General features: G+C 41.6%; 1 protein-coding gene and 1 pseudogene across 3 annotated transcripts; one reads left to right on the top strand and one right to left on the bottom strand.

Annotated features, from left to right (window-relative positions):
• Window positions 1-77,604: 77,604 nt before the first annotated feature.
• AOAH (acyloxyacyl hydrolase) lies at window positions 77,605-249,693 on the top strand. Of its 2 annotated transcripts, XM_081244565.1 has the most exons (21): window positions 77,605-78,040; window positions 93,402-93,497; window positions 106,576-106,642; window positions 114,715-114,814; window positions 134,780-134,839; window positions 140,700-140,770; window positions 149,183-149,243; window positions 150,325-150,395; window positions 151,268-151,316; window positions 153,715-153,763; window positions 155,864-155,958; window positions 178,296-178,387; window positions 195,556-195,638; window positions 212,853-212,889; window positions 213,602-213,676; window positions 223,360-223,532; window positions 229,951-230,009; window positions 230,092-230,151; window positions 231,429-231,525; window positions 238,321-238,397; window positions 249,420-249,693. In XM_081244565.1, exons 1-21 carry the CDS (start codon window positions 77,914-77,916, stop codon window positions 249,546-249,548), a joined length of 1,728 nt encoding a protein of 575 aa, XP_081100691.1. In that variant the 5' UTR covers window positions 77,605-77,913; the 3' UTR covers window positions 249,549-249,693. The 2 variants fall into 2 exon arrangements, with proteins under 2 accessions (XP_081100691.1, XP_081100692.1); XM_081244566.1 differs by lacking the exons at window positions 238,321-238,397; window positions 249,420-249,693 and adding an exon at window positions 230,243-230,313 and having other exon boundaries at window positions 231,429-231,487.
• Window positions 249,694-274,144: 24,451 nt separating this feature from the next.
• LOC308622497 (heterogeneous nuclear ribonucleoprotein A1-like) lies at window positions 274,145-275,232 on the bottom strand (annotated as a pseudogene). Its single transcript has one exon. The product of its transcript is annotated as a heterogeneous nuclear ribonucleoprotein A1-like (transcript).
• Window positions 275,233-288,358: the final 13,126 nt, after the last annotated feature.

The following is a 288,358-nucleotide window of genomic DNA, read 5'->3' as shown; positions in this document are numbered from 1 at the left end:
CTGCCTGTTCCTGTAACTTCTTACTTGGTAAAGTCCTGAGGATGGAATTTCCTACCACACTGGCTTTCCCCCTCTTTCTACTCACTAAATGCCTAAAGTGCATCTTTTTCCTTTCCCTGTGGGGGCAGGGAGTTGGCAAAACCAGACTTCTAAATCTCATGTAATGGGTTCTCAACCGTAAAGGGAGTTTTGTTACCAGAATATGGGGGAAGGAGAATGGATAAACCATTGTGCACCTCAGAGAAATTGCCAACTGCTAACAGTATACAATCATCTGTCCAGGATGGAAAGAGGAAAAGAGAAAAGCTTAAATAGTCTACTGCAAGTTGGATGATACCAAGTTTGGAATGTTAGACCAGTGTCATGCGAAATCTCTGCTCCTGGGAGGATGTAATTGTGCTGCATAGAAAATATCTTGTTGCCTGTGTTTCTTTACAACAAAGGAGGATTTTATCTCCAGCTCCAAGACAGAAATGGTTTTTCCCTCGTAAAGGAATTTAAAGCATCCTTCAACTTGTTACAGTATGCCAAGCACATGGTCATCAGAGCTGAGAGCATGGGGTGTAACACCCAGAACAGATAATCACAGAATCTACACCCACGGAAATAGGCAGTATACCTGAAAAAGAATTCAGAGTAATGATAGTAGAGATGATCCAAAATCTTGGAAACAGAATGGAGACAATAAAAGAAATGTTTAACAAGAACCTAGAAGAACTAAAGAGCAAACAAACAATGATGAACGACAAAAAAATGAAATTAAAAATTCTCTAGAAGGAAGCAATAGCAGAATAGCTGAGAGAGAAGAGCGGATAAGTGACCTGGAAGATAAAAGAGTGGAAATAACTACCACAGAGCAGAATAAAGAAAAAAGAATAAGAAGAATCAAGGACAGCCTCAGAGACCTCTGGAACAACATGAAATGTACCAACATTGGAATTATAGAGGTCTCAGAAGAAGAAGAGAAAAACAAAAGGATTGAGAAAATATTTGAAGAGATTATAGTTGAAAGCTTCCCTAATATGGGAAAGGAAATAGTCAATCAAGTCTAGGAAGCACAGAGAGTCCCAAACAGGATAAATCCAAGGAGAAACACACCAAGACACATACTAATCAAACTATCAAAAATAAATACAAAGAAAAAATATTAAAAGCAGCAAGGGAAAAACAACAAATAATATACAAAGGAATCCCTATAAGGTTAACAGCTGATCTTTCAGCAGAAACTCTGCAAGCCAGAAGGGAGTGGCAGGACATATTTAAAGTGATGAAAGGGGAAAACCTACAATCAAGATTACTATAACCAGCAATGATTTTATTCAGATTCGACACAGAAATCAAAACCTTTACAGACAAGCAAAAGCTAAGAGGATTCAGCATCATCAAACCAGCTTTACAACAAATGCTAAATGAACTTCTCTAGGCAAGAAACACAAGAGAAGGAAAAGACCGACAATAACACACCCAAAACAATTTAGAAAATGGTAATAGGAACATACATATTGATAACTACCTTAAATGTAAAGGGATTAAATGCTCCAACCAAAAGACATAGACTGGCTGAATGGATCCAAAAACAAGACCTGTATATATGCTATCTACAAGAGACCCACTTCAGACCTAGGGACACATACAGACTGAAAGTGAGAGGAGGGAAAAAGATATTACATGCAAATGGAAATCAAAAGAAAGCTGGAGTAGCAATTCTCATATCAGACAAAATAGACATTAAAATAAAGACTATTAGGGCTTCCCTGGTGACGCAGTGGTTGAGAGTCCGCCTGCCGATGCAGGGGACGCGGGTTCGTGCCCTGGTCCGGGAAGATCCCACATGCCGCAGAGCAGCTGGGCCCGTGAGCCATGGCCGCTGGGCCTGCGCGTCTGGAGCTTGTGCTCCGCAATGGGAGAGGCCACAACGGTGAGAGGCCTGCGTACCGCAAAAAAATTAAAAAATAAAAATAAATAAAGACTATTAGAAGAGACAAAGAGGACACTACATAATGATCAAGGGATCAATCCAAGAAGATATAGCAATTGTCAATATATATGCACACAACATAGGAACACCTCAATACATGAGGCAACTGCTAACAGCCATAAAAGGGGAAATCAACAGTAACACAATAATAGTAGGGGACTTTAACACCCCACTGTCACCAATGGACAGATCATCCAACATGAAAATAAATAAGGAAACACAAGCTTTAAATGATACATTACACAAGATGGATTTAATTGATATTTATAGGACAATCCATCCAAAAACAACAGAATACACTTTCTTCTCAAGTGCTCATGGAACATTCTCCAGGAGAGATATCTTGCGTCACAAATCAAGCCTTGGTAAACTTAAGAAAATTGAAATCATATCAAGTATCTTTTCTGACAACAACACTGTGAGACTAGATACAAATTACAGGAAAAAAATTGTAAAACTTACAGATACATGGAGGCTAAACAATACACTACTAAATAACCAAGAGATCACTGAAGAAATCAAAGAGGAAATTCAAAAATACCTAGAAACAAATGACAAGGAAAACACGACGACCCAAAACCTATGGGATGCAGCAAAAGCAGTTCGAAGAGGGAAGTGTATAACAATACAATCCTACCTCAAGAAACAAGAAACATCTCAAATAAACAACATAACCTTACACCTAAAGCAATTAGAGAAAGAAGAACAAAACACCCCCCCAAAGTTAGCAGAAGGAAAGAAATCCTAAAGATCAAATCAGAAATAAATGAAAAGGAAATGAAGAAAATAATAGCAAAGTTCAATAAAACTAACAGCTGGTGCTTTGAGAAGATACACAAAATTGATAAACCATTAGCCAGACTCATCAAGAAAAAAAGGGAGAAGACTCAAATCAATAGAATTAGAAATGAAAAAGGAGAAGTAACAACTGACACTGCAGAAATACAAAAGATCATGAGAGATTACTACAAGCAACTCTATGCCAATAAAATGGACAACCTGGAAGAAATGGACAAATTCTCAGAAATGCACACAACCTGCCAAGACTGAATCAGGAAGAAATAGAAAATATGAACAGACCAATCACAATCACTGAAATTTGAAACTGAACCTGTGCCTAAAAATCTTCCAACAAACAAAAGCCCAGGACCAGATGGCTTCACAGGCGAATTCTATCAAACATTTAGAGAAGAGCTAACACCTATCCTTCTCAAACTCTTCCAAAATATAACAGAGGGAGGAAGACTCCCAAACTCATTCTACGAGGCCACCATCACCTTGATACCAAAACCAGACAAGGATGTCACAAAGAAAGAAAACTACAGGCCAATATCACTAATGAACAAAGATGCAAAAATCCTCAACAAAATACTAGCCAACAGAATCCATCAGCACATTAAAAGGATCATACACCATGATCAAGTGGGGTTTATTCCAGGAATGCAAAGATTCTTTAATATATGCAAATCAATCAATGTTATACACCATATTAACAAATTGAAGGAGAAAAACCATATGATCATCTCAATCGATGCAGAGAAAGCTTTCGACAAAATTCAACACCCATTTATGATAAAAACCCTGCAGAAAGTAGGCATAGAGAGAACTTTCTTCAACATAATAAAGGCCATATATGACAAACCCACAGCCAGCATCGTCCTCAATGGTGAAACACTGAAACCATTTCCACTAAGATCAGGAACAAGACAAGGTTGCCCACTCTCACCACTCTTATTCAACATAGTTTTGCAAGTTTTAGCCACAGCCATCAGAGAAGAAAAGGAAATAAAAGGAATCCAAATCGGAAAAGAAGAAGTAAAGCTGTCACTGTTTGCAGATGACATGATACCATACATAGAGAATCCTAAAGATGCTACCAGAAAACTACTAGAGCTAATCAATGAATTTGGTAAAGTAGCAGGATACAAAATTAATGCACAGAAATCTCTGGCATTCCTATACACTAATGATGAAAAATCTGAAAGTGAAATCAAGAAAACACTCCCCTTTACCACTGCAACAAAAAGAATAAAATATCTAGGAATAAACCTACCTAAGGAGACAAAAGACCTGTATGCAGAAAATTATAAGACACCAATGGAAGAAATTAAAGATGATACAAATAGATGGAGAGATATACCATGTTCTTGGATTGGAAGAATCAACATTGTGAAAATGACTCTACTACCCAAAGCAATCTACAGATTCAATGCAATCCCTATCAAACTACCACTGGCATTTTTCACAGAACTAGAACAAAAAATTTCACAATTTGTATGGAAACACAAAAGACCCCGAATAGCCAAAGCAATCTTGAGAACAAAAAATGGAGCTGGAGAAATCAGGCTCCCTGACTTCAGACTATACTACAAAGCTACAGTAATCAACACAGTACGGTACTGGCACAAAAACAGAAAGATAGATCAGTGGAACAGGATAGAAAGCCCAGAGATAAACCCACGCACATATGGTCACCTTATCTTTGATAAAGGAGGCAGGAATGTACAGTGGAGAAAGGACAGCCTCTTCAATAAGTGGTGCTGGGAAAACTGGACAGGGACATATAAAAGTATGAGATTAGATCACTCCCTAACACCATACACAAAAATAAGCTCAAAATGGATTAAAGACCTAAATGTAAGGCCAGAAACTATCAAACTCTTAGAAAAAAACATAGGCAGAACACTCTATGACATAAATCACAGCAAGATCCTTTTTGCCCCACCTCCTAGAGAAATGGAAATAAAGACAAAAATAAACACATGGGACCTAATGAAACTTAAAAGCTTTTGCACAGCAAAGGAAACCATAAACAAGACCAAAAGACAACTCTCAGAATGGGAGAAAATATTTGCAAATGAAGCAACTGACAAAGGATTAATCTCCAAAATTTATAAGCAGCTCATGCAGCTCAATAACAAAACAACAAACAACCCAATCCAAAAATGGGCAGAAGACCTAAATAGACATTTCTCCACAGAAGATATACAGACTGCCAACAAACACATGAAAGAATGCTCAACATCTTTAATCATTAGAGAAATGCAAATCAAAACCACAATGAGATATCATCTCACACCAGTCAGAATGGCCATCATCAAAAAATCTAGAAACAATAAATGCTGGAGAGGGTGTGGAGAAAAGGGAACACTCTTGCACTGCTGGTGGGAATGTGAATTGGTACAGCCACTATGGAGAACAGTATGGAGGTTCCTTAAAAAACTAAAAATAGAACTACCATATGACCCAGCAATCCCACTACTGGGCACATACCCTGAGAAAACCATACTTCAGAAACAGTGATGTACCAAAATGTTCATTGCAGCTCTATTTACAATAGCCCGGAGTTGGAAACAACCTAAGTGTCCATCATCGGATGAATGGATAAAGAAGATGTGGCACATATATACAATGGAATATTACTCAGCCATAAAAAGAAATGAAACTGAGCTATTTGTAATGAGGTGGATAGACCTAGAGTCTGCCATACAGAGTGAAGTAAGTCAGAAAGAGAAAGACAAATACCGTATGCTAACACATATATATGGAATTTAAGAAGAAAAGAAGAAATGTCATGAAGAATCTAGGGGTAAGACATGAATAAAGACACAGACCTACTAGAGAATGGACTTGAGGATATGGAGAGGGGGAAGTGTAAGCTGTGACAAAGCAAAAGAGAGGCATGGACATATATACACTACCAAATGTAAGATAGGTCGCTAGTGCGAAGCAGCCGCATAGCACAGGGAGATCAGCTCGGTGCTTTGTGACCACCTAGAGGGGTGGGATAGGGAGGGTGGGAGGGAGACGCAAGAGGGAGGAGATATGGGGACATATGTGTATATATAGCTGATTCACTTTGTTATAAAGCAGAAACTAACACACCATTGTTAAGCAATTATACGCCAATAAAGATGTAAAAAAAAAACAAACTAAAAATAGAACTACCATACAACCTAGCAATCCCACTACTGGGCATATACCCTGAGGAAACCATAATTCAAAAAGAGTCATGTACCACAATATTCATTGTAGCTCTATTTACAATAGCCAGGACATGGAAGCAACCTAAGTGTCCGTCGACAGATGAATGGATAAAGAAGATGTGGCACATATATACAATGGAATATTACTCAGCCATAAAAAGAAACGAAATTGAGTTATTTGTAGTGAGGTGGATGGACCTAGAGTCTGTAATACAGAGTGAAGTAAGTCAGAAAGAGAAAAACAAAACCATATGCTAACACATATATATCGAATCTAAGGGGGAAAAAAAAGGTCATGAAGAACCTAGGGGCAAGACGGGAAGAAAGACACAGACCTACTAGAGAATGGACTTACAGATATGGGGAAGGGGAAGGGTAAGCTGTGACAAAGTGAGAGAGTGGCATGGACATATATACATTACCAAACGTAAAATAGATAGCTAGTGGGAAGTAGCCGCATAGCACAGGGAGATCAGCTCGTTGCTTCGTGACCACCTAGTGGGGTGGGATAAGGAGGGTGGGAGGGAGGGAGATGCAAGAGGGAAGAGATATGGGAACATATGTATATGTATAACTGATTCACTTTGTTATAAGGCAGAAACTAACACACCATTGTTAAGCAATTATACACCAATAAAGATGTAAAAAAAAAAAAACTAAAAATAGAACCACCATACAACCTAGCAATCCCACTACTGGGCATATACCCTGAGGAAACCATAATTCAAAAAGAGTCATGTACCACAATATTCATTGTAGCTCTATTTACAATAGCCAGGACATGGAAGCAACCTAAGTGTCCACTGACAGATGAATGGAGAAAGAAGATGTGGCACATATATACAATGGAATATTACTCAGCAATAAAAAGAAATGAAATTGAGTTATTTGTAGTGAGGTGGATGGACCTAGACACTCTCATACAGAGTGAAGTATGTCAGAAAGAGAAAAACAAGTACCGTTCGCTAGCACATATATATATATGGAATCTAAAAAAAAAAAAAAAGGTTCTGAAGAACGTAGGGGCAGGACAGGAATAAAGACGCAGACACAGAGAATGGATTTGAGGACACAGGAAGTGGGAAGGTAAGCTGGGAAGAAGTGAGAGATTGGCATATACATATATACACTACCAAATGTAAAATAGATAGCTAGTGGGAAGCAGCTGCATAGCACAGGGAAATCAGCTCGGTGTTTTGTGACCATCTAGAGGGGTGGGATAGGGAGGGTGGGAGGGAGACGCAAGAGGGAAGAGATATGGGGATATATGTATATGTATAGCTGATTCACTTTGTTATAAAGGAGAAAATAACACACCATTGTAAAGCAATTTTACTCCAATAAAGATGTTAAAAAAAAAAAGAATGTACACCCATGGCTAGCGTCAGCCAAGTGCATTGGAGGCAAGAATGCCCATGCTAGAAATCAGTGATGAAGTTTCAGAATGTAAACATGGTATTTGTAGGAAACACAACCAAATACTAAGACTTCTTAATAAAGTTCTAAAACAAAGGAGAGCAATTGGTCATCTCTTTTATGACTCAAGCACAATGTGTAACACCCAGGAAGGATCCAGCAAAGAATGGCTGTGTTACTTTGTCAGGGAGAAGTAGCCAGGGATTAACATCACAGTTCATTGTCCATGTTTTGTTGTTTTTTATATATATGCGTGTACATGTATGTCAGCCATGTGGTTTTCATTAATGGGTTGGGTTCAACTTTGGTGTTCTCCATCCTGCCTGAGCTAGAAAGTTCTAGGGCTGCATGGTTCCCAGCAGACAGTGAGAGTTAAAATTCCAGGGTTCAAATCAAGTGCACACTTTCCCTTCCAGAATTCTATCTTGACAAAGGTTGTTTCTTTCTGGGGTTATGCAGAAGTCTTCAATACCATGCTACTGCACAAATCTTTATAAGAGTCTTGTTAATTTTTTTGTCTGTTTGTTTTTGCGGTACACGGGCCTCTCACTGTTGTGGCCTCTCCCGTTGCGAGGCACAGGCTCCGGACGCGCAGGCTCAGCGGCCATGGCTCACGGGCCCAGCCGCTCCGCGGCGTGTGGGATCTTCCCAGACCGGGGCACGAACCCGTGTCCCCTGCATCGGCAGGCAGACTCTCAACCACTGCGCCACCAGGGAAGCCCAAGAACTTGTTTTTAATTCTGTTTTTAAATTTTATAATGAATAATAGATCATTTTTAAGAATAATTATCAGATCTCTCTATTTATAGAAAATAAATGCAAAATAAAGGTTTATTCATTTCCATATTCTCAGTTGTTTCATCTAAGCAATGCTGCTACATTCTAAAGAAGAACTGTTTCATGTGATTTTAAATATTTAATCTCTGCTTATGGCTCCTTTAATGAATTCCATTATTTTAGATTGCTTCTTGTCTTTTTTTTATAAGCATCACATTATTTACCCTCTTGCTTCTCACAAGGCCGTCTGCATTAATATGTATGAGTGTATCTCCCTTCATTTCAGCACATATAAGTGAACAAGCACATGCTACACGGCCATGAAAACACATGTGTGCACACACAAACACACAATATCCTTGTGTGATCACATGCAGAAAGAATTTGTCTGCTTTACTCAGTCTTGGAGTCCATACAGAACAATAAATGACCAGGGAAAAGGAGGATATTGTCATTGATCTTCTCCAAGTCAAATACCATAATTTTTATAATTCAGTTTTTATTTTTATCAAAGTTAGACATGTATACATATGGAGTCAAATAGTGCTACCAGAATTATTACCAAAATCAAACCAAACCCAAACAAACTCCTATTCATCACCCACAATCTCAAGTTTTTATTTCTAGGAGACCACCTTTTGCAACTTTATAAACTGTTGCTCTTGTTTTTTTACCTGTATTTCAATAAACTTCACACTTTTTTTTAGCACTACTTGAGATTTTTCAGTATTAGCCAGCATAAATTGACTTCCTACTATGGAAGTAGGGATTTAGTTCTTTTTTACCAGATTCTCACTTTTCTAGAAAATCAAAGGGTCTTCTGACAATAACTTTAGCCAAATCTATGCCTCTGGCTGTTGTCTACACTGGTGAATTACCCTGTGGAATCTTTGTACCATTTAGTAAGATGGTTGTTGGAAAAATAGCATGCCACTCTCAGTGTGGGTGGAGTTTATTACAGCACTTTGTATCTGTTATTCCATTTAAACCTCATAGCAACCTGGGAAGGTGAGTGCTGTTTTCTAGAAAGATGTGATCCACTCAGGTTACACAGAGAGTGTGAAGAGCCACAGTAGTTGTCTGCTCTAAATAACTCATTAAATCTCATCCAATCTTTATTCCCCTGCACTTTCTGTCCCTATGAGCTCAGCTTTATTTCCTTGTAAATATCAAGGTTCCTGCATTTTGATTCTCCAAGGTTCTCAGAGGTTCAGTTTGGGCCATTCATTGCCCGAAGTAGCACAGGCAGCCCCTCCAGTAACCAGGAATGTGGCCAGGCAAATTACTGGTCTCTGACTGGACCTGAAATAAGCCAACTATGAAGGCCAAATGCTTTAACTTGAGGGCTATGAGCTAGTTATTGAGAGGATAAAAGAGATTCGCTGCTGTGTTTGGGGAAGGCATCCTGCTACAGTAATTTCTAATTAATCAGACCAGCTCATGGTCGGCAGGTTTGGCTTTGTAAATAGAAAGCAGATTTCCATGGGAGCTGCATGAGTAAGGAAACTAGCAGAAATGACTTCAAGCTGTGACAGTTTCAATGAAAAGGATTTGAAGAAATGATGGTAAGTTTTTAGACATTGTATTAAAAGTAGTAGTGGGTGTGTATAGCCAAAAACCTTATTCTTTTCTGAGAAAAGCTGCCTGAAATATGTTTCAAATAAACTTTCCAAATGTCCTTTTCAAAAACAAACAAACAAACAAATAGATTTGGGCATGTAAATAATTATCTATCTTACTTACAAACCAACCTATTTTTACAAAGTTTGTTCTTGTTCCCTCAGAAGTAATACACATATTCACAGTGTCTATCACGTGCCAGGTACTTTACAGCTGTGATCTCTTTGAATTCTCATAAAAACCCTGCAAGGGAGTATGGCTTTTATTTTTTCCTAGTTGGATGAGGAAAGGAAGGCAAAGAGAGGGAAACAACTTGCTCCGGATCACACACTGACAAGGGGAGGAGCCGGAGAGGCCCCAGGTGACAGGCAAAGCTGGGGTGGAGCCTGGTGACCTGAGCTCTGGCTCTGCAGCAGACTCACCTGGTCCAAATCCCAACTCTACCCTCACTGGCTACAATGCCTTGGCCAAGTCATTTAAGTGTTCTGTGCCTCAGTTTCCTCAACCATAATGTAGGAATAAGGGACAATAAACCAACAATGGTCAAACCATGTATGACAGTAGAACTCTGGCCCTCTACCTCTATAGCAACCAGCCCAGGAAGCCAAACCATCACCTGTGCAGTAACTGATCCAGAACTGTCAGAATGTAGCCAAGGCTGCCAGCTTCCCTAGACTTTTGCCCTTCCTTTCAACTCACAACCAACCAGGGAAAGCTAAATATGCTACCCAAACAAATCACATAAGATGCCCCACTTCTAGTTAGCCCACCTCCTGCATCTCTGTGCCAACAGCCTCTAATCAGAGGAGACATGAAGGCTGCCCCTTTTGATAGCTTTCCCACTCCCCTGACTGTGCTGGAGTCCCTGCCAGATGCGAGGGATGGTGGCCAACTCCCTTCCTGTAGCAAGCCCTGAACAGCCTGTTTGTTTTCATTTGGTTGGTCTTCAGTTGTTTCCACAGGGATAATAATGGCACCAACTTCACAGAATTGTCAGGAGGATAAATGTAAGCAATGCAGGTAAAGTGCTTAAAGCAGAACCTAACACACGTTAAGTGCTCACAAAGATAGTTTTTTTTTAAATTAATTTCACAATGAAAAGTGGTAAGGCAGAATTAAGTAAATTATTTGCATAGGAAAAAATTTTAAGAACTACAGAAGGATGGGGATTTGGGCAGATATTTATGTGAGGCTCTTCTCTGACCTGTCCTGAGCAATATCATTTTCCCTGCTCTATAGAATAGCAAACTGAGACTCAGCAAGGCTGAAATTTGAGGAAGAAATTGGACTCCAAAATCCAACTTATTTCTACTTCCCATGCTCATTTTCTATTATGATTTTTTAAAGCAATTATACTCCAATAAAGATGTTAGAAAAAATGTGCTGAAAAAGAAAATGACAAAAATGAACTTATTTACAAAACAGAAACAGACTTACAGATATCGAAAACAAACTTATGGTTACCAAAGGGGAAACATGGGGCGGGGGGAGGGATAAATCAGGAGCTTGCGATTAACATACACACTACTATATGTAAGATAGATAACCAACAAGGACCTACTATATAGCACAGGGAACTCTGCTCAATATTCTGTGATAATCTGCATGAGAAAAGAATCTGAAAATGAACGAATATATGTATATGTGTGACTGAATCACTTTGCTGTACACCTGAAACTAACACATTGTAAATCAACTATACTCCAATAAAATAAAAAAAAAAAAACCATGCGATCCAGCAATCCCACTCCTGTGCACATATCCAAAGAAAACCATAATTTGAAAAGGTACACACACCCCAATGTTCACTGCAGCACTATTTACAATAGCCAAGACATGGAAGCAACCCAAATGTCCATCAACAAAGGAATGGATAGAAACTACGTGGTACATATATACAACAGAATATTACTCAGTCATAAAAAAAAGAAAGAATGCCATCTGCAGCAACATGGATGGACCTAGAGATTATCACACCAAGTGAAATAAGTCAGACAGAAATACAAATATCATATATCACTCATATGTAGAATCTAATTTTTAAAAATGACACAAATGAACTTACTTACAAAACGGAAACAGACTTACAGATATCGAAAACAAACTTATGGTTACCAAAGGGGAAACGTGGTGGGGGGAATGGATAAATCAGGAGCTTGGGATTAACATACACACTACTATATATAAGACAGATAACCAACAAGGACCTACTGTATAGCACAAGGAATTCTACTCAATATTCTGTGATAACCTATATGAGAAAAGAATCTGAAAAAGAAAGAATATATGTATATATATAACTGACTCACCTTGCTGTACACCTGAAACCAATACAACATTGTAAATCAACCATTCCCCAATAAAACAACGAAAAAATAAAAAAGGAATATACACGTGTAACACCACCTCCGGGCAATCATCTTAGGCATGGGTGAAAAACCCCATCACCCTGTAAAGCAAGGTTTCCAGTCCAGGAGCAAGGTCTTTTATCTCCTGAATCAGAGGACCCTCATTAATATCAATCAGGTTTAATAAAGTTTTGCCACAGCCATCCAATAGAAAACTCCCATTAGCCAATCCTAACAAATATAACAGTCAGGGCAAACAAATCCAAAGGCCTGGGACTTTAACCCAATCCTTTTTTTTTTTTTTTTTTTCGCGGTACGCGGGCCTCTCACTGTTGTGGCCTTTCCCGTTGCGGAGCACAGGCTCCGGACGCGCAGGCTCAGCAGCCATGGCTCACGGGCCCAGCCGCTCCGCGGCATGTGGGATCTTCCTGGACCGGGGCACAAACCCGCGTCCCCTGCACCGGCAGGCGGACTCTCAACCACTGCGCCACCAGGAAAGCCCAACTGTAACCTTTTGTACTGTCTCTCTTAGGGTGGGACTGTAGCCCACGATCCTAGCCTTAAGACTCTAACATGGACTCTATCCCGACCAAAAAAAACTCCCCCAGGCAAGACTCTAACCCACAATTCCGATGAGATTATTAGACAATTTAGGTACAGGCACATTTTAACAAGGTTACTCACCCAAAAGACGTCTGATCCAGGAACTGTTTCTTTTCTCAAAAGTGAAAGTAGCCCGAGGAGCCTGGAGTGCCATGGCGGCGAAGCAGGAACCCGGAACCCGAGAGCCGACCTTCTAGACAAATTCAGTCTAGGTGGCTATTCAAGGTTGGTGCTGAGGGCCCACACTCTGCCAGGGGCTAGAGTGCCTCAGGCAGGCGGTCACAAGACCTACATCTCACCTGGGTTGCCAAAATTTACTGAACAAGGGCTCACTCCCGTGTGCACAGAAGCCAACACTATGGCAACAGTTTTTGAGAAACGAGCTTTACTGCAAGGCCGACTAACGCAGGAGACAAGGCTCTCAAATCTCACCTCAATCCAGCGGTCTGGGTGAAATTTAAGAGGTTAGGGTAATTTCAAACTTGGAAGCTAATTGGCTAGTCCTGAATTAGCCCATATGAGCTACACATGCTGCTGGAAGCCAGATTTTCCTTAATTGAAGGACTTTCACAGGCTCTCCAGGCAACATTTCTATTCTCTGAGTTCTGCAGACTGAAGATCTTGGTTCCGGGGACATCCTGGGGTCATGGGTTGCTTCTTGGAGATGCGCAGTTCTGTCTCTGTAAAATAATTCTGTTATGGCGGCATTCCTCACGAGCACGGAGCTTACTCTTCTGACCACGAGGCATGATGGCTGTGGTCAGGAACAGCAGACAGGAGTGTGGGCCAATGACAGGTGATTTGGACACCTGGCAGCTGTGCTCACTTGTTGCTGGGTGCTGCTTAATAACCGGAGAGCTTCTGTTGAGGATTTTTCGCCCTCTTTGAGTCCAGACCTGTCTGAAGCACGGTCCTGGAGCAACACCCCAGCATGTGTAGCGGACGGCAGGCAGGAGGACATGGTGGCTATGATGATTTTTTTAAAAGGTTTCCCTTGGAGATGTCTACCTCTTAGGGGTTTGTGTAATCCTGACCTTTGTATGAGAACAGAGTGGGTAGGTTACATGATTCCCTGATTTGTGAGTCCACCAACCATATTTATATCATGCAGAAATATTATGGCAGGACTTTCTGGGAAAAGTAGTTAAAGATGTCACTGGGTTGAAATTAAATGGTTTAGGGTTAATCTCCTAGAAAGCAAGACCCAGAGCAAAGTATTTCTCAGCTCATGGCACAGTAATGGATGGATGTGAGTTAGGAAACCTACTTAACTGGTGACATCTGTGTTCTATTTTCATGAATATTTTCAAAATAATAAAATAGATAGATGGCACCAGCACCTTAGATAAATAAATTGATAGATAAATAGATTGATAGAGAGATAGGTCTGGCTTTCTTATTGACAGATTATATCAATTACTTAGATGAAGTGAGAACCCAAATTAGGAGCAGTGGGTGATAGACATTGTATATTATCATATTAAAGGCTATTTACAGGCAACAGAGGAAAAGACAGGAAAGTCTCCAGAGAGATGAGCTTCAGGTAGTGCTCCACTCTTACAGAGAAAAAAAGTAAAAACCGTTACATAACTTAGGAGCTCAGTGAGGAATTAAAATGTGTAATGGTTTACAATAGCCAGGACATGGAAGCAACCTAAGTGTCCATCAACAGATGAATGGATAAAGAAGATGTGGCACATATATACCATGGAATATTACTCCCCCATAAAAAGAAACGAAATTGAGTTATTTGTAGTGAGGTGGATGGACCTAGATTCTGTCATACAGAGTGAAGTAAGTCAGAAAGAGAAAGACAAATACCGTATGCTAACACATATATATGGAATTTAAGAAAAAAAAATGTCATGAAGAACCTAGGAGTAAGACAGGAATAAAGACACAGACCTACCTGAGAATGGACTTGAGGATATGGGGAGGGGGAAGGGTAAGCTGTGACAAAGCGAGAGAGTGGCATGGACATATATACACTACCAAACGTAAAATAGATAGCTAGCGGGAAGCAGCCGCATAGCACAGGGAGATCAGCTCGGTGCTTTGTGACCACCTAGAGGGGTGGGAATAAGGAGGGTGGGAGGGAGGGAGACGCAAGAGGGAAGAGATATGGGAACATATGTATAACTGATTCACTTTGTTATAAGGCAGAAACTAACACACGATTGTAAAGCAATTATACTCCAATAAAGATGTTAAAAAAAAGGAAAAAAAAATAAAATGTGTAAGGGAGACAATGAATACCTCTATTGCATAGTAAAAGTTCATCTCGCTGTAAAAGACAAAGAGCTGTGAAATAGCCCTAGGAAGCCCATACATGGGAGAAAGATGAAGCAAATTGTTAAAAAAAAAAAAGCTTCAACAGTTAAGTTAGGAATGAAACTTACAATACACAGGAGTTATTTATACTCTTTTGACACATATTCTACCTGGAGCATTGTATAGCTTTTAAGCAAAACTTATGGCTCACTAATCCACTTGCCTTTATATAAATAAATAATGGTATCTTGTTTAAACTGGTAAGTTTGATGAGGTCTACGGGAGACCCCATATTTAACTCCCTTTCCTCCCTAATTTCAATGACAAAGATATAAAAAATAAGAAACAGTCTGGAAGGGGTCGAGGACAAGCCCAGAGCCCCCTGCACCTGCAATCTCAGCAGAGAGGAGCCCCCTCCCATGCAAGGGGACTCCCTGGGGCACACGGGCAGCGCCAGATTTCAGCCCATAATCACGTGGAAGTACCAAGAGTGCGGTTCATTCACCTCCTGACTGTAACCCTCCCTCCCACCACCTTTGAAATGCCTGCCTCTTTTTGCAGGGACTGAAATCACAACTATCCATACTTCAGCAAGAGAGACATCTCTCTCTAAAGAAAAATCACCAGATGTTTGACAAGTTTCAGTGGTTCAAATGAAAGTTTTATATAAGAAATTAAGGAAAATACATGACAAACTGAAAACAGCCACATACAAATACATTTTTGAAAAATGTATTTTCAGCATCTTGACAGGATCCAAGAGAATGTTGTTCCATTGAAAGAGGATCAAGATGATGAGAGAAAATATTACTTGGACATGAGAAACTTGGTGAGTGGATTTTAAATGCATGACCTGACTCAGACAATATAGCTTCATGAGAGCAAAGGTTGCCGGGAACTTTGTAAAGAAGGGAGCGCTCAGGCTGAAGTGAGGACTAATGGTACTAGTGATCACCTTAGCATCACTTAAGGCAGTTCATCTGGACATTCTGCACCTCCAGATGTAATGCCATGGGAAGCACACAGCCCCACCTCTAATGGAGTCTGGCCAAAAAGAAGTGAAAGAGAAGCTAATAGAATCTTTTAAAAGTTAGCCACTTATAGAAAACATGGGTGTGGGGAGAAAGGACAAGTCAGTTGACACCACAAGGCTGCAGGACATTTTAGAAGACAATTTCCCGGCATAAAACAAGCCAGGAGAGAAGGGGCTGCCTAGGCTGGGAGAGACTTAGGAGAAAAGACAAACAAATGGTGTACATGCACCCTGTTGGCATCCTTATTCAAACAAACCAATGGCAAAAAGACATTTTTAGAAACATTCAGAGAATCTTGATTAGTAAATTGGATGTTGCGTGATACTAAGAAATTTTTGTCAATTTTATTAGATGTAATTGTGGCATGGTGGTTATATGTAAAGATAGGTCCATCTTATTTTAGACTTGCATGCTTGATATTCAGGGGTAAAATGATGCGGTCTGGGATCATTTTTATTTTTTATTTACTTTTTCCAGCTTTATTGAGATTTTATTGGAATATAATATATGTAAGCCTGAGGTGTACAATGTGATGATTTGATACCACAAATTATGAAATGATTACTACAGTAAGGTTAGTTAACATCTCCATCCCCTTACATAGTTACCAATTTTTTGTGATGATAGCTTTGAAGATCTACTCTCTTAACAACTTTCAAGTATATAACACAGTCTTGTTAATTACAGTCACCGTGCTGGATATTAGGTGGGATTATTTTTGTCACTGACAATAAAAAAAATGAATAGATAAAATGCTGCAACATCTTGAAAATTGTTGAATCCAAGTGCTGGTAAATAAGGGTTATTGTTCTTTTCTCTCTACCTTTTGGTGTTTGAAAATGTTTATGTTAAACATTTTTATTGTATCAGTAACATCTCAGTCAAAATGGACAGAGTGTTCACCATCTGATTTACTACCACAAGGATCAGCCACCAGAACAGAGTATTCTTTTTTGGATGATCTACTTACTCCCAAAGTTATCCCACACGAATTTAGTGATGTTAGATCTGTAAGTACTGGCGTGTGTGCTGGGTGCTGTAATGCTTTGTTTGAGTCCTCCTTCAGGACGGAGGGACTATTTCCTCATCTGCCAAGAGAGTTCCCTGCTAATGTCTCAAAGCTGAATCCCTCCCTAGGAGCTGTCTTTGGCCAAAGGGGAGCTGACTTGTACCAGTTGATGGCCCCTTCAGGAGCAGTTCACATCCAATTTCTGGTCCATGTGTGGATAAAGGCCCCCGACCTCAGTTTGGGACTCCATGGCTCCCTACGAGATGGCTGTGAGCTTTGTTGCGGCTGCATTGCAGTTGACCTTCTTCTCATCATTCCTGCTCCCTTTACTCTTCCACAGGTGTTATTCTTAAGAGCAGTAGCTAATTAGCCTCCTACACACATCTCCATCTCAGCTTCTGTTTCCCAGGAAACCTAACCTAAGCCAGCGTGGAGAGACCTCCACTACCTGCTGTTGAATGAAAAAAGCAAAATGTGAAACAGTATGAATAGAAATTTTCCATGCACATAATAGTGGGGAAAAAAGCATACATTTCTATATGGGTGTAAATTCACAGAAAAAGATAGAGAAACATATATATGTCTTTTTAATTTGGGGAAGGGAAGTAAGTTGGGGAAATGTTACGGGCAGTTTTCATTTTATTTGACTCGCTTTAACTTTTATCAATGAGATGAATTGATCTGCTATTTGTGTTATTAAAAGTAAGTCAACAACAAATAAATGAAGAAAAATTCCTTGGTGTGAAAAGACTAGAAGCTCAGAGCAAAAGGGTTTTTGATACCAGGCAAAAGAAATGCACATTTATACAGTAGAATTTTTAAACTTAAATGATCACAAAAAATGTCTTACAGGCATCCAGGGATTAAAAACAGGTGGTTGTTCAAATATAAAAATAGTTCAGTTGGCACCAGACTTCTTTAAAAAATCTCAAATACCAGAAGTTAACAAAGAATAACCAGAGCATTTGAGAGGGAAATATTGACCTAAGGGTTTTGCATCCAATGAAATGATATTTAACATGTGCAAGAGAATCAGAAGAGAGTCTCATACATGCAAGAACTAAGAAGCTTAGAATCCACATATTTTCCTTAATAAAAATTATGTGAAGAAGTGCTGATTCACAAATTCTCCAAGCCAAGAATTTGAGTCTGGAGGTTGGATAAGAAATTAATGGTAATGAGCAATAAAATAAGTAAAATTTTGAATTAGTCTAAATAATTAATATTAGCTTGGAGTGAAACTTAATGCAAACACCAAGAATAATTCTTTAAAACATGGATGGACCTAGAGAATATTATACTTAGTGAAGGAAGTCAGACAGAAAAAGACAAATATTATATGATATCACTTATATGGAATCTAACAAATAATACAAATGAAACAATATACAAAACAGAAACAGACACACAGGCATAGAAAACAAACTTATACTTACCAAAGGGGAAAGAGGGGAGGGATAAATTAGGAGCAGGGGATTAACAGATACAAACTACTAGACATAAAATAAATAAGCAACAAGGATTTACTGTATAACACAGGAAACAATATTCAATATCTTGTAATAACCTATAATGGAAAATAATTTGAAAAAATATATGTAACTGAATCACTTTGTTGCATATCCAAAACTAACACAGTATTGTAAATCAACTATACTCCTATTTTTAAAAAGAATAGTTCTTTAAATTTAATGTTCATAACATTTAAAAAATCATTATTATCATTAATCTGGGTGGAAAGTCCACTGTCTATTGGAAAAACAAAAGAGAGATGGAAGTCAAGAAGGGAGGAAGGCAGGAGAAAGTATGAGGGTGCTAATCTCCCACAGTTTATACAGGTAACCAAAAGACATATTATCTTATCCTTGATATTAATTGGGAAATATATCTTTTTCAGTTTAAAGGCTATCACTGGTGGACCAAAATTACAAATTTTAGTTTCTAAAGAAATAGAAAAAAAAAAATTAGGGAAATTTGGCCAATGTGAAAAAAAGTAGGAAAAGAAAAAAGTGAAAGATGAGGAAAAATGCATAAAAGTACAAAATAAGATGACAAAATCAAGGTGATACAAATTATTAAAATGAATATAAACATATTAAATAGAAATCTTAAAAACAAAAATATACAGATTTAGTTAAATAAAATATTCAATTATATGGGATTTTCCAGAGACTCAACTAAAATTAACTAAAATTAATTAAGAAAGGTTAAAAATAATGAGTTAGATAAAGACACACTGGGCCAAAAAAGAATGTAGGGATGGCAATAATAATAACAAATTAAGTTGAAATAAAGAGAAACAATTGCTAAAAGGGACAAAAGGGCTTTGTTTCATATTTTTGAAATATATTTACAATAAAGATAAAATACTCATGAATAATGATTGAACCTATTCATTGACTCACATAGCATTAAAATGATAAAACTATATTAGGAGGAGAAATTGGCAAAAAATATATATAATAGGAAATTTTAGCATGCCTGTCCTAGAATCTAGAGTAGTAGAGACAATTACTAAGGATATGAAAAATTAATATAATTTATAAGCTTGGATCTCTACTATCTATCTATCTATCTATCTATCTAACCATCTATCATTCTATCTGTCATTAATTGCACTTATTACTATCCATAGTATATTTATGAAAATTCATATCTAGGGCCACAAAGCAAATCTCAGTAATTCCAAAAGAGACTACATACTAGCCAATTTTTCATGACAGTGCAATAAAACTGCAAATGAATAACAAATGGCTTTTTAAAATTCTACTTGGAAACTGAAAAAACACAGCTAAATAACACTGAAGTGAAAGAAGAAATTAAAAGTGCAGTTAAGGATGACTTAGAAAGTGATTATAATAACTAGAATGAATCTCAAATTTTAATCGGGTATAGCCAAAGCTACATCAAAGACATTTCAAGAAGAATAAGAATACATGACCCATGCTTTTATCAATATCAATCTAAGAAATGTATAAATTTGAAACAGAACAATTGATAAATAAAGAGATTTAATTCTGAGCAGACTAAGGAAACAAAGAACAGAAATATACAACATTAAAAGTGAAAAAGCATATATTACTGTAGAAATAGAAAAAAATTAAATTCTTAGAGATGACAAGAATGAGATAAACAAAACAGATTACTTTCCCTATTACAACACAAGGATCCTCACATTATTACCAGATTTTTTTTAAAGAGATACATCTAATAGCAAATAACCAGAAGGTTTTAAATGAAAGAGGGAGGCAGAGATCTACCAAGTGAACACAAACACACAAAAAAGTAGGAGTGGTGATATTATCTGACATTGTAGAATCTAAGGCAAAAGGATTAAATAAAATAAAGAACTTAGTTTTAATGGATAAGCCTACAATTCACAATGGAAATACAGCAGGTGTGCACCTGTCCATGTCAAATAACATAACCCAGAAAGAGACAAACAGAAAGACAAAAAGACAAGAAAAACAAAAGGCCACAATTGGGATGTGCTATAGGAAAACTCTTGGAAAGTCTTTTTATGGGCTGGGGTTCTTTCGCATTGCCATGTGAAATACCGTCCTTCTCTTTGAAAACAAATGGAGTTAATAAAGTGTGGCAGTTTTTCCAAGCTCCATTTTCTTTCCCAGAGAGACCATGTAATATTTGCAGAATTCCTCCGAGCACTCACCTCTGTCTGGAAATGATGTTTGCTTGCTGTTTAATGTTCCTATTAGAGAAAAAGAAAAAAAAAAACAAAGATGGTCCCTTAGCATTTCAAATCCGATAGCATTATGATTCGATGTCATCCTTAGGTCCTCTAATTCCACCCCAGGAGAAATAATAAAAGGGGACAGAATTACAACTCTTTGAACTAGCCACCTGGTAGAGCCCATCAATGGCAATTCCTGGGTCAAGGCAAACTCCTTGTGCCCCTCTTTTATTTAAGGGAACTAGACTAATTTGGGAGCTTGGGATTGCATGGGAGTAGGGAAAAATAGTTCTTTTTCTTTCTTAGCAGAGAGATTGAAGCAATTTGGGTACTATATGCTTAGCCTCGTCTTGCTTTGATTGGACTCTGTCTTTTGAGACCATCAAACCTCTATACCTTTGCCTTTAAAAGATTTACATATTAAGTCTTGCCCAGAAATATAATAATCTCTACAGTACTTTTGACACTTATTAAAACACGATGGACTGCTTTAAACATTTTTTCTCATAAATGAAGAGATCAAATAGACAAAAATACATGAGGATTTAGAAGCTCTGAAATATACACTTAAGTTTTTAAATAAATAAACAGAGCATTTTACCCTACCAAAAGAATGGATTCTTTAAAATTATCCCTAAAGCATTTACAAAAGTTTACCAATAGTGGCTAAAAATACATCAACAAATTCAAGAATAGAAATTCTATAGGCCCCATTTTCTCATGTATTCATTTGTTCATTCATTCATCCATCCAATATTTAATGGGCATTACCATTTGCCAAGGAGTATGCTAGGTGCTGGTGATGGAGCCAGAAATTTTAGAAATTTAAAAAAAAAAAAAAAAACAGACAAAAATCATCAAGCTTTTGAGTTTGGGGGAACTCAAAAAATATTTCTCCTAAATAGCTCTGGGATCAAAGAATAAATCAAAATGCAATTATAAACTACTTAGGACATACTAATGATAACTATATCACATTCTTGCGAAAACTGTACTCAGGGGAAATTCATAGCATTTAATGCTTTTGTTATTAAGGGAGAAAGATTTACAATAAATAAATGAAGTGTTTCTGTTAAGTTTAAGAAAAAAAAAAAAACAACAATGAAAGTGACTGAGAGTTTGTGGGGAAAATAATTCATTTTGGTGGGGACCAGACTGGATGTCTGAAGTGAAAAGTGGAAACAGAAGTCTCAATGGCTTCTGATAGAGAAGGGCCTTGGAGGCCATGCTAAGGTATCTGGGTTTATGATGGAGAAAATGGAGTGCCCATGAAAGGAGTTCAAGGAAGGGAGGGGCATTATCATTTGCACATTGTTGCCTCATTCTGGTAATTTCTCCCATGATGAATCTGTTGGTAGGTTGGGGGGTTAGGCGGTAGGGGCTGAGGTTGTCCTCAGGTGAGAGATGGTAAGGGGCTAAGGATGGCCAGTGCCATGGGAATGGAGGGCCAAAAGCCTTTCCAAGACATTTCTGAGGTGAACTCAATAGACATTAGTGGGTGTATAATGGAAAACGGTTATGGGGTGGGGGGCAATAAAGTAGAGCCAGAAATTACCCATAGGCTAAGTTAGGGGCACATGGTAGCACCCTAAACAGAGGTCAAATTTCATGCAAACCCACCCAATCATTCATTGCCAAGCATATTTCTAAACTCAGCATCATAGATTTCTAGCGAAAAAAAAGCTCCTCTCCGGAGCTTGAATCTCTTCACAAAATCATGTAGAAGGAATTGTTGATAGTTGTTACAGACGCTGAGATGTGTGTGTGTGTATCTTTGGGGGCAGGTGTGCCCTTTCTAAGGCAGCTGCTTCTATCACTGGAGAATAGGACCCGCTTTACCTCCTCCCTGCAGGAAGCCTTCTGCTTCCTTCCCAAGCCTCCTTGACACCTCCCTAGCTCTCCGAGGGAAAGCTGGAACTGGTGTTCTAATGACCAGTTCGGTAGTGACAGGCTGTGTTAGGAGCAACTAAATCTTGGGTGTGTACGTGTGTGTGTGTGCTTGCTTATGTGTGTCTGTATGTATTTTGGCAGTGTCATGTTTGTGTGTGTACTTGCCTGTGTCTGTATGTATTTCTGAGGTGTTATGTTTGTGTGTGTACTTGCTTATGTGTGTATGTATTTTTAAGTTGTATCTATGTGTGTGTTTGTGTTAGAGTTGCCAGATTTAGCAGATAAAAATCCAGGTCCCACAGCTAAATTTGAATTTCAGATAAACAGCATAGAATACTTTTAGCGTAAGTATGTTCCATATGTATTTGTGTATGCAATATTTAGGACTTATTTATACTAACATAAGTACTCATTGTTTACCTGAAATTCAAGTATGAAACCTAAGTGTGCGTTTGTGTATGTTTTATGTGGGCCTCTGCGTTTATAGCTGTTTGGGGTTTGTGTACCTGTGTGTTTGTGTGTAGGTGGGTATGTGGTTTTTGTGCTTGTGTGTACATGTGGATCTGAGTTACAGCACTCCTAATAAGAGTGCTATACAAGTTATAAGAGTGCTATACAAGTGATAAGGTTGCTATACAACCATCCAGGCTATGGGGAAAATAGAAATAGAACTCTCTACTTAGAATAAAAAAAGCAAGCAGGTTTTTTTCTATTATTAATTTTAACTTTGAACAAGTCACTACAAAGTGAAGAGGTTGAACAGATTCAACCATTTAAATATTTATCGACCATCCTAGGAGCAGAAGGTACAAAGGCAAATAATTCACAGAGGGCTCACAGTCTAGAGAAAGGACATCTATACAACTGATGAGGTTACAATGTAGTTAATGCCACGATAAACGTGCCAGCCAACATCCCAACGATGCGGTGGTACCTTCCAGTTCTTCGTATCTGTAAAGGCAACAGATATTTCAGTGTGATGCTTTTATCATTTGCAATCTTTAAATTATGATTATTGGTGGAAGCATGTGTGCTGCTCTGCTAAGCACAGATGATCACCCAGGCATCAGTTTGTTGGGTTTTTTTTAACAGCAGCAGTATTCATGAGAGCCAGGAAATATCACTGACTTGTGCATTTAAAGCATTTCTTATCAGGCCTCCTGTCATCCTGGGCGGCGCACATTGCTGCTTTAAAGGGCCGCAGCTTCCCCTGCAGGGCATCTAATCTCCCTCAGAGTTGGGTTCCTGAGGCTCAAAAGAAGTGGGTTTGCACTTCTTTTGCTCACCCGCAATTTTCAGGATCTACCTTTCAAAAGACAATTAGCTGGCTAAGTGAGATACTGGCCATGCAGGCTTGAAATCTGTCTCAAGTGAGCACTCACACCCCTATAGAAAGCTGCCTTAATATCATAATTGAGGAATTATGTAGGAGCGTCTGAATCCACTGGTGTTCATTTAGAAGACAGGCTACAGCAAAAACACCTCAGTGGTGGCAACAAGACAGAAGTTTATTTCTCACTCACCTAGTAGTCTGAGCCCAAGCTGTTTTGTTGGACACAGCAGTCCCAGAGTGACAAGGAGCCCCATTCCTTCTGCTTCGTGCTCTGCTGCCTTCAGTCCATGGCTGCCAGCCCACGCACGGTCTAAAACACTGTCCTGGCTCTCATGGATGTGGCCTCATCCCAGGTAGCAAAAAGAGAGAGAGGCGGGAGGTGCAGGTCCAGTTCCTTTCCAGACCAGACTTAGAATGTGCATGTATCACTCCCCCACCCCACCTCCACAGCCATATGTGAAAGTGCGGCCAGCCTTGACTTCAAAAGAGGCCAGAAATGTGATCTTCCTCTGGACCATCACAGGGCCTTTATCACTATGGAAGAAGGAAAGGTGGATATCGGGGCAACCAGTCACCTCTGCCCAAAGAGTTATTTGCCTTGAACTATTTAAGAGTACTAAGGGCAAATAGCCCTCAGAATACACTAGTCTGTTTATAGCTGGCAGGACCAAGAGCCAATACTGAGCATTCACTCTGTTCCAGACTCTGTGAGAATCATTTAGTTAGTGTTATTTTCCATAATCCTGATAGGCAAAGAGCCTGAGGTGAAGTAACTTGCCCACTCATAACTATGGTGCCAAAGGGGGCATTTGGACTCAAGAACTTTCCCACAGAGCATCCTGACTCCTATAATCTACTGGTGACTGAATGAATCCCTTGGCTGTGTGCTGAATTTTGGGGTGTCAATTAAGCATCGCTACCATCCCCATCTAGGTCTCCTCTGCATTGCAGAAGCAAAGAAGGAACTACATTTCCCAGGATGCCATTCCCTGCAGGATCCAGGTTAGAGCATCAGTGAGAGACATTTGGAAGGAAGGAGAGAGGCAGAGGCTTTTATCCTGCAGAGGTGGTTGTATCTAGACACCTAGGCAGATGGAGCTTCACAGCAGCTTCCCACCAGCTCCTGAAAACTTCTGGCTTTAGTGTTTCAGGCTGAGATCTTTGGCTGGTGGCTTCTCTCACCTTGGCACCCTGGCTCTTCCAAGGGTTACATAAATCCCTGATTACTATGTAAAACTCTCCATACCTGGAGCACATAGACTGATCTCTCACACACAAAAATTATGAGATCGTGAGATCTGGCAGAGTTCTTTCTGTAGGGCAGAAAGAACACTAAAATTGGTACTGGATGAACTGGATTTATTTTTTCTTTTTATTGAGGTAACATTAATTTATAACATTATATAGTTTTCATGTGTATAACATTCTATTTCTACTTTTATATATCCTATAATCTGCTCACCACCCAAAATTTATTCTCCATCCATCACCATACAGGTGATCCACTTTACCCATTTCACACTCCCCCGCCGACCACTTCCCCTTCAGTAACCACTACTCTGTTCTCTGTATCTGTGTGTTTGTTTTTGTTTGGTTTGGTTTGTTCATTTATTTTGTTTTTGTTCATTTGTTTGTTTTAGTATTTTTTATATTCCACATATGAGTGGATGAACTGGATTTAAATCCCAGCTTTCTTACCAGGCATGACCTTGGGCACATTAGTTAAACTATGTGAGCATCAGTATTTTTTATTTATCAAGTGGGAATAACAAAATCACTGGGAGGATCGCATGTGATAAAATATTTAACAACTATTAGCACAACAGGAAGGTAAAATGGTGTCATTGTTATTACTGGTAGTAATAATAACCAAGCATATTATAAACATGATTTTATTTAATCCTAAAACTACTCTGGTTACTAGTATTATTCTTATTTAACAAGTGGGAAAACTAAAAAACAGAGAACTGAATTAACTTGCAAATGATCATCCAGCTAATTCCTGACGGAGCCAGTAATTGCACCCAGTCTTTCTAGTTCTAGAGCTCACATTCTTTAACAACTATGTGTTGTGTTTCCTGTTAATAAGCATTTCAACTGTTCATTTCCACTTTCCTTCTCAACAAAGTTGCCAACAAGTGAGAGAAAATAATTTGTGGGCAGCCATACAAATGGAATAACCACCTAATAATTTCAAGAACTCATGATGGAATTAGTCTATCTGGTGAGATGCCTGGTCACTGGATGTTTTCAAAAAAAACCTCAAGGACAACTGACTCAGAGGCAGTGGTTCTCAACCTGGTGCGACTATACCGTCCAGGGGACATTTGCCAATGTCTGAAGTCATTGTCACAACTAGGGATTGGGTACTAATGATATCTAGTGGGTAGAGGCCAGGGATGATGCTAAACACCCTGCAGTGCACAGGAAAGCACTCCTCCCCACACTCCACCAAGAATTATCTGGCTCCGCTCAACAGTGTTGCTGCTGGGAACCCTTGCTTTAGGAGGGGTTATGAGATTTTCCGCTCCTGATATGGGTTACATGGGACGTTCTCTACTACTGTGTTGTCTAATATAGTAGTCACTTGCCACGTGTGACTAAACTAAAATTAAATTAAATTAAATTAAAATTTTGATTCCTCAGTTTCACTAGCCACCTTTCAAGTGCTCAAAGTTATGACTAGTGGTCACCATATTAGACAGTACAAATTTATAGAACATTTCCATCATCTCGGAAAGTTCTTTTGGACAATACTGTTGCAAGATCTTCTTTTACTCTGAAATCCTGTTAAATATCTCAAGCTGTAGTTCCTTGCACATTATGGGAAACCAAATATTAAAATGGTACTTTTTATAACAGATAAAATAGGGCATATATATTCATATATATCATAAAAATAATCTTTTAAATGTGAATGTTTCTAATATATTTGATGGCTTATGTCCTTGTTAAGAATCTGATTTATGTGTTTATAGATCATTAAAACGGGGAAGAAAGTGGAAACTTAAACTTAGAATTGGCAAAGCCACTACCAAGTGAAGCTCAAGGGAAGAACTCGAGGCAGCTCTGAAAATACAATCTAAACCAAAGATGTTTATGAAGCTGTAGAATTTTTTAGTTTAACATAAGACTTATCTAATGTTTTTTGGTTTATATTTGCATAATAGTTTTTAGGGACCACAAAGTTCTTGGAGAATCTAGTGAAACACACTGATTATCTCTTCACAAGTGGGAACGTGAACACACTGATATGTACAGATACAATTTTCTATACAATTTGTGCAATCAATGACTTCCCAAAGCCCAGGGAAACCCTCTGTTTTCCACTTGGTCCCCCACCCAAAATGCCCATTTCACAGATGAGGACTCTGAGATTCTGAGAAATTAAGTGACTCACCCACGTTTACACAGTGGCAGAACCTGAATCAGAAGATGGACATTCTAATTCCCAAGCTTCATACATTTATTAAGAAATACCAATTTATATAAAGTAACAAAGGAACTAATCGACTGTATCATATGACTAGTACTACCTAAGTTCTTTTGCTTGGCGTCTATGAAGGAAAGGGAGAGGGTAGTGCTTAAAAAGCAAAGGAATGGCCTCTATAACTGCCAGAGGGTAGACGAGAGAAATGCAAGTCCATGCAATATTCCACAGACTGGACTGTGTAGCTCTGGATGAAGAAGCACGTTCTTTAATTTCTGATTTAGAATTTTTGTCAGAATGCTTCTCCTTTGAGAATCAACTGCCTTTCTCCATACAACACATTCCAAGTAATAACATAAACTCCTCACCCAAATGCCTCCATCTTTCTCATTAAGGCTTCAGGAAGCAGAGTTTGTGAATTCCCCTTTGAATAGCTCATTAATTTATTTGCTTTTGTTCCTGCCTCCTGTCTCCTGTGTTCTGCATCCTTATTTGTGCTTTTTCTTTAAAGCCAACAAAGAGCCTGGAAAACTCCCTTATGTAAAAATTCCAAAATTCAATTGTGTATTTTACTCCTTGGCTTAATTATAAGAAGTTGTGCCTATTCTATACCTACGGCTTTTCAAAGTGTGCTATTACGTAGAGCAGCAAGCAGAAGCAAAAGGGAGCAAACGTCATTGGAAGTCTAATCCACACAGAGCCATCCCTATTGAAATGCTATAAATAGAAATAACATTCAAGCGAAAAGAAATTGCCTCTGGATCTGTGCCCAATAGATCTACTTACAAATCCCAAACAAAGCTTAGCGTGTCAAGTACACTTAGCCCAATGTCTGGAATATAACAATTAGTTAAAAAAATATTTGTTGAGTGAATACGCCATTTTCATTTCCTCCCTTGCCATTCATTCTCTGCTTTTCCTCCTCTTCTGCCATTCTCTGTCCTGACCCCTGTAGCCTGCTTCACCCAGGCATTTGTGCTGCATGGCTGCCCGCTGGCTGCCGGCAATGGGAGGTCGGAAGATGGAAAGAGACATTGCGTACCTCTTTCCACTCCCCTTTCCTTCTGCACTTTGCTTCTGGGGTGGCTGTACCGTCCACAACCACAGCTCCCCCAGAGTGGCCCCTCTTCCATGGCACCAGGTTTCACTGGCTTCCAGAAACATTATTTCCTCCTCTTGCCCCTTTAGGTGTAAGGCTAATAACAGTTCCTCACATTGTTGGTTCCCGGCTGTCTCCACATTGTTTTTGGTTTCTTCAACTCTGCCCACATCTAGGTAAACCATTTGTGTTAGTCAATTTGGGCTGCTATAACAGCACACCATAAAGTGGGTGGCTTAAATCACAGGAATTTATTTCTCACAGTTCTGGAGGCTGGGAAGTTGAAGATCAGAGCATCGGCAGATTCCGTGGCGAGAGCCCACTTCCTAGATAGCTGTTTTGTTTTGTTTCGTTTTGTTTTTGCTGTCACCTCATGTGGTGTGGGGGATGAGGGGATCTCTCTTAGTGCTAAGAACACTAACCCCATTCATGATCTAGTCGTTTCTAAAGGCCTCCTCCTCCTAATACCTTGAGGTTTAGGAATTCAACATAGGAATTTTGGGGTGACACAAACATTCAGCCCATAGCACCATCTCTTCATTAAAATCTTCAGTTGAACCAGGCAAGTTAAAGTTTGTTTTCCATTATCCTAGCAAATGAAACAGTTAAAAAAGTGAAAAGGATTGGAAAACCAGATTTAAAGTTATTTTGAATGTATGCTTTTTAACATTAAGGAATAATGCTATAAATATAAAAATCCCTTCCCCAAATATGAACATCTGAATCATTGTGATCTTACTTAAATATAAGTTTCAATATACAAAAATTAACATTCATGTTTATATACTATATGTCAGGGCAGATAATGTTATTGAGAAAATGGATCCAGGTGTCAAGAAAATAAAAGTTAAGAGCATTAATAAATGACAACTGGCAATTAACTTGTACCTCCACTATAGACTGGAAGTTTGCTACCTGTATGTGTGTATGTATGTGTATGTATGTGATTGCAAGCAATCCTAACCAATCATAAAATTGATGCAGCCTGGTACATCATTTATGGTCCAACTTCTGACTTAGAACAAAATCTTCTTAGATCATAACTACATGGATTGAGGGAGGTGGAGTTCAACTGGAGCTCAGACATAGGCATGAGTTGATTTGGGGTTGCAGGTACGAGAAATAGGGAGACACTTCATAAACAAAAGGACTAATCACCCATAGGGAACATGGCTTGAATTGCTTTGGTGTAGGAGGCAGGGTGAAAGCCAGCGTCATGCTCAGAGTTAGGGTAGGTGGCAGACTGGAGACACCAGTCCATCTCTGAATTAAAGCACTCTTCTCTCCGAGACACACTCTCCCTAGCACGCTGGCACTCTCTCTGTTTCACTCTTACTCTCTCTTATTATAATACATTCCATTTATTTTTCTTATTTTAAGAAGTAACAAATAGCCAGCAAAGAAAAAAGTACCATAGAAATAAAGATAAGCGAAAGGAAAATAAAACATAAAATGACCCATAATCTTTCCACACTGAGATAACCAGTTAATACACTGAGGGACAATACCCTTCAGTAGATGGTGATTGATGGCTATCTAAGTGAATAGATAGGTATTTCCTCGCAAGAATCTAATCAAATGTAGATGTTTTATAACTTGCTATTTTCGCTTAATAGTATGTTTTAATATCTTTCCAAGTTATTGCCTACCCTTCCGCAGCATCATTTTTATAGCTGAAAAATATTGTGTTGTATGAATTTGCCATTGTTTGCTTACCCAATTCTCAACTGTTGGACATTTAGATTCTTTCCAATATTCCCCTTTTTAAACAATGCTGTAGAAGATAATCTCTATAATTGCTTGCTACTTTAATAGCAGGGTTATTGTTATTATCTGAAATTTTTAGTGTAAGGGCAATTGCTTACCCTTCTTACCTCTGAGCTATGGCTGTGATTACAGAAAAATACGATAATCATAGATTAAGCTCAGTTTTGAAGGGATAGGATCTATATGTTCAATCCAGTGCCATTGCTGAAACCTAGGTCCTGCCTGCTACCCAAAGCCTTGTCCCCACACATTGCAATATTGACAGGGTAATCTTGAGGCACTAGCTATTATTTTATTCAGTATTTCTTTTTTCGAATGAATACAAAGTGGTAAAATGAAAGGAGACATGCATCCCATACCTTCATCTATGTACTATGTGTAATACATTTCACAAATATGCACGAGAGTGCATATGTATATGGCTGAATGTCTCTATTGGGTGGCTTATGCTGTCTTTACTGTTCCCATCCAAAGAATTCATAGGTCACCATGTGTTTTGTACTACTTACCCCACTATCCTGGTTACAACCTAGCAAGTCATAGATTCACTATAGTTGGTACAAAGTCCCCATCTACAGCTGGCTGAAGGCTCAGAGAGCTGCTTGATTAACATCTCTGCTGGCAGGGAGCCTGTCTTTTGCAGAGTGATTATCAAATTAGCTAGAACGTTTCTTTTGGAGATTTCAATGCAAAATACTTAAAGGTTCATGCATTTCAAAAAAAATATTTATTAGCACCCTCTGTATGCCTAATACTGTGGTGAATGCTCAGGTTAAAGTAGTAAACAAGACTGAAAAGTCCCTGTCCTCACAGACTCACACCCAAAGGCACACTGTCTGCTGTAATAGAAACTCAACAAATTAAATGAGTTAACTCATGTCAAGCACTTAGGGCAGTGTTTAGCACATAGTAGGTGCTTTATAAGTGGTGTTAAGAGTGCTAGCAAGTAGTAGTAGTAGTAGTAGTAGTAGTAGCAACAGCAATAGTAATATTATTTGTGGAATAAATAAGTGAAGGAAGGCAGGAAACCCAGAGAGTTGACAGTGAGCAAAAGCTATAAAGCTGAAGATACTATGAGGCAGACAGATCTGCAGAGAAGTAGATGGAAGCAGCAGAAAAGTAGATGGAGAAGTAAAAAGTGACAGAAGTTGAGCCATAGAGATAGATATAACAAGCAGCAATAAACATAAGAAAGCCAAAGTAACAATATCAATATCAGGGAAAAGAAATTGCAAAACAAAAATGATTACTGGAACTAAAAAGGAACACTTCAAAATGTCAAAAGTGCAATCCATTAGGAAGACATAGCAATCATAATTATGTATGTGTCTAATAACAGAGCTTCAAGATACATGAAACAAAAAGTTATAGATTCAAAGGGAAAAACAGACAATTCCACAGTCAAAATTGTAGTTTTTTTTTTTTTTTGCGGTACACGGGCCTCTCACTGTTGTGACCTCTCCCGTTGCAGAGCACAGGCTCCGGACGCGCAGGCTCAACAGCCATGGCTCACGGGCCCAGCCGCTCCACGGCATGTGGGATCTTCCTGGACCGGGGCACGAACCCATGTCCCCTGCATCGGCAGGCGGACTCTCAACCACTGCGCCACCAGGGAAGCCCCCAAAATTGTAGATTTTATCACACTACTTTTCTGTCTTTGATAGAAAAGCTAGGTAAAAAAATTGTAAAATCATAGAACTGAACAAAACTATTACCATTATGCAGTAATCAATGTTTATAAAACATATACCCAGGGCTTCCCTGGTGGTGCAGTGGTTGAGAATCTGCCTGCCAATGCAGGGGACACGGGTTCGAGCCCTGGTATGGGAAGATCCCACATGCCACGGAGCAACTAGGTCCGTGAGCCACAACTACTGAGCCTGTGCGTCTGGAGCCTGTGCTCCGCAGCAAGAGAGGCCACGATGGTGAGAGGCCCGCACACCATGATGAAGAGTGGCACCCACTTGCCACAACTAGAGAAAGCCCTCACACAGAAATGAAGACCCAACACAGCCAAAAATAAATATAAAAAATAAATTAATTAATTAATTTAAAAAAACCAAAAAACATATAACCAACAACTGTAGAATACACATTTTTTTTCAACTGCCATGATTTATTTGCCAAGATGGAAAAACAGCTGGGCATAAAACAAGCTTCAGTAAGTTTGAAAAGATTTATAAGTATATTCTCTGACCACAACATAATTAAATTAGAAACCACAAACAGAATCTAGGTAACCCCTCTAAATTTCAAAAATAATAAAAACCTACTTCTAAATATTCTACGAATCAAAGAAGTCACAAGGGAAGTTTAAAATATTTTGAATGATAATAAAAATACAACATATCAAAATTTGTTGGATGCAGTTAAATAAGTGTTTAGACAAAAAGGTATGGCTTTTAATGTTTATATTAGAAGAGGATTTGGTAAACCACTTTCCTTAGGACAAATCTGGTGTGTAGCCTGTCTTTTATGGCCTGTGAGCTAAGAATGTTTCTGCATTTTTCAATGGTTGTAAAAAATGAAGGAGGAGGAGGAGGAGAATAGGAAAAAAATGTAGCAGAGATCATATGTGATCTGCAAAACCTCACATATTTACTATGCGAACCTTTATGGAAAACATTCACAGAGCCCTGGAAAAGAAGAAAGGTATAGAATCAATGATCTAAGTTCCTACCTTAAGAAATTAAACAAAAAAGGCAAATTAAACCTAAATATGAGGAAGTAAATAATGAAGATAAGTGTAGGAATCAATGAAATAGAAAATAGACAAAAAATAGAGGAAAAAAATTCATTGAAACCAGAAGCTGGTTTTGGAAAAGACAAATAAAATTGATAAATCTCTAACTAGACGTTTCTCTTTTCAAGAGAAAAGAGAAAAGACAAAAACTACTAGCATTGAGAGTGAAAATGGGGACAGAACCTACAGATGTGAAAGGATAGTGAAGGAATATTACAAACCACTTATGTCAATAAATATGACAATTTAGATGAAATGGAAAAATATTAGAAAGGCACAAATTACCAAAACTGACCCAAGGACAAATACAAAATTTGAATACTCTATATCAATTATAGAAATTCAATTTGTAATTTAAAAAAACCCTTCCACAAAGAAAACTTCAAGCCCCAATGTCTTCTCTGATGAATTCTATCAAAAATATAAGTAAGAAATAATGCTAATTATACACAAACTCTTTTAGAGATTAAAAAAAATAAAGGAGGAATACTTTCCAATTAATTCTATGATATCACCTCAATATCAACAGACAAAGATACCCTAAAGATATTACAGAAAAATATTCCTCATGATCATAAAGATAAAAATCCTTGAACAAAATTGTGATAAATGATTCCAACAGTATATTTAAAAGATAGTAAGTCATGATCAAATGAGTTTTTACTGAGAATGCAAGCCTGATTTGGCATTTGAAAATCAATTAAGGTAATTTATCATATTAAGTTAAAGAACAAATACTTCATTTTAATAGATTCAGAAAAAGCATTTGGCAGATTGCAAATCCATTCATGATTTTAAAAAAACTCAGCAAACTAAGAATAGAAGCAAACTTCCTCTACTTAAGGACATCTGTGAAAAGACCACAGCTAATAGCATACTTGTACTAAGGTTTTCCAGAGAAACAGAATAGGGTATATGTGTGTATGTGTACATATACATATACCATATACACATACATTTATTTATTTAAAGCAATTGGTTCACATGACTATGGGATCTGACAAGTCCAAAATCTACAGGGCAGGCCAGCAGGATGAAGACCCAGGGAAGAGTTGTTGCTGCAGCTGGAGTCTGCAAGCAGTCTGGAGGCCAAATTCTTTCTTTCTCAGAGGACCTGTCTTTGTTAGCTAAAGCTTTCAACAGATTGGGTTAGGCCCACCTACGGTACAGAGGGTAATCTTCTTTATTCAAGGTCTACTGAGTTAAATGTTAATCACATCTAAAAAACTACCTTCACAGTGATATCAAGACTTAAGTTTGATCAAATGTCTAGGTCACTTAGCATAACTCAGTTGACACATAAAATTAACCATCACAGTACTCAATACTGAAAGACTCATTTTCTATCTAGGATCAGGATGAAGGCAATTCTACTCCTGTCATTTCTATTCCACATCATACTGGAGATCCTACTCAGTGCAATAAACTAAGAAAGATAAATAAAAGCAGACAGATTATAAATGAAGGAATAAAACTGTATTTATTTGCAGATCATGTGCACGGACAATCCTAAGGAATCGACAGAAAAAAGTAATAGGACTGATAAAAGAATCTAGCAAGATCACAGGATACATGATTGATACACAAAAATAAATTGTATTTTGATATACTAGCAACAAACAATTGGAAAATGAGATTAAAAAAAAAACTCCATTAACAATAGCATAGAAAAGTATTCAGGAGCAAGTTTGACGAAAGATGATTTTCAAGACCTGCATGCTGTAAAATACAAAAGATAACCAAGGAAAAATTTTAAAGAGCTAAATAAATGGAGAGATATATTATGTTAATAAATTGAAAGAATCAATATTGTTAAGAAAATAATTCTACTCAAACTATAGAATAAAAGGAATCCCAATAAATATCCCAGCAGGATTTAGTTTTGAAAAAATTGACCAGTGGATTATAAAAGTTATAGGTAAATGCAAAGGAGCTAGAATGAACAAAATAATTTTGAAAAAAAAAAGTAACTTTAAAGAACTTACGTTATCAGATTTAAGATGACTTACTATAAATGTGCCGTAATTAAGATATCGTGATATTAGCATAAGCTTAGACACATAAATCAAAATAGTGAATCCAGAAAGAGATCCATATATATACATATAAAGTTAATTGATTTTTGACAAAGCTACCAAGAGGGAAAAGATAGATTTTTGAATAAATGGTGCTGGAACAACCAGAAAAAAAAGGAATCTCAAACTTTACCTCACATGATATACAACAATTAACTGAAAATGTATCAAATACCTAAATGTAAGCACTAAAGCTATAAAACTTCTATATGAAAATATAGAAGAAAATTTTTGTGATATTGGTTTAGCAAAGATTTCTTGAACAAGACACAAAAGATGTGAACCATTTAAAAATTGATAATGACCTCATCCAAATTAAAAACTTGTGCTCTTTAAAAGATACAGTTAGGAAGATTAAAAAGAAAACCTTAGACTGGGAGAAAATATTTGCAAACCGTATCTGTGATCAAGTGACTATATCCAGTATACATTTTTGAAAGCTCTTACTATTTAATAAAATAACAAATAATCTGATACAAATGGGTGAAAGATTTAAATGGACGCTTAACAAAAGAAAATACACAAATGGCCAAAAGCACATGAAAAGATGCAAACTAAACCACAATGAGATAGCACAACACACCCACTAGAATGGCTAAAATTTAAGAGACTGTCAACTTCAAGTGTTGGAAAGAATGTAGAACAACTAGAACTCTCATTTGCTGCTGTTGGGAATGCAAACTGGTGCAGCAACTTTGGGAAGCGTTAAAATAGTGTCTCATAAGTTAAACTTACCCTTGCCACAATGACCCAGCAGTCTCACTCCTAGATATTTACCCAAAAGAAATGAAAACATACATCTATAGGAAGACTTGTATGCTAATATTCTCAGCAGCATTATGCATAAGAGTCAGGAACTGGAGACAATCTAAATGACCATCAACTGGTGAACAGATAACTAATCATGGTATATCCTTACTATGATATGTAACTCAGAAATAAAAAGGAACAGAATATCTATTAAAACAACAAAGTGAATAAGTCTCAAAAGCATTGTGGTAAATGAAAAGTCAGATACAAAAGACTACATGCGGTATGATGCCATTTATGTGAAATTCTAAAAACGACAAAACTATAGTGGCAGAACAGTGGTTACTGGCTGCTGGAGGTTGAGAGAAGGGATCAACTAAAAAAGGCATGAGGAATTTTTTTAGGTCGATTAAAATGGTCTATATCTTGGGCTTCCCTGGTGGCGCAGTGGTTGAGAGGCCACCTGCTGATGCAGGGGACATGGGTTCCTGCCCCGGTCCGGGAAGATCCCACAGGCCGCGGAACAGCTGGGCCCGTGAGCCATGGCCGCTGAGCCTGCGCGTCCGGAGCCTGTGCTCTGCAACAGGAGAGGCCACAACAGTGAGAGGCCCGTGTACCGCAAAAAAAAAAAAAAAAAAAAAAAAGGTCTATATCTTAATTTTTGGTGTGTTTACATGACGGTATACAATTTCTAAAGCTTATTAAATGGTACATTAAAAATGCATACATTTTATTGTACATAAATTATATACCAATAAAGCTGGGGGAAAATCCGATTGCAAAAGAAGGTGAGAAATTCCAGCATTTAAGTATTTAAGTGAAATTCCTATTACTGTTCTCCACTGGTTAGATAATTACATATCATAAGCAGATTCCAGAAAGGAATTTAGTAATAATGATAATTATAATAATAAAATGACAACCATTTATTGAGCAATTACTTTGTGCCAAGAGACTTTATATAGTTATCTTATTTAATCCAAACAACTTTGTGAGAATGAGGCAATTGAGGGACATTTTGTAACTTGCCCAGGATCACAGGGCTAGTAGGTAATAGGTGTCATATACCAGAGCGTGTTTCCCAAATGCTACCAAAAGTTTGCCACCGAGGAACATTGAGAAATGAAATCTAGACTACATTTGGAAAAAAAAAAAAAAATTGGCCTCTGCTGCAAAAATTAATAGCCTAGATCCTTGTTTGGTGATCTCTTGAAACAAAATAACTTAATCCAGGTGCCCCCCACCCCCCCAAAAAATCTATCTTACTGGCAGTGTTGTATTTTGGGATCCTTTATTGCTCTACCCTAACCTTTTCTCTAACTAGTTAAATGCCTTCTCGTGACATTGTTGCCCTCATCTCCAGTTGGATTCTGTGTTCCATCCATACCAGGCTCGTTGCATGCTCCAAATGTTCCACACTCTTTTATCCTCCATGTTTATATACATGCTGTTCCCGTTGCCTAGAATCTGTCCCCCTTTTCCGTCTGCCTGAATAATTCCTATCTGTGCCTTAGGATTCCAGTCAGGTGTTGGCTTCTATTCAAATCCTTCTTTAACATGCTTCTCCTCACCCCACTCCTCTCTGTCCGCACAGTACCCTGTACGTTTTACCAAAAGGTCCTGCGATCACTGGCTGTCCTATATGTCTTCCCCCTGACTCTGAGCATTTTGATGGCAGTGTCTATCTTTTATCTCTGGCATATAGTTGGGCTTCAACAAATGTGTACTAAGTGAGGAGGCAAGGAAGCTCATGATGTTCCAAGTGGCCCTAGAGAAAGTTTGTATGTATCTGTGAATATCTGTACGTGAGTCTGAGACTGAACCATCTTAACGAAAGTACCAGGAGCCTAAAGAGTCAGATGCTGGAAGTGTAGCCAGCATCTTCAGAGAGTGTTGAGGGAGGGAGCTGGAGGTAGGCGTTCAAATGCCAAGTTCATGGATCAGGAGTAAGGGAGAAACTAGAATGGTCAGGAGTAGGGTAACCAGGACAGTACTGCAGAAGGCAGGTAATAGCCCCTACAGGTGTCCATGTCCTAAACCCCTGAAACTGTGACTATGTTCACCTACATATGGAAATTAATAGTGCAGATGGCAAAGGGAAATTAATAGTGCAGATGGAATTGAGGTTACTACTAATTAGCTGACCTTAAAATAAGGATATTATCCTGGATTATCCCAGTTGGGCCAGTGTCATCATAAGGGTCCTTATAAGTGGAAGATTGAGGCAGAAAATAGAGAAGCAGTGAGACGGCCATGTGAGAAAAACTGAATCCAAGGTTGCTGGCTTGGATGCTGGGAAGAGGCCAAGGAATGTGGGCAACATTTTGTAGTTGGAAAAGGCAGGAAAATGGATTCTCTCCTAAAGCCTCGAGAAATGAGTGTAGCCCTGCCCACACCTTGATTTTAACCCAGTGAGACCCATGACAAACTTCTGAACTCCAGAACAGTATATGTGTTTTTTAAGCCACTAAATTTGTGGTAATTTGTTGCAGAAGAAATCAGAAACTAATAGAAGTAGTATTATCAAGTGAATAAACTTGGACAAAATATTTAATTTCCCTAAACTTCAGTTTCCTCTTGTAAAAAAGGGATAATACTCATTCTGTGATTCTGAGGATTGAATTAGATATTATATCTAAAGATCTTGGTAGAGTGCTTGACACATGGTGAGCACTCCACAAAGAGTAGTTAATTACTATTAATAATGTCATCATTGTTATAATTGTTCACTAACTTGCCTAGTATGTCTGGCCTGGAAAGGAAAAAAGATGAAGTAAAACAATAAATGTCTCTTTTGGAAATCTGCAGGCATATTTGATTTTAGCTCTGTTGTCACGTGTCTTTTAAACTCAGAAAATGTACTTCATTTCCTTCTGCTTTCTCTCTCTTACTTTAGGTATTAAGATCTATTTTAAATTTAGTCATTTCAAAGTCTCCTTGGCATCGTGTAAATGTCACACCATTAAATATATATTCAATGAGTGCTCAAGCAGCTGGCTTCCCTGCCAAGAAATGGAGTCCTGTAGGTGGGCAGGTGGAAGGATGACAGACACCCCCTGCCATAGACCCTGCTGTCCTTACTTACCAAGACCACGTTTACTGAGCTCCAAATTGGGATGTGTGGTCTGACAAATGTGTTTTCTCCTGAGTTTTAATTTATTTTTATGAAAAGGTTTTCATGGGTATTAAATTAAATCACATGAAATTCAGTGGATAATCTTTATTGCAAAGAATAAAACCTCAAGTGAAAATTCAAAGAAAATATATATCAGTTTTTATAATATTTGAAACTTGCATCACCTATGACAATCTAGAATGTAAGCTTTGTTGACATCTGTGGGGTTTTGTTTTGTTTTGCTTTGCTTTGCTCTCAGGCATCCCCCTACTCTTTTCCTCTGAGCCATACTTCTCCCGTTCTAATCAGGCGACTCTGGTGAGCAGCCAAACATAGAACCCCAACTTCTGGTTGATCGAATAGACATGTGAAACTGACCTGGCCAATCACAATATCCCACTCCCTGACCAATGATTGGTCCCATGAATAGGCACATGACTCAAATGGAGCTAATTTCATACAGACAGATGAAGAACACAACTCTCTCTTTCCTCTTAAATAACATGCAGTGGAGACATACATAGAAGCTATGGCCTGCAATACTTGCTACCACAAAAAGGAAACATCTGCAGAAAGTGGATGAAGCCAAAAACCAGAAAGAGGCAGGGCTGAGAAATGGAGAGGTGAAAAACTCTAATGATATCTGTGAGCCCTCAGATCCTGCACTGCCCGACACCACTTACTCCCCATCCTTTTCTGTACATGAACCAATAAATCTTTTTCGAGTGGGTTTTCTGTCACTTGAAATTGAAAGAGCCCTGGCTAATAGACAGGGTCATTGCAAAAACAGTGTTGGCAAAAAGAGACCTCAGAAAATCCATCCCAGAGGTGGGCAAAACAGGAAAAGGAAGAGAGAAGGGTGGATACAGCAAGCAGCAAGACAAAGTGAGAAGAGAACCAGACTCAGAGAGCACCAGGGTTTATGTTCCAGCTCTACCATTTACCAATGACCCTGGTAAGATGTGATCTTGGGTGACAGCATTAACATTTCTGTTTAATGATCTGCGGAGTGGACGGCTGATCCCGCTGCAATATATAACAAGATGCGCTGCGGGACGCTCACCTGAGATGATAAATGTGAGCGCTCTTTGTAAATGTTAAGTGCTTGCAAATGGCATTTATTACACAGAAAGCAGCACATTTAAAAGACTATGGATTGAAATAGAGACTAGAAGGGTAACATTAAGCCATAAGTAGCTGAACTCTTGAGAGAGGAATATGGAACTCAGTTAATGGTTGACTCTTCTATGAAGTGTCTAAAGAGCTGACAATACTGAATGTCACTGGTTTAAGTAGAAACATATGCAAACTCAATGAAAACTAGAAAACAATTCTAAGTCTGTGTGTGAGTTAAGAGCAGGAAGAGACAGAAGAGAGAACCAATGTTTGTGAGGTGTCCACAATATCTCACCTGTGCACCACACAAGCTCTCATTTGATCCATGAAGCAATACTGCAATGGTCAGGTATTAATGTCTGAGTTTCACATTTGAGGAAAATAAGGCTCAAAACTTACATTCAAGCCCAGGTCTTACGATTCTACAACTGAATCGCTAGACTACATACTGATAATACATTTGAAGGTAGACTTGGGGGTTAGATGAAGATATGCTTAGTTTTCATTCCAGATTATGAGAACCAATCAAGCAATATTTTAATGAATCTCAGAATTTATTTAAATTTTAAAAAGTTACTTGCGAGTGGTTTTCTGCTGGATTTAAAGTCTAGTGCTTTCGGTAGTTAATAGGAATTTGTGTCTCCTCATCTGCATGTCAAGAATTGTGAAGGGTCTGGGATTTTACCCTACTTAAAAGTGAATAATCTAGACTGTTACTATTCTATGGATGCTGGCAGAAGACACAAGACTCCCAGTCAGAGACCAAGGACTTTATTACTCATGGCAGAAGCAGTAGCCAGAGGTTTACACTGGTTTGTGTTAGTTGGTTCTCAACACCAACGCTCTCACCAAGTCCCACAGGTGTGATGAAGAGAGGCCATGGTGGGTACCCACACATGCCATGAGTTGCATTATGGGAGAGGGACACTAAAATTGGGGCATTTGCTGCTTTCATAGAAAGTGGAAGCAAGCCTATTCTTTGTTTGGGGGACATGTTACCTCATCCCTCAAGACTGCCTATTACAAACACAACTCTGAGAACTGGCCTAGGTAAAGAGTGGCCAGGGCCTTCCATTTTGGGCACACCCAGCAGAAGTGTGTAGGGCGGCTCAGGGTCCATGGTGGACTGCCCTTCCCAGCACCAAGTCCTTCCCTTGACAACACTGAGGCCTTGTTTCTACTTATCCTCTCCAACTGCAATTTCATACTTTTGCTCGTCACTAGAATCATCCCTTGCACATATTTCTTCAAGTTCTTTCTCTTTCTTGTTGCAGACATCTCCCACTTTCTCCCCAAAGTTCTTAGAAACGCTCATTGATGTGTCAACTAGGCTAAGCTGAACCAGCAGAGAATACTTCCTCTAGTATTTCCAATCAGGGCAGTCTGCAAGGGATATTCCTCCGTGTAAACTGGAGGACGGAGGGAGGAAGCAGCTGTTTTCCCATGTTCTCCCAGTTACTTCCACAAACAAACACGAATCTAGATACTACCAGATTATCTAGTGTGATAATCTGTGTGAAGGGATTCTACAGATGTAAACTGCCTCATCAGTTGACTTTAAGTTCATTAAAAGAGAGATTATCATGGATGGGCCTGACAATCCATTGGAAGCTCTCTAAAAGAGGGTTTAGGCCTTTCCTGAGCTGGAGTCTGCAAACAGCAGCTGGCTCTGCAATTGCTCTCTTTTCCCATTGGATGTATTTTCTGCCTGCTTGTGAACAAGTTTCAGCTTGACCCCATGGGGTTCCAGCTTGCTGGAGGTCTTTCCTTCCCGACTGCCTGCCCTATGGACCTTGGGCTAGCTGAGCCAGTCCTCACAATTGTGTAACCCAATTCCTTATAATAAATACTGTAATATATTAATAAGAATTAACATAATACTGTAATACTATAGTATAATCATAATATAAACATTAATATTTATCCTTGATAATATATTATTGATATAATCAATAAACAACACATTCATATTAAAATTAATAATTATATAATTTATAATACATAGTTTATAATTTATAATACTTATAATCAACATATGTATCCTACTGGTTTTGCCTCTCTAATTGAAGCCTGACTGATACATGTGTCACTTCATGGAAACTGCTCATTTGATGAGACTGAGACCTCCTTCCTGCCAAATTTAACAACATTCTGAGTGCTCATTTTGCATGATGCTTCCACTGACCATCACCTTTTTTCATTAAAAAAATTTTTTTTAACATCTTTATTGGAGTATAATTGCTTTACATTGTTGTGTTAGTTGCTGCTGTATAACAAAGTGAATCAGCTATATGTATACATATATCCCCATATCCCCTCCCTCTTGCGTCTCCCTCCCACCCTCCCTATCCCACCCCTCTAGTTGGACACAAAGCACGGAGCTGATCTCCCTGTGCTATGTGGCTGCTTCCCACTAGCTATCTATTTTACACTTGGTAGTGTATATAACCATCACCTCTTTAAATCACTTCTCTTTTCGTTTTGGAAATACCATTCAGGCTCTCTTCCCAATCTCTCTCTCTCTTCTTCTGGTTCCCCTGGTTCCTCTAACTTTGGTCATTTTCCTAAGAGTATTCATGCCACTTATTATATCTCTTCCTTTTCTCATGCAGGTGGTCTTCAGTCCTCATAGTCTTGACTATATTCAACGCCAATGACACAAATATGTATCTCTCATTTTCACCATCTTGGAATCTCTGTTGCCCAGCCTAGTTTGTGAAAAATGCATTAAAAAGAAGCCCAGTCCCAAGTCTATTTGAATCTTCTGCCCCTCTGGACTGTGGATAAACTGCCTTCACGGTGATGACAATGCTGATCTACACCACTACCATTTATTGAGCCTTGGTATGTACTGGATGCTATTGAAGGTTCTTTACAAACATGATCCCATTTAATTCTTACGAACATCCTTATGAAGTAGATACTATGATTCCCATTTTTTTCTTGTGAGAATCTGAGAATTGGGGAAATATCATGTAACTCGCCTTGGGATCCACAACTGGTAGATGTCAGAGTTAGGATTTTTACCCTTAACTCAAGCCCCAAGCAACTGGCAATACTGCCTTTGTCAGAAGATATGGACAGTGAGGGCATAATCATCAAAGACCATTTGAGTTTGTAGGATCTGGCCAAGCATAGCAGTGCTGGGCAGGTATCTCCATCTCAAAAGCTGGCAGTAGCACTCAAGTGACTACTGAAACCAAGAGAGCCATGGGTCTGGTCTAGCTGGTATAATCACAGCTCTCCTTTGCCCTTGGCTCCTCATGCAGCTTTGCAGATTCCCTGGATGTGATCGTATACACTGAGCCAAAGGACAGCCAAATTATTCCCTTGCCAAGCTGTCTGTCTCCAATGATGGACAATAACCCAGCTTCCAGACAATGCTATTGTCTCACTGATACTGCTTTACCCCTCCTGAGCCATGACCTTGACGCCACTGAGTCTCAGTCATACCATGTCTGGCAGACCAATACCCAGCAGGCCCAGGGATTTAGTGATCATTCTGGCTGATGTCAAGTCAGTGCAGTGTTTTTGTAGAATCACGGTGCTTAAAGCCTCCTGCAGCAAAAAGCAGCAGAACATTGATGCCAATAGAAAAAAAAAAAAAAAAACTGTCTTCTTCCCCAAACAAGAATTTTTGGCAATTTCTTCTCTTGGCTAAAGCCTTTATATTTTTGGCGTGATATTTACTTTATGGTCCAGTCATCAAACCCTAATGTGGCTACGAATAAAGATTATGTTGAATATGAAGAACAAATTACAAAGATGGCTGTGGAAGCCTTGCAGATTCCAAAGGAATACGTGCCTGGATGGGAAAACATCTTGGCCCATTCTTCTCTTGGAAGAGAGAGAATAGTATAATTACCTACTGATTCTAGGGACTTCACCTTCTAATTCTCTAAAGAAGGAGAAGTCCTTGATGATATATTTTACATTAACCACTTCCTTTTGTGATACTTTGATGGCTTCAGTTTGCTTAAACATTTATTTCAGCTGATTGTGACTTTATTCTAATCTTTTCAGAAATTAGTTTTACAAGATCCCTGTATCAATTCCCCCAGCGAGAACAGTGACCACTCCACACCTTCTTTGTTTGTTAGTTCAGTGGTTAAGAGGAGCCTTAAAGTGGCCTGGGAGTAAGCTTAGCTCCAAATTTAATTGAACTATGACTCTGACTTCAGGCATAACATTCCTTCCTAGAATACAGATCTCAAGGTAAGGATAATACCAAACACTACTCCAGCCACTCTCATTTCTCTTGGTTCTTAGGCCCATGCACTCAGGCTCCAGGGAAGATGGCACCAGATATTGCCCACTGGTTTAAGGTAACTGCTTATAAGGAATTATCTTCATCAGACCATTCCAGTAATCTATCAAGCCATCTGTTTCTGGGTGACAGGAGAGAGTAGTGAATGCCAAAGTCAAGAGCCCTTTGCCACCCCTCCTTCACCACCAAATAAGTGCCTTAGATGGCTGCAACATTTTGTGAGATACATGTCAATGGATAGGGCATTTGTAGGCCCATGAGTGGGAATGCCAGCAGAAGCACTTCGAGAAATGAAGGCAAATGTGTATCTGGGATATATATCTATTCCTGTGAGGATAAATCATTGCCTACCTTGGGGAATGGTGTTTTATTAGGACTCGAAGTTGGCCTCTGATGTTGGAAAGTTGGGCAATCGGTAGTGGCTCTCACCAAATCAACCTTGGGAATGAAAGTCCATGTTAAGCCTCCGTCTTTGTCTCTATTGCCACTCTCTACATTAGCTCATTGAACAAGCACCAATGCTGCCGAGGAAGCACAGTGACTGATAGCCACCTTTCCCACTGTCTATCGATAGCATTTGCATGTCAGTAGCTAAAAACCAGGCACCAGGAGTAATTATTAATTTGCTTCAGTAATGATACCACAACCAAAATCTCAACTGTGATTTCCATAACCACCTCCTTAAGTCTGGGACAATCTACAATTATTATCTAAGACCCATCTGGTTTTTGCACCTGCCAAACAGACTAGTTAAATGGAAATGCAGTAGGTATAATCACCCCTGCACCTCCTAAGTCTCTGATGATGGCATTAAACTTTGCAATTCCTCCAGGGATGCCACATTACTTTAAGCTGATTATTTTGGGGCTTCTACTTGGCTCTTCCTATCAATATAATCTTCATTCCACACCATAGGGAACTAATGTGAGTATTCTTCCAGTTGAGTACATCAGCTCTCACTATACTTTTAGGAGTGGGAAAATAACTAGAAGGTGAGAACTGGGTAAGAGGAGACACTTTTGCATGCCAAGGATTATCTGTGTCTTATCCCTTTCCCTCTCCTCCTATCGTGGAGGTTATCTATGCCCTCCTCAAATATAGGCAACCCAATCACAGAACCTCACTTTAAGAGGCTGTGTCCCAGCGGCACTTCTCTCAGTACTAATTACTATGTAATTCAAGATTCTGGCAGGAAACAAGTAGTACATTCAAATTGGGGTAATTGGGCTTCCCTGGTGGCGCAGTGGTTGAGAGTCCGCCTGCCGATGCAGGGGACATGGGTTCGTGCCCCGGTCCGGGAAGATCCCACATGCCGCGGAGCAGCTAGGCCCCTGAGCCATGGCCACTGAGCCTGCACGTCCGGAGCCTGTGCTCCGCAACGGGAGAGGCCACAACAGTGAGAGGCCGCGTACTGCAAAAACAAACAAACAAACAAATTGGGGTAATTGGAGAGTGTAATAAAGGGACATTTTACAAAGATGTGGGCAGATTTAATAGAAGCCAATAAGGGATAGAGAAGAACAACTGGGTTAGCAACAGTGGGAGCACCCCTTGAAACTCAAGGGAGGGAACCTGGAAAGTGCTGTAAACTTCAGCAAGGATTGTAGCCACTGCCAACCTGTAACCTAGCGAGGAGGTAGCCAGAGGAATAAATACCTTGACTTCAATGCACTACCGCCTTCCAATGCCCTGCCAGTGTCACCCTTTGGCCCAACTCAATGGGAAGTCAGAGAGTGAGAGGACCTATTGCTGAAGCCCATATAAGTCATCCTCCCAGGGCACACAGCAGGATGAAAGGCAAATAACAGATCTGGAAGGGCTAATGGAGACTAACCCAGCACATCATCTTCAGCAAGCGACCCACCCTGAGAACTCTAATATATCAATATGTCCCCAAGCCCTGGAATTCCCCCTCCTCTGTATCTTGCTCTACCTTTTCTTTTCCCATGGCATCATCAGCATCTACCATATGTGATTTACCTATTTATGATATTTGTGGTAAATTCTCTATCTCTCTGGTAGAAAGTAAGTTCTCGGAAGAGTAAGACGCGGAGATCACTTTCCTACCCACAGATACACCAGAAATACATCTACACGTGGAACAACTCCTACGGAACAACTCCTAAAGTACACCTACTGAACGCTGGCACAAGATCTCAGACCCCCCAAAAGGCAAGAAACTCCCCACGTACCTGGGTAGGGCAAAGCGGAGAGATTCCCGCACAGAGGATCGGTGCCGACCAGCACTCACCAGCCCGAGAGGATTATCTGCTCACCCGCCAGGGCGGGCGGGGCTGAGAGCTGAGGCTCGGGCTTCAGTCGGAGCGCAGGGAGAGGACTGGGGTTGGCGGCATGAACACAGCCTGAAGGGGCTAATGCGCCACAGCTAGCCGGGAGGGAGTCCAGGGAAAAGTCTGGACCTGCCGAAGAGGCAAGAGACTTTTTCTTCCCTCTTTGTTTCCTGGTGCGCGAGGAGAGGGGATTAAGATAGCTGCTTAAAGGAGCCACAGAGGTGGGCGCGAGCCGCAGCTAAAAGCGCGGACCCCAGAGACGGGCGTGGGACGCTGGGGCTGCTCCTGCCGCCGCCAAGAGGCCTGTGTACGAGCACAAGTTACTGTCCGCGCCCCTCTTCCGGGGAGCCTGTGCAGCCCGCCACTGCCGGGGTCCGGGGATACAGGGACGGCTCCCTCAGGAGAACGCACAGCGCGCCTCGGGCTGGTGCGACGTCACGCCGGCCTCTGACGCCGCAGGCTCGCCCCGCCCTCCGTGCCCCTCCCTCCCCGCGGCCGGAGTGAGCCAGAGGCCCCTAAGCAGCTGCTCCTTTAGCTCCGTCCTGTCTGAGCGAAGATCACACGCCCTCCGGCGACCTACACTCAGAGGCGGGGCCAAATCCAAAGCTGAGACCCAGGAGCTGTGAGAACAAAGAAGAGAAAGGGAAATCTCTCCCAGCAGTCTCAGAAGCAGCGGATTAAAGCTCCACAATCAACTTGATGTACCCTGCATCTGTGGAATACATGAATAGACAACGAATCATCCCAAATTGAGGAGCCCTGTGGATGAAAGGTTCTTGGTGCTGCAGCCAGGAGTCAGTGCTGTGCCTCTGAGGTGAGAGAGACAACTTCAGGACACTGGTCCACAGGAGACCTCCCAGCTCCACATAATATCAAACGGCGAAAATCTCCCAGAGATCTCCATCTCAACACCAGCACCCAGCTTCACTCAACGACCAGCAAGCTACAGTGCTGGACACCCTATGCCAAACAACTAGCAAGACAGGAACACAACCCCACCCATTACCAGAGAGGCTGCCTAAAATCATAAAACGTCCACAAACACCTTAAAACACACCACCAGACGTGGACCTGCCCACCAGAAAGACAAGATCCAGCCTCATCCACCAGAACACAGGCACTAGTCCCCTCCACCAGGAAACCTACACGACCCACTGAACCAACCTTAGCCACTGGGGACAGACACCAAAAACAACGAGAACTACGAACCTGCAGCCTGCAAAAAGGAGACCCCCAAACACAGTAAGATAAGCAAAATGAGACGACAGAAAAACACACAGCAGGTGAAGGAGCAAGATAAAAACCCACCAGACCTAACAGATGAAGAGGAAATAGGCAGTCTACCTGAAAAAGAATTCAGAAAATGATAGTAAAGATGATCCAAAATCTTGGAAATAGAATAGACAAAATGCAAGAAACAGTTAACAAGGACCTAGAAGAACTAAAGATGAAACAAGCAACGATGAACAACACAATAAATGAAATTAAAAATACTCTAGATGGGATCAATAGCAGAATAACTGAGGCAGAAGAACGGATAAGTGACATGTAAGATGAAATAGTGGAAATAACTACTGCAGAGCAGAATAAAGAAAAAAGAATGAAAAGAACTGAGGACAGTCTCAGAGACCTCTGGGACAACATTAAATGCACAAACATTCGAATTATAGGGGTTCCAGAAGAAGAAGAGAAAAAGAAAGGGACTGAGAAAATATTTGAAGAGATTATAGTTGAAAACTTCCCTAATATGGGAAAGGAAATAGTTAATCAAGTCCAGGAGGCACAGAGAGTCCCATACAGGATAACTCCAATGAGAAATATGCCAAGACACATATTAATCAAACTGTCAAAAATTAAATACAAAGAAAACATATGAAAAGCAGCAAGGGAAAAACAACAAATAACACACAAGGGAATCCCCATAAGGTTAACAGCTGATCTTTCGGCAGAAACTCTGCAAGCCAGCAGGGACTGGCAGGACATATTTAAAGTAATGAAGGAGAAAAACCTGCAACCAAGATTACTCTACCCAGCAAGGATCTCATTCAGATTTGATGGCGAAATTAAAACGCTTACAGACAAGCAAAAGCTGAGAGAGTTCAGCACCACCAAACCAGCTTTACAACAAATGCTAAAGGAACTTGTCTAGGCAAGAAACACAACAGAAGGAAAAGACCTACAATAACGAACACAAAACAATTAAGAAAATGGGAATAGGAACATACATATCCATAATTACCTTATATGTAAATGGACTAAATGCTCCCAAGAAAAGACACAGGCTCGCTGAATGGATACAAAAACAAGACCCATATATATGCTGTCTACAAGAGACCCACTTCAGACCTAGAGACATACAGACTGAAAGTAAGGGGATGGAAAAAGATATTCCATGCAAATGGAAACCAAAAGAAAGCTGGAGTAGCAATTCTCATATCAGACAAAATAGACTTTAAAATAAAGACTATTAGAAGAGACAAAGAAGGACACTACATAATGATCAAGGGATCAATCCAAGAAGAAGATATAACAATTGTAAATATTTATGCACCCAACATAGGAGCAACTCAATACATAAGGCAAATACACATTCATAGTAGGGGACTCAGCCATAAAAAGAAACGAAATTGAGCTATTTGTAATGCAGTGGATAGACCTAGAGTCTGTTATACAGAGTGAAGTAAGTCAGAAAGAGAAAGACAAATACCGTATGCTAACACATATATATGGAATTTAAGAAAAAAAATGTCATGAAGAACCTAGGGGTAAGACAGAAATAAAGACACAGATCTACTAGAGAATGGACTTCAGGATATGGGGAGGGGGAAGGGTAAACTGTGACAAAGTGAGAGATAGGCATGGACATATATACACTACCAAAGGTAGATAGCTAGTGGGAAGCAGCTGCATAGCACAGGGAGATCAGACCGGTGCTTTGTGACCGCCTGGAGGGGTGGGATAGCGAGGGTGGGAGGGAGGGAGAGGCAAGAGGGAAGGGATATGGGAACAGATGTATATGTATAACTGATTCACTTTGTTAAAAACCAGAAACTAATACACCATTGTGAAGCAATTATACTCCAATAAAGTTGTAAAAAAAAAAAGAAAAGGGCTTCCCTGGTGGCGCAGTGGTTGAGAATCTGCATGCCAATGCAGGGGACACGGGTTCGAGCCCTGGTCTGGGAGGATCCCTCATGCCGCGGGGCGGCTGGCCCCGTGAGCCACAATTACTGCGCCTGCGCGTCTGGAACCTGTGCTCCACAAGAGAGGCCGCGATAGTGAGAGGCCCACGCACCGCCATGAGGAGTGGCCCCCACTTGCCGCAGCTAGAGAAAGCCCTCTCACAGAAACGAAGAGCCAACACAGCCATAAATTAATTAATTAATTAATTTAAAAAAAAAAAAAAGAAAGTAAGTTCTCCTAGCATAGATATCTTCATCTGGTTTGTTCCCTGATGCCTCCAAATTACCCAGAACAATGCCTGGTACAAAGGTGTTCAATAAATATATGTTGCTGAATACAAATAATGAGTTGTGGATAACGGGAAAGAGGTAGACAGAGAAGAAGGCAAACCTAAGAGCTGATATATAGTGATAAATCTCTAATCCTCCATAGGTTTTAAAGAGAGGATTTGGGACAAGGCTGAGGTATAGAAAGAGGAGAGAAAGAGGGAGGAAGATTTAATTTATGTCAAGAAGAGAGAGAGCCAGTAAAGAATTTGGTAAATTCACAGAAGTTTCAATATATTATTTACCCTAAGGATTAATGAGGAAAAGTGACCAACACTTGAAATGGGCTCACATGGTCCAGGTGATAAACCTGGGTCTCCCCCACCTTGCTCAGAATCTATTTTTCTTCTCTCAGCATATAATATTACAGCAGAAGAGGGGGTGAATGAGTCTGAGATTAACTGAGAAGAACTATAACTCCTTTAGGCTCTCAAATCTCTTCCCTCAACCCTAATACATTTATATCATTAAAAAACAGAATTGTATCAAAAAAAGTTTTTAAAAAAGCAGGGGTTGGGTAAACACATTTGTGTTTCGATGAGGGTCCAGAGGAGCAAGTTTGGAGCCATCTGTTGCTCTTGCCTGCCTGGCAGCTTTTTCCCCTTCATTTGGTGACAACTCCACATTTTACTTTGGACAGTGTTATGGACTGAATGGTGTCCTCCCAAAATTCATATGGTGAAGCCCTAACCCTCCAGTGCATCAGAATGCGATTGTATTTGGAGATAGGGCCTTTAAAGAAGTGTAATTAAGGTTAAATGAGATCATAGGGTGGAGCTCTAATCCAACAGGACTGGTGTTCTTTTTTTTTTTTTTTTTTTTTGCGGTATGTGGGCCTCTCACTGTTGTGGCCTCTCCTGTTGCGGAGCACAGGCTCCGGACGCACAGGCTCAGCGGCCATGGCTCACGGGCCCAGACGCTCCATGGCATGTGGGATCTTCCCGGACCGGGGCACGAACCCGTGTCCCCTGCATCGGCAGGCGGACTCTCAACCACTGTGCCACCAGGGAAGCCCTGGACTGGTGTTCTTATAAGAAGAGGAACAGACACCAGAGAGGCCCATACTCAGAGAAGAGGCCATGTGAGAGCACAGCAAGAAGGTAGCCATCTATAAGTTAAGCAGAGAGGCCTCAGGAGAAACCAAACCTTTCAGCACCTTGATATTAGACTTCCAGCCTCCAGAACTGTGAGAAAATTCATTTTTGATGTTTAAGCCACCCAGTTTGTGGCATCTTGTTATAGCAGCCCTAGCAAACTAAAACGGGAGGACTAAAGCTCTCCCATTACTCATGGCATGACAAAATCAACATATGGTTCTTTTTTCCTGCTTTTTGAACCAGGGGCCCACATTTTCTTTGTGCACAGGGGCCTGCAAATTACATAGCTGTAATTTATGTTATTTGCAGCTATCCTGTCCATGATTGCCTGGACCATCTCAAGTGGCTTTGGGATGTTTTGGTTGTGACCTGATGGAGGCAGGAGTGGAGGCTGGGAAGAAGGTGAATGAACATCATTGAAAGGGATGCAGGGAGAGAGAAAAGGGTCTGGAAGGAAGATGATGACATCAACCAGTGTCCTTTAGTGGTGTAATCACGCAGCCTGTGAGGAACAACAGGGACAGTATCACTAAAGGAGGGATGCTTAATGTAAAAACGTACGTTCCTCCTTTTAAGCTGTGTGGATAAGAGCAATTCAGGGCTAAGAAGTGTTGTTGGAGAAAGGTTCTTTACTCATATGATCGCTGATAACCTCCTCTCTATCACCCGAGCCCAATACTGGGATATATTTGTACAGAAAAGCTGAGAGCTTGTTCTCAGGAAACCCAGGGAACAGTGAGATAGATCGATTGATTTGTCAAGCCCAAGCAGACAGAAACCATTTACCTTGACTAGACTTAGTTAATGCAGATGGCAGTTTCCTTCACCCTTTAATACACCTCATCCTGGGCTTGGACGTGTTCCCGGGAGGATGTCACAGTCTCCCTGGAAGGGTCTGCACTTTTCCTCTAGGCATTTGAAAGACAGAGGAGGTAAAACAGCACAGCAGGAGTCGAGAAAGCTTTTAGCACAAGGTGAGTGTGCCTGTCTCCGTTTAGTGAGTCCAGTCATCCACTGGTGCATCTGAAGCTTTTGTGGGGAAAGAAGGCAAAGAATATGCCAACCAAATGCTGATTCTTTACACCTGGAGCATGGGCTTCCCTTCTCTGTCCATTCCATTGAGACACTGGATTGTCAGGAAGCGTATGAAGATGCAGAGCCTAGCAGTTTGGAACCTAAGTGAAAGGGAGCCTGATCACCCTGCTCCTTGCCTCTTCTTCCCCGCACTCACTCTGACATCACTGATCTTACTTTTTTGAAGGCAGGGAAGAGAAGAGCAGAGAACACCTCCCACCCATGCTGTACAAATACTCATTTCACTCTTTCCATTAAATGCCCCAACCATCTCTATCCTATGCAAGGCGGAGTTCGGGGGAGAGGGTGGTTAGGGCTGAGCACTGTACCACTAGCTTCCCATCTCTAACCTCTCCTTTCTGCGAACATTTCTGACAACCACAAATGGCTTGTAGTTCCCTGTTTCACCTGTTTTCCCCCTCCATGCCTTTATTTATGCTGTCCCCTCTACTGGAACGCCTTCCCTACTTCTTTACTGACTGGTGTTCATCAAATCCATTTCCTCTTCTTCCTGGCCACACAGGTAAGACTATATTTCCCAGCCTCCCTTGAGGTCAGCTGTAGCCATGTGACTGGGTTCTGGCCAATAGTATGTGAGCAGAAGTGAGGTGTGCCACTTCCAGGCCTGATCTATAAGAACTTCCCAGACAAGATCCTCCTAGCTCTTTCCCTTCTGCAGACTATTGCCAGGGACCACAGTACCTGGAGAACTGAGTGATAAAGGTGATGGGGACACAAGAAGGAAGCAACCTAGGTCCTTTAATCTCCACTTGGAGGAGAACCACCTGCTGATCATCAGAAACACCTATTTTGGAAAGTGAGAAATAGACTTTTATTATGTTCAGGGGTTGTTTCAGCAGCCAGTGTTACCATAACTAATACAACTGACTTCTAATAATAGTCTCCCACCTCCTGAGGGTTATAACACAATTGTAACCCAGATATTAGCTGCTCAGATGTCCTTCAGCCAGCTTATCTTAGCATGGGGTCCCTGAAATCCCAGCCTCCTGGCCTTCCTTGGTCCTCACTTGGACTCTTGGACTCTCCTTTGAGTTGCAAAGAGGCAAAACCTAAAGATTTAGATGAGTGGGTGGCAAACTATGACCCACAGACGAGATCCAGCCCGCTGCCTGTTTTTGTATAACCCACAAGCTAAGAATGGTGTTTACATGTTTTAATGGTTGGGAAAACATACAAAGAAGAATAAGATTTCTTGACACAGGAAAATCATGTGAAATTCAAATTTCAATGTCTATAAATAAAATTGAACAGAAACACAGCCTACTCAACCCCTTGTGTATTGTCTATGGCTGCATTCACAGTATAGTGGCAGAGCTGAGTAGTTGCAATGGAGAACAAAGCCTACGATCTTCTTATTTATTTATTTATTTATTTATTTATTTGCAGGATCTTAGTTCTCCAACCAGGGATCCAACTCGGGCCCATGGCAGTGAAATTTCCAAGTCTTAACCACTGGACCCCCAGAGAATTCCCAAAGCCTACAACCTTGACTACCTGGCTCTTTACAGAAGACATTTGCCTGGCTTAGACCCTTCACAAGTAGGAAGGTCCCCATGGACACAAACCCTCTCTCATTTGACCCTGCACCCTCAGCTTTGTCTTCTGCAATGATGCCTGTCTATACCTGCGTTTTCCAAACTCTTCTGCAATACAGTAATAGGACAGAACACAAATGGTTCTTTAATCTAATGAATTAAATCCTGGGCTCTTTTTTTTTAATTTTTTAACATCTTTATTGGAGTATAATTGCTTAACATTGTCGTGTTAGTTTCTGCTGTGTAACAAAGTGAATCAGCTATACATATACATATATCCCCATATTTCCTCCCACTTGCATCTCCCTCCCACCCTCCCTATCCCACCCCTCTAGGTGGTCACAAAGCAAGGAGCTGATCTCCCTGTGCTATCCGGCTGCTTCCCACTAGCTATCTATTTTACATTTGGTAGTGTATATATGTCCATGCTACTCCTCTCTAACCTCTTCCCAGCTTACCCTTCCCCCTTCCCGTGTCTTCATGTCCATTATCTACATCTGTGTCTTTATTCCTGTCCTGCCCCTAGGTTCTTCAGAACCTTTTTTTTTTTTTTTTTTAGATTCCATATATATGTGTTAGCATACGGGTTTTTTTTCTCTTTCTGACTTACTTCACTCTGTATGACAGACTCTAGGTCCATCCACCTCACTACAAATAACTCAATTTCATTTCTTTTTATGGCTGAGTAGTATTCCATTGTATATATGTGCCACACCTTCTTTACCTATTCATCTGTCAATGGACATTTAGCTTGCTTCCATGTCCTGGCTGTTGTAAATAATGCTGCAATGAACATTGAGGTACATGACTCTTTGAATTATGGTTTTCTCAGGGTATATGTCCAGTAGTCAGATTGCTGGGTCATATGGTAATTCTATTTTTAGTTTTTTAAAGAACCTCCATACCGTTCTCCCCATAGTGGCTGTATCAATTTACATTCCCACCAACAGTGCGAGAGGGTTCCCTTTTCTCCACACCGTCTCCAGCATTTATTGTTTGTAGATTTTTTGATGATGGCCATTCTGACTGGTGTGAGGTGATACTTCATTGTAGTTTTAATTTGCATTTCTCTAATGATTAGTGATGTTGAGCATCCTTTCATGTGTTTGTTGGCAATTGGTATATCTTCTTTGGAGAAATGTCTACTTAGGTCTTCTGCCCATTTTTGGATTGGGTTGTTTGTGTTTTTTTTGATATTGAGCTGCATGAGCTGCTTGTGTATTTTGGAGATTAATCCTTTGTCCCTTGACTCGTTTGCAAATATTTTCTCCCATTCTGAGGGTTGTCTTTTCGTCTTGTTTATGGTTTCCTTTGCTGTGCAAAAACTTTTAAGTTCCATTAGGTCCCATTTGTTTATTTTTGTTTTTATTTCCATTTCTCTAGGAGGTGGGTCAAAAAGGATCTTGCTGTGATTTATGTCATAGGGTGTTCTGCTTATGTTTTCCTCTAAGAGTTTTATAGTGTCTGGCCTTATATTTAGGTCTCTAATCCATTTTGAGTTTATTTTTGTGTATTGTGTTAGGGAGTATTCTAATTTCATTCTTTTACATGTAGCTGTCCAGTTTTCCCAGCACCACTTATTGAAGAGACTATCTTTTCTCCATTGGATATTCCTGCCTCCTTTATCAAAGATAAGGTGACCATATGTGTGTGGGTTTATCTCTGGGCTTTCTATCCTGTTCCATTGATCTATATTTCTGTTTATAATCCTGGGCTTTTTTTTTTTTTTTTTTTTTTTTTTTTTTTTTTTTTGCGGTAGGCGGGCCTCTCACTGTTGTGGCCTCTCCCCTTGCAGAGCACAGGCTCCGGATGCGCAGGCTCAGCAGCCATGGCTCACGGGCCTAGCCGCTCTGCGGCATGTGGGATCTTCCCAGACCGGGGCACGAACCCGTGTCCCGTGCATCGGCAGGCGGACTCTCAACCACTGCGCCACCAGGGAAGCCCTAATCCTGGGCTTTTTAAAAAGGATAAAATTATTTTGTTACTGGAAATGTTTTCAGCTCTTTAAGTATGCTTTGTGGCCATCCAAATTGGGGATGATTATTCAAGCTTAACATTACTCAAGATTAATTCATCACTCAACAATTTTTTAAGGAATATCCATTATTCTTTAAAACTATGTTATGTTCCACATAACATAATTTTATCCATGCTACTCTATACCTTTACCAAATATCAAAAAATTGTCTTCTAAGTTGGAGCAAATAAATCCCCCTTCTTAGCGAATCCCCTTGGTCATTCACTCCCCTCTTCGGGCACAGAAATTCACTGTGGTGATTGCGCATGCTGCCCCTTTCCTCACCACGGACATGCTCACTCTTTCTCTCCCTGATCTGTGATCTCATTCCCCTCCCCTACACACACATCACCCCCTCAAAGACATGGGAAGACAGGGATTTTCAAGCTGCAAGTTATAACCCAGCAGGGGGTCATAAAATCGATTTAGAGGGTCAGTGACCAGCATTTTTAAAAAATAATAAAATAAAAGAGGATATAAAGTATCAGAGTGCATCTCAACAGTACTTGATGACATTTTCTTACCTGTTCTGGGTCACAGCATAAAATGTATTTCTTCCTTTGGGTCATCGTTAAAAATGTTTGAAAGCCACTATGCTAAGGTGCAAACAAAATAAAAGAACACAGCAAAGCCTTATAGCTAACATTTGATTAACAGAAATGTTGTACATCTGTCCTACTATTAATTCTTCTCATGTGTTTCCATTTTAAATTGTAAACATAAGGCTCCAAGGATTGCGTCTTTTGAATAACCTCTGTATCTCCTATCTGTCACTGTCTGTGGGACACACTTCCCTACAGAGGCTGCATAAATATTTGTTGTTGATACAGAAATGGAAGTAAAAGCTAGTAGGGAAAACTCTTCGGTTTCTACAGCCACTGTCTGTTTAAAGGATGGAAAGTAACCCTCTATGCCTTGTCCACTTCTACATGGTCTTCCAGAGCCCCCTACACACAACCTAAGGTGACCGAAGGAGCAATGCTTCTCCTTTCTTCTGCAGAAAATGCACACACATGGCTCTAAATTCTTCCCATGCTGCCGTCTTCCTACATTCCACTCTCAGCTCTGCCCTCTCTTCCTGGGCACCCTACGCTCCAGCCACTGTCTTCAGGAATCCTCCATGCATCTGCATGCAAAGCTTCTCCCTCCATGCTTTCCTCTTACTGAAATCCTTCTTACCTGTACAAGTCTGCATTGCATAGACCTCTGTGAAGCCCCAACACACGGAGTTACTTGCATCCTTTTTTTGTGATCCCACAGGACTTGTTCATGCATCTGTACAGCAAAAATGGCACTGGATTCTAAGTTCTGATGTGCCTATGGCCTCCTCCTGCCCATTGGCTTCTCCAGGACACAGGCTGTATTTTAATTCATCTCTCAGTTGTCCATGACTGGCATGGCATAGCACAAAGTAGGTACCCAATAATGTTTTCAGTGTGAATGAAAAAGAAGAGATAGTATGAAATATCAAAGGGGTGCAAATTTTACTTATAGGGTAGACCATATTGCTTCCTCCCACGACCAAGCCCTCTCTAGCACCTGAGAAAAAGCTTGCTTGCCCACAGGTTGCATAACCTTTAGAGCTGTTTGTGAGTGGATGAATGGAGAGCAGATGGGTGCAGGCTTTCCAGGGATCTCAGGTAGAGAACTGTCGCGGCTGCCTCTTCTACATGGACCAACCCTCCTGAGATTTATAGTCAGTCCGTTCTACATGCAAGGGGGAAGTTTTAATTGCTCGTGAAGCTCTATGTGATCACAGACCCAATACAGCTAGTAGGGGGTGATTAGTAACTTGTAGAATTAGCCCAAATGAGAGCTTTATAACAGCTGTGAATATTGGAAAGTGCAGAATTAAGTAGATTTTGTTCTGAATTTCCTGCAAGCTTTTCTGTTCAGAGCCATCCCTCTAACACCCGCTGCTCCATCCACTCACCCAACAACCCCCTTGTCTTTGTTTTCCCCCAGAGTTAGAACACTGTCTCTCTCACCCATCAGCAGCCACAGGATGACCTGCAGCTCCCTGCACTTGCTGTGTGGCAGTGGCGTTTCATGCCACTGCTGATCAGAGCAATGCCTTCTCTAGGGACCATCTAATTTCTCTGAGGTTGAAAGAGAGTTCACAATGAGTTGCTCCACCTGAGCCAAAGAAGTTGCTGAAGATTAAAAAGGGGTGAAAGCCACTTTTTGGATTCTACCAGGAAATCCACGCAGAGCTATAGAAACACTTACCTTAGTCAGGAAAGCCACACAAACTCCAGAGTAGAAAAAGAAAAGAAACAAAGCCCCTAGGAAGGTTCTGGCCCTCAGCCAGATGTAAAGGGAATGTCACTTGTGACCTTTATTCTCTTTGGGATCTGTGGGTTCCAAAGAAGCAGAACTGAGATTATTAAAATTAATTGTGAGGGGCTGGCACCAAGCACAGAGGTCAAAAGGCATCAAAGAGGAGAACACCCTACTAGATGCAGGCTGACGATGAATTCATTTCAAGTAAACCCAACCCCCTGGGCAATTCACCATGTGCCAGGGACTGAATTCAGCTGAGGGCTCTGAAGGCCCATTATACTTGGGTGTTGCAGACAATGCAGAGATGATAACACTACATAATGCTCATCATCTTCCTCCCAGGCATGTTTCCACCTGGTGGCCTTCACCTAGTTCAAGGCATCGCTCTCCACCTCACTGCCTGGGCCAGACGTCCCTCACTCTCACATCCCTCATCTAGTCAGCAAAACCTGAAGACTTCACTCCCTAGATATTTTTAAATCCCTCCCTCTTCAGTAGAACCTCTGAGGTCCTTTGCATGAACAGCCAGCCTTTAAGCAAGCTGGCCTGTGACTCTCCAGCCTCAGCTCTCTCAAACCATCCTTCCTGCTTTGCACCCCATGCTTGGGGCTCTTCAGTGCTAACCTGTGATGCTTCATGAGAACTGCAACAACAAACACAATCAGAAGGCAAAAGACAAACAGGGAACAGCGTCTGTAACATATATGAAAGTGCAATGGTTTCCATATATATTATATATATGTATATATATATGTATATATAAAATATATAAACTGTTATTATAGATCAGTAAGAAAATACATGAACAGTCCAAAAAGATAAAGAATACATAAACAAGCATTTTTCAGAAGAAAAATATACGTAGAGAGAATAAACATAAGGGGAAAAGTCCCAACCTTAACAGAAACAAAAGAAATATAAATCAAAACAATGACATATTTTCTGTCTTTGTTGGTGTAGTGAGGAGAGAATAAAGACCTATCCTATGCATCTGATGAAGCCCAACTGTCAAAGAATTTCCCATGGGAAACCTTGCTACCTGAAAAAGTCTTTAAAAAAATGTATATAACACTGACTAAGCAATTACTCTGGTATGATTTTATCCTAAGGAAATAATTAGTAGATTGGAAAATGTTTTCACTTTGGGGATGTATAACATAGTGTGGGTTTTAATAAAAAATATATGGAAATAATCCAAAGTTTCAACAATATGGTATTTTTTAAGTAAATTCCATGCAATACGCTGTATGCATTATTTAAAATGGAAGTGTGGACACATAATTGTGGATATGAGACAAATGTTTATTGGTAAATGTAAAGAGAAAACAGTTTATAAAAATGTATGACAGTATTTTTTATTTAAAAATGTATAGGCATAAAATACCAGGGAGAGTATGTACTAAACTATAAATATTGGTTATATCTAGAATAGAACTGGTGAGAAAATTGGTGGGGAAGCCTTTCTACATTTTTTTCATCTTTGAACAATAAAAATGATTTACTTTTATAATAAAAAGTGGTTTAAAAATAACTCAAACAAAATTGCCAAACAATGTTATTTATTACTGAAGGCAAAGACTTGAGCAACTTAATTTTAAAAATAAAGCCAACAATTTACTTCAATCTAGAAGACATTTATTCATGTTCTATGAGCCAGGCATGGTTTTGTGCTTGGTGTAGGGAACATGACATTAAAACGGTAATTCACATAGTTGCTTCAATAAACCTCATGAAATTCCAAGTCAGGAAAATTCGTTTGATTTATGAATCTTGACTACTGTGCCAAAGCTATTTTAACGTTCATTAAGTTAGGTCATATAAAGAAGAAACATTTAAAAATTAAATGATACAGTTACACAAATATACATGTGTCAAAACTAACTGAACTGCACATTTAAGATCTGCACATTTTGCTGTGTGCAATCATACCTCGAAATGTGAAGGCAGAAAAATTAAAACATCCATAAAATAACACAAAATATTTTACATTTTTCATCTTGAATTTTGAATGGCTCTCTGATTTTGAATCAATTAAAAACCAAACACAGGAGTACTTCCACTTCTGGCTCTGATGGAGTAGAGAGAAAGCCCCTCTTTCTGGCCACCTCTCACTTTCTCCCCACACTTATCTTCTCCACCCCCTTCCCCCAAATTCTCAGACACCCCAGTACTTATACTTTTATTTATGCAAGCTTCTTAGAAAAACAAATCATTTTGCATCATGAGAAACTTCTCAGGCTGACCTGAGAACAAAGCAATCAAAATCACATTAAAATTATACCACGAGTTTTCCATAAGACTCATTAAGAAGCCATGAGAAAACCAGTACCCCAACCTGTTGTGAAATCGCAGTATAATGTTTAACCAATTTTCTGTCTTTGGATTATTTCCCCACCACTAACTTCGTTTTCCTCACTGACAGTTTCACTTAACTTCTTCAAGGTGATATAATAAAAAAGTGAGATAAAATGTGCCCATGGGGCTTCCCTGGTGGCGCAGTGGTTGAGAGTCCGCTTGCCGATGCAGGGGACACGGGTTTGTGCCCCAGTCCGGGAAGATCCCACATGCCGCGGAGCGGCTGGGCCTGTGAGCCATGGCCGCTGAGCCTGCGCGTCCGAAGCCTGCTCTTCGCAACGGGAGAGGCCACAACAGTGAGAGGCCCGCGTACCGAGAAAAAAAAAAAATGTGCCCATGGTCCTTTAGCCACCCCCTACTGCTCTGTTTCCTGACTCTTGCTTTCCCAAGTCCATGGGTACCGGGCTCTCTTCTGCCCACTGCCACTCCCTTCCTCCCGGCCATTCAATCTGCGCTCTAGAATCTGCTGAATTCAGTGGCGAGAGTACCAGGAAGGAGAAAGGAGCCTAGCCCCCTTATTCATACCTGGCCCCTCCCCTCCCCTCCCATGCACAACATTGCTTTGGGAGCGGTTTTGCGCTTGATCGCCCTCTCTCCCAGCCAGAGTTGATGGGTCTAGAGAAGGCAAATGAGTCCTTTCGTGGAGAATTGTAACTGAGTTGGAGAGAAACCTGGCTCTGCAACATGTAAACTCAGGCGCTCTTGGTGGCTTTCAGGGTTGAACCTGGGAAGGGAAGATAGTCCAAAGCCAAAGGGAAGAATGAAGGGGAGGCTCAGAGAAAAACAGCGAGGATACCGTTCTGGATTTCTTATATGCCTTCCTAAGGCCCTGTGGCTTCTCTGCCCTTGGCATCCATGAGCTACTGTAATACTCTTCCACTGAAATTTAGGTTTTGCTCAAGCTGGTTCCCACAGATTCCTGTAACTTATAACCAGAAGAGCCTAAGGAAGGTGCCAGGCTTCTGCAGCTCAGTTTCGTGGCCTCGGAGAGCCTCACTCCCTTAAGAGGTGAGCACATTCCCTGCCCCCAGTAACTGCACCGGCCCCCTCAGAAAAGCCCCCCTGCTGCCTGAGCTGAGTTAGCCACCTTTTGGCTCTGTGCTCCCCGGCTCTCCTGGCATAATTCTTCCATGGCCTTTAGTCCTTCAGCCTGTGGTCACTCACAAGCCTGAACTAATTGATCTTATTCCAGGGCAAGGACTGGGTCCCCCCATTACAAACCCCTTCATTCTTGTTATCATTGCCGTGTTAACTGGGGTCAAAAATTGCACACACTGCCAGCTTTTGTGAATAAGATAACAGCTTCCTTATTTTCTACAAATGATGGAATCTTCCTTTCATCCTGTGGATAATGTATATTGAGGTCACCCTTTAAACGTGCCAATGAGTAAATCTCAGTCTTTGTGAGTTTCAGTTATCTTTCTGGGGTGATCAGGTCTGTTGGATAAACACTCAACCTTCCAGATCCCCCTACCTTCTCCTTTTCAAGATGGCATCTGGGTGTGAGGAAATGAGGAGATTTCAGGGTGGTGGGAAAGAAACTGGGGAATTCTAATTCAGACCTCCTCCCTTGCAGACCTGCTGCATCCCACATTTTAGTCTGCCATAGTCACCTCATGCAGCTGAGAGATTCCTGTGATGGGGTCCTCTCACTGTCCCAAACAGCAAGCAGGGTGAAAACCTCTCTGCTCCCGGCTCCCCCTGCAATCTTTCTAACACCTAGGACCCTCAGTTTGACTGGAGGGAGAGAAGTTGTATTATATATGTCTGACTGCTTAGTCACCTATCTCTGCTGTCCTTCTCCTCTACTTTGCTGGCCCAGAAGGGACAGGCTTCCCCTTCTCCTTTTTGTCTGATCTGAAACCCTCTTGTGTCATTTTCTTCTACTTACCTAGGCCAGTAAATCTAGAGGCCTGGCTGCCCTAGACAAAGGGTCCCTGGAAGGAGTTAACATGCTAAACTCTCTAGGCTTCAATCAATATGAAAGCTGCAGGACAATTAAGAGTTAGAGATTACCAAAGATAAAAATAAAAACATGCTCAGCTAGCACTAACTGAAAAAAATGAATGATGAAAGAATGGATGAATGAATTTCTACCAAACAACGTAAAGAAAATCTGGATATATCAAAACACTAGTACACTAGTAGAGATAAATAAAACTTTCACTGTGACTTTTGATATCAAGCATTATTCTGTCACACTTTGCAGCTAAAAATAATAGCACTTTCATATAATATCTCATCTGGCAGTTGTAAGAATCAAGTAAAGAAGAAGAGAGAGAAAGTGCTGTGAAGCTTATTTTACAGAGGGAGAAACTGAGGTTCAGATTGCACCAAGATGCACAAGCAACACAAGGTAAGCAGACTTCCAGTTAACTTTCTCTTCACCTGCGTATGACATGACACCGTAATAATTATTGATTGATATAAAATTACTTCTGAGATGTATATCTAATAATACAGAGCTAACTCTTATTTATTTGGGGAATGCTTATCCAGAATATCTAACTATTCTGAACATAGATGACAAACTACAGAGGCTTTAGGGTCAAAATAAATGCCACAGTAAAACCTTTAAAGATCATATGGTCCTTGGGACTTCCCTGGTGGTGCAGTGGTTAAGAATCCACCTGTCGGGCTTCCCTGGTGGTGCAGTGGTTGAGAGTCCGCCTGCCGATGCAGGGGACGTGGGTTCGTGCCCCGGTCCGGGAGGATCCCACATGCCGCAGAGTGGCTGGGCCTGTGAGCCATGGCCGCTGAGCCTGCGCGTCCAGAGCCTGTGCTCCGCAACGGGAGAGGCCACAACAGAGTGAGAGGCCCGCGTACCGCAAAAAAAAAAAAAAAAAATTATAAAAAAAGAATCCACCTGTCAATGCAGGGGACACGGGTTCGAGCCCTGGTCCGGGAAGATCCCACATGTCGCGGAGCAACGAAGCCTGTGTGCCACAACTACTGAGCGTGCACTCTAGAGCCCATGATCCATAACTACTGAGCCCGCGTGACACAGCTCCCGAAGCCCACGTGCCTAGAACCTGTGCTCTGCAACAAGAGAAGCCACCGCAATGAGAAGCCCACGCATCGCAGCAAAGAGTAGCCCCCGCTCGCCGCAACTAGAGAAAGCCCGTGCACAGCAACAAAGACTCAACACAGGCAAAAAATAAAAATAAAATAAAATTAGAAAAAAAAAAGATCATGTGGTCCTTTGATAGATTTCCTTGAGCTCTCATTCAAAGCCTATTTTTTCTTTTTTTAAAGTGAATCATAATTTGTTTGGTTTTCAGCCCACAAAAGAATGAAGGTATCACATGAGAGCAAGGAAGCATATACACTGTCTGTAAGAAGTGAGGGAGGAGACAAAAAGACTATGAGAAGCGCACACAAGAACTATGAAGGCATAGCCATCTAGAGCCAGCCAGTGAGGAGAAACAACCATGTTCACTTGGGCGAACTCCAGGCACCTGTAGTCCAGACGTTTTAGGGGACAGAGCACAAGTGGGTTCCTCAGGAAGGTTGATCTTGCTTCTACTTTACCTCTTTGTTCTTTTTGAATGACATAGTCAATGATTGTATTAGTTCCCTATTGCTGCTGTAACAAATTACAACAAACCGTAGCTTAAAATAACACAAATTTATTGTCTTACAGTTCTGGATCTCAGAAATCCAAACTGAGTTTTGCAGTTTAAACTGAAAGTGTTGGCAGAGCTGCATTTCTTGTGAAGGTTCTTGGGGAGAATCTGTTTCCTTGCGTTTCCAGCTTTTAGAGGCTGCTTGCATTTCTTGGTTTGTGACGGCTTCTTCATATCACTCCAACCTTTGCTTCCATTGTCACATCTCCTACTCTTACTTTGCCCTTCGGCCTCTCTCTTATAAGGACTCTCGTAATATGTTGGGCCTATTCAGGTAGTCCAGAGTAATCTCTCTAGTTCAAGATCTCTAACTTAATCACATCTGCAAAATCTCTTTTGCCGTGTAAGGTAACATATTCCCAGATTAGGACATGAACATTTTTGGAGGGCCATTATCCAGGCTACCACACTGAAAAATGAATTTCATAACCAATTCTAAATTAATGTCACCATTTCATCCTCTGAATGTATTCCCTCATGAAAAAGGGAGGCAGCCCAGTACTTGTTCTCCGAATGGCCAAGATAAGGTGTTCAGCAGATTTTACGAAAGGCAAAAAGAGGAATACAAACTGAAATAAAAGAGCTCGCTCAAATATGTAAAGTAAATATACAAAAGGACGTTGGGTTTACTGTTACAAACCGGAAAGAAGAAATGAAAGCCAGTATATGGCATATGGAGTGGGGAATGATCAGCCCTTGGGCTGGGGTTTCCCACGCATTGCCTCATGACAGCAGCCAGACACAGGGCTGATGTTGGCTCTGATGCTCTTGCTCAACAGTAAGAGCTTATATCATGTTGCTAATATGGAAATAGGGGTGCCCCAAACTTTACACAATTTCTCAATCCAAGGGGATAAGTTTAAAGAAGAAAACGTCAGTTCATGGGTATTTCACATCTGTGGAATATGGAATAAGAAGTTGAGAAAAGTAAGATCTTCCAAACTATGAGTTCTTCACCTGGGATCCATGAACCCCCAGAAAATAAATAAATGGGTTTCAAGGATCCATGATGTTTTAAAATTCACATGTACAAATTAGTATGTTTGTATATGTGCTTTTTTCCCAGGAAGCGGATCCATAGCTTTCATCAGATTCCCAAACGGGTCTGTGAGTCTATAAAATAGAAGATATTTTATATCAGGTGATCAATAAGGAATAGAGAAAAGGCCTCATGTCATTAATTACTCATACAAGAAGTAGTTTCATTTTATCTATGAAATGTACTTAAAAGTCAACATAGGAATCTATCGATGCAAACTCCAGAGCTCTGCCTCAGCACCCACTCAAGGGCAGAGTAATACAAAGAATGCCAGCTTCCTGCCCCGTGGAACTGGTAGGTTCGTGAATTTCTCAAGGAGGGGCTTTCCATACAGCTGCCTGTTCTATCATGTGATTGAATAATGACAAAAAGCAAAAGTGATTTAACTATATTTAAGTAAACTGAAATGCCAGGTGGCACTTCGAGTCCACAGAATGTAAACTCAGAGAGGGTGGGAATCTTTGTGAGTTTTCTTAACTTGATGGTTACAACCTTGCCTGGCCATAAGAAGGTCAATAATAGGTGATCAAGAAATATGCATTGAATTAAAGAATCAATAAAGAGTTTTCTAGAACTCTATGAATACTGTGAGTCCAATTATATTAGGCTGATTTTTTTTTAACATCTTCATTGGAGTACAATGCTTTACAATGGTGTGTTAGTTTCTGCTTTATAACAAAGTGAATCAGCTATACATATACATATATCTCCATATCTCCTCCCTCTTGCGTCTTCCTCCCACCCTCCCTAACCCACCCCTCTGGTGGTCACAAGCCACTGAGCTGATCTCCCTGTGCTATGCGGCTGCTTCCCACTAGCTATCTATTTTACATTTGGTAGTGTATATATGTCCATGCCACTCTCTCAGTTCGTCTGACCTTCCCCTTCCCATTCCCCGTGTCCTCAAGTCCATTCTCTACGTCTGCATCTTTACTACTGTCCTGCATCTAGGTTCTTCAGAACCATTTTTTTGTTTTGTTTTGTTTTACATTCCACATATATGTGCTAGCATACAGTATTTGTTTTTCTCTTTCTGACTTACTTCACTCTGTATGACAGTCTCTAGGTCCATCCACCTCACTACAAATAAATCAAATTTTGTTTCTTTTTATGACTGAGTAATAGTCCATTGTATACATGTGCCACATTTTCTTTATTCATTCATCTGTCGATGGACACTTAGGTTGCTTCCATGTCCTGGCTATTGTAAATAGAGCTACAGTGAACATTGTGCTACATGACTCTTTTTCAATTATGGTTTTCTCAGGGTATATGTCCAGTAGTGGGATTTCTGGGTGCTATGGTAGTTCTATTTTTAGTTTTTTAAGGAACCTCCATGCTGTTCTGCATAGTGGCTGTATCAATTTACATTCCCACCAACAGTGCAATATGATTACCTTTTCTCCACACCCTCTCCAGCATTTATGTTTGTAGACTTCTTGATGATGGCCATTCTGACTGGTGTGTGGTGATACCTCATTGTAGTTTTGATTTGCATTTCTCTAATGATTAGTGATGTTGAGCATCCTTTCATGTGTTTCTTGGCAATTGGTATATCTTCTTTGAAGAAATGTCTATTTAGGTCTTCTGCCCATTCTTGGATTGGGTTGTTTGTTTTTTTAATATTGAGCTGCATGAGCCGTTTATATATTTGGGAGATTAATCCTTTGTCCATTGATTCATTTGCAAATATTTTCTCCCATTCTGAGGGTTGTCTTTTCATCTTGTTTGTAGTTTCCTTTGTTATGCAAAAGCTTTTAAGTTTCATTAGGTCCCCTTTGTTTATTTTTGTTTTTATTTCCATTACTCTAGGAGATGAATCAAAAAAGATCTTGCTGTGATTTATGTCAAAGAGTGTTCTGCCTATGTTTTCCTCTAAGAGTTTTAGAGTGTCCAGTCTTACATTTTGGTCTCTAATCCATTTTGAGTTTATTTTTGTGTATGGTGCTAGGGAGTGTTCTAATTTCATTCTTTTACATGTAGCTGTCCAGTTTTCCCAACACCACTTATTGAAGAGGCTGTCTTTTCTCCATTGTATATCCTTACCTCCTTTGTCATAGATTAGTTGACCATATGCGTGTGGGTTTATCTCTGGGCTTTCTATGCTGTTCTATTGATCTATATTTCTGTTTTTGTGCCAGTACCGTACTGTCTTGATTACTGTAGCTTTGTAGTATAGTCTGAAGTCTGGGAGCCTGATTCCTCTGGCTCCATTTTCTTTCTCAAGGTTGCTTTGGCTCTTCGGGGTCTTTTGTGTTTCCATAGAAATTGTGAAATTTTTTATTCTAGCTCTGTGAACAATGGCCATTGGTAGTTTGATAGGGATTGCATTGAATCTGTAGATTGCTTGGGTAGTAGAGTCATTTTCACAATGTTGATTCTTCCAATACAAGAACATGGTATATCTCTCCATCTGTTTGTATCAACTTTAATTTCTTTCATCAGTGTCTTATAGTTTTCTGCATACAGGTCTTTTATCTCCTAAGGAAGGTTTATTCCTAAGTATTTTATTCTTTCTGTTGCAGTGGTAAATGGGAGTGTTTCCTTAATTTCTCTTTCAGAGTTTTCATCACTAGTGTATAGGAATGCAAGAGATTTCTGTACATTAATTTTGAATCCTGCTACTTTACCAAATTCCTTGATTAGCTCTAGTAGTTCTCTGGTAGCATCTTTAGGATTCTCTATGTATAGTATCATGTCATCTGCAAACAGTGACAGCTTTACTTCTTCTTTTCTGATTTGGATTCCTTTTATTTCTTTTTCTTCTCTGATTGCTGTGGCTAAAACTTCCAAAAGTATGCTGAATAATAGTGGTGAGAGTGGGCAACCTTGTCTCATTCCTGATCTTAGAGGAAATGGTTTCAGTTTTTCACCATTGAGAATGATGTTGGATGTGGGTTTGTCATATATGGCCTTTCTTATGTTGAGGTAAGATCACTCTATGCCTACTTTCTGGAGGGTTTTTATCATAAATGGGTGTTGAATTTTGTCAAAAGCTTTTTCTGCATCTATTGAGATGATCATATGGTTTTTCTCCTTCAAATGGTTAATATGTTGTATCACATTGATTGATATGTGTATATTGAAGAATCCTTGCATTCCTGGGATAAACCCCTCTTGATCATGGTGTATGATCCTTTTAATGTGCTGATGGATTCTGCTTGTTAGTATTTTGTTGAGGATTTTTGCATCTATGTTCATCAGTGATATTGGCCTGTAGTTTTCCTTCTTTGTGACATCTTTGTCTGGTTTTGATATCAGGGTGATGGTGCTCTCGTAGAATGAGTTTGGGAGTGTTCCTCCCTCTGCTATATTTTGGAAGAGTTTGAGAAGGATAGGGGCTAGCTCTTCTGTGAATGTTTGATAAGATTCGCCTGTGAAGCCATCTGGTCCTGGGCTTTTGTTTGCTGGAAGATTTTTAGGCACAGTTTCAATATCAGTGCTTGTGATCGGTCTGTTTATATTTTCTGTTTCTTCCTGGTTCAGTCTCAGAAGACTGTTCCTTTCTAAGAAAGGTTGTTCTATGAGAAGATAAACAAAATTGATAAACCATTAGCCAGACTCATCAAGAAAAAAAGGGAGAAGACTCAGATCAATAGAATTAGAAATGAGAAAGGAGAAGTAAAAACTGACACTGAAGAAATACAAAGCATCATGAGAGATTACTGCAAGCAATTATATGCCAGTAAAATGGACAACTGGAAGAAATGGACTTTCTTAGAAAGTCTTCTTGGTGGCTGCAGCAGCAGCCTTTGCATCTCATGCCCGTCTCTGGGGTCCACGCTGATAGCTGCGGCTTGCGCCCATCTCTGGAGCTTGTTTAGGTGGTGCTCTGAATCCCCTCTCCTCGTGCACCCCGAAACAATGGTCTCTTGCCTCTTAGACAGGTCCAGATTTTTTCCCGGACTCCCTCCCGTCTAGCTGTGGTGCAGTAGCCCCCTTCAGGCTGTGTTCACGCAGCCAACCCCAGTCCTCTCCCTGCGATCAGACCTCCGAAGCCTGAGCCTCAGCTCCCAGCCCTGCCCTCCCCGGCGGGTGAGCAGACAAGCCTCTCAGGCTGGTGAGTGCTGGTCAGCACCGATCCTCTGTGCGGGAATCTCTCCATTTTGCCCTCTGCACCCCTCTTGCTGCGCTCTCCTCCGTGACTCCAAAGCTTCCCCCCTCCACCACCCACTGTCTCCACCAGTGAATGGGCTTCCTAGTGTGTGGAAACCTTTCCTCCTTTACAGCTCCCTCCCACTGGTGCAGGTCCCGTCCCTATCCTTTTGTCTCTGTTTATTCTTTTTTCTTTTGCCCTACCCAGGTACGTGGGGAGTTTCTTGCCTTTTGGGAAGTCTGAGGTCTTCTGCCAGCGTTCAGTAGGTGTTCTGTAGGAGTTGTTCCACATGTTCCACATGTAGATGTATTTCGGATGTATTTGTGGGGAGGAAGGCGATCTCCAAGTCTTAATCCTCCGCCATCTTAAAGGTCTCCTAGGCTGACTTTTTAATTTCTTTTACCACTAATAAATTTATTTGGTTTTATTAAAAGCCACATATTGGCATTAAATCAAAAATTTTCATATTTTATTATAATTGTTTTCATTCTGAATGTCTGAAAGCTGTTCATTGAAAAATTTCATCTTTCATCAATGCAGTATTTCCTTATTTTTATTAAAATTTACATATGAAATAAAATGGGGAGAAAGGGCCACTACCTGATACTTTGCATTCATAATCATGTAATTTAGGACCTCTGACTCCATGGAAATAAGAGATCTAAGTTTCAGAGCTAACAATGACAGGATGAGAGCCTTCAACTGTTGCTGGTTGAGAATGAACTATTTCCCTGCATGGTGGAATTCAGGGATGTCCTTCATCGTGCTGTGTATTAATTGGATTGTCTTTGGTATAGCTTGTTTAAGCGTGGCACAGATCATTTCCACATGGGTATCTTGAGTCAGACTGGCCTTCTAAACCCACAGTTCTGTTTTAAAGTCTGAGCACTTTCTCACATCAAAGAGCAGAAGGGAAGTTTCTGAATCAAAAACTAAGTGGATTTCTTATCTCATGGCCTGCAGCCATAAGGTGTGCTAACTTCCTGGGAGAGATGTCTCACCAGAACTTTTAAAGAGAGGCACCGGCTGGGTGCTTTACCTTCATTGGTCAGTTTGCAGGAAGATGCCTTCAAAGGAGCCATGTTGAAGGAAACACCCAGTTAGATGGTCCCATTCTTTTTGGCTTGTATACTGGGAAGGTAGATGCATTGCTGCTACAGAGCAGTGAGGAGGTGGTGTCTCCAGAGAGGCTAAACCACTCCTAAAATGTATTCCAGCAAAGCAGGGAACACCAGGGTAGCAGATGGTCTAATTAATGGCCTTCAAGAGTCTAGTCCCAGGAGAAGATAGAGAGATGAGGGTCTGAAGAAGGGTCACTCTTGGTCAGAGCAAACTGGGCAGGTCTGCAGTCTGCAGAGGAATCAACTTTGCCATCTTATTACAAAAACCATGACAAACTGGAGGAAATTGCACGACTCTAGACTTCACCCCCTGAAAACATAACACTATCACTTCTTGTTTTCTCTCTACACAGTTGTGGGACTGCATCTCAAATTCTGACTTGGATGCTTGGCCCTTATTGCATCCTTTGCTGATCTGATTCCACAGCATTTGCACTAGGGTTTAGTACTAAACCCCAAATTTATTGCCTTCAATGCTTTTCCTTTTGCATAATAGTCCTGAGAGCATTTTTTAAAATAGCTTCATCTGTTTCACTGTACTGCCATAATATATCTTTAAATTTTTCATAAAATTTTTATAATATCTTACATTTTTTTGCCTTTTGTTGGCTCCCTTCTTTCCCCCATGATCATTTATTGAATACCTGCCATGAGTCAGGTGCATGTTCTACAGTGATGGAGCTAAATAACTTGGATGCTGATGTCATCAGCATCCAATGGGGGGCGGGGAGAATCAGGTGCCCACACTAATGGCCATGCCACAGAGGCAAGGGCCAGTGGAGGCTTGCCTGAAGTGTCCTGGGAACACTGAGGATGGAGCAAACACTTGTGCTTGGCAAGGGACACAGAAGGCTTTTGAGAAGAGGAGAACTTGAACAAAAAGAAGTTGTCCTGGAAACAAATCCTCTTATCAGGAGAAGGATATTTCAGGCAGAATGACAGCTCATGCAAAGGCACTGAGGCATGAACAGCTGGGCATGTCTGGGGACATCACTGGTAATTTGGTGCCACCAGAACATAGGGCACATGGGAAAGTGATTAGAAATGTGGCTGGAGGGATGAAGCCTCCAGACAATGAGAAGACATGTGGGCCCTTCCAAGGAATTCACTCTTTATTTGGTGGGCCATAGGGAGCTTTGATGGGTTGTAAGCATCAGGGTAATATGATCTATTGTGTTTTTGACTAAGATTGCTAATATTCTTCAACTCTAATTTTTCCTTTAATTGTACTCCCTGTATCTTTCTTTTTCTTTAAAGCCCATAATATTTATTATCATTATCTATTTTCCAAAACCTATAAAAGTATATTCATCCCCACCCTCTCTTCCCTTTCATCACCCTCCCATTGGAAGCACTTGGCAGGAGTTTAGATGTGGATTTGCATACAACATTTTAAGCACTTGTTCTGTGCCAGGCACCGTGTAAAGCAATTTCATGATCTTCTCTCCTCTCCCCTTACTGTCTGTCCACTAACTCTTTTTTTTTTTTTTTTTTTTTTGCTATACCCGGGCCTCTCACTACTGTGGCCTCTCCCGTTGTGGAGCCCAGTCTCCGGACGTGCAGGCTCAGCAGCCATGGCTCACGGGCCTAGCCGCTCCACAGCATGTGGGATCTTCCCGGACCGGGGCACGAACCCTTGTCCCCTGCATCGGCAGGCGGACTCTCAACCACTGCGCCACCAGGGGAGCCCTGTCCACTAACTCTTAACACAATGACTGGGAATATCGGGGAGAGAGCTTTGAACCGAATGAAGAACTCCAAAGAAGCCTGTAATATACTGCTCTAAGCTCACCCTGTGCATCTGGGGCTCATGCAGTAAAATAGTGTACACTCAGCTCAAGGCAAGTTCTTAAGGTGATCTTATATTTAGCCACTTCACCTCTCAGACCATTTGACCATGACTGCTCTAGTCTTCTGCAATTGCAATGTCCCATACCTTCCACACGCACCTTGAAGCTGCTTTTTAGCCTTTTGTTCACAGTTAGCATGAAGCTTAGTGCATTTTACTTAGGCTTCCTCCATGAAAATATCCCCGGAAGAGATTTAACTAATCCATATTTTTTAATATAGTGGCAAACTCCCCAGTAAGTCAGGACCTTGTCTTATTCACGATAGTCCCTTGATCACAGGTTAGCCTGTCTCATTTCAGTCTCAGCTGTGATATTGGTTTTTGCCAATTTGTGTTTCCATGAGCTGTCTAGGACAAGAGTTGGAGAGAAAAGTGCCTTTAGGGAGCATCTGCTGCCCATGATTCAAAGAAAACCCCACTGGAAAGAATAGGACAGGCCGGTGTGCCTCATTCCACTTTCCAAAAACTCATAATGCAAGGTAATCTTACATATTCAATTCAGAAAGAAAAATATTCACATGTATTTATATATAATATACATGGTAGGCAGTTGCCTCCCAGTATTCTATTTCTCCTTCTGTTTAGACCCCTGATTTTTAGCAGAGTATGTTGCCATCAGAATAAGTGATGGCAGCTTCCCTTAGTTAGGAGTGGTCATATGACTCTATTTCCCAGCACCCCTTGTAGCCAGGTGTGGCCACTGAGATGTATACAGAAGTGTTGGGAGATTTGGGGGAAGAAGCTCTTTATAAGGAAATGTGTGAATTTCACTAGCCGTCTTTTGCTTTCTTCTACTGCTGGCTTGGAACATAGACATGATGGCTGGAGCTCTAGCAGCTATTTTAGCCATCTAAGGTCTAAAATTTTCTGTCCTACTAGTTATAGGATAGTAGGACAGAAAATAAAAAGCTTTGGCACCTGAAGACACCATGCAACAACCATAACAGCCTTGAGCTGCCTACCCCTGGACTTCTTTTATCTAAAAATGAATAAAAGAATGAATGAATGAATGAGCTTCAAGCTTATTTCAGCTATGTTTATTTTATTTTGTTCCGTATGTGCATTCAAACTCAAGTTTACACGTTGGAGATCTAAGTAAAAGTAGTTTAAGTCTACCTTCCTCCCAGTCTATAGCATACGGGAGTCTAAAGCATATGAGAATCAATCTATGATTGATATATGTGAGTCCAAAGCCCTCCCCAAGATACCTGTGAATCCCTGAGCATGTAAACTCCTAGTCCTTCAGCTTCTGGAGTTGTTATTACCTGTGCCTCCTTTGCTCTGCCCTGCTCTGATCCAAACATGAAACCTCGTTTCCTCATTGATTTCCACAAGAATCCATTCAGGATCTTGGCAAAGTATCATCTCTCACATGGCACAGAAAACAACTTACTGATCTATATTGAACTTCCTATTAGCTCAGGTCTTTTCGCCACCCCACTTCCCAGCACTTCTCTTTTGGTGCTTCAGCCAGGAAGACCCCAGTGTCTCATTTGATCCTGCTTCTCCCTTCTCTGCACCTACTTCCTTTTACATCCAAATTCTACTGCCTCACTTATAAAAAGTAGCCCATGTGCCACAGCTCCTTTACCCAAATTTACTCTCAGGTGCCCGGCAGACAAAAGAAGTTCTGTTTAATAGAATTCACTCTCCTAAGAAGGCAGTTGTAGTTGTAAATGGCATACCTCTGCCAGTGAGTGTGAACGTAGCTCTAAAAATCTTAAGAACCTCAGAGTGCACGAAGGAGTGGGTGGGGTGTATGCGGAGCGGGAAAGGAGTGTTGGAGCAAAGATCCGCCTGTGTGTCTGGGTCACTCTGCACCCTTGCCATTGCTACATTGTTAACACATTGAGGATCACTGGCTTATTTCCTGGTGTGTGTCTCTTCCTGCTGGAAACTACCAGTGTACCTCTTGGGAGGTGGGTTTCCACATTCTCTCTCACCATGTGGTTATTTCCTACATTACATCTGCAAGTTTCTCTCCTACCACTGATAATACGCTTGGGTGGCCACTCCTCTGGGGTGTTCTGAATTTCTACTTTGTATCTACTCAAGTGCATTACTAAAATGGACATTCCTTTAAAGATTCCGAGAAAATATATAAAACATGTTAAAATCCCAATATTTGAGAAGGATAGTGTTAATTCATTGTTAGCTTTAAATTTACCTAACATTTACTGTTAGGTTTTTTTTCATTCATGTTGTCTCTTTAATCCTCATAATTTCCCTATAATATTGGCATCATATACCCCATTTTGTAGTTAAATAAACTGATACCCAGAGAGGTGGATCAGCTTGCCCAAGGACACACAATTAGTAAGTGATGAAACCATGATGAAGATGAAAGTGCCCCTGATTCTAAGCCCAGAACTCTTTTAATTAGCCAACATGCAGCCTTGTCATGGATTAATTTACCGTTTCCCTAGCAGAGAGCAGAGACGTGAGGTAGAATAAATAAACCCTGACTGGGGAGGAGGGGTCAGCAAAGGATCTGGGCTTGGTGTGAACCAAGGGTCACTGCAGAGAATCCTGGGAAGCCAGAAGCAAGGGGAGGGATCCTTGGTGTCCGTAAGAGGAGGAAGTCAAAGAGAACAGGCGCTTTTGAGAGAGCCCCAGATTCTACAATCTCTCCTGTCACCCAGGTCAGTTTTTCTTGTTTTTGGTTTTGTTTTGTTTTTCTGATTAAGGAACTTGCTGTGAATGAGATGGTGGAGGCCAATGCAGTTCAAAAAATAGTCAGGAAGCATATTCAAACAGAACAAGCCAGAACCACCCGTGTAACATTTGAGAATTATAAACCCTCAGCCTTCGGTAGCAGCTGGACAGACTGTGATATGAATCGCAACTCTACGAGTGAAGTAAGTAACAAAGTGCTCCAAGGAAGAAATCTCATCTCCCAAAAGCAGATTTTGAGAAACTCAGAATGGGAGCATCTGACACAGGTGTCCTCAGGGGACATCATACAGGGTCCAACAAGTCGTTAGAAACCATTGGCAGGTTCAGGACCTTTCAGCAAGTTTTACAGAGATTCTAATAGGTCATGTGCACTCAACGCTCTAGGAGCACAGGCAGCCCTGTCGGGGAGATGAGACCAGGCAGTCTGAGCGATGCCTGTGCAAACGGTAGGAGCCCTGCGCCTTCACCTCGGCGACCGGAGGGAGGGTTTGTTAGTGGTACGTGGGCTCACGCACTCCCTTCAGCATCAGTTAGCGAAATCACTTCCTGACTTCTGTGTTCCTCTTTTGACCCTGCCAAGTAAGAACTCACCTTTCAAGCACGAAAATCACTTCCGTTTAGGGAAAACTTACTATATGTCAAATACTACCATGACATTCCCCAACAGCTGAAGAATCTCAGCCCTGGAAATGGTAAGGGACTGGCTCAGTGCTATACAGCTAAGCCCGGGGTTCCCAGGGCAGCCAGCCCTGCCCAAAGCCCCAGCATCTCAGGCGGCCTCAGAACTGCCATCCCTGGGGTGCTTGTGGGTGGAACTGCCTGGGTCACGCACACATGACCAAGGACCTAAAACTTGCACACAGCCTAACAGTGAGAAATGCCTCTCACCCTGAGGTGTCCCAGTCCTGCTCACAGCCATAGACATAGACCAGGAGACTCTCAGGAGGCCCAGAGCCAGGGCCAAATGCTTTTGCCGAAGCTGTGTGAAGATTCCTCACCCACCTATGGGTTAACAAACTAGACTCTGCTCCTAGAGGGCTGTCCTGCACACAGACGGTGTTTGATAAATGCAGCCTTCAGTAAATGCAGCCAGTATCATTTTCCTATACCTTGGCCTGCAACTACAATGGGCGTCTTAGAATTCTCTCGAAATCTGGCCTGGGGTGCAAATTTCATCATACTCCTGCTGGGATAATAACCAAAGCTTTGATTTACCGAATCTTCTTGCTGGGCACACTGCTTTATAGTATGAATACATCGTCTATTTTAGTCCTTCCAGCAACCCTGACAAATATTATTATAATTACAATATAAATGAAGAAGTAGAAGAAAGTATAGAAAGGTTCCATCACTGGTCTAATACATGACTCAGAAGTGAACAATGGACAGGATAGTTGAACATGTGTCTTTTTGTCTTTCCAGTCAGTGCTATTAATAACTCTATTATCCTGCCTGCCGAGGAATTCTCCGGAATTTCTCTAGGCCCTGACCCCTCTGTTGGTCCTGGTGACCTCCAGAGCTTCCCTTGGCCACAGGGTCAGAGACCTTGTGAAACAGCAGCTCAGCCTCAAAGGAAGCCACGGGTCCATGGTGACCAAGGACATCCATGGCATTCACTGGCCTAACCAGTGCTGGATCCTTAAGTAGGGAAATACCCTGGTGAGTGATATCTCTGCTGCAGATTCAGAGATTTGACAAATTGGTGTTTGTTAAACTAATGCTCACCCAAGAAGTCTTCAAACCATAAAAATTGGTATTTCCTACCTCCTGGAAAGAATACAACTCTAAAATTCTACCTGCTGCTTAAAATGCTATTCCTTAAGTAAAAGCAGGAGGAGGAGAAGAAATGTCTACCAATTTTGATAACTTTTATAATATTTTATAAAGTTTATGATAAGCTTTCCTCAGAGCCTAAACAGGGAGAATATTAATTGCATGATCCCCCAGGCTTATCTAGATTGCGGCCCTTTGCCCCACTCCCCTTACCTCGTCGGAGAATGGCTTGTGACTTTGCTGTATCCTATTTTAGAACAAAGCATTTAGATTATATGTCTTTTCTCTATCTATGATCTGGTTTAGTTTTAAGTTTGTTTGTTTGTTTTCTTCTTGGAAAAACAGCATTCAATTCTCATCTTCAAAATAGAAAATCAGTCTTAAAAATGAACAAATCTTTTGCAGGTGAGGGATGTAAACAGACTTTGAAATTCTGGAGAAAAGAGATGTATCGTATACAGCCAAGTAAATATGAATTGGTTAATTACAGCTCATCTTTTTTCTTATTAGATTGAAAATCCAGCCATTTTGACTGCCCATTACTGTCCCACTGTTCATTTTCTGAACACCAATAAATGGCCTTGGGAAAACTTGACCCTTCAAGGAATAATCCAACTTCTCCAGAGGAAAATAACTACTTGACCAGAATATTCTTTAACAACAAAATAAGGAGCCCAACCTCACCATATAAAACTGTTTAGAGCAAAACTAAACTTCTGAATACAACAGATTATAATTTCTACAGCCTGTGAACACTGCTGATCAAATTGCTAAAGGCTGCTGTTTTTGTGGTTGAAGTTTTCTTCTTCGGTTTTACTTTTAAGTTAGTTTTGTTTTGCAACAACGAAAGAGGAAGTGCCACCTAACCAGGCCGCGGGACGATTCCAGCAAGCCTCGAGTTTCCCGGGGTTCACAGCCACAGACTTCAGCCAGCAAGTGCAGAAGCACTTGTTGCTGCCTCAGCTGCAACCTGGGTTTTTCCTTGTCTTGCAGTTTGTAGCTTAGAAGAACAGTGTGCAAGGGACTCCAGCTCTTCCCAGACCCAGGCCAGCGTGGCTGTCTCTCAGGGCTCTGCCGTAGTGAAAAATGTGTATGTGAGTGTGGTGTGTGTGTGTGTCAGAGAACGAAAGAGAAGGGGAGAGAGACTGATCGATTCTTCGGCCTCAACTTCAGCATCCCTCAGTCGGCCGCTTCTGTCCCCAGGCTGGTGTCTTCTAGTGCAGTAGCTCCAAGATGAAGTCACCCTGGAAAATCCTTATGGCCACTCCTCTGTTCTTTCTCCTGACCCTTCACACCTTGGCCTCTCCAGCCTATGACCACCAGCCCGGCACCAGACGCTCCAATGGCCAAGTCTGTATAGGTACGTAAATATTCTGTGTATTTTTAATGTGGATATCATGGGGTCAAATCCCTGGCTTGCATAGTAAATCACCTATTTAATGACATCCGTAGCTATAAGATTGCAAGTAAGACACCAATAACCTTACCAGCGTAGAAAAATTTTGCTTCTTAGAATATGTGTTCACACTACATGCACATATGTGTGTATAGAAGCATGCTATATAGTTGCTAGTTTGAATTAAAAGTCTTCCACCTCATTGGTGATTGGAATTTTTTCCCCCTGGATGGGCAACTATAAAAGCATGAAATTCTTTCCACCTTTCAGGACAGTAGGCAGCATTACACAGTAGAAGGAAGATGGACTTTGACCTTTGAATTGCTGCCACCTCCTCCCCCTCTGCTCTGTCCCTTACAGTCTGAAACTTGGAGCCACTTAACACTTCCATGCCTCTGTGTTCTTATGGATGAAATGAGGCTTATAATACCCACTTCATGGCGATGTTGTGAGAATTGAGATCATGCGTGTAAATTTATGGTATTTGCACACAGTAAGGATTCAATAATCTTAGTTTTCTTCCTTTTCTCAGTGAGTACAGAGATGGCAATGAAAGGACAGTCACCTGGAAACATTGAACTTTGACTGAGATATGGCTTTCACTTATCTTATTGAAGTATTTTACTTCAAAGTAGTTGTTGTTGTTTGGCGTTTTGGGTTTTGTTTTTCGTTTTTTTAGGGGGGGGCTGGTTTTTTTTTGTTTGTTTTTTTGGAGAGGAGTAAAAGTAGGGTAAGATCTTTGATATTCATGTTATACCTGGAGATTCCTGAACAGGGCCAAGGGCTTTCAATGGGTCAGTCCATGGAGCCAAGGATACTCAAAAGTTTGAGTAGTAATTATTCAATGAGCAGATCTCAAAATAAAATCCTGTTTTAAGAAGCCAGAAAAAGAACTCGAGGGATAAGTATGGTGGCCATCTCTTACAAATGAAAAGTGTGGATACAGATTATGATACATATGAATTATTTCTGGAGACAGTACAGAAAAATATCTGAATTAGTCCTATTTCCTGAAAAACCAGGATTTCCAGTCATTTTACATGTTAAGGAACACATCTCTGGTTTCAAGGTCTTCTTTTAAATTAAAACCTTAAGACCCAGATTCCCTGCGAATCTATTCTCCACAGGCCTGGAAGCAGAGGTCTGTGGCCCCATTGGAGCCATGCCTGGGAGGTTATCCCCACCCACTGTTTGGTTCCCTCAGATAATTATTTACCATCTATTTTCTCAAAACAAACACCTAAAGCTTGTCAAGTGGAAATGCACTTGAGAAAGGCTTAAGTGGAATCAGTTCTACTTCTAGGATGGTTGCATAATCTGAGATACTTGGCCCTCCACCCCTATAAAGTAGACATGAGATACCCATTCCCTTCCCTGCCCCATTCCCACTGAGGCATAGAGAATTACAAGGAGGTGTTGAGGGGATTCTAGGATGCAGTTGTTCTGGCTATCTATTATTGCATAACAAATTTTAAAATAACCATTTTGTCATACCATGATCTTGTGGGTTGAGTGTGCACCTTCAGCACCAGCACGCCCAGCAGCTATGGGGATTGGAGGTGTCTCCTGAAAGGGGACCTGGGGGTGCTCTTAGGCACTGGCCAAATGTGGAAGTGTCTTAGGAAGCAGCAAAGTAAACTTACTCGCAGCTGGTGGTAAGAGGAAGAGCCTCATAGAGTGGGTGGGAGAAGAGGAGGAATTGTCATTTGGACTTCTGTTAATCCCAACAACTTTCAAACGAAAAGCAGGACTACACGTCTTCCAACTCATTGGCTCCCATAGTCCAGAGTTTGCACATTAAGAGGTCAACCCACACAGAGACGAACTCTTCTTCTGGCTGTCATCTAACATCCTGGCACAGAGAATCTGGGCTAAGTCTTTAGCTCACTGAACAAGAGGCAGGGGAGAGTGAGGAGAGCTCCCAGTGCAGATGTGGCTGCCAGGGTCACGGAGGGAGGGGGCAGCTCTCACAGAAGTGGGAACTCTTGTGACTGGAGAGATACTCCACAAGGAGCCACTGTAGAAGTTATTGAGTGATTGAACCAACATCCCCATCATAAACAAACAACCCCAGCTCCTATGCCAAGAAGAACCTTTGCAGTGGGGAACCAACCAGCAGATCTGGAGGGCATGGCCTTGAACATATTCCAAAATCAGAACTAAGCTATGCAAAACCCCAGTGGCCTCTTTCCCAATTTACCATAATTCCTTTGCACTGAACTGTACATTCATTTGATCACTAAGTAAACTCTGATTCTACTGTGCTGGAACAGCCAGGGCCCCTTTCTGCCACTTTTCAAATGTTATGAAATCAATAATAAGCCATGTTCATTTTTGCAAAACATTATTTTCTTTACATGGCTGATTTAGGGGCAAAGTAATCCTTATGTTTCTAAGTCATTGACATTTAAATTAATTCACTGAATTTTGGGTTTGTTTTTTTTTTTCAAGGAAGCTTTTTAAAGCACTTAAAAAAATTTGTTTTTCCCTCATTCATGTTTGGTTAAATATATAAAATGCCCTCAGAGTCTGATAAAACCTCCTCCCCCCCGAACCACATCACACACACAGTGGTCAGAGTTTGAAAGATAAAGGGGATGACACGATCCTAAGCTTTCAACCAGCATGAATGGTAAAATGACAATGTTGCTGACAAAAATAAGAAAGATTTAGACAGAGCCAGCAGAGAAGATTGAAAATTTATGATCACAATTTACATGTACAGAAATTTCATTTTCTCTATTTCTCTATATCGGAACACTTGTTCATAAGCCACCACCATTGCTGCTGAGGGCAGAAAACATTTCATCTTTCCACTCATGTGTTTAAATTTAGTCTCCTCTGGATAATTCAGGGCTCTCTTCCTTTTCCCCTGTCTTAGGGTTGCTCTCAGTCCTTGGGGAGGGCTCGTGTATCACCCTGACACGGTTCTCGGCCCTCAGAACTCCCACAGTGAAGTGTCATGGCTGGTGCAGCTCATGGGCTGTTCTCAACAGAATCCATGGTCACTCCCTGCTGACAAGCTGCCCACCTCCCCCATCGCGGCCCCTGCAGACCCTTGAGGTGTAGCCAGATGCCCACTGTTTCCCAGCTGCAGCCCTCTGCACTTTGTCCCTCACTCTTCACACTTGCCCTCTCCTTAATCCCCTACTTTTATTTTTAGATTATCACAGAATTTAATCCCAACCTTGGCACAGATGGTAGGTTTCTGATCATCTCAATTTTCACTAAACTCACCTTTGCCTTTTTTTCTTTTTTTCCTGGATTGTTCTGGGGCATAACCCTGAAGAGAAGGACCACAAAGACGCTCTAGAGAGAGGTCCACAACTCTGTGAAAGGTCCCAAAGTGAGCAAAACCAAAAGAATCCAAGTGGGCAGTATGCTTTTCCTTAAGGAGAAAGTGAAAATTTTCTTTTTTGGTGGGAAGGGGTGGGCAGTAAACTAGATCATAGTTTAAATGTACTATGAGAAAGAGGGGAAAAAAAGAATGTTGCAAAGCATTAAGCAGAGTAAAATCCCCGTAAAATTATATATAATGTGCCTATCTCTCTATTTATATAGCTGTCTTCCCAGATAGGATGAACAGCAAAATGCCAATAGCTGTTCTATGGTTATCTATGAGTGATGAGGTTACAAATGATCTGTAATCTCTTTTCAGTGCATTTCTGAATTTTCCACATTTTCTAGATGAGCTTGCAAAAACAATAGTAAGACATGGTGGTTAAGAGCAAAAGAGCTTAAGCTCTGGGGTCAGACTGCCTGGATTGGAATCCTGGCTCTGCCACTCTGTACATATGTGACATTAAGGGCACAGTTTCACCCTCTGTACCTTGTGTCCCCTATCTGTAAGATGAGATGACATGGGACCTGCATCCTTGGGTGATGTGGAGGGCTAATGAGTAAATACACATGAAGGACTTAGAACTGTGCTTGGTACATACTAAGTACCCAAAGGGGTTGTGATTATGTATTCTTTTGGAAATCAGGAAAAAAAATATTGAAAATAAGCTATGGAAGTCCTGCATTTAAACCTATCATAAGGCAAAGAGGCCTGAGTAAACTGAATAATTACATGTGAATCTACATCTTATGTAAATACAAATTCTCAAATCTTGGATATCTTAAGGAAAGATTCACTTATGAAAAAAGATTTCATAGTGTATTAGCTTTCTATTGCTGTGTAATAAATTGCCACACATTCATCAGTTTAAAACAACATAAATTTATTATTTCACGGTTTCTGCACATGAGAAGTCTGGACATAATATAACTGGGTTCTCTGCTCAGAGTTTTACAAGGCTGAAATCGAGATGTCACATGGGGCTGCATATGATGTGAGACTCAGGTTCTCTCACAAGTTCACTAGTGGTTGGCAGAATCCAGGTTCTTGGATTTCCAGGGCTGAGGTCCCATGTGCTTGCAAGCTGTCAGCCAGCTCTGAGAGGCTGCCCCTTTGCAAAGGAAGTTAATAACGTAGCTATTTCTTTCTTGTTTAAGAACAGCTGGAACAAACTCTCTGCATTTAAAGGGCTCGCCTGATTATGTTGGGTCCACCCAGGATCACCTTGAGTAACTCAGAGTAAACTAACTAGAGTCCTTAATTACATATGCAAAATCTCTCTTATCATAGAACATAACACAATCACAGAAGTGATATCCAATCACACTCACAGGTTCTGCCCTCACTCAGGGGAGGGGATTAAGTAAGGCCTCTACATCAGGAGACAGTAATCTTATCATTCTGCCTACCACTCATAGAAATGCTTAAAAAAGAAAAAGTCTTCAAACTAAACACCAGATAGTATTGCAAAAGAGAATTGATGTGACTTGGTCCCAAAGTGATTCACCAAATAGGCACGACTATATAGTAGAAATTCATAGATGAAGAGTAAACTGTGGGTTGAAGCATTTTTTGTTTTGTTTTGTTTTTGAGGGAGAAGGGCTTGATATTCAAGATTTTTCTCCTGGCCTTCACACTCAGAATTTGGAAAGGAAAACAAATTACTCCACTACCATACACTTCCTCTCATAAAGTAGTTGTTTTTCAATGTTAGTATAGAGAACAAATTCCCCATCTGAATCTTTCCCTGGACAAAGGACATCTAGGACCAAGCATAAAACTGGAAAGACTGTCACAAGCAACCATTTCAGGACACTAAAAATCAACCAATGGCACACAATGAATTGAGGAATGTTTATTCTTGAAAAACTGCTTGAACTTCAGGAAGAACAGTAAGACTCTGACCTTTTTGCCTGAGGTTGCTCCATCTCCACTTGCCCTCAGCTTAGTAAGAAGAGTAGTTTCATCACTGTGAAACTGGCTGCAAAAACCAGTAAGTCTACTGCTAATGGGGCAGACTTGATTCAACCAGGATTCAAAGATCCCTGGCTTTGTTGGCTAAAAGTGATGGACTCCATTGGGAATTAACAAGGAGAAACTGCAGCTTTGCTAACTCAAAGTTTTGGCCCTAGATTGGACAATGAAGATCAGCCAGAAATTTAACAGGGAGACCCTGGTAATGTGAACATTATAGAAGGGCTAAGATGAGGTCTCCATACATCCCTGATTGATTGGGAAACTGTATCTGTGTTAGGAAGACCTGAAAGAGCCTAAGAAAAGTGAAAACTGAGGGAGACTTGAGAACTAGATGCAGCCTTGAATGTATTCACCAACCCATTTGAATACATTTCCTTTCTTTCATAAAATATAAGAGGAAGACTTCCCAGATCATTCTGTGTTTTACACTAATACCAAATCCAGACAAAGACATCACAGGAAAGAAAATAACAGATCAATATCCTTTGTGAACACAGATGCAAAAATCCTTAATAAAATATTAACAAACTGAATCCCACAACATATAAAATGGATTATACACCATGACCAAGTGGGGTTTATCCTAGGAATGCATGGTTGTTTTAACATCTGAAAATCAATTAATAGGATATACCAAATTAGTAGAATAGAGGCTATAACTACATTATCATCCCAATAGAAATAGAAAAATTATTTGACAAAATCCATCACCCACCCTTGTTAAAACCTCTCAACAAGTTATGAAAGAAAAAGGAACTTCCTCAATTTGATAAAGGACTTTTATGAAACACTGCAGATAACGTCATACTTAATGATGGAAGATTGAACGCTTTCCTCCTAAAATCAGAAACATGGTAGGGATGTCCACTCTCACCACTTGTAGTTAACATTGTTTTGAAAATTCTATTCAGTTTAATAAAGAAAGAAAAATAATAAAGATATGTGAATTGAAAAGGAATAAGTAAAACTGTCTTTATTTTCAGACAACATGTTCCTGAATGTAGAGAATCCTAAGATATTTACAATAAAACTACCAGAATTAATAAGAGAGTTTAACAAGGTCCCAGGATTCAAGATTAATATAAAAAATCAATTGTATTTATTTATATTAGCAACAAACATTGAAGAACTGAAATTAAGAAAACAATTCCATTCACAATATAATAAAAAATGCTAAGGAATAAATTTAACAAAAGAAATGCAATTACTCTACATAGAAAACTACAAAACATTGCTGAGAGAAATTAAAGGATGCTTTATAGAAATGGAGAGATGCTTCCCACTAATGGATCAGAAGACTCAATAATGTTAAGATTGCAATACTCCCCACATTGATCTATAGACTAAACACTATTCCATTCAAAATTGTAACATCCTTTTTTTTAGTAGAAATTGGCAAGCTGATCCTAAAATTTTAATGGAAATGAAAAGAAGCCAGAATAGACAAAATTTTTGAAGAACGTGGTTGGAGAACTGACACTATCTGATTCCTTACTTCAAATCACACACAATTATTAACTCAAAATAAATCATAGACCTCAAGGTAAAAGCTAAAACTAAAAACTTCTAGAAAAAGTGCAAGAGAAAAATCTGTGTGACTTTGGATTGGGCAAAGACTCTTAGATATGATATCAAAAGAACTATACAAAAAGAAAAAAATTGATAACATGTACTTTATTAAGTTTAAACACTGTTCTGCACAAAACATCATTAGAAAGAGAAAAGAATATTGGGAAACAATATTCACAAATCATATAGACTTCAGTATAGCAATGATTATTTTAATTAACATGATTGATAATTTTCACTTTCAAAATTTTAATGTATGCAGTGTCTGCAGTGTGACACTCAGCAGTGTATAAATTTCAAGGTTCAATAGATCTGGATTGGAATTACCAGCTATCCAGTGAGCAGCTGAATCACTGCTTAGCTGAAAGGCCTTAGATATATTGCTTAACCTCTCTGAGCCTCATATTTTTCATCTGTAAAATGGGAAGTAACAATCTCATGAGGGTGCTGTGAGGATTAAATGAGATATAGTTTGTGAAAACACCTAGCGGAGAGCTGAAAGAACAAAGGTCCAAAGGTCTTTTCATGTTTTCCTAAAACTTATTGAGGTAGAAGCCAACATTAAAAAGCGTACTCAATGAGAATTTGTTTGATAAAATACAATTTATTGGGTTTTTTCTAGTTATAAAAGAATATATAATTTTTATAGAGATCTTTAAAAATACAGAATACTTTTAAAGAATAAAATCAACTGTAATCCCAAAACTCAGATGATCACTACTGATATTCGGGTATATTTCCTTTCAAAACCATCTAGGTTTATATTTATAGAGTTTGGATCTTGTTTTTATTGATTTATTTAACTTCTAAGTTTGAATTGTTAAGTAGACAATCTAAAATTAAACATCTTTTTCTTTCAACAAAACATTTGTAAGAAATTTGGCAGTAGTAAGCCTTTGCTGGCAGGTGGGAACTTTTCAAGTTAGCAGCTAAGTTAGTGGATAAAAATGATTGGGCATAGTCTAAGATGATTTTTCTATCTATGCACCTATCTATCCATTTATTCATCATCTGTCTACCTTTCTTTCTATTCATCCATCTATTCATTCATCCATCCACCCACTCACCCAATCATCCATCTTTTTCTATTCATCCATCCTCTATCTATCTTAGAATTCAAATACAGAAGTAAATGGAAAAATAAAGTCATACTTTTTCTGAAATTTTTCTGAAAATTTCTGAAAATCTGATTGGTTAATTTCTTTGATAATAAGATCTGACTTTGCTATTTAGGTTTATACAGAGGACATTTTTCATAGTTTGAATGAACTAAATCTGCAGCTCCAACATTTGACAAAAATATCTATGAAGTATGCAATAAGATAAATAATTTTACTTAAAATATTGTATAGGTAAAAGTGTGTTGAAAAGAACAATATTTCAACTTGTCAGTTCTTTCTGAGTATATTAGGTTTTAACAAGGCCTCACTCAATGAAATTGTAGTAGGTAAAATTAAAAGATAAGTCTTAGTAAAACTTTTTTTAATATTTCTCAGAAAATGAGAAAGCGAAAGACTCCATTGATTGGGTAACAAATGTTTTTGCAAGGCAGGTGGTTTCTAGTTCTTTGCTTTCAACACAATTGAAGGGAGACTTAAATAATTTTCAATGATAGATCACTATCAGATTTTTGACATTTAACTCAGAAGGAGTTAAAGAATTGAGTGACATCGCCATATCAAAAGTCCTTCCATTCTCATTTACTTATTTAAGTAAGCATGTTTTCTCAGAACTTACCTCTTTAAAAATGAAAAATAAAACATTGGGATTAGCAGATGTAAGCTTTTATGTATAGAATGGATAAACAACAAGGTCCTACCATATAGCACAAAAATTATGTTCAATATCCTATGATAAACAATAATAGAAAAGTATATATTAAAAAAAGAATGTATGTATAACTGAATCACTTTGCTGTACAGCAGTAATTAACACAACACTGTAAGTCAACTAAACTTCAATTAAATAAAAGGAAAAGAAAAAAGAAAAAGAAAAACAGACATGATATTTGACATGAACCTTGTTTATTTACATGAATAAGTAATATTTTTTAACAGATACAGGTACTAATTTAAACAGCCCAACCATCTCATTAAGAGATTTAATTCCAAGAAAATTTTGCCTTTATTATTTAGAAACTGTTTATCAAATTGACAATACATATTGCTTAGATAAGTTAATTTTGCTAATAAAGAAAACTCTATCCAGAAGAATTTTTAAAGTACTTCTAGGGTTTTATTCCTAAGAAATTAAAGTTTTTATTTAAATTTTATACATATTTTTAGTGTTAAGAAGTATAATAGTGTGAAAAAATACTTCCAACAATAAAAATACATTACATTGGGATAAAACTCTAGTGGAAGAAAAATTCAATGAAGTAGATTTTTATTGAAATACGAATTCAAGGAGAGGAATTATCAAAGTATATTTTTCACTGTGAAAAAGAACTTGATCATATATTTTTTAAAGTAGATGAGAGTTGGTATAAGTCACTATAATATTTAGGTTCCTTTAGAAACATATAGAAGACTAATGTAATATTTCTATTATAATATTTACTATCTTCCTGGAATTTTGCAACGAATGAAATTGACATCCATTAATAATATTTTAACATCCATTAAAATGTAGAAGCATACATAGTTTTTCAAAGTTCTTTTGGGGGTTCAGAGCAAAATGTTTGAAAACCATTGGTTTGCACTCTAGAGCATGGTAGATGGTGGAATGAGAGGGGCTGGATATCTAGAATGGCCTTGTTCACGAATCTGGTAGTTGGCATACTGTTACTGGGGTTTGCCTTCATGTAGCCTCTCCAGCAGGCTAGCTCAAGCTCATGGCTGTGAAGGTCTAAAAGGGCAAAAGGGAAGATGCAAGGCCTCTTGAGGTCTAGGTTTGGATCTGACATGCTCTCACTTCTATGTTCTACTGATCAAAGCAAGGTCACAAGGCCAGATTCAAAGCCTGGAAAATAGATATCACCTCTTCATGGGAGGAAGTATAAAAAGTCTGTGGCCATTTTTAATGTACCACACAAGAGGGCTTTATTATTCTATTCTGTGGGTACCAAAATCTGGGTTCAGAGAGTTTAACCATCCTGCCAAATACAACAGCTCAGGGGCTTCCCCGGTGGCGCAGTGGTTGAGAGTCCGCCTGCCGATGCAGGGGACATGGGTTCGTGCCCTGGTCCGGGAAAATCCCACATGCCGCGGAGCGGCTGGGCCCGTGAGCCATGGCTGATGGGCCTGCGGGTCCGACCGCAAAAACAACAAAAAAACAAAAACAACAGCTCATAAGTAATAGAAGCAAGATTTGAACCCAGGTCTGTCTGAACCACAAATTCTTCAGTCTCTGCTGTACCATAACTTCTCCCTTCTCTTTCCTCCCTTCCACTCTCTTTTCTTCTCCTACCCACTCTCCCTATCCATGTCCAGACTGAGAGTAGGATGCAGAAGAAAAAGTGAAGTTGCAGTGTTCATACCTGGGCTGTGTGCTGCCATCTCTGGCTTGATAACTAATATCTCAGGGAAACAAAGTTGGCTGTAGGATCATTTTGGGTGATTGTTTTCCTACCTTTCTTTCTTATTTCCTTTTCTCTTCACCAACATGAGAAAGATCTGGGATAAAAATTGTTGATTAGAATTACAACATATAAAACTATATCCTCTGCTCCCACCCAATGAGCGAAATCTGAGAACGGAATTTAGGTGTTTGTGGAGGGGCATTGGGTGGGGAGAGAGGGGTCAGGTGAGGAATGCACTTGATAATGTCATGCTGGTCCAACAGGGGTGCAGGGGCCCAAATCCAGGTGTGGTGTGACTCTAAAACCTGTGCTCTACGCTTCTCTAGGGCCTAAGCCAGAAACAAGAGTCATCCTTGATTCTCACATTTCTCATCAATTTATTAATAAATCCAATCGGGTCAGCCTCCATAACAGATTCCAGATTTGCCCATTTTCCTCCATCCCCACTGCCACTCATTACTCTATCCAATCAGCAATCACCCCTCTCCAGGACAAAAATAGCCTCCTTCTTCATCTCTCTGCCCCCAAGATCCTTCCTCCTCCTGACAGCCGGCATGATATTGTAAAGACACAGATCAAATAGCAGCAGCCCTCTCCACAAAGCACATTCACAGTTTCCCATTCCTCTCAGGTTGAATCCCTACCTCTTTTGCCATCTACAAAACCCACAGACCTGACCTCCACCTATGCCTGCACCTCATCTCCTAATGTCAGGTTTTCCCAGTCTCATTGCCATAAGGTAGGCACCAGCTCCTCCTACCTACAAAGCCTGCCTGGCTGCTCACCCTGCTTGTTCCTTTCCATTATATGAGCCATTTTTGTGTGTGTTCTTCAGAGAAGCCTTCTCTCTCTATCAGCTCTAGTTGATGTTCATACCACCTCATCCTTGTTGCCCTCTGTTACTTCACCTTGTTCCTTTTCTTCATAGTACCTAAAATTATTTATAACTCCATGCGTGCTTACATGTTTACAATCACTTTTCCCTAATAGAGTATGATCTCTAAGAGGGCAGGAATCATATCTGTTTGTTCTCAGCATGTACTTATAGCTCAGCATGGTGCCTGGACTCAATACATACTGTGTTCCAGTCCCAGCTCCCCTGCTCACTAGCTACATAATTGGCAAGGCATCTAACCTCTCTGAGCCTCCGATTGCTGGTCTATACAGTAATAAGAACAGTAATTCCTACATCTATGAGTTGTTCAGAAGTTTGAATGAGATGATAATGTATGCAAAACCCTTTGAAATCTGCAGAGAACATTCTAGCCATGTGATGAATTATTTATGCCCTGACTCAGGGTCAAAAATGGAGGGTAGTCATGTCGATCCTGGTTCTGACAACTGCCAGGTGCTTTCAAGGCTTCTCAATGAAGTGTAGGCTTCAGACAAATGAGAAATCTACTAGACTGCTCTCTGCAGTTGGCTGAGTTTCCAGCCAGCACAGATATGATTATAATTAGAGTTTCAAGAGTTCTGTTTCATTTCAAAAGGATTCCGTGGTACAGTCTGCAGTCTACCTGAGATGTGTGTCTAGAAGCAGATTGCTGTGGCAGGTGTTTTTATTCTGGCCTATTTGCTTCTTTTCCTACAATATCAGGGGTGTCTGTTTCTATTATACTCATTATTTTCACTTGCCAGGTGAGAAGAGATTTTCCATATGGGAGATTTCAGATAGTGACCACTGAGCAAAATACGTAGTTCTCACCCACTCTCATCACTTCCTTAATGAACAGTTGCTTGGACAAACTTGCTTTAGCAGACCCAGGCCTTTTATTAGCAGCCAGAGAATAGTCTATAATGGGAGGAATTACTCTGCATATGCATTTCTCCAAGGAAAAAAATTTTTTTAGCCTGTCAAGACAGTAAATGCTCTTATTAGAAACTATAGCAAAGTCAATTTCTCCATTCTTGCTGCTAAAGGATTCAGGACGCACCTCAGTGCAGACCCTAAATTAACAATCCAATGGGAGATGAGCTCGCTGGAAATGGGCAAGGATGTCCAAGGGAGCAGGACTCGAATCAAAGCTGAGCCCAACATGGGCGTTTACATATTTCAAGCCCCATTACCTGCTTTTCTGCAGGGTCCTTTTGATCATAATAACTTCACTAGGCAGAGTGGCCATAGTGGCAAGATCCACCCTATCTTCAGAGACAGCTGACTTTTTTGGTTCCTTTTTATTTATCTAATGATTTCCAATTTTAGCCAGCAGTGCTAAGGAGCCACAAAAGTCATGAGTCCTTGGGATTGCTCTGAGTGAAAGAAAAGCCCATATCTGTAAGTACAAAGAAGCAGGTTGGTCTCAAGCAGCACAATTCTCTTTGCATTCATCCTTCCACTCCAAGGATGAAAATAAATACGTACCTGTGTTTCAAGTCCATTCTGGGTGCCAAATGCTGCAACTCATTGATAAGACTCCATATGAAGTGATTGCTATTCAAGGTCTCAACCCAATCTCCACTGCGTTCTTCTTTGATTCTGAGCTGCACATCATGACCATTTGCTATAGAATCTGCTGGTTGACTTAAGAGAGGGCGCTGGTTGTTTCACACCAGGATGAAAAGTGGAGCCTTTTCCTGTAATGAGATGGAACAAAGAGTAAGCAATGTCATCAGTGGGATGACTGAGCCAGAACACAAATTCAGTTGCATCCATTAACCGTTTCCTATGGAGGTCCCGAGCAAGTGACAACAGAAGTGTCCCTCGGTTGGTTCTCCAGTCAGTTGGCTGCAAGTCAGCCAACATCTCTTATCTCCTTCCTCCAAACCAGGCTCTTATGTCAGGCACTCAAAATTAGAGATACTAAGACCCCATTCCTGCCCTCAAGGAACTTACGCTTTAACTCTAAACTCTTAAAAAGAGGCTCCAGAAGGGTAGGTAACTTGTTCAAAGTTATACCATTTTAAGTGACTGATCCAGCATTTGAACCTTGTTTTTTTAAAAAAAGTTTATTTTTTATTCCAAAGCTTCTCCCTTTTCAACTATACCACATTGCATTCTCTTGTCACATTGCAGTATAATTACTTATAATTATTTTAAATTGCAGTTATTAAAATGTATTTAGCTCCACTAACTTAGCAGGTGATTAGCAGGGACATAAATCAAGGTGTAATAGTGCATTATAAATGTTGAAAATATTCCCATATATTAAACATATTTTATATATTTAAAACAAAAGTGAAATTGGTTTATCTCTGGGTGATTTAAATGATGTTTATCTTTTTTACACTGTTGTGTATCTTAAAATTTTTCTGAAATGAGATTGCATTGCATCTATCTTTTTTGAAAAGTTACTTTTAAAATAAAACAAAATATATATGAAAATGTTTTTTAGGCTGTAAAGTGCTAATAAGTATCAGCTACTGAATTCATTGCAATGTAATAAAACCCTCAATGCATGGATTAGGTTAAAAGCACATCCAATCAACCTTGGTAACTGATGTTGATAAATGTCCCAGAAGTAGGTGCTCCCAGAGCAGTAAGACTATGGTTATCAAGATCAAACTATCTCAGATTTGGTGAGCCCAGCTTTGCCCAGCGTTACCAGAGGGTACAGAACAAATGAGGCCAGAGCCTGGTCAGGTGTGGCAGTGTCTAGAAAGGTGGAAATCTCTCCCTCTTTGTTGGCAATCTCTCGTTTTATGGGAGGTTTAAAGAAATGCCCAATTGTACTATTCACATCTGTTATCAGCCACTTTCCCTCAAGGATTCCTAGTGGGAATTTGGTTTTAATGACACTGCATGTGAACTTGGGTCCCCAGCTCCTTGAGCAGGTGGATAAGAGTGAGCATACTTCTGGGCCAGGCACCCTGGAACTTCTTTACTTTGGATGTAATCCTTCTTTTGCCTCCTTGGAAACCGACCTCTGCCAATAAGTGCCACTCCTCCTATCCAAATGAAGCCTAACAATTTCTTCTCAGGCTTACTGATCTTTGACCAACCAACCCCTTGTGTATAGAAGAGTCCCCTCCCTTTGGACAAAGGAGGTTTGGACTTCCCTAGCAGTTTAGGAGATCAAGGCTGGTGATAGAAACTTCTAGGGGTATTAGCCTAGCAGTTCTGAGCCTTCACACTTATCATACATCAAAGTAGCTTAAGGAATATATTCCTAATTTAATCCAAGGTTCCTTCTAGACACATACTATATTGGTACATGCTTTCAAGCAGAGTGCTTTATAGCTGGGGGGTAAAATAATATTTTACAATAGTGTATGCTTTCAAAGGCACCTTCACTTGCACTTTTATTTCATTTAATCATCACAGCAGCCCTTTGGGAAACTTATTTACTTTGCAGTAAGGAAAACAAGGCTTAGAAAGGATGGGTGGTAAGTCCAGGATTCAAGGGCAAGATTCAATCCCAGGTCTTCTGACTCCAAATGTTGGGCAATTTCCACTGCTTTTCCACAATTAAAAATCTGACCCTAGGTCACGGGCTGAGAATGTGTAGGGTGAGAATGATCTTACTCACAGTGAAGCTGTCCTGCAGAAGGCAAGGAGAGGGGACAGGAAAGGAGCCACTGTCCACTGAGCTTCTCCTCAGTGCTGGCTGTCTTCCATACACTAACTCCTGTAAATGTCTTCCGTGCGCTATCTCCCCATTTACAGGAGATAGTGATCAAAAAGAAATGGAAATAAAGCAAGATTCAATTACTTCCCCGAAGTCACATAGCTTACAAGTGACAAAGGTAAGCTGATAACCAATCTTTCTGACCCCCAAATACACAATCTTCTTACCACACTTCATATTTCACTACAACTCAGTGCATTTACATACATGGTTGATTATAAAAAGCATGGCAAAGAAAAGTTCTCTGTTTTAGCAAGGTTTGTGTTTCTAAGGACACACATATATCCCCTTTCTTTCCCCCAACTCTCCAGCACAGCTTTCCATGTGACATGGCTGACTTCTGCTCCCTTGCAGGGTGTGTGCTGGTGGTGTCTGTGATTGAACAGCTTGCTCAAGTTCACAACTCAACGGTCCAGACCTCAATGGAGAGACTGTGCAGCTACTTGCCTGGTAAATACAGAAAGGCTCACTTGACTGTGGGTCTGCGTTTTTTTTCATTCATGAGCCATCATGAGTGAGTTTATACCCTACGTGTGCTTACAGAGGAGGATCTGATTGTGTTATTTCTGTGAGTTGATATTCTTATGGAGCTCATAGAAATTAAAAGGAAGACACAAAAAAATACTTGAGGCAATTTTTTCCCCCGACATTCATTTTCTCTCATAGCAGAATGAGATTGTTATGGACATTTAGGGAATAAAATGTAGAATGGCCGATTGTTGTTTTATGTGTCACATTTATAATGATTTGCCCACCTGGTGATCATGGCCTTAAGTACCAAGAAGGTCAAAATTATGAATGAATAATTTTCAATGATTTTTGTTAATTTAACCACATATACATTCTCAGATGCAAGCACCTCCTTTCTAACACAGAGCTTTATTTAGGCTGAGGAGACAATGGATCTTAAAACTCCAAATGGGAAAATAATCTGGGGACATTCCATTGATTTGAACTGGATCCCTATAAAATCCTTTACACATCCTGCAAAAGAAGGAAATGATTGGTGGTTTAAACAAATTGTATAGTTTTTTTACACTCTCAGCAGAAAGAAAATATTGACGCTATTTCTCTTATAGAATACTGTTAGGTGTACAATCACAATGAATAAACTTCTTTGAGAGACAAATTTTCATTCACTTAATGTTAAGGAACTAATTCTTCAAAGATGCCTACATTATTATTATTATTATTATTATTATTTTTTTTTTTGTGGTACGCGGGCCTCTCACTGTTGTGGCCTCTCCCGTTGCGGAGCACAGGCTCCGGACGCGCAGGCCCAGCGGCCACGGCTCACGGGCCCAGCCGCTCCGCGGCATGTGGGATCCTCCCAGACCGGGGCACGAACCCGTGTCCCCTGCATCGGCAGGCGGACTCTCAACCACTGCGCCACCAGGGAGGCCCCATTATTATTTTTAAGTAAGGTAGTTGGACTCATGACGATTTTATATTTGATTTAACAGACGTTGTGTCAATGGCATCAAAACATTTTCGGAAAATTTATTGCATGCAGTCTCAATGTATACTCATAAGCTCATATTTTTAGAATTCAAAAATAAAGACTGGGAGAGGATAATACACAAATACATGTGTTTGCAATGTCCCAGTTTGACCATTGCTAAGACTTTGACATATTTTCACAGAATTAGAAGGTAACAAATAAACTTGAAACGCCCATTGGCCTCCCCCACTCCCAGTTACATTTTCCTACCACCTCCCTAGATGGAACCATTCATAGGAACTTGATGGGCATTGGGTTTGGCAAATTTTATACTTTTACATTCACTTGTATGAATCCATAGACTATGTGTAGTATTGTCTGTGGATAATTTTTTAACCTTTTTTTGGTAAAAGGAAATAAATTAAAAACACACACAAAATAAATTTAGAGCTTTATCAGTTATTGAAAAGTGAACACCCTTGTAAACATAGCACAGATCAGGAAGGAACAGATAGGTAGCTGCTCCAAAAGTCCCATCCACATGCCCCAACCCATCATAAATTCCTCCTCCCCCCTAAAAAAACAACATCCTGAAGATCACTATACTCATTTCCTTGTATTGCTTTACAGCTTTATCACCCAACTGCGTATCTCCAGACACCATAGTCTTGCCCAGTTTTTAAATTTTTGATATGTCTTTTAAGTCGATTTTAATCTACCAGTTTCCTTTCCATCCCTTCCTTTTCCTTGTAATTTAGCTGTGGTATCTGTCGTGTAGAGTTTCTGCATTTTGCTGATGGCATCCCTGTGGTATGATTGAATATGTTTCTCTGTGCTCTGTATTCCCTGAAAATTGGCAGCTAGATCCAGAGGCTTGATGAGACTCCAGTTTGATATCTTTGGCAAGGCTATAAGTGATGGTGTTTTCTTTCAACAGGAGGCCATCATAAGTGGTTTTCTCTTTTTTATTTTTGTGATATTAGCAGCTGTTGATGCTCTATGACTAGGTCTATCCATTCATTGGAGGTTGCAAAATGGTGCTATTCTAATCTATCAATTATATTTCCTTTAGTAGTTGAAATATATTAGAGACAGTTTCCCTCATCATCATCATAGTTTAGGGATGTTTTCCCCCACAGTTCCTAATGGTACTATTGTTCATTCTAAGAAAGGCAGGATAAATGCTTGATTCTTTTGTTTTACTTGCCAGTTTTCCAATAACTCATTGCCTTTGTAGTGTCATCCCAAAGTAGTCACTTGGTTTTCTTTAAAGTATCATTATGAACTCATGAATTTATACACATTTGATGAGTTTCAGACTACTTCAAATATTATCCCTTTAAAGCTCAAATTCTCTCATCTTTGACCAGTAGGAACTTCTTCAAGTTGGCTTCTGGGTCCTTTTGACATAAGTCTAAGTAGTCTTTGTAGCTTCCTCACTAACTAGTGTGACAAGTTGTTCCAGCCTGTCTTGTACATTTCCAACCCCAGGCTTGAAATCAGTCATTTCTCTTAGAAGCTCTGGTTTCTTTTAGTGGGAAATAGTATTAAGACCATGATCTGGGTGCATAGGAATGTCATTGCTACTCAGTTGGTCATTCTTTCTAGACTTCTTCTGTTGACAGTGATAGAAAATATACATATATACATTTACATATATTATTTTAATATAAAATATATGAGTTCATTCTGACACTTCAAATTCAAATTCAGGACTGCAGGATTTTTTTTTTCTTAGTTTCTTCTGTATCATATCTGTATCTTCTTTCCACACTCAAAGTCCTAACTCTCAAGGACAGGGGGATTGATAGAATTAAAATATCTCATAATTACTCATTTACCTATCCTTCTTTACACATATGACAGCCTAATTTCTCCATTATTTGAGTATATGGCCATTACGTACAATATATACATTCCTTTTCATCTTCATTTAGTTTTAGTTCCATCAGCAACTATAAGATTGATGTTCACCACCAGCCCTTATGCAGATGTCTCTCTAGTCGAGGTGCTGTCTAAAATTCATTCCTCAGGAAGGACTCATGGGAACAATATTCCCTGAATTCTTGCACGTTGATAACAAGCTGGCTTGTCCTTTATATTAGAAAGTCAGTATTTTTCCGGATATAAAAATCCTTGGCAGGGACTTCCCTGGCAGTCCAGTGGTTAAGGCTCCACACCTCCATTGCAGGAGGTACGGGTTCAATCCCTGGTCAGGGAACTAGGATCCCACATGCCACAGAGTGTGGCCAAAAAAAAAAAAAAAAAAACCCTTGGCACAGTTTCTTTCCCTAAGTGTCTTAAATATGTTATTTAAAAGCCTAATGATAATCTAATTTTCTTTTTCTTATAAGTCACTTGCTGTTTTTGCCTAGTTCAAAGGATTTTTTGTTCTTCTATAAAATTTAGTCATCTAACTAGACTATGTCTTGGTGTCGGCTGTTGTATATTGATGTTCTCAGGCATGCAGTGTGCTCTTATTCTCTCATTTTGAAACTAATATGTGGTTTCAAATACATTTTTTATAATTTCAGGAAAGCTTTTAGTATTTGGTCAGTTTCCTTGATTTGGTTTTCTTTGTCAGGGATTTCTAATAACCATATTTTAAATCTTCTTTGCCTGTATTCACAATTTTGCCTATCTCTTGAATGAATACTTTTTATCACTTCATTTATTTTTTATCTTGAAAGTTTTCCTCTTTTTCATATTCTATTTCTCTTAAAACATCAGCTATTGTATTCCCTTCTTCTTGTGTTCATTCTAATTTAGATTTCATTACTTTTATAATCTTGTTTTCTTCCCTGAGTTCTTTTATTCCATACCTGAGTTTTTCCAATTCTGATTTCTGTTGTTCTTTCATATCTTATACTATTTTATTAATGCTTCTCACTCATTTTGAAATACTGTTATGTTTTAATCCTTTTTTTGGCATGATTTTCTGGCATGCTTTTGCTATCTGTAAGGATGTGATTCTGTTCCTTATTCTTTTTTTTTTCTTATAATAACTTTGTATGGGAGTTGACCTAGATACATATCTGTTGCTCATTTTTATGTGAAATTAGTTTTCAAAAACTCTTAGAAAGAGAAGTGGCTAAGGGTAGCTTCTCCAAATGCACAGAACTCCTTCTTCCATTGTTTTTGTGTAGTGTTAAAAAGTAAGTAAACAAACACATGGCTGCTTTCATTTTGAAATTTTCTGATTCTGCCCCTCTGCACACTTTTACCTGGATTTTCTCTTTACTTTGCTTCTATCCAACTCAGTTTTGATTCCAAACCCACTAGTTTCCCCCCAGTGTGGACCCTGTCCTGGAAGGGAGGTCTGGTAGATCATTTCTAGAATTTGTAAATGCCTGAACACTCAAATCCCTTAGTCCTTATAACCTTGAGTCCTTTGCACTCATCTGCTACTGCAGTGGGCAAAACCCCTCCCAGTTTCAGCTGATGTTCTTCATTGGCCCACCATACTTTGTCATCAATACCTGTGGGCTATTGTGGAGATTCTGCTATTCATCCCTTTGCTTTCCTTTACTTTCTCCCACACTGATGTTGATAACCCTTAAGTCTCATGATTGTGAGTGGTTTATCGTTGCCTTAATTGTATTCTGGGGCTCGTGGAGATATCTAGTTTTGTTGTAAGTATCGTCCATGGCGTTTTGGTTTTCCTATCTAGAAGTTCTATTTTATTTTATTTTTTTTTGGTAGAGATTCAGTGAAATTCCAAAACTCTGCTGCCTCCACCATCATCTTTCCAGAATCCTCCTTTGTGGGGACTGTAGTTTCACATCAATGTTTACTGTATATACAACTCTGCAACTTCTGCTTTTCACTCACCATTATGTTTTTGAGATCTATATGTGTCAAGACATATATAGACTTAGGTCAAGCCTCTTAATTATTCTATAGTCCTTCACCATATAAATGTCCCATATTTTATTTATCCATCCCCATTTTTATTGGACATTCAAAATCTATTATAAACCTTACTTTATATTTTCACATCTTTGAATTAGAGAAAGAAGAATGTTATTACCATTTTATAAAAAGGAAGAAAAATTAAAAAGTCATAATCATCATTGACTTGTTTTGATTGTTGTCATTTCTGTGTAGTAGACCACACTGACAGATATCACCATTTTTACCTTGAGTTTGATTTTCTCTTTTTAAGCAAAGTTGTGTTGTTCAAAGATGAAAGGCTGAGTAAAAATCTTATTTCTCAGATGATCCTGTCCCAATGTACCAGCAAAATAGAAAACAACATGAACCAAGATTGCTGGTGTTCAAGGTTCCACTTTGGTTCCTTTTGACTCATAATAGAAAATTTTAGTCTGCTGAGGTAAAATGAGAGGTTGAAAAGTCAGATGCTGGTAAAATAGAAGCTAGCACTTTGCCAAGGGAAGGAAAGTTGGTATTTCAGTTTTTCGGTGGAGGGTTACCTTTTAATTGGAGGAATTTCAAAGGATTAATAAGGCTATTTGGAGTTATTTTCATTTTATTAATTAATATTCACCTCTAGATAGAAATAAAGTTCTCAGTTCGGATTAAAGGCTCTTTCACCTGACAGACATAAGGGCAGGCTTGGCGTTACTGTTTCCATTTTGTGGATAAGAAAGAATGCACAGAAAGGTCACGTGAATTGTATAGGGTGACAAAGATAGTCTGACCCTTAGCTAAAGATTTCTCCTTCTAGAAAACATAATAGGCCTGGTCCACAGTGACTGCCTGCACCCAGTATTGCCTTCTGTCTGGTGAGAATGGAAGAGAGGGGAAGTCAAAATATGCACAGCAACACACAGTTATTATTTTTAAAATTATTTTTAAGTAGTACTGCTTTTATCTCCACAGCTAAACAAGTATATAAAACATAACCTTAGCAGAGAAACCATGCAAGCAACATTCTTGAGAATAATCACTCAGTAAATCATGCGGGCCTTTCTGATGCCTGGGAAGACAATTTTTTCGAATTGTGCGAAGTATTTCTGACCTTCAGTTTCACCCACTGGATTTGCCTCTGGCTCTCACTAGTAAACACCTTGGAAGGATCTCAGAATTGTTAATGGAAAAATGATTAATGGAATCATTCTCACCAGGGGTCAGTAGACTCATATGCCCTCGGATTCTTGCTAGAATTTCAGTTTCTTGGGTCACCTGTGCAGAAATCTTGTCTCCATGGAGTATGATAGCTAAAAACTCATGTCGTCTTAAAATGAGGAAGGCAGCTCTCCTCACATTCTGTAGGTTCTGAAAATCTACATGCAGCCCAGAACACGTAGCTACAAAACTATCTCAGTGGTCTGTTCACCTCACTGTTCTGCAAATTTCTAATGAGTAGTTAGTGTGTACCTGCCATACCTGAGGTAGAGGCATCAAATAAAATGTCCTAGGTACGTTGAAATGCATACTACAGATAGTTTGGGCCTTTGGGGTAGAAGACTTTAATCTCTTACTGAACCACTGTGCTCTTGGGCAGCCTTATCTCTCTAAACCTCAAAGTTCCTTCCCATAGAATGAGGGTAAAAATAACCACCCCCTCAAAAGTTTCTTATGAGAAATGAAGCGATGATAAACATAAAAGTGACTTACAACTTGGGATGTTCTAGGTTTTATTTACACCCACATATGTGGATACACCTATTGTTCCTTTTTTAACCTTCCTTTGCCCTTGGGAATGGCCATCCTTTTTTTTCCCCTATGCTGTTCCAAGTGCTTTTGATTCTGTAGAAATTAAATGCTCTTGTACTTTCCTGGTCATGGGCAAGGTTTAACTGTATACATTTTACATCAGATAGGTTACTAGCACTTTGTCAGTGCCAGTCTTTTCTTCAGTTGTAGCAGTAACAGGTTACCATCGGACCATGGCTGACTGGGCCCTGTCTGGCTTTTTCTAGAGACTTTGCCTCTCTCGTCTCTGCACCCTTCTGTGTTGATCTAGAGTTTAGCTCTCAGAGGCCCATCTCTTGTCCCACGTTAGCCATCTCTGCAGGAGCCTCTCATTCTTAACCATCACAGAATCTGTTTGAGACAACTGATTGTTCAGATGGCCCTGCACAGAGGGTGAGGAGAACATTGCTGCCACTCACTTCAACTTGAGCAGAATAATATTCTATAAGAAATACACACACACACATGGAAACACCTCTTATTTTACCAGAAAAAAGAAAAATGTTCTCTGCCTTTCAGGCAGCACTGCAAGTATATCAAAGAACACCCTGGTGTCGATCTTTAAATTGCTCTGCTCTCGGCTAAACTAGTTTTACATTAACGATACTGGAAACTCATTTCCAAAGTGCTTTGCAAGTTCACGTAATTTTGAATGTCAGTTACATAATCCTCCAAGCTTCCAAGACAGTGAAGGGAACTGAACTGAATCCTACTCCTACATTTTTCAGATGAGGAAACTGAAACCCAGAAGGGGAAGCAACCTGACCAAGGTCAGAAGCCAGTTAGCCGGTGATGAAACCCTGGTGTCTGAGACTTGGGACATCAGAGCTTTTTTGACACCCCTAAAGAGACGCACCCAAGGGGTGCTGTTTTTATTTTATGACAGTTGCATTGATATTTAATTCACATGCCATACAATTCACTCATTTAAAGTGTATAATTCAGTGGTTTTTAGTATATTCACAGAGTTTTGCATCCATCGACACCATTAATTTTAGAACATTTTCATTAACCAAAAAAGACCTCCATGCCCCTTAGCTGTCACCTCCCAAACATCCATTCTCCCCAGCGCTAAGCAACCACTAATCGACTTTATGCCTCTGTGAATTTGCCTATTCTAGGCATTTCATGAAAATGGAATCGTAGAAATATGTTTCTTTCACTTAGCATAATGTATTTAACTTCATCCACGTTGTAGCATGTATCAAAAAGTCATTACTTTTTTTTAATGGTGGTGTGTTAATTTCTGCTTTATAACAAAGTGAATCAGTTATACATATACATATGTTCCCATATCCCCTCCCTCTTGCGTCTCCCTCCCACCCTCCCTATCCCACCCCTCCAGGCGGTCACAAAGCACCGAGCTGATCTCCCTGTGCTATGCGGCTGCTTCCCACTAGCTATCTACCTTACATTTGGTAGTGTACATATGTCCATGCCTCTCTTTCGCTTTGTCACAGCTTACCCTTCCCCTTTCCCATATCCTCAAGTCCATTCTCAAGTAGGTATGTGTCTTTATTCCTGTCTTACCCCTAGGTACTTCATGACATATTTTTCTTCTTAAATTCCATATATATGTGTTAGCATATGGTATTTGTCTTTCTCTTTCTGACTTACTTCACTCTGTATGACAGACTCTAGGTCTATCCACCTCATTACAAATAGCTCAATTTCGTTTCTTTTTATGGCTGAGTAATATTCCATTGTATATATGTGCCACATCTTCTTTATCCATTCATCCGATGATGGACACTTAGGATGTTTCCATCTCCGGGCTATTGTAAATGAGGCTGCAATGAACAATTTGGTACATGACTCTTTTTGAATTATGGTTTTCTCAGGGTATATGCCCAGTAGTGGGATTGCTGGGTCATATGGTAGTTCTATTTTTAGTTTTTTAAGGAACCTCCATACTGTTCTCCATAGCGGTTGTACCAATTCACATTCAACCAGCAGTGCAAGAGTGTTCCCTTTTTTCCACACCCTCTCCAGCATTTATTGTTTCTAGATTTTTTGATGATGGCCATTCTGACTGGTGTGAGATGATATCTCATTGATATTCTCCTTCATCACTTTAAATATATCCTGCCACTCCCTTCTGGCTTGCAGAGTTTCTGCTGAAAGATCAGCTGTTAACCTTATGGGGATTCCCTTGTGTATTATTTGTTGTTTTTCCCTTGCTGCTCTTAATATGTTTTCTTTGTATTTAATTTTTGACAGTTTGATTAATATGTGTCTTGGCGTATTTCTCATTGGAGTTATCCTGTATGGGACTCTCTGTGCCTCCTGGACTTGATTAACTATTTTCTTACCCATATTAGGGAAGTTTTCAACTATAATCTCTTCAAATATTTTCTCAGTCCCTTTCTTTTTCTCTTCTTCTTCTGGAACCCCTATAATTCGAATGTTGGTGCGTTTAATGTTGTCCCAGAGGTCTCTGAGACTGTCCTCAGTTCTTTTCATTCTTTTTTCTTTCTTCTGATCTGCAGTATTTATTTCCACTATTTTATCTTCCACGTCACTTATCCGTTCTTCTGCCTCAGTTATTCTGCTATTGATCCCATCTAGAGTACTTTTAATTTCATTTATTGTGTTGTTCATCGTTGCTTGTTTCATCTTTAGTTCTTCTAGGTCCTTGTTAACTGTTTCTTGCATTTTGTCTATTCTATTTCCAAGATTTTGGATTATCTTTACTATCATTATTCTGAAATCTTTTTCAGGTAGTCTGCCTATTTCCTCTTCATTTGTTAGGTCTGGTGGGTTTTTATCTTGCTCCTTCACCTGCTGTGTGTTTTTCTGTCTTCTCATTTTGCTTATACTTACTGTGTTTGGGGTCTCCTTTTTGCAGGCTGCAGGTTTGTAGTTCCTGTTGTTTTTGGTGTCTGGCCTCAGTGGCTAAGGTTGGTTCAGTGGGTTGTGTAGGCTTCCTGATGGAGAGGACTAGTGCCTGTGTTCTGGTGGATGAGGCTGGATCTTGTCTTTCTGGTGGGCAGGTTCACGTCTGGTGGTGTGTTTTGGGGTGTTTGTGGACTTTTTATGATTTTAGGCAGCCTCTCTGGTAATGGGTGGGGTTGTGTTCCTGTCTTGCTAGTTGTTTGGCATAGGGTGTCCAGCACTGTAGCTTGCTGGTCGTTGAGTGAAGCTGGGTGTTGGTGTTGAGATGGGAGATCTCTGGAAGATTTTCGCCATTTGATATTATGTGGAGCTGGGAGGTCTCTTGTGGACCAGTGTCCTGAAGTTGTCTCTCCCACCTCAGAGGCACAGCACTGACTCCTGGCTGCAGCACCAAGAACCTTTCATCCACAGGGTTCCTCAATTTGGGATGATTCGTTGTCTATTCATGTATTCCACAGATGCAGGGTACATCAAGTTGATTGTGGAGCTTTAATCCGCTGCTTCTGAGACTGCTGGGAGAGATTTCCCTTTCTCTTCTTTGTTCTCACAGCTCCCGGGTCTTAGCTTTGGATTTGGCCGCGCCTCTGAGTGTAGGTCGCCGGAGGGCGTGTGATCTTCGCTCAGACAGGACAGAGTTAAAGGAGCAGCCGCTTAAGGGCCTCTGGCTCACTCCGGCCGCGGAGAGGGAGGGGCACGGAGGGCGGGGCGAGCCTGCGGCGTCAGAGGCCGGCGTGACGTCGCACCAGCCCGAGGCGCTCCGTGCGTTCTCCAGAGGAAGCCATCACTGAATCCCCGGACCCCGGCAGTGGCGGGCTGCACAGCCTCCCCGGAAGGGGGGCGTGGACAGTGACCTGCGCTCGCACACAGGCCTCTTGGCGGCGGCAGGAGCAGCCCCAGCGTCCCACGCCCGTCTCTGGGGTCCGCGCTTTTAGCTGCGGCTCGCGCCCATCTCTGTGGCTCATTTAAGCAGCGCTCTTAATCCCCTCTCCTCGCGCACCAGGAAACAAAGAGGGAAGAAAAAGTCTCTTGCCTCTTCGGCAGGTCCAGACTTTTCCCTGGACTCCCTCCCGGCTAGTTGTGGCGCATTAGCCCCTTCAGACTGTGTTCACGCTGCCAACCCCACTCCTTTTTGCGCTCCGACCGAAGCCCGAGCCTCAGCTCTCAGCCCCGCCCGCCCTGGCGGGTGAGCAGACAAGCCTCTCGGGCTGGTGAGTGCCGGTCGGCACCGATCCTCTGTGCGGGAATCTCTCCACTTTGCCCTACCCAGGTACGTGGGGAGTTTCTTGCCTTTTGGGAGGTCTGAGGTCTTCTGCCAGCGTTCAGTAGGTGTTCTGTAGGAGTTGTTCCACGTGTAGATGTATTTCTGGTGTATCTGTGGGTAGGAAGGTGATCTCCGAGTCTTACTCTTCTGCCATCTTCCCCGGAAGTCAGTCATTACTCTTTATAGTTGAATAATATTTTGTTGTGTGTAGATAGCCCATTCTGTTCATCCACTCAGTAGTTAATGGCCATTTGGGTTGAGGTATTTCCACTTCTTTGCTATTTTATATAATTCCTCTATGAACATTCATGTATAAGTTTTTGTGTGAGTATATAAATATTTGAATTCTTTTGGGCCTAGGAATGGGCTTATTGGCTCATATAGTAACTCAATATTTAACCACTTGTGGAACTGTCAGACTGTTTACCAAAGTTGCTGTACTGTTTTATACACCCACCAGCAGAATATGAGGATTCTAATTTCTCCACATCCTCATCAATACTTGTTATCATCCTTCATTTTTTTAAAATAAAAGTAGCCACCTCTTTTTTTTTTATAAATTTATTTATTTTATTTATTTATTTTTGGCTGCGTTGGATCTTAATTGCTGCACACGAGTTTTCTCTAGTTGTGGTAAGCGGGGGCTACTCTTTGTTGTTGTGCGTGGGCTTCTCATTGCAGTGGCTTCTCTTGTCGCATAGCACGGGCTCTAGGCACACGGGCTTCAGTAGTTGTGGCACACGGGCTCAGTAGTTGTGGCTCACGGGCTTTGTTGCTCCACGGCATGTGGGATCTTCCCAGACCAGGGCTCGAACCTGTGTCCCCTGCATTGGCAGGTGGATTCTCAACCACTGCCCCCCCCAGGGAAACCCTTATCTGTCATTTTTATTCTCACATATCATCGAGGGTGTCAAGTGGTATCTCACTGTGGTTTTTATTTACATTTCCTGTAACAGCTGATGATGTTGACCATCTTTTCATGTGCTTATTGGCTATTTGTATAACTTCTTTGGAGAATATCTATTCAGATGATTTTTGAAAACGTTTGGTACAATCCACCAGTGAAGCTATCTGGTCCTGGGCTTTTCTTTATGGGACATTTTTGATTACTAATTTAATCTCTTGTTGTATGTCTATTAAGATTGTATATTTATTCTTCAGTCAGTTTTGGTAGTTTGCCTTTCATTTGCTGCCATGCAGATGTCATAGTATTTCCTTATCATTGTTTTTATTTCTGTAAGGTCAATACTAATGTGAGATTAGTTTTAAGTTCCTACTTCAAAAGCATAATGTGTTTGAAGTCTCATGCTTTATTGCAAAAAGAAGTCCCATGAAACTATCTATTTTAATATAAAAGTAATATTTACATTATTTGCCATTGAGTAAAATTGAAGTACCAGAGAGTTTTCCCATATTTATCCTGAATAGTGCCTATTCTCTAAGCAACTGGTAGCCCAGTTTGAGGTAAGTATGACAAGAAAAATTTTTCTCAGGGAGGGTTTCCCATCTGTCCCCAGGACAGTCCATCCATCCTAACCATGCAAAAGCCCTCCATAGAATTACCAGGGTTCCACAGTCGGCTGACAAACTGTAGAAAGAGGTCCAGAGATTTAACAGGTTTCCTTGTCCAAACAGACCAATCCATAAGGCCTTCCTGTATTTTCATAACAGGGAAGCAGGAGAAGGAGGTTGTCTAGGCCATGGGTTTGCGTGTGTGTGTGTGTGTGTATGTGTGTGTGTGTGTGTGTGTGTGTGTGTATGTTCTCTGGTGTTGACGGCAATGCAGAGACACCTGTGACAGTTAGTATCCTTTTATGTCTGGAATACCAACAGCAAAAATTAAATAGCCAAAGTAAAGTCTTTTTTCCCCAAATGAGCATCAGAGAAGAATATTTTTAACAAAGCAATATTTCAGATTATTTACTTTAAAGCAAGTCCTGTTTCTGTCATCAACAAATGAGACCCTTACCAACATTCAGACATTCCCTGCTGTACAAAAGAAAATGAGACTCCAGAATTTAACTGTATTTTTATCAAAAATCAGTGGTCTTTAACATCTACAGTAAACAAAGTGCCATTTACATAAACCTGAGGTGGAAATGATATTTTCATGGGTATATTAACTGTAACATTTCTCCCAAACCTTTACAATTAATCACTTGAATTAATAATAAATTAAGCACTTAGCTTCAGTTCCTAGTAAAGATCATTATTAACTCGTGTGTTAAATTCATCATAATGAAAAATAATTTATTTCCCCTGATTTTTCTTAGAAAAACTGTTCTTGAAGACCACCTGCTATTTAGTGGTAGACATATTTGGACCAGACATCATAAAACTGTGAGTATGCCAGCACATTAATCTGATTTGGTTGCTGGGACATGATGGGGGGGGGAAGCAGGAAAACGGGGAGGTAGCTGGCTCCATTTCCAGTTGGATGTACTTTTTGTAAAAGGGCGTAATATCTATCCAGTTCTTGTTAATAGTGGAAAATTCAAACCTGACTCAGATCCTTTGTGATCCTAGGCAAAGGCTCCCTTTGAATTACAGTGTGGCGACCTGGCTCAGTTTCTCTCCAAGAGGATTTCAGAAGGCATTTCACCAATAATGCCAACAAATGACAAGATCCTAGTGGCTGGACATGGGAATTTGACCCTTTCTCCTGAGCTTGCCCTACACTCCCTCCTGGGTTCTCAGGCCACGTGCTTCTCAGGTTCTTTCCTTCTCTCTTCCCACCTGCTGGTTTCCTGACCTTCTCTCCAGCCCCACCCCTCAAGGTCCTGTATGTGCACCATTATCATTACCTGTCTGCTTCCTTTTTTTCTTTTCTCTTTTTTGAGCTCAGAGCACTGGATCAGATAAATCATATTCCTGTTCATGGCACTTTCTCATCAAGGATTCATACATGGCTTTCTTGTATTTCTTATTTAGTTATTTACCTAGTTACTTTGAATACTGTAATTAGCTTCCAAATTACCACCCAAGGCAAATTCTAGGTCCTTGACAATAACTTACCCTGACCACACTGTCCTTCTCTTCCTTCTCAAGCTATTCTCCACCCGAGTAATAAATCCCATGTTTATCTTTCTCTTGTTTCCTTTTTCTATAGTCTTTATATATATATATGTATATTTTTATTAATATGATAAATTATAATCATAAAAATAATATATGCTAATACAACAAATAATTATTAATATATTTCATTTATATATTCCTTTAAAGCATATTTTAAAATTCTGGTTATTTCTTTACTTTATGAAGAGAGTATCACATTGTTCATAATCTTTGGGGACTTACCACTTAAATTTGTATGTCTAAGATTCATCCATAGATTTGTGTCACTGCTGTAGTTCATGCACTCTGACTGCACACAGTATTCCATTGTGTCTCTACAAGAGTCTATTTCTTCACTCCCCCATTGACAGGTGTTTGGGTTGTTTTCTGGTTTTGCACTGTTCACATGTGGCACTTGTGAACAGTGCTACTGTGAACATTCTTACATGGTTCCTATTTTATATGCCTAATATTAGCCTCAGAGCAGAGTGGCTCAGAGAAGCTAACCCCACAGAAGGGTAGCCTACAGTTACAGAATTCTAAAGACAAAAGGAACTTAAAATGATACAGACCCAAGGGATGATCAGTGTTCCATCGTGCTGTGCACCTGCCTCTATTTATATTGCCCTCCCTCTACTGTGGTCAGTGATTTTTCACGGGCCCTGGACTGGGAATTTTTGGAAGGCAGGGACCCCTTCTTCTTAGCTCATATCTCTATTACTGCCATTGCCTCCTAATAGGACCCCAGCCCTGCAGGATTGCCCATTGCCTTGCAAGTCCATAATCCACATTCTAGCTGGCTAGATAGCTTTTTAATGCAAAACTAATTATGGCAATCTCCAACATAAAATTTTCACACCCTTTGCAGGATTCCTTAGCCCCCTACACAAAGCTCTTTATGAACTGACCCCTGAGGACATTTTCACACTCATCCCTGGCTGCTCCACAGCACACCATGCTCCAAACCACTTGTAATTCTCCCCACACATCAGAAGGTTTTTGCCTCAGGACCTTTGCGTGAGCTGTTCACTCAGCTTGGCACATCCAAAACCTGTACCCCAGACAAATCTTACTTCTTTGGACCTCAGCTCCAGGGTCACTTCCTCTGGAAGCTTTCCTGACCCTCCCTAGGCTAAGATAGATACCCCCAACACACACACACACACACACACACACACACACAGACACACACATTCTTCCTATCCTGTGCAAACCCCTAGCACTTGCAAATAGCACTTACCATGTCTGTTTGTACTTTAATTCTCCATTTACTTTTTTGAGTTGCTAACTAGATTGAAAGACTTCTGAGAACTAAGACTACATTTATTCATCTTAAGCAAAATACTGAATATGTGGAAGGAAGGAAGGGAGGGAGGGAGGGAGGGAGGGAGGGGAAGCAGGGGGCTTTGTATCTCCAGGGCTTGGTGCAATACTTGAGCATAGAAAGCCTTTAGTAAACATTTGTTAAATTGATTCTTTATAAAAATAAAATTATCACTACAGATGAACTAAAGAAAAGAAAACAATTTAGCCTATTCAGTGAATCTGTTTACACACTTAGTCTGAGCCAGGTGTTCTGGGGGAAACATCAGCTTGGCCAGAGAAGTTTTCCTGGGCCTAGATCAGGGAACCAGAGAAGTAAGTGGAAAACAGTCATAGAAGCCGAAGAGGGCAGTGCACACAGATATGCAAAAGGGATGTCAGAGGTTAGCTACCAAGTGTGCTGGGAGTAATAGGGAAGTGGTCTGGGTTCACTGGGAAACCCAATGCTCTTCTGTAGCTGGCTAGAGGGCGCTGAGTGCAAGAGCCAGTTAAGCATGGGATCAAAGAGAGGACAGACAGACACTGTACTAGATAACTGCAGGTGTGGACTGTACAAGAGACAGTCCCCACCTCAAATAACTATAAGTGGACACAGGGTGTTGAGAAAAAATGGGCCTGGCAAGCCACTGAAAGAGGCTGAATAGGTGGTGGGGAGGGGAGGAAAGTTTTTCCTTTGAGAGTCATAAGTGACTAATTCTCATTAGTATGGGGGAGGCCCCTTTGAAGAAAGATAGATATAATAAATGATCCCCCTTTGTGGTTCCGTCCACTATTAGTTCTGTTTGTGTGTAATTTTCCAGGACCCATATTAGTTGTTTGCTGACAGCACTTTCTCTTCCTATGGTGGCCTCTTCTTACAGCTTATTTTAATCAATCACATGCAGTTCTGGGCTGATGTAGACCCTGAACATGACAACCTTATGATTTAGTTTTACCTGAATTTCAGGCTTCCAATACTAAATGTGTTTCCTAACCCAGAGGGCATCCCTCCTCATTATTTCACAGGTCAATTCTCAATGATTCATGGACTAATTATTCAGCAATTACATTTCCTACCCACAGGCGAACCACAGGATCTTGTTAGGAAGTGGGACACCTGAGTACTTGGGCATTCATTAGCCCAAGAACCTGGGTCAGGCAGGGCGGGGCTCCTTCGGGAGCAACCAAGCCTAGCCAGTGACCACGTGCTCGGTCTTCCTTGTCTTGACTTCTGTTGTGCCAGAGCTTGCCATAGCAAAGCTGATGCTGGTCTTCTGTTCATCTCACCTTGCTTCATGGTATCTGTTTATGCTCTCAATCATAAAATCTTATATTCCAAACTTAGGGGTTTTCAGAAATCGGGAGAGGCCTAAACTACTAACATGTTTAAAAGAAAAATGCAAAACAGGGTTTAAAACAATTTTGGTACAACTTAAAAGTAACTAACATATTTTTAAATAGCAAAAATATAAAGTACAATAATACAACTGAGCCATTGACAAGGTAATGACAAGATTTATAGAAATGATTAAATTCCTAGTACACTCTAAAGAGTGTGGTCCTGAAGTGAGATAAAAGTGTTAAGTCGTATGAGGAAGATCTTCTTTCAATGCTGTGAGTGTATCTCTGTGGCTATATATTAATGTATAAATTCTCCTTTGAAAGTGATGTCAGAGGTCTAAATCTGAGAGCTTTCTTGTGTGAAAGGCTCTGTCCTTGCTCCCTGCCATAGGCTATCACTCTGCCTGTCTGTTCAAACTTAACCCTGACCGTGCTCCCTTCTTTTTTTTTTTTTTTTTTTTTTTGCAGTACGCGGGCCTCTCACTGTTGTGGCCTCTCCCGTTGTGGAGCACAGGCTCCAGACGCGCAGGCTCAGTGGCCATGGCTCACGGGCCCAGCCACTCTGCGGCATGTGGGATCTTCCCGGACCGGGGCACGAACCCGTGTCCCCTGCATCGGCAGGCAGACTCTCAACCACTGCGCCACCAGGGAAGCCCTCCCTTCTTTTGATTTATGATGATGACAATCATCAGCATTGACTTCCTTCTACCATGATCCTAATTAAACTTGTTAATTAGCTCTGCCGAATGTGTTGAAGCTTCCTCCCCACATGACTCACTCCTGTACAACTCTGTTACATGTAAACGTAGCAAAGGATGTAAATTGAAATGTGACCATTTTGGTCTTATTTGCATCTCCGGGAAAAAGAAGGCAATGTTGGATGGGAATAGTTATTAAGGGTTTGGAGATTTCCTAAGGATTTCACAAAGTATGTATAGCCTAAGCCTTCTGTCCCAAGATTGATTAAGAGCACACATGCTACTTTGCCACTTCTTTGCATCTTGCACATTGTCATGGTCTTACACTTGTCTGGATGTATGAGGCTCAGCACTTTCTATTCTTGTCCAAAGGAGTGCTTCTCAATTCCAGTCTTTTGATGATAAAGCTCTGATCTTAGAGGACTGGGGAGGGAAACCACATACCCAGTTCCCCTCTTCTATTTTTCAGTTCAGAGAACACAAGTCTCACATGCTGAATGAGGGGCCCCCATCCCCACTCCCATATTCAAGTTCACTTATTGAAATTTTGCTCTGTTTGCAGGGGAAAGAGAATAGATCTTGGACACCATATGATGTGTTAGCTCTGGTGGTTCTGAATTGCCACAGATGGGATATTGGCCTTAGGTTGAAAAAAAAAAAAGATTAAGCAGAGCTCTATTTATTACCCTCCTGAGTCCACAAAATACCAGATCTCCCCAAAGACAGCAGTCATCAATTAAATAAATGAACCATTAAGTTGAGAACAGATGTGTGAAAACAGCCACCCTCTCCTGATTTACTGACCTTTGGTAGACATTACTTTGGTAATGGACCTTGTGTGTCACAAACTGCTTGTCCCACAGCTTAGTCACCTTTACGTTACCTTCCCCTCCACCTCCTATGAAGGAACCCTGGGGCCAAGCAGATGACTCTCATGATGAGCTCGCTTTCCTGTCTTAACTCAGATGCTCACAAAAAGCTGAAAGGCCATCTAGCCAGTCACACTGTTAGTCTCATTCAGCTGGAATGAAATTTGAAAGCCATGATCCCAGCCTATGTTTTCACATACTAGTGACCATCAAAATACTTTCTCTTAAAAAAAAATTTTGTTTCTCTTTTTTTAATTGAAGTATAGTTGACTTACAATATTGTCTTAGTTTCAGGGGTACAGCAAAGTGATTTGGTTATACATATATTCTTTTTTATTATTTTCCATTATAGTTTATTATAAGATACTGAATATAGTTCCCTATGCTACACAGTAAAACCTTGTTGTTTACCTGTTTTATATATGGTAGTGTGTATCTGTTAATCCCATATTCCTAATTTATCCCTCTCCCTTCCCCTTTGGTAACCATAAATTTCTTTTCTATGTCTGTGAGTCTATTTCTGTTTCATATATAAGTCCATTTGTACTATTTTTTAGATTCCACATATAAGTGGTATCATATAACATTTGTCTTTCTCTCTCTGACTTACTTCACTTAGTATGATAAGCTCTAGGTCCATCATGTTGCAGCAAATGGCATTATTTCATTCTTTTTTATGGCATTGTTTAATTTTATTCCATTGTGTGTGTGTGTGTGTGTGTGTGTATACACACACACACATATCACATCTTTATCCATTCACCTGTTGATAGACACTTAGGTTGCTTCCATGTCTTGGCTATTCTAAATACTGCTGCTATTAACATTGGAGTGCATGTGTCTTTTCAAATTAGAGTTTTCATCTTTTCCTGATAGATGCCCAGGAACGGCATTCCTGGATCACATCAAAATATTTAAAGATCTCTGAGATGGACTCTCTTTCTCTGATAGGCTTTTCAGTAATATTGGGGCAGTTCTTTTTGCAAGAAGGTTCATGGTATAAATTAAGACTCAAGGCCCCTCCTCGCACTTTTTGCTTGGCAGTCCAAAGTTAAGATTATTTAGAGCTTTTAAAGATGTTTCAATGTTCAGCAACTATTAAAAGTGCTACTTATGCACACTAAGTGAAACCAGGATGTGTTTCTGTTTTATTTTGTTTTGTTTGCACCTTGCTTTTGTTTTACCTCTCTAAATCTCATTTTTTATTCTGCATGTCCAGGTAGAAAACTCCCTTGGAGGAGTGGACAACCCAATGGAGGGTTGCTGCAATGGTTATTGGAGAAATAAAGCAGAAACAGGAATGAAACCAGGGAGCAGATCTAATGACTTACATCCAGGCCCTGGTCACAGGGCCAAGCATTGCCAAGCTCACCAATGCTCCTCAAGGGCTGGCCCATGCGTGGGCTGTGACTGCATTCAGTCAAAAAACACAAAAAAACAGAAACAACTTAGCTTTGCTTGTGAAGTAGAAGGAAGAGGAAGAGGAGGAGGGTCAGGGAGAGAAGAATGGTGGTAGTGATTGTAGTAGCTGTAGAGATAGTCACTGTAATAGTTGGAGGGGGAGGGTGTTAGAGTAAATTTATTACAAGGGCACCTAAATCATGTCATGGAACTTAAAGACAGGAAAATATCCAGGCTTCAGACAGAGCTGGAAACAGGACTGGGAAGCCACCAGGAACAGAGTCTCTTCCTCACTGCACACGTTGGGTTCTGCCCCCTGACCCCCATCCTACAGACTAGCTTTCCAAATGCTCTGTCCTCATGGCAGGAAATGACATTAGAGTCCCCAGTCACTATAGCTCCTGCTATTCTTGGAACAGCCCAGAATGAAGTCAGACTTCTTAATACCAATTCCAAATTTCCCTGAGAGAGAATCTGATTGGTCCTACTTGAATTGCAGTCTAATGAGGACCAATCAACTGGCGGGAGATATGAAGTATATACACAGTTGCCAGGAACCCACCCCTACAGGTGAAGGGGGACAGTTAAGTGATCTTGTGAGTTGTGAAGAAACCCCTCAAAATAGCTTCTAGAATCTATAACTGTCCTCCCAAGATTAGTCTCTAGATATTACTAGATAACTGTCCTTCCAAGATTAGTCTCTAGATATTACTAGATAAACGTATGTTTCTGGAGTCTTTGTTTTTGTTGTTTTGATTTGAGTTTGAGTCAGTAGTTTACTTGGAAAAGTTACTAAAAGCCCACACGTGACTTGTTCGTCATTTGAAGCAGCACATTATACTCATTCTTCTTGGTTTAAGACTGTTGGGGGTGGCATGTAGAAAATGAATATGGAAGGTTTGTTTTAACCCCTTCAAACCAGCCATAAACCAAAATGTTTGAAGAGCACTATCCTTACACCATACTCAGGGGAAAAAGTCAAAGATAAATATATTTACTTTAAAAGGAAAAGAGGTGATTTGGATTACATCTAAGAAAATAATTTTAGGTGTTTAAGGCTATATCAAAGATTTTTTGCCGGAAGGCTCAGCAAACATTAAAATGTTGTTCTGAGGCTTCCCTGGTGGTGCAGTGGTTGAGAGTCTGCCTGCCAATGCGGGGGACACGGGTTCGAGCCCTGGTCTGGGAGGGTCCCACATGCCTCTGGGCAACTAAGCCCACGTGCCACAACTACTGAAGCCCATGCACCTAGAGCTCGTGCTCTGCAACAAGAGAAACCACAGCAATGAGAAGCCCACGCACCACAACGAAGAGTAGCCCCCAATCGTCTCAACTAGAGAAAGCCTGCACGCATCAACGAAGAGCCAACACAGCCAAAAATAAATTAAATAAATAAATAAATAAGTAAAAATAATGTTGTTCCCATGAAATTACACCCCTGTCCATTTTTCCTTTCTCAGTTTTATTTGTGGCTTCTCCTGAAAAGCATCACAGTGCCCGTGTGAGAGGCCAGCTCACAGCTCAGTGCTGTGAGTCCTCTCTCCCCACCCCCAGGACCTTATTCTAAAAGTAGGAGAGAGCAAGTGGCAGGAAATCGTTATGATCCAGCAGCTGCATGGAACTGGACTCAAAGGCCATACATACTAGAATTCATTCTGGGAGTTGACCTTCTTTTGAAATAGCTTTTGTTTCCTAATGCCTGCGAGCTTTTAAATATCCTTTGTTTTGCCCTATTTCCCTCCAGGCTCAGAGCGGATGTGAATGCTGATGTGGTGTGTCACACCCTGGAGTTTTGTAAACAGGACCCTGGCCAACCCTTGTGTCACCTCTATGCCCTTCCCAAGGTGAGTGCTTTTTCATTCTGAATGTCAGATTATGGTGATATGCAAGCCCTTTGGAAATCTGGTAAAGGGAGGTTCAGCTTCACTGGCTCAGTGGTCTGGGGACAGGGACCGGAAAAATGACATTTTCCATTACATTGCCTGGAATAATATTCCCAAACTTCAACTTAGATCCCTCCCCCATGCCACCAAAGAATGTATTTGCTATTTATTTTAGACTGTAATCTAGAGCTGGGCTGGCAGTACATAGGAAATCTGACCAGCCAAGGTGAGAAGAGGTTAAATCCCTCTCTACCCCTTAAAAATCAAGCAAGTTACTTTTATAGAGTGACCAACTCATGCAGTTTGCCCAGGACTTTCCTGGTATAAGCACTTGGAAGTCCCACATCCTGGGAAAACTTGGGCAGTTGTTCCCCCTAGTCTAAGCTTTATTGTTCTCACCCATAAAATTGGTCTAACAAAATACCTAAAATACCTCCTTCATAGATTTGTTGGGGGAAGTAGGTGAACTAATATATATAAAATGCTTAGCACAATACCTGCTGCATAAATAAATATTAATAAAAATGGTAGCTAATATAATTATTATCAATATCATTATTATTCAGAGGTAGCTCTTCAGAATACCATGTGTGCATTATATCATGTTGGACAATTTTTTATTTATTTATTTTTAAAATATTTATTTATGTATTTATTTTTTGGCTGCATCGGGTCTTAGTTGCGGCTCATGGGATCTTTCATTGCAGCGTGTGGGCTCTTCATTGCAGTGCATGGACTTCTCTCTAGTTGTGGCACACAGGCTCGTTAGTTGCGGTGTGAGGGCTCTCTAGTTGTGGCATGTGGGCTCCGTAGTTGCGGTGTGTGGGCTTAGTTGCCCTGCGGCATGTGGGACCTTAGTTCCCTGACCAGGGATTGAACCGGCATCCCCTTCATTACAAGACAGATTCTTAACCACTGGACCACCAGGGAGGTCCTGACAATTCTGAATTGGAATGCAGATGGAAAGAGACAAATGTGGACACAATTTCCTGCTCATGCTATGAATGAGAGTATGATATTAGATCTGGTTAGGCCTCAAAATAATGATTTTCAGAAACTTCCTATAAAATAAAATAAAACAAAATAAGTAAAATAAAAAAATAAAATAAAATTCTATGCCCCCTTTCTCAGAATTATAGTCTTTCTATATATAACACAACAGGCTTCTGTTTTATTTGTAATTTCCTTTTTATTCTTATTGAAATAAAGTCATTTTAACACTTTTTGGCCTAACCAATGAACATGATTTGGGTTACTGGTAATATTAAATATCATAAGGCTGTCTCCTTGAGCAGGAAGAAAGAGATGCAAATACCTGGGGTACATGTGCATTTCATGCTACCTCGATTATTGACTAAGCGCCAGTTAAATTTCCCTTAATTCTACCTGAGAAGATGTGGTCTCCACTGATTTCTAGAAGAGTTAATTTTAATTAAAAATCTTTTTCCATGTATTCAAATAGCATGCGAATATAATAATATTCACTGTTTGATAATGTACAGAAGTAACGTGTCTCTATGTACAAAGGCAAGTGATATGGGTTTTTGTGATTTCCTTAAATAACATCATTTTATATATTTTCACACTCACAGCTATACATAGTCACAAAATGTTCAACTTTAAACTATCCCATTTAAAATGACATTCTTTATTTTTATACTCTGTAGAATTTATACTCGAAATAGCATTTCCTTGTCCTCCCATCACCACCCCCTTTTCAATTCCCAACTTGGGAACATTTCGACCATCCTTTCTGGCTGGGAGGAAGTCGGAGGATTTCATCTCAGAAATGTTCAGCTTCCACCCCAGCTGGGCGTGCTCCCTGGTCCCTCCACCCTCCTCCTCAAATCCCATCGCCAGCCTCCATCTCTACAGAGGACCCAGAAAAGAGGGGCAGTTGGTGTAAATGTGGACAGCTTCATCCTCTTCTGCCTCCACAGTTTCCTTTAATAGCAATAACTGATATTTACTGAGCATTCACTGTGCTTACTCTTCATCCTGTCTAGTCCCCCAAATAGCCCCAGCGTGGAAGCACCATTATGACCCCTTTTCTAAGACTGAGGAAACTGAGGGTTAAAAAGGTTACAGAACTTGCTGGAAGTCACTCCCCTGAGAAAGACCAGAACTGGGATTCACATCCCTGTCCTTTGCTCAGAGAGGTTGGTTGGTCTCTCAACCTTTGTGTCAGTGTTTCTTGAAAATCCCCTCGGGGTATCTCTTCACAGTAGTCAACTGAAATCCCACCACCAGAAATAACCAATATTAAAATATTGGGTATTTTCCTTTTAATTTTTACATAAATTATATTAATTTCTTTGAGAGTTATGATAATGTTATATGTACAAATTTTTATCCTACTCTTCCCCCTTAACATTACATTTTGAGTATGCATTTTTTTAAATGGTACATATCAGACCTACTTTTCATTCCCATGGCACACAAATTACACCTACAAAGCAGGTGTGAATTAGTAGTAAAGATACAGATATAATTTCCAGCCTGCCAGAGCCTTCCTCATGACCCTTCCAGTCAATAACCACCCCCCAATACAGCCACTACTCTGAAATCTACCACCAAAGATTAGTTCATTTATATAAAGTTCTACTCTTGAATTTCATGTAAATGGAAGAATACAGTATATTCTTCTTTGTGTCTGGTTTCTTTTGTCTGTGAGAGTCATCTGTGTTATTACAAGTAACAGTATCATTGCATGAAGTTTTCACCCAATCATCTTTTGATGTTACTCCTGCTATAGCTTCCCAACTAGTTCAACCAAATCTGCTCTTGACCTCTTTCCAATAAATTTTCCATACGGATGCCAGAAATACCTTTCTATAAAATAGATATGATCTTGTGCACCCCAAAATCTTTGCCTGAAGGATGAGGAAGCCATCCCTGACTTCTTTTACACACTCTTCTTGTCAAAGCTCCTGTAGGTTCTTTCTTTGAACTTGCCTTGTCTTGAATGATATACCTGCATGATCATCTGTGAGTCTCTCCCACTAGGCTATAACCTCCAGGAGGTCAGATTCTATCTTGTTCATCTATGTATACCCAATGTCTAGGATGGTGCCTTATACATAACAAAGAAATATTTGTTGAATGAATAAATGAAGTGCCACTAGTTTCTCATTTGCATTGCTGATGGAAATTCTAATTGTCCTTACTTCATGGCCACACTAATTTTCCTGTTGCACACCTCTAATCATATTATTTCCCCCAGCCTATGACCTCCACGTTGCCTGCACAATTAAGTACACATTTTCACTTAGCATTTTAGGATTCTCAAAAAGCCTTCCTGGACCTCTACTATTATCCTTGTGTAGCTCATGCTGTAGCCCAAAAGGAGTGATTGGCTCCCCCTTGAACCCATCTCAACCTTTCCAGCCCTGCACCTTTGCAGCTCTTAATCATTCCTTCTACCCAGAATGCCCTGTCAACACCAAGGCCATCCTTCTAGCTCATCTCATTGTCACCTTCTCTGTAAAATAACTCTTAATCCTCTCCACAAAATGTTAACTCTCCTCTCAACCATCAGCATGAAATACCTTTGCGAGTACTACAATGTGCCAGTACTTTTCTAAATGTTTCAAGTATGTTAATCATTCAATCTTATGAAATAAGCATTGTTGTCACCCACACATTATAGATGAGGAAAGGGAGTCACAGAGATATTAAGTTTACATAGATTTCCTTATTAGAATGTAAATATATCAGGCAGCAGCTCTGCATCTCGCCCATCTTTGTCACCTCCATCTTGCCAGGAACATACGTGGTATGTGAGTAATGTACCAGGCACTGCACTTTACATACGTGATCTCATTTAGCAGTGCTCTTGGGGGTGTATTTATTTTGCAGATGAGGAAACTGAGACTAAAAGATTAGGAGTTTGCCTAGGTTACACAGCTAGGAAGGGGCAAGGAGAGGATTCAGCCCTGGGTCTGTTTGTCCTTAAAGCCCAAGTTCTTACCCCTGTGCTCTGTGCCTCACTGATACCCCTGGGGTATTGGTATTCTGAGTCAAACCACTGCTCCTGGGCCAGCTAGTTCCTCACAAGCAAGACTCTGCACCCTCACTGTCCTGCTTTTCATGCGTTTCAGATTCCGGTAAAATGTAGTATGATGCAAGCCATTGTCCCTGCGAAATGCATGCTATGGAGTAGAGGGACAAAGGGGTCTCTCTGCTCCAGGGGCCTGCAGGGGCAAAGCCCCGCAGTGCAGAGCAACAGGTGCCTGACTTTAGTGGGGCCAAAAGCGAAAGGTGGGACAGCATGTAGGGACTGCAACGAGCCCGTGTTCATTATCTACAGCAAAGCTGAAATTCCAGCCCACTTCTCGCCAGTCCTTTAGTCACATCTCCATATCCTTCTCTACCATGCGTTCAAAAATGACGGACTCCTTCCATCATTAATTGAAGCAAGAAACAGTCTACAGTGTTCAGCGGGCACGAGGAGGATGGAGTGGGAATAGGCGGAGTGGAGGGAAGACGAGGACAAGACAAGGAGAAAGGAGAGAGGAGGGGAGGGGAGAGAAGAGGAGAGGAAAAAGGAAATTGCAGACTGTGTTGTAAAGACCACCCAGATGGTTTTGTGCTACTTTGGGGGGATTATTTATAGCATTCCTCCTCTCATTTGCACACAAAGCAAGGCCCTGCCTGCTGCCAGTGTGTGTGTGTGTGCATGTGCATGAGCACATCCTGACACCACAGCTCTCCAGCTGAAAACTGGATGTGGTTTCTTCCTGTGTGCCCTGTTGCTTTAAACCTCTCATTTTTAGATCAGAGGGTTACCATGTACGAGCCCCGACTGGGCCCGGTGCAGCCTGGAGCCTCTGCAGTTTTATGCTGCTCCCTCCTGGGTCCCTTAACTCTGAGATCCCCAAGCCGACTCTGTGGCTTTGAACCGACCTCCTTCCTCACCACCCCTGAGCTGGAGGGACGGGCCGTATTTACCAACATCTCTAAGGTGTAGTCAAGACTTACTTCACACCACTTTGATCCACATTACAAGAGAATTATGTTCAGAATGTGTGCGTTAGTGGAGATAGATTCTTCTAATTCCCTGGGGCCTCCAACCCATTTAAACGACTGCAAAAGAGACCTGCTGCCTTAGGAAAGCAATCCAGGCTTTGCAACAGCTTTTCCCACAGTAAATCTGATTTCTGCAGGAACCAGAAGCTCTCCAGTGCTGAGTGTGTGGGCGTGTGTGCATGTACACGGAATTCGTGTTTCCCTGGAATCAAACTACCAGGAAGCCGACATAAGGAGAAAGTTAGCACTTTTTATGAGAAAGTGACACAGGACAAATTCTCGTTCAACTGAGGAATAAACAATCTGACCTCAGGAATTTATATTTTTTAAACATTAAGTGTCAGATAAACTATCTGGTGTCTCTTTTAATGGGAGGTAATAGGGTTTAGGAAAAAATTATAGATGGACAGGAAATTTAACATTTTCTAAGATTCATTAATCACTAAATTTCCTTCCGTACAATGGACAGTGCCTTTCCATTCATAATGATGTGCTTAGCTCTGTGAGCTTGCAATGTGCTTTACCGTTTAATCGCCCCCAAACTCCGTTTGTGTTTTTTTAATAAGATTTTTATTTTGGAATAATTTCAAGTTTACAAAAAGGTTGTGAAGATTCCATAGAGAGTACACCCTCACCCAAGTTCAATTTCCCCTAATGTTAACATTTTAACATTACTTGGTCAAAACTAAAGAAGCCAACATTACCCTTGTATGTGACTAGTAACCAAACTTCAGACTGGATTTGGATTTCACCAGTTTTTCCGCTAATGTCCTTCCTCTGTTCCAGGATCTAATCCAGGACACACGTTGCATTTAGGGTCTCCCTAGTCTCCTCTAGTCTATGATGGGTTTTCAATCTTTCCTTGCTTTTCATGACCTTGACAGTTTTCAGGATTACTGGTTAAGTATGTTCATTAAATGTCCCTCAAATTGGGATTTGTTTGATGTTTTTATATTGATTAGACAGAGTCTTTTTTTTTTTTTTTTTTGGAAGGAAGGAAGACCACAGAGGTTAAGTGCCCTTCTCATCACATTTTATCAGGGGTACCTGATACCCACATGACATCCAGGGGGACGTTAACCTTGATCACTTTGTTAAGGTGGTGTTTGCCAGGCTTCCTCACGGTAAAGTCACTATTTTTCCCTTTTCCTTTTCTCTGTTCTTTAGAACTGGGTCACTATGTCCAAACCACACTCAATAGGATGGGGGCTCTAAGCTCACTTCTGGAGAAGAGAGTATATTATTTGGAATTCTTCTGCAAAGATATATCTCCCCTTCCCTATTTATGTATTCAGTTATTCATTTATGTCAATGTAGACTTGTGTATATGTATTTCATACTTCGAGTTATAATTCAGTACTACGTTACTTATTTTCTTGCTCAGATTTTTTCAGCTTTGGCCACTGGGAGCTCTTTCGGATTGCCCTGGGTCCTTTTGACACAATTCCATTCCATTCCTTTTTTTTTCTTTGCTTGTTGTCTTTCTTTCTTCCTTTCTTCATTCCTTCTTTTTTTCCTTTCTTTCTTTAGAATTTCCTTACTTTCTGGTAGTGCCAGATGATCCAGGGTCATCTTGTATTTTTCCTGCCCCAACCCTACAGTCCACCACTTTCGAAGGAGACCTGGTTCCTTTTATTGGAGAATGGTGTTTAGACACTAAGATCTGGTTGCTGGGTGTGCCTGTTGTTACTAGGATGGCATTGCTTCTAGATCCTCCTAGAGGAGAGCTTAGTAAAGTATATTTGTATGTATGTAAGCCATGAATCTACCCATCTGTGTGTGTGTGTGTGGACATGAGTTCATACTGATGTCTCCAACTTTAGTATAGTATCACAGGGCCAAACTCTATTTTATAGGTATAGTTATCGAACATATTTTACCTCTAAGGCTTAAGGTCTTGACCCAGGTCTCATACCTAGTGAGTAGAACCTGAACTCAACCTGCAGCTCTTCACATCAGCACACCTGTGTTTGGCATAAATTATGAAGCACATTCAGAGTAGCCCGTCCTCAGTGTCAGAAAGTAAACACAGCTCTGGTTTTAGCTTTAATGAAATATTATGAAGAGCTTAATTTCCAAGAACCTTGCACAAGTATCCCAGCTTTCTCATTACCAGTTAAATCATATAGTCATCACTCACATAGTCAGTCACGCCTCAACCAACATCTCTCAAGCACTTACTGTGTGCCAGCCCTGCTGCTAGGCACGCTGGGTAAGCTGTCTCTTTTAACCATCACATATCTGCAGGACAGATGTGATTCCCCCATTTTATTTATAAATAAGTCTACTGAGACCTAGAGGATTAAAAGACTTGCCTAAAGTCCTGTAGCTTCTACAGAATGATTCTGTTTTCTTTTTTCCGGCAGCAAATATTTATAGAGAATGAATTATGTAGGACAGTATTCCAGCAAATGAGGCGGGCAATCGTGATGCATAGAGTGATTCTAGACAGGGAGACCAACTTGTAAACAAACTATGATGAGAGACAAGTGTTCCAACAGCGGGTGCAAAGAGGAACAGAAAGCTCAGCAGAGAAGGGCTGGGCCCTCCCTGGGCAGGAGTGGAGGTGGCTGTCTTCAAGGTGGAGTAAGTGTTGATGTGACACTCCAGGCCTTGCCTGTCTCAGCGCCTTGTTCTTGGGCCCTTTGCCCAGAACCCTTCCAGTTCTCTGCACGGTCAGCACCTTCTCCTCCTTCAGCTTTCTGTTGAAATGTCCCCTCCTCACAGGGGCCTTCCCCGAACCGCCCACCTGAAGAAGGTCTCCTTTGTGTTCTCACATAACACTTTGTTTCTTTCACAGCACTTGAGGGCAGGGACCATGCCTTTCTTGCTCACCATCATGTTTCCAGGACTGTGTAATGCCTGGCACAGTGTAGGTGCTTCATAAGATTTGTTAAATGAAAGCTAAGATGGGAAGGGCAGTTCTGAACAAGTAGGTGCTTTACTTCCTCTCTTGTGAGGCTTTATCTGGTCTCAATGGAATATACCAGAGTGTAAAAGGTTTAGCTTATTTTAGAATGTGAAGCAATTTTCAGAAATATGTGTGGAGTCCCACCTCAGTGCATCTGGTTCAGTATTTCTGGGGTGAGCCTATGCACTTCTACAAAGCTTCGGATGAGCATTAAAGGGTGAGAAGTGTTGGCTCAAGCCTGAAAGCTGCCATTAACAAGCCTGAAAGTATTGTCTCTCCTCCTGCTACTGGCCTTTTCTTTGTCATCTGGTAGCTTCTCAGACACCCAAAGTCACGTGTCTCCACTTATCCCCTAGCATTATCCTTGGTTCCTTGATTTCTGCCCCTTTTCTCATGGATTCATTAACAAACTCTGTTTATGGGTTTCTAGTCTCCAGTCCCCTGGGAATAAGGCCTCGTAGAAGGGCTGAGGGAACTGGAGGTTTTAGAAATAATCCATTTAGAGTTCACTCCTTATTTATGGATTTTCTCATAACAGTATGCTAATTGGGCAGGGTTGCACTGAAATTATCTACACCCAAGGAAGAAAATGAGGATACCTATTAACCTGCTCAGGTCTCTCCCATTCCAAAAATTAAATATAAAAATAAACCTCCCAGAACCCCCATTCCTCTCCAGCTACAATCACATTTCTCTGCTGCCTCTAATTGAGGGGCAGTTCAATAGGGTGGTTATGAGCACAGATCTTAGAGCCAGACCACCTGGGCTCAAAGCCTGGCTACATCTCTGTCTCTCCTGAAGCAAGTTGCTCAATCACTCTGGGCCTCAGTTTCTTCATCTGTAAAATGGTGATAATACTCAGACTTCATACAGTTGTTATGAATATTTAATATAGATCTCTGTGTATTTATACACATACATACATATGTGTGTATGTATATTGTCTGAGGGGGGAGGGGATTGAGTTTTAGGACAGTGCTTTGCTTATAATAAGTACTAATAAGTGTTAGCAGCAGCAGCAGCAGAATCCAGCAACTTTTTAAAAGAGGAGAGCTTTTCTTCACCTCCCATTTGCTTCTCAAGCTACTGCAGGCTGGCCTCTAGCCCCATCACTCTAATGAAACACCGCCCCTTAAGGCCACCAATGACCTCCTAAACATCAAATCCAAAAACCTTCTTACCCATCGTCTGCTGCATTTGACACTGCTTGCTACTCCCTTCCCGAGAAACTCCTCTGCCCTTTTCTGGTTCTCTTTGCACTACTCTGTCCCTTTGAGGGTTACCCTTCCCTTCCTGAGCACCAGGACCCACCCAGCCAAGAATCTGCTCACTCTGGGCTTTTTCCCTGAGTGATTATAGGCAGGACAGCCTGGTGGCTAAGCACAGAGATTCAGATGCCAGCCTGAGGGCGTCAGTGACCCTGGCTCCACCGTGTACTTGCTGAGTGATTTGAGATATATCACCTAACTTCCTTGTGTTTCTTCATATGTTAAATGGGGAATATAGTAGAGCCTACCTCCAAGGGCTAATGTGAGGATTACATAAATTAGTATGTGTGAAAATTCTTAGAATAGTGACTGATCATCATAAACATACAGAATGTTTGCTCTTGTAAGCCTCACAAATAAAGCTCAAGACTTTCCTCAGAGCTTCTGCCAGTGCATACAGCTTCCAGATACATATCCTCATTTATAGGTCCCAAAGACGCCTTGAACATAACATGTCAGAAACTGGACTGTTATCTTTTCCACACATCAGCTATCCCTCCCATATTCCATATTTCAGTTTTGAAACCACCTTTCACCCACCTAAATGGTTCTTTCTAGTCTATCCCCCTTCTGCATCCTCAATTCCACCTGCCTAATTCAGGGGCTTATCATTTCTAGGATGGAGTACTGCAACAACGTTGTAACTGATATCTCTTCCTCCAGCCTTGAAATCCTCAAATCCAGGCACCAAAGTGATGTTTCCAAACTCAAGTCAGACCATGTTCCCTTTCCTGCTTAAATCCCTCAGAGCCATCCATCAAGGTCAGGATGAAGTCTGAGTTGCATTATTTAGCCTGTCCCTACCTACCCAGCCTTGTTCTTGGAGAAACTGCCTTATCTACTTCTCTCCAGCATCTCAACACTTCTTATCATTTCCATCACATCCTGCTGGGTCTCACCTCCCAGCCTTGCTCTATTTCCCCCTGCACCTATAATATACCCTTTCCCTGAGTCATCCTTTAAGACCCAGCTCAGTTGTCACCTTCTGCTAGAAACCGTCTGACACTTATGCTCCCACTCCAGTGAGGATTCGACTCCCTTCCTCATTGTCCCCAAGATACCATGTCCTAACAGCTATCATTGCACTTGCAGTGTTGCATTGCACTTTCGGTGTTGCATTTTAGTCATTAGTTTAAGTGTCTGGCTCTTAAGAGACTGACTGCTGGACTACGAGTTGTAAAGCTGGGACTACACCTGAGCCAGCTCTCTCTCCCCACTGCCTGGTATGGGTATAGGAGGCTGGCACACTACTTGTGCCCAGTAAATGTGTATTGAATGAATGGGCTTACATTTGAACCCAGTTCTTTCTATAAAATAGGACAGTAATGCCTTCATAATACCCCTTCTCTCTACATTCCTTCCCAGCACTTGCTGGAGTCTGTACTCCCAGTGCATCTTCTTCTTTATCTTTTTTACAGACCCAACCTAAGCCTTAAGGTGTCTTGATCCCATTTTTTTTAACAATAAAGTATTTTTTAATTAAAAAAAGATGTATTGATCCATCTATCTAGACTTGGGCCTTTCCTGCCACTAATCTTCCAGATGACTCATCATGGGCATCCAGTCTGTCCTTTCCAGTTCTCCACTCTGACCAAGGCCATAGTTATCTCCCAGAAATGCATCTCTGCATTATTCCCCTATTGAGACAGCCTAGAGTTCATTATAATAGGAGCCTCAAACTTGAATAGTTTTGGAGGCATATTCTCAGAGGCTACCACAGTTCTTGGAATCAAGTATATGTTCAATAAATGGTGATTTTTTAAAAATAAAATGAATTAATGAATGAGCAGTGAGGTCGAATTGGCAAGAGGATTGGAGTTTAGCATCTCCACTGTTTAAAACCAAACTGTTCTCTAGTAACCATCAATTATTCCTTTGTTCTTGTTCAAGAAAAGTAATCTCTGATCCCGAGCTCCATTTTGTTTAACATGGTGTGTGTGTGTGTGTGTAAATTTCTTTAATCTATCTGTGTTATGACTTGGCTTTTTTGTAGCAGGTACATAGAAAATAAAAATGATTAAGTGTTCTCAGTTTAACAGAATCTCTGTGTCAAGCAAGGAAAGGAAATTGCTTCCTCTGTCATCATGGTTATATTGGAGCCTCCAAGGCTACTACCATGGACAACTCTAGCAAAATAGTAGCTCAAAACCTGAACTAAATAGAAAAAAATAAGCTTCTCTTCTCCTTCAGTTGTCTGGTCAACCTACCCAGCTTGTATTTGCTCTTCTCCTGTTCTCCACCCTAACTCTGTATAGTATGTGAGTGTTTTCTTACAAATCCAGGCCTACGAGAAAACAAATTATTAAATAAGAAAGAAGGCATTTGTGTGATCATCAGAGTTTTAGGTTAAGGAAATTTCCTTCCTGAGTGATGGCTGTTCTTCAGCTGTGAATTGGCAAATCATTAGAAAATCAAATGTTATTTTTGAAGGGAACAAACATCCGAGAAAGAATAACCTACAGCTTTGGAACATTTTTTGTGTACCTTGATATTCTGGAAGACTTAATAAAGTTTTCCAAATTACCTCACTTAATAAACTCATAGCTGTGTCTGGAAGACAACCATATCTCTGATAACTGAGGCCAGAAATGGTACTAAGGTGAAAAGAGCCTTGGCTAAAACTGATAGGCTTTCAAGGCATAGACAGTCATTCTCTTAGTTTCATAATATACATTTACTAAGCCCCTATTTTATGATAGGTACACATTAGGGGCTGAAAAACAAAAGGCAATTGACAACCACAATCTGAGTGGCTATAACATACCAAAAGCTGCACTAAGTACTTATCATACATCATCTAAAATCCTCCCACACAATTGAGAAGTTATTCCATTTTCCCAATTTTATACATGAGAAATCAAAATTCAAGTAAATTGTTGGTTGTGGAGTTGTTTACTTGACAGTATTTCTAAGGTTCCTCTTTAAACATCTCAGGAAATTACGAGCAGTGAGATAAATTACAGGGGAATATAGCCATCTAGATACAAAAATGTCAGCTTAAAAGCTTAAACTGGAATGGAATATAGTATCTAAAAATAAACCCAAATGCATTTGAGATTCTTGTTTTTGATAAAAAAGATAGCCTTTCAAATCAGTGGCAAAGCACTGGTTTATTCAGTAAATGGGTGGGATTAAAGACTAGCCATCTGGGGAATAAAATTTAAGCTAGGTGTTTATCTATTCCTTATAGCAAAATAAATCCCAAATAAATTAAAGGTTGAATCATAAAGAATGGAACTATAAAAGAAGAAAAACCTGAGCAATTTTATTCATAATTTGCCCAAAGTCACAAAGGGAAATATGAATACATCTAACTTATAAAAACCTGGCATACACAAAGTCAAAAGACAAATGGCAAACTGGGAAATGTTTTTATAATATGCCACACTATGAATTATTTTCTCCATGATTCAAAGAGCTCTTACAAAATCAAAAAGAAAAAACAGAGTAAAGGCTGCAAAAAAATTGGTCTATAGAAGAAGATCAAGGGGCCAAAAATGACAGGGGGATATGATGATACTTTTCTCATAATTAAAAAAGTGAAAACTAAATGAGATTCCGTCTGCCTCTTATGTATTTTGCCTCTGCAAAACTCTCTGAAGTTCATTGGACAAGAAATTATCACAGAAACAGAAAGGCTGTAAATATCAGAGACCACTAAATTAAATTTCTCCCTGAAGACTTGAAGGTTTAAAGTTCTAACAGAACTTAGAACAGCATTTAACACCATACTTGGATGTATAGTCTGCTATTCAATCATTTCTCCCAGCATTTCAAAGGATTTGACAGACAACTAGCCGTATTTTGGTTTAAGTCTATATTTGGAATCTTGGAGAATGTATCTACTCAGACTTATTTAAAGTCTTATTTGGGGGTCATTAAGCTCTTAGCGATCCCAAGAATCTTCAGTGGATAGTACTAACAATGCAAATGTTAAGTTACCCTTGACTTCTGATAAGTAGAAGAAATCAGATAACTCCAAGGAAGGTACTTACTTACATGGTATTCAAATTTGGAAATGTTTCTTACCTGCTTTTGAGAAGTTAAAAAATAATGACAACTATATATCTCTTGATAATATGCTTTCTTCCCTTAGCTCAAGAAAAGCTAATGACCCTATTGAATTTGAAAAGTTCTAAAAGGTACTTTGAGTTTTAAAGTTTTATGGGTTTTTTTGTTTTTGTGGTATGCGGGCCTCTCACTGTTGTGGCCTCTCCTGTTGTGGAGCACAGGCTCCGGATGCGCAGGCTCAGCGGCCATGGCTCACGGGCCTAGCTGCTCCGCGGCATGTGGGATCTTCCCAGACCAGGGAACGAACCCGTGTTCCTTGCATCAGCAGGCGGACTCTCAACCACTGCGCCACCAGGGAAGCCCTAAGTTTTAAAGTTTTAATCATTGGTCTCTCAGCTTCCACTCTTGGCCCTTATCTTACCTAATTAATCACCCACATCTGAGCTCAGATCAGAAGTCATTTCTTCTAAGAAGTTTTCCTTGATGCCCCAAGTTAAGTTAGGTCCTCTAGGATTCCTCTTCTTTCATGGCATTCCATGCTTCCAGAACTTCTCATAATTGTAATTAAACAGTTGTACAATAAGATAAATAACTGTAGAATTATTATTTAACGTCTGCCCCTTCTGTTAATGTGTAAGCTCCATGAAAGCAGATAATCTGGCTGATTTATTTCTCAAGTTCCCTGTGACTTCTCCAGAGCCCAGCACATTTCACTGCATATATTAATTGCTCAATAAGTATTTGTTCAATGAGCAGTATTGTATACAGAATAACGGCCTCCCCAAAGAGGTCTACATCCTAGACCTCAGAATCTGTGAATGTTACCTTACATGGCAAAAAAGACTTTGCAAGCATGATTAAGTTAAGGGTCTATAGATTGAGAGTTTATCCTGAATCATCTGGATGAGCCCAATGTAATCACAAGGGTCCTTATAAGAGAAAGGCAGGAGGATCAGCATGGGAGAAGAAAATGTGACAACAGACGTATTGGTCAGAGTGATGAGGCCATCAGCCAAGGAATGTGTGCAGCTGCTAGAAACTGAAGAGGCAAGAAACAGATTCTCCCCCTGGAAAGTACAGAGGGAACCAGCCCTGCTGACACATGATTTTAGCCTCCTAAGACTCATTTAGGACTTCTGGCCTCCAGAGCTATAAAAGAATAAATTTGTGGGGACTTCCCTGGTGGTCCAGTGGTTAAGACTCTGTGCTTCCACTGCAGAGGGCACAGGTTCGATCTCCGCTCAGGGAACTAAAGATCCCACAAGCCGAGTGGCATGGCCAAAAAAAAAGAATAAATTTGTTTTTAAGCTACTAAATTTGTGGTAATTTGTACGGCAACAGTAGGAAACTAAGATGAAGAAATTGATTAATTGTGTAACATAACGCAAGACTGATCTAGGAACCTGAACGCAAATAGAATAACGGTAAAAAATTAGAATAGTATGTTACAAAGTACTTGACCCAAGACAACCCAATGACTGAACCACACCCACTATCTGACGAACCCAATTATTTGCCAGAAATCATGTGTTTAAAGAGTAGGACAATAATAAGAAGAAAAGCCCATGGAGTCCAGCCATGCAGAACTTGGGCACATGCGGCATGTGGGATTTTCCTAGACTGGGGCACAAACCCGTGTCCCCTGCATCGGCAGGCGGACTCTCAACCACTGCGCCCCCAGGGAAGCCCGAGGTTACATAATTTAACCATGGCCATCTGCAAGCAGAGCTGGTGGTTCAGGTCTCTGGACTCCAGCACCTTTCCCACCATTGCCACACTATTTTCCAAGAAGGAAGTATGCCTGAAAATTTAATACAAGCCAGATAATATGACTCATGAGGTCACTAAGGCTCAGGGGAATGGCAAGTGTAGCTCCTATGGAGGGTGGATGACTTAATGCAGATAATCACATGGTTGGGGGAGAGCTCTGGCTCTGTGTGCCAAGCACCTACACAAGTGTGTAGAAATCCATGTAACCTAGGGACAAGCGCAGTTATAAGCATATGATTGATAATGAAAGGAGAAAGAAATATTCATTCAGCCAGTCATTTCTCTGTGTAATCATTCATTCTATTCATTCATTTCACAAGTACTTATTAAATATCTATGTCATGCCATGAATTATATATTAGGGATGTAATAGTGAATGACACATAATCCTTCTCATCAAGGGTTTTATAACTTGGGAGAGAAGATTGACAGCAAACTGTGATAAAACTACAATGTAGGGCTTCCCTGGTGGCGCAGTGGTTGAGAGTCCACCTGCCGATGCAGGGGACACGGGTTCATGCCCCGGTCCGGGAAGATCCCACATGCCACGGAGCGGCTGGGCCCGTGAGCCATGGCCGCTGAGCCTGCGCGTCCGGAGCCTGTGCTCCGCAACAGGAGAGGCCACAGCAGTGAGAGGCCCACGTACCGCAAAAAAAAAAAACCCAAAAAACTACAATGTAGAAAGTGTTAAGTAATAATTACTATTATCCCTATTTTATAGATGAGGTAACTGGGTCTTAGAGTGGATACATAACTTGCTCAAAGTCACAGAGCCAATAAGTGGCACAGTCCAGATTCAATTCAGACCTGTGTGACACAAAAATCCTTGCTTTTACTCCCGCTCTGAGAGATGCTAATAGGTGTGCTAGAAAAGAAAATTGTTGTTGTTTTAAGTTTTAAAAGTTTGGGAAATCTGTAAACTAAATGTCCTGCTGGGAGAGCCACAGCACATATTAGCACGTTCAAGGGTTTGAGCCACTTTGTGGTAAGGAATACTATTTAGAAAGGCATTTCCCAAACATTCAAATGTTTCAGCCAAAGCACACTGCACTGTATTGACAATGATGGGAAAACATGCAGAGAATGTAGTGTGCAGGGGATGCTCCAGAACTCAACACAATGTCCCTCGACTTTTCAGGAGTATTGGTGAATTGGACAGGACACATTCACAGAGTGGGCCTTCTCACGTTCTGTGATGTTAGAGAATTGAATTCTGGTACACTCAGGAGTGAAGGAAATAAAGAAAAATCGTATTTTTAGGCATGAGTTTCTACAGGGAATAATTTTTAGTGATGGGGTTATCTGCTATCAATTATAGCAGCAGTAGATTTGAAAATTACAGAAAGTGCCTTTTGTTCATGTGGTACTTTGACAACAGTGACAGGCTCCACAAAGGAGAAAGCCCCTGGGACGTGAAATGATTTTAGACGTGAGTTTCTTATTGTCAAAGAGCAGGCATTTATGAGGGGGTTTGAGGGTGGGGAGAAGATCTCTGATCTACTCCAGATCTTTTCTAGAAGTTTATTAGGACAGGCTGTTCCTCACCCCCAGATTTCATGGCGTAAATTGATATACAAATGGAGCAAGGTTTGAACGAAGCCATCCCCATGGACTTGACTGCCCCCTGAAGGCAGTAAGCACATAAATAACTCCAGCAGAAGGCAGACTAGAGGAGTTAAGAGAGAAGGACAAAAGCGCTTTGAGGACATTTCTGTTAGGTACAAAGACAAATGTAGGAAGCTCCGCTGCTTATAATTTTTTATCAGATAGTGGAGTGTCGGGCCTTTGGGTGGAATTTGCTGGTCTATTATTGTATCTGCTTTCCACTGTATCCTACAGTGACTATTTTTCAATACATAGGATTTAGCTTTACCAAAGCATTTTTTAAAAGCACTTAAGAGTTTGTTTTTTTTTTAATGTTGGTATTAGTGCACTTAAACTGTGGGAGACAGTGGTGCTCTGGTCAAGCCAAGACCAGATAAATCTGCCCTCAGCATTCCAGGGAGGACCCCAAAAGCAGCAACTGTGCCCAGTACTAAAGGGATCAGAAGGCATTTGGTGAAGCCCTTGTCACTTCTTCTTTTTTTTTTTTTTTTTTTTTTTTTGGTTGTCTTTATCCCTCACTAAACATTGATCTCCCCTGAGAACTGAGCTGGATTAAAATCAAATCAGTTATCTTGAGGGGATCCAAGTGGCCTCTCCTAAAAAGACATTGCCAATGCCCTCTCTCTGCTTCATCTCACTTCTATTTACTGTATTTACTGTACTAGTTCCTGGTGTCTCCTTGCCAGCCCAGAAACTATGGGAGGGCAGGCGTGTCTTTTCACCCCCAGATCTCCAGGGTCCTCACCCCATCCCTGTGCTGAGAACAAATCATTTTCTTCTTCAGTAAGAAACAGGGCAACATGTATTGAGTTCTTTTTTTAAAAAAGCATGTATTTCTGAATTTGTGTTCATTATTGAATATTTAGAAAACACAGGAAAGAACCAAAAAGAAAAGTTATCAACAACAGTTATTATGGCATATTTCTTTGCAGAATTTTTTCTTGTGTGTGTAAAATCTGATAGCCTTTTCTTTCCTTGCTTAGCACAATATCATAAATGTTTTCTTTTACTTTTATTTCTGTATCTATTGAGCACCTACTATGTAGCAGGAACTGTGCTAGGCCCTGTAGATGCTTGAGATGGACCTTAGAATGCAAAGGGGTATTTCCAAAGCAGAGAAGCAGGGGACCCATAATTAAGGCAGAGGAACTCCACCTTCAATATTGTGGACAATGAACTTTAAGCTAACAAGGGCAGCCAAAAAGGACACCATAATAGAAATTTGCAGCTAGATCTAGTGTCTTATAATGACCCTACCAGAAATACTTACTTGATACAATAGGAAATTTTCCAGGATTTATCAAAATTCCAGAAAAGGACAAAATAGCAATCAGTAAGGTCAGTTTTTGAATGGGGCCATTTCCTAAGCAGTCTTTCTGTTAAAGACATCGATGTTTTAAAAATGAGGATTGTAATGAACTGTCTTGGCCCTGCTGCCAGCCAATCAGAATGGACACTGGGTGCCATGTTGGATCAAGGTCTGAAGATGCCCACCAGACTGTGCCGTGACATTGGCCCCTACGTTGACTGATCACAGGGAGGTCTGGGGAGTCCTAAGGAGAGGCTGGATGGCCAAGGCAGTGATGGGGGACACTCAGGGACACAACTGCTCACCAACTGGAACAGTAGTGCTTCAGTGGTTTAAGAAGCATACACTGTACAAGTGCATCCTGGCTACAAGACCTACCTGGAGAGCAACGTCTTTTCTCAAGTTGCTAAACGTGTGCTCTTAGATGTCAGCGGGCCTGCTGCCTGTGACACAAGAGCCGTGGTTTGCCATCCTTTCAACTTGAGCAGGTGGAATATGATTTGGGGCAGACGCTAGGGAGAGGGGTTCAGAGCCAGCCCATGGGGGGCAAGCTGCAGCTGGCTCTACCCCGCTCCTTCCTAAAGAACCTCCTGGAAAATTCACTCTAACCCAGGCTCCCACTGAGCAGTCACACCTCCACTCATGTATACACAACGTGGCTGAAGTCTTCAGAACACACGGGGCTCCATGGTGGAGGAAGGCATCTCCCAGGGTGAAGAACACACAATATGGTCATGTAGGGACTCAACTCCTGAACAAAGGCCAGCATCTCCCAAGAGGCCTGTCCTGCTGACCAGCCAGCTCCAAGTCCTATCCCAGTACCTGTATTTCCTGCTTAGGTGCAGGGACAACATTCCCAGTTACCTGGAGAGAGAACTATGAAAACTATGGCACTCTCCTTGAACCTCAGCTTCCCTGCTGATTTGGGTGAGGGGATAGCTGGGGCTGAAAGACAGTTTTCCAATCAAACTATCAATGACTGAGCAGGGGCTATCAGGGTAGGCCCTGGACTAGAGGCCTGACATGATGTCCTGTAATCCTCACAGCACCCTTTGAGGTCAGTAGCTATAATTCCCATGTTGCAGATAATGAAAATAGGGCTTTCTTATATGTCAAGGAATTCTGGGGATACTGAGGGGCTCAGAATATAACTTGCTTAAGGACTCACAGCTAGTCAGCAGCAGAGCTGGAGTTTGAACACAGACATGTAAACCATCACCCAAGTTATATTAGGGCCACACAGGAGACAGCCTGAGGAGGAATATGGCAGGGTCAGGACATTTGAGGAGGGGGGACCAAAGCTCTGGGAAGCAGTGCTGGGAGTGAATACTTCCCCTCCCCAACCCCCTGCCCCAGCTTACTTTTCTCCCAACCCTCCCACAAATACACAGATACGGAGCTCCACAACAAAAGTTATCAGTAATAATTAGCTAACCCTTTATACTTGCAACATAAACTCAGAAGATGCCCTTGGATGCTCTAGAAACGGGGATGTCAAAGCAGGAGAAGAGGAGGTGAACAAGAGGTGGAGTCAGCTCGAATGGCAGCTGTCATCCGTTCTTCTGTCCTGCAGCAAAAGGCACTCAGGTTGTCTGTCGACTGCCTCCTGCCCTTAGGCTTTCAGATCCAAAAACAAGTTACTGAGTTTAGCGTAGCAGGCAGGAAGACAGAGGTTCAGATGGCATCTCTATCGGACACTGCCTCTGAGATCTTCAGACAGTTTCCTAGCTTTTCTGCATCTTAATTTCCTCATCTGTAAAAAGGTCATATATCTCAGAGTTGCTGTGAAGATTAAATAAGATAATATTTGTGAAGTGCTTAGTGTGGCATCTGGCACAGTGCAAATCCCTTAATAAAGAGAGTTATTAACATGAAATTGCTTTCTTGTGAATTATTTTATCAGAAATTTATGGAATAATTCCTTTATTGCTAGGTTACGAACTTAAAAAAACCTAACTTTGGAAAACACGGAGAAAGGAAAGATGAGACACAAGTTGTAATATTGTCTAACTTAATTTTTATAGGAGACGTGGAAATTGACACTAGAGAAGGCAAGACAGATTGTCAAGAAATCCCCAACTCTGGTAAGCAACCAACGCTGGGAGAATGCCAGCGTTTTCCTTGGCACGTTCACCTCCAAAAGCCAGGGGCTACCCCAGACGCAAACCCACAACACAACATGCCACAGGTGAATTGGGTTTGAATAGGAATATGAGCCCCTTCCTCTTTTTTCTCCTCTCTTCTCTCTAGAGCAGCGTTTCTCAACTCTGGTTGTGGGCACTGTCCTGGGCATTGTAGGATGTTAGCAGCATCCCTGTCCTCTACCCACTAGATGCCAGCACCCCCCACCAATAGTTGTGACAGCCAAAAATGTCTTCTGGAATTGCCAAATATCTACTGGTACTCACTGTTGAGAACTGCTGCCCTCTGGTAGACCATATTGGAGGGGGCTGTATCCTCCTGCTTCTCCACTTTCTATGTATGTGATCTAGGCTGAGCCTCAGTTTCCCTATCAGTGAGGTAGGGACAATAAGAGTGTTCCTTTCTCAAAGCATGGATGTCAGGACTAAGAGAGTTGATGTGTGTGGGGTGTCTGGTATCATGCCTGGGACTTATCAAGCACTCTATATATGCCAGCTAAAATCAATCACCATTATTATTCTTTTCCTCTAATTTTTCCTCTTTGCAATCATAGTTTTATTCAACAGAATGCCTAGTTCAAATCAGTTATCATTAAGTCAAGTATTTGACTTGGGCCCTGGTGGCCAATCAGCCCCAGTTGAAGAGGAAACAGAAAGGTAAACCTTTAAAGAACAGTGTCTCCCTAATGCTAGCAGTCCTGGCAGGAAGGAAGCATTCATCAGAGATGAGAGGGCATGGCCTTCATCCTTGGCTTCTCCCTGCTGGCCCTGATTCAATACATTCAAAGTAGTATTGATTTGGCAACATGGAAATAAAGGGGAGGAAAATTCCTCATGGCTTGGTTTGTCAGACTTAGCAAATAAAAACAGAGGATGCCCAATTAAATTTGAATTTCAAATAAATAATGAATAATTATTTAGTGTAAGTATGTCCAGTACAGTATTTTATTTGGCAACCCTACTTGTGGGGGGCACATGGGTTTTGATGTACAAGGCTGATACATGTTGGATGACAGTATGCAGGCATTTCTGCACAATTGATTAATCAATCACAATGCCTGCATCTCCAATTATTATTTAATTCAGTGAGTAATTAAAGGCCAACCATAGCTGGTTCAGCTAATCTGCTTAAGTTATTGAATAAGAAATTGAAACATCACATGAAACCCTTGACCACCACCTTCAGAACTCTAAAGAGACTGGAGAATAATACCGTTTTTCTCTTATTCTTCTCAACATGCATCTAAAAACTTATTCTCAGGGCATTGTTTACTTCACTAGTATGAACTGCCTTGGCATTAACTCAAAGACTAATTAGGATTTTACAATTTTTCATTTCTGTCACCAGAATTGCAAGCATAATTCATGGGGCAGGATTCCAATCATGACTTGCAAGAAGCCAAAAAAAAATCAACTGAACAATTCACCAATTAAAAAAAAAAACTCCTCAAAAACCTCCTCCAATTTATTTACTCTCTAGATTAAAGCTATCAGGGAAAAAATAATCAGGAAATGCAAATAAGCATCTCTGAAAAACTGCTCAGAAGATATTGGCTGCAATTAACTCCATTGTGATGGCTGATGTAACTGCCGACCTAGCCAGAATGCGGAGAGAAACACAGAGTAGGTTTCATGTCATTTCAGCACAGCCTGTCAGATGGAGAATCCAGACTGGGGAAGAGTTTAGTGTTACTGAAGGGAATGGAATGTTCCAGAGAAGATCTGCCTCTCAAGGAGGTCCCGAGAGGCTCCTCGGGGGGTCTTTGTGGATTTGGCAGAACACTAAGCATCTGAGGGTTTAGAACACCTGAGCCATGGCATCAATTTATTTAATTATCACAAAAACTCCTACAAAGTAGATAGCATATTTCTGTTATCAACCCCATTTTACAGATGAGAGGACTAAGGATGAGAGGTTAAGTAATTTCCTCACTCCACATAGCTAATAAGTGAGAAACCCATCATTTACATCCAGATTTAGCTTCTTCCAAGTTTCTACCCCTTCCACTATTCCAATAGCTCTCAACCAGACCTCCTCAGTACTGAATTTCAGGAAGCACCATTCACATCACAGGCTATGTGAATATTAGAATCTTGTAGTGCACAACCTGTACTGCTGTACGTGATGGCCCGGATTTCCAACCTACCTACTCAACCATCTGGAAAGCCTTCAAAAATTGCTGCTGTTCAAACTTGCCCCAAGTAAAATAATCCAAGTTAAATTCAAGTAAAATAATACACAACAATGGTTTAAAAGCACTTCGTCACACAGAAATTCAATCTTAAGTTGTCTGTGTACAGAAGAGATGTTATGCTCCCGCTTTGACCCTCTATTTACCCCATTCACCTTATTCCATTTATTCAACCCCTGTTTGTTGTTCTGTATTCATTTAACACCCTGGGGTGGGAAAGCTCCAGATGCAAGCAGAAGCTGGTTAAATAGATGGCAAAATAAAGATGCTGCCTGACTCCTGTGCCCAGGGACAGCCCAGATTTGAGACTTTCATTTTAGATGGGATTACATGCAGTCAGATGTGATGTTTTAAATCCATTGCTGAGTTAATAACAGCCCACATTCTGCCTCTGTCTAGCAAGGTTTGAATTGAAAGGAAGGGGCTGTCAAACGTGCAAGTGAGGACCTCTGCGCTGTTGCTCTGTGTCCATCTAAGTTCCCTTTGCAAGTGTGTAAGAAGAGGTTAGTCCTTCCAGTACTGTGTGATGAAAAGGCTGCATAATCAAACAGAAGGAATTCTGGGGGTCCCTGGACAAGTTGCATCATCTATTGCCCACATCCTAGATCTAATTTCTGCACAATTAATGTCAAAGACAGCTGCAGCCTTCAGGCTGAATTTTGACAGTGAACAGCTGTGCAATTATAACATTTTATTCCATTGTACTCCTTGTATAGTAATTATCAGGCTCTTGTGTAAATCTTTTGATGTATTGGTTATCATCAGTGTTAAAATCTACGTTGCCATTACGTTCATTAGACCAAGGCCTTCAGACTAAAGTAAATATTAAAAGATGTAGCTCACACATTCAAATGCAGTCTGACTCTGGGTCTTAGAATGTGTCTCTTTCCAAATTGCCACCAACGTTGGGTATAATTGCACGCTGGTGTTTATTTTACAGCGTACCTACACTGCTCGTCTCAATCAGTTACCAGGTCTCTAACCACCCCTCCTTTGCACCACCATCCTCCCCCTCCCACCTCACATCTGTGGTTCGCAACCAGGGGCAATGTTGTCCTCCCTCCTCCTCTCCTGGAAATGTTGGCAACATCTGGAGACATTTGGGGGCTGCTGGCTTATAGTGGCCAAATGCCAGATATCCTGCTAAACATCCTACAATGCACAGGACAGCCCACAACAAAGAATTATTCAGGACCAAATGGCAGTAGTGCTGAGGTTAGAAACCCCAAGATCACGTCTCAGATCCTTATCTGCCAACAGGTCTCTCTGTCTCATATTGCTTCCTCGAGGCCTTCCTGTCACCTGCAGAGATATCTTTCCAAAATACAAATGTGATCCCTCTGCTTAAGACAGGATTCTCCACTGTCCTCAAGATAGCACGTAGTGCAGTGTCCTAGGCTTGTCCTAATGTCTCCTTCCTTCCATGGTTCACCGTATTCTCCCACTACCTTATACTCCAGCCAGGTTGAAATGTTTGGCAGTCCCCCAAGACGCCAGCCCTGCTCACGTGCCCACAGCGCTGCGAGGGTGCTCCCTCTACCAGCGGCCGTGCTTTTCCAGCTGTGGTGTGTACTCCATCCACCTGGGACCTTGTTACAATGCAGATTCTGATTCAGCAGGTCAACTGAATTTGTGGCCAGAGACTTTAGTCCTGAAAGTTCCCAGCTGGCCTCAATGCTCCTGGTTTGTGATCACACTTTCATCAGCTAGGACCTAGAGCAGTGGTTCTCAAACCTTAGTGAGCATCAGAATGACTGGGAGGCTGTGAAAACACAGATTCCTGGGACCTACCCCAGACTTTCTGATTTACTAGATTGGGGGGAGCCCATGAATTACATTTGTAACAAGTCTGCAAGCTGCACTTGGAGTTGAAAAGCATAGAGCATCTGTCTCTTCCTTCCCACCTGCCTCCTGTCTGATTTCTGGGTCCTCGCCTGCCTCCTCCTCCAGTTCCCAGAAAGCCATATTAATGCCTGGACCACCACAGACATCACAGAGCATGCTAAGAGCTGGGCTATTCACCCCGACGCTCCACTAGACAGTAAGCTGCATGACAACAAGGACAGTCTTTTCTGTCTCCAAATCTTGCATGCTAATCAGCATTTTTCCTCATCGTAGAAAGTTGGGCAAGCATCCTGAAGATCCTTAAAAACCTCATTTGTAACCAGAAAAGGTTACCTGTCCACCTTTGCTAGTGTCAAAATATTACCAACGCTGTTAATACCACTCACAGCCATCTGAAGGACTTTTTGGGCTAGAGGGAATCACTACAGGTTTCCCCGCTATCCAAAAGTAGAGCATTCCTGTGAAGTCTTTCCTAAGGCAAAGAAGCAGTTACCTTAGGACACATCTTGCTAACAGATGCACAAAATAAACTGAGATCAAGCACAGAGGCTCACAGACACAGTTCAAAGCTCTGGTGGCCTGATGCTGAGCTGCTCAGTGTGGTTTCTGGGGAAGGAGCTGGGTGGTGCCCCTCTCACTGTTCAGGGTGCTCGCTGCCTCTCCACTGGCTCCTGCAAAACAAACGATGAACGTTATTTTTGCTTTTTGCATTTTTTTTTGTGAGAGCAAAAAACTTCTTTGGATTTCTTTCAGTTCGTGAGTAGGTAGGTAGTAACCTAGGTCTTTCATAGAAGCAAAGTGGTATGAAGTGAACTTTTTTTTTTGCGGTACGCGGGCCTCTCACTGTTGTGGCCTCTCCCATTGCGGAGCACAGGCTCCGGACGTGCAGGCTCAGCGGCCATGGCTCACGGGCCCAGCCGCTCCGTGGCATGTGGGATCCTCCCGGACCGGGGCACGAACCCGTGTCCCCTGCATCGGCAGGTGGACTCTCAACCACTGCGCCACCAGGGAAGCCCTGAAGTGAACTTTTGAAAAGCAAACTATCTCTCCCTTTGTTGATAAATGCTGGTTCCTTACTTTTTCTACCCTGTTGATTTTTTCTTTTGTCTGAGAAAAGCTTCAAGGGAACTACAATCTTTCTAAAATCATTACTTGGTAAAAAGCCAAGGCTTTTAATTTATCCCACAAGCTAGATTCTTATGGAAACTGCTGTCTGAAATCCCTTTGTTCGGGAAGCTTTGAGGGGCTTCATCTACACACCCCTCCTCCCCCTACCCCGCCTCCCCCAGGGAAGGGACCTTCCTTCTTCCTTCTTCCAGCCAGTGTCTCTCCCATTAGTCTTTATTTTATCTCATAACAGGAAGGAATTATTTTATTTGAAAACAGTCTTTTATTTTCAAATCCTTTTTTAAAGCCACTGAGGGCAGTGAGGAGAGGAACGTTGTCTGAGTAGAATGGACCAAGGTGGGCCAGATCCTTTTGGGAAGAGGTGGAAAAGAGATGAAGGTGGGACTAGCTGGCTGGGGGAGAAGGGGAAGCCTTCAGGCTGAGGAGCCGGCGTGAACAAAGGCACACAGGTGGAATGAATATGGAGCGTGGAAACAGGAACAAGAGGTAAATTTAGTTAAGTAAAATGGCCCAGATTCTGGAGAAAGAAGAGTCCAGAAATCCAAACTGTGGAGCCAAGAGGAGAGGAAGGGCCTTTAGAAGTTGGAAAATCATCCCTTGAACTAAACAACTCTTTTTGTTTTTGTTTTTCTCTCCAGACATATTCCAGAAGTGGTTCTGATATTTGTTCACTCCCATTTTGGGCCAAGATCTGTCAGAGGATTAAATTGTACGTATACAAGTTCCCCTTCGTAAGCACTGGCAGGGGATAGCATCTTTGGTTGTCCCTGTTTTCTAATGACTAAAATGGTCTTCAAGTTAAAAGGCATCTTTCTGAAAGTGAAAGTGTTTCTTGCTCATGACTTGTACAGAAACTAGAAGACAAATTAGCTCAGAACAAATCATTTTGGAAATAAACTGAACACCAGCATCTTTGAACCTCCAACCTGACTTACTGCCCTGGACTGGAATGCAGCCTGCCTGCCAGTGAGACTTGTGAGTGGCTCAGTGCATGCTCACACCGCACCTGGGGACAGGACAGCTCCTCCTTGCTGTGTAAGATACAGACAAGGTTGGCCACCTGTTATGGCAGGGACCCTTTGAGCATCTTTAGAGCAAGGCACTCACAAGGCTAGAAAAGGACCATTTTTTCACAGAGCCCAACCTATTACCTAGAAAATCTATCTCTGCTGTGTATGAGCAGGATTCCTAATACAGAGACACTGTCCAAAGTTCCCAAGCCCTCCTGTCTCTGTTTAAAATCCCATGCTCCCTCCAGCTGCACTCTGAGTCTGAGGTTATGCTGGGTGTTATAGTCATCACTGTCCAAAACATTAGAAGATGGAACAGTCCTGAGAGGCACGTTGGACTAAGAGGCAAAATAGCATAGGTCCACCTTCCACTCGGCTGCTTCCCATGTGACTGCGGCAGAGGCTGCTGCCAGGCAGTGTATGGCACTGTTCTGGGGTCCAGATGCTGAACTTTGAATGCACTTCTGCACTGAGTTCTCACAATTCCATGAAGTAGGGATTATCATTATTTCCATTTCACAGAGAAGGAAACTGAGTCTTACAGAAGTAACTCCCCCCAGCCATGAGGACCCAAGATACACCCCCAGGTATATTGGACCCCACTTGTTCTTTGGAAACATCCACTTTCTTGACTCTTGTGCAATGCTGCCTCTTGAGCCAACTTTGAAGACTTGAGCCACTTAATGTCTCTGAGCTTCAGTTTCCCCATGTCTAAACTCAAGCTATAGACCCACTTGGAACGTTTTAAAAATGCAGACTCCTTGGCCTGAGACCTGATGGGACAGAGTGGCACGTTCCTAGGTTCCTGGTTGACTGTGTCCTCCCTAGCGCGCTCACATTCTATTTCAGGAGCCAGACCGCAGGTGCTACCTGTACAGATGATGCTTTAATGACTCAAAATAATGGTCCTTCATGTGAGACGTTCATGGAGACCACTCCATCTGCCCTGGCCCCTGCTGCTTTTATTCTTACTCTCCCATAGGCAGTTCCTATCACTTGAGTGCATTCCGGTCCAGCCTGGCTCTCATGGTGAGGAGTTAGAGGGAAGAACTCCCCAGAGGTGAGAGTGTCAGGCTGAACATCTGGACTGAGAGGCTGTATTGGTTTCCCAAGGCTGCTGTAATAAAATACCACAAGCTAGGTGGCTTGAAACAACATAAATGTATTCTCTCCCAGTTCTGGAGGCTGGAAGTCTGAAAGCAAGGTGTTGGCCAGATCCCTCTGAGACCCTGCTCCCTCTGAGATTCCCTCGGGGACTCTGGGTCGAATCCTTCCTTGCCTCTTAGCTTCTGGTGGTGCCCGTCCATCCTTGGCAACCCTGGGCTTGCAGCTGTGTCATTCCAATCTCTGCTTCCCTCTTCTTATGGCCATCTTCCCTGTGTGTCTGGTTTTCCTTTTGCAACCAGTCATATTGGATTAGGATCCGCACTTATGGCCTCATCTTAACTCAGTAACATCTGCAAAGACCCTTTTTCCAAGTAAGTTCACATTCACAGGGAGCAGGGGTTAGAACTTCAACATATCTTTTTGGTGAACACAGTTCAACCCACAATAGAGGCACTTTTCCTATGTTCCTCCTTCCTTCACCTCATGGGCTTCGTGGACGCTAAATGCATTGAACATCCCCCGTCTGCTTTGAAAGTATCTCAGGAGAGGAGGTGGCTGTGCATCTGACCCACATTCAGAGCCTCTGAGGGATCCAAGAGTTTAAAAACTTTTCCTGGTTCATCTGCCCACATAAGCTCCTGCAAGCCAACTGTGCAAAGTGCGGACTTGGATCCTGGAACAGTTATCGATCCCGCTTTTCATGAATAGAAGTGGAGGCAGAGACCATCAGGACATGAGGAGTAGAGGGGAAATATCGGACGTGAAAGTGAGGGAGGCTAAGATGCGGCCAGGTCCCAAGCCCCCGACCATCTCATCGTGCTTAGCTCTTGTTGAATCGAGACCCCGTCCCCTCCTTGCTGAAAGCATCATTGCATTTTCTGTGTCAAACCAAGCGTGGGCCCTCAGGACCTAAAATGACAACTCTTCAATTGAACCACCTTTGAAAACCTGAATTCAAGAGCATCTGTGGCCAGGGATTTTCCTGGCCCAATTTCAAAGGGAAATTTTTTCATGAAAAAGCAAAAGCAGTATGTTTTTCTTCTTTTCTAAAAATCATTGTGCTTCTAGTATAATTCGTACCAGGTCATGAATTATTCAGTGCTGCATGGGTTATAAAGCACATTTAAATGCAGCCTCGTTTATTCTTTAAAACAACCTGTGGCTCAGTAATAATAATGACAAGTAAAAGTTATCTGATACTGTCTCTGCACCAAGAACTCTTATAAATGCAACCCTGTTAGACAGACAACAATTTTTTGGTCCCCTTTTTAAAGATGTAAAGCCGTTTGTCCAAGGTCACAGAGCTAGTCATGGATAAATATGATGTTTGAACCCAGCAGCCTGGTTATAAAGGTCAGGCTCAGAGCCACAACATTGCCTGTCCCTTGACTCGGAGCCTCACTTTCAAATGAGCAAGTCGGTTCTAGTTTATTTAATGCTTGACCCACTAGCACAGTCAGCAGGTGGTAGAGACAAAGACCTATGTGTCTTCTGTTACATAATGCTTCCCTAAAATCCCCTCCAGTAAGAATGGCTTTCTGGCTCTGTGCCTGTCTTGTCCCCATCCTGTTTGGTCTAATGCCTTCATAAACAAGACGAAAAGACAACTCTCAGAATGGGAGAAAATATTTGCAAACGAATCAACAGACAAAGGATTAATCTCCCAAATATATAAATAGCTCATGCAGCTCAATATTAAAGAAACAAACAACCCAATCCAAAAATGGGCAGAAGACCTAAATAGACATTTCTCTAAAGAAGACACACAGATGGCCAAGAAGCACATGAAAAGCTGCTCAACATCACTAATGATTAGAGAAATGCAAATCAAAACTACAATGAGGTATCACCTCACACCAGTTAGAACGGGCATCATCAGAAAATCTACAAACAACAAATGCTGGAGAGGGTGTGGAGAAAAGGGAACACTCTTGCACTGTTGGTGGGAATGTCAATTGATACAGCCACTATGGAGGACAGTATGGAGCTTCCTTAAAAAACTAAAAATAGAATTACCATATGATCCAGCAATCCCACTACTGGGCACATACCCAGCAAAAACCATAATTCAAAAAGACACATGCACCCCAATGTTCATTGCAGCACTATTTACAATAGGCAGGTCATGGAAGCAACCTAAATGCCCATCAACAGACGAATGAATAAAGAAGAAGTGGTACATATATACAATGGAATATTACTCAGCCATAAAAAGGAATGAAATTGAGTCATTTGTTGAGACATGGATGGATCTAGAGACTGTCATACAGAGTGAAGTAAGTCAGAAAGAGAAAAACAAATATCATATATTAATGCATGTATGTGGAACCTAGAAAAATGGTACAGATGAACTGGTTTGCAGGGCAGAAGCTGAGACACAGATGTAGAGAACAAACGTATGGACACCAAGGGGGGAAAACTGCGGTGGGGTGGGGATGGTGGTGTGCTGAATTGGGCGATTGGGATTGACATGTATACACTGATGTGTATAAAATTGATGACTAATAAGAACCTGCAGTATAAACAACAAAAAAAAAACAATACTAAACTTTCTTTGGATTATTTGTATGGAAATATGTTAATATAAATGTTTCAGACATTACATGAAATTTCTAAAAGTCTTGTATGTTCTGGTATAATGTTATAAGTTATAATTCTAGTTATTACTTTAAAATGTATATCTCAGAAGTAACTAAATTTCCTTGTCAATTGCAAAAAAAAAAAAAAAAAAAAAATACAATGGAGGTGTCTCCACCCTTGGGCAGCTTTCCACCTCCCAGCCTAGCTCCGGTTGCTTGGCTAGCCTCCTCTGTACTCCAGGCTCACTGGTGCCTGCTCCTGCACCCTGTTCCTCTCTGGCTGCTTCCCCATCAGTCTCCCGCCCCCACTGACAGCTCTTGGAGAGCGGGGATACCATTTCTTGGTAAACTTTTTATCCCTGGTTCCTACCACAGTGCTTAGTTTTAGTAGGGACTCTGTAGAAACAAGGGAATAAATAAATAAAAAGCGCTACTTTATTAGAAAAACAAATGTTTAGGATACCAGGCTACTACCATGGGGCAGCCAAGTTTTTGGTTGTTGTTTTGTTTTGATCAGAGTTCACAGTGCCTATATACTGCCTATTTTCTATCGTAGCAGTGGTAGGACAGGAGGGTCCCCTCTTAATAATTTATTCTTTTTATTGAATTTCCAAATGCATGAACCCACATATGTATTATTTCACATAAATTCACACAGACTATCTTATCTTACGTTAACTGTGCTTTTAATTCATCATTCTTTGCCTTTTTTCATTTGTTCCTTCTTGCTCCTGCCCTGCTCTTTCCTCCCACATCGTCCTTGTCCCCACGACATGGTGAGCCGTGTAAACACGTCAGGATGTGTCCTTCCATGGTTTTCTCTGCTCTCATTTTATCTTACAGGGATGAACGTAACGCATCCACACGCATATGAAACAGAGTCACGCTGGCCCTGGAGTACTGCCTGGGACTCAAATATGAGGCAGATACACATGGAAATTTTATTCCCCCTAGTTTTCTTTTGTTGTAATGCCCCAGTTTCATGACATAATTTTAGGCACTTTGAACTTGAATAGCTCACCATTATGTAACGAATGCCATTCAGCTGCAATCACAATTGCTCCCTGGGTCAAGCCTGCTAGCCCAACCCCAGATAGTCATAGGGCAGGAGCAGCAAGCAGGTGATTAGCTGCACCAGCCAACGTGGTAACTGGGTTTCTAGGTATTTTCACCGTAAATTTCTCTGCCTTAGACAGCTTTGCTGCCAAAAACATTTTTGCCATGTAACTAATTAGCCATGATTTTGCTGTAAAGGATAAAACAATGAAAAATAAAAGAGACATTAAGAAGGACATCATGAAACATGAAAAAATGAATTACAAAATTAAAGAGACTTTATTGCTAAATACAAAATATCTGAATATATTTAAAGTGTGTGTATATTTCATGGCAATACTGTGCAAATGGCTGATCTTATTTCGTGACTTGTACATAAACACTTGTCTTCCAGGTCTTTCATTCTTAGTATTTTACACACTGTTTTTTCTTGTTGATTCTTCTCCTCATTTGGCATCACACTTTTTCTTTTTTGCTGAGATTTCTTCCTTCGTTAGGAGAGGTATCAGTTTCCAAATACGAGGATGTATGTTCATACCTAAGCTTTGTATTGTGTTGTGAAAACCTCTACACTGTTGTGTGTTCTTGGCATCTTGTAATATGTCTGTTGATAAACACTCCAAAGTTCAATGGGAAATGCGAGTTCAAATCTGCAACTTTCAGGCCCTCAACCTCTTTCTCCTCCATTGTAGTGTGCTTCAAAATCAGAGACCAGCTCTTGGGGCAAATCATCATCATCTGTCATGATTTTTGTATGATATATATCAAAACAAACTATCAACCAATCATTTTACCTTTTATGGCAAAATTGTCTTATGGCCAATTAGTTATACAGTGAAAATGTTTACAGCAAAAATGCTTGCTGCAAAGGTGCTTATGGTTAAAATACCTAAAAATAATGGACACGCATAACTGGACGGGACATTGTGTGGCTGGGAACCTGAAAATCTGAAGAGAGTCCATGGATTGGATTCGAGATATCTCCAGAAACTAAAATGTCATAAGAGCAGACACCTGATTCCTATTTGCCCAATCCTAGAAACCAGCCTTGGAATAACTGTTAACATTGCACATAATAATGAAAAGAGCTAATATTTTGTGAGTACTTATCACATGCTTGGCACAGGTCTTCCTTGCTTCACACGTAACAATGCTATTAGTCTTTGCAACAGCCCTAGGAAGCAGGTACTGATACGCTGGCCCCGTTTACAAATGAGGTAACAGATGTACAAACAGATTAAATAATTTGCCCAAAGTTACATACCAAGTAGACGGCAGACCTGGGATTCAAATCCAAGGAGTCTAATTTCAGAACCTAGAGCTATGTTAAGGGGCTTCCCATACTTTTCCTTCCTACTAGAACACCCACACCCATCACCCAATTACTTGCTTTGAAAATGCTTTCTCATCCTTTAGCTTTCACCTTAAGATCACCTCCTTCCCTGTATAGAGTTAGAAATGTTTTCCCTCTGTGTGCACAACCCTCTTATAGAATTTTCTCCATAGCACTGTGATTATCTGTTGATGCCTTGTTTCCCCCCACCCATCATTAAGCTCTTCTAGCATAGGAAATGCATCTTATATTCAGCCCTAATATCTATTATGATGCCTGGCACATGCAAGGACTTCAAAAATGGCTGTGGAATGAATGAATGAATGAATATTTCAGCATACAACCAGATACCTGTAAGGATACACAAGGTATCAAGTTTAGATACAATTTTGCAGAAGTAATAGTAGTGAAAGTCAACAATGCTTTATCCAAAACAGAGCCAGATGTGATTTTGAATTCAGATTTTAAGAAAGTAACATATGGTACATATGCCATAACTCACCTAACACTCCCAGCACCTCCTAATCAAACAAATTTATATATCAGCAATGAAATATACGGATAGTCACATTAAATAAGGTATAGCTTATGAATTGCCTTAGACCAGTTTGGGTCAAGTTTTGCCACCAAATGTGTTAGTAGCAAAGTTGAAAATAAGAAACAACTCTTGGTGTTCAGACCTGTTTGGATTTGGGGGCTATGAATAAGGGATTGTGGAGTTTATGTAAATTGCAATTTATGTGACTTATGGTGACAAATCTACCCTCTCATGTCTAGAATGTATGGTTTTGGTTTGTCACTCTGAGCCTTTAAAATAAGCAGGTAAATGTTAGTTTAATGAACTAGCTTTCTAATTCTAGAGACAACTCATTGTTCCTTCCTTCAAGGACAAACTCTCATCCCTAGGATGGCAAAGGTGGAAAGGGGTAGCTTTGTCATCCTCAGTGAGACCTTTCACCCAGAACCTTTTCTCAGACTGAAAATATGGCTCTTTGGGTCTGTTCGTCCTCTTTCTCTCTCTCCATCTCTCCCTCCCTCTCCCTCTGTGTCTTCCCTCCTTTTCTCATCTAGAAACATAAAATAGCTATCAAGAGGTCAAATATATACATGGGAGAAAACTACCTAGTCTTACAGGAGATGTCATCTCCCAAGGGGTCTATTAATGTAGACTTGTGGTGGGTCCACCATGTCAGAGCTCATAAGACAGGCTCCATACCACCAATTAGGCTCCATGCTGGCTCTGGCTGAATTCACTTGACTTGAGACTCTCAGAACTGCTGAGAAGCTCTTGATTCAAAAGACCATTTACTAAATCCTTTAAAGGGTCATGTTACTCCCTCTATATTCTAAGCTCGAATAATAACCTCACCCTGCCATATGATGGCTCTTCCCTGCTACTCTGTAAGTGATTTTCCTAGAGGGAAACAGTGTTTGCCTTTGGAAGCTGGGAAAAGTCTGGTAGTGAGATCTCAGGGGAAATCCTCACTCAGGGGGGTGTCCATGGTTTGGGCATGAATTGCTTGGTCTTCAATCACAACAGAGCCCTTGGTTCCCCAGGCTCTTGAACGGGAGTGACAACTAAATTGTCAGATTCTCAGAATAAGTGGTTTAACAGAGGAGAATCTTAAGAAAAGATTTCCATCACAAAATGTGTAAAATGTGTAAAATCTGTAGTACTGAGCTCGTTGACTGGACCAAAAATGTAGGTTCTTTCCTGAGGACCTCAACAGCCGTATCCCATGCCCTCTAAAACTTGAGTTCATTATATTTTACCTCCCCATATAGGCCAAGTAAAAAGTCAGAGAGAAAATAGTTCTGTTGAGTGGAGAGCAGGGATGAGCAAAGTTTGACTGGTACTCTGATTTTATTTTTATTTTATTTTTTAAATTTTTATTTAGGTCTTTAATTTTATTTTTAGAATGGGGTTCTGTCACATAAACTCAACACAGCCATATCTAACAAGGTCTCTATTTGTTTTCACAAACACCATTTGTTTTTTGTTAGCTCACCAGGTGTTTTGTTTTTTTTTCTTCTAGGGCTATACAAAATTCTTTACCATTCAAAGATGTAGATTCAGACAAATACAGTGTTTTCCCAGTAAGTATCACTAAGACTAACCAGATGTTCGCTAAATATTGCATCGCTTCCTATAAATTTCTTTCCTTTAATAAGACAAGATTGAATGCCATTTGAATGTATTATTAATGTGATAATACACCATTTTATGACGTTTACAGATTTTTTGGTATCTTACTAATACATGGACCATCAAAGTGGATCTTAGTCCTGGACTGTTTTCGTTTCCTGAAGCCATTCCCACCTGGAATTCTCCACGGGGATAACAGTTATCTTGAAATGTGTTGGGAATTATTTTCAAAATTCTTAAACGTATTTTAACTTACTTTTTTAAAGTGTGTGTGTATGTGTTTATGTCTGTGTACACATGTTAGATTTAGAACAGTTAGGATGTCAGAATATTCTCTGCAAAATTCAACAAGCAAGCAACAGATGTCACAAACTCTCCAAAGTAGGTGGGATCTCAAATACTCTACCTGGGAATGTGAGAAATAAAAACATTGACATTATCATGACTCTTGATTCTTTCAAATCAGACATGTCAAAAATATAATAAATCCACACAACCAGTTTGGCTAGAGGTTTTTAAAATTATCCAGCAAAATGATTAATCACTGAACCAAATAAACCAATTGTTTTGGAGCCTTTGATAGAGAAAGTTCAGGGAGTTGGATGGTCCTGCTCTTTGTGGAAGTGCACATAGACACATACACATGAACACACATGTACACAGACACGTGTATAAAACATGCATTCACATAACCCATGTGAATGCACACGTGCCCACATACATGCACACACATGCACCCCCATACACTCACATATCAGCACGCACCCAACAACACATATACACACACGTACACACACTCTCACATACACACACACTTCATCTGTGATTGGCCCTGGTACCATATTACATTTCACCTCACACAGGAGGTCTTAGCATATCATCTTAATTTTCTTAGTGATCTCTAGTGTTCCTAGACTGTATTTGGATTTAAAATGGCAGATGTCAGTACCCCTCAGACAGCTCTGATTGGCCTTCACTGTGGATAACGTCAAAGCAGAACTGACCCTTCCTGTGTATGCTCTTCAATTTCAGACACTGCGGGGCTCTCACTGGCGAGGGAGAGACTGTAACGACAGCAACAAGATGGCATACCCAGGCAGAAGGTAATGGTCTCTGCTGGTCACTGATGTTGAAAATCACCTTCTGAAAAGGAGACAGAAGGCATAATTATCTCCCTCAGCCTAGGGGATTCGTGCTTACAGAGAGAAGGGACCTCCATGTCCTAATTGAAGTAAAGCACAATGAAAAAACTGTTCATTCATTTGCCCAAAAAATGCTCATCGAGCGTTGCCCAGCACTCTGCATCATGTTGGGTGGTAAACAAATAGAAATAGGCCTCCTCTCGAGGAGTTTACAGTCTAGTGGGAGAAACACGTGAGTAGACAGGTTATTGTGGACGTTTATCCAGCCTCCTGCACGAGTTCTACAGGCAGCCCTGGGCCCAGAAAGAGTAGCCTCTTCCACCAGGAGGAGGGCGACGGGGGCAGAGAGTAGAGCGCAGGTCCCATTTTAGTCCCAGGCTGATGTTCAGTCACATCTCAGACCTCAAACTGGATATGCCAGCCTTCATCTTAGCTGTGACTACAGTGCTGAAGCATTAACCAGATGTTTGGGGCGTTAGAGGCATAACTTTAATGGTGTCACCTGTCTAAATGAAATGGACTGCAGGTGTGTTCATTATTCCCATCAGCATCATTCCACAACAATACCTCCCATGAATATAGTCAATTGTGAAAAGACTGCATTTGGTCCACAGTTCCCAGCAAACATCCAAAGCCAAGAGAATGGCAAAGAGGCCAAGTGAGGCTTCTGTGTGCCACAACACACAATGGTGTGTGGCACTTTTCCCTGAAGAAACTGTTGTCTATCGAAGACACTTGGTGTAGCACTCATTCGTTCATTCCTTCATTTGTGAAGCTGACATTCAGAATGAAAAATACATGCCAAAGACCAATGTTGATGTTTTTCTTCATAGGCCAGACAACTGGGATACACATCAGGATTCAAACTGTAATGGCATTTGGGTAAGCGACTAAATTCAAATTTAACCCTGTTCTCTTGCTTTCCGCCCTCCTTAAAAGCCCATTGCCTGTTTGCTTCAGTCAGACCTAAGGAAGAAGATGGTAGATTACAGCAACTCTTCTGCTGCTGTTTGGAAGAGGGGCATAGAATCCAATCCCATGTGAAGAGTGTCCATGTTGTAATGAGAGTTGAGGCTGTCTCTGTCACAGCCACTCTAAGTCTTGCTTAAGGTCATTCACATCTAATCCCTTTATTCTGTTTGGAAATTAAATGGAGAATGGTGTTAACAAAGTTTTACAGTAACCCAAACAGCTATTGGAGCAAACCGCATGCTGTCACCATTTCATTGCAGCCATTCTTTTCTGTTTCATAAGGCTAGTCAGGCAGAGTGGAAGTTGCCTGTAGTTACCCCACTACCCACATCCTGAGGCATCTAATGCTGGTGCCCCAGTTCCCTATGAATAATAAATTAGCAGCTTCCACGTAGAGAAAAGGGAAGGAAAGAGAAAAGCCAAACACTTAATCTTAGCACGGCAAGGGCAGCAGACCCAATTTTGTGAGGTCTTGAGCTTATAGGATTTGAGGGGTCCTCCTGAAGAAAAAGAATACCAAATACAAATACAAAATCAAGAATAAAAGTATAATTAATTAGAACAATAAAAGAAATCTTAACAAATTCCTGGAGTCTTGGAAATTCAGGTCCCTTTCTTCTGAGATCTCTTTTCCAATTTACCAGGAGTGCTTATGTAGAAATATTGTTCTGAGTGCCTGGCTGCTCTCCACCTAAAACACTCTATAGCTCCCAGCTGCTCCCAGCACTCGCACAGGCAGGGATCGTACAAACAAGGAGCCTTGAAGTTTAAGATTCCCCAGCTTCAAGATAGATTGCCTCTGAATGGTTGCCTAATTTGTCTGCTTGGATGAAGAGGAGAAAGTTTCTGTAAATAGTTTCCCCTCTCCAGGACACTGATGATCCATTTCTTCTGAGATATGGAGAGCAAGACAGATTGTATCCTGGTATAGCCCTACCCACCCACCCTATCATCAGTCACACTGCCTTTTCATGAGGAGGGGAAGACATGTCCCCTAGATCTTAAGGTGTCAAGGTGTCAAGACCCCCAAGGCAGCTCTTGTTCGATAAAGTCAAGCTTAGTTGTCATGTTGGAGGACATGGGGGTTTATTAGTGTGTGAAGCTGCTGTCTTAGTTCCATGACCCCATCCCTGCTTCTGACATGGGAGCCCACCTACATAAGGAAGGCCAATAAGAGACTGTGCTAGACCAGTGGAAATCCACCAGGAGCCCAGGGAGCCAAGACTCAGAATTTATCATCAGTAATAGGAGAAAGACACATGACCTTCATACCTATCCCTTTCCATGGAGGAAAAATGACTCACAGAATCACAAAATCATAAACTCAGAGAGGACTTTACAATCACTAAGTCCAACATTTCCCAGACTGTGTCCAAGAACTCCAGTGTTGAGTGGTAGGTTAAGAGGTAAGGGAGGAGGAGCGCTAGAGCAACGTTTGGAAAGTACTGGGTCAAATAAGCCTGAACAGTTTTCTTTACTTCCGAATTTCTCAGCATCTTTAATGTTTTAATGCATGTTGGGAGTCCCCAAGACCAAGACAGTGAACACACTGTTTCCAGTACATCTCTGACCATCAGGTTCTTTCTTCCTAAAATACTGTTAATACCATTAATATCTAGTGGAATGCCAGTGCTCTCCAGACCAGAGTTTGGCAAACAAAAGAAAAAAAGAATTATATATATATATATTTTAACTTTTTTAAAGTTATCCAGACTCTGCTCAAGCCTTCCAAGGACCAGCTGCTCCACTAATTCACAGACTTAGCTTTAAGTGTTAGGAAGTGCCCTCAGCTGTGGTAACTCTGTCCCACTCACAGGCTCAACCTCACTGCTGGGTTTCTCAGTCTCATCACATCAACATTTGGAATCATTCTTTATGGTTTGGGCTGCCTTGTACATTGTATGATGGTCAGTAGCATCCCTGCTTCTCCCCACTAAATGCCAGTAGCTCCCTCTCCCCCCATTTTAACAACCACAGATGTCTCCCAGGCATTGCCAAATGTCCCTTCGGATGGCTGTGGGGCAGGGGTGGGGAAGGGGTGCCTCAAAAGCGGCCCTGTTGAGAATCTCTGCTCTAGAAGCATCAACCCTGGTCCAGTTTCTGGATCTCTCCTTATTCCTGCCCCCAGTTCCTTAAAGCCCAATTCACTTACCTAGGATGTTGCTATGTTGGATTAAGGGCTCAAGAGACTTTAAAGGATTTTATCTACTGATTTGTTTTCATGCTTTTAAAGCCATTTGGGAAGGATTTTGTGTTTGTGTCTCATAAATTTAAAAGCAAGCTGCTAATTTCATCATTTCTCTTAAAGGGTGTTGATCCAAAAGATGGAATTCCATACGAGAAGAAATTCTGTGAAGGTATGAATTGTAAAAGTCAGTGTACTTATTCCAATAGAATATTCTTTTCTAGTCTGAGTCAGATTGAAGCAAACAGACCATCCAAGTGAGGAAGTGCCTGATGCTACCACATAATGTTGACCAATTTACATTTATTTTTGTGGCAAATTAGAAAATGACGTGAAAGAGATTATAGACAAATGAGGCAGAATCAAGACAAAGCAAAACTAAATGTGTTTAATTGATTCCTTTTTTGGGGAATTGGAAACTTTAATGATAATATTAGAAAAGGCTGTAAGATAGATAACAGGGTAACTGAAATCCAGCACTTCTCCAAATAAGAAAATAAGTGGAGGTGATAATTTTCAGTCTTCTCTGTGTCTTCCTCAATACACTACAAGGTCAGACGTCTAGACTTGTACTGACAGAGTCCTTGTGTCGACTGGGCTAAAGACTCAAATCTGGGTGACTTGAGGGAGACCTCCAAGCAATAGCCATTGAGAGTTCCCAAAAATACCTGAGCAAAAGCTCTGTATTCTAAATGCCCAATGCCACATACACCTGGGCTACCAGTGTTCTTAGGAGGAACCTATTACCACCCACATAGTACTGAAAACATGGTCCTGGTGATGCCCAAAGAGTCTCAAACAAGACCCTATGGTAGCATCAGTGTTTTATGTTTAGACAACGCTTTCCCCTAACATTTAGAAGCATTTCATTCATTCATTCATTCAACAGATATTTCCTGAACACCTATTCCTATTATGCACCAAGGGCTATACTTGGCTCTGAGTTTTTATGGGCAGACGTGATACAGTCCTTGCCCTCAATCAGCTTAAAGTCTAATTGTCTGTAAGCTATTAGAAGGACAGGATGGAGGTAGAAAATGTAAGGACCCGACACATAGTAATGCAGTTTAGAAATGCTTGTTGGATGAATAAAGGAATGCATTAACAAATAGACAAATGAATAAGTAAACTCAGATCTAAGTGAAATCCTGGTGTGAGGCTCTGGGTTCACTGTGGGAAGCCTCTTGGATTCCCCAAATCCCAACCCCTCCTCAATGTCCTGAGCCTTCTCAGTCCCCATTTGTGTGGCCAAGTGCTAGCTGTCACAAAGTCCCGAGATAGGGAGCCGCCGGAGTGAGGCTGGGCCATCCTCGGCTTGATTTGGGGCCTTTGGAGGTGGAGGAAGTAGGCTCTCCTCTCTGACTCTGAGAGGCACTGATTGATTCTTTCAGGATCTTAAGGGATTTGGAAGAGTTCGTGCATCACCCATGGATGAATGATTCGTGTAGATGGGCCTTAGAATCAGATTAAGTGATTCTTAACCTCCTAACATATAGGGCTGCATAGAGATTTTATCTCTCCATCTCCCCACTAATCAGCCATAATTGTCCATCCAGTGCTTTTGTATATATAGATTAAGGACATTAAAAGACCATAACATCTTTGAAAAAAATCAAAATTGCTCCATGAGCTTACTAATTCCTAAAGTGGATATTAACAGAAATGAATGTGTTTTCCAAGAAAGCAATTTTCGGGGCTTCCCTGGTGGCGCAGTGGTTGAGAGTCCGCCTGCCGATGCAGGGGACACGGGTTCGTGCCCCTATCCCGGAAGATCCCACATGCCGCGGAGCGGCTGGGCCCGCGAGCCATGGCCGCGGAGCCTGTGTGTCCGGAGCCTGTGCTCCGCAACGGGAGAGGCCACAGCAGTGAGAGGCCCGCGTACAGCAAAAAAAAAAAAAAAAAAAAAAAAAAAAAAAAGAAAGCAATTTTCAGAACCAAAATTTAGGGCATATTTCTGAGTTCAGATAAAGTTTTGATGCTTTATTCATCTATCATTCACTCAAGATGTTGCACAGGAGTTTGTTTTATGCTGAGCTAGGAAGCACACCTGCATCTGTACAGCTTAGCTGGCAGTTTCAATGGCCTGGAAATCTCGTTCAGCTCCTAAATGCTATGCCCCTCACTCTCCAACACTCGGAAAGTGGCAGTGCATCACTGTTACGATGCTCTATGCACAGAATATGCACCAGGGTATGTGCTCACCTAACTACCCAATCTGGAGGCTCCAAACTACTTGAGTGCATAAATAATGCAAATAAATTGTGCCACCTAGGTTCACAGCCCAGGGGAATCATTTTGCTGGGAGACTCAGCTGGGGCTCATTTTCACATCCCTCCCGATTGGATCACAGCTTCACAGATGTCTTTGGTAAGTAATTTTGGCAGTAATCATGTGGGATGTGCTGGCCTCTGTGTTTGTTTCCCCCTTGCTCTCTATAAATGTGATGCCAGATCCAAACAGGTGCAAATTTCCCTTCTCAGCACAATCTGCCATCAAAGGCACATCCATAGCCATTTCAGTTCAGTTCAGTTCAAACAGTGTGATAAGAAGAACAGGCTCATAACAAGAGCTATCTTGTCCATTAGAGAAGGAGGATGGTGCCCCTGCCGGGTGGAAAGGAAACTTGGGCATAGTGGGGAAGCCCTTGTTGTACAGCCACCTTGGGATGTAGTTCTCTCTTCAACCTCCTATAAAATGAAAACGCTGATCCAGGGAAGTTAAACTACAAGAATTATACATTCTTCTTTAATCCCTTTTCTCACACTGAAGAAATCAGACATGAACCTGAATACTCTCTGATGGAACCTCTCCCAAGTTCTAAAACAGACCTCCCTTGTAAGATGAGCAAACAGAGAAACATTTGAACATAGAAAAAATGTTCATGGTCTCCAAAGAAAAGAACTCTTGAAAAAAGCTTGCTACAGGAAAGTAAATTTTGTAAGATATTAAATCCAGATTCTCAACAATAATGTGAGGAGATTATACTCATGAAAAAGGAACAATCTGAGGTTAGGGAAGACTACTTTTAGGTGAAACAATAATGGCCTGATATAAAAATGTGATGGTCATACTGACTAGCAAGTTGGACAATGTAAAAAACAGGGTGAGAAAACCAGTCAGCCAAATTCTGGAACTCACATAAGAGGCATATAGGTTATAGGTCCAGGAGATTGAATAGGAAACCCGGGGGAGGAGAACACATCAGACAGAGAGGAAGTGGTGACTAAATAAACAGCAAAAAATAATTTTCTTGAGTTGAAGAAATCCTTGACTTTAATCCAAAACCCCACTGAACTCCAGAGAACATAAAAGAGACTCTCCTCGTCATGTCTTGCTTTTCCATTATATTCCAAATATAAAGAAAAATCTTCCAATCATTCAGCCCAACAAACAACCAGGGGACATACTAGGAGGAAAAATCCTTTTGACATCAGACTTATCTTTCAATGATAAATTTCAGAAAATGGTGGAACGACCTCTACAACATTTTGAGGATAGTGTGTCAAAACTGCTCTAGCTGCCAAGATATGGTTCCTACATGAAGCCCACAGAAATGTATTCTCAGTCATTCAAAGATTCAGAAAATATAACAGATTTATGCTTTCCTGAAAAAGATTATTTTAAGAAGTATTCCAATCTCTCTGAGCATGGTATTATAAAAGCAAAGCCAAAAAAAAGTATTACTAGATTTAATTACATGAAATCTTCAAATGTATACAATGTCCAAAAATTCATAAAATTAAAAGACAAATGAAAAACTAGAGCAATATTTATAACATATAAGACAAAATTTAAAGTCTCTAATAACAAAGAGTTCCTGCATATCAATAAGGAAAAAACAATTTAATTTTTTAATGATCAAGAACATGACCAATAAATATAAAAACAGTTTCATCTTCAGTAGTAATCAAAGAAAACCAAATTAAAACAACAATGAGGTATCATCTATCATCTGTCTAATAAGCAAAGGTTAAAAAGTGATAAAGGCCTACTTTTAGCAAGAATATGGTGAAAGGGACATGTTCCTTCACCACTAATGAGAGTTTTAAGTTGCTAGAACTTCTCTGACAGGCAACTTGACAATATGTATAAAGTGACGTTATAACGTTTGTGATTTTAACAAGTAATTCTGCTTCTGAAAATTTCTCTTTAAGACTAAGCAGTCATTTGCTCGAGAATCTATGTACATGAGTATTCATCAAAGAGTTATTTATAAGAGCAAAAGTGAAAACAGAAATTCAAACAAAAAAATAGGGGATTAGGGGTGGAGTCAAGATGGCATACTAGGAGGATGCGGAATTTGCATCTCCTCACAACTAGGGCACCTACCAGGCACCGGTGGGGGACCACAGACACCTAAGGGGATGGGAGGAACCCCCAGCAACCGGTGATCTTTTTGGCTTGTTGCCCGCCCCCCCCACCTTTTTTTTCTGCTTTGGTTTTATTTTACCTTGTTGCAGTTGTTTCAATTATAGTTTTATTTTTCCTAATATATTTTTTATCTTTCTAATTTTATTCTGTTTTTTATTCTTTGATATTGTACTGCTCCTTTCTTCCTTTTTTTTTTTTTTACCATGCCACGAAGCTTGCGGGATCTTGGTTCCCAGGCCAGAGGCTGGGCCGGAGCTCCTGTGTTGGGAGCTTCAAGTCCAAACCACTGGACTAACAGAGAACCTCAGACCCCAGGGAATATCAATCGGAGTGAGGCTTCCCAGAGGTTCTCATTTCAGCACCAAGACCCAGCTCTATCTAACTGCCTGCAATTAGAACACTTCCTAACACCATACAAAAAAATAAACTCAAAGTGGATTAAAGACCTAAATGTAAGGCCAGACACTCTAAAACTCTTAGAGGAAAACATAGGCAGAACACTCTTTGACATAAATCACAGCAATATCCTTTTTGACCCACCTCCTAGAGTACTGGAAATAAAAATAAAGAAATGGGACCTAATGAAACTTAAAAGTTTTTGCACAGCAATGGAAACCATAAACAAGATGAAAAGACAACCTTCAGAGTGGGAGGAAATATTTGCAAATGAAGCAACTGACAAAGGATTAATCTCCAAAATATACAAGCAGCTCATGCAGCTCAAAATCCAAAAAACAAACAACCCAACCCAAAAATGGGCAGAAGCCCTAAATAGACATTTCTCCAAAAAAGATATACAAATTCCCAATGAATACATGAAAAGATGCTCAACACCACTAATCATTAGAGAAATACAAATCAAAACTACAATGAGGTATCACCTCACACCGGTCAGAATGGCCATCATCAAAAAATCTACAAACAATAAATGCTAGAGAGGGTGTGGAGAAAAGGGAACCCTCTTGCACTGTTGGTGGGAATGTAAATTGATCCATCCACTATGGAGAACAGTATAGAGGTTCCTTAAAAAGCCAAAAATAGAACTACCGTATGACCCAGCAATCCCACTACTGGGCATATACCCTGAGAAAACCATAATTCAAAAAGAGTCATGTACCACAATGTTCACTGCAGCACTATTTACAATAGCCAGGACATGGAAACAACCTAAGCATCCATCGACAGATGAAAGGATAAAGAAGATGTGGCACGTATATACAAAGGAATGTTACTCAGCCATAAAAAGAAATGAAATTGAGTTATTTGTAGTGACGTGGATGGACCTAGAGTCTGTCATAGACAGTGAAGTAAGTCAGGTAGAGAAAAACAAATACCATATGCTAACACATATATAGGGAATCTAAAAAAAAAAAGTGGTTCTGATGAACCTAGGGGCAGGACAGGAATAAAGATGCAGACGTAAAGAATGGCCTTGAGGACATGGGGAGGGGGAAGGGTTAGCTGGGACAAAGTGAGAGAGTAGCATTGACATATATGCACTACCAAACGTAAAATAGATAGCTAGTGGGAAGCAGCTGTATGGCACAGGGAGATCAGCTCGGTGTTTTGCGACCACCTAGAGGGGTGGGATAAGGAGGGTGGGAGGGAGACTCAAGAGGGAGGGGATATGGGGATATACGTATGCATATAACTGATTCACTTTGTTATACAGCCAAAACTAACACAATACTATAAAGCAGTTATACTCCAATAAAGATGTTTAAAAAATAGGGGATTAGATATTTAAAAATATATTGCATCCACAAAATGAAATATTATGCAACTGTTAATACACATATTATAGACACATTTCTTAGCAAGAAAATATGTTTATGGTAATTTGTTAGGTGGCAAAACCAGGTTACAAGATAGTAATATATGGGCCAGTTTTTATGAATATATGTGTGTTCAGACAAAGAAAATAATTTGAAGGTTGTAAATCAGTATGTTCACTTTGGACTCTAGAATTCTGGGTAACTTTTATTCTAGTTTTTCTTCAATGAATAATTGTTATGTATGTACCAAACTTTTGAGGGATTGTTTTGTTTGGTTTTTAAGCAAATAGCTAAGGAAACCAGCTAAAGAATACTAAAGCATTACTTTTTTAATCTTCATAAAAGCCCTCTGAGGTAGGTGTTATTACAACATAGCCTCACTTTCCAGACAAGTACTCAGAAATGTTGAGTAGATAGCCTAAGGTCACACAGCTAAGAGGTGCAGAACTACTTCCTGTCAGTATCATCTTGAACAAACCACCTAACCAGAAACTCTGTAGATGATGAAGGAAGGCCATGCGCTTCAGTGAGCTACGGTCTGTGAAAATGCTTTAGAAACTGTATGTTGGATTCAAACCAGACAAACAGTTGACATACAGCTCACGTAGTGCAGTGGTAGCTAACCAGGCTGGTCAGTGTCCTCACGCTTGACCTTCTTATCCCACACCTGGCCTCTGGAGGCTGAGGTGAGGGGTGCCTCTCGCTTTAGGGTTCCCTTGGGGAGGACAGCCTCTCACTGGAGCTGGCAGCTCTCCCCTCAGTGTGCTAAGTCTCTGGGGAAGAGAAAGACCCATTGAGAAGATGCTTTAAAGAAATCATTCCCACAAGCCCAGTAGCCAGCCCCATCCTGGAATCCAGACAATTGGAATTTGGATTGTAGCAATTTTTTATTTGCTATTTGCAACAACACATGAATTGAAATAACTGCAGATCAGCAGTTGTTGGTTTCGGTTTGGGTTATTTCCCACCCCACACCCGTCCCTTTTTGGCAGTAAATTAGTAGTTCTGAAAAATGACTATGAGAATGGCAATGAGGAACCCATATTGGGCATAATGGTAATTGGGATTCATTAGTATCATCAATATGTTAATAATGCTATTGATGGTAGAGACAACACTACCGTTTTAGTGTTAGTCATCTATTTCAAGCCTTTGATGTTCTAGAATTCTTAAAATATCTCTCCAGGTTAACATTCCTCTCCAAGCTAAAAGTTAGCCTGGGTGCTCCCAGCCTGGGCCACTTCTGTGGGATACCATTTGATAAGAATGAAAGATGGGACAAGAAGAATAAAAGAGATTTTGCTCAGAAAGTTGATGTTGAAAATGAAGATTTATCACTAAGTTATTGTCAAAATAATGCTGTATACACCACCCAAATCTCAATGACTTAAAACAATCGTCATTTCATCTGACTCACACAGCTGTTCTAGGCTGGGCTCTGTTGGTCTTCGCTCCAAGCTGAAGCTTGGGTCCAGGTCTGCTCCACATGTCTCTCATTTTTCCTTGGTTGGGCAATCTATCCAGAGCATGCACTTTTCATGATAATGTCAGAAGTGCAAGAGGGCAAGGCCCTCACACAAACATATTTGCTGCATCATGTCCACCATCAACCCATAGGCAAAGCAAGTTACATGGCCAAGACCAATAGGGAAGGAAGTAATCTGCCCAAAGTGAAAGAGGGAAGAGAGGGAATGTTTGCTCTGTTGCTTTTATCTAATCAGATATGTTAAATATTCAGTGGAGAAAAATAAGCAAACACAGAAATTATGAAGAAATTATTAAAATTTCCCTTGTGCTACCACCCAGAGAGAATCATTTTAACATTTTGGAGTATCAGATTTGTTTTGAAATATTCTTTTAATATTCTTCTTATTGGGGAAAAAAGAAGATATAAAGTCAACATTAGAACCAATTATGAGAATATTTTTAAAAATTATCCCTACTATCTTAAACTTTTCTCTTCCCCAGTACTCTACCCTCACTGCGCATACACACACACACACACACACGCACACACTATGTAGTCACAAGAATAGCAAGTAAGCAATTGGCAATGCTCCTTTTTTTAAAAATTAGTACTAATCATAATCATTTTTCCACATTGCTACTTAGTCTTTTTACTCATTATATCTGTCAGTGTTTCATACTGTCCTTTTCAGTGTACAAGCCATAATCCACAACTGGATATTAAGCTGATTCATGGTTTCATTTTCTGGCCAGTATAGATCATACTCCTTTTTTTTTTACTTATTATTTTTTATTGAAGTAACATCAGTTTATAACATTATATATGCTTCATATGTACAACATTATATTACAACTTCTGTCTACACTACAGCATGTTCACCGCCAAAAATTTAGTTTCTATCCATCATCATACAGTTGAACCCCTTTACCCAGTACCCATCGGCAGGTGCATGGATAAAGAAGATGTGGCACATATATACAGTGAAGTATTACTCAGCCACAAAAAGAAACGAAATTGAGTTATTTGTAGTGAGGTGGATGGACCTAGAGTCTGTCATACAGAGTGAAGTAAGCCAGAAAGAGAAAAACAAATACCATATGCTAACATAGATATATGGAATCTAAAAAAAAAAAAGGTTCTGATGAACCTAAGGGCAGGACAGGAATAAAGATGCAGGCGTAGAGAATGGACTTGAGGACACAGGGAGGGGGGAGGGTAAGCTGAGACGAAGTGAGAGAGTGGCATGGACATATATACACTACCAAATGTAAAGTAGATAGCTAGTGGGAAGCAGCCACATAGCACAGGGAGATCAGCTCGGTGCTTTGTGACCACCTAGAGAAGTGGGATAGGGAGGGTAGGAGGGAGATGCAAGAGGGAGGGCATGTAAGGATATATATATACGTATAGCTGATTCACTTTGTTATACAGCAGCAACTAACAGAACATTGTAAAGCAATTATACTCCAATAAAGATGTAAAAAAAAAAAGGAAATGGAAGCATAGAGAAATTAAGGATCTTGCCCAAGATCAATCAGATAATAAAGATCAAAACCATGATTAGGAAAAAAAAAAGAAGAAGATGTGGTATATATATACAGTAGAATACTACCCAGCCATAAAAATAAAAAGATGAAATCTTGCCATTAGCCACAACATGGATGGATCTTGAGGGTATTAGGCTAAGTGAAATAAGTCAGATGGAAAAAAAACAAATACCATATGATTTCACTCACATATGGAATATTTTTTAAATGTTCCTTTTTAAAAAAGACTTCCAGTTTTTCAAACTTATTATCTATAGAGTCCCTTCATTTGCACAGAGAATCAGGTTAGGTATAAGTACCATGCCTAGCGGACACCCATGATGTATGTTGAGCTCAGATATCTCCTGTTTTGGTTATTTGGCTTTTAATGTGTGTAAGCAAAATATCACTAAATCCTAACCCAGGACCTACCAAGTGCCAAACCCTGTGATAGGAGCTAATGACACAGAGGTGAAGAGGATGGAAAGAGCCCAGGTCCTCAGAGAGTTTCAGGCCTTGTGGGGAAATGCAGCTAAGCAAATAGGCAATTCCAGAGTGTGAGCTGCTGTGATGCACACGTGCTTCCCAAACTGGGAGGAAGAAGGCATCGGAGGCATCCGTCCCAGCAGACCTAGGAAGGAGTGTCTTAGGGGCTGAAAGAGCACGTGCAAAGGCTCACAAGTAAGAGGGTGCAGAATTATGAGAAGTTTGGTGGGGCTGAACTGACATTGATCCAGCACAAGGTCTGAATGTAAGAGAAGAGCCTAGGAAGGTGCATAGGAGCTGATCTCAAAGGACCTCAAAGCCACATTAAGGAACTCAGAGTTTATCCTGAAGGCAATAGGAAGCTGACAAAGGGGTTTAAACTAAGAAGTAGCAGCAGTCTGACTTGAATTTCAGAAAAATCACTCTGGTTTCAATGGGCAGGATGGATTACATTGGTGGGGGGTGTGGGGGAGGAAGGGGGAGCAGGCAAGAAACTCAGCTAGGAGTTTGTTATTATTCTAGTAAAAGTGTCCTAAGCTAGAAGAGTACATTGGGAATAAAAGAAATGGACAAACTCAGAAGTTATCTAGAATCAACAATGGATATGTAGTTTTCTCACACCCTGCCTGCTCTGTGGACTTTACATCCAGTTTCTGAATGGACCACCCTCCTCCAGCCAGGTATCTCAGGCTGCGGTTAACCCAGGGCTGTTCCCAGCATCCTTGCATCTGGGGAGGCTGCCTGGACTTCATCTTCCCAGTGCATATCTTCCCTGCAGGGTCTAAGCCAGGCTTTGGAGACTCTACTGGAAGAGTCTGCCCTCCTACAAAACTTCTGGTGCTTCTGGTTCCTCTGCACCAAACTCCCCTAACCCTAGCGGTTGTGGTGGTCTTATAATTTATTGCCCAAACTTGAGAGAAGAGGGATCATTACTGTTGATTATGTGAGGACAATAGGCATTAACCCAGACCAGCCCAGACATACTGGGATATATAGCCACCCTACTGATGGCACAGAAGCCATTTGTGAAACTGACACCATGAACCCAGAGGGGAATTTCAAGCCCCTAAATTATCTCTGTATAAAATAATCTTGGACTTTGAATCAGACATACCTGTGTTCAAATCCTGGCTTAGCCACTTACCTTTACTTATTTTCTCTGAGCTTTAATTTCCTTGTGTATAAAATATAAATAATGATAGATATTTCATTAGAAATTCAGGGTAATTTTGTAACAGATGTTAAAAACTGGACTATTTATTTCTACCTAACTTTCAAGTGAGACCCTAAGACAATGTGGGCCAACTAGTCCCACCTTCCACAGTCAAATATTAGAAGGACTTCAGCAGGACCTGCAGAAGAAGGGAGTGAAAACCATTTCTGCAACCTGTAGCTTGAGGCTGAGAATCGCTAGTGTCAGTGTGGCAGTGGGGTTCCGCTCTCCCCGTGGGGGAAGGGCAGGATGCTTCCCCTCACTGTAGGAGGCCACTAAGAGACTTGGACAGGTGTCTTCGGAGACTGGGGTCAAAAAAGCTGGAGTCTGACACTCTTGTGGGTAATGTAAGGGTGGTGACTGAGTCATCAGGACAGAAAGAGTGTGTGTCCTGGGGCAAGGATATGGATCCCAGGAAGGGAGAGCCAACCTGGGCCATTGAAAATCCTGGAGAGGACTGCCTGGATTTGACCTCAATGTGGGGATTAAACTCCACATGACCAGGGGCTGGAGCATGAAACTTAAGTGACTAGTGAGGGTGAAGGGAATGTACCAACTCCACAATGGGATTTATTAATTCATTAGAAAATAACAATAAGAAACACATTAACATAAATAACATATTTTTATAACAACTTTATTTTCTGAAACAAAAAAATAGGCTAAAATCATAGCATTCTCTTCTACTTTTGTGAATCTCCTTGATATCTGGATAGAAGACACCTAAATTCCCCTATCTGCTTCTGCGTTCAATCTATTTCTGTATCCATGTATGTGGCCTCTTGAAAACTCCATTGTACCCTTATGAGTGAATTAAAATAGAAAAGATAAATCAAGTCTTAGTATTATGATGATAATAGTGATCTCATGGACACTCTCTGAGGGTCTCAAAGATCCCCAGGGGTCCCCAGACTTTGAGAACCACTGTCATAGGATTTCCCCACTGCCTCCAATGTCCAAACTTTGAGGATTTACAAAAGAAAGATGTGGTTGTGGGATACTGCAGTGTAGTTTTCAGAATTCTTCACATGTCAGGGAAGAGCTTGCACTCTAAGACAGACCGCTGCAGGGCAAAATGGGGAAGCCTTCAGCATGGTGTGGGCTAGTCCCTCAACCAAAGTATTTCTGGAGCACGTTGGAAAGTGCAAGGTTCCCCAAGAGAGCATCTCTGCCCATCAGACTATCCTCAGGCCTCACTCTGCCCACAGGTTCCCCTATTTGAGAGCCTTTTAGTGATGTCACCGCAAAGAGAGAAAGCCTCCAATATTTTGGCTAATTCAGCATGTGGAACCCTTTTAAACTGTGTTTCTTGTCACTGTCAGAGTCACCATTTATGAGGGGTCAGTCAGCAAAATGAAAGCATTCCAACAGAGGGGATTTAATATAGGGGATTGGCTACCCTGGTAGATTTAATACAGGGAACTGATTACACAGGTATTAGAACAAAAAGGGGGATGCTGAAGTTATCAGAGATTAATCATTGCAAAAAGCAGCTGCTGACTGCAGGGCTAAGGAACAACAAGGAGGAAGAGGTATTACCAGAAGCTAGAGGGAGGGGTGCAGCTGGTGTTTGGACTACTGCACAGCCTGTACTCTGACTGTCAAGGGCACACAAACCACCTGCTACTGAACCACTGAGGAGTGTGGAGAGGAGCTGGAAGTAGCACAGAAGGCTGGAGGCTGGAAGCTGCTGGGGGATATCGACCTCAACTAGACACCAGAAAATAGTTCCTCCTCTCCTTCTCTCACCCCCACTTGCCCATCTCCCACCTGCACCTCTCATTGGCAGGGAGACTCAGAGGAATCTGGGAAGTGTAGTTTGCAGAGTCCAGCTCCATAGCACAGAGCAGAGATTAGAGGGGTGGGCCTGGAGCCCAGAGGCCATTGGTGTTTACCCAGCACATGCCACTCAAACCCTTTCAGGTCAAGTCTGGAATCAGTTCCAGCCAGCACTGGACACCAGAAAGCAAAGATGTCCAAGGGCATTGAAGTGCAGCAGAAATCTTAAGTGTTGGCTCAAGGCTGGGTGACTGAAGGGAAACAGCTGCCAGAGACCAGTGCTGATTACTCAACCTCATGGGCCCTGTGGAATCAGAGGCCTGGTTGCTGGTCAGCATGGCCTCAACCCAGTAAAGCCTCGTTTCTTTACGTCCTTATTAACCTGGGACCTGCCTCACCCAGGGAGCACGCACACTGGTTGTTATTCAGTTAATGCCAGATCGTCCCCTCCTCAACTGCCTTTAGGAAACCTTCCCATAATGACAGAAGAGGGCAACAGCCAGAAGTTGTCTTTTAAAATGAAGCTGTGTGACCTTTCTCCAACCTGTTCAGCAGAAAGAGGTTCTGAATTTGGATTCTGTACCACTGACTGTGAAACTTGAAAGTACCCGCTGACCCCTAACCCCACCCTATAATCCCTCCACGATCTCGTGTTCCACGAGGAATAGTAATGGGACCACCTCTTCCAAAGTGAACATTTGGCTGGGTGGTCTTTCTCAGGGTCTGACCGTGGGAATGCATATTATCAACCAAGACCCTTCAGGAACCCCCAGCGTGTTTGGTGCCATTCCTTTGCTGCACCAAGTAGTAAATCATATTCTGGGAAGAGCAGTAAGTGCTGTAGAGAAACAAGGATTCATTGTTCATAATAGGCCATTCTGCCCTTTATGAGACTAGTCAACATGTCTTTGCTTTTGTCTCCCTATAAGGCAGAAAACACTCCTGCCGATACATCACCCCATCCCAACTGTGCCCATCGAAAAGGACTTCACAGTCTTGGGTATCTTTCCTGCACCAGCCCACCTCCCCTCCTGCTCATGCCATCCTCTGATTAAAGCACTGCGGCACCCGAGAGGCCTGTTTACAGCTAATTAGATTAGGAGTGTGTTCATCTGGAAAGATATCTGTAGTTCAGTAAAGAGAGTGTGAAGAATCACCCTCATGGTTCCACAGCAACTAAGGGTTCTGAACCTCCCTCTGCCCTCTTCCTCCTTAAAAACACCTTAGCGTCTGTCCAAGATGTCCTTAGCAGTCAGGTTCAAAATGACCTTCCCATATCACACAGAAGACCTCAACTTAGAAAGGTTTCAACAAAAAACAAAGAGCAAATCTGAAAACACTTCCATGCTGTCTTATTTTTTTTTTCTTTCAAAGGAAAAACAATCACTGCTCGAGTTGCTTTGTTGCAGAAGAAGGGGAGGTAGAGAGATCATCAAGGCCAGCAGTAGATGCTGCCCTCCTGCCTCTTCCCCATCTGCTTGAAAATTATTTCCAAAATATTAAATGCTGCACTTCACTGAACCAGAATTGCATGTCAAGTTGCGGGGAGGCGGACAGGAAGGAAGGAGAAGTGATTCTGAAATACAATTTCCCAAATGTTTATTTTGCTAGCAAAGGCTGGTGCCTGTACTATTATAAAATCTTAGCATGACCCCTGGCAAGCTGTTGTCTGTAGGGTAAGTAGGCACAGATTGAATTTCGTGCTGTGTCAAGGACAAAATGTATCCTTAATCTGGCTGCAGAAAATGCATATTCACCTGAGAGCAAAGCGGCTTCGATCTTTTAAGCCCCTATGCAGTTTTTTCCTCTCTTTGAGATGATTTTGTAAATCAGCCTAGGCTACTCTTTATTAGCCCACAGGTGACACAGGCAGTGTCTGAGTTCTCACCCTGTCTCTCGCTATCCCGCCCTGCCTCCGCTCTCTGGATTTAGCAGTGAGCATAAAGCTTCCATTAACCATAAAGGCTGATTTTCATGGTGCATAATAAAATATGGAAATTATCTCTCTGCTAACGTCATGTCAACTCCAGAAATATTAAGAGTTAGAGTACTTTTTATTATTTTTTCTGATGAGGAAAAGCTGTTGTTTAGTAAAACTGGACAAAATTACATTTTCTGCTCCTCAGACATCTTACAGGCTGGCAGATTAAAGATGCTAAACAATGAGGAGAGAAGCCCCAATCCTAGTTATTTCTCATTTATTCTGTCAGAAAAAGAGAGTTGTGTGCCCCATGGTGAATCCTTTTCTCCAATAGCAATCAGGCCACAAGAGACAGAATGTTCTTGTGTTCCCTTTCCCTGTTCACGGGCACAGGCCAGACGGGCTGTCGTCTTGAGTCCTGATCAATTCAATGCCCTTTTCTTCTTGCTCAAGGTGAGCATCTGGGTCTCTTACCTGCCAGCAAAGTCAGGGGCTCTTGCAGGCTCATTCTTCTGAAAACATCAGTGATCTTAGCCCTCACTGCCTTCTGCAAGAATTAAAAAGACATAAACACTGGTTGTTATGAAAAACTACAAGAGGAAATTATTTTAAGCTCCATACTTCTGAAAGGCATTTATAATTACTCAGCCCACATGCCAGTTCCCCCAGCACATTAGATAGACATCTCCGCTTAGATAGTGTGAGTCAGTAAACACCTGTGCAATCCAGTGTATTGCTAAGACCAGAGAACAATCTCTTGCCCTCTAGTTAATTATATCTACCATTTTGCTACACTCCCCCTCAAGTTCCTCAGCCATAAAATAGGTTTCATGGAAGTGACTCTTCATAGGGGGACATTTAGAATCTCAAATCAGTTGGCATGTGGGAAGAGGACAATCCTAGCATTTAAAAATAATTTTGGATAGTTGGAATTGATTGCTACATACCATTCACTCATTGGTTCCTTCAACTAGTTCCCCCCATGCCATTCCTGGGGGAATGATGAGGACAGCAGTTACCCAGCCCAGCCCTTGCCAAGGTCTGGGGGTCAAGACTGGCCTCTGTGTGATTTCCTGGAGATTTCCTGCTTAAGGTAATGACTGGAGGATTGGTCAGAGGTAGGAGCTAAACCATCATTCCTAGAGGGAAATTATGAAATACAAGGCCCAAAGATTCCAGAAGCAGAAATTGAGGACAGCGTCACCAAGAATTTAAAGACTGATTGATAAAGAGCCCAAAAGTAAGTAGATCAAGAAGAACCAAAGAGTATATATACACAATGGAATATTACTCAGCCATAAAAAAGAATGAAATCATGCCATTTGCAGCAACATAGATGGACCTAGAGATTATCATACTAAGTGGAGTAAGTCAGAGGAAGACAAATATCACGATATCACTTATATCTGGAATCTAAAAAATGATATAAATGAACTTATTTACAAAACAGAAATAGACTCACAGACATAGAAAACAAACTTACGGTTACCAAAGGGGGTGGGGGGGCATAAGTTAGGAGTTTGGGATTAACATATACGAACTACTATATGTAAAATAGATAAACAACAGGACCTACTGTATAGCACAGAGAGCTTTATTCAATATCTTATAATAACCTATAATGGAAAAGAATCTGAAAAAGAATGTATATGTGTATGTATGTATATATATGAATGTATGTATGTATAACTGAATCACTTCGCTGCACACCTGAAACTAGCACAGCATTGTAAATGAACTATAATTCAATTTTTTAAAAAAGAAACACCAAAGAGGTCATGCTCTCACATTGATAACCTATTAGCCAGCAAGAAGGGAGGGTAGGTCAGCACTTCTTAAAGGACTAATTATTAATTAAGCAGGGTATAGGCTCAGCTGCTGTGAAAGAAGGAATCTCCAAATTAGTGACTTAAGATGGAAATGTGCTTTTCTCTCATATAATAAGTTGTAACGAGAGTCAGAGGAGGGTACCTCACAGAGGGAGGTCAGGGCAGTCAAGAAGGTCAGCATTTAGCTAAAGCTTGACTGATGAGTAGCAAGTGATCAATAAAGACAGTGAAGGAAGAGGAAGAACTTGTGACAAGCCTGGAGGTCTGAGGGGCTGCAGGTGGTTGAGTGGTGGGAGAGACAGGGCTGGGAGAAGAGGCTGGGGCACTTGGTGGTGCCACATGGAGGATGATGTTGAATAGCGGCAGTAGCCTGTAGAGCAGCCTTTCCCAAACTTGGCCAGTCACTGCAGCCATTTAGGGCACTTCTTAAAAATAAGAAGTCTAGGGCCCCACCACAAACCTACCCAAACAGGATCCATATTTTAAAGAACCTCCCCACGAGATTCTGGGATACGCCGCTGAAGACTGACACTAACCCAAGTTGGAAGGATAGAAAGAGCGAGGTTTTGTGACAGCTTCTTGGTAGAAGGTGAAACAGAGGAGAGAAAGAAAATGAGATCATTTTTATGAGTGAGATAGTGGGTTGGAGAGCCCAGCTCAGGCCTGGTCATTAGGTGGCCCAGGAATGGCTTCCCATGTCCTCACCTCTGTAGCTTGACTGTGGACTTTGGGCTTCTTCTAGAATCTAAGCCTGGATTTTACCTCTCAAAGGAAAACTACCCCTGCTTCAGACAAATAGCAGCCCTACTGCTTCAGGAATGACTAAACCTTAGCAAAATCCAATGATGGTATCTCGAGTAGACTTTTATGATAAGCACCCTTTGTTGCTGTTTCTGGCCATTAGAGGAGTTATTTTTTCTGTTTGTGAAAGAATTTTTTTCATTGGCCCCATGAAAGATTGATTTGTGAACATGATATTTTTTTAAAATATTGACTGATTGATAGATTGATTTGGTTGCACCGGGTCTTAGTTGTGGCAGGTGGGCTCACATTTTAAACTCTTGTTTTCTCACTTTTATGAATTTGGATACAGTTCTCCAATCCTTCTGGAAATGATGATGGAAGGAATTGAATTTGTAGAAAAAGTCCAACTACACAATGCATTTTCACTGGATATGGGGCAGTTAGATAAAAGCATCCCTCCACTCATTCATTGAATAAATAAATCATGGGGTTAGAGGTTAAATAGTAAATAATAGAAAAAGGAAAAGACTAAGAGAAGCTGACAAGGTAAAAATAAAAAAAATAAAAAGCTATTTTCAGGCAAAATGATGAAAGATTGTTGCCTGCCATTCTGTCCTCTTTATATTTACTGGTCATATTTGCTAGAATTCTTTATTTGACTTTATCTTCACTGCTGCGTAAGTTTTTGGACTGGCAGAGGGTCAAAGATGAAATGCTGTACCTTTTCCCTGAAAATCACTTATTTAGCTCAAGTCGAAGTTTAAATGTACATTGAATAGACATCATCCCTGGAGCTGAGCAGTTACTGTTACTGATCTGCTTATATGTAGTATGTTGTAGGCTGCTGAATTTAGAGGCAATTTGTTACATAGCAATAGATAACTGGCCAATTTTGTGTTTGGGGTTGGTCGGAGTGGGGGAGTTAGTTGGTCTTCCTTGTATATAATATGATGGATTTAACCTTGTGGTTTTACATATGGCATAGCCAATGCTTAAACTTTTTTTCCCTACCCCTCTTCCGCTGGCTCCCTCTCACTAACCTTACAGGACTTACACTGGATAACATTTCTTTCAAGATTCCTTCCCCAAATCTCCACATGTGGAATAGGTATCTTTTCTATTACCCTGGACTTCTTATCAATACCACTAATAGCTAACTTTTATTGAGCACTTACAATTCTAAACTTTAGGCACAGATTATCTTTTCTAATCCTCTCAACTACCCAATGATATAGGTGCTGTTATTTGTCCATTCTATAGATAAGAAACTGAGTGAGACACAGGAGTTAAAGAAAGTCTTCCAGGTTACTCAGCTGGGAACTGTTTATTTTCTGTGCCCCTCTAGACTGTGAGCTCCACGAATAAGGCACAGTGGTCAACAGAATGCCAGTCTGGCACTTGCTGTTTTTCTCAATCTCCTTCTCTCTCTCTCTCTCTCTGAATGTAATGAATTATAGGGCCACAGGGACCTCAACAGCAGTCTCGTCTCGCTGCACATGAGTTGCTAAAGTTTACAAATTTATCTCAGAGTTACATTATGTTCTTAAAGTTGTCTATATCAAAGCATTAGCTGAGTGAACAGTGCTGCCTGGTCTAGTTAAGCCTGAGATTACAGAGGCAGAAACCCAATGATTTGTTCTCTCCTTGTTCTCCCAGAACTTCATCTGCCAGGCCCCACTGGAAGATAAACCTCCAGAGCAGCAGAGTGCACTGTTCTCTGTGGCTTCCTTTCCCCAGCATGTGTCAGGCCAGAACAGGCCCTGGGAATGTGAGTGGGGTGTGTGTGTAGGTGTCTGTGTAGGGTCCACATATCATTTCAGTACTTATCCCCAGAACATTCATTCTGCATTCTTTATAAATTATGCATGGCTTCCATAAAAGAGAAACACAGAGGAGGAAAAGTTGGAGACAACTCTAGAGATATCTGTAGGCTTCTGAACTTCTTACCCGAAGCAGTGTCTGAGAGACCATCCCCTCAGCAGGCAATCAGGAAGCCTCATTTTCAAAAACTAGCAAACCCAGCTTAGCCAATGTTGTGATTCCAGGAGATCTGGCAGCTTAAGGGAAAAGCAAGGACCAGGTACAATAGGGCTATCAAAAGCTGAGCTTATGAGGACCCCTGCCTGCTCCAAGCCTCTCCTTTCTTAGTTCCACCAGAACCTGGGTTCAAATCCCAGCACCACTGTTTACCAGCTCTGTGACTTTGGCAAGTTATCCAAATTCCCTCTAAGTTCCCTTCTCAATAGTTTTTCTGGGCCCTGCTGCCCAATGTAAGGGATTCTTCCACCAACAGAAAATACAGAAATCCTCCGTGGACCAGAATGAGTGATGGGAGGTGCCATCTTAAAAGGGCCTTTTTCAATATCTCTAATCGGGTTGAGGCATGGTCATTTAATTTACTGCCGTTTGTATGAGACCTGGGTACTTGTTCTTTTTTTTTTTTAATTTATTTTTATTTATTTATTTTTGGCTGCGTTGGGTCTTCGTTGCTGCGCACAGGCTTTCTCTAGTTGCGGCAAGTGGGGTCTACTCTTCGTTGCGGTGCACGGCCTTCTCATTGTGGTGGTTTCTCGTGTTGCAGAGCACTGGCTCTAGGCGCGTGGGCTCAGTAGTTGTGGCACGTGGGCTCAGTAGTTGTGGCTCGTGGGCTGTAGAGCACAGGCTCAGTAGTTGCTGCACACGGGCTTAGTTGCTCTGTGGCATGTGGGATCTTCCCAGACCAGGGCTTGAACCCATGTCCCCTGCATTGACAGGCAGATTCTTAACCACTGTGCCACCAGGGAAGCCATAGACCTGTGTACTTGTTCTTTTTTAAGAGGTAATATCCGGCTTCTGATACACAGTGGTTGCTCAAAAAGTGATTATACAAAAAATGGTACACACTTGCCAATTATGACATAAAACATTTTTATGTCATTGATAAAATCAGAAGAAAACTTGAAGCAATGCAGTAGTTGATTTAATACTCATTGAGTTTCTGATGCTCTTTACAAGTCTGGAAATTTTTTCTTGGTAAATATAAAGTCTTTCCACGTATGCACATTTAAGGTACATTTAAGATGAGTTTCCTGAGAACATAAATGCTTAAGAGGAATAAGCAGGAGTTCATGAGGGAGATCTTAATTTGCATATTTCCTGCCTTAAATGCATGAAATATCTTGAGTATAATGTTGCTTAAATAAGGCTTTTAGTGTTTAATGTGATATGACTTAAACATTCTCTTTTTGCTAAGGTCTATAAAACCTTTAGCTGTTACTTCTCATCTTTAGCTACTAAATTTCCTAAGGAAGACCAAATATCTTGAGGCTTCCATTTGTCTGCTCAGATCTTTTCTATTATCTGGCAATAAACTTTATTCTTCTTAAAACCTGGGACAATCCACTTGGAAAGGGAGAGACTAGGTGGTCCATCCTAAACACGATGCTTTACATAGTGCAGGCCTTTGGCTTGTCAAGCTGCTTCTCTCACTGTCTTTTGATCCTCCCAACAGTCTTATTGAAGTAGATAGGATATAATGAGAGACGTCAGAGCTGGAACGCTGGTAAAGCTACATTTTCCTTGATTTTGCACAGTTAACAGTAGTAAAACCTTGCCATAACACCATAAGTGAAGTCGAAAATATTTAACCAGGAAAACACAAATTTGCGTTATTTCAAGGTTAATCAAATAACCAGGATACACCTATGCAGTTTACCTTCCTGGGCCTTCTAGGGCTCAAACTATGGAATGCAAACCCACCCTGATCCCAGCTATAATTCAGCACCTGGTAGGGATGATTCCACAGATGGTGGGGGCTTCTTGAAGAGCAAAGGGTCCAGGATTCTCCCAGGTAGTTGAGACCATTTCTCCAGGTTGATCCAGAGAGATTGAGCTGGGAGAATGCTGGGGACATGGAGGCCCCACTTCTCAAGACAGGGTGGCTGTCCATTTCCTCACTGGTCCTACCCCTTTCTCAACATCTTTTCTTCCCCCACCAGGGAGATAAAATTTTTTTACCCACCACTGATTGAGAATGGGGGCTTCATGAAGTATGGAACCTACTTCCAGAGTGTCATATCCAAACCATGAAGTTTTACTGTATTTGTAGAGCCAGACATAGAAGTCAGATCTCCTAATTCCTAGAGCAGAGCCCTTTCCCCACTTTGCTGTCACACTTCAGAACTACCATCCCCGCCATTATTATTCCAGGCTGCAGAGGGTATCAGACACACCTCCCTATGTCAGCAGAGTTCTTGCCTAACAACTTCTTCTGAAAGAGAGAGCAGACCCACCCAGAATCAGAAGGCCGGTTCCAAACCCAGTTTCCCAAATCTGGGCTTGTCATTGTGCGGATGACTGAGAAAAATGTGAGAGGGTGGTGTGGGGGAGTGTTGTATCGTTCTTTTAAGTTTTAACATGTTTTTACAGGTTGCTAACTTACTTAACACAGCTCATAAATTCTGCCTGCATCTCACAAACCACTTGCTTGCTCACTATCTCGACTTACCACATCTTATGATTGTCATCTATTCTATGTGTTTTTCTTGTCTTCTCCAGCAGAATTGAATATTCTCAAATCCTACAGCAAGCACACATTATAAGCAGAAAGGCCTATGGAAAAAAAGAAGATAAACAAACAGAGAAAACATTTGATTTATAGTGCCAGGAGGAACAAAAACTAAAAGAGAGTTCCTGCTCAAAACTCCACCACGGTAATGTGGTGGGTGCTTCTTGCTAAGGGGGAACAAAGTGCCAGTCACTGGAATTGCATGGTGCTCCAAGACTTATTGGGAGCCTCCTTCCCATGAGTTTGTTTCTGCTCCTTTGACAGGGATAAATCATAACGAATACAGATGTATCCCAAGAAGCCGTCCTTCCCAACCACCTCCCATACACTTCCAGCCCCTACTGTGCTGGAAATCACACTTGGGAGAAGAATAAGGCTGGGGACCTTGGGATTGACATGTGCAAGGGGGAGGTGATTGAGGAAAGGGGAGTGAAGGAAGCTCACAGAGCCATGGAAAAGAGTGCAAGGCACCATGGGATAACCAGTGCATGTGGAATATATTTATTATATGACTTACTTTGAGAAGTCAGCATAATAGAAAGGGTTTATGCCTTGGACCCCTGAATCATAAGAACTATAAGCAAATTGTCCAGTTCAGGCCATGTCCTCATTTTCTAGGGCTGCCACAGCAAAGTACCACAAACTGGGTGACTTAAAACCAAGGAAATTTATTCTCATAGTTTTGGAAGTTGGAAGTTGGAGATCAAGATGTCAGCAAGATGGTTCCTCCTGAGGGATCTGAGAGAGAATCTGTTCCATGCCTCTTTTCTAGCTTCTCTTCTTCCTCTTCTTATAAGAACCCCTAATCATATTGGACTAGGAACCCTTCCTACTCCAACCTCATCCTCACTTAACTAATTACATCTGCAATGACCCAATTACAAATAAAGTCACATTCTGAGATGTTGATGGTTAGGCCTTTAACCCAACTTTTGGGGGAACACATCCAACTAGTAGCAGTCCAAAACTGAGAAATACAAATTTTATTTTATTTCTTTTGAGTACTCATTCTCTATATGATAGTAGGAACTATCACACACTCTGAAGTAGGAAGAATGAGTAGATTCCATTATATATTATATACATATAAATAAAACAAAGTGTTAATAGTGGTTATCTCATAATAGTTATCTCTTAAGGAGAGGTGATGGGGGACTTTCATTTCCACATTGTATATTACTATAATGTTTGAATTTTTATAAGAAGCATGTACTACTTTGTAATCAGAAAAAACAATAAAGATACATTTTTGAATGGTTAAGGAGAGAGAAATGTGGCTTTTTCTTCCCTCACAGCCTCCATATTCAGAGTCTCCCTAGGAGACAAGGTAAGGATGATCATGGGTGAGAAAGTGAGCAGGGGGCAGGACCATAGGCCATTTGAAAAGTCATATTCAGTGCTACAATTGCTTTGATGTGATTTGTCTTAGGCATTATCTTTCATTTCTTTTTCATTTTAAAATAAGATTGAAGGTGGACTTAAAGCTTTCATGTTCATCCAAAGGGGGCATGGGTTTTCAAGGTTGAGAAACGCAGAGCACATGGAGGAGATGACATTATTTCCTGAAATAAACTGCTTCCTGCAGCCAGGCACTGAGGTTTCCTGTCAGCCAAGGCAAAAAGGGATCATTGGCTTTCTGAGATTTTATCCAAACTGGGATTCCCAAGTAAAATTCAGGACACACACTTAAATTTGAATTTAGATACACAACAAATAATTTTTTAAGTATAAGTATGTTCCAAATATTGCCCAGGACATACTAATACTAAAAATTATTCCCTGTTTAATTTCAATTCAACTTTTTGCATATTCCTTTTTTTAAATTGTGGTAAAATACACACAACATGAAATTTGCTATCTTACCATTTTTAAACATACAGTTCAGTCGTGTTAAGTATATTCATACTGTTATACAACCAACATCCAGAACTTTTCATCTTGCAAAACTGAAACTCTATACCCATTAAATAGCAACTCCCCATTTCGTCTCCCCCCAGTCCCTGTCAACTACCATTCTACTTAATGTCTCTGTGAATTTGACTACTCTTGATAGCTCATACAAATAGAATCATGCAGTATTTGTCTTTTTGTGACTGGCTTCTTTCACTTAGCATAATTTCCTCAAGGTTCATCCATGTTGTAGCATGTGTCAGAATTTCCATCTTTTTTAAGACTGAGTAGTATTCTGCCGAAAATATATACCACATTTTGTTCATAGAAACTCAAATTTAACTGAGCATCTGTATTTTTATTTGCTAAATCTGGCAACCCTATTCTGAACACATCAATCTAGATAAGCTTTTTCTAGGAATTAGACCAGAGGGGAGGAGGAAAAATCAGGAGACACAGCTGGCAACATTTTTCTTCTGTGATTTTGCACAAGTCATAGAATGTGGTTCAAAGGAATTCTAATTTTGTCAACGCTCTATGTCAGGAGTTCTTGAGTAGGAGTCTATGCAAGAGTCGCAGGAGTTCTGTGAACCCCTTGAAATCATAGGCCATGCTGAGTATATGTGCATCTTCGTGAAGAAAGGAACCACAATTAGATTTTTCAAAGGTGTCTGAGGACCCCCCACCCACCCAAGGAGGTCAGGAGGCACCATCCTAATGCCTGAAAGCATAGCTTTGAACCCAGGGAAGGCATATTTGCTGGAGGCTTGGGTATTATTACTTTCCAGACAGTCAATTTTCTGATTATCTAGCCTTAGAAATGGAGAAAATCTCAGAAATTAAAGAGTGGAAAGTTTACTTGTCTACTGAAGCACCTCTCTCAGATGAGGGATTAATATGAGCTGCCATGAGTTCTACATTTTTCCTAGGAGCTGAATGGAAGCCAGTTCATGAATGATGCTGATCTTTGTGAATTTTCTGATGATGGTTAACCTTAAGAGGTATATGCTTTAAATGCAAAGGCCCTTAAAGAAAGAGATTAAGAAAGAGAGTGAGAGAGAGGCAGACAGACCACAGTGCCTGAGCAATAGATAATCTTACTCCTTATAGAAAACAAGTGATCATTTTGATAATTATTACTTTATTTTTCCTTTAGAAATCCTTCATCAATTTACCAACAGCTCTTACCAATGAGCTTGACTGGCCCCAACTCTCTGGCACTACTGGATTTCTGGACTCCACTAGCAGGTATGTGTGTTTGCACACCCTCAAACATTTCAATATGTCTATGTAAGGAAACAACAGGAGATGAGATTTGTCTCCAAGATGTTGAAATGAGAATTATTAGAAATTGCTTCTGGAACATGAGTGACATACAACAAACCCACCACTGACATAGAGTCTACTGTGTGGTGGGGCATTATGCAAATTAGACTTTACCCCTGCTGGCAAAGAGGGGGTATTCCTGCTCAGGGGCTCTAGAGTTGACCTCCGATGAAAAATACTCAAGCACATCACTGAGTTTTTCTGCCTCAAGAGACAAATAAGTTTACTTGCTTTTTTTTTTTTTTTTTTTCCGGTACGCGGGCCTCTCACCGCTGTGGCCTCTCCCGTTGCGGAGCACAGGCTCCGGACGCGCAGGCTCAGCGGCCATGGCTCACGGGCCCAGCCCCTCCGGGATCCTCCCCGACCCGGGCACGAACCCGTGTCCCCTGCATCGGCAGGCGGACTCTCAACCACTGCGCCACCAGGGAAGCCCTTACTTGCTTATTTACTCTCCTATATTAACATTTTAAAAGGCAGCAGGCAGTTCTATTTGTAGTTTTTTAAGGAACCTCCATACTGTTCTCCATAGTGGCTGTATCAATTTACATTCCCAGCAAGAGTGCATGAGGGTTCTCTTTTCTCCACACCCTCTCCAGCATTTATTGTTTGTAGATTTTTCGATGATGGCCATTCTGACTGGTGTGAGATGACACCTCATTGTAGTTTTGATTTGCATTTCTCTAATGATTAGTGATGTTGAGCATCCTTTCATGTGTTTGTTGGCAATCTGTATATCTTCTCTGGAGAATGTCTATTTAGGTCTTCTGCCCATTTTTGGATTGGGTTGTTTCTTTTTTTTGATATTGAGCTGCATGAGCTGTTAAAAAAAAAAAAAAGGCAACAGGCACGTCTCAAGGTCCTAGAATCATTCTGGTTTTAATGCTCTGGAGTTGACAGTAGAGAAGATGCATGGCGAGTCTGAGTGACACACAGACCCAGTGCGCCGGGTGTGATTGGGTGTTGTCTCGGGGCCTGGGGACAGCCAATTAGAGTTTGAGCACCCCATTTTTTAATTTAATAGAGGACATCGCATATCCTGAATAATTTATTCTTATCTTTACTCACTCATTTTAAAAATACTTATTAAATACTTACTACCTAATAAGGCACAGATGCTGTAGCTATTTCAAAGATAAATAAGGCTCATCCTGCCTCTGCAGTCAACTATAATCAAGGAGGGCAGATGAGAGAAATGTGCAAACAATGTTAATATGAGTTAGATGTGCCAAAAGCCAACTGTCAACACAGAGCTACAGGGGTCTATAAAGGAAGAAGAATTCATGGAAATGGTCAACAGCCACCTCCTTTTGGGGTGTTTGGCAAGGGGCTCAAACCTGAAAGGATTTAGGAGATGGGGACAATGAAAAAGGTAGAGAAAAAGTTAGAAAAGATAACCAAACTTCAGGAAATGGCGCTCATATTTATGTAGAAATCATAATTTCCCTTATATTCGTGAATATAAGGGAAAGTAAAAGAAATGTGTTTTCAAGTTTAGGTGTAGATTTTCAAGTTTAATCATGTAAAACAAATTAGGTCAGTCCTTGTCATTAGTGTAACAATACTTACAGTATGATTAATAGAGATAGTAGGAAGTAACCTTCATAGGCATTCCCTACATACCAAGCACTATACTGAGTGTTATTTAGAGGTTTTCTCATTTCATCTCTTTGTGAGGTGGGTGGTATTATTTTATGCATTTCAAAGTTGAGGAATCTAAGGGCTAAGTAGATAGGCTAAGAAACTTGACCAAGGCCACAGGTGAATAAGAAGTGGTGAGATCCACCATCATGGAACCTTGTGAATAATGGAACCAGAGAATAATTTGGTGAGCCAAGGCACTCCTAGCTCACAACTTCCAACTTTTATGTGCTGTTTTTATTCTACCTGTGGGAACGCGACCCCCTTTAGCCATTGTCCCTTTGTTTGAGAGTGTAGCTCTAGGATGAGGAAATGACCAAGAATCAAAGATGCCCTCCCCACGTGAAGAGGTGGCATGCATTATTTCAGACGTTGATCATGTGCCCATTGTCCCTTCCTAGGGCCCCCATACTCCCAGTGGTCTGGGGCCCCTGACAAAGACCAAAGGTGGTCTTTGTCACCTGGAACACGTCCAGAGATAGCCTGCCTAAAGCAGCATTCAGGACAACAGTCTCGTTTATCTCCCCACTGTCAACATCAAAATTGAGAAAATATTATTTAAGTACCCGCCACGCAATCCAGCTATCTGTGTATAAAAGTACTTGGAAATTTCTCTAAATCCAGGCTTTTATGACAAACAAAAAGAATTAGTTATGAATGAGAAATGGACACAGTTTACCATACTTTTAATGGAAGCTTAAATTTACATATGAACCCCACCTTTTGACCTAAAGCCTCATGAAGTTGCCATTGAAGAAATACTAGTCTGATGTTTAAAATTAATTGTTACTAGTTTAAACCTTCACTGGAGACACTCAAAGAATGAAAGGGGAATCCATTCCCATGTGCAGCTAAAATGATGAAAACTTGTTTCCTTATCTTTTTCCACTTACAGCTCATACCCACCAATAGTTGCCCCACATGTCCTAAACCTAATTTTCCTAAAATCTCTACCCAAACTTAGCGCCTGCTCCCAAGCAGACTCTGTTCAGTTGTTTTCAGTTTTTGTTGGGCGGTGGCAGCAGGAGCCAGTGTCCCTCTTTCTTTTCTGCCTCTATTCTGTCCTCAGACCAGGGGGTTCCTTCTTTGTCAATGTGAAATCCTGCTAGCTCGCCAATCCTATTGCAGTTTCCACCCATCATCCTATCAGAGCCCAGCAGGCAGACAGATCTTCCTTAGGAGAAAGGCAGCGGGGGGGAAAAGGGAGGGGAAAAGTTGTAAGTCATCAGACACAAATGGTTTATAATTCTTACGAGGGCTATGCAGAGAGATTCTGACCACACGTCACGAAGGAGGGAACCATCTAGGTGCAGCTTATGTGAAAATCATCTCTATCGTGAGCTACACTATGCTGACATAGCACCTTCTTGTATTAGTCTCTGTGCTGCTATTTACAAAACAGTCTGCTCGTGCAACTTGCTCAGTGTTGACTCTAAGCATTATCCTTACTAGCTGTATTTCTAAGGAGATACACACCTCAGCTGGTTGGCCACCTGCCCTGCAGGGGTTTTTTTCTCTATGCTTTTGTGGGCCCAAGTTATCTAGTTATCTCTCTCTTGGTGCTCTTTTGCCACCTGTTTCTGTGTACTGTGCCTGTGTTCTCTGCTGTTTAGCTGGAATGGAGAAGAATATATTTAACTCCTTTTGATAGAAAAGGAAATTCTCTGTCTGGAATCAGAGTTGCAATGGATCCCCCATTAAGCAAAAACACAGCAGCATGACAGTCCCTGTGTGTCACCATCCAGTATGTCCCTTGTAGCAGTAGCTCCTATTAAACTCTCATGTACTCTCATGTAAATTATACCTGCAGATAACCTGTGCTAGGCCAGTGTCCTTAAAAGAACAAAGAGCTATCAAGTGTGTAACAATTACTAAAGAGAGATTGGCATAAAATGGGGGTCCTCTTCTGGTGGAATAAGGAGAATAAATAGAACATTGACCTAGAGGCAGTGTTTGTGACAGATGTGGCAGCTGCCATAGGCATTTTGAGCAAATGTCCCTTTGAGTCCAAATGCTTATCAACATGGGATAGAATTTATGGATTTCTCTATTCAGCTGGATCTCTAGAAAGTGCCTCCTATCATCTGTGATCAGCCTCATGCTTTGTGTATTAACAATGTTCTTTGGAAATGTACCTTTGAAAGCGAAAGTTTGGAAGAGAAGATGGTTGCTTTCCTTTCCTTCTTCCATTATGCCCTCCACCCCCTCAAAATTTAGTATCTCCTATATGAGATGAATATAACTCTAATTGAAATTACATGCATGTATTAAAAGACAAACATAACCACTTAGTTTTACAAATCTTTACATCCTTCAGTTGAGTCAACATTAATGAAATCTGTTCTCTTGACTCTCAGCCTTCAGAAAATTCAAAAAGTTATATCCCTTAAAACCATGTGTTTTCTGAAAGAAATTGAGTAGTTCAAAGGCAAAAACAAAAAGCCCTCTATGAGGTTGGCAGCTTGGGGGCTGGGACGTTGACAATAGGGAGAACTCTAACAATAAGTGAGAAGAAAAAAGTTTTTTGTTTTTTGTTTTTTTGCGGTACGCGGGCCTCTCACCGCTGCGGCCTCTCCCGTTGCGGAGCACAGGCTCCAGACGCGCAGGCCCAGCGACCACGGCTCACGGGCCCAGCCGCTCCGCGGCACGCGGGATCCCCCCGGACCGGGGCACGAACCCGGGTCCCCCGCATCGGCAGGCAGACTCCCAAGCACTGTGCCACCAGGGAAGCCCAGAAAAAAGTATTTTTTAAAGATTAAAAATAGTTATTTGTGTTCAGATCACTTTCAAAAGCAATTAATGTAACAGGAAAATCCTATTTAGGTTAAAGAAGCCAAGGCCCAGTAACTCATGTAGAAGGATAAAAAACAATACCAAAACTTCAGGAAGGAAGAACTTCTTGCTTAAAAGCAATACATAGGGCTTCCCTGGTGGTGCAGTGGTTGAGAGTCCTCCTGCCGATGCAGGGGACACGGGTTCGTGCCCTGGTCCAGGAAGATCCCGCATGCGGTGGAGTGGCTGGGCCTGTGAGCCAGGGCCGCTGAGCCTGCGGGTCCGGAGCCTGTGCTCCACAACGGGAGAGGCCACAACAGTGACAGGCCCGCGTACCGCAAAAAAAAAAAAAAAAAAGCAATACATAAATAGATAAGGGAGATTAAGAGGTACAGACTTCCAGCTGCAAAATAAATGAGTCTCAGGAATGAAGTGTACAGTGTGGGCAATATAGTCAATAACTATGTAATATCTTTGTATGGTGATAGATGGTAACTAGACTTATCATGGTGATCATTTTGAAATGCATAAAAATATCGAATCACTATGTTGTGTATCAGGAACTAACAGAGTGTTATAGATCAATTATACTTCAAAAACAAACAAACTCATGGAAAAAGATCAGATTTGTGGTTACCAGAGGGGAGGGGAGGGGGAATTGGATGAAGACAATCAAAATGTACAAAGGTACAAACTTACAGTTATAAGATAAATGAGTACTAGGGATGTAATGTACGGAATGATAAAATAATTAACACTACTACACATTATATATAACAGTTGTTAAGAGAATAAACCCTAAGAATTCTCATCACAAGGAAAATAATTTTTTATGCTGTATCTATAAGAGATGATGGCTGTTCATTGAACTTCTTACGATAATCATTTCATGATGGATGTAAGTCAAATCAATAAGCAGTACACCTTAAACTTATATGGTGATGTGTGTCAGTTATATCTCAATGAAACTGGAAGAACAAAATGCAACATCTAAAATTCCAGAGCACTGTGAGTCCATGTGGTAGAGTAGGAAGAAGTCTGTGTTTACAGGTGAAAGGGTTCTGGTCTGTGTGGCTGTTAGGTGGAACATTTAGCATCCCTGGACTTCATTTATATGATCAAGTGGAGTTGCACCTGCCGATCTCCGACGTTCTCTCTGATATTCAAGTTTGGTTGTTGTAAGGCAACATGATGTTCAAGTCCACATCCTACTTTATGCTGCTGCTTGATTTAGAAGCATTAGGGGAAACTGCTGGAGAGAGATGCTGCTGCTTCTCTCCACCAAATATGCTTTCTCCAACCCTTAACTAGCCGTACCTTGAGAAAAGATATGACTAAGTTTATGGGTCAGAGCCTGAAATGTTCTAGGAACCATGTTTCTCTAGGGCCAGGGATACTGTGCAATAGAGGTCAAGCTCATACATAGTAAGCCCTGCATGAGGTGTTTGACCAGCTTATTAGTTAAAGCAGTTCTCCATTATAATCCTTTACGCGTACTATTTCTTCCAAGCGACCCCCAGAGAGGGAAACAGGTGACTCCAAATCCTTAACAGAAATAACCACCTGAACCCAACGCCTCTAACCAGAGAATTAATGGTTATCCAAATCCCCTTCTGAAAGTGAGGCCAGGAGTCGGTCCAGTCAGTGGAGTTCTGCCTGCCGGGGCTAAATGATAGAGAAGTTCTTCAAAGCTGGGAGGAAGAACAGGGCAACATACACAACTTAAAAAAAAATAAAGTAAGCCTGCAGTTAGCCTTAAAAAGTCACGAAAGCCAAAAGAACCAAAAACAATGACCAAAGTTACCATATCAAGCTAGAGAGTTAAGAGTGAGACCAGTGGGTCAACATAAGTGGGTGCAAACTAGATGGAATTTTCTAGAGTAACTGTTGCTCCCTCTGCTTCTGACTTAAATTTGCTATTTGGGGCCAGAAACAGAGCAAATGCTTAGAAAGAAATAGATAAAGCCATTGTTATAAGTGGCACAGTAATGCTATTCAAGGACATTTAAACACACATCTTTGATGAGAGGTGTCCTAGAATCTAAGTGTTAAAGGTTATCTATTCTCTCCAACCCAATAGACATTATATGAGAGAACAGTTTTGAAAAGCAGTGTATAACTCCAAACCAAGTCACTTGGGGCATTAAAAACATAAAATTGGAGAGAAGGGATTTGCAGCTAACATTTGCTAACCTAATTTCCTGTTTAAAAAAACAAAAGACATGTAAGTATGAAGCACTAATAGGCTTAATAACCTTATTAAAACCATTATTCAAAAATTACATGTGATATAATTGCAAATGATTAGCCATCTTATAATTATACTTTGCAAAACAAATAATTAGCCAAAGAGTTGGTCATTTTGAGGTTGGGTGAGGCTGATTGGAGTGAGAGATAGTCTACATCAGTGATTCTCCAAGTGTGGTCCATGGACCCCTGGGGGTGGGTCTCTAAGACTTTTTCAGGGGGCCCACAGGATAAAACTATTTCACAACAATGCTAAAACAGCAGTTGCCTTTTGCACTGTGTAGCCCTTTGAACTGATGGTGAAAAAGTAATGGTGGGTAAAAAACTGCTGACATCTGAGCATGAATCAAAGCAGTAGCACCAAACTATATTAGTAGTCACTGTGGTCTTCACCTCCACACCACCTGGATTAAAAAAGAGGGGAGGGCTTCCCTGGTGGCGCTATGGTTGGGAGTCTGCCTGCCAATGCAGGGGACACGGGTTCATGCCCCGGTCCAGGAAGATCCCACATGCCGTGGAGCGGCTGGGCCCGTGAGCCATGGCCGCTGAGCCTGCGCATCCGGAGCCTGTGCTCTGCAACGGGAGAGGCCACAACAGTGAGAGGCCCGCGTACCGCAAAAAAAAAAAAAAAAAAAAAAAGAATACTTGTTTCCCCACACCTTTGTCAATACCGGATATTGACAAATATCTTCTTAATTTTTTTCCCATCTAACAAAAAATATTTTATTGCTCTTCTAATATGTAATCCCTTGATTACTAGTGAGTTTGAGCATTTTTCATAGGTATTGAACCTCAGCTTTGTCTTATCTAGTTACCCCCGTTCATGCTTCAACAACCACCAGTCAGGGGTCAGTTCCTTTTGACGGCCTCTCCATACTAACCCCCATCTGACTATACGATTCTCTCCTGTGCTCCTATTTTGCCCCTTCAATACCAATGTCATCTCACTTGTCATAACTGTTTACTCACTGTCTCCCCACTCCACCCACCCCATACCAGACTCTGGGCATCTCGAGTGCCAGAATTTGGCTTGACTTCGCTCTGTAGCCCTAGCCCCTGGCACAGAGTATGGCACCATAGTATGTACTCAATAAAAGAATCACTAAGTTTATAGTGACATCACTTTATATTTGCAGAGTGTGGTACGATCTACAAACATCCTTCCCTTGCATTTACTCAGATTGCCTAAATCAAATCAGATTTGCAGGAATTAACATTTCAGGGAAAACACCAGGAACACAGGAGGAGGAGTGTAAACAGCATGAATTTGATCACCAGCTGCATAACGGGACGCATATAAAAATAAATCAGTGTAACTTAAACCCTTGGACTTCTAAGTGGGTTCGATAATAAATGTTCTACAAGAAATTAGCAAAATTCATCACAATATTAAGATAACTGCACAGTTAACAAATTGGAGAAAATAAGTTTAAAGTAAAATTATCAATTCAGTAGTCAGGTAGAAAGGGTAAAACAAAGGAGAGATCTGCTATTTGGTCAATAATAGATAAATTAAGCATTGATGTGAATTTTTGTCCAGAATGATATAATCTTACAGCAATCTAGATTGATCAAAGTAAATGTACAACCTCCAAATTTTTCTAGTAGAATTCTTGTAACCAACTGAACTTGAGATTTTAGGCCATCTCATAAAGCTCAAATATAGATCACAGAGGATAGTTCATCAATATTCTTCAGAAACTGTTTCTGTGAAATGCTAGTTCCACAAGATGTTAAAAGGGATTATGCACACTTTTAAAAAAGATTTCTAGGTCAAATAAATTTTGGAAATGCTGGTTTAAATAAAGGGAAACAGGTTTATTCAGTGTAAGGCTTATCAGAGCCTTCAGTAAGCCCCAAAAGTTTTGTATATAGCTCCAAGGTATAATATGAAACATTTCTTAAACTAATCTGACCACAGAACCATGTAGAATGTGTGTCTGTTTTATGAGAAAAATATGTCTCAAACTAGTGTTGCACAGAGCATCCTTTGAGAAATACTGTTGAGATTACTAAAACAATCTTCTTCTGTGCCACAGATGATCTTTGCAGATTTATAAGCATCCACAGGCTTAAATCCCTCAGTTTTATCACAGTTTAAAGTTTACCCTGATACAGTGGCCTAGAATCAAATCTGAGGCTGGCAAAAGCCAGGATGGAGAGAGTTATGATGCCACAAGCTCAGAGAAGGGAGAGGAAGGAAATCTTAGTGGAGAGTTAACAGGTAAGAAGCCTTGTGTGAGTATAGCAGCTTATGAATTATTGAACACGATGCCCCTGAAGTCTATTTCCCTCTACTATTTTGCTGCTCCAAATTCAAAAATCTATCATGCTGTCTTGCTAATCTTTTCATGTCTGAACTCCTGGGACCTCCTCTGCAGTCATCCTTACCCTGAAAGCCCCCCTGCATAATTAGCCCATTGCCAGGCTCTTTGAATACACAATGAGTCATATTCTGCATGTTTATCTCTCTCCGAGGCTGAAATCTTGGCTCTCCTGTGATGCAGTGAATTAGGGGTTACACAGGGCTCTGGGATGTGGCTAGTATCAAAGAGCTAGAAGGAATTTTAAAAGTTCTTTAATCCATCTCCCTGGCCCCATGCTGGCCTGACCTCCATCTACATCGGAAAGAAAATTATCCACCCTTGTCTTAAAACTTCCTAGCAGGGCTTCCCTGGTGGCGCAGTGGTTGAGAGTCTGCCTGCCGATGCAGGGGACACGGGTTCGTGCCCCTATCCCGGAAGATCCCACGTGCCGCGCAGCGGCTGGGCCCGCGAGCCATGGCTGCGGAGCCTGTGTGTCCGGAGCCTGTGCTCCGCAACGGGAGAGGCCACGGCAGTGAGAGGCCCGCGTACAGAAAAAAAAAAAAAAAAAAAAAAAAAAAACTTCCTAGCAGTAGAGGTCCCTGAATAAAGCCTGTCTAGTCTCTAAATTATTCAACTTTATCCCAATCCACTCCCCTGTCCAAACCCTTCACATCAAATGTTACCATTTATCTCTCACTCACCTTCCAAGCCCCAGCCTTTTTTGTGTGACTTATTCCCATTCAGCTTCACAGGGTCTCAGAATTTATACCCAAACTAGCTGTGCTGCTAAAGAGAGTCAGAAATAGACTCAGAAACAGGACCTGATACATCACTGTTGCTTGAATAATATTTCACTCGGTTTATCCAAAAAAAACCTCTGATATGCTAAGCCCTTTGGGAAACTGTTGTGTTGCCTCTCTCCAAGTGGGTTCTGCTTGGAATCAACATAGGAGGTGATAATTTTTTCAATTTTAAAACAACCCTTTTAATTTGTCTGCATTATTCTTGAGGCTTGTTCTTAATTTTACTCTTTCTTTTGTTTTTCTTTCAGCCATAGCGAAATGAGGTGTGTGTGGGGGGTCATTAGAAGGCTCTCAGAGAAAGTGGTTTTTGTGTTACCTGAGCCCATGTTGGGGAAAGCAACTAGTAGACATTCTGAGATTTATCTGTTTTGAATTTTGGTATTAGAAATCAAAATATGACTCGTGTGTCCTCAGTGAAAGGGCTATACTTCCCAGGCCCTACAATAGATGGAGCTGATAAAACTGGGAATTTAATATGGTGAACCTCCAAGCCTACTCTCAATGCTGAGGGCACCCCTACCTTAGACACTGGGGAATGTGTGAGGGAGAGAACTTTCAAACACTCCTTCTCTGCACCCCTCAAATTACAGGACTGAAGCTATTACCTCTTCTACTAACCCGTTGGACTGGGTTTTGATGCACAACAGAGGAAAAAGAGAAATAAAGATCATACAGGAAACTGGAGTCCAAGTAGGGAGAGGGGAGTGAGAAGAGGGGAATTTGAAACCAGAATGGTGATCACCGTTAACCTTACTATGCACGGTATCCTCAGTTTAGCCTATTAATTCAAGTTTCACTGACCTTGTATGTAAATAACTTTCAATTAAGCAATCTCCTCCATTTATAGGCATCTCAAATGTTGTATTACAAGCTTCTCAACATATTGTACTGATCCCTCTATCTTCTCAGAATTCTTGAGCACTGCATGAGAAATGTAGTTCCTAAGATTTATAAGAGAGGTTATGTATTGAGAATGGGGATGAAAGAAAATAGTAACTTTTTAGGTGAAATAGTTTCTAGTACTTAGTATTACAAAACCTTAATCCCAAAATTCTAGATGCTATTTCTGGTCAGAAATAGTAATGGAGCTATTTGCCTATTGCTAAAGATTTCTATGTTCTTTCTGTAATGTGTGACTAACTGTATCTATAATATTAATATCCACACTGTTTACTCTCCATGAGCAGGTCAAGAGCAAAACAATATTTCAGTACATAAATTCCATTTTTAGAATTATCAAAAATACCTTTCTGGCTAAATATTGGTAATAATTACTTTCCCAAAGTTAAATAACCCCTCTTTATTGACTGTGAAATTATTTTAGTATTGAACTCAGATCTAATGTCCATTTTCCATCTGCTTTTTCAAAATATGATAACATAGTCAAGGCAGAGGGTGTAGATGATGCAGTGTATAAAGTATTCATTTCAGCCTTCTGGGTAAGATAGCAGATTGAACAAAGCATTTACTTCTCTTCCTTGAGAAACCCCACTAAAATGACAGTAAACGAATTTGTCCACAAGGGCAAAGAGAACAGGAAGAGCCAACAGCCACAAAATGTTGGAAGCCAGAAAGCAGAAGGACAAGTGGTAACTGACTTAGTCGATTCAAGAAAGTTGCATCCTAAACTAGGAGGAGGGACAGCTGAGAAGCAGCCCTGTCTACACCACAGAACCCCAGAGGCCTTGGGAACTGGCTCCGTATGGTAGCTCTAGAAATGAAAGTGAGGCTAAAAACAAGTCTTGGTTGAAAGATTGTTGAAGAAGTAGTTAGATCCTCGGATCTCTTCCCCTCCCTTATTCTGATATAAGACTAGGGTTTTATAGCATGTTTATAGCATCTCTCTCTGGAGATGCTAAAATCAAGAGCTTCTGGACTGGAAGACAGCAGACAAGGGGAGGTAGGAGCACTGTGCTAAAACACAAGCATGCTGAATCTGAAGTCCACCCACCCCTGGACCCAGAGGGCTGGCAACCCAGCTGGACACTAGAAGACCTTTCTCTGGGGAATCTGCACATCCTAAGAGGAAAGCCCCAAAGACTCGACAGCAGGGGTTCCCTGAGAAAGGCCCAGCCAGTCTACCCTCTACTAAGGGCCGTAGACAACAAGCCACACCCAGCAGGCCCACTTTCCAATCAGCTTTTGAGTTTTCAGCTAGTTTCCACTTTTACACATAAGCCAACAACCCAAGATCATCAGATATCTGAGACCAACCTCGAATGTGAAAAACAACACAAAAACAAACAGAAAAACAACTTCAAGATAACAGAGACAGTGCTCCAAGGGGAAATTTTTTTAACTTTAATTAATATCCTACTTATAAAAATAATTTAAATGATATCTTCAAAAAAATAAGAGGAGATATTACGTTCATGAAATAAAAACATTATACTAAAATTAAAGAAACATTCAGAGACCAAAAAAGATCATTGGGAGATTATACTAATGACATAAGATGAATTTCATGGATGTATTGAAAAATCATGTTGAGGATATCATCCAGAAAATAGAGCAAAAGACAAAGAAATGGAAACTAAGATAGAAAAACTAGGAAAATTAGAGGACCAGTCTAGGTGACCCAGTATCCAAATAATAGGAGTTCTAAGAAAGGAAGAAATCATCAATGGCGTAATTCAAGAACACCTCTCAGAACTGAGTGACATGAATTACCAGGTTGAAAGGGTGTCTAACACTGAATGGAAATAGAACCACACCAAGCCTGTCCTCATGACACTTCAGAACACTTGGAAGAGATACTACTCAGGTTCTCAAAGGATTGAGGCACCGAATGGCTTCAGACAACAACATAGTCAGGATCCAATGGATCAATTCCTTCCAACTTCTGAGGGAAAACGATATTAACCCAGAATTCTGTAAGCATCTGTTCTGGACATGGATTATTGTGTAAAAAGTACTCCAAAGTTTAGTGGCTTAAAACAAGGCATTTTTATACCTCACAGTTTGGGAGGTCAGGCATTCAGGCAGAGCTTGGCTGGCCAATTCTTCCTCTCCATGTAATATTGACCATGGACATGACAGTATTCACTTAGCGCTGGGCTGGAGGGTCCAAGATGGCTTCACTCACACGAAGTGGGTGCCTGACAAGGGGTGACCAGAAGGCTGGGTTTAGCCGGATCTCTTTTCCTTTCCAGGTAGGGCTTTTTTTTTTTTTTGATAAACTTTAATTTTTGAGCAGTTTTAAGTTTACAGAAAAAATGAGCAGAAAATACTGAGAGTTCCCAAATACTCCCTCATCTCCTCAATTCCCCCTATTATTAACATCTCAAATTAGTGTGGTAGATTTGTTATAAATGAAGAGCCAACGTTGATACGTTATTCTTAACTGAAGTATATAGTTTACATTAGGGTTTACTCTGTGTTGTGCGTTCTATGGGTTTTGACAAATGCATAATGACATATATCCACCATTACAGTATTGTACAGATTAGTTTCACTGCCCTAAGAAACCCCTGTACTCCACATATTAATACCCGCCTCCCTCCTCTTAACCCCTGGAAACCACTGATTTTTTAATTGTCTCCATGTTTTGCCTTTTCCAGAATGTCACATAGTTGGAATCACACAGTATGTAGCCTTTTCAGGTTGGCTTCTTTTACTTAACAATATGCACTTAAGCTTCCTCTATATCTCTTCATGGCGTAATAGCTCACCTCCTTTTACTGCTGAATAATAGTCCTTTGTATGGGTGTACCACGGTTTGTTTATCTATTCATCTATTGAAGGACATCGCTGTTGCTTCCACTATAGGGCCTTTTTAACATGGTGTCTCCAGAAAGATAGACTTCTTAGGTGGTGGACCAGGGCTCCAAGAGACCAAAGTTGCCAAGAATCTTAAAAGCCAGGCCAAAACTGGCATAATGTCACTTCCACCATATCTTTTTGGTCAAAGAAGTAACAAGGCAGTCAAGATTTAAGGGTAGCGGTGTCAAAGATAATGAGGCTATTCTTAAATCTACCACACCAGTCAACAAGAGGCAAACTGATAATTCTGGAGACCCATTTCCTCTTTCCTATTGGTACTCAACGAGAAGCTGATTCATCCTGTTTGGAACTCCTCCTTTTTAACAAAACAGTTACCTATCCCTGAAATTTATTATTATTATTATTATTATTATTATTATTATTATTATATAGCGACTTATAAACACCAGAACCTGCTTTCCCTAAAAATATATAGGGTGTCCCATATGTGTCCAGTCTAGCTATGTCCTGTCTAAGACACTTTTCTATGAGATAATGAGAGTTCAGGAACCAGGTGAACACTGCTACTTCTCTACTTGAAGTTCATCCCCAACAAGTCCTATTAACCCTTATTTGTGTTTGTATTTATGGTGCAAGCTGTGTTTCTGGGCCTGCCCTACAGCTCACCAGCAATACCTCACCACCCTACACCTCACTAAGTCAAAAATAAAAACATTTTCAGATGCTAAAAAAAGTAATGTTACTTCACACACATCCTTCAAACGTTATGTAAAAGTACTCTCCATCAAAAATAAGAAAAATGTGGTCTTCCAGGAAATAGGATATCTAACAAGTCAGGAAGAGGTGAAAAGAATCCCAAGGATATGAAGAAGAAGGCTCCCAGGATATCTGCTCTGCAGCAGAGTGAGAGGGCAACAAGTCCTGATTAAGCAGGGCAAGAGGATCCAGGAGAGATTTCCACAAGGAGATGAAATTAATAAACTATCTGATATATCAGAGCATATGGAAAAGAGATCAAACAACTGTAAAAAGATTTAAGGATGAATTGATGATAAACACTTAAGAAAATTAAACAGAGAAACAAAGGCAGCTATTAACTCCAGGGAAATGAAAGCATTGTGAAGAGAAGAAAAAACAATCATAGATGTGTTGTGAATAGCTAAATCCTCCTCTTGATAGTGGGAAGTGAATAGATAATGCCAAAGACTAAAAATCAAGAAGTAGCCTTGAAAGTATGTTATTTAGAGATAAGAAAGAAAATATGAAAAGACTCAGTCAAATAAGGTTGAAATTAATTGCCTCTGGGAATGGAGAAATGGGGAGGAATGGGGAGTGTGAGCTTGCTGTTTATCACTACAAGCCTTATAGACGAAAATAGTTCAACTATTTTGTTCTGTAAGGCTCACCACTTCAAGTCTTTGCTCACATCCACCTTTTCAATAAGCCTTGTTCTGACCACTGTAATCCTAGCTCCCCTGCCTCCCTTTTTTCCATAGCATTTACTGTCTCCTAGCATGCTCCATAATTTGCCTATTCATGATGTTTAGTGGGGTTTTTTCCCCGCCAGAATGTCAATGACACAGGGGCAGGGATCTTCGTCTTTTTCATTTACCAGTAGGACCCAGGTGCCTTGAATAGCGCCTGGAACATAGTAAGCCTCAATAAACATTATTCAAGTAAAATGAATTTGATTTTTAAAACTATGTGCATGGGTAGCTTTGATTTTAAAAAGTAAAATAAATCACTCACCCCAAAACTCTACCACAAAGCAAAAATTCCATAATTAAAATATTGTTCAGAGGGCCTCCCTGGTGGCGCAGTGGTTGAGAGTCCACCTGCCGATGCAGGGGATACGGGTTCGTGCCCCGGTCTGGGAGGATCCCATATGCCGCGGAGCGGCTGGGCCCGTGAGCCATGGCCGCTGGGCCTGCGCATCCGGAGCCTGTGCTCCGCAACGGGAGAGGCCACAACAGTGAGAGGCCCGCATACCGCAAAAAAAAAAAAAAAAAAAAATATTGTTCAGAGATCTTGGTCTTCTATTAAGAAATGTTACTAGTAGTTTCTTTTTTGGGGGGGGGGATTAATTGAAGTATAGATGATTACAGTGTTGTATTAGTTTCTTTATTACATTCTTTTCCCTTATAAGTTATTACAAAATAACTTATAAGAGAAAAGAATGTGCAATACAGTAGGTCCTTGTTGGTTATCTATTTTATATATAGTAGTGTGTACATGTTAATCCCAAACTCCTAATTTATCCCTCCCTCCCCCTTTCCCCTTTGGTAACCACAAGGTTTTTTTTCTATTATTATTAGTTTCCTTAGACTTCAGAAAGAACAATACTTACAGTGCATTCTAAGTGCCCAAACCTGAAGCACTTTAGACAGTAGGCAAGCACTATAATACAATGAGTGAGACTTACATAACACTTAAAAATAAGTGATGATTTATGTAAGGTTGTGAGATATGAAGTTTATTATAATGAAGAGAAGATAAAATACATTTGAGGAATAATCAAATATATCTGAGTTTAATTATTGTTCATTAGTTTATACCTGGTCTTGTTTCAAAATGGATTTTAGGAAGCCTATAAAAGTATAGAGAAAATAACATTAAATTCCATTTAAGTTAAATTAAAGTTTGGCAAAAGAAGATAGAAAATCAAAGATGGGACAAAGAGAAGCCAATAAAGTGACTTAAAATATGTGCAGTTCCAGCCTGATGCTGGTTGAAAATTTGTCTCTAAAATCTGTGTCCATTAGTATTAGATTCAGCTATAAGTAACGGAGAAACTCAACATATGGGTGGTTTAAATAAGATGACAGATGAGTTTATTTCTCTCATATGTGCAGTCCAGGTCTGATATGGGAGGTCAACTCCACTGGTCCTCAGGGATCCAGGGTCCTTCCAGCTCACACCTCTGTTTCCTCAGTGTAGAACTTATCCCCATAGTCTAAGATGACAGCATTCCTATTGTGAGCAGCAGAATGGAGAAAAAGGACTAAGCAAGGGTCACCTGCCAATTGTTTCCTGAGAAACATTCCCAGAAACTGTCACTGGATACTTCTCCTTCCATCTTATTGTCCAGAATTTAGTGACGTGGCCACTCCTAGCTGCAAGGGAAGCTGAGTAAAGCAGTCATCATTCGGGGCAGACACATGTCCTACTGAAACTTCTAATAAAATGGATGAAGGGGGAGAAATGGATCTGAAAGACAACAGGAGTGTCTGCCACAGTTTCACGGCAACCGAAAGAAGAAAGGGAACATGGTCAGGTTCAAAATAACCGAGTTGGTAAAAATGACCAGTTGCTCAAGAGACTTACAGCAGCTCTTGGTTAAAAGGTTAGAAAGGGATGACTGGAAGTCTTCATAAAAAGAAGAAAAAGTTTGATCTTATCACATCAGTGCAACCCATTTTGTAGAACTGTTTCTTATAAAAACTCCTAATAATGTATTGACAGTTTAGAGAAAATGTGCCTGCAGAGATTTGATTTTCTGAGTTCATTTTCACATTTAAAAAATCATAATAAAACCATGTTTCTTTTAACTCCATCATGTGAATGTCCTGTCATTAAATATACACATATATATTTCTTTCAGAGTTAAAGAAAACTCTATTTACCTTCGTTTACGGAAAAGAAACCGCTGCAATCACAGGGACTACCAGAACATTTCAAGAAATGGTATGTAGTGTTCCATTTAAACTTTCACCAATGTGCCTTTAATGATTGGTTTTATTTTGTAAGCACCACAAAAGCAGGGGATTAGATAATAATGAACATAGAATAAAATGAACAGTCCCCCTTTTCAATACCATTTCCTTTTCTGAGAGAGGGGCCCTTTTAAAGCCTTTTACCCATAGCAAAAGAGAACAAGACAAGATGCCGTTAAGGTAGAGACCACGGGGGCACCTCAGTCATCCAAGAGCAAAGCTCTAGAAAGGCCAAGGTGCAGGGCATCAAGGCTCAGGAGGCAAGGCCTAAGTGAGCATTTGCATAACAGGGGCTGAGCAAAATCAAGGTCATTGCCAAGACTCTGCCCTCCCTTATGGTGCAAAATCTCCCACATTTCTACTGGGGTTGGAGTTTTAAGAAAAATAGCTAAAAGTTTGTGGCTGAAATCCCCCAAAGCCATTTTAAAAAGGAACGTGTTTTCAGGGTATTGTCTCCATCAGCTTCCCATGTTTCCCAGACATCTGTGTCTTCTGGGCTTGTTTCTTACCTGTGTGGTTCTCACCTCCCACCTTGGACCCAGATTCAGTCCACAAGATTTTGGTGAAACTCCTGATTGATAAACCATGGCCTGACTAGTACCTAATGAGCTGCCAAGTAATGTTTTGTGACACATAATGCAGAGATGGCAAACACTTAGTCTGTGTGTTGCCACTCCATCTTCCAAGGTCTGGGGAAGATATTAACTAACCCACCTTGGCACTCTTGTCTGCTATTCTGCTTCAGCGATTCTCACAACACAGCACACCTGACAATCATCATCAACAGATTAGACTTGGCACATAAAGTTAAACCTATTTGCCATCCCTATGCCATCTCTAATCAACAGAGTACTAAGGAATTTTCCGAGCAGTACAAGTTTTATCTAAATATATGACCTACAAATAATGTATTGTTTGTCATATATATTCTACACAGAACAAATGTTCTATTCTAAGGACAACATAGTTTTTTTGTTACTAATAATATAATAGCTGATTATTGATCTCTTACCAAATGCTAAGAACAATTTATGTATAATATTTCACCTAATCCTTTCAACAAACTATAAAACAAGTATTTATTATATTACATATTATATATTACTTCAATTCTAAGATATCATTGATTGTATTAGCTCTGGAGAGTGTTAATGGTGGAAAAAGGAAAGAAAAATGGCAACGTACACATTGATTGCAGCGCTCAACCCAGTATCAAATGTATTAAAATACGTTTCTCAGAATTGGGAATTTGTAATAATATCTACACTGTTACAGCTGAGAAAACAGAGGCATAGAGAGAACCAAGAGCCCTGTCCAGATCACAGAATAGAAAGTTGCAGAGCTGGAATTTGTACCCAGCTTATCTCACTCCACTCAGACACCAACAACGATAATACAGTCACTGGTCTGTGATCCGAGATTGACCCACAGAAAGAAATCAGCCTTGTCTGTCTGCGTATGAACATGACCACCAGTTTATTGGAAAGTTGTCATGCAACCTGGCTAAGAATCATCATAGACACAATGTGAATACTGACCCCTTGTTGCTCTCTCTCTTCTCCTTTAATGAGATATTCAAACAGTCCCAGTGCTGTCAAAAGCTCTCTGTCGGTGTAGACTGTAAAAACAACAGAAAAACACCATGTGGAATATTATGCAGCTCTAGAAAATGAGGACTAAAAATCCATATATTTTTATTTAGAAAGGCAAAACACCGCCAAAAGAAAAATTAGCATATAAAATTGGATAGTATAATTTAATTTCTACTATATTTTTAGAAGAAAGGAAAAAACTAGATGTACATAAGAAAATTGGTAGAAAATACACCAAAATCATTATGTTTGATAAATTATGGGTGATAGCTTTCATTTTTTTTAATATTTCTGTTTTCCACAGATTTTGGTTTTATATAGAAATAACAAACAAAAAAAATCTAGATGGAAACAATGAAGGAACAGTAAAGAACTTGCCCAAGGTCCCCAGCCAAGAGTCCATGTTAGGGTGCAGAATAAGGAATAGGATTCGGCCAGAAATGCAGGCTGGAGGCTGCGCTCTCCCCGTGTGCCTGTGACACCAGCATTTCTCTCTCACAAGACCCAGACGTGTCATCTCAACGTCACTTTGCTCCCACATGAATGCAGCCATCTTCTGTAAAATCTAAAAGACTAAAGTAAAATTCTCTGAAAAGTACTCAGTACAATTTATAGTAGACATCTCTCCTTTTGTGGTACACTGTCTTGACAGCATTTCTTTAAAATTCAGATCGTGGAGATAAAAAGGGAGAAAGGAGATGGGAGGATAGCCTAATCATGAAAAAATGTGTGTGTCAAAATTTGATTGAAACCCATGGCTTCTGTCAGACTTTTATCTAATGAATAGATGCCGGGGTGGAGTTGGGGGTGAGGAGTATTTCTGTTCTTTTCTTTAAATTCAAAATCCTTAGAAATACAGAGAGTGTACACTTTGTCTAGTATAACTTCTTTGAAGATGCTTCTTGACTATTTTTCTAAGGATGTAATTAAAAAAAATTTTTTTTAAGTTTCTCATAGTTACTCATTATTTAATGTCCTGGCTTTATTCTCCAGCACATCTTCCTGTTTGCTGCTGCTTTCCTCACTATGGATTTTTCCCTTGATATTATGCAGCATGTAACCTGACTGCCAGTGCCAAATTATTTCAATTACTCCCTAAGGTTTTTATTAGATATAGAAAAAGTCAGCTTTCTATAGCCTGCATTTTTATGTCTACACTTATTTTTCAGAACCAGTGAGAGAGAAAGAGGAAAAAGGGAAGAAAGAGTTGAATGGAATATGAAAGTGTTTCTTAAAAATTGTGTAATAAGAATTAAAGAAACAGCTCCTATTTTCCTCTTGAGGTTTATGTACAAGATCTCAAAAATTTCTATAGGTAGCTCTACCATGAACCATTGCCAGTGATTATAAGGTATTTTAAAATGTAAACTGTTGAAGTCATTTTAATTTGGGTACTAATTCTCTGGCATGGAGGGTTAAGCGTAGGAAGTTTCTTGCTAGGCCTTCTTTACAATCAGCAAAGGAGATGGGTTGCAGCAGCCCTTACAGCTCCCAACGTGCCAACACGGCTTGGGTGGGGAGCAGAAGGGAGTGCGGTGAAGGGGGAAAGGGTCAAAACACCAGGGGGTTGGCTGGGTCCTCACAGAATATCACCTTACTTCTCAGAGATACAAGGTGAAGCCCAGAGAACAGAGAGCAGAGGTCTTCCCCTCCTTGTTACTTCATAAAGTCTTTTTTCTTTGTGTATAAAATAGCAGACTGGTTTTGAATTTAGGCCCTGGAATTGGTGTGTGATTTGGACAAATTGTTAAATTTCTCTGGTCCGTTTCTACATCTATAAAATGGGGATCATGGCTGGATGAGCACAATTGCCCAAGGCGACGCCGGCATCTCATTCTTTGTTGCTGTTGCAACAAGCCAGCTCCAATGGGATTCTTCACCCCACCCTCCTGGGGGAAAGGCTGCACCCAAACTCAGTGGGATGATGGGGTTAAGGGGACAAACCCAGCCTTGTAAGTTTGTCCTTTCCCCCAATAAAGCCAATTCCTTAAACTATGTCACATGACATATAAGAATTCATCACAAAACCCAGATGGGGCTCCCTTTGCAAAATGGGGGTGATAGCAGTCCATACTTGAACTTCACTGGGCCGTGGTAAGGTTGAATGGGGAAACACAGTGCTTCCTGATCGTCCATCTTTCTTGCTAACTTCACACACCACCTGTCCTGTTATTTACTCAGCGTTTTAAAAAATCAGTCACTTTTTCAATATAAATTTTTGTTTAAAGAAGCAAGTAGATTTGAAAAATCAAAAATAAATTAAAAAAAAAACAAAAACATGTCCAGGGCTTCCCTGGTGGCGCAGTGGTTGAGAGTCCGCCTGCCGATGCAGGGGACACGAGTTCGTGCCCCGGTCCGGGAAGATCCCACATGCCGTGGAGCGGCTGGGCCCGTGAGCCATGGCCGCTGAGCCTGCGCGTCCGGAGCCTGTGCTCCGCAACGGGAGAGGCCACAACAGTGAGAGGCCCGTGTACTGCAAAAAAAAAAAAAAAAAAAATGTCCATGTTGGGAAGGCCTGTGGCTTCCAGAGTTCAAGGGCAGAAAGAGGGACATCTAGCATTGAGTTTCCTGGCCCCTGGGAACAGTTACAAGCAGGAAGGTAATGGGGATAGGGGAGGGGCTGCCAGCCCCACCGGGAGAATCTGGCAGAAAGAAAGGGGCTTCCTCTGGGAGGAAGAAGCTGGGCTAGGGATAGGAGTGGGCAGTGATGGAAACTGGTAGCTGGCAGATCTAAGATTGACAGAGGGGATCTGGGGTGAAGGCTAGAGGAGAAATGAGGGGACTGCAGAGGGAGCCCTGGGGAATGGGAGGCGGGTGCAACCTGGGGAGCAGGCTCGGGGCTCCCCTAGAGAGGCTGGAGGAGACAATGGGCAAGGGCAGGGTTAAGGGGACAGTGTGAGAACTGAGGGTGGGGCAGTGGAAGACCCCTGCTGATGGGTGAGGCAAGAGGTGGAAGCTGTGGGTGGAAGGGGCTGGAGAACAAGCCTTGGCTGCTTGAGCTGGAAGCTCTAGAACACGTTGGAAGGAGCAGAAGCAGATGAGGGATGTCATCTTCTCCCCAGCAATGATCACCCCTCAGAGACTAGAGCTTCAGGCGTGGACGCCAGTCAATATTCAGCTGGGGAGGCCAACACAGCAAAAGTGGACCCCAAAAGCACCTCCTATACCGTGCTGCACGTTCCAATCTTTGGGACCTCATCAAAGTTCTCAGGCCTTAGGCCTCGTGCCCAGAGAGGACTCAATAAGTATTAGCTTTTTTTTTTTTTTTTTGCGGTACACGGGCCTCTCACTGCTGCGGCCTCTCCCATTGCGGAGCACAGGCTCCGGACGCGCAGGCTCAGCGGCCATGGCTCACGGGCCCAGCCGCTCCGCGACATGTGGGATCTTCCCGGACCAGGGCACGAACCCGTATCCCCTGCATCGGCAGGCGGACTCTCAACCACTGCACCACCAGGGAAGCCCAGTATTAGCTTTTATTCAGCCCTCACATAAGCCCTTTGTCCCTGCCTCTGTTGTTGCCTTTCCTCGCCTGTAGCTGAGTCATTTGCTTTAAGTCTGGCTTCCCAGTCTGACGGTGAGGACAAGCTGCATGGGAACCGAATTTGTACTCCCAGCCCTGAGCTGAGCTTCTGCTGCACATAGTAGGGACTTGTCACACTGACACACTTTTTTTTAAACTAAATAACTTTCAGGAGTTACATTTAACCTTTGAAGAGAAGAAAAGCACACACAGTAATCTTTTGCCAAACTGAATACCTCCATGGTGGGCAAAAACCATGAGTGACAAGATTATGCTTCATCTAAAATAAAGGGTAGAAGAAAAGCAAATGTTAACATGATATTCAATATCAATATGTATTTTAAAGTAAAGAAAAATTCGTAAGGCATCTACTTCCAAAATAAACAAGACTCATCTGCTTACGAAACAAGCAAATCCCAGCCCTGAGTCTCCATGGCCACACAGCCTGCAGAGGAGGGCACTCTGATGGTCTTAGAGGCCACACCAAGGATCTCTTTACAGTTTGCAAGCAGGACTTTACTGGCTTGAAACAGAATGTCTTTTTCACTTGCAGCCTTCCTCATTTTATTTTTGCAAGTTTAGCAAAACCTTGGTGTCAACACCTGTTTGGGGTTGTTTTGTTTTCAGAAAGTCAAAAGTGCTGAAGAGCATGTCTTCTTGGAGGGGCTCATCCATACAGTGAGAGGTCACCCCTCTCTGTGCACGCATATGCTCACCCACTTAGTGGGAGAGTGGGGAGTAAGGGACTAACTGCAAGTATATAGATATGAAAAAGGGAGAATTTTAACACTTGGCGAAAGTGCATGTGTTTGCAGCCTCACCTACCCAGCCTCACCCCAATCCCTTTGCTACAAACCAAATTCAGTCTTGAACTTCTTAACTTCTCTACCCACCCTCCATCCCTCACACCCCCCAAAAAACTTCATCTTGCTCGTTCCCTTGTTTAGCCTTTGTTAAACCATCTGAAGAATGGGAGAGAATCTGACAGACCAGGAGAAAGTAGAAACAAAGGGGCAAAATTCAGGGCAGCCTGTGGAATTCATACTCAGACCATCTACAGGATAAAGTCTTAGGAAGTCTAAGTGGGTGGGGTGAAGAGAAGAGAAAGCTGGGCAGCGAAGGGGTGAGGGAAGAGCTTCTAAGGCAAATTGAGGGGGAGGCCTTGGAGCAGAATCAGAGTGAGGGAGGGGATGGCAGAGGAGAGGGGATTTCTACATGATGTGGGACATCACATCGTGTCCATGACAACTGTGAGTCCAGCTCAGGGCTCCTTCTCATGACGCTTGGACTGTTTCTCCTACACATCGCTGCTCTGGGATGAATCACATGAGATTCACATGTGAATCACATGAGCAAAGAAAACAACCTTATTCATATCCCACACGATAATACAACTCTCTCTTGTTGCTCTCCAGTGAAAAACCAGGAGAGGCGAGCCCCAGATTCATGAGAATGATCCTTCATGCCTTCCTTAATTCTACAGTTATTTTTGAGCACCAGTCGCTGTGATAGACACAGAGGATAAAAAGACTAAACGTTGGGGCTTCCCTGGTGGCGCAGTGGCTGAGAGTCCGCCTGCCGATGCAGGGGACACGGGTTCATGCCCCGGTCCGGGAAGATCCCACATGCCGCGGAGCGGCTGGGCCCGTGAGCCATGGCCGCTGAGCCTGCGCGTCCGGAGCCTGTGCTCTGCAACGGGAGAGGCCACAACAGTGAGAGGCCCACATACCGCAAAAAAAAAAAAGAAAAAAATAAAAAGACTAAACGTTAATGCATACCTAGACCATGTTCAAGTCCTGACCCCTCAATGGCTGGTTCTATAACCTCAGTGAGTCCCTTCCCCATTCTGAGCCTCAGTTTCCCTGAAATAAAGGACTTAAACAGGATAATCAATGTCCATCCAAGCTCTATGATTCTGAAATCCTAAATCAGAGTGTCTTAGACTAGCAATCCTCAGACTCACTCCATGTTTAAGTTTTTTGTTTTTTTAATGTGGTTTATTGCTGATGTTTAATAATCAAGAGATTTTTACATAAAAATCCAATTTCCTATTTATCTTAGAAAATCAGCAGTTCTGGTAAACAGCCATGCTCCTGCCTGGCAACAATGGGCTGGCACTGAGTAGTGGCCTCCCCTTCAGGTGGATCATGTGCTGTGTGTTTGGCCAAGGTTCCCACTCTGTTCCATTTGCACATGGACTTAGCTACCTGGTCTCTGTGGCCATTTGAGAGTTCAACCCCGTCCCAAGTCTAATGGTCATCAACTATTCAAGGGAAAGTGAACTAGGACTTTGATGCACAACAGGTCAGAGGGTTCGAAAGTGAGGAATAGCTCTTGAGAGTTTACCAGGCCCTGGGCGTCCAGCAGAGGGACAGAAGCTGCCTCTGGGAGGTGTTCTAACAAGAGTAGACACGGGGGAGAAATCCCTCTTGCTCTTAAGCCTGACTGAGAGGATTTTGATTCCTCAACAGGCACAAGAACTGTCGAAGGAGCTTGTCCTGGGCACAGAGACACCACTCTTCAGGCCTTACTCCAAGCCAGAAGGAACAGGTTGATGTCCTTCCAGTCTCCAGGCAGCTAATCGTGTTTCTCTCAGAAATACTGCCAACGGGGCTTCCCTAGTGGCGCAGTGGTTGAGAATCTGCCTGCTAATGCAGGGGACATGGGTTCGAGCCCTGGTCTGGAACGATCCCACATGCCACAGAGCAACTAGGCCCGTGAGCCACAACTACTGAGCCTGTGTGTCTGGAGCCTGTGCTCCGCAACAAGAGAGGCCACGACAGTGAGGGGCCAGCGCACCGCGATGAAGAGTGGCCCCCGCTTGCCACAACTCGAGAAAGCCCTGGCACAGAAACGAAGACCCAACACAGCAAAAATAAATAAATAAGTTAATAAACTCCTACCCCCAACATCTTCAAAAAAAAAAGAAAGAAATACTGCCAAGGACCGTTGGTCAGGGCACAGCCCTCTAAGGCATCTGTTAGCAGGATGGACAGATTCAGCTGGAGAGTTGTTTGAAGTGGCTATTGTTATTATTTTATAGACTTTAGCTAATACTAAGTACTGCTTAATTAGTTCAGATTGCTTTAACCAAGTACCACAGTGGGTAATTTATAAACGGAAATTTATTTCCCACAGGTCTGGAGGCTCAAGGTGCCTGCATGGGCAGGTTCTGATGAGAGCCTTCTTCCAGGTTGCAAACTGCTGACTTCTCGTTGCAGCCCCTGGCGGCGTGGCAGAAGGAGAGTGAGCCAGCTCTCTGGCTTCTTCTTAGAACGGCATTTTTTCTTATAAGGGCACATCTTCACGATCTAATCACCTCTCAAAAGCCCCACCCCCAAATACCATCACTATGGGGATTAGATTTCAATGTATGATTAGAGAGAAACAAATATTCAGTCCATAGAAAGTACATTCTCTAAGCCATACATTATGCTAAGTACTTTACACACTCTATCCCCATTTAAACCCCACAGCAAAGTTAAGTAACTTGCCCAAGGTCCATTAGCTTGGTAGAGTTTAAACTCGTGTCCATCTCCTACCAGATACACCAGAGCATGTCTGTCCCTGCTCCCCACCATGCCATACTGTCCCCCTTTTGGATTCTAGCTGCTAAAACCACTATCTTGCTGTCTAGGACAGCCAGTACCTGCCCTGGAGGCAGGTGAATGTCAGAATTAGATACCTTGATCCAGAATTCTGTGTCAGCCTTCTTTATCAAAAGTGGTCCTCTCAGAAAGGGATAGAGGCAAGGAAAAAGTAAAAGAAGGATGAAGAGAAAAACTGCAAATGAGTATTAATCCAGGCTTAGCTGAATTCAGTTATACATACAAGGGCTTATATTTTTATACACCTCCCACCCCGTAAGATCTCTGTATTGGAAGAAAAAATGTTTTGTTCCTTAAACTAACTGAGCAACTGCTACTGTATTCTTGCCTCTATTCAGTCATAACCAGAATTAAATCATGAAGAAACATAAGACAAACCCAAATTGAAGACATTCTGTAAAATAATTGGCCAGTACCCTTCAAAAGTGTCAAGGTCATGAGAGACAAAGAAGGACTAAGGAATCAGCCCAGATTAAACGAGGCTAAACAGACATGAAACTAAACACATGTGATCCTGAATTGGATCCTGGCCCTGGTCATTAATGGGGCAATAGTGAAATATGAATGAGGTCTTTAGTGTAGACAACATATTGTACCAATGTGAATTTCCTGATCTTGATCATTGCACTATGATATGAAAGATGTTCACATTTAAGGAATCTGGATGAAAGGGTATGTGCAAATCCTTTGTTCTATTTTTGCAACTTTTTGTAAATTATTTTGAGTTTTGGAAATTATTTCAACTTTTTGGAAAGCATTTCAAAATGAAAATGTTAAGACAATTTTTTCTAAAGGCTCAGAGTATTAGAAGAAGCAAAGAAGTCACCTTTGCCAAACAGAAATAGGCCCTCAGTAATTATTTAATGAACCCAACCACTGGGCAGAATATTTGGTCTCAACCCAAGATGTTGACAGGAGATAACAGAAATTACTTATAACAAAACAACTAGGACATTTTTGTTTGGGAGCCATGATCCAGTGTGGTTACAACAACAAAGAAAGACTTTAATACCAATTTTTGAGATGCTTGATCTAAAAGGCAAATGCTTACAGGGCTACAGGCATCAAAACTTGTTCTCTCTCTCAAAGACCAAAAATATCTCCAAGATACAATGTTTAATTATAATAGAAACTTTTGAAAGAGAAACATTTCAGTGTGACACATTTTATACAGAGGGACACATTTCCCTCCTTTTATTAGAGGACATCATTCCAATTTTTAATACTTTCTGGAATTCCAAAGAATCATTAAAGAATGGAGACATTCTGATTCCAATGGGACTATTTCTTAGGACTTATTTATGCAGCCCTTCCTGGCTTCTGCTTGTTCCATGCAACTCATCCAAGTAGGAGCAAGGCATCTGACAATGATTATAATATGAAGAGTGTATGCTTTCTATTCTTCTGTTAGATCAAGATTTTCATCCTGTACCTCTTGAATCAGCACACCTGAAGAAGACAGATTCAGAAGCAAATATCTTACAATTTTGTATGTGATTGTCAATGGCAAGGGCTCCTGAAGTCCTAAGGGGTCTCCTTTCAATCGATCCCTTTTGTTTAGGACTTGAGATAAAGGACATCATAGGGAAAGCTCACTGCTACTTGTGTGGATAGTTTAAAGGAACTTGCCGGGGTTTTGTCAGTTTCAAAGCATCTTGGGAGGTGCCTTTTACCTCTGGTCTTCTCTTTTACTTCCCTTCCTCTCATTTTCCATTTGATTTTGCCCCACCACTCCCTCTCTTTCCTCTCCAATATTGCAATAGCTCCTAGAAACAGAAAGGTGAACAAGACAAAGTCCCTGCCTTCAAGGAGATCATAAGTAAACAGAAAAGAGAGACAAAGAAGGAAAAATTATGGTTCTTGTAAAATAAATAGAGGTAGGTTGAGGTCTCTGGAGATGAGAGACACAGCTCTGCCTGGAGAAGGAGTGGAAAACTTCAGAGAAGATACATTTGAGCAGAGAGCCTTGCAGAAAAAAATAGCAATCCAGAAACCATGGGGAGTTGGTGACTCAGTGCATTGATGCTCCAAGGGCAAAATATCTTTAGGGAAGAAGGAGAGAGAAGTTCAGCATGGTTGAAGGCTACTTGTGAAATTATGTCAAGTTTTGAGACCAGGAGGTAGATTAGAGCCGCTCTGGGAAGGCTGTTATATTCTTTTAAAAATATATGTTTGGGGGAATCATTTATCTAGTTTGTCACAGAAATTCAGAACCACGCTTGTGAATTTGAAAGCATTTTCGGTAGTAGAAACACCATCAGAAATTGTCACAACAAACAGTTATTAAGTACCTACTATTTTGAGCTGATGGTCAGTGTATTAGTCTGAATATTTCTGCTTATTGCAAGCAAAGATTTTTAGAGAAAACAAGGAATTTAAGTTTCTCATGGCTGATTTTTTAACTGGATTATACAAATCGCACTCTTCAAAATGCTTCCTAAATTTATAAGCAAAATCTGTATTATTTAAAATCTAATTAGAGTTAAATGGCATTATTAGATTGATTTTAGGTCAATGTATGACACCACATTTTTCATGAACTATTTATACTCTCTATAATGCATTTGGTTCCTGGTTCCGGGTATAATGGAGTAAGCAGACTCCACCCTGTCCGTCCCACTGAATGCAGCTATAAAACCTGGACAGACGATATGGAAAAGGTATTGGAGGACCCTGGAAAGAAAATAGTAGCCGACTGAAGAATCAAACCAGAATAAGGAGTACAGCCAAACCAGCAGTTGGCATTTTGTTGTCCTCTGATATCTCCCAACCTAGACTCAGTGCTGCCCCAAACCCAGAAGTGGACAGTGGCATGGAGAGATGGCATCAGAAGAAACCCTCTAGTTCTCACTCTAGAAGTGGGAAAGGGGTCTCTTTGCAGTGACAGCGCAGCAGTGAGGTGTCTAGAATTCTGGGTGGGGGAACAGTCTCTCCAGTTAGAAGAGCTGTGCTCCCTGGAGGGTGGAGCAGATCCCCTATTGCTTATTTTCTCACTCCGTCCTCTCATCTCTAGTTAATCTGTGAGACGTGCACAGGAGAGTGGGGAAAAGGAAGTTGGGGCTTAAGGACCAAAGAGGGGAGCCCAGGGAACTAGAAAGGACTGAGGAGCTCCTAGAGAGGGAGGAGCTTGGGAAAGCAACCCCAGAAAGTTGTGTGTGAACTCCTGGGCTTCCTCTTGAGCTGCACATGCACAGATCTGATCCTTAATTGCATACCAAAGACTTTGAGACCGCAACTTGGACATAGACCACTGCCCAGGTCCCAGAATGGCCACTCAGTGGCACAGACATGAGACAAATCAGAATAACACTACAGAGGCTTTGAGAGTGGAACTGACATTGAAATCATAACCTCCCAGAAGGCTAGTTAGAACTTGCCACCTGAACCTAACTGAGTGGATTGCCTAATAAGACAAAAGTATAAGGCTCAGAGTCTTATAATATCCAAGATGCCCAGGATAGAATCCAAAATTACTCAGCATATAAGGAACCAGAAAAATCTCAACTCACATGGGAAAAGAAAACTAACAGATGTCAGATGTTGGAACTATCTGATAAAAAATTTTATAGCAGTGGTTGCAAAATGCACCTCGAAGTCCTTTTTACGGGTTCTCATATAAGAACTAGATCTTATAATCCACATATTCTCATTTAAGAACTAAAATAATCTGTTTCAGTCATTACTAATGTCTAGTAATTGATACGTGAAATGGGTTACTAGCTGAGATGCTGATTGCTAGCTGTTAGACCTTGAGCAAGCCTCTTTCCCTCTCTGGGCCTCATCTGTAAAGTGGGCTACCTGATCACATACTCTCAAAGGTCCCACCTAGCACTGATGCTCCAAGACTTTGCACTCAATGTCTACGGAGTGCCAAGAGGCAGAGTTATAAGGTTAGTGATGCTGAAGCCTGAGGGCCCCTCACTTGCCTGGTAACCATATGGATTTGTAACATTTACCAACTTGAGATATTTAACCACAGTGGATTAAGACTTGCGTCTCTTTGCACTCTGGCTTCTCTTTGTGTCAGGTCTCATTTTTGTGTTTTGTATTCTTTTCCTTAAAGAGGGTCCTCCAAATTGTATAATCTTCAGAACCCAAAACCTGGATCTGCCTCTGTCCTATTCAGAGAGTTATAACAAAGATGGCATTCAACTAGAAATTTGTTTCTGAGTCATGTCTAGAAAGCATCAGATATTTTATTGGGAATTCGTTGCTAAGTTCTTCTCTTAGGACTTCAAGAGAAGAAGCACCTACTTTTCTTTCAGTGCTCAGCTTAATACCACTTCTTCAGGGCTTCTCAGAATCCCTAACACTTGATGTTCATTACTTATGAATAACTCTTAAGCCTCACAAAAACAGGGACCATATCTTTTCTATTGACTGATGTGTCCCCAGCATCTATTACAATGCCTGGCACATAGTAAGTACTCCATAAATGTTGCTGAATGAATTAATTACGTTAAGAAGAACTATTATACTTATACTTAAATATACCCCATGAAGAAGTTGAGACTGAGCACGTACTCTGGGCCAGGCACATAAACAAAAAATTACAGGCTTATTTAGAAGACCGTTAAGAGTGTCTTACCAGTTGATTCGAATGTCCAGAATATGAAGCACTTGCTGCTGTGGTCAACACTGATCCAGCAGTAGGAATGTAAGCTGAAATTTACTCATGAAAGACAACCAGTGCTGAGATTATGGGAAACCCTTCTTTACTTGCAGTACACTATGCCTTATTTAAAAGGGACTGAATGAGGGGCTTCCCTGGTGGCACAGTGGGTGAGAGTCTGCCTGCCAATGCAGGGGACACGGGTTCGTGCCCCGGTCCAGGAAGATCCCACTTGCCGCGGAGCGGCTAGGCCTGTGAGCCATGACCGCTAAGCCTGCGCGTCCGGAGCCTGTGCTCCGCAACGGGAGAGGCCACAACAGTGAGAGGCCCGCGTAACCACAAAAAAAATAAAAATAATAAGTAAATAAATAAAAGGGACTGAATGAGCCAGAATTCAGACTTTTGTGGCCAATAAGGACCCTATTCTTTTCTTAATTGGGGACAGGTAGATTCTCCATTGTACCACCTTGACAAATAAATTAAATGTCCCTATTTCAGAGTCAAAACTTTTCCATTTCTCTGAACTATTATTGTAGAGACCAGGTATGGACCTCTTAAGGGTAGCACCAGTTCTTCAAATGCTCACCTTGTTTTGTCTCATCCCACAGGCTAGAAGCTATCTTTCTCTCCTGCTTACATCTTCCTGTTCCAACTACTTTATTAAGTATTTTCTGTAATAGTAGCAGCAGCCGTAACAAAATCAGCAGCCGAGAGGAAGTCTCTACACAGGAGGAGAGAGAAAAGAGAGCTTGGGAGGGAGAGAGACAGCAAATGATGATGGGGCTGGCAAAGGGATAGCAGAACAACAGGAAAGGGGGACTAAGAAAAGAAAGTGACATGGGAATTACATAAACTCATTACATAATCTCATAAAACTGAGCTTTCCAAAAGGAAATGGAAATCGTGGAAGGTGCCCCAACTCTGGAGCAAAGAAAATTCTGTGCTCCTGTTGTAAACACCCACCAGAAAAAATAAACATTTGGGTAAGGAAGAGTGGGCACTTCCTCTCTCTTTGGGTGGCTGTTTGTGGTTGCTGCTTTTAAATCCACCGCAAGCCGTTGCCATTGGCCTGCCGTCTTTGCCCTGAGCATCAGAGGGGTGTAGGGATGTGGGTCCAGGGAGGGGCTGCCCATGCGGCACGCCATGACAGGTTTTCATTTCCATTTCCCTCAAGCTCTGTGGGTGCTCTGCACCTCACATGCCCAGTTGTACTCTGGATAATGAGGAAAACTATTGGCCTGACCTGGTCCTTTAATTTTTTTTCCCACTCATGGCTTGAGCTTTCATTAGTGTTCAGTTCTCATTAAGAGAAAAATCAGAGTGAGAATTAAACACCTCCTGATTTATTAGTTTACTGAAAATGGGAAGATGAGAGTCCTGGGACTGGCACTGGATGAAGGGCCCAGACGATGAGATGAGTGAGCCACCGTAGGCTCCCAATGGCTGCCCTCCTTCTCTTCCCTCTTGGGAGCAAGAGGGAGCCATCTCACACCCAGAAATACTTTGGGTCTCTATGTTTATGACTCGGTGTTGTGAAATCTGGCACCTTCTCTGAGGCAAGATAATAGGCTCAAATCACATTGAGTTTTCTGGGTTTGGTTGCATTAAACCTTTCACCAGTGCTCAGTTATGTGTCTAACCCCACAGATGCTAATCCTCAGGTATAGAGGCTGTGTCCAACTCATCTGCTAATTCCCTACTATGTGCAAGGCACATGGCAAGTGCTCAACAAATGAATGGAGAGGGTGAATGAATGCATGCATGCTGAGCTGAAATGACTGCCCTTAACTTGTATGTCTGTGTGCATATTTAGTACTACCCCGCCTCACTACAAAAAGGAAACAAAGACAGTGTGATGATTCCTAAAAAAAAAATTAACCATAGCATTACCATATGGTCCAACAATTTCAGTTACCTAAAAAGTAGGGACTCAAACAGATACTTGCACACCAATGTTCATAGCAGCATATTCACGATAGCAAAATGTAGAAACAACCCAAATGCCCTTCAGCAGATGAATGGATAAACAAAATGTGGTATGTACATACAATGGAATATTATTCAGTCTTTAAAAGGAAGGAAATTCTGACACATGCTGCAAGTGGATGCACTTTAAAAACATTATGCTAGGGCTTCCCTGGTGATGCAGTGGTTGAGAGTCCGCATGCTGATGCAGGGGACATGGGTTTGTGCCCTGGTCCAGGAAGATCCCACATGCCACGGAGCGGCTGGGCCCGTGAGCCATGGCCACTGAGCCTGCACGTCCGGAGCCTGTGCTCCACAACGGGAGAGGCCACAACAGTGAGAGGCCCGTGTACCACAAAAAAAACAAAACAAAACAAACAAAAAAAAAAACATTATGCTAAATGAAATAAGCCAGACACGAAAAGACGAATATGGTATGATTCCACCTATATGAGGTACCCAGAATAGTTACATTTATACCAACAGAAAGTGGAATGGTGCTATCAGAGGCTGTGGGAGGGGTATTCTCTAATGGATACAGGGCTTCAATTTGGGATGACAGAAAAATTCTGGAGATGGATAGTGGTGATGTTTGCACAACAATATGAATGTATTGATACTTAACGCCACTGAATCGCACACTCAGAATGGGTTAAAATGGTTACGTTTATGTGTTGTATATTTTACCACAATAAGAGGGGAAATAAAGCGATATTCATTTATCGTACTAACATTCCTGAATCAGCCAAGAGAACATCAGTGCTGCCCATACAGCTTGCATCTAGCAGTATGTGGAAAAGGAGGCAGTCCCTGCATGGTCACACGGTTTTGAGGGGACATGGGCCAGCACGCTCCTCATGGGTGTGCACTGCCCTTTTTCCCATGTGGATCTGCAGGAACACCCACTGGCCTTCCCCCCAAGCTTCCAAAGCTGGAAGTTACAGGAAAATCTTCCTTGCCCCTTGAATTGTACCACCCGTCTGAGGATTACTCACTAATTGCTGCAGACTGTCTTCCAAGGGACAAAGAAACGCTAAACCTATTTGGGTTCACCCTTTCTAGACACCCAGTCTAGAGAAGCACTGTCACACAAGGAACCAGAGCTCAGCCTCACAGAAAGGACTGAGTTTGAATTGCAGCTCTCTGAATGATTAGTTGTGTGCCTATGGGCAAGTCACTTTAAGTGAGCTTCAGTTTCCTCATCTATAAAATGGGAATACTACTATGCCTACCTTGTACAGTGGTGCTAAGGTCTAAATGAACTAATAATATAAGTGCTTAACAGAGTGTCTATAATAAAATGAGTATTCAATAAATATAATTTTCATATAGGAGATGCATGACAGGTGGTAACAAGGGTGGGGGTAGGATGGTTATGCATGTCACTACAGGAGCTGAAATACTTCAGCTCTACAATCTAAACCTTGCACAGGCCAGCCAGTCAGGAGGAGCCTCAGGAGTGAGCAGGAATACTGGCAGGCAATTAAATGGGGATTTTTAGGGAGATGGGCAGTTCTCAAATAACCCTTTTTACTGTACCTCTCATCCCTCAACTCATTCCTTAATCTTTGGGTAGTTTCTGTCTTTGCTGATAGATTTATACCTTTTTCTCACATCTACTAGAAAGTGTACCCATTCATGCTTAGGAAATGTCTTGAAACCTGTGAATCTACAACTTTTAGGATTATGTTAATTATAATGCCAAGCAAACAGAAGACCCATTAAGGAGCGGTGCAGGATGAAGTCATTCCCATCAGCATGATGGTTTGGATGACCTTTGAGTGTACAGTGATGCTTCCTCCATGATTTCAGTCAATCAATCAAACTCTCATACTAATGAGAGTGCTGAATTGAAGTTACTAACTTTAATTATTTTCTTAATTTTAAGGTGCATCTTCCCAAAGCCTGGAGAGATTTATAGAAAGGTAAGTGGAAGAGGGAGGGATATAAGAAGTTGTTTTTAAGTTAGGTTTCTATTTTGAAAAATGAATAAAAACTCTCTGTTGTTACCCAGTAACCACTTATACTGAGCATCCATAACTTGTTAGTCAGTTTCCATACACTGGGAAGTTGTCACTTCTTGAGCCAGTGACCATAGGAAGTGATTAATTTACATGTGTCCCTAAAAATGCATACAAAGTGGGTAAAACTTAGTTCTGGCCAAAGTATTGCTTCTTAATCCTGCTTTATGAACAAGAAAACAATTTTGTGCTTGTATTGGACTTAAAATTCAGAAGCAAGGCCTTGGGTGTCCAGAATAGAAACCTTGATAAACCCTTGATTTTTCAAAGTTGACCACAGGTCCACAGCTGTAATAATGTCCTACACGTCTGGACACAAGTAACTCAGATAACTCACCTGTGTTTATTCATGACAAATTCTGTGAAACATGCTATAAAGATGGTAGTGTGTCCCCCTACGGGAGACTTCAATCTACTCTTTTAGTTCTATGCATTTATGTGGTCTTTTCCTAATGGAAAAGTGGGTTAAAATTTATAGAGAAGAAGAGGGGAAATGGGAATGGTGATACTAGAATGAAAGAAAAATAGCAAAACGTTATCAAGAAGATGGTCATACACAGATTCACAGCTAGGCTTCCAAGTGTTTGACATTCAGATTCCATCTATGGGTTCTCAGTTTGTCTAGGAACCAGCTGTTGGACCAACCAGCCATTGTCATATACGCCATGATTGGAAATGATGTCTGCAACAGGTGAGTTACTGAGAAAGGTTTGGAAAGTTCTTTGACTTTGAGTTTCCCTGTCCTCTCAACTCGATCCACTCCATTACAGTAGCGTGCTGTGGAACTGAATTTCCCTGTCTTAGCAAGTCCTAGACACATGTGAAATCAACAAAACCAAGCTGCAAAGCAGAAAGACTTTAAGAATATCTGACCCATTCATTCTTTGCTCTGATTCATAACAAAGGAGTGTGTCACGATCAACTCTGAGTTATACCACAAGAAATATGTTAGTGCCAATCAAAAATCCAAGATTGAGAATCATGGCTTTTTAAATAAAATAAGGCAAAATCACAGCTATCTCATAAGAACAGCTTCCTCACTCATATTCTGATTTACCTACCCACGTGGTCGAGACAGCATAGACTTGGAACTTTGCAAAGAAACTGCGCATTATTCACAGCCAATCCTATTTATGCCCATGGCCCATCGTAAGAAAGTAGTTTTGCTAAACTGCTAATATCAGTAGTGATTTCAAAATGTTGAATGCCTTCAGTCCCCCACAACATTTTGGAAGGCTTCTCGAAGTCTGTGCATACCCCTAAGAATATGCCGCACATGTGAATGCCATCTGTCCTGTGATCATGGCCAAAAAGAAAAAAAAAAAAAGGTGAGATCAGATCTAAAACAACTCCCCAGTCGCCACCCACCCATCATTTTAGTAAAACAGAAAAGCAAAGCCAAGAGAGGTGACATGACTTGCCCAATTAATCGACGGATGGCAGAGCTGGACTCCAACCCAAGAGGTGCTAGAAGCAGGCCACCCTGTTCACTGCCCACCTTTTGCTTTCTCGTACTTCACTCACCAAGTTTCTAAGCTTGTGTTAAAAACATGGTTCCATATTATGAATGTGTGTTTGCCCTCATGGATACCTCCATGAGAGCTCCAGAACTGTTATGGTGAAGGAGGTGTAGGCCTAAACGGTGAAGTGAGTTCAGGGCAGGAGATACCACACTGCGATCCAGAGATACTGATATGCCCTTCCTTGGCAGCCCCTAGACTGCTTTACCACTGTCCGTAGAACCCCAAGTCTGCCAAGACTACATGCTGCGGACCCAAGGTAGCTCTGTAATGACCCACCTGGAACTCTCCAGTAAATAGTAAACACCCCCAAAACCTTCCATAAGCCAAGAGCCACACCAGTCTCTATATCAGGTCATCCCCAGAGCAGCCGTAAGAAGCAAATGTGATTGGTCCCATTTTACAGATGAGGAAATTGAGGTTCAGCAAGGTTAGGTAAGGAACTTGCTTCTGCTGCTATTGAGCAGCAAAGCTGAGAGCCCGTCCGGGTTCTCTGACTAAATTCTGTACTCTTTCTACAGTCCACACTTGCCTTATTTGCTTTCTTTTATGAATTCACTTTTAAACGTACGTATTGATGACCTATGAAATGCCAAGCCGTGTGCCTGGCTCTGGGATATGATGGCAAAGAGGCCACCGTCCCTAACTTCAAGGAGCTTATGGAAGGAGAAGCAATGAGCTTCAACCCCCAGTTCCATCACAAAACAGAACAAACCTATGGTCAGATCAGCCAGTGCCCCTCCAACCTCTGGATCCTGTCTCGCTGGAGGGGACAGAGAGCAAGCTGGTTATACTGTGTAAAAAACACCTTCAGAAAGAGTCTTTTAGTCCAAGAGCCCAAAATCCCTGAAACTGCACTTTTTCAGCAGAAGCTGTACACGCAGAGGGCCCTCCAGCCCAGTCCTGCTCTTCCTTTTCCAAGGAGCCAAAGGGCAGGCACATATCAGCCAGAGACCCATGCCAGCCTCTCTCCCCGCCGGGGATCCAGGCAGAGAAGCAGCAAGCATTTGGGTGAAAGAATGGAGTTGGCAGTGTGGGATGTCCCCGTGGTGCCTACTTTGCAACGTCCTGTGGAGGGGTTAGAAAAATAAAGACAGATGGCAAGTATACCTCCCCATCTGCCAGAATGTCGAGGTGGAGGAGATTACCCCAAATGAGCAAAGTGATTTCATAAAACCTCAAGCCAGCCACGAATTGCATAAGTCCATCCTGAAAAAACTTTTAGGATATTTGCTTGACTTTTCTCTTTTTTTTTTTACAACGATGCTAGCTTTTACTAAAATAATGCAGCTATGTGCTTCTTTCTCAATTCTCTAAACAAACGTAGATAATAAATACTTGTTAAATGAATGAAGGTCATGATTGCAGGATAGCTTTTAACATCAGGAATTCAAGAAGAAAGGTAAAGTAGACAAACCTAGCTTTCTTGTTGTACCTCTACTCAATTTGGCCTACGCTAACCCAGCTTCTTTGGGCTTTTCCTATCATTGCCTTCAAAAGCTATAGAATGTGAGTGATACAGAAGGAGAAAAATTCCTGGAAATAGGGCAAGTATGAGTGAGCTACAGCAGCGGAGGCTTGGGTAGCAAGGGCAGCAATGAGAGATGGGAATGGCCTCAAGAATCTCAAGTCATAAAGGGCGAAGACAAACCTTCCCCAATATCCGATAACAACATCCCTGAAAAAAACATTGTAATTACTGGAAATGTGATTTAAAAAAATAGAAGCATCTAACACTAGCCACAGAAATGGACATGGTTCCATTTTTTATAGTGGACCTAGACATTATAAATTGAACAGTTTTCACCTAATGGAGAGAGCCAGAGCCGCCCTACAGAGGTTGTCTGTGTCGCCGGCCCCCAAGTGTTTTTCTGCAATGCCGATGTTTCAGATGTCACCTAGGACAGCTGGCCAGCACTGCATTAAGAGGAAGCAGTCAAGATGCTGATAGATCACAGACTCCAAGGAGCCTGAACTGCCAGGAAACAATCCATTCTATCCAGTCAAGGGTAGAAAACCAGCAGAGAAGGGAAGGTTAGAACTCTGCTGCTCAGAGGAGTCTTCTCTCCCAGCCTCCTCAGTGAAGGTGTGGGTAGCCAAGGGAATAATGAGTTTCTCTACCAGCCAGCATGCCGTATCCTCTTTTAGGGGACCCAGGATCTCTATGCATCGGGTAATGTGGGCCCATTGAGACCCCACCCCATTCCCAGTCTATGTCAAGATGCCTCCTCAAGGAGGTTGGGTGGGAGGTCAATAATGTGATTACAACTGGGGGGCCTGAAGCCAAGGGCTACCTCTGTTACCTGGATGCTTCAAAAATACGAAAGCTAGCTGTGAGTGAAATCTGAGCACTCAACCACAGCAGGTCTCTGGGCTTTCACTCTGGTTCTGGGCAATGTTTTCTGCAGAGGCTGTTTGCCTTCTTCCTTGAGAGGGGGGCACCCCTGCCATCAGCCATCAGTGATACCTGGCTGGAACACCCGCCAGGGTAATGAAATGATGGCGTCTGGCCCTGCACCCAAGTCATGAGGCTTACCTTACATGATCAGGCACAATTCATTAGGACAGGGACAGACTCTGAGTCACCCAAAGATGAGGCTCTTTATCTGTTCCAAGCCCACCACGTGTTCCTGACGTGTGAGAGCGTGGTGCTGGGCACCGTCTTCTCTCCCATTATTTTCCTGGAATAAGCGTCACGTCTCTCAACCTGGCTTTCATAGTTCTCCCCTGTAAGCCCCGCACCCTCAACCCCTCACCTCTCCAGGACTGACCGGCGTGAGCTCACCGGTGTGTGAGGAAGGGTGCAGGGCACTGCCGTGGTAGGCAAACGCGGGATGGCAAAGTGAACCTGACGTGGGCTCCAGAGCACCTGCGTGAAGAGGTTTAGACACTTTCAGCTCAGCCCATTCGGCCTTTGACAGCAGGGCAGGCCTAGGAGGTGTTTCCCAAACCACTGGGACTCTTTGGCCCCAAAATACTAGTGCTAAGTCCCCTCAAAAATCACCAGAGGAGGGCTTCCCTGGTGGCACAGTGGATGAGAATCCGCCTGCCGATGCAGGGGACATGGGTTCGCCGTGGAGCAGCTGGGCCCGTGAGCCATGGCCGCTGAGCCTGCGCGTCTGGAGCCTGTGCTCCGCAGTGGGAGAGGCCCGCGTACCGCAAAAAAAAAAAAAAAAAAAATCACTGGAGGAGAAAGAATACACAGATCAAAGGGTGTTGAGAATTTTTCAGGGATAGGCTCAGAGGGACCATCTATAGCGTCCAGAGGAGGTGACCCATCACCTGTCACTCAGACCCTTTTGCCCTTGCCTGAACTAAGAATTGGTTAATTTTGCTATACACAGTACAGGGTTTACCTGGCGATGTGCGTATGTAAATTGTCTAGCTGTACGTGATGGAGCAAAGATGACTGGAGAATGTTCCAGCAGAAACACCAAGGCTTCCATTCTTCTTTTTTTTTTTACTTTTTATTTTATATTGGAGTATAGCCGATTAACAATGTTGTGATAGTTTCAGGTGCACAGCAAAGCGACTCAGCCACACATACACATGTATCCATTCTCCCCCAAACTCCCCTCCCATCCAGGCTGCTGCATAACATTGAGCAGAGTTCCCTGTGCTATAGGTAGGTCCAGCAGGACCTATACAATAGGTCCTCGTTGGTTATCCTTTTTAAATATAGCAGTGCGTACATGTCAATCCCCAATTCCCTAACTATCCCTTTCCTCCACCCAGGAACCATAAGTTCATTCTTTAAGCCTGTGTGTCCGTTTCTGTTTTGTAAATATCCTCATTTGTATCATTTCTTTTTAGATTCCACATATAAGCGATATCATAGGATATTTCTCTTTCTCTGTCTGAGTTACTTAGTATGACAATCTCTAGGTCCATCCATGTTGCTACAAATGGCATTATTCCATTCTTTTTGATGGCTGAGTAATATTCCATTGTATATATGTACCACATCTTCTTTATCCATTCCTCTGTCGATGGACATTTATGTTGCTTCCATGTCTTGGCTATTGTAAACAGTGCTGCAATGAACATTGGGGTGCATGTATCCTATCAGACCATGTTTTTCTCTGGATATATACCAAGGCTTACATTCTGATTTCGCGTAGCAATTAGCCATTTTGGTTATGCTTGCTTAATTTGTGAGGTGCCCTTTCATAAATGCAAATTAGCTGAAATTCTTTGTTTATCATCAGGGTTTGTTTCTAATTAAAAAATAATCATTAAATAGGGAGTATGGGAGAGTTTGCTCCATCTTAACTCATCTTGCCTTTAGGTGGTTGGAGAGTCTTAGCTCAGCATCATCGCTTTGTGCCAAAGAGCTGTTGTATCAGCAGCAGGAAAAAAAAAAAAAACAACCCTGAGATGCCAAGGCAAAAGTTAATAGCCGTGCATTCTAGTTTTACCAATGACAGAAGACAGGATATAGACACCCAACTTGCTTTGTTTCACCCCTGCTGTCACACTCCAAACACACAGTGAAGAGAAAACCTGGTTACTCTGAACCTCGTTCTCCTGGTCTGAACAAACGCACAAGGCAGACTCAATCCCCTTTGCAAACTGGGGTCCTTCTAGGGCTTCTGTGCATCTGCAAATCAAGCCAAAGCCTTAACCAACCTTTGGCCCCTAGTAGGTAGGCAACCTATTCTCAAATCCTTCTGAGTGCTTTTTATGCAGGCTGGAGAGCTTTTTATTCATAAAGTCGTATAATTTTCGCCAAAGTAATGAAAAACATGAATATAGCATTTTATTCTTCATGCTGGGGTTTTGTACAATGGGACAGCTCTTTCTCTTTCCTCCTATCTCTCTCTCTCTCTCAGAAAGTCCAAGGAACTCATGACCCAGTGCAGAATCACATACAACAACCACACCGAACGCCCCAAACATCAGACTCGCTCCACCTTTTCCTCTGTGCAGCGACATATTGCCCCTCACAACCTGGCCCGCGTGACCTTCACCCCCATGGTCAGCCTGTCACCCTCTGGACAGCAACAACGTGAAAAGTCATTTTATTTCACTAAGTGACATAGGTAGAGGGGAAATGACGTAAAATTACAATGTTTTCTGCCCCTCCCATTAATATTTAGCTTTCTTCCTCATTTTAGAAAGAATAAAAATGATATGAGAACCCCTTTCATTTTGACTGTTTCTCTGATTACAAAATAACATCTGTTGTGAGAAGTTCAAATAATACAGGTCTAGGAAGTGAAAGTTTCTCCAGAATCACTCCCTACCACCCCAGCACCACTGCTTAGAGCTAACCAATAGAGATGTTTCCTGTATTTGCAGCCAGGTTTTATCTATGTAAGTTCTAATTTACAGACTGATTAATATTCATTGAAATAAAATAATAATATGTTCACTGCCCTGTAATTTGTTCTCTTCGCTCAACAATACCTTTCAGCAGTCTTTCCCATGCTAAGACATACAGATTATTCTTTTAAAAAATTTTTGTTTTATTGAGGTGAAATTCACATAATGTAACATTAAGCATTTTAAAGTGAACGATTCAGTAGCATTGAGTACATTCAGAATATTGTGCAACCATCACCTATATCTAGTTACTTCATTCTTTTTAATGGCTGTATAGAGGTTTACTGCATGGATCTACTATAATTTATATAGCCAGGCTTTTTAGCTTTTCCCAATTTTATTCTATTCCAAGAAATGTTGTCATACTTGTATGTACATTTTTGCACATTTGTGGAAATGTTATGATAGGACAACTTCCCAAGAGAGAAATGTCAAGGTCAAAAGTTGAACCAACTTCAAGTTTTGACACATTCTGAAAAATTCCTTCTAAAATGACAACACCAATTTCCATTTAGGAGCAGCTCCCTTAAAAGTGACAATAGTGGATACCCCTAGGGGCTTCTTTCTGTCTCCTCTTCCCGTGTCTCTTGTGTGTCGTGCCCAGCTTGTGAGTAATGAACTTACTTTTTCTGGTTTGGAAGCTGTATCAATCTCCCTAGGGCTGCAGTGACAAAATATCACAAACTGGGTGAGTTCAAAAAACAAAAATTTATTCTTTCACAGTGCTGGAGGCTAGAAGTCCAAAATCAAGGTGTCAGCAGGGCCATGCTCCCTCTGAAGTGTCTAGGGGAAATCCTTCCTGTCTTTTCATCCTTCTAGTGGCTCCCTGCAATCCTCAGCATTCCTTGCTGTGGCAGCATAACTTCAGTTTCCACTTCCAGCTTCACATGGCCTTCTTCCCTATGTGTGTGGGTCTCTCCTCTTCTTAAAAGGACACTAGTCATTGTATTTAAGGCCCAACCTAATCCAGTATGACCTCATCTTAACTGATTACATCTGCAGAGACCCTGTTTCCAAATAAGGTCACATTCTGAGGGAGGCTATTCAATCCACTCCAGGATCATTAGGTAAATCTGGAATTTTAAGGACTTAAAATAGAAGGTAACTTATAGCATGATTCCATTTAGGTTAACAACAGGCAGTTTAAAGCCTAAAGAGAATTCTATTTTCAACTCCCAGGTTAATGCAGGTTAGTATCTTAATTCAAATTTGATATGTTCCTGAAGGCTTGTACAAAAGTCAGCGGTGCAAAAGACGAACAATAATAGACTTACATATTAAAGCCAAAAAATATTCTAGAATCCCTATTTATACCTTGCCCTTTTTTTCCCTGTATTTACATTTATTGATTCAATCCTTTAATCATTTATTCAACACATAGTTACTACATGCAGTGTTCTGCTCTAAGCACTAGAAATACAGCAATAAGCAAAACAAAATCCCTGCCTACATGGAGTGTAGTTTACCTACTACAACTACTAGTATAGTTCACAGTACTGAGCATTTGGCCAGGCAGCAGTTTCAAAAATAAAGAAAATGGGTAACATGAGGTGTGGTCATCTACAAACACTGGCATTAACAGCTCATCCTGTCCTGGGAGAAGCAAAAGAAATGAGAGATAGGGAAGAGCAGACAGTAGAGGGTCTTAGTGCTAAACCACAGAGTTTGAATTTCATTCTGTAGTAGATAAGAGTCATCAAAGTGTTTTTTAATGGCAGGGAAGGAGGAAAGGTTGTATTAAACAGTTCAATAGAAAGTATGTTAGTATTATGTTAAACTTGCCAGTCGCTTAGGTTCTGGGCTTCAGTGTGATAGCCTTTATCATTGCCCTCTGAAATGCTATTATGTAAATTTATTAGTCACTCCGTAGTTTTCTTTATTCCCTTAAATCTTTTTCTGTTTGTTGGTTTGTTGTTTTGGTTTTTTTTTTTTTTCCGGTACGCAGGCCTCTCACTGTTGTGGCCTCTCCCGTTGCGGAGCACAGGCTCCGGACGCGCAGGCTCAGCGGCCATGGCTCACAAGCCCAGCCGCTCTGCGGCATGTGGGATCTTCCCAGACCGGGGCACGAACCCATGTCCCCTGCTTCGGCAGGTGGACTCTCAACCACTGCGCCACCAGGGAAGCCCTGTTTTTTTGTTTTTTTAATTTAATTTAATTTATTTATTTTTTATACAGCAGGTTCTTATTAGTTATCTATTCTATACATATTAGTGTATACATGTCAATCCCAATCTCCCAATTCATCCCACCACCACCATCACCACCCCCGCTTTCCCCCTTGGTGTCCATACGTTTGTTCTCTACATCTGTCTCTCTATTTCTGCCTTGCAAACTGGGTCATCTATCCCATTTTTCTAGATTCCACATATATGTGTTAATATACGATATTTTTTTTCTCTTTCTGGCTTACTTCACTCTGTATGACAGTCTCCAGGTGTATACCTTGCCTTTTAAAGATAACAAGAAAGAAAGGAGGAAGGAAGGAAGGGAGGGAGGGAGGGAGGGAGATTTAAATGGAACTTTCAATGATGTATTTCTAGTATTTTGTACAATCCTCACTTTTGTTCTTTTCCAAACCAAATGAAAATAAGACAACCAGCTTAAATTCAGTAAATGTCTAATTAAAGCTAAAGATTTGCTACTTTCACTTATGATTTACATCTTTGTCTTAAATTCTTTGATTTTAGGACTGTGCTCTTATAACTACTTTCAGCACTTCCTTTTTCTGTTTTCACTAGTTTTGTGGAACAAGAAGATTAAAATATAATTTAAAATTTCACATATCCTCTGTAGAGCACACGCACTTCTATATAGAGAAAGGCAGTGATGCAAATTGGAATTATCTGTTGACAGATATTGTTGCAGGGGTATAGCCTGGAATAGCAGTCTATCATGAAATTCATGAAAGTTCAAAAGTTCACTGTAGAATGGAAAGATGTAATGTGGACACATAATGTCACTTCATTTCTCAGTGAAATTTCATCTCCCTGACTGTTATATATGTGAAAAGTTTTAAAGACCAAGTTGCAGAGCTCAAAGTGTCAAACAAATAATAAGCAATACCAGACCCCTTTGATCCTATTAACTGTGAGTAACAGTCAGGATAGGTGAAATTATGCTGCAGGAACAAACAGCCCCTAAATCTTAGTAGCATAAAGCAATAAATATTTATTTACTCGCACTACATTGTCCATCAGGGATCACCATGGAGCTCTGTTCCAGGACTCAGATTGGTGAAGCAGCTGCTTTCTAGAACATTGCCCAGACTCATGGCAAAGAGAAAGGGCATCCTGGAGGCTCTCATACAACCAAACATGACACATGTCACTTGTGCTCACAACTCATAGGCCAGACCTGGCTCACCCAACCACAAGGGAGTCCAGAAACCAGAAATATTTTGCAAATAACACCAATAACTACTGTGTGTGTGTGTGTGTGTGTGTGTGTGTGTGTGTTTTGGGGGTGGGTCTTATATTTGCGTGCATTTATCCTATAATATACTAAGATACTTTGTTTCTTTTGTGAACAGGAAGATTGATCCCGTCCCAGCAATGACCACTCCTGAAAAATTTTACTCAAAGGTCATGCAGACTCTGCAGTATCTAGATTCCCACCTGCCAAATGGCAGCCATGTTATTTTAAACGGCTTACCAGATGGAACCTTTCTCTGGGATAATTTGCACAGCAGATATCATCCTCTCGGTATCAGTTTGAAGATGTTTTTACTCTTTAACAATGTCAATGTATTCGTAGTTCAGATATATGTAGTTCAAACCATACAGGAATACACCTAAAATGCCACCAGAACGATGAAGGGAAGAGCACCCAGGTACAGGATCTAAAAGGTCAGTATCCAAAGGTGGCCAGAACCAGATCCAAAGTCAGAAAGGGCAGATGTATTTGGCAAAGAATTAGGACAAACTGAAAGGTAAGAGTTTAAAACTCCTTCACTGAAGGTGAAATCTAGAAGGAGCCAATGAAGCCCAAACAAGAGATAGGAAAGAGACAAAGGGAAGGATTTCTCCAAACCTCGGTGGTGAGTGCCCCCTAGTGGCCAGGATTCTAATGATGTCTGTGCACCCTGGTGGCCAGTTAGAGTTCTGTACAACAGGGTCCTCCAGAGGGCTTGCTCCCTGCTTCTACACTCTCTTGGAGTCCTTGGCTCTGAAATGCTTTAAAGTTCCAAGAAATTTCTAATAGAATTTCTAGCATGCCAGATGCTTCACAAACATTGTGAAAGTAGTAGTAATTCACCTTGGGAAGGGCTGCCATGCTGATCCTTAAAACAATTCTGTGAGATAAATGTTTCTATTAATTCCATTTGATAGATGAAAAAACTAAGGCTCAGAGAAGTTGTGTAGCTTGCCAAATGTTGCACAGCTTATTGTATATGCAAGCCGGGTGTAGCAGGGCTCTCTTGCTGTGTTTCAGGGAAGAATGTCCTTCCAAAAATACTTATTATATGCCAGGCGCTGTTCTAGGCACTGTGTAACCACCAGTGAACATAATAGTCAAAAATCTCTGTCAACATAGGCTTATGTTACAGTGGGAGAAAGACTCCAAAAGTCAGAGGATGATAAGTTTTACTACAGAAAATTAAGCAGGAAGGGAGGATGGGGAGTGCTGGCCTCAGGCCTCTCTGACAGGCATCTACAAGGAGGGGCCTGGGGACCAGCCCCTCAGCCCCATATCGACAGCACCTGTGCCAGTCTCTCATGGAAAAGGGCTGCCCTTTCCCTGGTATTGCCATAGCCACCTCCTTAGACCAACCCAAGCGACAGTGCCCAGGTGCTACACTGTCCTGGAGGTCCAAGCAGTTCCTTATGAGTCAGGCGAGCAGTTCAGAGGGGGAAGACCTGAAACTCCTTCCTTTGCGCCCTCCTTAGTGGGTAGAGGTGGAGAGCTTTCCCTTGCATACATAACGTCCTTGTGCCTTTTCAATCCCCCCTGGTCCTCCTCCTGTAGTTCCTGTTTAAGCCAACCTCCCTACCAGCTCCCGCAGGAAGTTCCACATCACCCCACATAAGAGCAGGGACCCTTTAACCAGCTCTCAAAGGGCTCTGACCCCTCCACTAGGGTCCCTTCACTGGGGAACAATGGAACATGTCCACATTCCAGGCTCCCCACCGATGTGACTGAAGTCATTTTTCTCTTCAATTATGAAATGTGCCACAAATGTTATTATTCCAAGGAAACACTGTCCAGCCTCTCATGTGGAAAGCATGTTCCTCTTATTCACACGGCTTTGACCATGCCCTTTAACCTGATCACACAGTGAACTTGACTCCATTCTGGGCTGCCTTGGACATGTGAAGGACAACCACTTGGGCTGATCATGTCTCTTTGAGCCATTTGGGGATGAAAAGTTCAGTTCCCCCAACAGATGTTCTCAGACTCCTAGATTTTTCCCATGCTAAGAAATGCTTGGGAAAGGGAAGTTGGGAGTAGGGGAGATGTGCTCCCAATTTACTCTGTCACCCCAATAGGGACTTGACTTTGGGTTTTCTGACTTTAGATCCCACTCCCTTCCCATGAACTGCGGTTAGACTGACTCCATAAATTTTCTCAGATATGCCAGGCCGTTCCCTTGACTCAACCACAGTATGTAAAAATGACTCCACGTAACTTGGAAGAGAGCAAGGAAAGGAAAAAGGTGATTGATCAGGGGACTCATCAATCACTTGGTGGATTCTCTTGGCCAGTGGTTCTCATCCAGGGGCAACCCACCCGCCCATTATCATATCACCCCTGGAGATGGAGTGCTACTAGCATCCAAGGGGTAGAATCCAGGAATGTTCCTAAACATCCTACAATGCACAGGACGGCCCCCTACAACCGAGAATGTCGATAGCACCAACGTTGAGAAACCCTGCTCTGGGCTTTGCATTATCCTCAGATGGCCTCCCTCCAGCCGCTGATCTAGACTAGCACTTTACAGCACAAGAGCAAAGGGTGGAACAAGCGTGTTCTATATAAACAACTCTAGTTTGGGAGTAGGGGGAATCCAATTAGGGAGAAAGTTATAACCACCTAAAATTTGTTTAATGTTTTTCAGTTGTTATTCACATCCTAAATTATCCCTGCTGCCTGGTTGCCATGGGAAAGAAATCATAAATTCCTCAACGAAGCATCAGGGTCCTTCCTAAACAGACTGGGGAAGTAGGTGGGATTTACCCAGCCTCCTCATTCCTCCTTTGGCAGGCTCCTAACTCACATAAGGTGAGAAGCTTGAGCAGGGGGCTGCTCCCCTCTCATTGCCTCCGTTCTGCCCTGCTCCACATCCAATCTTTGAATCTTCGTTCCCACAGACAGGAACCGGCAGTGAAGCAGGTTAATGCTAGCTCAGCCTCAAGGCCTGGTTGCTTTGCCCAGGTTAGGGTGGATCTCATCTTAATCAATAGCCACATACCTGAGTCTGATTGCTGGGGCACTGTGCTAAGGGTGGGGCAAGCAAATAAAAGGGGTTTTCCATTTCTTCTGCCTTTGAGCCAAGAAACATGATGATGATAATCTGTAGACTTGACTTTAGCCACCCCTTAAGGATTAAGAAAGAGGCCAGGGAGCAAAAGGGGTCAGGGGAGCAGCCCTGAGTCAGTGATTACATTCTCTGCTGCCTCAGTAAACAGGTGGGAATTCAGCCTGACTATTCAGGCAAGAGAAGATTAAATGCCACAGCATCAGATCTGCAGGTAGTGGAGGCCCAGAACAAGAATGGGTGTCTTGCTGACTCCTGCTGGGGAGGAAGGGGCTAGCATCATTCCTCTTAGCCTTGTCTGTGAGTCACGACCCAGTCACTGCCTGGCTGCCAAGGCCTGTGACAGCCCCCACAGGCTCTACCAGCAGTTCAAATTCCTGGTGAGAATGTTTTGTCTTTTTGAGGAATTACCAGAAAGTAAGTCTCACACATTAGGATTATACATTCATAGATCTTTCAAGAAAGTTTATGTTTGGCCAGGGATGAGTCCTCTCAGGCACAGTCTATAAGGAAGGCAATCTTTCCATTAATATGTCTGAGATAACTATTACGTGCTTTGAGGGTAAAAATGATGCTAAGATGAAGTCCTTGTCCTCTAAGGAAAGGACAGATAGTATATAGATCCTGACAGTGAAATTACCGAGGGCCAATGACACTTTTCTAAGCCATATGCATTCAGGGAGCTATCCAAAGGGTTAGACTATGATCAAGAAATCTGGGAGTGCTGGCTACAAATAAGTCTGCAAGTCAGCCTTCCTTGAAGGGCCTCTGCCACAAAATATCCACAAAAGCTCCATTTTGTCCCAATTACTCTTAAACTTGAAACCTAATGTATTTTAAAATACCTTGTAGTATGCCTTCAATTTTATTACTGGCTTCCTCCCTGTTTAAATTAATGTGGTTTTACCAAGGTTTAATACACTCAGATGGTATTTCATGAAGGTGTGGCTGATCTTTGTTAGTACTAAGCTCTTACGGTAGCTAAAATTTCAATTGTGGTCCCAGCATTAAATAAATGCCAAAGACTCTGCCCTAAAGAACATACACATGACAGACTCGAGCTGCTACTATAGGAGCTGGGGTAGATCCCTTTGATCTTCAGAGGGAGCATATGGTATCAACTGGGCCAACCCACAGGCTCCCCCCCTTACACACACACACAGACACACACACACACTGATGGTTCCTGGCCACTGTGGGACAGCCCTCTGCCCCTGTCCTGGGCATTCATGACCACCTTTCTTCACCAGATTCACTTTCTAACCAGGGAGTCACAGACACCACCTCTTTGCATGTAGGTACAACATATAGGTAGGATCAGTCTTTATACCAGGGCTTCTCGCTATGGAAGAATACCATTAAAGTAACAAGGATAAAAAGTCATACATAAAAAGAAAGAGCGAATGACTAACTGACAGTTCCAGTCAGTGGAGAAAAGCATAAGAACTGTTTTCCCTCTTCGTCATAAACCCATCACAAGCACTCTCAGCCAACCTTCCACATGACCAGCCCCAGAGACACCCTGACCTTTAATAGGCAGAAATACCAGAGAGAAGGGAAACCAACCCATTATACCTTTCCCAGTTTTCTTCTCACTACAGCTAATGTGTGCTTATCCTGTCCACAGACCCACCTACTCACCTAAGAATTTCCCCTCCATCAACCTGGTCCAATTAGAGCCAGTGCCAGAATTGCAAGGACTTGAAGGGGAGGGAACAGGGATTGGTCCAGAAGGAGGATATGCCTTGTGGTCTCATCCTAACATGTTCTGGGACCTCAGCAGTAAGACAGTAGGAAGAGGGGAGTAAGCTGGGATACAACAAGGCTATGGCTCAGCTTAACCCCCAAAGGGGAGCCAGCAGATGAGCTTCCAGTATCCAGGGGCAGGATAACCTCCATTCCCTCTGGATAGCAGAGCAGTCCAGTCTTGCAGGTGGGGAGGGAGAGGGTGCAGGAGTGTTATTTATGGTCAGGCATGAGGTGCCACCTCCAGCAGGTTGAAGAGACTTCATCCACTGGGCGGGGAAAAGAGAGGCCACCAGGTGAGAGTCAGGGCCAAGCAGGGTGTCAGGGCCCCAGCCAAGCTCCCTAAGGTTTATTACAAGGCCCCCCGTCCCAACAAAGAAATAAGATGGCAGAGGGAAGGCTGCTGCTAGGAAGGGGGCGAGAGCCAAGTCCTCCGGGCACATGGAGGATTGAGGGTGGGGAACGCAGGTTGAAGGTGTCAGTCACTGCAGCTGGGCTGGACTGAGACGGGCAGGGCCACATACAGAAAGAAGGCAAATTACAAAAGCACACACACACACACACACACACAAATAGAGGGAAAGCAGCCTCTGTGATGGAAAACAGGATCTTGGAGAAAGATGGATCAAGGAGCTCAGGGCTCCATGTGGAGCCCATAAAATGAAAGTGAAGACAGAAGCCGGTGGCTTGGGATTCATCTAAAATGTGAAAATGCAGACACCTTTGGAGCACAGAGAAGACCCAGTGTGTCACTGTGACTTTAATGGCGATAATGAGCCTGTGGTTTTCCAGTCCTGGGATTCACTCACCCACACAGATAATATATTTTTCCCCTATGACAAGAAAATTGAATCTATCAGTCTAACTGATCTGAGGTATACGTGAAAAATAAGACCGTGTTCTATCACCTTCAATCTTTCTCTTCGCTCCGAGATAGGCCCTATTATTTTCCTTTATTTTTTCAAGCGTGAGAGAAGTGTTAATGGATAAGACATTGGTCATTCACCCCTGAGATTTGGGAGAACCTGGATTTTGTGTCTCAGCCACAGCATGAAACTTGAATTGCCTCGGTTCGGGGGTGGGGCGCGCGATACGGTAGAAGGGGCGGTGGTGGGAGGTGAGAAGAGAGAATAAATAACGCCCCCAGATTCTGGGTATTGGAAAGGCTCTGCATGAACTCACATTTGGCGCTTACCACTTCATGCGTATGTACTTCTTTAACCTGCAGCAAAAAAATAGAGCCTAGCTACTAATGACGGCTCAAATAAGATAACCACTGGGCCACGAAGGGATATAACGAACGTGCCAGCCTCCCCAGTCCGATGGCCACACAAGCACTTGTGGAAAACTTCAGTTCACCAAACTGCAGGACAGTGCATGGTCAGACCTTCAGACCCTCCAGAGTCCCACCAGGTCCTCAGCATGGGATAATTGGGTCAGACCTGAGTGTTTCATAAACACAAAAGGAGGAGGATTTGGTCAACTCCCACCTTCAATGCTCCCTGGACCCCACAAGGACTTGGCGTTTCATACCATTGCCAGGAGAAAGCCACTGCTCTGCCAGGTCCTTTGTTAGTGGTGTTCTGGTCCATACGGTGCCCTGAATCCCTCTACCTGGGGTCCAGATAAGGTCAGGCCCCTCACACCCTGCCCTAGCCCTTGCGAGGAGCTCGAGATAGGAGTAAACTTGGGGCCGCTCCCCAACCCCAGGTCTGAATTTCTAGGGGGCTCAGAAAGAAGGAAAGCACAGGCATCTTCAAGAGCAACGCCGAATGCAAAGCCAGGGCAGGTCCCTGGAGGCTCCAGCCTTCTGCAAGAGAGGCTGGCTCACCCACCAGGGTCCCTAGGTGGCTGCTATATCTGAGTGCATGCAACATGCCAGACCTCTCTGTTTTCCAGGCCAGCTGAACAAGGACGTGACCTACGCGCATTTCTACTCCTTCCTGAACTGTCTCCAGGTGAGCTCACGCTGACTTGTTCCAAAGCTATGTTCCCACAACCAGCACTGTTCTTCTGTAATCAGTGTTTTCCTGCTCTCAGGTCAGCCCCTGCCACGGCTGGATGTCTTCCAATAAGACGCTCCGGACTCTCACTTCCGAGGTAGGGCTGTCGCAGGCCCTTTGATACTGTCTTTGATCATTCTCTCCCTGTGTTTGCTGCAGGGTTTTCACTGGGGATGGGATTTTGGCAGGGCGATGGCCTCCAAGCTGGTGAATAAAAGAAACAAACTCCCGGATGCTTGAGGAGTCAGGAGAATGCGGGGTGACCTGTCCCCCTCCTTCTGCCTCGCTGAGTCTGTAGTTCTTGCTGGGTTTCTCGATCACTGTCTCTATGTGTGCCTGTCTCTCTTGTACACTCACATGCATGTACATGCACAAACACACACACCTTTGAAAGCTGGTCCTAGGCATATTTGTAGAGTCAGAGAAGTGATGAAGGTTAAGTGTATGCAGGGCTGGAATTCTTCCAAGGTAGGGGACGACCAGGTGCCCCAGAGCCTTCCTTTCTTCTCTGAGAAAGTTTCCCACATTTCCTTCACAGATGGTAAATAATTTCTTTGTAAGGAGTTTAGTAAACATTTTTTACAAGGGAAATATATTTCAATTTTTAAAAAGCCTTAGAAAATGTAAAAAATACAAAAAAACCCACAAAAATCACTCAAAATCCCACCACCCAAAATTAATATGTATGTATGTCTTTCCAATATTATTTTCATAGATAGTTATTTTGGGGGTTTTGCGTACATATTGTTCTGTACCTTCTGATGTTCATAATCATTCCTCCACATCATAATTTTGTAATCATTTTAGAAAATAGAGCATATGAATGTACCATGATTTATTTCATCCCTTGGTGTTGGACATATGGATTGTTTCGAATTTTCCACTATGATAAATAGCGTTGTGATGAACCTTTGTATATATGAAGATGTATGTCTTTGTGTACCATGTCTACTTCCTTAAGACAAATTCCTAGGAAATTATTGGGTCAAAGAGTACCTCATGTTTAACGATTTGATCCCTATCACCAAATTGCTCTCTAGAAAGGTTAAACAAATTGACATTCTCAATCACATATCCCATGGCAATACTCTTTATTATCATGATTGTTCATCTTTTCTTTGCCAAACCCATGGGGAGAAAGTGGTATCTTAATACTTTAATTTGCACTGATTTTGTTCCTAATGAATTTGAACAGTTTTGTATGCTCGTTGGCCATTTGTGCATGAATGGAATTTAATATGCAGAGCTGCTCTCTGCGGGTGATTTGTAGTCGGGGTGGGGTGGGGACTATTGATTTCTTTGTTCTGCCTGAATTGTCTCCCTAAAGCCCAAGTCTAGGTTTCATGAAATTCTCCCTGTTTCCTTTATATTCAGAGAGCAGAACAACTCTCCAATACGCTGAAAAAAATTGCAACCAGCCAGAAATTTACGAACTTCAATCTTTTCTACATGGATTTTGACTTCCAAGAAAGTAAGTTTTGCTTGGTTTAGGTATTGACACAAGACAGAAGCAGCAGCTACCATTTAGAGTCTACCTGGGCAAGGCGTTTGTTTACAGGCCAACAGGCAGTATATTGGGCAGGGTCGCTTCTGCCCATTCTGACGCATTAATAGCTCTGAGTATTGAAAAAAGATAAAGTGTGAGACTCTTTCTGGAAAGGTGGAAACTTAGCATCACCTCCTTAATTCACCATTATTTTAGAATCCCTGAAGCAATAGAGCCAGTGACCAGCTGGAAACAGCTTTGGGCTGGGATCCAACAGATCAGTGGAATCATCTAACTTACTCTTGACAGTTTAGCAATGGCCCGCTTACGGCTGGGCTAAAGATGAGTGTGACCGGAATGAGGGGTAAGGCACTGCCTCTCCTTGGGGGCCACTGGATTACCTAAGGACTCAAAACAAGGCAGATTCCCAGACCTCACACATGATGAAACTAATGAGTCTCAAAGGGAGGACTTCAGATACCTATGGCAAAGTGGACAAACCATATCCCAGCTTTCTGGAAAGAACATTACTGCTGCTTTTCTAGCATTCTGTCCAAACACTGGGGTCACTGATGAGTGGCCACAAGAAAACAGCCATGATTACTGGATTTATCCTTTACATCTTGACTCTGAAAAATTATTATCTATTGACTTTAATCCTTCCAGTCCCATTTTCATTGCTAAGCAACTGTTATGCGAGAGAAAAGTCTCTGTTGATTGACTGCCAGCTGAGATGATGCTAATGAAAAGCTTTGCAGTGTATGCAAAGAGTGGACGATTTCTCATACAGAGTTTATCATCTCTATCTCCCCACCACCAGCTCCCCCAGCCCAAGCACCTGGGATGAGACAGATGGCCATCATGAATTATCAAATATTACATTAGCTGACATGTTTTGCATTGTAGACTCTAGTACTTCAATCCTTAACATCTTTTCAACAAGACTGATCTCCGTTAACTAGACTTCCTGCCTAGGTGATATGTATTTCTCTCATGGGGAGAGACATTTTGATAAATGACCTGTCATTAAAATGCAGAGTTAAAGCCTCATTAATGAATTCCTGGTGTAAACAGATGCACCACCAAGTGATCTTTGATCATCACCCACCCTGAATATAGATAAAGTTTTTAAAAATACAATATTGCCCAGCATTCACTTGAGACTTTTTCATTTTCCACCGTAATCTCTAGCTCTGTCATGTATTATCTTTGGGACTGTTGGCGATTCCCTGAACATTTCTAAACCCTCCTTTCCAGACCTGGAAATGGAGACACTATATCTACATAACAAGTCTTTGTGATGATTATGTAAAATAATGTGTAATCCTCCCAGATGCCATGCCTGGTACATAGCCAGCACCCAGGCAAGAGCACCATTCCCTCACACCTTTGCCACTTAATACGTAGTTCAAAATGAGCAACATCTATACACCTGGGGACTGGTTAGAAATGCAGAGCCTCAGGCCCCACTCCTAATTAGGACGTACCTAATCAGAGTCTACATCTGTACATAACCCACAGATGATCTATTAAAATTAAAACACACATTAAAATTTAATAAATACGGCTCCTGCAATGCTCCAAGGTTAAGAACTTAGTCATTTAGTCATCAGATTTTTACTAAGCCCTCCTGTGTGCTGTGTAGGTGCTGGGAATATGGTTGTTAACAAAACAGAACAGTCCTCTCTTCGTGAAAGATACAGGGAAAAGAGCTTTCTCCTGGACGCCCATACTGGCCAGCATTCCACATGCTTGGAAACAGAGGTTCCTCAGCACGTTCTTATCCTCAGAGCAACAATAAATGCAATAAAATAGCAAAAAGTTCAGTTAACCTGAACACTCTACATCAACATGGCAGTTGGTCACCTTACTGAGAAACCTCCTAGGTGTCTCTCCTTGTTTGACACGTCTCATCAGCAGTTCAAGGAATTTGCTGAGACTTTGTTATTCCCTGACGTTTCTTAAAAATGAAGGTCCAGTTTTGGTCCAGGGCCTTCTTCACCTTCTCCACATGAAGTTAGTCTCCACTAGAGAAGACACAGTGGGAGGGAGAGTGGAGGCAGAGGAAATGGTACTCTGGGACCTGCCTCCAGAAACATCCGATACAGCATCATGCATTTAATGGCTACGTGCTATCATGTGTGCTTCCGAGAGAGCTGGCGTTTTTATCTAGTTCTCAAGAACTGTGGTAAGGTCTTAACTTACACCCAATGTTAGACTACTGCAAAGGGCATGCCTACCTTGAGATTTTAGCATTTTCCAGAGTAGGCAGAGGGCGCAGATCCATCTCCGTGGATAAGCTGCCCCAGCTGGGCAGCTCTTCATCCTGGAAATCTGGCCTACCTCATGTAGGCGAATATGTTATTATACAAAGAGCCCAGAATTTACAACCAGATAGACCTGGATTCCTGTCTCAGCTCAGACATAGAATAGCTGTGTAACCTCGAGCAAATGAAATAACCGTTCAGGTTTAGCTTCCTTTTGTGTAAGGTAACAGTAACTAAACCGTGGGCTCTATGTAAGGATAGAGACAGTGCTTGTCATGTAGTAAGGACTCCGATACCTATTAGCTGACACCCTCCCATCGCCACCACCATCACTGTATGTAAAGCGCCTACTACATTCTTCCAGGGCTTATGATAGATGGATAATAAATGTTTATTCTTTTTCAATGTCTAACTCTCCCCATCACCACCTGAGCCTGTGCATCACTTTGAGTTCCTCACAGGAAGCTATGGTAGAAATGCATCTCCTTATCACAGTTTCCTTTTCTCAGAAATAAAAACCCTATAGAGTCACTGATTAAATCTGCAGTCTCACTAGTCACACGAAAATCTCTGCGCTCATTTCTATACTGCATTTGAGCTATTGCATCACAAATATCACTTTTCATATGAGATTTACAATTTTACACCCTGTGACAGAGCAAATGACAGTTGAGGGTCCCTGTCCCTTGAGAGTAGACACGAGACCTATCTGTTCTCCGCTCTAACAGCCTCAGTCCAGCACCAAAAGGTGACTGCTCACCTCAAAGACTCTTTTTTATCTCTTGCTGACTCATCCTCCAACTGGTTATGAGCTAAACAGAGGCAGCAATTTTTTTTCCCTTCAGGAAATGCCAGCTTGAACAGGTGATGTCCTTTTTCTTCATCTCCACCACACCTCCCAAACAGAGGAAGGAGCATGCCATTTGGCTGACAAGGCCATTTTTTCACTGACACTTTAAATATACCACCAGCTCCCCTCAGCTTCTAAGACAACTCAGTTAGAGTTTTGGTTCTTAGTTCCCCTCCCCTCAAGTGTATGTTCGTCAAAATGACCAGTGACTTCATAGTGCTGACCAGAATTCAGATTTCTCTTTTTAAATATCTGCTAATCATCAAGGAGCTACCAAATGTTCTATGAAACTCCTGTGATTTCTATTGCATCTCTGAAAAACTGGTCATTAGCAGAGCTTCTTTGACTTTACAAATAAAGGAAATACATTACGTACCAAATCCAAAGAGATCGCTCATGATCTTTCAAGAGCTTTATTTTAATTCAAGTGTTCCAAAGAACAAACGGGAATTTATCTGCCTATTTTTAATTATGGCCCCAGGCAGGAAGGGAACTGACCAACCTACCATAATACCCTGCTTGGACCACCTAGTCTAAATCAGGGAAGAAGTAGAGACCACTGTCTGGTATTGCATTTATTCTAAGAAAGCAAAATTTCACCCTGAGATAAACAAACTAAAAAGGGTCACTCTATCTAGCACTGGTCATAATACAGGTAAGACCTTAAACTCTTGCCTGTGAGTTACTGACTCTTCCTGTAAGTGTTATAATTCTTATGTCTACAGATATTCAGTGGCTGGTAAGCCTCAGAGACACAATAATCATATGAGAAAATATCCTACATTATGGGATCAAGCCTCCAAGGGGAGTAGAAGAATCACCATTCCTTCTCATTTTGAAAAATAGTCATTAATTCTGATGACTAAATTATGTCCATCTGTTCCATGAAGTATAATATCTATCACCACCTCTCCCTTTCTCTAAGGGCGATAGTTTTTAGTTTGGTAGTAATGCACGTCAAATTCAAATCAAAATGGAAGCAGCCTAGACTAACTTTAAGCCTTGTAAGACTAGCATTGAATCACACTAGAGGAAACACGGGTATAAGAAAGTCTGGTCTTTTTAATGTGGAGCTCTTAACAAACATTCCTCTCCAGGAACACGATCTTGGCTTAAACTGTGTTTCATTTATAAGCTCAAATTTGCTTTCCACTGTCGACTTTCCAGATCTCCAGATCACTGTAATTCCTTTCTGAACATTCTCTTGGCCAGTGAAGGCACAAGTTTAGGTTCAATTTGTCACACAACTTTCTCTGCCAATGTGAAGAGTCAAAAAGTGTTATAAGGAACTTCCTACCCCTGCTGGGTCAGAGGATGTGTGAGTGGTCCAGGTCAGGCCCATGGCTTGCTGTCTATCTCTTTAATACAACCCTTTCTCAGGTCTTGACTGGGCTTGGTTCCCATTGTCTAACAGGCCTGGGAGTTAACATCTGATTGAGATTTTCTTTCATTCTTTCTTTTCTTTCTCTTTTTAACATTTGTATAGCATAAGGTGAAACCAAACTGAAAATAAGGGAGAAGCAGGAGAAAGGATTGAAAAGTTCATTGAGGATTTGCGTGAAGGAAAGGAGTGCAAATAGAATGGAAGCGAGGTCACTTCTGAAGTCACAGAGGAGCCTAGGAGGCTGACATCTTGCCTGGGCTGGACCTTTCTGCATCAGTGTTGATCTATTAGAAAACCTGTGGGGCTGCAAAGTAGAGATGAGACATATAGTACAAAAGAACAAAAAGCACTGAGGGGGCTCAGTGGGGGTGACATTGACTTTGTATTTGATGAAACCCTTCCAATGCCTGGTGCTCCATTAAGGGTAATTGATTGGATGTTCAGATTGGAAATGGCTCAGAGAGAGAATCAGCATAAAGTTAGAAAGTAGAACAGCAGAACCCAAAAAACAAGTAGGAAAGTGACCCATTCTCTCCTGACCAAGGGGGAGAAAGAACAGTCTGAACCAAGCATGGGGAATGCATGACAGGTGAGCCAGGATGAGCAGAGCTGGGCTGGAGCAGTATGGCACACCCAGAAGGACAGGAGGGACCCACAGGTGCTTCAAAGTGTCAGATCCAGAGGGGAAGGTGAAGCACCCAGAATTGAACCTGAAGCAGAAAATCTGGTTCCGAGGTCATGCCTAAAAAACAGAACAGCCAGGTAAACTGAAGCTAGAGCCAGGCAAGCTTCCCCAAGGCTCTGTCTTTTACGGGGTACCTAGGGCCAATGGCAGGAAACTGTGAGGTCTGCAAGCTGGTTCAGCAGAACAAATAAGCCTTCATAAGGGTTAATGTGGTTTCAGTATCATTGTAATTCTGAGCTTCCTATCAGAAGAGCAGATACATAACATTCCTTCAGAGAGATACACCGTTTACCAGCATGAAGCAGCCTCTCCCTTGTGACCACATGTGGAGGACACAGTGGACAATAGCCTTGATTTGAGTTTCACAAGAAATGCAAAGGCCACTTTCCATTAGCTGCTTTTTCTAGCAACCTCCAATAAAACCCAGGCATAAAGTATAAGAGAGTGGCTCAGTGGTGGCCATTCTGGCAGGGAAAAAGCCAACAGGAATTGGTGATCCAGTATAGGACTCCAAACCACCAGCAGGAATTGTTTCTTGTGCTCTGAGAAGGACAGCAGTATTTGCAGCCCCTCTGGGGACAAGGATTGGGTAGCAAGTGTGGACGGCCTGGCGTGATATTAGGACTAATTACAAAAGCAGCATAGTATTGATTCAGCCCTGGGAAAGTCCAGCTTCTCTCATCCAGTTAAAGCCCCTAATAGCATTTCCATTCCTTCCCTTGGGGCAAAAGAGATAAACAAAGAGAGCAAGAGGGAACAGATCCCTGCCCTTGAGTTTTTGTGAAATGAAGAGAAAGAACTAGAGGAATCTCAGCTGTGCCGGTTCCCCTCTCTGGACACCAGGGACATGAGCACATGGGCTACACTGGGAATGGTAGGTTTCACATTTTTCTCTCTGGAGGCTCTCTAGGGATTTGAAGTTTCCTTGAGGAGTTCTTATTGACTGTATGATATTATAATGGAGAGTTCATTATGCCTTTGCCTTGGAGCAACTGACATTCTTGGTCTCACCCCTGTTGAAGGACAGTTTTATTGCTGTTCATCATTTTGGGGCTCATAACGTTTTCTCTGTAGCCATACTCACTCTAAATGTGATGTCCAGATCATTTTAGGTAATTATATTTCTGACGAACTGTGTGAGTTTTAATGATGATTGCTTGACGTGTGCAGGCAGTGTGTGGAAATGGCAGCCAATGAAAGGAGATGTTAACAAAATGCTTAATATTTTCCTCCTACTCCTGAAATTCTGTCCTCCTGGCCACTGAGAAACGAGATGGACTTAAATCGATGCTGAATATTTTCGAGCTCCCCTTCCCCACCACCCTCCTCACTCTACAAACCACATTCATCCAACACTCTCACACATTTGTCTTCCTGAGTTAGAGAAAAAATAATGACACAATGGAAAGATTATTTCTGTTCAGAAAGCCCCCAGCAGAGGCAGACATGGCTGGGTAAGCATGGGCCCAGGAGGAGCCTCCTTCACAGCCCTTGCTCTTGGGTGTTGACTGTTGCTCAGGAAAGCATGTCTCTAACCCTCTGTGTGTGTGTGTGTGTGTGTGTGTGTGTGTGTGTGTGTGTGCACGCCCCGCAGTCACGGAGGAGTGGCAGAGGAGCAGAGGGCAGCCCTGGCAGCTCATTGAACCCGTGGATGGATTCCACCCTAGTGAGGTAAGTGCAGTCACACGATGGCTGCTGAGGGCAGTCTGTTACGTTATCTTTGTAATATAATTATGCACCCATGCATTCGTTTTTATCCTGTTTTATTCCAGAAAGAATTTGAGGTGATGTGCACACATGTGTAAGACAGAAGATAAATAAATATAAATTAAATTGATAAAATATAAATAAAATAATAAAGTGAAAATCAGAGTAAAAAGAAAATAAGGTAGAAATGATACCTGAATTCCTGACTTAATGTCTACAATTCACAGTGTGTCCCAGGAAGTCCTAAGAAACTGCCTGCAAGGGCCCACGAAATCAGTTTCACGCTTCCTACGTGGCTGATGCAAAGAAGGGCATAAGTCATAGCCTTAAGAAGATAAAAAATAAATTAAGTACTCAAAAAAAAAAATCAGAAGGACTCCTGGAAGTGAGCCCTGTGAGAAATTCCTTCTATGGATCCTTCCAGAAAAAAAGGAGAACCATACGAGAGGAGAACAGTGTCCTTAGCAATATTCTGCAGTAAGAGCCGTTTCTCATTTAGGATTCTGAGGAACAATCTGGAAAGTAGTTCTACTCTGGCCTCTTCGCAAGGGGAGCTAGACGGTGGGATTCTGTCCCCTCCCCCTCCCCTGTCCATTGTCCTGGCTGCAGCCAGGGAAGTTCCACTTTTATCTGTTCTACATACTGGACTTGCTCATGATATTTCTTTGTATAAAAAATAGAAGAAGAAGTGGGGGAGTAGCTCTGCTGCTTCTAACATTTTGAAAGCCAGTCCCCTGCAAGAGGGATGGGCCATTTCCCCACAGGCAATCCTCTGTGGTTATTGTCTTTCTGATGCAGCCTTTGTGGCATTGACAAGGGTCCAAACGTGAGAAGCACTCCTTGTAGCCTTGATCTCCATGGTCAGCCAGGCCACAGGGAGGGCTGGTCATCCCCTAAGAAACATGAAGGGAACCATAGTCCTCCCTCCCCCTGAGCTCTAGGTGCCATGAGTACCCATGGGCAGGGCTAAGAACTGTCTCAAAAGAAAAGGAAGAGGGACTTCCCTGGTGGTGCAGAGGTTAAGAATCCGCCTGCCAATGCAGGGGACACGGGTTCGAGCCCTGGTCCAGGAAGATCCCACATGTCGCGGAGCAACTAAGCCCGTGAGCCACAACTACTGAGCCTGCACTCTAGAGCCCACGAGCCACAACTACTGAGCCCACATGCCAGAGCTACTGAAGCCCGAGAGCCTAGAGCCCATGCTCCGCAACAAGAGAAGCCACCACAATGAAGAGTAGCCCCCACTAGCCACAACTAGAGAAAGCCCGCATGCAGCAACGAAGACCCAATGCAGCCCAAAATTAAAATTAATTAATTAATTAATTAAAAAGAAAAGGAAGAGTGCCACTCCAAGATCAGATGGATGGACAGTAGAGTCTCACAGATGCTGGGTAAATTTTAAAGTGAGTATTAAATGCACATCTTACTGTGTTAAGTAACAACAACCCAAACAATGTAAGTAATGCACCTCAGAATATCTGTTTCTTGTGTATCACTTGGATGGGTTGATCCAAGAGAATTATTGGCTAGAAGCTGGTTAAATATTAGAGTTTGTCCCCCCACCAAAAAAAAATGATGTCTTTGGTTTTAGAATAGTTAATGTGGAGACCTGCTTTCTGGCAATAATTAGGTAGTAGTTCTTGTCATTCTTTGTACATTACATAATTTTACCCTTCTGATTCTATAGAGAATGGGGACGAGAGGAGATGGTCAGAGAGGGAGCAGTGAGGAACAAACTTAAAAGAAGAGAGTCAAAGACAGCTTTGTTGTATCCCTTGGGACATATTTGTCTGATCTATCAAAAGACTATTCTGTCCCTGACTCTTAAAATAGTATTAGGGTTCAAGGTCTGTCAAATTGGGGCTCTTTCTTGCACTCAAACAGCTTCGCCGTTAACTAATTGTTGAGAACAGAGTCAAAAGCTGAAAATCGGTGTGTCATAATCTTATGTTATTCTTGAGAGATTTGTTCACATGCTGAGAGTGGGTGATAGAGTGGGCAACAGTGGTGGAGCCACATCTAAAGTGGGTGACAATGGATAGATATGCCTAAAGCCTGCCTAGTTATCATGTATGTTGAGCTGAGCAGTCTAGATAGCAAATTGCCATCCTAGAATGTCTATTGAGTGCCTACGCAGTATCAAACACAGTGAGAAGGGTGAACAGGAAACCACCCCTGCTGGTTAAGGAGATTATAGGGTAGAGTGGGAGAATGACAAATAAATAGGTAATTAAATGTAAAAAGTAGTCAATGCCTCCAAACTGTGCAAGCACAGATGCTATGGGCACATTATGGGGGACGGAATGGGAGAGGGGTGCAAGAAAAGATTTTCAGAGGAGGGAACTCAGAACGAAGACCATGAACTAGTCAAGTGAAAGGAAGAGGGAAGGGGCTGCAGAAAGTGTTGAGCTGAGGAAAGTGCAAGGGCAAGGACCTGAATACAAAAGGAAGCATGGCACATTGGAGGTAATAAAAGTGCTTCAGTGTGGCTGGGACATAGAACACGAGAGTGGAGTGGAGAGAGAAGGAGCAAGAGAGATATTCAGGGACAGGTCACATAAGGTCTGAATAGGGTTTGACCTTTTCAACTGTGGAGAACAGAGAGCCGTTGAAGGTTTTTCAGCAGGAGGGAAAAATACCTAGACTTGTTCTCTACAAAGATACCTGTGGTAGCACCATGAAGAATGGTTTGGTCTAGCAGGGGTGTGGACACTCCTGTGCACAAGAGGGTGATGGCCTGAACAGAGCTAGTGAGGAGAAAGAGAAGGGCCTGTATTGGAGAGATTCGGATAGTTGAATCAACAGAACATGGTCATTTATTGGATGTCAAGGTGAAAGAGAAAGAGATGCTAAGCATTATACTTCTTTAGTGACATGGGAAACTGGATAGATGATTTCATTGCCTGCTGAGGTCAAGAACACCTTTAGGGGGATAGGGTGGTTTGAGGATGAGTTTGGTACATGTTGGATTTAAAGAGCCTCTAGGACGTCCATATGGGGATGTCCCTGCAGCAGATAATGTACGAGCTTAGAGCTCAGGAAGGGATCTGAGCTGGAGATACAGATGTGAGCACCATCAGGACAGGGTTGTGACTTGAAGCCTTGAAGAGGGCCCGCTGGATGCCCCTGCATACTCGCCTCCCGATGGTGTGCCCTACAGCAGAAGCAGTGTGAAGGGGCAGCTATGGGAGTCCACATCTTTTCCATCTTGAAAGAGTCAGATGGGCAAGGCTGAGTCTCAGGACCTCATCCTTATGGCACAGACATAATACCAACCAAAAGAGTAGACTCGGACCTTTTTCAAGTGCCCCCTCACCAATCCTGTACATCTGAGCAAAAACAGTTGATACTGGCCCCTCACCACCAAGGAGTGAGCAGGCTTTATTTTATTGGCCTATTTCTTCCTAAAACCCTGCTAGAGAAGCAGGGGGGGAGTGTGTAACCACTACTGATTCAACTGCTCCAGTTTTCTTAGGCAGACAAGTTTAAGTATAAATATGGGCTATGTTGAACAGTTCAAATTTATGATTGATAGATATTAATTTTTGAGCCAGATTATATTCACCACCTAAATTCTTTACTTATATTTTAATGGAAAATAGATAAGCATATAAAAATTCTTGTATATCAATAGACTGACAACCGCTTTACATTTTCATCTCATTTCCAAAGTGTAGAACCAGAATTTTAAGAAATATATATAAGGCTAGACTTGCTGATTGATTGGATTCGGTGGGTGGGAGTGAGACGGCTCACAGGATTCAACAACTGGATGAAGGGAGGTGAAAATATAAAGTGAAGAAACTCAGAAGAAGGAGCAGATTTGAACGTTCTGAATTTGGGGTTCCTGCACAGTATCCAGCCATTAGATCGTATTTATGGGTTCTGATCTCAGGAGACACAGGTTTGGGAATCACCAGCTTCTAGCTGAGAGCAGGAGACACTGGCAGGGATGAAATTGACCCAAGGGATCAAATTATGAAGAAAAATAAAGATCAAAGAGAATTAAGACTGAGAAGGTATTTTAGTTATCTATTGTTGCATACCAAATGACTTAAAAACCACACACATTCCTTTTTAACTTTTTATTTTATATTGGAGTATAGCCGATTAACAATGTTGTGATAGTTTCAGGTGCACAGCAAAGGGACTCAGCCACACATACACATGTATCCTTTCTCCCCCAGACTCCCCTCCCATCCAGGCTGCCGCATAACATTGAGCAGAGTTCCCTGTGCTATACAGTAGGTCCTCGCTGGTTATCCTTTTTAAATATAGCAGTGTGTACATGTCAATCCCTAACTCCGTAACTATCCCTTCCCTCCACCCTTCCCACCCCCCGCCCCAGTACCCATAGCTTCGTTCTCTAAGTCTGTGAGTCTGTTTCTGTTTTGTAAACATGTTCATTTGTATCATTTTTTTTTAGATTCCACATATAAGCAATATCATACGATATTTCTCTTCTCTGTCTGACTTACTTCGCTTAGTATGACAAACTCTAGGTCCACCCATGTTGCTGCAAATGGCATTATTTCATTCTTTTTAATGACTGAGTAGTATTCCATTGTATATGTGCCACATCTTCTTTATCCATTCCCCTGTCGATGGACTTTTAGGCTGCTTCCATATTTTGGCTATTGTAAACTGTACTGCAGTGGACATTGGCGTGCATGTATCCTTTTAGACCATGTTTCTCTCCAGATATATGCCCAGGAGTGGCATTGCAGGGTCATACAGTAGCTCTATTTTTAGTTTGTTATGGAACCTCCATACTGTTCTCCATAATGGCTGTACCAATTTACATTCCCACCAACAGTGTAAGAGACACATTTCTTGTTTTTTTGGTTTTTTTGCGGTACACAGGTCTCTCACTGTTGTGGCCTCTCCCGCTGTGGAGCACAGGCTCCAGACGCGCAGGCTCAGCAGCCATGGCTCACAGGCCCAGCCGCTCCGCGGCATGTGGGATCTTCCCGGTCCAGGGCATGAACCCATGTCCCCTGCATCGGCAGGCAGACTCCCAATCACTGCGCCACCAGGGAAGCCCCGGAGACACATTTCTTGTCTCACAGTTTCTGTGGCCAGGAATCCAGGCACAGATAGGCTGGGTATCCTGCTCCACTGACTCTCCCAAGTTTCCATCAAGGTGCCTGCCAGGGCTGGGTCTCATCAGAAGGCTTGACTTGGAAGCTCAAATTTGTTGGCAGAATGTAGTTCCTCGAGACCTGTTGAACTGAGGGTCTCAGTTCCTAATCGGTTGTTGCTCAGAGGCCACCTGAGCCACCTGCTTCATCAATGAGTGCAAAATGGCAACAGAGAGAGTCTGCCAGTTATGTCAGTCACTACTGTACGTAACCTAATCACAGAGTAACATTCCATCACCTTTGCCATATTTTAGAAGTTAAAAGCAAGTTACAAGTCCTACCACACTCAAAGGAGAGGGATTACGCAGCTGTGACTACCACAAAGTGGGAACCATTGCCCATCTCAGCAGGACCCACTGGAAAGAAGTCCTAGGAGATCACTAGATGCCTCCAGAGAGGGCAGGTGTATCCGAGAGTTGGGAATAGCAGTCAAACTGCTGACAAAATGCAAAGAAAGTTTTTCTTAGAAAAGAAATGTCATTGCAAAGACCCGAGACCCAGATTTGTGGCCTGTTGAAGCTGTAGCAATTCTACCTGTTCAAACACCCACTTTTTAAAATCTTTGCAAAGTTAAGTATCTGAAAAGGCACGTAAAAGATCGCTAGGCCTAAAATCAGACAATAGTAAACAGAAAACGTTGAAAGAGCCACGAACATACAAGTCTGCTTTCCTTGGCTATGCTGAGACCACCTAGCTAAACGTTCCTGACACCTCCTGCCTTAGAAGCTTTGCCCAACAAAGCTCTCTGCAAAACAGCCTCCTCTCCTCTCCCCTCCTCATGGAAGTAGCAACTGAAACCAATCCTCTTAAAACTCTTCCTACAGGCAGTGAATTTTCCATGACATCAATCCCCTCTTCTTTCTTTTTTTTTTTTTTTTTTTTTTGCGGTACGCGGGCCTCTCACCGCCGCGGCCTCTCCCGCTGCGGAGCACAGGCTCCGGACGCGCAGGCCCAGCGGCCATGGCTCACGGGCCCAGCCGCCCCGCGGAATGCGGGATCCTCCCAGACCGGGGCACGAACCCGCGTCCCCTGCATCGGCAGGCGGACCTTCAACCACTGCGCCACCAGGGAAGCCCCCCTCTTCTTTCTTGAGCCCTGATCCTTATACACTGCTGGTGGCAGACATCAGATATATAACCAGTGGATTGGCTTTAAATAAGTTAACAAGTCTCTAGGTCTTTATTTGTCTCAACATGTAAGCCCCTGGGACCCTAGGTCCTTGACAGACTGGTGGAGCCCCTCAAAAAAGGCAGTTAAGCTGGCAGTGGGGAGAGAGAGGAGGGAGGGCCTCCTGGGCCAGGGAACCCTCAAATAACAGACACTTAGGCTGGCCCTCCCATGCATCAGGGACCATGTTTGTTTAGTTTGCTTTATACACCACCTGGCAGCAGTGGTTTTGGTGGTGGCACCCTGAACCAGCACAGACAGGCTCGAGCTGGAAACATAACATTTTTCCTTAAATGTTTTTAAATACGTCTTATACCACTGTCATGTTGTAAGTTTACAAATTTAAAATTAATTGGGACCAAAAGTAACCAGGTCCAATAGACTGTGTTTCTGGACAGATTAAGAAGCCAGAGAAGTAAAACTGTGCCTTCCCTGTGGTGAGGGCTTCCCTGCAGGTGTTTAAAAGCAATCGTACAAGACAGCCTGGAATTGTTCTCCCTTCAAGAAAAATAAATTCACAGTAGATTTTTTACTTTGGTCTGGTAGAACCCCAGAGTTAAATTTAGCAAGAGTTCAACTTAAAAGGTATCAGTCATGATAAGTTGTTGGTGAAATCTATATACTCTTGCTCTGAATTGCATTTATTCTTTAAAAATATTACAAAAATGTAGTTACTGTTCAGGGTTTGTTTTTATGATTGTCTTACTAAAGAGTTCCATTTTTGTAGCAAAATAATACAGTTAGCTTACAAAGTGGGAATGTGGAGGAATCACAGATGATGTGCAGCTATGACCACTGCTGGGCTTCTATCATGTCTGGATATGTGAGCAGATCATGAGCATGTGGGCTGGATCTGACATGGTATATTTTCTTGGAGGACCCGGTACTCTCTTGGTTTAGAACTCATCATAAATACAAACATGATTAGGCAAAGAAGCGTGGCGCAATATTAAATTGTCATTAGAAGGGAGAGAAATTCTAGAAGCCATATGGTGGCTGTCACCAAGGGCTGAATCAAGAAATGGCACCAGGTCCCTACCCTCCAACTCCCCTCTCCGTGGACTCATGCCTGAATCCTAGGGAGATCAGGGGCTGCAAGTAAAAACTGAAAAAGCTGCTTCACCAAAAACTTATATAAGACAATGGGGTGTTAAGTTGCCCTACTTTGTCACCCCTTCTATGAGAGTTTCAAAGAGAAAACTTCACAGTGGACCAATGACCATCACATGGTTCTGCCACCATGAGGGCTTCTGAGTAGCAGCAGTAGACAGATGGGTGGGTGACAATGCCCCACAGAAGCACTGGAGCTGCAGGAATGCCTGCAGAACAGCACCAGTGCCCATCAGATGTGGACTTACCCAGAGGAAGGGCCACACCTGCTAGAACTGAGTGGCACCTAGACAAAAGCAGCACCGCCAATGTGGCCACCATCTGGACTCTGCAGCTGGGACCCTTCAAGAGCACAGGCAGCTGAATCAACTGCAAAGGAAGAGACAAGGAAGGGCCTAACCCTGTTAACCAGAATATTCCACTTAACCAGAACTCCACATTCCCTAGCGTTCTGCTGGACCAGATTTCTTTCTGTGCGCATGTCTAGTAGGGTTAGTAAATGAGGCAGCCTGTGAACCCCTCCTGGGCTGCAGATGTTGGGCACACTGGCAACAGGAAACTGTCTCCACCCCTGTCCTGAGGACAAATGTTAGGGAGATGTGTGCGAAAAAAATGCATCAGTGAAATAAATTAGCTTGCATGTATCTGATGGAATATCATGCCGCACATAAAAACGATACAGATCTACTTTTAGTGGCACAGAAATATGTTTGTAATATAGAGCAAAGTAAATAAAAAGCAGATTAGAGATTGTTGGGATGATTACTCAACTGAATGCATTTGTCAGCACTCATGGAACTGTTTACCAAAAAGAGTTCATTTTACTGTGTGTAAATTATACCTCCAAAAGAGCAGATTATAAAATATTTACAGAGGGATCAAATGTATGTGTGTGTGCATGTGTGTGTGCCTCAGAAAGGCTCAATGTTAACAGTGACTATCTCTATTATAATTAAGATAAATTTTTTTCTGTTTTTCTTTTTGCTTAATTGTCCTTTAATTTTTTCCCAAATGAATAGATATTGCTTTAATATTTTTAATTGTGAAAAAGGAAGCACAAAAGATATTTGTGTTCAAGGAACACCTCGCTTGGAGTAATGAGGATGACTTGGCCTTGCCCTGTGCAGAGCATCATGGGAGTTACAAGAGGAGGTTGGTTATAAGAAGCCCACAATAGGTGCTCAGTAAATGTTTCTCAGATGAATGAACAATTATAGTAGGTCATTTTATCACAAGTATCTAGTTTAGTAATAACAATACCATTCTCATTTTAGACCCAAAATATTGACAATGCACACATGAATATTTTAGTCTCCATTAGAGTGACAGCCAACTAATTGCTTTCAAACCAAATAGTTTTATTTTAACTTTTATTTTAACTTTCCTCTGCTTATCCTCACCCCCATCTCCTCCTCTAGTAATTCACATTGGGAAATAAATGACTACAAATGTATTGGTACCACATAATTGTTAGGAAGACTGCTTAGGTATATCAAAGTGAAAGGCAAAAAACAAAAAAGAAGAACCAGTAATTTTCCACAGACTTGGAAGCAGCCTACTTTGTTGAGAAGTAGCAGGAAAAACAGCCCAAAACCAGTCCTCTGTTTTTGAAGACGTGACTGCTTATAGTGTGAGAGATGATCAGGCCCTTCCCGGAAACCTGCTGGCTTGACAATCAGCCTCTTTAGGTCTGAGGGGGGTGGGGGTGGTGTGTGTGTGTGTGTGTGTGTGTGTGTGGTACGTGTTGTGTGTGTTGGTGGCAAGTGGGGTGTGTATGCGTGTTAGACACCACATGGATATGATCAAGATTACATTGTTGGATAGATGGAATTTGGGGTCCACCTCAGAAGGCTCAGGAACGTATTAAAATACTGGGGATATTTAATGTATCGACTCAACCAGTTCTATTTTTTTCTAATAACTGCTAAAATCTTACACACAATTTAGACCCAGAAAAGTCTTTAGATCATTTACTCATTTTGCAAATGAGAGAATTTCAGCCCAGAGAAGAAGGCTGAAGAGGGCTGCCCAGCATCACACAGGGAGCTGGCTGCACTGCTTGCTGGCGTGATGCGGAGCAGGTGCCCTTTGAAGACAGTGTCCATGTGCTTCTGTAGAAAGTCAGGTACATCCCTGAGCATCTGCCCTGAACAGTGTGTTCCCCTCTGAGGCCTTCAGCAGTCACGTTTCTCTTATCATTCAGCATTAACCCCCCCACGCCCCCCTCCCATGGAGATGTAGCCATCTGGGGCCTGAAGGCCTGTCCAGGGCCCATTTGCTAAATGAGGGCATTATCTGCAGAGAAAGACCCCTCATCAAAGGCATGTTAATGACAAGCCAGAGGACCGAACAACCAAGAATGGATCCTGCTGACATTGTGAATAAAGGGACATACAACAATGCAACCAGAGAGCGGGCATCAGGCCAAGAGAGAGAAGGACAAGCCTATTGTGAATTAAGCCTGTACATTCCACACCCTGGCATTCCAACCACTCTCTCCGTGCCCACAGCCTCCTTCAGGAGCCCAGCCCTGCCAGGGGACCGGTTCAGCTTCATCTCCCAGGCACCCGTAGTCCCCCTCCATGACTTTCTCTTCCACGTCTCTAAGCGTTTGCATGTGCTGTGTCCTCTACCACGTACACTGCTTTCCTCATGATCCATCTGGTGAATTCCTCCTTGAAAATTCAGCTCAGCCATCACACTCTTCAGAGAAGACCTATCCTTTCTTCGCATCCAGCAGAATTGCCACCTCTTCCCCTTCCAGCCATGTGCATCCCTCACAGTCCTCCCTGTGGGTTTGGTGGTGTCATTCTGCATGTCTGGGTCCCTCACTAGACTGGGAGTTCCTTCAAGGAAGGATTCATCCTGTTCACCTCCAAAACCCAAGCCTTAAGCCTGCAGTAAGTGTTAGCTATCCATAGGTAAGTGAATAAATGCCTTTCTGAGAAAGTGTATCTGCTGTCTATTACTAAATAACAAATTACCACAAATGTAGCAGCTTAATACAATACACACTTGTTGTCTCACAGTTTCTGTGGGTCAGGAGTGCTGGCATAGTTTAATTGGGTTCTCTACTTAGAGTCTCAGAGGCTAAAATCTACATTCTCACCAGGAGACTCAACCGGGGAAGATTTGATTTCAGACTCACTTGAGTTGTTAGCAGAATTTATCTCCTTGTGGTTGTAGGACTGAAGACCCAACTTCTTACTAGATGTCAGCTGGAGGCCACCCTCTGTTCCCTGCCATGTGGGCTTTCCAACATGGCTTCTTACATCATCAGCCCATCAGCGAGTCTCCAGAGCAAGTCTGCCAGCAAAGCAGAGCCTTAGATAATGTAACATAATCACCTAATGGACATTCTTTCACCTTTACCATGTTCTATTGCTTAAAACCAAATGATAGGTTCCATCCACATCAAGGGAAGGGGATCATACAAAGACCCAAAGGTAGGAATCCTGGGGAACCATCCTAGAGTCTGTCCACTGCACAAGGAATAGAGTAAACCTTGCTGGTAACTTCTTTACTTTGTTATTTCCCTTTTACTCCTCCTTTGGGTTCTCTCTTGCAGGTGGCTTTACAGCTGTTGGCAGATCGCTTCTGGAAGAAGGTGGAGCTCCAGTGGCCCCAGGTCCTGGGAAAGGAGAATCCATTCAACCCCCAGATTGAGCAGGTGTTTGGAGACCAAGGGGGGCACTAAGTCCTCAGGGACACCTGCTCCTGGGGAGCTCAGGAAGGCAGAAACTTGGGTAAACTCATTCAAGAAATGGTTATGGGGGCGACTGTGTCACAAACTCACAGGCCCCTCTTCAACAGCATCTTTGCAAAATGCTTTTCTCCCATTTAAGAGCCTAGTGTCACTCTCTTCACTTCCCCTTTCCCACTTTTGGGGATGGCTTCCCAAATAAACCACCAGCACCCAAATCTTTGTCTCAATAAAGACAAAATTATAATGACAGTGTGTGTATAATTATGTATGCTTTATTATTTTTAAATTTATTTGTTTATTCCTGATAGGGAGATATTAATACTTCTATTTTGGCTAGGCACCAGTGTGAACCAAATCTCCCACTCATCGTATCAATGATTGGAAGACCTTACCACAGACTAGCTTCTGGCTTTGTGCATTTCACACCGTGTTTCTCCTCCACGATCCACACACTTCCTGTGCCGGGAGCTATAGGACACTCTCTCATACTGTGATCTGACCACTAGCCCTGAACCTTTGTCACGGTGCTGGTGGACAAAAGAGGCATACCTGGAAGCCCTTTCCTGCACCAGGATGGCTAGCGGTACCCTAACTGTGCACAGAAATGACAGCTAACCACATAAATAGTCCAACCTAAATACAGCCTAAACAGATCTGCATTTCAACTTCCCCAAAATTCCCGTGGCTTTTCCAGAGCCACTGGATATAAGGGAAATTGTGACAGAGAGGAAGCAATAGTGTTTAAAATATCTTACTTTTGCAAATTTTACAAAGCATAGGACCATGTGAACTCATTGTTGGGGCCCTTTCCAGGGCTTTGGAAGGAACCCTATAAGTTAATCTTTCTTAGACTTATGGTAAATCCACCTCTACTCACAAGATGAACTGGCCAGATTTGTGTGAACTTCATTTTGGGGGGCCAACACACTTAAAATGATGTGAACCCACTAATTTCTTTCACCTGGGCAGAATCCTTGGCTCAGCATGACCAGCACATGTCCCCAGGAGGCCGATCAACAGAGGACCAACAAGCCCCCAGGAGGCTGCTTGTTTCAAGCAGGAAATACAAACTCGGAGTATAGATTGAAGGTGTGAGGTGTGGAGGTGTGGGGCTGTGGACACCTGGTATATCCATCTCCTCCTGGTTTTGGTGTTCCAACATCCCATCTTATTTCTAAGGACTAAAATACCAATACCTGTTGTAGTGTTGTTATTGTTTTTTTAATCTGAAATCTTAATCATTTAGTCTCAAAATATACCCAGAGAACAGTGCACTAAAATTTTGTACTCCTTAAGAAAATTCTATTCAATCCCCCCGTTTAAAATGCTTCCAAGTTATTGCTATTCTAATTTTTATTTCCGAGTACTAGTGAAGTCAATAATCTTGTATTGCTTTTGCTGTTGTTAGGGGGACGGAGAATTCATTTTAGGCCCTGATCTTTTTCCAGAAGGCCCTGAAGGAATATAGTTATTTTAAAAGTTGGGGGAAACTAGAGGGAGTGTATAGGGAGATTTGGAAGGTACAGGGAGGGGGTTCCCAGGTTGGATCCTCTTGAGCCTGACCACCTCCCGAGCCCGAACACTTCCGTCTCCCACCCTAGATGTCATCTGTCCCTGCCATCTTTTTCCTGTTTAAATTCTCTTAAGACTGAACCCCCCACCTTGGGGATAATTTAACCAGTTCCATCTTCCTCATTGTCCACCTGAACAGGTTCAGATGGGAGGATGGAGGTACCTGGGTTCTGAGCCCTGACCTCATTCCTGGGGCAAAGCACCAAGAAATCAAAGGGTGGGAGAAGATGGTGCTCCCATCTCAATTTTTTTATAAAACACTAATGCTGCACGAAATACTAGGTATCACCATTGTCTCCATGAGAACTGGAGTCCCAGGCCAGGCCCACTTCCCTGGATTGGGAGCGCATGGGTGAGGACTGTCCACTTCTGCCTCCATTTTCTGTACTCCCATCAGACATGTTCTTTCTTTGAGATTCAACCATGTCTTTCTCTCTGGCTTGGGGATATTCTGTCCCTGTAAGGTGTTGTATATACTTCTGATAGCTTCTGTGTGTCCAGAATTTATGGTAGAGCCATGGGGGACGGTTTCTATCCAGTATTTCTGCACTGGTGCCCCTTGAGCTACTGTCTTCAGCCTCTAATTTTTCAGAATCATAGTGTATGAGTGCTGTCCTTTGGCAGACACCTGAAGGGCTTCCTTGGGGTGGCTTGCACCCCTCTCCATCCCCTTCCCCATTTCCTGGACTGGCCTCCTGGAGAGAAGAGCCAGAACCTGAACAGAAACTCCAGGAGATGAGAACCAGGCCAGTCAGGTTCACTCCTGTATCAACAGCCCTACAACAATGCCTAGCCCATGAAAGATGCTCAATAAGTAGTACTGACTGAATTAATGAATGAATATTAGAGTTGCTCTCCAGGGCACACTTCCTTATATCTTGCTATTTAGGGGAAAAAAAGAAGCCTCTTTTTGACACATTTGAATTAGCCCTGTTGAATCATACTCCTTGTGGTGTGAAGGGTAAGAAAGAAAAGCAATCAACACAGGGGATGCTTTCCTTTCTGGACACCCTTGGTCAGAAGACATGACTTTCATCTAAACGCCCCAATACTATATTGTCATTTGTTTCTCCTATTTTCAGGTTAAAGACCTCTCTTACCCTTTGCTATTGGAATGGGACTCCTCATTTTCCACATGAATAATTATCAAGAACTATCATAGAGCCTTTTGGGTTCAGGACCTGGTGGAAAAAAAATTCAGACCCCCCAGCAAGAGCAAATCAGCTAAAAAATCTGAGACTTATTGACCCACAACATAGCAGGGACTGGAGCCCCCAGGAATTTTCACCAGCTACCCCGCTCTACCCTCTCCTGAGTTAGTCCCACTAAAGAAGGGATTCTGAACTGCAGTCTATGGGAACCACCCTCTCCCAGAATTAAGAGTGCCTATGAACTTGAATGGGAAAAATTGTCTTTACTACCCTCTAAGTAAAATTCACCATTTCCTTTAATTATGAACGTAGGCAACAAAACACTGTATTTTTTTTTTTTACAAAACACTGTATGCTTGCAACTGTATTCATAGCTGTCTGTCACAAATATTTTCACATCACATTACATTTGTTGCAGATACAGTCAATTCTCATTACTCAGGACAGTTATGTGCTATAGTCACCTTGAATACTGAATTAGTAAACGCTGAACCACTGTGCCTAATGGAAATACGGGCTTACATTCCTGTGAGCCTCCGGTCACAACATTATCATCAACCAATCAATACACAATCTTTTTTTAATGTGTGGTTTTTGTTTAAAGACACCTTATTTAATTTATAGTTAATTAATGTTGAACTCAGCCAACAGCACGACAACTTGCATCTAAATGAAGCTTAACTACCCATCTATTTTCTTCATAAGGTGCATCACAGTCTCCTGAACTTAAGCACACAAGGTGGCACTTCAGCACTGCACTCGGAGACCGTTTTAAACAGTGAAGTCACCAACGAAAAGCATAAAAATGTCCAAAATGTGGCAGTAAATACACCGTGAAAAAGACATCTTTTTTTTTACAGTGTGAGAGCTGAAACAAGGCAGAGCCCTGCCTTTTTCAACCTCAGCTGGGAACGTGCAGGTCAGGTGATTGAAATTTCTCATCGCTCAAATGACCACAAAAATGCCATGAGTATTGATTTGGGGGTTACAGATAAATTATAGCAAGTACGTGAATTCACAGATACAGAATTTGTGAATAATGAGGAATGACTTTATCTTGAAATATCATTTATGGCCATGAGTACTTTGAAACACCTGTAATTATTAGATCCATTAAAAAAATACATATATTAATACATGCCCATTTTTAAATATTTCATAATATTTTTAGTAATGTGATATTTGGTTTTGATACAAATGGTTTCCTTGTAATCCTATGTGTTTTATTTTTTGCACTTAAAAACGTTATTCTGAGAAGGGATCCCCAGCTTCCCCAGCCTGCCAAGGGGGTGCATGACACACACAGAGTTGTATGTTCTGGGATGTGTTGCTTTGAGAAGGAAGAACTCCACAGTCTAAAAAGAACTCCACAGTCTAAAAAGTCTGGAAGCACAGCATAATTTCTCTGCTTCCTGGAAAGTCACAGCGTGAAAGTTCTGCAGTAGAGAAGTGTGTTCAGCTCATTATTTACCCAACACTTTTGACCTAGAGCCCCTTCTCCTCCTATGAGAGGTATTAACACTCTGTGGTCTCCGTGCTCTACAGAAACACCTTGGGAGATGCTGCCTTTGCCATTTTTAGCTCTACCAGAAAAGCTGTTGTTGCAGTGAGAAGAATTCCAAAGACATCCTGTTTTATACAAAAGATGAGGAGTGGGGATTCTAGTCTGAATATACCTGGGAAATTCCTCACACAGCTGGTGAGTGTGTTGGAGGCTAATTCCTCTGGGGATTACACTTTTGAAGCTCTTGGATGGATAGAAATGCAGAGGAGAGGTAAAGAGCACACAATGAGGCTTGCTAAGAATTTGTTTGGGCATTGTGCTCCTGGCTGGCTGCTTTGTTTATAATTAATTACATGGAGTATTTACAGGAACGCTTTCGGCCTCAGAATGCTGCAAATGTAACTCACGGGTTCACAAAGCTGATGTCAATAAACTGCAGCAGAAAGATGGGCAAGAGGACACACCAAGGGCTCTCATGGAGGCCCACGCTCAAGGCAGCTTCAGACCCCGGAGACTTTCAGTCTCCCCTGAGGACTCTACCCTCTGAGATGCACACTTTGCACAGGCTCAGAAAAACACCAGGTGTTAGTATTTTTACAGTGATTCCCCCCATTGTACCTCTGCAAATATCAGCGGGAGCCTGGACGTTGTACGAGGCTGCTAGGGGAGCAGAGAGCTTTTGAGAAATGAGAGGTGGGAAAGAACAAAACTCTGTCCTGTTGCCTCCTGGCTGGGGGACACGTCAAAGCACAACCAGTGGGAAATTCAGGAAGCAGCAGGTTTTGGAGTCACTTGTCTGGGTTTGAATCTCATTTAAGCTCCTGGTGCCTCAGCTACATTCTCTTTCGAATGAGAGCAATAACACCTGTTTCCTAGTGCTCCTGGGAGCGCTAACGACAAGAGCTCATGCTTACAGAGGGCTACGTGACGTGGATTATCTCACTTAATCCTTACAACAACTACATTAGGCAGGTCGGCCATGATTATCTGCTTTTACAGATAGAGAAATAGAAGCAGAGAGCAGTTAAGTAACTTGCTGGAGATTGCACAGCTAATAAATGATGAATCAGGAGTTTGCAGCCGGGCCGTCTGGCTCCAGGCTCCGTGCTGTTAGCCACGAGGTGACCCTGCCTTTATTATGTAAGATAATGCTAGTACAACATGACGAGTGATGGATCAACACTTTCTCTCCTTGTCTCTACACCCAGGGTATAGTTTGGCCACCACGCAGGCTGGAGTCTGTCTATAGAGTAAAACCGGAACTCATCAACACCCACAGCCTGTGCCTCTGCAGGCTCACTCTTTCCCTGCCCATTTCTTTTAGCCTACATCCTGGCCACAGGAAACTTGTCATTACAAGCACAGGCAATGGGTAAGTCGCCAACGGCTGCCCTCCCTGCCCACGTGTGCTGTTCCTTCCAGGGAGAGACAGCATCTGTGTCCACGCTTCCAAGCCAGCCTGGCCCAGAGAAGGAGGTGCAGGTGAGATGGCCACATCCAGGCCTAATACAAGGAAGCTGAGCTGCCACTTTCATCCTGGAGGGAAGTTGAGGCAATGCTGCTGCGAGAGAGACCCTGGGAGTGAGACACCATGTGGAAGACAGAGGCCACACGGAGAAGAACCGAGGCACCCCAGCCCACACCAAGGCCTCAGAGGTGCGAAAGAGGCTTTCTTGGAACTTCCAGACCAGCCCTCCACCAGCTGAATGCAGCCACATAGGCATTTCCCGCCAAGACCACATGGAGCCCAGCCAGCCCACAGAATCAGGGGTTATTGTACACTCTTCTCATTTCAAGCCTGAGTTTTCCAGGGTGTTGTTCTGCAGCAATGGTGACCTGAACACAGGCCAGGCCCTCTCACAGCTCCATGTCTTTCCATGTGCTGTCTCCTCAGCCTTCCCTTCCTTCTCTGACTGGAACACTCCTACTCATTCTTCAAGATCCAGCTCACCATGGCCATCATCAAAAAATCTACAAACAATAAAGGCTGGAGAGGGTGTGGAGAAAAGGGAACCCTCTTGCACTGTTGGTGGGAATGTAAATTGATACAGCCACTGTGGAGAACAGTATGGTGTTCTGTTCTCCTTAAAAAACTAAAAATAGAACTACCATATGACCCAGCAATCCCACTACGGGGCATATATCCTGAGAAAACCTTAATTCAAAAAGAATCACGTACCACAATGTTCATTGCAGCTCTATTTACAATAGCCAGGACATGGAAGCAGCCTAAGTGTCCACTGATAGATGAATGGATAAAGAAGATGTGGCACATATATACAATGGAATATTACTCAGCCATAAAAAGAAATGAAATTGAGTTATTTGTAGTGAGGTGGATGGATCTAGAGTCTGTCATACAGGGTGGAGTAAGTCAGAAAAAGAGAAACAAATACTGTATGGTAACACATATATATGGAATCTAAAAAAAAAAGAAAAAGAAAGAAATGGTTCTGAAGAACCTAGGGGCAAGACAGGAATAAAGACGCAGACGTAGAGAATGGATTGAGGACACGGGGAGGGGGAAGGGTAAGCTGGGACGAAGTGAGAGAGTGGCATGGACATATATACACTATCAAACGTAAAATAGATAGCTAGTGGGAAGCAGCCACATAGCACAGGGAGATCAGCTCAGTGCTTTGTGACCTGAGAGGTGGGATAGGGTGGGTGGGAGGGAAATGCAGGAGGGAGGAGATATGGGGATATATGCATAGGTATAGCTGAATCACTTTGTTATAAAGTGGAAACTAACACAGCATTGTAAAGCAATTATACTTCAATAAAGATGTTTAAAAAATAAATAAAATAAAATAAAAAAGACCCGTCTCGGGCTTCCCTGGTGGCGCAGTGGTTGAGAGTCCGCCTGCCGATGCAGGGGATACGGGTTCGTGCCCCAGTCTGGGAAGATCCCACATGCCACGGAGCGGCTGGGCCCGTGAGCCATGGCTGCTGAGCCTGCGCATTCAGAGCCTGTGCTCCGCAACGGGAGAGGCCACAGCAGTGAGAGGCCCGCGTACCGCAAAAAAAAAAAAAGACCCGTCTCACCCCGTTGTTGTCAGGGATGGGAAGATACAGACACACACAGTCTGCCAGAGGGCATAAGTATTTCTAGGATTAGGTTCAGCTTTTATGAGTGAAATGCAAAAGAACAAGGCTTTAAAAAGAGAGAGAGTTATTTTTCACATAAAAGATTTCCAGTGGCAGGTGGTGCAGGGCTAGAAGGAGACTCCGTGTGGCCAGGGACCCAGGCCCCTTCTATCTCGTTGCCACCACTTTCAGCATGTAGCTTCCACTTTGTGGCTCAAGAATGCTTCCTGGGCAACCACTGCCTTGACTGCACCTGGGCCTGCGGGAAGACGTGCGGGGAGAGGAATGGCCACAGCCCCTCCCAGACAATGACTTCTACTCGCACCTCAGTAGGCCAAGCATAGTCACAGGACCACCCAGCTGTAAAGGAGGCTAAAAATTCTGTCTAGACAAGTGTGCAGCTGAAACTAGGAAGTTCTACTACCAGGAGAGAAGGGAGGATGGATATAGTAGGACAAGTAGCAGTCTCAACTCAGAGTAAATTAGAAGCCTCCAGGAAGGCAATTGAGCAGTAGCAGTAATCCACACGTCAGCTACCTCCACCCCTTGCTACTCAAAATGTGGTTCTCAGACAGCATCATCAGCCTCACCCAGAAGCTTGTTAAAAATGCAAAATCTTGGGCTGCCTGCTAATGATTTGTAATTTGTATCATAACGATAGCCTCGGGTGATTTAGTTGCACACTTCAAATCGTTTGGGAAGCACTTCAGTCTGGGAGGAACTGATCTAAAACAATGGTTTTCAACCCTGGTTGTACATCAGCGTCACCTGGGAAACTTTCTAAAGCCTCCTGGTGCCTGGGTCCTACCTACAGAGCACCTAATTTAATTGGCCTTGGTGAAATCCAGGCATTTGTGATTCTAAAAACCTCCCTCTGGCGATTCTAATGTATAACCAAGTTTGGCAAACTGTGGCTCTAGGCTTTTTGGGGGAAAGAATTTGTCTCACAGTAACTCCTGAGTCACCCAGGCTGCAGCGTCTCATCTGCCTCTCTGGAAATTTGTTTGGGGCTTCTGCTCTCTTGATCATACCTCACCCCACTCTATTTTGGCTGTGTCTGTGCCTACTTGATAATGGTTTGGAAGTAATGCAGGAGGTTGCACTGTAGTGCGGTATAGAAGACGACATAAAACTGTGCGTCCCACATCCCTGCCTTTCAACATTCCCCTCCCCGCCCCACCTGGAAATCCTCCACTGGGTGTCCTTCTCCAGGCTCACTGCCACCTACTGTGCTGGTCAGTTCTGCTATTCCTCAGCTCCTCCCCTGAGTCCCTGTCTGAGGTACTCCTGGAAATGTACCTATTCTTACTTCATTATGCAGCGCAAGTTATTTCTCCTCTCTTCACCTTACTCTGCTGAGGTCTGTCTTTTCACATTACAGGATTCATTAGGGAAATTGCCAAAAAATCTCCTCTGAAGAGAAAGACCCCCACTCCCTTGGGAGACAGAAGTGGCTATGGAAGACGGTGTTTTGAATAATAATCGTAAATAATTCCTCTTTACCTTCATGCATTTCAAAATCTTTTAGATTCCATATCTGTCTCAGATTCTAGAAACCACTGACATATTTATAAATTTACTTCTTGAAAGTAAAAAGCTTTGTAAGGCAAAAATATACCATAAGTAGAGTCAAAAGGCAAATGGAAAAATGGAGGAGGGGGAATGCAACTCATTTCACAAAGAGCTAATCATCTCTCCAATGTATAAAGAGTTCTTGAAATAAAGAAGGAAAAAACGATAATTCAAGATTGAAACTGGCAGAGAATATGAATGGACATAGTTCACAGAAGGATCAAATGCCCCTTACACATAGGAAGATAGGAAAATATGCTCCACTTCAATCATAATTAGATAAATACAAAATAAAACTGCACTGAGAGACTTCTGGTTTCTGGTCTGGCATGTAATGAGTTTGTAAGTTGTCACTCCATCCTAATAACAAGTTAAAAAGCTGAACAAACTGAAAACCAACAACTCCTCTTCTATCTGTCATAAAATCTGAGGTCACAGAGCAAACCACTGCCCCCAGAGTTGGAGAGATAGACATGCAGATACAGAGAATCACAACTTACTCAAGAAAACCTCCATGGAAACTAATACTGAGTGCATCACGTCTGGATTTCAATCAAAAACTAGAAGACATACTAAAAGGCAAAAAAACCCGCACAGTTTGAAGAGACAGAGTGAGCATCAGACAAACCTCAGATATGGCAAGGATGTTGAAATTATCAAACTGGGAATTTAAAATAACTATAATTTTAAAGTAAAGGCTAAAGAAAAAAGACAGAAAAAAAAAGAACAGAATATCCAAGAACTGTAAGACAACTACAAAAGGTATAATATACACATAATAGGAATACCAGGAGAAGAAAGAGAAAGAGAGAACAGAAGAAGTATTTGAAACAACAATGACTAATAATTTCTCCCAAATTAGTGTCAGACATCAAAGCACAGATCTAGGAGACTCAGAGAACACCAAATAGGATAAATGCCACCCTCCACACCAAAAAAAGCTACACAGAGGCATATCATTTTAAAATTGCAAAAAGTAAAAGATAAAGAAAAATTCTGAAAGAAGCCAGTGGAAAACAACAGCACATGGTGCTGGAATAACTGGATACTCACATGCAAAAAAATGAATCTAGACACAGACCTTACATTCTTCACAAAAATTAACTTGAAATGGGTCATAGACCTAAATGTAAAACACAAAACTGTAATACATAACATAGGAGAAAATCTGGATGACCTTGGGTTTGACAAAGACATTTTAGATGCAACACCAAAGGCACAATCCATGAAAAAAACTGTTGGTAAGCTGGACTTCATTAAAATTTAAAATGTCTGCTCTGTGAAGGACTCCATGAAGAGAATGAGAATACAAGCTACAGACTGGGAGAAACTATTTACAAAATACATATCTGATACAGGACTGTTATCCAAAAGAACTCTTAAAACTTGACAGTAAGAAAAAGAAAAACCCAAAAATCTGAACAGACACCTCAGCAAAGAAAATACATACATGGCAAATAGCATATGAAGAGAGTCTCAACAACATATGTCATTAGGGAACTGCAAATTAAAACAATGTGACACCGCTGAAAACCTATTAGAATGACAAAAGTCCAAAACACTGACAACGCCCAATGCTGGTGAGGATGTGGAATAACAAGAACTCTCGTTCATCACTGCTGCTGGGAATATAAAATGGTACAGCTATTTTGGAAGACAATTTGGCAGTTTCTTACAAAACCACACACAATTCAGTGATCCCACTCCTTGGTATTTGCCCAAAAGAGTTGAAAACTTACGTCCACACAAAAACCTGCACATGGATTTTTATAGCAACTTTATTCATAATTGCCAGAACTTGGAAGCAAACAAGATGCTGCTCTTCAGTAGGTGAATGGATAAATAAGCTGTGGTACATCCAGACAATGGAATATTATTCAGTGCTAGAAAGAAATGAGCTATTGAGCCATAAAAAGCTATGGGGGAATCTTAAATGCATTTTACTAAGTGAAAGAAGCCAATCTGAAAAGGGTACTTTTTTAAAATTAATTAATTATTTATTTTTGGCTGCGTTGGGTCTTTGTTGCTGCACGCGGGCTTTCTCTAGTTGTGGTGAGTGGGGGCTACTCTTTGTTGTGGTGCGCAGGCTTCTCTTTGCAGTGGCTTCTCTTGTCGTGGAGCACGGGCTCTAGGCATGCAGGCTTCAGTAGTTGTGGCTTGCGGGCTCTAGAGCACAGGATCAGTAGTTTTGGCGCACGGGCTTAGTTCTCCACGACATGTGGGATCTTCCCAAACCAGGGCTTGAACCCGTGTCCCCTGCACTGGCAGGTGGATTCTTAACCACTGCGCCACCAGGGAAGTCCCTGAAGAGGGTACATATTATATCATTCCAACTACATGACATTTTGGAACAGGCAAAACTATGGATACCAACAGTTGCCAGGGGTTGTGGGGGAGTAGGGAGGGATGAATAAGTGGAGCACATGCAGTATATTTAGGGCATGAAAATACTCTGTAACATGTCCCAAACAAGGCATGCAGATGGTCAACAGGTACATGAAAAGGTGCTCAACATCACTAATCATCAGGGAAATGCAAATCAAAACTACAGTGAGATATCCCCTCACACCTGTTAGAATGGCCATCATCAAAAAGACAAGACCCGGTCTGGGAGGATCTCACATGCCACGGAGTGGCTGGGCCCGTGAGCCATGGCCGCTGAGCCTGCGCTTCCGGAGCCTGTGCTTCGCAACGGGAGAGGCCACAACAGTGAGAGGCCCGCGTACCACAAAGAAAGAAAGAAAGAAAAAAAAAAAAGACAAGAAATAACAAATGTTGGCGAGAATGTAGAAACAAGGGAACCCTTGTTCACTGTTGGTGAGAATGTAAATTAGTGCAGCCACTATGGAATACGGTATGGAGGCTCCTCAAAAAAATTAAAACTAGAGCTACCATATGATCCAGAAATTCGAATTCTGGGTAATTATCTGAAGGAAATGTAAACACTAACTTGAAAAGATATCTAGACCCCCATGTTCACTGCAGCATTATGTACAATAGCCAAGATGTGGGGAAAATACTAAGTGTCCATCCACGGATGAATGAATAAAGAAAATGTGTTATATATACACACAGTGAAACATTATTCAGCTGTAAAAAAAAGAAAATCCTGCCATTTGCAACACATGGATGGGCCTTGAGGGCATTATATTAAGTGAAATAAGTCAGACAGAGAAAAACAAATATCATATGATCTCATATGTGGAATTAAAAAAAAAACAAAAATTGAACTTATAGATACAGAGAACAGATTGTTGGTTACCAGAGGCAGAGGGTGGGCAATGGGCAAAATGGGTGGCAATGGTTAAAAGGTGCAAACTTCCAGTTATAAAATAAATAAGTCCTGGTGCTGTAAGTGCACCATGGTGACTATAGTTAATAATACTGTATTGTATATTTGAAAGTTGTTGAGAGAGTAGATCTTAAAAGTCCTCATCACAAGAAAAAAAAAGTTGTAACTATACGTGGTGATGGATGTTAACTAGATTTATTGTGGTGATCATTTCACAATATATATATATATATTGAGTCATTATGTTGTACACCTGAAGCTAATATAATGCTATATGTGGACTTCCCTGGTGGCTCAGTGGTTGAGAGTCTGCCTACCGATGCAGGGGACACAGGTTCGTGCCCCAGTCCGGGAGGATCCCACATGCCGCGGAGCGGCTGGGCCCGTGAGCCATGGCCACTGAGCCCGCGTGTCCAGAGCCTGTGCTCTGCAACGGGAGAGGCCACAATGGTGAGAGGCCCACGTACCACAGAAAGAAAGAAAAAAAAACAATGCTATATGTAAATTATATCTCAATATAAACATACATATAATAAAGCCCTAAGGATGCTTTTTTAATTGAAATAAATGGAAACTTTCTTTTTTTTGCCCTTTTTATTCTGTTTAAATATTTATAATAATTTCCATTTTAACCATTTTAAAATTTACAATTCAGTGGCATTAAGTACATTCACAATGTTGTGCAACCATCACCACTATCCATTTCCAGGACTTTTTCATCATCCCAAACTGAAACTCTGTACTGATTGAACAATAACTCCCCATTTCCTCCTTTCCCCAGTCCCTGGTGACCTCTACAGTATTTGACTTTCTGTCTCTATGAATTTGCCTATTCTAGGTACCTCATATCAGTGGAATCATGCAATATTTGTCCTACTTTGTCTGGCTTATTTCACTTAACATCACGTTTTCAAGGTTCATCTATGTTGTAGCATGTATCAGAATTTTATCCCTTTTTAGAGCTGAACAATATTCAGCTTGTATGCATATAACCACATTTTTCTAATTCATTCATCTGTTGATGGACATCTGGGTTGCTTCTGCCTTTTGGTTATTGTGAATAATGATGCTGTGAACATTGGCTTAATAGTATCTGTTTGAGTCCCTGTCTTCAGTTCTTTTGAGTATATACTTTGGAGTGGGGAATTTCTGGATCATATGATAATTCTATGTTTAACTTTTTGGGGAACAACCAAACTATTTTTCACAGTGGCTGCAACATTTTACATTTCTACCAGCAATGCACAAAGCTTCCAATTTCTCCACATCTTCAACCAACACTTGTTAACTTCCATTTTCTCTTCATTTTAAATAACAGCCAGCCAAATGTGTATGAAGTTGTATCCTATTGTGTGGGGGGTTTCCAGTTTTGTCGAGGAATAATTGACAGATAAAATTGTAATATATTTAAAGTACAATGTGATTTGTGCACTTCACTGTAGGTAAATTTTATGGACAGGTAGGAAGCTAGGTGTGAAGGCATTAATACCTGTATCTGCTATTAACCTTTATAAAAATAAGTCAAGTGTGATTTTTTAATACCTTAAGGATGACGTATAGATATATGTACATCTATAGATGAATCATTTTTTGAACAAATCTTGAAAATCTATAAAATGTCACTGGAAGAATCCATTAAAATGTTTCACAGTTTATTGAGAACTGTAATATTTTTACAGGCATATAAAAAGAGTTGTGTGTTCATGCAATTGCTAAGCTATTGGTTCAATTACAAGAAAGAAACAGCAGAGAAAAAAAGACTGTAAGCTCCTAAACTTTAGAGTATAAATGGGCTCCTAACTTGGAAGAAAGAAAGACATAAGGGAAAAGAGAAAAAAAGGATAATTAGGATGCGAAAAAAGGATAATTACGACGCAAAAAAAGAACATAGCTCCTGAATTACCTTGAAAGCAGTTTTAAAATACAATTATCTTAATTCATTCCCATCCTGAGAAAATGTACAGAATAAAGCCAACAGTTCCTCCCTGGCCTGCTGACAACTTTATTAAGCCAAGTGACTTCTGAAGTCCCCGTTCAAAGAAACAGAATACCTTTATGGGAGACCAGGGTGGTGCAAAATTTGCAAAAGAAGGTGGGGGACATTAATTAGATGCTGGATTATATTGCAGACAATGTCAAGGCTGATTAGCTGTGTGGACCAAGGGCACAACAGGAATCTCTAACCACTGGAAAATCTGCCATTTGCAGTGTTGACTGTTTGCTTTTCAGCATTGCAGCCAGGCAAGGCTGCTCCATGAAGATGCCAGGGAGGGGCTTTACCTCCATCCATCATGGTGGAATAATTCACTATGCCTTCATATTCTCTGTCATGGACCCCAAAGAAAATAAAGAATAGTGCAAAATATGGGTGAAAAAAACAAAATTGGCAAGGAAGTTAAAGTTCTTTTAGTATTTTAGAATATTTAGTATTTTTAGTAAATGTGGGAGATAATGCAACATTTTGCCTTTTGGAATCAGGCCAAGGTTTGAACGTTGGCTCTGCTGTGTGACCTGAGGAAAGTTACTTAACCACTCAGGTTCCCCATATTCTTATATCCTTATGGTTAACATAGGACACCTGTGAGGATTAAATGACATAGCACATGAAAATCACCTAATATAGCTCCACAATACCTTATCTGCATTCCCCAAATCCAAAAATCTCCTATAACCAAAGGTTTTTCCTAGCTCATTTGGAGGCAAAACCTGACATGACATGACATGAGGCCATCTAGTCTTCATCCCACTTAATGTGAATAGTCATGTTTCTCCGTAGAAGTAGTAATGTTTTGATTATGGGGAGTTGCCCTAGACCCTTCTGGAGTATTACAGAATATGCAGTATATACACTGGATTAAATCTATGAATTCAAAACATTCTGAATTCCAAAGCACATCTGACCCCAAGAATTTCAGATAAAGGATTGTGAACCTCTATGACATCCTCATTTTATTAGCACTTTATAAATTCACTGTTCCCACTTCATGGCACATCAAAACCTCCCAAGTATGGATTCAACTTATGTTAAAAGAGTTTATGTGCATTGATTGTGGTTGCTTTTGAGTGGATCATATAATATACGTGAGGTTGGGGTCATCTTCCCAAAGAGAAGCACAGTTTCCGAGCAAAGACTTCTACTACCTCCAGCCAGCTCTCGAGTCTCCAGGATACAAAGTTTAAGGAGGAAAAATTATGGTCACTCCTGTTCAGAAGACACCATTGAACAAATGAGGGGAGTCAAGGAAGAGGAGACCAGAAAATGACCATACCTTTGTCTCAAGTCCGCCAGGGAAGCCGAGAAGACAGACCGGTGACTTGCACTCTCCCTCTCAGCTTAGGAGCAAACAGCTCAACTGTTTGAGGAATCACCTGATGAGCTAGTACGTGCATTAAAGAGCACAGCTTCTGAGCAACTTTTAAGATTAAATGACTGATCTACAAAGCAGCAGATGGCAAGAAAATGGAAATTTTGAAAGATCTGACTTGTAGAAACTGGTTTTTGAGTGTTGTATAAATTAAATATAAAGTGAGAGTACAGTTACAGGAAATAAGTAGCTTTCCATTCATTTCAGGCTGCTTTATTCTTTGGCATAAATTGTTCTGAAGATGTTATAGACTTATACTCATTTTTAACTGTATATAAAGCTGAATTAATAATAAAAACCTTAATTTGGTTAACAGTTTAGGTAACCAGTCTTTAAAGGGTCTCTCAGATGCCGCTTGAGAGGATGCCGAAGCAGCCTGGCAAAACCTATCAGAGAAGTATGGGTGCCATCCTCTGGTGAAACTGAAAACTGCAACTGTGCATGTACCACTTTCAGCTGCTACAAACTCAATCCTTAAACTGAAAGAGGTTACTGATCAACAAGCCAGTGTTATTTCCTCCAGTGCTGACCTCCTTCCAAAATGTCTATAATCAGCTCTGTAAATTCACACCAGTAGACTGAGATATTGTCATGTTTAAGTTAAAAGAAAACATACATAAAAAAATTTTATGAGGAACTATTTTATAAGAATCCAAATACAGACACACGTGTATATACTTCCAGGTTCCCAACATTCAAATACTTTTAATCCTTTTCCCCCACCTCAGAAAACTTTAAAAAATATTTACATGTATTAAGTAAATAATAAAGACATAAATATTTTGAGTAATCATTGTTAGCCTTCAAGTGTTGCCTTTGGGTTAGATGTGAGAATTAGGGAGATTTGGAAAACTGTTGCAATCATGGAAATAAACAAAGGCTGCCCAAATGTGAAACAGGCAAAGGCAATTTACTCAGGGATTGCTACAACAAGGGAGTCAGCCACTGGTCTCTCACTTGTGTTGGCTGAGACTCAAAGGCAGGCAGAGGAGTGGGAGAGCTTTGGAAAGGGGGAAGTCTTCCAGTGTGCCCTGAATGGAGGCGGCTGGCATGGGGAAGCTATGGCAGGCTACCTAGAAGCACAGCACCTTACGATTGGTTAGAAGTGCGTATTTCACTTTCTCAGGTTGGTCCTAAATTGGAAGTGGGGACAAAAATTAGGGAAGCTGTCAGTTATTAATCAAGTCCTGGCCATCTGGGGTCGATTGTTCCAGGGCTTACTGTTTGGCTTCCTGGAGCAATGACTAGAGATACGGCCTGACTTTCTACAAGTCTGACCCATAGATAGCAAACTGGCTTCCTGGGCTGCTTATTGTAGATAATGAGCTGGTTTTCTCCGCTGGTTGCTGCAGATTGTGGGTCAGAGTTCTATTCTTATGTGTAGTCTGGTCATTGTCTGTTTTGTGTATTCAGGCTCTCACACCAAAGGCAACAGCCAGGAAGTTGGACCTTGAGAAGCAGGGGCCCTGGCATGAGTGAAGAGCAATGCCCAGTCCTGGGTTTACATCCCTGCACTAGGTTCCCCTTGAGCAGACAAGACTGGAGTCTGTTAAAGGCCATCTCTTGATCCTTCTATGAGACAGTGAAGAAGGATGTGATGAACTAAGGAAGAAACAACAAATAGGATGTAGAATGAAACATACAATATTTAAATGTGCAAAACAGCATAAAAAGCCCCCCCCCAGCAGTGTTACTCTCACCTAGAGCAATGGTAACCACCCTCTACACCACTAGCTCTGTTAAAATTCTAGCTTCTCGGGCTTCCCTGGTGGCGCAGTGGTTGAGAGTCCGCCTGCCGATGCAGGGGACACGGGTTCCTGCCCCGGCCCGGGAGGATCCCACATGCCGTGGAGCGGCTGGGCCCATGAGCCATGGCCACTGAGCCTGCGCGTCCGGAGCCTGTGCTCCACAACGGGAGAGGCCACAACAGTGAGAGGCCCGCGTACCATAAAAAAAAAAAAAAAAAAAAAAATTCTAGCTTCTCCTCTGAGGAACTTAACCAAGGAGGCTCAAGCCCCCTTCCCTCTCAGAGCAGAGAGACTCATGGGTCCTTGTGTAGGAAGGAATTCATCAGACCAAACGTGCTCCTACTGGCCGCCCCTCCTCTCCATGCTGCTTTGAGCCCTAGGGAAGCAGGAAGCGGCATCCCTTGGAGAAACTGGTCATTGTCTTGAGTTTCTGGGTCTCAGTGCCTCCCTATGTGCTGCTGCCAGCAGCCTCTGCCCAGGATGGGGGCAGGGACGCCCCGGAGGCCTGGGCTGGGAGCGGCCACCAAGGCAGTGGCCGGAGACCCAGGCTTCCTGGATACAGTCCTACTCCACCCACTTCCCGCAGGCCTCCAGAGGCCCCTTCTGGGCCCCTGGGTGCCAAACAGAAGTAGCCGACTCTCCTGCAACAGTGGTTTTCTTGGAAACAGGGGAGTTCTTTAAGTCCATGTTCTCAGCCAAAAAAGGCTGTGAAGAGGCTTTTAGAATCCCCTAAAGCAGCTCCTCGTCTACGTAAAGTACACAATTTTATTCCGATATTCAGTCATGCTCGGTGTTTGCTGCTGCAGAAGGATCAGAATGAAGGAGACTATTTGTGTTCTCGGAGCTTTTTCCTGGCTCCCAGCCCCACCCCATGCTGAGAGGATAACCAGGCCCTGGGTTTAGGAGAAGCTGCTCAGAGGCTCCCTCTTCTGGCCTCTTTAGGAGATCGTGCATGAGCCCCTGGGTGGAGAGAGGGTGCGGGGAGCTTTGAGGAGGGGAGAAACGAGACAGGACACCGGGGGGAGGGTCCCAAGACTGAGGGGCCGAGTGAGGGTACAGTGCAGTCGTGGTGTGCCCAGGAGCCCCGCGCTGCCTGGCACCTGGGTGAGGTCAGAGGTTGCTCCCCAGTGGTAGAGCCGCCTGCCTTGGCTTACAGAGGTGCTCATTTTATTGAGAGTTCCAGGGCTCAAACCACATTTTGGAAATCAGTTTTCTTTTATAATATATATATATTGCTTCCTTTGAGAAATAAAAATGGAAAATATTTTATTTGTTAACTTTTAGAAAAATAACATTTATTTTTAAAATAAAAATGAAAAACATATACCTATATTTTTAATAGATAATACATTCATGGAGTTTAAAAATAACATACAAAGGTATATAATCTTGCTCACATCCCCAAATAAACAAAAGTAATAATTTCTATTCATTTTTTCCAATCTTTTTTTTGCAAGTACAAACAAATATGAATCCATTGTCTTTTCTCCCTCCCTGCTCTGTAGATTGCTCTTATGTTTAACAATAAATGTCGAAAATCTTTCCACATCAGTTCATAGAGAACTTCCACATCTTCTTTTACAGCTGCATGATATTCCATTGTATGGCTGTACCCTAACTTATTTAACTACCTCTTATTGATGAACATGTGTTGTTTTCAGTTGTTATTTCAAAATTGCATTGTATGTAGTTTGTTTTGCAATTGTACAAATTCATCTGTGCAATTCCAAGAAGTGGAATTTCTGAGCCATAGAGTACACATTTATAATTTCGATAGATTTTTTGGCGGGGAGAAGGAAGAATTTATTACTTGCAGCAAGTAAGGAGAACACCGGGAATGTTTCCCAAAGCAGTGTCTCCTAATTTTGATAGATGTTGCCAGCTTGCTCCACAGGGGTTGTATTAATTTGTATTGTTATCAGCAGTACAACTATATGCAGAGTGTGGGACAAAGTGCAGTGAAGACCTGCATGCTATTTACAGAAAAGTATATGTAAAACTTATCAATTAAGGTAACAAGCTGCTAAATAAAGTGTGTACATTCTATTCTACTGCCATGATAAATATACCTTCATAACGACCTGGACTTCCAGGCTGAATTTAGAAATCATGGGTTTCTCAGCGTTCTGCATCAGAAGATGGTGAACAGCCTCCAGCCTGCAGCTGCTCCTCTCTCTCTCAATCCCTATCTCAGTCCCACACTCAGGGGGCCTTGCACTCACACATGCAGATACCCACACCTCTAAACTCTATTCATGTCACCCTATGAACAGCCACCCCTCAGAGTCAAGGAAGCACAGGCGTCATGGTCAATCCTTGAGAGGATGACCAGAGAGAAAGTCCCGCACAGCCCCCAGAAGCAGACCGTGGCCTATTGGGTGGGGATTTTGAGGACCCGGAGGCCAGGAGCACGGTCTAGAAGGGGAGGTGCAGGCTGTGGGTGGGCATGTCCCCTTGGCTTCACAGAGGAGGTGCATGGTTGGAGGTGGACCAGGGCAAGAAGGGACAGGTGTCTAGAGCTTGGAGCCCAAGAAGGAGCCTATTGTCTGGAAAGCCACTTTCATGAGTCTTTGTAATCTCAGAAAGCAAAGTAATCTCAGAAGCAAATCTACTATGCTCTTTTCCCACTTCCTAACAGCCTCCTTTCTGCAGATTCTGGAGCGGGAGTTTGAATACTCCCTTGGCTAAGAGAGGTATTTGTCTTCTCCAAAGGCCTGTCCAAGGACAAAATAGAAATATTACAGGCAACTCTTCAGGCAGTGTCCTGAATTCAGATTCTTAATGCTGTTAGCAATAGTCACAAGCCCTTCTTTATATAAATCCAAAGCAGAAGAGAAGTTAATGTCCCAGTTTCAATTAGTCTGTCCCCAGTGGTAAACCAATTGTCTGAATTTTTAGTTCCAGGGATATGATCGTTGTATGTGCTTGTACTGGCCGTCAGTACAATGGGATCTCATTATGCCTTAAGATAAATATGGGTTGTAAACCATAGATCTAAGAAGAAGGATGGAAGGAAGGAAGGGAGGGAGGAGGGAGGAGGGACGGAGGGAGGAAGTCCTCTCTGGGAGTCCTTTGTTATTTACCTTTTATAAATTAATTCGCAATAGCCAGTTATTCTTTGCCAAGGTCAGCAATAACAGTATCTTCCAACCCTGTTACGTTATGCATTTGAAAACATGTCAAGAGCCACCACTTGGAGATAACTTTCCTGTTTTGTTGTCAAACCTCTCATTTAACTTTTCAGCTCTTTTTGCTGCTGCTCTAAGATAAACAGTAGAATTCAAGAGTTAGCTTTATGACAAGGCCTTAGATTTTTCCTAAAATACTTTCAGCCAGTAAGCTCAAAACATTCCTTTTCTTAAAAACAGAATTCTTGTATGCAATCTTACTGTGACAGCGGAAAAAGTGTTAAAATTAAAATTCAGAAGGAGCCTTTTATCTAACGCTATCAAATAATTGAAAAAGTCAATTAAAGTGGGAAAGCATTATAAAAGATTACACACATATCTCAAATATTCATTTTCATTCATCAAATGTATTGTAAGGACAAGGCCTTTCATTTTGTTTGTTTGTTTGTTTGGGGTTTTTTTTGGTTTTTTTGTGGTACGCAGGCCTCTGACTGTTGTGACCTCTCCCGTTGCAGAGCACAGGCTCCAGACGCACAGGCTCAGCGGCCATGGCTCACGGGCCCAGCCGCTCCGCGGCATGTGGGATCCTCCCAGATCGGGGCACGAACCCGTGTCCCCTGCATCTGCAGGTGGACTCTCAACCACTGCGCCACCAGGGAAGCCCAAGGCCTTTCATTTTAACTGAAGTGCAGAATGAGCTATACAGCTTCTTCCTTACATAAACAACCAATGTGCAATGTTCAGGTCCCTAAAAAGAACCAGAATTTAAAGACATTGTGAAGTAATCTCAGAGCAATATCCTTCTAGATTTCTATTATTTTCCTGTTTTCTACTTAATATGACAGCACTTTCCTTATAGAACCTCTCCTAGTTCTCAAAGGAAAAAAAAATTCCCTTTTCCCACTTTCAGTTTACGTAATATTTAACTATGTCATTTACAATAACATTTACAACTGGTATGATCAGATTTGGGAACAAACAACATTGACTCTTCTGCCATTTGCTTGTGGAAGCAGAAGTGCACACACATATTGGAGAGCAGCCTACTGGCATCTGGATGGTTATTAGTCAATAGATTTTACCAGGGGAATGAGCAACTTAATGTAGTGAGATGGTGAAGTGAGACTTATGGTCTGTTTCTGATGCATGCATAGACACACACACACACACACACATCTCTGGTTTCTCAGGAGTGTGGTGCTAAGGAAGATCCTTTAGTTTTCCTGAGAAGGGGAAGTTTATGGGGATGCAAATGAAAGAAGCCAAGAGAACGACAGGGTTTTGCTCTGTAACAAATTAACCCAAACTAAGCAGCTTGAAACCTCACCCATTTATTACCTCACTGTGGATTTATCTCGCTTGATCTACTCACAAAGGATCAAGTCCAGGCTGGCTTAGCTGGCTTAGGGTCTCACCAGCTGCATTGAGAGCCGGTCAGCTTCCGTTCCTTCCTGGTACTTGGGGGCCTTTTTCGAGCTCAAGTGGGTGTCGGGAGAATTGAGTTCCTTGTGGTGCTGGGATGGAGGCTCTTAGCTCCTAGAGGACTCTGTCATTTTCTGCCACGTGGCTCTCTCCATAGCCAGTTCACATAATAGCAGCTGGCTTCTTTGAGGCCAGTAGGCGAGTCTCCTTCCAATCTGCTAAAACAGTCTTAGATAATGAAACGAAATCACAGGAATACATCTCATCACATCAGCTATATTTTATTGCTTAGAAACAAGTCACAGGTTCCTCCCACTCTCACCCAAGGAGAAGATTATAAAATTCAATGTCATTCAGTGGGGGTCGCCTTAGGGTATGTCTGCCAGAGGAGGGGAGAGAGGTGAGAACAGCAGAGCCTGGGGACTGTGGGGACTGGAAGACTGAGCTGGGAGAGGGACAAACAGAATTTAGGCAGCTACTTATGTGTCTGGGACTTTGGGGAGACAGAGAAACTTACAGGGCACGTTTTAGCAGTTGGGCATGATAATCCCCTCCACTCTGTCTCTGGGACTATTCGGTGAAAATCTGTGTTCTTCCAAGATTCTGGAATCAAGTTCGGGTTGTTGGGTTTTTTGTTTGTTTCTGTTTAGTTCGTTAAAAGCTTAATTCTCAAACTGATAAAAAAAAAAAAAACCTACTTCTAAAACAACCCAACTTTTCATACAATTAGAAAACATAAAGCTTTACTTAACTACTTAATGAGGGGATCAGCAGAAAGACAAAAAGAGCTGGCAAGAAGAGCATTTGAGAAATAAAGCTATAATAGTGGGAAAACAATGCAAAAATGAGAATGTCAGATTAGATATAAAGCTGATTAACTTCCTTTAGAGCAATAATACCATAACATTTAGGGTTATCTTCTATCAGGTCAAACACACACACACCATATCAGCTTTTATAAGTTAACCTTTAACTTTATGGGGAAATTAAATGGATGGACCCTCATCAGCTGTGGCTAGTTGGTCAAAGAAGTTATATGCCCCCAAGAAGATCTTACCAGAAAATAGCATGGTATTTAAAAATCAAAATGGTCCAGTTATATTTGGTTAAATATTTTTCTACTTACGATACAGAGATAAAGAACACTTAGTAATACTTTTAAACTGAGGAATGCATGTGGTTTAGCATTATTACCAGTTTAGAGATAACGAAATTAAGGTTCAAATAAGTTAACGTAACTGGCAAAAATCAGGTAGTCCAACTCTGGTCTGTCTTTCCACTATAACAGAGAAATCTAATCAGGTAAATACTAGTTGTCTAATATAGGAAAAGATCCACTTTTTGTCCTTAGAATTTCAATTAATTAGAAATTCAGTGAGTTACTACAAGAACATAAGACTTTTCGGGTAGTAACCATATAGTGTTTCAAAAGTCAGTTTTCTTACCAAATGTGAAGGCTTTTCACAGCTTTATCTTTACATAAGAAAGCTGATGACAGATTTCCTGCAGGTTTTGAACTGGCATGTGTATTACTTGTCAACAATAATAATGTATCAGATATCAACAATAATAATGGCATAAGAAAGGAAACTCTACAGTGTGTAAGGAGAATGCCACAAGTACCATCTTCCTTAAAAGGGAGAAAAAGTTTTTTCTTATGTATCTGTCAAATTCAATCAAAAGTCATGTTTGAAAGACCGTCTGAAATTATCTGAAACTTGTAAATAGGCAGAAAAGATTACAAGGTGTTCTTATACTGTGGTGCTGACTTGACTTCCTTTTCATTGAGCTATTTCACAAATCTTTGGGGACAGAGGTTAATTTGTAGAATTTTGTTCAGTGGAGATGTAAATAATTTATGTTCATTAGAATAGATAACCTCAAAGGCAATAGTTTATTGCCCTGTTGGACATTAACCAGTTTTACATCTAACCCAGCAATCTTACCAAACACTGCCTCTAAATATCTTACTTCTTCAGTGCTCTTTAAACTGGTTTTAGTGTCTTACCAGTTCCTCATTAATTAGTGAGTTACAGAAAACCTTTGACATATGTTCATTTTATATTTATATGAGTCATGATTTTTTCCTTCTTGAAAACCATACTTTATCCGTCATCATGTCTCCAGTGTAAAATAGGAGAAACTTGATGGAATGACCACTGATTTGGGAACTAAAACACCTAGATTCTATCACTTACTAGCTGCATGAACTTCAGCAAATCACATAAGCTCCTTGAGGCTCAGCTTCCTCATCTGTTAAGTGGGAGTAATAGTAGTGCCTTGTCTGCAGGGAATAATAATAGTTGTGAGAGTCAAACAAGGGCATGGAACAGGCTCAGTGAGTGAATATCTTTGTCCCCAAGCTGTTTACTGACAGCTCTTAAGCTTTTGTAACAAAAGCTGCGGGTTTCCATGAAGGGGAGCTGGTAATAGGATTCCTCAGAGATTTTTGTTTTTAAAAAAGACACATTTATTCAGCATCATGATCAGACTATTACATTTAGCAATCAACAGCATGGGTGCAAAAAACAAAATCTACATTAAAACCCTTTGTTGGAATGCTTTACACTTTCCACAGAACAAAAACTAAAATAACCTGTTATACAATGTCACAAATACAGTCCTTGAGATTTTTTGCCCATACACATGAGTATTGTCTAAAACATGTCTTCTTTGTAACAGCTAGGCCCTGCCACCGCTGTGCCAGGCTGAATTCACAAATCTGTTGCAGTCTGTAGCTTCCCTGTCACTTCTCTGGTTCTCCTCTCCTGCTAAGCTGTGTTTCCTGGCAGTAATTACAACCTTCTGCCACTGCCATAGCTCCTGCTGCTGCTGGAACCGCGATAGCCACCTTGGTTTCGGGGTTTGGCAAAGTATTGGCCTCCACCACCATAGAGGCGAGAACTTCTGCCTCCAAAGTTTCCTCCTTTCACGGGTCCAAAATTTGTAGATTGATTGTTGTAACTGCCAAAATCATTGTAGCTTCCACCACCTCCAAAACTACTTCCAAAACTGCTTCCATCATTACCGAAGCCATTATAGCCATTCTGATGCCACCATAGCCACCGCCACCTTAGCTGCCACCAAAGCCAGCTCGACCACTGACGTTTCCTCCACGACCAAAGCTGCCATTCCCACCAAAACCACCGCCAGGACCACCACCAAAGTTTCCAGAACCACTTCGACCTCTTTGGCTGGATGAAGCACCAGCCATCTCTCGCTTAGGCTTTCCTTACTTCACAGTTGTGGCCATTCACAGTGTGGCGTTTCTGAATGGCAATCTTGTCTACGGAGTCATGGTCATCAAAGGTTACGAAAGCAAAGCCTCTCTTTTTGCCACTGCCTCGGTCAGTCATGATTTCAATCACTTCAATTTTTCCCATACTGTTCAAAAGTAATCTCTTCGGTGATGTTCTTCAGTGTCTTCTTTAATGCCACCAACAAAAATCTTTTTCACAGTTAAGTGGGCACCAGGTCTTTGAGAATCTTCTCTTGAGACGGCCCTCTTTGGTTCCACAACTCTTCCATCCACCTCGTGTGGCCTTGTATCCATGGCCGCATCCACCTCTTTCACAGTGGCATATGTGACAAACCCGAAGCCTCTGGAGCACCTGCTGTTTGGATCCCTCGTTACCACACAATCTGTGAGCGTTCCCCACTGCTCAGAATGGCTCCTCAGACTGTCATCGGTTGTCTCAAAGCTCAAATCTCCGATGAAGAGCTTCTGCAGCTGTTCGGGCTCTTTGGGTGACTCTGACTTAGACATGATGGCAGCGGAGGGGGGAGACTTCACCGATGCTTACTCGGCTGCATCCACAGGCAGAAAGCTCCTCAGAGGTTTTGAATTTGAGAACTGAAGCATAGAACTGGCCTTTCACCCACAGAAGCAGAATGCACAGCAGCCCGACAGAGGTAAAAATGTGCAAATTTAGGCTCTTCAAATTTTTGCCTGGGGCTTTTGTTTGTTTAGTTAAACAAGAGAACAGTAATCTTTGCATCTTTGCTTAAATATTTTCAACAGAAACCTAATCAACTCAGAGCAGGAGATAAATTCACCAGGAATCATCATCTAATCCTTACAGTCTCGCCAGCTCACACCCATGCTAGACTTTAACTGAAATATTTGTCTTATATTTTTTTCAATTTGTACTTTTTACTTAGTAAAGTGATCTAAATTCTTTTTTTTCCCCCTTTTTCATCCAAATCTATTTGATACAACAACTTCAGTGAGACTCTCCTCCCAGCCAGGTGCTGGGCTGGAGCTGGAAACACAGGCATGAAGAAACCCAACACCTGGCCTTGCAGTGATCAGACAGCTCTCAGCATTTTAAAACAATAAGACATGGTGGCTGCGAACATTTTCCTACCTCAGAAGTAGTACCCTTTCGTAAAGAAGCTCAAAGCTCCTGGGCCATAAAGCCTAGAATGTGGCACTTGTGACACTGTCACTTTCTTCAGGGACAGAGACACTGATTATAAGCCATAAGCACAACCTGCTAGGAATCTGTCATCAGCTTTTTTTTTCACAAATGGACTGTTGGATTGTGAAAAACCTGCTTTTACTTCAAAGGACACTGAGCAACTTAATAGCTTGAAGGCTCTCAGGAGACAATGAGAGATTGTAGCCACAAGTTTATCTTCCGCACTAACTTTTCTGTGTTAAGGAACCATGGTTGGAAACGTAAGGTTAAGACAGCTAAATCTCCCCACAGTTGGACAAAGTGTGTTTAGGTATCCACATTATTCTCTCTGTAAAGCCATTCTCATTCTTTCTCTTACCTGCAACCCTGAAAAGAAGAGAAATTTCAATTCTAAAACACAGAGATTTGTGTTTAACTACCCATGGCAAATACAGCAGATAGTGTCAAATCCTTGCAGAGCAAAGACCATGTCACAGTCCAATACATGGCCAACCCTAGCCCGGGGTCCACCTCAACAGCTGTTCAGTAAGGGTTTGTTAAGTGAATGAAGAAATAATTGCCAACTCTTTCACTAGGGAGGTTAAGTCAGAGAATTATTTTAAGTAGGGTAACCAACCACCCAGTTTGGTCTGGGACAGAAGGCTCTCCCAGGATTTTTTTTTGGTGGTACGCAGGCCTCTCACTGTTGTGGCCTCTCCCATTGCGGAGCACAGGCTCCAGACGCGCAGGCTCAGCGGCCATGGCTCACGGGCCCAGCCGCTCCGCGGCATGTGGGATCTTCCCCGACCGGGGCACGAACCCGTATCCCCTGCATCGGCAGGCGGACTCTCAACCACTGTGCCACCAGGGAAGCCCTCTCCCAGGATTTTAATGCTAAAACCAAGTTCCGGGCAAAACAGGACGACTTGGTCACCCCACTTAACAATGGCTTTCCAGAAATATCCAGGAGTCAACATTATAGGCTCAGATGTGTTTGAACTGATTTGGTGGAGTTTAGTTGACTTTTCAGTATTTTAGGAACAAAGGAAATAGTTCCCTAATTTGGGCCAACAAAATACAGATAGCCTTGCTGTTCACTTTGTAACACTGCTTCTTCATACTCTTCCTTCACCTGACCCACACCAAAGCTGAAGACCTCCTTCCAAGCCACACACACTCTTGGGCTGAAAACACTTAGAAAATATGCCTTTGGCCCTCTCGTGACCACATAAAACACAATTTGGGAATTTTGAATATGTTGAGTGAAAAAATGATGTCTGCAACTCACTTTCAAATAGTAAGCCAAAAAAAAGTTGCTCTAGATATAGATTTAGCTTTAAATATATATAAGTGTAGGCAAAGCAAATGCAGCAAATGTTAATGGCTATTGAATCTCCTTGGTAGGAGTATGAGTAAAATTCATTGTAACATTCTTTCAACTTTTCTGTATTTTTGAAAATTTTTAAAAATTAAATGTTGAAGGCTGGAGGAAGAGTAAATCTGAGCAAGAGACTCTTTTCAGCATATATCTATGAATTCCCACTAAAGGTCTATTCATACATTGACTTTGATAAAGTGATTTCAAATTATTTTATTTTGATAAAGTGATTTTCAAATCTTTGCATGCAAAGATTTTGTGCACATTTTCTAAGAAGGAGACACTTCCACAGGTAAAGGGTGGAGGTGAGGAGTAGTACTTATTTATTGCTGGTAGATGTCAACGTGTTGGGCACCTGGGATTTGGAAGCTATGGCCATGGATGTTATTATTACTTTTAGCAAAACAGTATGTTTCCCTTTTGCTTCAACAGCCCTGGTGGCAGCAACAGCCTAGAAGAGTAATCCAAGACTTTGGGTTGTCATCACCAATTCTAGAGGGTATTCCTCTCCCTTTCAGAGGTGGCAACAAGATAAAAGTAAAGGAAGGGGGGCTTCCCAGGTGGCGCAGTGGTTGAGAGTCCGCCTGCCGATGCAGGGGACGCGGGTTCGTGCCCCGGTCCGGGAAGATCCCACATGCCGCTGAGCGGCTGGGCCCGTGAGCCATGGCCGCTGAGCCTGCGCGTTCGGAGCCTGTGCTCCGCAAGGGGAGAGGCCGCAGCAGTGAGAGGCCCGCGTACCACAAAAAACAAAAACAAAACAAAAGTAAAGGAAGGGAAGTTGTTGGTATATATGTTTAGCTTAGGTTTGGCAACATACAACAGAAAACACAGGTGACAATGACTTAAACCTGCAAATGTTTATTATCTTCACATAAAAGAAGTTCAGAAATAGTCTAAGAAGGTGACATCATTAATCTATCAGAGAACTATGTTTATTTTATTTTTTAAAATAAATTTTATTTATTTATTTATTTTTGGCTGCTTTGGGTCTTCGTTGCTGCATCGGGCTTTCTCTAGCTGCAGCGAGCAGGGGCTACTCTTAGTTGTGATGCATGAGTTTCTCATTGTGGTGGCTTCTCTTGTTGCGGAGCATGGGCTCTAGGTGCCTGGGCCTCAGTAATTGTGTGTGGCACATGGGACCAGCTGCTCTGTGGCATGTGGGATCCCCCCGGACCAGGGCTTGAACACTTGTTCCCTGCATTGGCAGGTGGATTCTTAACCACTGCACCACCAGGGAAGCCCTATTTTATCTTTATGTTTTACTGTGTGCAGGACACAGCCTCTATCCTCTTGATCCAATATCACTGCTGCAGCTCCAGTCATCATGCATTTATTTTAAGGAGCTGGAAGGAGAAAAAACATTTCCTTAGTGTCTGTCCCTCTTAATGAAACTTTCTTACATATCACTGACCAGAAACAACTCACATGGTCGTATCTAGATACAAGGAAGTTTAGGAGATATAGTCTTATATTTAGTTGAGCACACTGTCCCCCCTTCAAGCCCCTACCCCCAGCCAAGTTATACAGTGGTTCTGATATAAGAAAGGAAGAATGAATGTTCGTAGGCATCTAGCAGTACATACCACCATTGGTTCAGCAGCCCAGAAGACAAGCCAATGGTCCCTCAGACAGACTGTCTAAGCATTACCCTGGCATGTAATGTGTTCTACATGACTGGGGCTCGCTGGTACATATTCTGGCTTTGCTTCACATGCTGCCCAAGCCCCACTCACAAGACCTGGGGAAGTCAAGATAAGAGGCCAAGTGAAATCAGGAAGGATGCTCATCAAGGAAGCTTAGCCAGAGTGAAGAGTCAGAATTACTGCTCACAGAAGCCAAATAGAGTCAAGTATTAAACCTCTTAAAGAGGGGCCGAGATGAAAATGGAAGAAAAAGTAGCAAAAACAGTGTTTGGAAGGTTGGCTGCAGAGCAGAATAAGGAGTTAGAAAGTGATCAAAGGTGATTCACAGTGTTAAATGGAAAATATACCCTGGAGCTTACCTTCACGTGGTCCAAGGTGTTTCCTGAGCAAATGGCATCACTTAGAGAAGTGATGCAGGGCCAGAGAGTGGGGAGAGAGGGTCTACAGTGTGCATTTCAATGACAATGGGAAATAGTCACTCTGACCAATGCTCTTCTTTGGGCTGATAACTAAAAATCCACCCTACAAATGCCAACTGTATAGCTGTAAGTATGGTACTTTATTAAAGTTCCAAACGTCACGAGAAATAAAGGTCTTTATGGTGTTATCAAATGCTTATACCTGAATGTGAACGAAGTCACTGACAGCTATTTCGTGGAGTGCAGGAGAGAGATTATCAGGACACTGGGCACCAGTGGGAAAAGTAAAAAATGCAGAGGCTGAGGGCAGAAATAGATCAAGGGGCAAGCCAGGCTGGCAGCTACCCATGGTGCCACCCCATAATGGGCACCAAAACATCACTGGAATAGGAGGAAATATTGTGCCAGTTAGCTGAGATTTCCACATGTAGTTTCTTGCTTTATTGGGAAGCTAATGGGTCCTGCTCTCACCAATTGCCCAAAGTACAAGTGGGCATTTGAAAAGCCATCCTCCCATAGGCCAACTGCTTGTTGTTGTTTCGGCCTCTCCATCAGTGATGAAACGTGGATAGGCTGACAGTCCTACAAGGAGGACAAAGTCAACCTAAGCTCTGGCACCGGGTGAGTTTTGACCTGGTGCAGTCAACAAAGAATAAGGGTTCTGCTTTACTGTATGTGTCTTAACCCTCCAATAGGCCTCCCAAAACATTGTCCGGTTCAGGAAAAAATAAAAGTGAAGGAATACAACATCTACCAAAAAAATGAAAAACATTTGCCATTGTGAAAGTTATAAAAAGGCTTTAAACAATTTTTTTTTTTTTTGGCGGTACGCGGGCCTCTCACTGCTGTGGCCTCTCCCGTTGCAGAGCACAGGCTACGGACGCACAGGCTCAGCGGCCATGGCTCACGGGCCTAGCCACTCCGCGGCATGTGGGATCCTCCCGGACCTGGGCACGAACCCATGTCCCCTGCATCGCCAGGCGGACTCCCAACCATTGCGCCACCAGGGAAGCCCTAAACATATTTTAATAAAACTTTACAACTACATTCATTCGTTCTCCCTTATAATTAGTGAACATGAATAATGCTATGGAAGAATTGTGAAATAAAAGACATTTCTGGGACTTCCCTGTGGGTCCAGTGGTTAAGACTCCACGCTTCTACTGCAGGGAGTGCAGGTTCAATCCCTGATTAGGGAACTAAGATCCCACGTGCCACATGGCAAGGGGAAAAGAAAGACATTTCCTTTTATTTTTAAAATTTTATTTATTTATTTATTTTTGGCTGCGTTGGGTCTCCGTTGCTGCGTGCGGGCTTTCTCTAGCTGCAGAGAGCGGGGGCTACTCTTTGTTGCGGTGCGCAGGCTTCTCATCCTGGTTGCTTCTTTTGTTGCGGAGCATGGGCCCTAGGCGCGCGGGTTTCAGTAGCTCGGCACACGGGCTTAGTTGCTCCACGGCATGTGGGATCTTCCCGGACCAGGGCTCGAACCTGTGTCCCCTGAATTGGCAGGCGGATTCTTAATCACTGCACCACCAGGGAAGCCCCAAAAAAGACATTTCTAAGAAAGTTAAAATAAAATGTTACATTTATTCTAAATAACAAGCCCTTAATTCGAAAGAGATATACAATTTTTTAAAGAGAAAATTCATGTCTTCCCTTCAACCACAAACTAAATAAATGTTGAACAAACATGGGAAGTCCGTTGGTTTGGGGGAGTTACATATTGCTACCCTACTTTGGGCACCACATGTCTATAACCAGCCCTGGCTCACCATATCTACCCCCCTGCCCCAATATAGGTATATATTATCTTTTGGTTTCGCGTGAATGCATTTGATTCCTTTATTCAACAAGCATATATTTTATGTCGACTGCATGTCAAGTACTGTCCTAGGTACTCTCAAATATTATCACATTTTATCTTTATAGCAAACCTTTCAGGTTGTTTACAAATGAGAAAATTCATTTCAGAAGCAAACTTCCCAGACTCCCAGACACAATATTAATTTAGTGAATTGATTTTTTTTCCTCATCACATTCCAAAAAGGATTTAAGGCTTTTCCATTAAAAATAAAATCCTACATCTAATGTATGGAGTTTCTGAGTAATGATGGTGCATTGGACAGATGTGTTTACTTTGGCTCTCTCATGGAGGCCCACAAAAAGACAGCAATGGAGTTCTGTTACAGAGACTCATAATTTACACAAAGTCAGTGGGAGAGGAAACAGCAGCAACAGCATGTGGAAAGTGGTAAAAAGCAGCTGGCTTGGTCAACTCAAGAGAGCCAAGAGCCAAGCCAGAGGAGGGGAAGCCCAGAAACCACCAGCATTGCCTTGCAGAATTTCACAAAATCTCAGAAACAAGCAGCACCAGGTACCTCTGAAATCGAGGGTAAAATCAGAGTCAAAAACAGGATGGTGGCTTGAAAAATCTGTTAAGAAACAGTAGATTCCTTCCCCAACCTCAGCAAAATGGTGTATGTTTATCTTGAGAAAATGGTGAGCCAGAGAGACTCTGCCCCAGAACGCCAGGCAGAGTGAGGTTTGAGGTACCACACTGGAAACAGGAGGCTTTGGGAAGGCTGTCCGCTGAATCTGGAGATGCTCCCAGGCTCCTCCCTCACTGGCAGCCAGGTCCTCCACCAAGGACTGGGACATTCTTCTCTGGTCATAGAAAATAATCCCACATATACTGACACTGTAGACCCCACAGTGAAATGTGCCACCCCGTGATACTTAAGTGGAGTCTGCCACATACAGAGTTTGCAGTCAGCATTTAGTCCCTCATTCGTAAACATGGACAGAGAGCCACAGACTGAAATTGAACACTTGGGGAAAGCTTCTAATGTGAAAAAAGAAAGCCCCAAACTAATAAACAGAAGAAAGAAACTTAGAAGAAACAGAAAATATGTGGGGAGGGGCAGGGGGAGACAAAAGAAAATAATTTCACTAAGATCTTCAAAGGAAGAGAAGATATTTTCCAGAGGTCCCAAGAACAGAATGTTATTAAAAAAAAAATTCAGGAAACAGGAGAGCTGCAATATAGAGTTGAGGAGTGTCATAAACAGACTTCCAAAAATGTCCCCACAAGATCCCCACCCTCCAGTTATGCACACACTAATCTTGGTACTACTGTGAAAGGACTTACATGTGCAATTAAGGTTACTAATCAGCCAATCTTAAAGAAGGGAAATGATCCTGGATTACCAAGTAAGTCCCAAAGTAATCACACGAGCCCTTAACTACAGAAGAGGAATCCCAATGATTAAGTGAGATTTGAGATGTGAAAGGGCTGTGCAGTGTACGGGCCTCAGGTAAGGACACTACCTGAGAAAGGCCTCTAGGTGCTCATGGGAAGCATGAGAAGGAATGTGGGCAGCCTCTAGGAGCAAAGATCAGCTCCTGGCTGACAGCCAGTAAGGAAAAGGGGACTGACTCCAGTCCTACAACCACAAGGAATGGAATTCTGCCACCAACCTCAATGAGCTTGGAAGCAGATTCTTCCCAAACCTTCAGATAAGAGCTCAACCAGCCAACAATTTGATTTCCACCTTGTGAGACACTAAGCAAAGACCCAAATGAGCCATGCTGTGCCCAGACTTCTGACTCCTAGAAACTAAGATCATAAATGGGTGTTGTTTCAAACCTCTAAGTTTATAGTAATTTGTTATGGCAGCAATAGGAAGCTAATACACTGAGACCCCCCAAGAAACAGAAATTAATAATAGAGAGAAGGAAAACCAGAGTCATGAGATTCCATGAGAGGACTGACCCAGAAGGTCTAAAACCTAAATAAAGTCATTAAAAAGGGAACTCAGAAAATGCAAGAGAGGAGATTATTGAAGAAACAGAGAAAAATGCCCTTCAGTGGGGTGGTGGGGGGAGGGATAGATCGGGAGTCTGGGATTGACATGTACACACTGCTATATTTAAAATAGGTAACCAACAAGGACCTACTGTATAGCACAGGGAACTCTGCTTAGTGCTCTGTAATAACCTAAATGGGAAAAGAATTTGAAAAAGAATAGATGCATGTATATGTAGAACTGAATCACTTTTCTGTACACCTGAAATTAACACAACATTGTTAATCAACCATATTCCAGTGTAAAATAAAAATAAAAAGACAAGAAAAGAAAAATGACCTTCATTTGAAGGACGTGAGTTCTCACATTACAAAAGCCCAACACAGTGGATGGAAAAAGACCCCAGAAATGCCCATTATTTTCCTGAAATTTCAGAACACTCGGAACAGAAAGAAAACCCAAAAAAGCCTCTAGAGAGAAAAAACAAGTCACATCAAAGGATCCAAATCAGAATGGCTTTGGACTTCACAGCTGAAATGCTGGAACCTAGAAACCAATGGACCAAAGTCCTCAAAATCTAAGGAAAAACTATTTCTAGCCTAGAATTCTAGAACTGGCCAAATTATCAGTGAAGTAGGATGGTAGACTAATGACATTAGACCAGTTAGCTCTCAGGAATGTACCTCCCAGCGTCATTCTCAGATGCTGCAACAAAACCAGGACTTTAACCCTGGGAGAGGAAGAGACAGGATTCAGGAGCCACGGGGATGGGGACGGGGGAGGCAGGAAGAACTGGTCTTATAATAAACTTTGTAGAAATATCAGACCCTTAAGATTTGATTAAAATAAAAATGGAAAAATAGGCATATTGTAAAAACAGAAGAATAAATAAATGAGGAAACGGATTGAAGAAAACAACCTGGGGTAAACTTAATATCTCAAATGCATACTGTCTGGCCTCAATTAATTCCAAGAGCTAGACCACAAATTTGGCTTCATTCTCTTCCAAGGTGCTGAGATACACAGTCAGTTACAAGATTTATTGTGTCCATAGGACAAACACACCACAGCTGTTCAACAGAAATGCAGCTTTTCCTAATACCTGAGACAAATTCTTCCCGTAGGTCCTCATAAAAAGGCCACTGCATAATGTTGTAGTCGGCGTGCTTGAAACTATCCCAAAGATCAGTAAATTTTCCCATTGCTCTTTCTTTTTTTTTTTTTTCGGTACGCAGGCCTCTCACTGTTGTGGCCTCTCCCGTTGTGAAGCACAGGCTCCGGACGTGCAGGCTCAGCGGCCATGGCTCACGGGCCCAGCCGCTCCACGGCATGTGGGATCTTCCCAGACCGGGGCACAAACTCGTGTCCCCTGCATCGGCAGGCGGACTCCCAACCACTGCGCCACCAGGGAAGCCCCATTGCTCTTTCTTATCATGTCCATCAAAATAGGCGGATGGCAAAAAAAATGGAAACACAATTTAGAATAAGTGCCTGAGCCGAAAGTGCATGTTCCAAGGGTAACATTAAAAATGCTTGTCTTTCAATCAGTCCTTGATGAGCATTGCTTCTCACCACCTGGGATTTTATTTTTTCTTGCATCTCCATACTTACCCCGGGTTGGGATTTAGAAACATGAGGCAGATCAGACAAACTCAGGTAGGCAAAGGGTCTGAGATTTTTATCCTACTTGCAGGCTAACCATTTAGCCGGCCACAGTTTCATGTGTGCTGACAGAAGACAATCCTGGGTTAGGGACAAAGGACTGTATTACAGCAACACCAGTAGTCAGAGTATCAGCATTTGTGCTGGTTCGCCAAACCTCAATTCCCATAGGACAATGCAACGAAGGCCAGATGACACCTGCACATACTCTGGGTTGAGATACTCTGTGTTTAGGAAAACTGCATCTTTTATAATGAGCAGTATGTCTGCCTTTTGCTCTCAAGAAAGACACTATCTCTAGCTTCCAAGGTTGTAAGCAAACCTGTTCTTTGCTCCAGAGGCTGATACTTCATCTTCCAAAACCTTTCTACAACATCCATGAAAAGATAGTCTAGAACAAATTTGCAAGATAAGTGCAAGTTGTGCAGAAACACCACAGAACCATGGAAAACTGCCTGCCAAGAGTGAGTGGGCAGGAGGAATGACAGAAGGCAGATTTCAAGAGGAAGTCTCAAGAGAAGGCTGTGGAGTCCCAAGGAAAAATGTATCCCAAGCCTCAACAAGATATGAAGTTCAGATCATAACAATAGTTGCCACTGGTACAAACCAATGGAGCACCTTTCTGCTCCCAGGTGGCTCTACAGCCTAGGGCCTGGCTCTCTTCCTCCAGCTGGCAACTGGAGGTCTGTACTGACAGACCCTACTGTCAGTAGGGTCCATGTCATTTTCCTGGTATGTAAAAACCTCCCAAACTAAAAGAAAAGGGACAATTCAAGTAGCAGTTTTCCTGGACTCTCAAGGCAGAATAACAAATCCTTTTGCAAGTCAGGTGGTTCTCATATCTCTGCTTTCAACCAAAACAAAGGAGTTAGAAGTAGTGGCAGGGCCTGCTGGCAGTCCCTGCAAATGGGAGGGGGTCATACAGTCTTTTAGGGATCAGACTCTTTTTAGGGTATAAACTGTTAGGGTTTAGGGATTACTACCATAGAGGCCTGTGCAGAGTCTCCTTCTCTGCTATAGCTGGTCACTCTCTGACTTCATATTTGAAACCGTTGTGCAGTTTTCCACATTGCAATTGCCCCAGCCTCTACAAGGCTCCCAGTAGCCAGCATATTTCTTGAATAAGGAGTAAAACCTACAGATCGCTGTCCAGTCCCCCATGATTGCATAGTTTGGGTGCCCCAATTCTACCATACTTGTTCACAAAGTTCCCACGAACATGCTGACTGCTGGGATGGGGTCTAAACTGCACCTATCATCTGGGTCCTATCACCCTTCACCCTGCTCCACAAATTCCTCCTCCCCCGGCTCTTATATTCCTTTTTACCACTATCCTCGGGGCCTTCCTCACCTTTAGCTCTTCCCCATCAGTGCAGTAACAAATATCCCGCCTCAATATTTCCCCACCAAACTACTGTCCCATTGCGCCTTTCCCGTCTCAATCCAACAACCTGTAGTCTCTACTCAGTCTTCCACTCACTCAAAGTTTCATTCCGATTTTAAATTTTAAAGTGTTCATAAGTGCACGAACATGAGCAAAATGAAAATATTTTCATTGTAAACGTATCAAATATTCTAGAAATAGAGTCAACAGTCAAAGCATTTCTCCACCCAGTGCTACTCCCAACCTTTCCATTACACTTCCGATATAAAATTTGGTGTGGTTCCTTCCACACTTTCATCTAGGTATTTATACACAGGTATGTTACATATATAGTTTCATGTTGCACGGCATATCCCTCCTTCCCATGAATTGTTCTGAAAAGTTATATATATATATATGGATTCCTTTTCTTCTTGAACATTGCATGGTGTGTTGTAGAAAGGGTACGCCATGATTTCCTATTAATGGGCTTGAGATTATTTCCAATTTTCTTTCCTGTTGGTGGACTTTCAGGTTACCTCTATTTTTCCCCTTAAAAACAGTATCATAATGCTCAGCCTTCTATGTAACTTTGCTCACCTCAAAGTTCAAATGAGGAGAGTGGGGAAGAAGGAGTTAAAGTACCGGGCCTTTTGTTCTGAGGAAAGGAAGAAGGCAGGTGACCCATAAACTCCTTGTAAATGTGCTGAAAACTTGACCTCATGGTTAATAGACTAATGATATTTGCTAGGAGATCTCTTATCTATGGAATGCTCTTAGTAGGATATGGCTGGTGAAGAGTGGTTTACGGTAAATAAAGTTAGAATTTATGGATTTATGAGGCAAGACTCCTGAGAAAGTCACACATGCTGTATAACTATATAGGGTACAAAATGGTAACTTGGCCTTACCTCCAGGCTCCCTGCTGTGTGAGATGTACCACAAACCTCATGTGAGATCTTATCTATTACTTGTCCAAAGTAGGAATGAAAGACCCAGGAGGTATGCAGGATTTTGTAGACTTCCTGCTTAGCCAGTGCCTTGATCACTTGTGTTCTTGAAATTATGAGTAAAGCTCTATATGGATAAAACCTCTGATGCATGCAAGTCTGATGTGACGGTCTGATCCTGTGTGTTAGCTCAGAGATTACTGGAGTTTATCGTTACCATCGTTACCATCCAGTAGCAGTTTCTATTCTCACCAAGAGTATGGGTTTCTCAGCAACACTGACTAGTTCCAACAATTCAAGGGCCAATAACCCACTGCCATTTAAATTCGTATTTTTGTTTATTAATATCATCTTTTCATTTGTTGGTTCTTCGGATCTGCGTGTGTGTGCGTGTGTGTGTGTGCGCGCGCGCACATTTTCTACTAGTATTATTTGCTCCTCTTTCTTAGGTTAAATTTTCTTACTCTTATGAATTTGAGAAACATCATACTATAATGATAAAGTATGTAGGTTCTAGGTTCAAATCCTGATTTTTCCACTTGCTAACAGGCATGTTGCCTTAGAAAAGTTACCTAAATTCTAGCTTCCTCATTGAATGCCCATACCATAAGGTCATGTGAAGATTATGAGATAATGCATGCAAAACACCAAGAATATAATCTGGTACACAGTAAATGCTTAAACGATGATAACCAGCCAAAGGAGCTCTTTATATATTTTGTGTATTAATTCTTTGATTATTAAATGTTTTGTGAATATTTTCTCCTAGTCTGGGGCTTATGTTTTAACTTTGCTTAAACTTTGTTTAAATTTATCAGGAAGGAAATTTTTTATGCAGTCAAATCTGTCATTCTTTTCCTCTGTGTAACCTGATTTTTCATCTGAACCATTTTATTGAATTGACCATTTCAAATTTCAGTTGTTTTCTTTAACCCACTTTTTGATTTTGTGGTCAAATCTTAAGAGCCTTTTTTGGTCTCAGCAGACATCACTCTTGTATTTCTTTCATGGAAGATAATCATCAGCCACTCCTTTTTCACTTTTCCCCTAAAGATCATGTTCTTTTTGTTCTTGCTTCTCTTTCCACCATCATACTCCCTGGATGATCTTATCAACTCTAATGGTTTCAACAATCCCCCTAGGCACAAAACACTGAAATTTTCAGAGCAGTATTTCCCATGGTTTATGATGTATTTCTTTTATTAATCTTTATTGGAGTATAGTTCCTTTACAATGTTGCATTAGTTTCTGCTGTACAGCAAAGTGAATCAGCTATACATATACATATATCCCCTCTTTTTTGGATTTCCTTCCCATTTAGGTCACCACAGAGCACTGA

This window comes from Mesoplodon bidens (assembly GCF_964165515.1).
Source record: "Mesoplodon bidens genome assembly, chromosome: 9".
Lineage (NCBI taxonomy): Eukaryota > Metazoa > Chordata > Mammalia > Artiodactyla > Ziphiidae > Mesoplodon > Mesoplodon bidens.
Note: the sequence above shows the minus strand (reverse complement) of the source record. Positions and strands in the feature narration are given on the sequence as shown.

Coding starts and splice junctions, on each gene's coding strand:
- AOAH (XM_081244565.1), top strand. CDS start 77,914: ATGAAGTCACCCTGGAAAATCCTTATGGCCACTCCTCTGTTCTTTCTC. Junction 150,396..151,267: donor ATGGCATACCCAGGCAGAAG/GTAATGGTCTCT, acceptor TTTTCTTCATAG/GCCAGACAACTGGGATACAC. Junction 231,526..238,320: donor GGATTTTGACTTCCAAGAAA/GTAAGTTTTGCT, acceptor CACGCCCCGCAG/TCACGGAGGAGTGGCAGAGG.